The 288358-nt window shown below is 38.7% G+C and overlaps 4 protein-coding genes, 1 long non-coding RNA gene and 1 pseudogene across 5 annotated transcripts; 3 read left to right on the top strand and 3 right to left on the bottom strand.

Annotated features, from left to right (window-relative positions):
• Positions 1-55666: 55666 nt before the first annotated feature.
• On the bottom strand, positions 55667-59185 carry LOC127659190 (uncharacterized protein K02A2.6-like; annotated as a pseudogene).
• A 42453-nt stretch (positions 59186-101638) lies between these two features.
• On the top strand, positions 101639-185880 carry LOC127658744 (activin receptor type-2A-like). The gene is made up of 12 exons (XM_052148217.1): positions 101639-101971; positions 102286-102758; positions 127178-127388; positions 131453-131562; positions 142461-142615; positions 162885-163028; positions 171933-172076; positions 174995-175140; positions 175307-175421; positions 177124-177262; positions 181784-181914; positions 182222-185880. The coding sequence occupies exons 2-12, from the start codon at positions 102704-102706 to the stop codon at positions 182414-182416; spliced, it is 1545 nt and encodes a 514-aa protein (XP_052004177.1). The 5' UTR covers positions 101639-101971; positions 102286-102703; the 3' UTR covers positions 182417-185880.
• Positions 185881-192997: 7117 nt separating this feature from the next.
• On the top strand, positions 192998-224201 carry LOC127658875 (enhancer of polycomb homolog 2-like). The gene is made up of 14 exons (XM_052148415.1): positions 192998-193342; positions 198398-198557; positions 198825-198970; positions 199058-199264; positions 201917-202065; positions 202339-202465; positions 202593-202802; positions 202996-203079; positions 210770-210909; positions 211282-211589; positions 220779-220900; positions 221136-221274; positions 221573-221834; positions 222667-224201. Exons 1-14 carry the CDS (start codon positions 193190-193192, stop codon positions 222737-222739), a joined length of 2280 nt encoding a protein of 759 aa, XP_052004375.1. The 5' UTR covers positions 192998-193189; the 3' UTR covers positions 222740-224201.
• Positions 224202-224365: 164 nt separating this feature from the next.
• LOC127658877 (integral membrane protein 2B-like) lies at positions 224366-232013 on the bottom strand. The gene is made up of 6 exons (XM_052148417.1): positions 231793-232013; positions 229396-229527; positions 228760-228954; positions 225660-225770; positions 225385-225535; positions 224366-225144 (listed from the first exon to the last, which is right to left on the bottom strand). Exons 1-6 carry the CDS (start codon positions 231871-231873, stop codon positions 225056-225058), a joined length of 759 nt encoding a protein of 252 aa, XP_052004377.1. The 5' UTR covers positions 231874-232013; the 3' UTR covers positions 224366-225055.
• Positions 232014-232065: 52 nt separating this feature from the next.
• Positions 232066-237013, top strand: LOC127658876 (mediator of RNA polymerase II transcription subunit 4-like). The gene is made up of 7 exons (XM_052148416.1): positions 232066-232168; positions 232355-232421; positions 232997-233167; positions 235164-235221; positions 235429-235515; positions 235726-235857; positions 236044-237013. The coding sequence occupies exons 1-7, from the start codon at positions 232083-232085 to the stop codon at positions 236214-236216; spliced, it is 774 nt and encodes a 257-aa protein (XP_052004376.1). The 5' UTR covers positions 232066-232082; the 3' UTR covers positions 236217-237013.
• A 28652-nt stretch (positions 237014-265665) lies between these two features.
• LOC127658878 (uncharacterized) lies at positions 265666-268663 on the bottom strand. Its single transcript, XR_007972460.1, has 5 exons — positions 268552-268663; positions 267809-267876; positions 266944-267112; positions 266605-266764; positions 265666-265824 (listed from the first exon to the last, which is right to left on the bottom strand). It is a non-coding gene; the product is annotated as an uncharacterized LOC127658878 (long non-coding RNA).
• Positions 268664-288358: the final 19695 nt, after the last annotated feature.

Here is a 288358-nt window from a genome sequence, read left to right as displayed (position 1 = left end):
CTATTGGCCTATAATTTGCTGGATTACTAGCATCTTTCCCCGGTTTTCTTATTGGAACAATAACTGCCTCCTTCCATCCTACAGGAATCTTTCCTTCCTCCCAGACTTTATTAAATACATTTAAAACCTTATTCATTCCCTTATCACTTAAATGTCTTAACATAATATAACAAATTTCATCTTTACCAGGAGCTGAATTCTTACACTTATCCAATGCATTTCTTAATTCTCTCAGTGTGAGAGGAACATTATATTTATCCTCTAATTTTTCTTTCTTTTGAATAACCTCAACATATTGACTCCTTGTTTCTTCCCTAGCCCTCCTTTCTTCTTCTGAAAGATTACTGGAGCTATGTACCTTACTCAGTGTGTTCACCATCATTTCTGCTTTCTCTAGGCTTAATATAGACAACTGCTCTCCATCTGAAAGGATCGGATAATTCCACTCTCTTCTGTTACCTTCCATTTTCTTAATCATTCCCCATACATCATTTATATTAATAGTACTTCCAATTGAGCTACAATAATCCCTCCAGTATGTTCTTTTCCTTTGCCTTATACTCCTTCTCACTACTGCCTGTGCTTTCTTGTATTCAATCAAATGTTGGAAGTTATGAGGTCTTTTTAATTTTCTAAAAGCTCGGTTCCTTTCCCTAACTACCTTTTCACATTCGACACTCCACCATGGAACTGCTTTTTTTTACTAGTTTTCCTGAACTTTTTGGTATTGTAGCCATTGCAGCCATATAAATACTCTGTCGCAACTCAATTTCATTTCTTTCAACATCATTTGTTTCTTGGACTGAACTAATATATAATTCACTTATTTTCATAAATCTCTTCCAGTCTGCCTTTTTGAAAATCCACCTTCCATGACTATCTTCTGTGCTCAACCTTACATCAACGTTCACTTTACATATAATTGGGTAGTGGTCACTTCCAATAGTGCTTTCTCCATGCACTTCCCACTTACACTTTGAAGCCATTCTACTAGACAAAATTGTGAGGTCTAATACTGACTCTTTACCAGTTCTAATATCAATCCTAGTTCTTCTACCATCATTCAGACACACTAAGTTCCTATCATTCATCACCTCCTCAATCACCTGTCCATTGTTGTCTGTCTTTTCTCCTCCCCACAGTGTATTGTGGGCATTAAAATCTCCACACCACACAACATTATCTCTATCCTGGCCTTCTATTTCCTCTAGTTTATTTAACTCTAACTGTTTACAGGGGTTATAATAATTTATTATTACTATTTTCTTTTTATCTGTCCATACTTCCACTACCACGTATTCTTGCTCCTTCCCTATATCCAACACCCTATAGGGTATCCCCTTCCTTACAAAGGTAGCACACCCACCACCACTTCCTTGCTCTCTGTCTCGTCTGATGCCGATATAATTAGATAAAACAAAATCAAATCTAAGTTTTAACCATGTTTCCTGAATACACATTACATCAGGTTTTACACTTCTACTATCTATAAACTGTTTAAAATCTTGACCATTTGCCAACAGACTCCTTGCATTCCATTGGATAATGATCATAATAAATAATATCATCCTTTACCTCCTTCCTGACTGGAGTGTACAGCAAGACATTCCCTTATTTCTTCCCATTTTAAGTCTAGCACGCCCAAATGCTGAATGCCTTTGCTATGATTTGAATCCTTTCAGTTTTGGATTTAACCTCAGCTGTTGCATTAATTACCCCTGCAATAAAGATAACCAAGTTCCTCTTTTCACCCCACTCCTTTTTCTCCTTTTCCTTCTCTCTGACATGATCTTGTCGCTGTGTCCATGCATTCCCTGTTGCTATTTCCTGTCTAACATTTTCTTCATTAACCCTCTTTGTTTGCTCCATTCTTTTAACTGCTTCTCCATAAGTAACTCTATCCTTCCTTTTCACACTCTGAATCTCAGTCTCCCTTCTCATTACTTCACAACCCCAGTAAGCCGCACTGTGCTCCCCTCCACAATTACAGCATTTAGGTCTTACTCCCTCTCCACAGTCCCCATAGTCATGCTCCCCACCACATTTAGCACACCTTTTAGTCCCTTTGCACAACTTAGCTACATGCCCAAACTTCTGACACTTGTAACATCTTATTGGCTTATGAGTGAACTCTCTTACCCTATATCTCACATATCCAAAGTATAACTCTGTAGGCAACTCTTTTGTGCTAAACTGAACCAAGACTGACTCGGTTTGTTTTTTCTCTACCCCCTTAGTTAAACGCTTCACACTCTGAACAGAATCACATTTTTCTTTTACATTTTTAACCAGCTCCTTCATCTCAGTTACTAAAGGAATCCCATAAATCACTCCTTTACTTCCTTGTTCACCCACTTTCGCGACCCTTACCACCACTGTTTTCCCAACAACTTGTAGTTTTAAAGCTTTTCCAATCTGTTCTTCAGAGCTACACCCAATCAATAAATTGCCATCTTTTAAAATCCTAGCATATTTAACCTCGCCAACCTGATTCTTAATTATTTTCGTCAATTTTAATGGATCCAAACTCTTCACTCCTGATTCTTCAAACCTCACAACAACAGTCCATTTCTCCTCACTCTCTTTCATTCCTCTAATCCGCTTTGCTTTATTAATCCTCCTCATCTTCCAGTTCCCATCTTCTTGATCCAATTCATCCATACTACAACAACTATCTTCCTGATTGTCTGCCATGATAGAGAATACAATTATATCGTATACCGGACCTATACAGGCCGTCGGCCGATATTCTCGCAGAACACTCTCTCCACTTAGTCTATCCTCCACCCAGCGCGTCTCTCGCCGTGCGCTAAAATGGCAGCGGCGTGATCGAATTCTTCCTCCAAAACGGTTTTCCCTTTGGTTGTCTTCTCCCACCTCTTGTTCTTCCTCCCGCGCCCAAAACCGAGAGTGTGACTCAATGTCTCAGCGAGTTCCGGCCTGCCTGCGTCGACTGGTTTCCGTCTAACTCCCTCCGGTAACAACCCAGCCTCAAACTCGACAGGGGAATGAAGAAACAGCAGGGTTTAAATACACAGGAGACATGATGATGACAAAACGAGACACAGGTGAGAACAATCATGCAATGATGAGACAACAAGGGAATCGTGACAATATCATTCCAAACCACAATGCTTTCTTCTGTGGTACACACAATTTATTTTCCAATTTTCCTATTAAAATTACGGTTAGGTTTAGGTAAGATTTTAGACTTTATGGTAAAGATAAGGTTTGGGTTAGGGTTTAAACTTTATCGTTACAACAATTCGTTCACTCAGAAAATCATTTGATAAGATTTAAACATTTACATTTCATAACAAAATGTCCAAAGTTTTATTCAATTTTCTTAAAAATTACACAATTCAATTTGATGGAATTTTGTTTGAAATTGAATTGTGTAAATCATTAAAATAGGCTAAAATATTTTTGTATGTGTTGGTTCTTTCATTTTTCTCTATGGTAGTAGAAGTTTGTACATTTTTGTACAAGCCAACTCCTATGATTTTTACAACTTTGCCAATCTCATTAATTAACTGTCATAAGAATGGGTTGACTGTTAACTGTTGCATTCAGTTCAATTAATAAATTAGACCCAGTGGCTGTAAATAAGCAAATAGGCCCAAACTCTACTTGTTTTTCTCAAAGCATAATACTATATACAAATATTAAACTTTGCTTGGTACATTCTGCTTGTGAACAGCAGGTAATTAATATTTTACGTACATGTTTATGCTGGGGAGGGCCACACCTGACTAGTCTGGAACACCTGATACCAATTACCCCCTTTTCAAGAGTTCATTATCCAAACATTCCACAGGCTTTTTCCATTATGGCCTTTAATTGTTTAAATCAGGGGTGCTGCTGAGATTTAACTTCCTGCAGAGTTTAGGGCCAACTCTAATCAAATACACTTGAAGCAGCTAATCAAAGTCTTGATGTTCAATTGAAAATCACACGCAAGTGTGTTGGAACCAAATATATCCAGGACCATGAAATTATAGCGCTGGCAATGTTGTTTGCTGAATATGATTAATGAAAATTTTTTCTTCATTCATAAGAATGATTTAGAATACATTTTCATAAGATTGTAGTTTACCAATTCCAATAATTCCATGCTGCTAAACCAAATCAATTTACTGTTCCAATTTATCTACAAATAAATCTTAAACTCCTTCAAAATTAATCTTATTCTTACACGCTTGTATTTTAAATACTCAAGGTATATTTACTCTTTAAAGATTAGTTTTATTGCCTTTGACAAAACACTCATGCATAATCTTTTCATTCTTGACTTTAGTTACAGGAGTATTCAAATGAGTTTAGACCTGGTAAAACTATTCAATCAATGTCAAAGTATCTCAGATTTACTATGACAACATTTAAGGAAAATGTATGCTTACTGGGCAAACAGGCTTTGCTTAGTTTGCCTACAAATGATGACAAAATGCAGTGAAGTTTTGTTCTGCCAATGTGTTCATTTGGTGATATTTCTCCTGTCTGTGCACACTTTTGAAATTCTTGACCAAGGCGAACTCTGCTGGTCAAAGAGCATTGATGACTAGTTAATACTAATTGTGGGTGTGGTTTGGTCATAATATTTTTTTAAATATTTAAAATTGAAAACATTACAGCCTGTCTTTCAGAGATTGTGCAGAAGTATAGTTTTTTTATATGATTATCAGCACAAACTTTTGAGTTTGCTTTTTTTATGAACTCAGATCAAATAACTTGGAAGGGGCTCTGTGATAAGTTTAATAAAGAAACGATGCAGCACTAAAAGCAACGATCTACAGAGATAAACAAAAATCTACATTATTGGCATTACTTCTGTGGCTAGAACAGTATGTTAAACACCGTGACATCACCCTCAAAGAACTTAAAATGACTTTGCACAGAGCATAAACGGCAGCCTCGTTAGCCTAGGTTGCTTTAGTACGTCCAGGAGAAAAAACGTTAGCTTATTCCATAGTATAAACCAGGCTTTAGTAGGCCAGTTAAGCAAAAGTTAGAAACTCTAGGTAGAATTATCAACATATTCACAATTCACTTTAATTGTATGGGGGAATAAATATATTGAAAGTGAATGCTGACTTTGGCTAACACTCTGCCTAACATCAAGCATGTCAAACAGGTTTGAAACAAAATGATGGTCAGTAAATGGTGGGATAATTTTCTGTTTTAGGTGGGGTATCACAATCATTCACTTTCTCTGTTCCTCTGTGTTGGAATGAGCATTCAACCTCCACCCAATCTGCAGAAACTCAACATTTAAGAAACAGCTGAAAACACATCTCTTCCACAAGCACTTAACCAATCCACAAGCAAAATGGTACTTACAATAAAAGTTTTAAATAAATACCTCTCTTTGTCTGTCTCTTTCTTCTTCACTATCTTCTAATCTATACTACTTTAGCTACTCTTGGAACTTGGCAGTGTGGTACTGCAGATATTGTATGACAAATTGCTTGTTTTTTCCTCATTTGCAAGTCACTTTCAATAAAAATGTCTGCTAAATGACTAAATGTAAATGTATCCCTTTAATGAAAGATCATACTCTTTATTAGTGATTGGTTAGAGATCCCTTTTGCAGAACAGTTCAGGCGAAGAGCACAAACTACAAACTTTCAACATTACTGTTGCAAGCCTCATGCACAGCAGTCTCTTACTCAACTCAGTGGCTCCACCCAGCAGTAAATGCTCTCCATTTTCAACGAAGACAGAGCAGGAAATGATATAATTGTTGCATTTTTCCCATGCCCATTTGCCCTGTGCTTGACCCCCTCTCTCGGCTGCTGGGAATGGTCACTTAGTGATTAGTGCTGTGTGCGTCTGAGTTTTCATAGTGAGAGATCTGTGTAGGGGGTGTTCGGAGACTTCTACAGTTTGTCCATATGGCTGAGAGAGAACTTGTGGGAAAAACGGGTTTATGTGGCACTGTGGCTATAAATAGTGCATCAGGAAATCTGTTTAACAATCACTCAAGGGATGTATAATGAGTCTATAGTTAGCAATTCCAAAGCAGAGAACAAAAATGTAATTTTAATCAATCAGCCACATTGCATTGCAAATGTACAGTGAACTGTATATTTGATTATGTTGTTTTATATTTCTCATCATCGGTCTGTTCATCAGTCGAGTAATGGTGTGTATAATAAGGATGCTCCTGGGAAAAGCAACATCTAAACAGTGAAGTGTAGTGTGTCCTAAATCCAAGGGACATCATGCAGTTTAAGTGCTGTGAGCTCATACAAAACGACTTGCTCTATGTTTCCCAAGAGAAGCTGGTGGAAGATATTAGGTGTTTTAGACTGGGTGGAAGCTGTCCTTTTAGGACTAATCCAGATCCACTAAACAAACTTTGAACAGAACGGTGGGAAATGTCAGTCCGATCTCAGAACATCACTCAAGGGCCAAAACTTCTGTCATTATCTATTATGTTAAACTAGCCCTCTGCAGTTCCCACAAGCATTATTGACACTTAATAAGAATGTAGATAAATGACTCTGTCTGGATTCTTCCAGTACCACTCTGCACTAGTCATCATACAACAGAACGATGATTCTGGTTTTGACCATCAGCTGTCAGACTTCAATTTATTTTGCTTCTAAATTATTCTATGTGACATTTATGAAGGAAATTAAACCAATGGTGGTGATTTGTGATTCCATTCCAGCTTTTCCCTTCCAGAGGTGAATAAACAAGTTGTGGATTCTGGGCAGACAACATTGTAAATTATGGACAAACTGAGACACAGAGAATCAAATCCAGCCACACACTCCTCTTCCTCACAATGAACACGTCTTGGATTTTTATTTTTTTTTCCTCATATGGGTGGGTGGAATAATTGGCTGCCATTTCCTTTTATTGAGAGAGAGCAATATAAACTGTTTATGTATTTAAATGCATTGTCTTACTGAATTTTAGTTTGTTTATTTATTTATTTATTTATCTTATTTCGCCATTTAAGAGATATCTGAGATCGTATAAAAGCTAACTATCTAGATCATACTTATTTACATTTACATTTATGCATTTGGTAGACGCTTTTATCCAAAGCGACTTACAGTGCACTTATTACAGGGACAATCCCCCCCAGAGCAACCTGGAGTTAAGTGCCTTGCTCAAGGGCCCAACAGTGGCATCTTGGTGGTGCTGGGGCTTGAACCCCCGACCTTCTGGTCAGTAACCCTGAGCCTTAACCACTGAGCCACCACTTTATTTATAATCAAATAAAGACGGTGGAAGATTAAAAGAACTTTAAAACTAAAATGTGTGCTATAATGTTTGATAAGAGTCAGAATGTGTGTTCTATTGAATAAACAATATAAATCTAATACAAGTAGGTAAAATGTACAAGTGTGACTGTACAATGTGCAAGAATAACGGTGTCATGCAATAATTGTCCCCAATTGTCTTGTATGCATTACGATCACATCTAATCATTTCTCATCAGTAACACAGTTGTATACAATTTTTTACCTTTTGTGCAGGATGTCTGGAGACTGTTTACATCATGGAGCCTAGCAGCCTTTGTGTTTTAGATTGGGACTATTGTAGTAGCTGAAGAGGTTTAGTTAGTTTGATTTGGCAACGATCCCTCATTTGAGGGTTTTAAACTACTGTTTAGTTTTTGAAAAAACAAATGTATTGTTCAATGTGAACCTTATTTTTACCTCCTTTCTTTTTAAAAGTAGGATCATGTCAGCAGTTGGACTTGGAGTGGTTCTAAAAGTCTACTCTCATGAATTCCAGCCAGGCCCACATTGATATAGTAACAAAGCATATTGAATGTTGTTGGCGATTTGGTTATATCCTACAAACAATGTGGATTTGTGGTCATTTTGATTTGAGTTCGGCACGTTATAGTTATTTAAAGTTATTGTGCTCTTGATATCTTAAAATGACGTCATTATAAAGGGCATTAAAATAAATGTTGTTGGGCCTCTAGTGTTATTACCAGGAAATTGCAGCAAAACGTAGAATGTGGCACGCAAAACTCAGTTTGCAAAAACAAATTTGTTTATAGTATATATAACATTAAGACTAGGTTGTGTATATTGTATGTAAGAAATTAGGAGTACTTACTAATAATGAATGGATATTACAACTCTTTTTGTGTGCAAACCATCAGTGTGTTTTAATAATGAAGTGGCTTTTGGAATAAAGCTGATGGCTTGTAGCTTGGGAACTGTGAGAATTGGATTAGGTTATTAGCCTGTGAAACATGAAAATGAAAAAACTTACAATCCAAGGTCCATAGTGTGTATGTGTTTTCAGGAGTGCCAGTGAGGTGGAGGATACCATGGCATTGTACAGCAGTATTGTGGCATCAGTCTATGTTGAATAATTCCCTGTTTAGAAGATGTGTCCAAGCCTAGATTTAAAAAGCTGTGAAAGCTTAACCACCAAAAGAAATGCAGGAGAATTTCTCACTGATTTGTCTTCTGAAAAACATTTGTATCTCCCTAGCTATATTTGTTATTATATGATAAATGTGACTACTATTTAGATTTTGTTGTTCAAAATATTTTGTTCTGTAATATAATATGAATTCTATATTATATAGATTTATAGCATTGTAATGTTTATTTTTACTGTAATAGCACTACATTTTCTTAAATTGAAGAAAGAACCATGTCTCTCTTCAGAATTCTTTTTAACACATTTTTGTACTTGCAGTTGGAGGTTAATTTATGTAAGTCAAGTGTTGTGATTTGTTTTGTAAGCTGCAACATCAAAGGCATTTTAAATCAGCTTTTTATTTAATTATGCAACTGAAATAAGAACAATGCTTTTTACCTTTAAGAATGTTTAGATAAAAGGCTCTGTTAGTGCATGGTTTAAGTAAGGGACAGTATTTGCTATACAGTACGGTCATTTTGATTCCTGAAGATTTAATTGTCACTCTTTACCTCTAACATCTGCTTCCATTAAAATCCACTCAGAATGGTAATTCGGTGACCTGCTGAGCCCCAAAGCCATCTCTACTGAGGCACACCTGTGCTTTTCTAAGAGTATAATGGTGTCAGGGCAATTAGTCAGCAATTACAGATTGTTTAAATCTGAAGAATTACAAGATCACATTACAGGCACTGAACGACCCTTAAACAAGTTCACAAGTGTAAGTGACTCAAGCATTCTCAGATAGAATTTAAAACCTCATTATTGCTTTCATTTTTTTGCTAACAATTGCAGAATTATAGAATAATCAGCGCTGTGCCGTGATACTGTTTACAATTGATAGAACAATTGATAGGCTACCTAGTATCATACACCGGTGAAAGTAAAAAAATAAAATAAACAAAAATAAGCCAGTAAAGGTTTTTTTATATTGTGGTACATAGGTTAACCATTTAAAAAAAGGAACTAACCATCTAAAGATGACTCTCTTTATCTGGTAATACTAGATAGTAACCACACAAGAAGGTGACAAATATTTGTAAGTTTGAGTAGCGTTAGACTAGGTTGTGGGTAGCTGCCAGTTGGGAATTTAAAGCATGCTTAACTAAACATTTTATAAAGAAAATATTGTGCACCATTCCACCCTTGTGGATCATTACATCTGAAAAACAAAGACAATGATCTGCAAAGAACTGGAAAACATGACAAGGAGTTTACTTAATATTTCGCTTGACCAATTTGGACTCTCCAACACCCTGCAGCTGTTTACATGCTGTGAAAAGGCTGAGACTGGGACAAAATTTGAGGAGACAGAAAGTAGGTTGGATATACCCATCGATTTCATGACCACCTTCTTTTCTTATATCATGAAAAAAAGTTCAAACTACACAAAAACCAGCTTTTTTCAAACAGATAAAAGAATATATACATATGCTTAAATTGAAACAGAAATTATTGTTGTGTGTTTAAATTTTGATGACTAGGATTATTATCATAATGTTATTCATCCTGGGAGTTGGCAATACATCAACACATTCTGAAATTTGTTTTTGTTGGCTTTGAAAACCATGTGTTAAATACATGTCAAAACTTGTCCCTAAAATAGTGTAGTACTTAATGTCAACATGGCTCCCTCTAGTGTTCAAAAGGACAAAGTTAAGGGGTTAGTTCACCCCTAAATGTAAATGCTCTCATTATTTACTCACCCTCATGATATCCCAGGTGTGTATGACTTTCTTTAAATAGAAAAATATCTTAGCTCGGTAGGTCCTTAAAATGCAAGTAAATGGAGATTTCTCTTTTGATGGTTCTAAAATCACAGACAGTCAGCATAAATGTCATCCATACAAAGTTAAATTGATGTCGTCTAAAGCGATACAATCGCTTTAAGTAAGAAAAATATTTAAGTACTTGTTAACTATAATCCAACACTTCAGCAGTGGGTGGAGTCCAACAGTCTCTTGTGTGACGAGTTCACATTGCCATGGATACCAAGGTAATCTCACTTTCTCCACTCGGTTGAGACATCCAGGATAAGCACACAAACGCACCATTACGAGTAAAGAAATGGATAATAACAGATCTAAACCAAAATCAACCAAGCTACTGTACATTGTAGCTTGATATATATATACAGCTGATACTAACAGAAGGTATTATGTCCATGACTTAACATTAATTATTATTTTTTTGTCCAGATCTATTAAATTATTCAAAAATACCTTAAAAAACATGCAATTCACACAAAACTTTTGCTTGTATGCACATCTGTGGGGGCGATGAGTATGGCCGAGTGTTCGTCTGGGGAGAGAGGAAACGGCAAGGGTTTTCACTTGCTGCTAATTGTGATTTCTATGTTCACGGTGAGAGGCGGGTAGATAAAAGGCTGCCCAAAACCTCAGAGAGTGAGTGTGTGTTGGCCGCTGTCGGCTGTTTTGAAAGCTTTAATGTCATGCTTCAGGCGAACGTGTTTAATTTATCAAATAAAAATGACATACCTGAGTTTGAATCGCCGTTTCCCGCTTCCTCATGTGGAGTGGTGGTGGCGTAGTGGGCTAAAGCACATAACTGTTAATCAGAAGGTCGCTGATTCGATCCCCCCAGCCACCATTGTGTCCTTGACAAGACACTTAACTCCAGGTTGCTCCGGGGGAGTCCCTGTAATAAGTGCACTGTAAGTCGCTTTGGATAAAGCGTCTGCCAAATGCATAAAAGTAAATGTCTTTTCGTTGAACCATTACAACATATTCTATGACGAGCATATTTTCAATTTCTGAGTTAAAAATCATTTAGATTATTTTATTTATTTAAATTTTTTCCTGAGGCTTAAAGTTAAAAATGTCATGTGATATAACCCTCAATTTTTGACAAAGGCACATTTTTATATATATAACGTTTTATCTTGAAAAATTAGTTTGAAAACTTTTATGAAATTCAATCTTTTTAAATTAATGCGTTTTTTATTCTTCCATGTATGTGCCAGGAAAGTATTTTTATACTTTTTAATTGATGGTTACACTATATTAAATTTAAAGTAATTATTTATTAATTTTTTTCAAGAAAACGCTATAAAGCTTTTTCCAAAAAGAAAAAAGTATTATATTTTCAAGAACTTGACACAAGTAAAGCTACATTTTTTTAAATATTTTTTTAAATATTTTTTAACACCTCTGGCTACCTTGTTTGTTTTATTTATTTAATGAGTCAGAAAATCCAGACATAGAGATTAGAAAACAGGCCTGAGCCCTGAACTTAAAAACGTGATAAATGTTATATGTTAGGTTACTTGTCTAAATAATGTTTGTCTTCAAACCCTAACACAAACATTTACACTATGACTTTTATAACAAATGTTACTGAAACCCGAAAACATTCAACAATAACTACTGAAACCCGAAAACATTCAACAATAACTGTGACCGATAGGCCTAAAATGAGACCCTAATAGAAAATCATCTAAAAATGTCCTCACCCTCATTTCTTCAAATACGCATGATCTTCTTTCTTCAGTGGAACACAAAGGGAAAAGTTTCGCAGGTCGCCTTAACCACTTTTTCCATTCAACGAAATTAAGCAGTAGCCTTATGTCAATGCCTCAGTCTTCAAAAAAGCACCATAAAAGTACGGCCATGAAACGCGTGCCCTCTTAATTCAGTTATGCTATTCATAAAAGTCTTATACGGCCACAAGATAATGTCTGCGAGGGAAAAAAAAACGAACTTTATGTCATTCATTATTCACAGTCAGGCCAACATGAAACGTTGACAGAACGTTATCGGCTGAGCGACAGTGAACGATGATAGTGCAGTGCAGCATATTTGAGCCACAAGGTGGCAGCAAAAGCTTGTCAAAATCTTGTCTCTCTATTCCTTCACATAGGCCTACTGTGTGCTCTCCACATCAGTGCAACATATTGTACTTTTTGTGACAAAGAGGAGTTTTGTGAATGTGTCATTGTTAAATCTTTCTGAAAGGATTTGAGCGAACATCTCAAAGAGAAATTGGTATCTGACATATTTATTAACACTTGATATAATTTATTTCCTATAAAAACAAAAACTCAGTGATTCAATATAGTGTCCATTTGTTTATTACTTTCGGGGAGGATCCATTAATAAATTTAAATTGTATTGTTTGTTTTTCACTCATATGTTGTGTCTTTATTGGGCATTAACAACAACAAAAAATCTCCAAAATGTCAATGAATAGTGTTGATTTTTAACCTCTTATAATTGTTTCCCTTTGACCGTTGTATTTCATTTTATTTTATTTTGTTGCATTGTTCTTTTTTCTTTTTACAGAAGGCAACTTCAATAAGTATGCAGGCTGTTCATGCATTCAAGGAATATTCCGGGTTCAGTACAAGTTCAGCATTTTTGGCATAATATTGATAACCACAAAAATTCATTTTGACTTGCCTGTCCCTTTCTTTAAAGAAAGCAAAAAATTGGGTTAAACATACAGTGAGATATTACAATGGAAGTGAAACAGTGTCAATTTTTTTACATTTATATGGTCACCTTTTCAAAAGTGTAGCCACAAGAAGTAAACAATGTGTTAACCTGATTTTAGTGTGATAAAATGACTTATTGTCCTTTTCTGTGTCAAGTTATAGGCAATTTTACAACTCTGTTTCCATGACAATGTAATGTCCACAAACTCTAAAACCCTAAAATGACTTTAAAAATTACAATTTAAAAATGTTTACATGATTTGTAACAGAAGAATTAATGTAAGTGCTTTTATCAAATTATAAGCTTCACGTCTCTGCATTTAAACCCTCCAAAAAATTGGCCACATTCACTTCCATTATAAAAGACTATACAACCTTGATTTTTCCCTTTTTTTAAAGAAAAGGAGGGAAGTGACACAATACATTTTTGAGATAATCAGCATGCCTCAAATGCTGTCGATTTATCTTAACTTGTATTGAACCCATAAAATTCCTTTAATATAATAAAAAGATGAAAAAACTTTAAAACATTAATGTAACATACTCTCACTAAAGGCTTATAGGAGTTAATTTAGTATACAAAATACTGAAAATCAAGCAACAATTCCAAGAAAGAAAAAAAAAACATTTAAATGCCATATTTAAGTGTGCCATATTTAAGTGTTTCATTTCACAAAAACCAACTGTGATGAGGAGAAAGGCGTGGCTGGTCCATAACAATGGATGGGATCAGGCTAATCAGCCAGGAGAGGGATAAAGACGAGCCGGAGTCGACAGTTCGAGAGAGAGAGTGAGAGAGAGCTGCTGTGTTTCTGCGTCCACATGTTTGTTGATTTAAGTTCATTTATGTCATTAGAACTTATGCTGAATGTTCAGCTGGTTCCCACCTCCTCCTTGCCCACATTACCCTGTTACACCAACTAGTCAAGAAGGCCCAGCAACACATTCTCTACCTCAGATATCTGGAGAGGTTTGCTGCCCACCTAGATTTTGAGTGCCTTCTTGACGTGCAACATTAAACCACACTAAAAATGCCTGAATGTCACTGCCTATCAGACAAATTGGTATTTATTTTAAGAAAAGGTAGCAAAATCACACACATTCCACAAAACAAGCTTGTTAAATGTTCCTAAAGTATTTGGACACTGGTTGCCAAACGTTAGTGGAACATGGCCATAATGTAATGAACTCCACCTGTTGTTACTCTGCTAGAACACTTGTGTGAACTTACAGTAAGATAAACTTAATTCATACATTCAGTGAATGTCATTCAGCAAAAGTAATCTCTCAGCCAGTTGCTAAATGGCTGAGAAAAGTGAAATGTGTAGTTGATTGAAAGGCTTTTGGGAAGTTCACATCTCATGGGGTGAAACATGCTAAATCCAAAATTATTTTAAACAACATTTTGCTTTTATTATTTATTTATTCAAGTAGATTTTGTGAACCCATATTAATTGAGAGACTACATATTTTATTTTTAAACATTAATTTCTCACACCACAATACTGTTTAATATGAATTAGTGAAGACACAAATGTGATTAAAATGGTTAAAAACTAAAAAGTAACAGTGAGAATACATAACCTAAAATAGACTCTTTCCTGTACATTCATATACATTTTAACCTTAAATCTTGATGCTGATTTAAATTGAAAAAAGTTGACATATGTTGTCTCAATTACCCAAATGAATATTCATACATGTTTCTTTGACCAGATACTGTACAATCCTGTATTTGTCACAAAACATTTATTATAATATTGACTTTCTTGTTCAATTTCATGTAATGATAAATTATTGTATGAAGTAATTTGAGTACATCACTTTAAAAATGTTAAAAGATGTTTTTTTTGGTAAATCTACTCTTGAGCCATCTCTGTAACTAAAATCTAGTTTCAGCCTTTAGAAGAGAAACCGCAAAACTGATGTCAGATCCATGTAATGAGATAGTTTCCACCGCTTCCTTAATGAGATCTTCTTGGCAGCACTCATGTCTCCGTCTAATGCAACAAAATTCATAACGCGAGACCCCCTATTGATTCCTGGTGATGTAATACATGATGCAACCATGTGCAACCTTGACCAGATTATATAAAAGATGAGGCTGAGGGATATTAGATAGAAATCACTACGATAGAGAAAAATTTGTCTTTCAGAACTGTATGTTAAAGTGCAATTGTGCCTTTGTCTTTTAGTAAAGATTGATGGAAAAGATTAACTTGATGTTACTGAGAATCAGCAACATTGGATTTCTCGGTAACCTTGGGTCTAAGAATACTAAGTATAGCTTCCCTTCAAAAATACTAGAACAGTTTGTTGGCATTCTGCTTTTATTGAGAATAAGTTTTTGAAGAGGCTATTTGGTGTCTAATACAATAAAAGGCCTGATCAAAAGATGAAAGTGTTATTTAAGATCATTTTGTAGTTAAATTGTGGTTTTATCGAGCTGCCTGTTGCTATAAATAATGATGTTCTCTTTGTGTTTGAACTGTGTGTGGGGGTGATGGTGAACCTCTGAAGCTATGTGCCATTTTAAACCTTCCTTTTATGTTCCTTTTTTAACCTACAAAGTATAGCACATGAAGGCTGGGACCACAGGATCAAAGATATGGCCCCTGGACCAGTAGCTGTTTTTATAGAGTCCAGAGTACTATACACTCACAAATTACAGTTGTGTGTGTGTGTGTGTGTGTGTGTGTGTGTGTGTGTGTGTGTGTGTGTGTGTGTGTGTGTGTGTGTGTGTGTGTGTGTGTGTGTGTGGCATACCTGTCAACACTCCCGTTCTTCCCGGGAAACCACCGTAATTTGTATGGCCCAAACCACGTTATATGAATAATCACATTAATATATTATTCCAAGGTTGTCCAGTTGCCAGATCTTGTATGAAACGCATCCTACTCACACAATCGACACATCACACAAATTTCAACCCATTTGTGACCTCAACCTGGCAACCTACAACCCAGTTGTGCTGTTAATATCTACGCAGGTAGTAAACACGGGAAGTTGAATCAAGCATCACTGGTAGAGGGGAGGAGAAGACTTAGGTAGTGCTCCGGTGAAAAAAAACTAAATATACATGTAAATATAACAACAGCTGGACGGAAGAATTGAATTTCATATCTCGAAGAAATATCGTCAATGGCCACACCTTTTGCAAAGTGTGTCACTGATTTTAATATCGTTACTCAGCTCATTAAATCACAACGGCACAATTTGTATGTATTTAGCCTGCCACTGCCATCCATCCATCCGAGGTCTCTCGGATTTTGTTTTCCAAATGTTGACAGGTATGGTGTGTGGGCAGGTTCAACTTTTTTATGTTACAAACTGGTAATTACAAGGGTATTGTGGTTTATGAGGAAATTTCTAGTGTCCCTATATTTCAAATCGTTTAAAAAAACATACTAAATTATGTTTTAATGAAAATGTAAAAATATAGAAAGTTTATTGTGAGGGTTAAGTAACTTGTGTGTGTGTGTGTGTGTGTGTGTGTGTGTGTGTGTGTGTGTGTGTGTGTGTGTGTGTGTGTGTGTGTGCGCGCGACGTGCGTGTGCATGTGTGTGAAAAATCTGACCTAAGTTAAGAATAACGTAGGCCTACAGATTTTGCTGTTTCGGAATGAAATTGATACTTTAATTCATCAAAGTGGCATTAAGCTGATCACAAAGTATTGTCAGGACTGTAAAAAACAGCACATTACTATTTGTAAAAAGTAATTTTTTTATCAAATCTAGACAGGCCCATTTCCAGCAGCCATCACTCCAACACCTTATCCTTGAGTAATTATGCTCAATTGCTAATTTGGTACTAGAAAATCACTAGCCATTATATCAAACACAGTTGAAAGTTATTTGGTTCAGTAATTGAAGCTTAACATAGTCTTTGTGTTTGTGTTTGTTTTTGTTTTTGAGTTGCCACAGTATGCAATAGACTGGCTTGTCTTAAGGTCAATATTAGGTCAAAAATGGCAAAAACGAAACAACTTTCTCTAGAAACTCGTCAGTCGATCATTGTTTTGAGCAAAGACAGATTAAGATCTGAGAGGCCCATGGGCCGGTACACCGCGAAGACCCCCCATGATGTGACTACGTTCACCTTTATGCACTACAGTCATCCACACTGTTGCACAAATTCGGTCCCTTATATCAATTTAAACCATCAGCTCTGTGGTCAGCCAGGGTAAACTGCACCTTATCTTTGTATATGAAAGCGTTTTGTGAATCAAAGTCTGTTCTCTGTAGTCCTTCAAATAAACATGCTGCACCTGTGAGACACAGATTCCTCGAGTGCGCACTTGAGTGCCTGTGTTTGCGCTGCTGTAGTTCAGCATGCATTCGTACGAACAAATGGTATTTCACATCATTTCACATAATGCTGACATTTACGTGGTGGTGGTTGCGTAGTGGGCTAAAGCACATAACTGTTTATCAGGTCGTTGGTTCGATCCCCATGGCCACCACCATTGTGTCCTTGACAAGACACTTAACTCCAGGTTGCTCCGGGGGAGTCCCTGTAATAAGTGCACTGTAAGTCGCTTTGGATAAAGCGTCTGCCAAATGCATAAATGTAAATGTAAATTTAGGTGGATTTATAATAGATATCTCAAAATAAAAATAAAATATTTATTTAGAGCTCGGGGCCCTTCGGGTTTAGACTCTGGGCAATGGCCCAATCTGCCCGGTGGTTAATCTGTCCTTGGTTTTGAGGAATGAAGACTCTACAATGCTTGAAATTGCTAAAAAACCAGAAGATTTCATACAAAGGTGTACACTGCAGTCTTCAAAGACAAAGGACAACTGGCTCTAACAAGGACAGAATGATATGTGGAACTCCCAGGTACAACTAATCAAGAGGACAGTACAGTGTCTCTAGTTTGTGAAATAGATGCCTCACATGTCCTCAGCTGACAGCTTCATTGAATTCTACCCAATCAACACCAGTTTCATGTACAACAGTAAAGAGAAGACTCAGGGGTGCAGGCCTTATGGGAAGAATTGAAAGGAAAAAGACACTTTTGGAACAGAAAAACAAAAAGAAGAGGTTAGAGAGGGCAAAGAAACATATAAATTGGACAACAGATAACTGGAAACGAGTGTTATGGATCTTAACCCCATTGAGCTTTTGTTGGATCAGCTAGACTGTAAGGTGTGTGAGAAGTGCCAGAGAATGCTACAGGATGTGTGGGGTGAAATGTCACCTGAGTATCTGGACAAACTAACAGCAAGAATGCCAAGGATCTGCAAAGCTGTCATTGCTTCAAGTGGAGGATTTTCTGATGAGAACTCTTTGAAGTAGTTTAAGTCTTTTAATTTGTTTTTCAAATTGTAAGTCATTTTTTTACATTATTATTGACCTGACTATGCACTATGATCAGTTGAATGCCATTTTGGTGAATAAAAGTACCAATTTCTTTCCATAAGAGCAAAATCTGTACATTATAACAAACATTTGGCATTACATTAAAAATGTAACTAGTGACCCTGAAAAAATGCAGGCTCTAAAGTATATTACTTCTTTATAGTAAATACAGAAGATTTCTTTGTTTTATATTTTTTTTAAACCTTATATATTTTCTCTAATCCAGAAATTATTTCATTAATCTAGGTGTGACGTCCCTGAGTCGTGTGATTTAATTGGTTCTCCCCTTACTAATTGATAATTAGTATCGCTATAAAATGCTGTGTGTAATTTGCTCAAGGGCTCATTGGGATAGCTCCATGTCTTAGGAGTGGCTGGCCCAGTGAGACCTCTTCGATTTATCCTCATGCTTTTCTTACTGTGTAGCGTAAAGTTTTGATATAGTTATATTATTTGCTAATGCTATGTTTTCCCTTTGTTAACCCTAGACCCATGTTACCATCCACGGTTGTGGTGGTTTATGCTTACTGACAATAAAACAATTCTCTTTTGAGTTTACTAAGACCTGTTGTCAGACTCCCCTTTTTATGTTGCGGCTTGTAACGAGCCAGTCGTGACACTAGGTTTGAATGGAAAAAGGTGATATATCTTATTTACACCCCAGTGCAAATAGTGGCAGATATTATTTGTACCCCAACCCTGATGCAGTTACTGTCAGATATTATTTGCACCCATGCCTCAGTGTGTTTACTGTGTTTATTTAGAGTCCATAGACACACCATATTAACCTCTAACCTTAAGCCTAACCTTAACCTTCCCTTATAAAAAAAATAACCTTGGATTTACTAGAGTAACCATGGTTTCACACAGGAACGAGTGCGATCGACAGACCTTACCTCCATATCTACACTCCCCGACATTCACCATGACCAAATCGCTGCGATAAAATCAGAAAGAGTGGGACTAAAGGCGGATTCGAACCACAGTCGCTAAGACAACACCAAATTCACTCACCGTTTTTACACAACACCACTGCAGCAACATCTGTTGATCAGTTTGTCATATATTTCTGTGGTTCCACCAAACTATTGTGGTGCAAATAGCTGCCCTGTGTGGCAGATGCCATTTACACTGGGGTGCAAATAGACACTCAGAAAAAGAAATACAGATTTTGAATGTGATCTCACACTTTTGGACTTAAGTTATTAGACAAAAAAATAACAAGGACAGCTGTGCAACAGTGCATCAGAATGGTAGGTTTCATAATTTATGCTAAAATAAAAACTGAAAAATTGGTTTAGACATGTTTTTGTTTGTTTGTTTGAAAACAGCAAAACAAAACCTAACCACCATAAGCCTGCCTATGTAGTGAAGAAAACTAATACATATTTAGTGCAGTTTCTGCACACAGTAGATCATTCTAAAGAGTTTCAAAGGCTCTCCTTTAAAAATAGAGGAATTATTTTCCATTGATTGGGATTTTAAAGGGTGAAGGTGTCAATGTGCCCCAGGGCATGTGTTGGTGTTCTGGGATATTTATATATGGCAGAATGTGTGGTAAGTTGATGGGAGACATGTGTTCGGACTGCTACGTTCCCCTAAGCCACAACCAAAGAGAAAGGTGAAGATGGGATAAGAGACCTGTCTCACAGTAGCAGGGTTTGTTGTTTCAGCTGTGTAGGGGTCCAGCTATTAGTTGCTTAAAGCATGGGATGGACATTTTTCTTGTAACCACATGTCCTTTGTGACTCTTGGCTAGTGACGTAGGCCAAGAGTAGTGTTTCATTTTAACATTGCGGTAACACATCCCCCTTGTTTTACTTTACTCCACTGCTAGAACATTTTACTGCTCTGAATTTGAACTGGAAAATAACAACTCAGTTGTTTTCAATGTTGATTAAGAAAAATATCAGGGTGGAAACAACTCACACACGTCTAAACTGCAAAACTACACCCATACTATTAGCTAAGAATCTGGTGGTGCCTGATGAACTGTTTGAATTTCCAACCAGTTTAAGGCAGCTAGACAGATTTTTTCTATCATTTTAAAAGTTGGAAATAGGCTGTGTTTGTCTACATGGACATGTCAGTGGGCTGGTAAAAACATACTGGGTGTGTGTTACAGTAGTTTGGTTAGGATGTGCATGGCCGTGGATAATTAGAGTGACTATTGGCATTTGTGTGTGAGCAGGATGGAGGGAGTGTGTGTGTGTGTGTGTGTGTGTGTGTGTGTGTGTGTGTGTGTGTGTGTGAGAGAGAGAGAGAGAGAGATTATTTTATGCGTGCAATCAGCAAAGCTTCATTTTCCAGCAGTTTTTAATGTAGCTTGGGAGGCATCACTGGGTCACGATGAGTCTGTGTCAGTGAATGAGTCAAACCACAAGATTCGTGGACACACTGTAGATGTTATGCTTTTGTTTTTCACAAGCATGTGCTTTCGTTGCTTCTTCAGTTAGTGAAGCAGCTGCCCTCTCACGCATAACTAAGCTCCTAGATGAAATGCCACTGGTTAACTGCACACTGGCTTAGTGCTGCTGGTTACATTGAGAGGTTTGTGTGTTTCAGTCACGTGATATGAGACATATTTAATACAATCTGTGGCTACATGCAGCAGGATTTGAGACAGCAGTAGCAGCAGCAGAATCTTGTAGTCTGCCTTAGTGACTCAGTAAATACCAAATATTGGACTTCAATGTGAAATAGTAAAAAAAAGTAAAAAAGAGAAAGTAGCCTACATCAAATTGTCAAAATCATTTTACTTTATAAGATCCTTTAGTCACAGTAGGAGTGCTACTTAGTACTACTATGAATACTAGTCACACCAATGACGAACTAACTCTAGTATTTGTGTATTTACCGTGTATTCCGTGGAACTGTATGGAAATACACTGTTATGATTATTGCCATTGTAATTACAGTATATTTACATGTGTAACATGGACAGTGCAGAGGTGTCATTAGACCTGGGCACAAGGGGCTTTAGCTCTGAATGTTTTAGAAACACCAGAGTAAATAAAGTAAAGTTTGATTCTATTATTAATGGATCATTAATAGACAAGCAACAACACAACATTTTACAGAAATTAGTTGGCTATATTAATCTATGACAGCTTGAAACAGTAATCCTTCTCAAGATTAATTTCTCGCAAAATCAATAAGACCAATGAAAATAATAATACTGTTCTAAAGAGCCATGTGACATGTTCCAGGGATTTGACATTTATTAGATTTTTTTAGGTTATCTTTATTTTCTGCATATTTAAAAGTGCACTACAGTAATTTTGGGCTCTCTTGACATCTGTGGTTGAAACATAAATTTGCAATGAACATTTTAGACATATATGTCAATTTTGCTAAAGCATGAAAGTGAATAAATGAATAAATTACAAATCCTGAAATTTCTTGCCAAATTGAACACAACAGTGAATGTAAAATGATTGTTACTGTTGGCTTAGTGACTTTTTATTTATTGGCTGAATGCCATGTATAGCGACCCCTATGTGACAATAGAATATAATGCCATTTATGTATAGCGACCCCTATGTGACAATAGAATATAATGCCATTTATGAATGCCATTTATGTATAGCGACCCCTATGTGACAATAGAATATAATGCCATTTATGAATGCCATTTATGTATAGCGACCCCTATATGACAATAGAATATAATGCCATTTATGAATGCCATTTATGTATAGCGACCCCTATGTGACAATATAATATAAAATGTTATACATGTTTGGCAATTTTAAATCTGAAAGAGTTAATGGGTTAAAACTGAAAATACTGTTTTTCTATTGAAGTATAAGTTGTCTATGTTTATGACAAATTTCTGTTGCTTTTAATAATGTTATACATGCATCATCTTGCTTATTTCCTTCCCTTCAGCATGTGTTCTGAGGTAAAAACAAAAATAACTGATCAGCAGCTTCAAAAGTTTCCAGAAACAGCATTTATTGTGGGTGGAAAATGGCATGCTTCTTTGTGTCAACCTTGTTGCCTTTGTAATCTCTCTAATGCGACATGTAGGTTACCGCGGCTCACAAAGCTAAATAGAGTTGTAAATGAATCATCAACAGCCATTAACAGATTAACATGTAAATCTCACATCTGCATAAGTCTGATTGCGGATACAACTCCCTTTGCATTTTTGCATTATCTCTGTAATTCAGATGAGTATTGTCCCAGTTCAATTTTTAAGGTAACAAAACTGTGCAACAGCCTACAACACTTTTGCTCTGTTCATTCCATTGATGTTTTCTGCTTGATAATATCCATCAGAGATTGATAGTTTATCAAAAGATTGTTCCCAAAACTTTTATGTGATATTTAAACTACCTGTCATACATTATAAAGCTTTAGGATGAATTTATTAACCTTTGTAACCTACAAATGGGTATCCTAGTGCAAAATGGACTCCCTATGTAGTTTAATCATGAGTTAACCATGAAGAATTTATTATCCACTTTATGGACCTATGAAAATTGACCATAAATTGGACCCCTGTGAACTATTTATTAATGAGTTATGAATGTAGTTATGAATGTTAGTAAACTATATAAGTGTACTTTAATGTAAAGTGAACACCTATGAACCATTTATTAATGAGTTATGAATGTTAGTAAACTATACAAGTGTACTTTAATGTAAAGTGAACACCTATGAACCATTTATTAATGAGTTATGAATGTTAGTAAACTATATAGGTGTACTTTAATGTAAAGATAACAGGTATGAACCATTTATTAATGAGTTATAAATGTTAATAAACTATATAAGTGTACTTTAATGTAAAGTGAACACCTATGAACCATTTATTAATGAGTTATGAATGTTAGTAAACTGTATAAGTGTACTTTAATGTAAAGTGAACACCTATGAACCATTTATTAATGAGTTATGAATGTTAGTAAACTATATAAGTGTACTTTAATGTAAAGTGAACACCTATGAACCATTTATTAATGAGTTATGAATGTTAGTAAACTATATAAGTGTACTTTAATGTAAAGTGAACACCTATGAACCATTTATTAATGAGTTATGAATGTTAGTAAACTATACAAGTGCACTTTAATGTAAAGTGAACACCTGTGAACCATTTATTAATGAGTTATGAATGTTAGTAAACTATACAAGTGCACTTTAATGTAAAGTGAACACCTGTGAACCATTTATTAATGAGTTATGAATGTTAGTAAACTATACAAGTGTACTTTAATGTAAAGTGAACACCTGTGAACCATTTATTAATGAGTTATGAATGTTAGTAAACTATACAAGTGTACTTTAATGTAAAGTGAACACCTGTGAACCATTTATTAATGAGTTATGAATGTTAGTAAATTATATAAGTGTACTTTAATGTAAAGTGAACACCTGTGAACCATTTATTAATGAGTTATGAATGTTAGTAAACTATACAAGTGTACTTTAATGTAAAGTGAACACCTGTGAACCATTTATTAATGAGTTATGAATGTTAGTAAACTATACAAGTGTACTTTAATGTAAAGTGAACACCTGTGAACCATTTATTAATGAGTTATGAATGTTAGTAAACTATACAAGTGTACTTTAATGTAAAGTGAACACCTGTGAACCATTTATTAATGAGTTATGAATGTTAGTAAACTATATAAGTGTATTTTATTGAAAAGTGAACATCTGTGAGCCATTTATTAATGAGTTATAAATGTTAATAAACTATATAAGTGTACTTTAATGTAAAGTGAACACCTATGAACCATTTATTAATGAGTTATAAATATTAATAAACTATATAAGTGTACTTTAATGTAAGGTGAACACATATGAACCATTTATTAATGAGTTATGAATGTTAGTAAACTGTATAAGTGTACTTTAATGTAAAGTGAACACCTATGAACCATTTATTAATGAGTTATAAATATTAATAAACTATATAAGTGTACTTTAATGTAAGGTGAACACATATGAACCATTTATTAATGAGTTATGAATGTTAATAAACTATATAAGTGTACTTTAATGTAAAGTGAACATCTATGAACCATTTATTAATGAGTTATGAATGTTAATAAACTATATAAGTGTACTTTAATGTAAAGTGAACACCTATGAACCATTTATTAATGAGTTATAAATATTAATAAACTATATAAGTGTACTTTAATGTAAGGTGAACACATATGAACCATTTATTAATGAGTTATGAATGTTAATAAACTATATAAGTGTACTTTAATGTAAAGTGAACATCTATGAACCATTTATTAATGAGTTATGAATGTTAATAAACTATATAAGTGTACTTTAATGTAAAGTGAACACATAAGAAACATTTATTAATGAGTTATGAATGTTAGTAAACTATATAGTCAGTAAACCGACTGTGCAAGCAGCATATCATGGTTCTTGGATGTGATGTAACTAAAGCCTAAGAGCTAATTTAAAAAATGCCCTTAGAAATTTCCTAACGAACTTCCTGTTTGGAAGCATTTAAACGCTGAAGCCATGAGCTCTTCTCTTGAAGTACAATAAACACATTTATTTACTTGTGAAGAAAAAAGGTTCACATTTAAACGTGTAGCCAATGGGTTTAGAATTAACCAGACGGGATACAAAAATATGTTTTTGGGGTTTTATTCTGATGGCTGTTTTATCAAAAAAGAAGAAAAGAAAACAGCAGTCGATAAATCAAATTGATCTTGTTTTAAGGATTTTTTGATATTTTTACAGGAAAACAACACAAAAATTATTATCAAGAATACGATTTTAGCCCTAATATCAAAGGTCTTACTAGAAAAAAAGAAATTATGATATAATCTAAATTTTCTTGATAAAGAAATATCATCGTGCCTGGAAGTGTGCATGTAAAATGGCTAGAAAAAGTTGACAATTTACACAAGGTTTACATTTCTATTTCTTCTGCTCCAAACTTACTTTAAACTTACTTCTCTGTCTGCTCGTATGCTCGTATGCTCGTCTGCTCGTATGAATCATAAGAAAGTGTTTCAACGCTGCTTAAATGCTCTTTTGATTGCATCATTTATATGTATAAATGTTTTCCATATGAAAGGACTAAATATTAAATGAAACAAATTACAATAAAATCCAAAGTAATCTCTTCTGTAATCAAAATACTTTTGAATGTAACTTCTAAATACCAATGTTTTAAATTGTAGCTGTAGAGCAATACAGTTACTTATATTTTGTATTTTAAATACATATTCCAATTACATGTATTCCATTACTCCCCAACCCTAGCCACAACCATCTGTGGCCCCTGCCTGGAACTTGAACGGCTGAAGTGCCAGGTTCCAACGAGTGATCCGTGCATTGGCATTTTTCATGCGGTGGAGCCACTAAAGTGGGCATGATCCAAGCACCCCAGCAGGTAATAGCGGAGAGTTAAGTCAGCCCATTTGATGGCCAGGCTCTCTTTCTCGATCATGCTGTACTTAGTCTCCCTCAACGAGAGATTACGACTAATGAAGAGCATGGGCCGCACCACCTCCTTCAAAAGCACGGCCCTCAACCCGCTCTCTGATGCATTCATCTGCAAAAACAAGTGGAGAGAGAAGTTTGGAGAATGTAAAAGAGGCCCACCACAGAGTGCAGATTTTACTCTCGTGAAAGCCTGTTGGCATGCCTCCGTCCACTGGACTGAATCTGGCAACCCCTTATTTGTGAAATCCGTCAAGGTGATATCACAGAAACTATGCACGAACCTTCGGTAGTAGTCAGCCAGCCCCATAAATGATCTCACCCCCTTTTTGGTCTTGGGTTGTGGGCAGGCTGCTATCGCTGCCGCCATATCAACTTAAGAGCCCATGTAGGCTTCGGCCAGCTGGACAGCATTGTCCACCAACGTCGGGCGATGGCACTGGACCCACTCTGTGGTTCTTCGGGGCAGACGAATGGTCAACTGCTCCAGCATCATCAGCTCGATGATATCCTCCATGCTGTGGTCTTCCTCAGCTAGCACCCATTTTCAGCAGGCATCACAGGGCTGCTGGGAAAACGCAAATGTTTGGCCGGCTTCTCTCAGGGTGAGGGAGTGGAACCACAGCAGGTAGTTGCTGCGCCGTGAGCTGGACTTCCCCGGAAAGCAGCGGCAGCACGTGGAGGGCCCACTGTGTTCGTGGCCAGCTGGAGGCAGTGGCCGACTTCTCAAACAGACTCACAAATGCCTCTGGATCGTCCTGAGGCCACATATTTGAGAGCAGAAAGTGCAGCTTCATCGCTGCTTCTGGGACTGTGGCGGAGGACCCGCCTGGAGCTAACCAGCTCCATAAGGCCTGCCAGTCCTCGGCCTGTGCTTGGAGGAGTTCCTGGATACGCCGCTCCTATGCAAGGAGGGCTTGGTGGTGAGAATCCTGTATGCTAGCCAGGGCATGGATGGCTTTTCCCAAAGGTGAGCTGTCCATGGTGGCCAGTCTTCTTCCTACCTCCTGGGTCACCTGTGTAACGTTTGTCAATGATCAAGGGGAAGGAGGTGAGGGAGTCAGTGGTGCAGTCCATGTAAGTCAAGTTTTATTTACAGAATTTTAACTCAAATTGCTTTCCAGCAAGGGGGTTTTATTTGGCACACACAGCTTCAATGGTAATAGTCAACACAAACATATCTCAGTCAGTATAATCAGCTGTTCAGCGTGGAGCTTCAGGGTGTACTCTTGCTGCCTTTCTGCCAGCCATTTCAAGCCCGTCTCCGCAGTCACTGAAATGAGACACAGGTGTTTAGTATCAATAATCACCAGGTGATGGCTCTTACCAATTCCTCTCTCCCACTGACAGACACATGACCATGTCCCACTCCACAGATGGCATCTGACCAGCTTAAAATATGGGACAAGCCTTGTCCATTTCGAATCCCATATTTTCACCTTGAAAATGGGACGATCCCGTATTTTACATGACATGTGGAAACCCTAACTGTGTATTTAGCAGGTTAATCGCCAAGCATAATTCTAAGTGAATAGGCTAACTGTTAGCTTGTGAGCTAACCTGAGAAAGCATTAATTTGACCATTTATATCTGCTGTTTAAAAATATTATATGTGACATAATTTAAAAGTAATTCTTTGTCATATTTACATAGTATAGATAACAGGAATCATACATCAATTGCACAGGATTTTAAAAGTTCTTTCAGCCATCAAGGGGGGTGTTACTTGGTGTAGGCGTATTGTGTAGTGGATCTTTCTTGTCATCTTGCAGGATGCACACAGACACACTTGGCCCTCGCATGCCTATATGTTCAAAAACAATTCCCGCTTCAACCACTGGGGCTGTTCACAATGAAATCAGTCCGGTTTTCCTCCTCCACACTGGTCTTCCTGTTAACATCACAAGTGGTTGTTATCACTAATTGAAAGCACTGACACTGTCTGTCAAAAGTTTCCACAGACAGACTTAACCTGACCAAAGTATGTAGTGACAGATTTCAAAGATGGCTGGAGCTTAATGTCACATGTTAACCTTTAAACAGGGTCATGTAATTTGACCACAGAGGCCTTTCGATGTGTCCATTTATTCAATTAGTGGAAATGTCAATGTGCCAGTGACCATAAATATGTGAGTGGTATGGGTTTTGTTGAGAGAAACTGCATTACATTCTTCACTCATCGTTCATTTTCTGAAGTCATATACTATTTTATATACTATTGGAATTTAGGACCTATATAAATTCCCATGGACCTATATAAATTCACTTATGCATTTATATATTCAGCTTTTGTCTTCCAGCAGTCCATTTAAAGCAACAACATTGTTTATTCTATAAGTATAAATAGGTTTAAATTCTTCAAATTTCCCATAATGCTCTCATATTCTCCAGCAGAAAAGTAAATTGTGCTGGCTATCTATGTTTCATGCGATGTACCCCGCAAATGTCCCACTTTCATTTGCACACACTCGTGCTCATGAACACAGGATCTACAAAAAGGTTTAAAGTGAGTGTAGAATACCGCTTAATCCGATATAAAATTGGTTTGGTGATTTTCAACACAAAACCTAACCTGTTTCTCTGAGTTTGTTGAGTTTGCTTCAAGCATTATGCCTCAGCACAAACAACTGTTGAACGTTGGGTTTGTGTGGAGAGAATAATAAACACACAAGAGAGCTGTGTTGAACTAAAACATAACAGATTTTACTTCCACCGTGTATGCGTTCACAAACATATTCCCCAGTTCCAGAACATGCCCCCAATCACATGACATTCATTATAATACCCACATACTACATCCCTCTTTTCCAGGATAAAATCACTATTTTACATTAGAAGTGTCCTTGAAATGTTATGTCTATGTATAAATAAACTACATAACCTGAAACATTGTTATGTTATTGCAGCTTCAAACTATACACAGTCAGTTGTAAGTATTCATAACACTTGAACTTGTTTCATAAGGATTTGCTAACTACATAGTCCTTCAGATTAACTGGTGAATGAATTACTCTTCCACTCCTAGTCTAATAATGTGTAGTAGTCACAGGTGTTGCTACAAATTCTTGGCATTCTTCACTCACTAGGCTCTGATCCAGCTGGCTTCTTGCACTTTCTGGTGACTCAGGCTTTCGTGAAGGGTCTGTTGTTGTGTCTATAGCCGACGCCATTTGACGTCTGTTCCTTCTGTAGAGCTGCCTAATTTGAGCCATGAAATTGTATGAGTGTGGCTCCTCTCTCTTCTCCACAACTACTGCTGGCATCCACCCTTTCTTTGTCCCCATGCTACCTGCGGACAGGTTAGGTGAAGGCTTTGCTGTCACACAGGTCACATAAACTATTGTATTGCTACAATTTACAGTGAAGTTTTTAGTGTTACTCTGAGGACAGGATATAAATGTAAGTCGTCTTTTACCCTTGCTACAGTATATAGATCACCCTGGGCTTATTCTGATTTCCTTAGTGAATTTGCGAATGTTTTTATCTTGTAGTTACTGTAGATAGAGCTTTAATTGTTGGTGACTTCATTCACATATCTTCAACATTCACATAATGAAAATGACACAGTGGGATTAGCATGTATTGATATTCTCAACTCTCTTGGAGTCAGATTGTGGCAGGGCGGAGGGCGGGGCCAGGTCGTGATCCTACACACCCAGTCCCGTATTAGGCTAATCAAGCCTCCGAGAGGGATAAAGGTCGACTGCAGAGGATCGTGCGGGAGAGAGAGATCGTTTACGGACATGTCCGTCATGTGTGTGTTTTGTCTTTTGCTTCAGTTTTATATTAAAATATTATTTAGGTCGTCAAGCCGGTTCTCGCCCCCTCCTTTCCATTGATCCCTTTACACAGATAAAATGTAACAGGACCAAATCATCGCCATAATCATATGCTAGATTTAATTCTGTCATATGGAGTTAATGTTGATACAATAGAAATTCTGCTGCAGAGCAATGACATCTCAGATCTTTACCTCATCTCTTGTATGCTGCAATCAGCTAATGTTACTCAATCTACACCATGCTATCTTCCAGGTAGAACTATTCTTTCGACCACTAAAGATAGCTTCACTAATAATCTCCCAGATCTATCTAACAAACTCAGTAAACCCCAAAGCCTAGAAGACCTTGATGAAATAACAGAAAATATAAATACAGTCATCTCTAGCACTCTTGATAGCGTAGCGTGCACTAAAAACTGCCAGGTCAGCATATTTTAGCAAAACAATCCTAGGTGTTTATTTAGTACTTTGGCTAAATTGGTTTGGAATAAAGCCTTAACAGAACCAGATATTTCGTCACAGCACAAGAATAATGACTTATGAATTTCTTAACTGAAAAAATTGAAATAATCTGTGAAATTTTTTTATTAAATAAAAATAATGGAATTATGCAATAATCTGTCAAAGCACACCAGAAAACAGTATCTAATAATTTTCCTCACGTGCAACTTCAATCCTTCACTTTCATAGGTCATTAAGAGCTTATAAAAACTTATCGAAACATCAAAAGCCACAACATGTTTGTTAGATCCGACCAAGCTCTTAAAAGAGGTATTCCCTGTAATCTAAAAACCTCTTCTTAATATTATTAACTCCTCACTATCCTTAGGACATATCCCAAGAAACATTAAAATGGAAGTTATCAAACTGCTTATTAAGAAGCCACAACATGATCCAGGAGAACTGGCTAATTATAGACTGATTTGTTTATGTCGAAAATATTAGGAAAGGTAGTATCCTCCCAAATATGTTAATTTCTACAGAGAAATAGTATAAATGAAAAAAAAAACTGTCAGGATTTAGGCCTCAACACAGTATCAGAGTTACAAATGACTTGCTCTTATCATCTGATGCATTTCACTTCTAGTGCTTTTAGATCTTAGTGCTGCATTCAACATGATAGAGCACAACATTCGCTTGAATACGCTAGAGAATTATGTTGGCATTTGTGGAGTTGCATTAACATAGTTTAGGTATTATTTAGCAGACCGCTACCACTTTGTCTATGTAAATGATGAACTGTCAAACCAAACAAAAGTAAAGAATGGAGTGCCGCTGAGATCAGTTTAAGGGCCTCTGCTTTTCTCCTTGTATATGCCCCTGGAAGATATTATCAAGAATCGTGGAATAAGTTTCCACTGTTATGCCGATGATACTCAAATTTATATTTCTTCAAAAACTGATGAGTTAATTGAGAGTGTATCAATTAAATAAAAGATTGGATGGCCAGAAATTTCCTTCTACTCAATTCCGACAAAACAGAGGAAATAAATATTTAAATATTTAACATCTAAAAATAAGCTGCTATTATATGATTTGACTCTCGATGGATGTACTGTTACATCATCTTCAACAGCGAAGAACTTTGGTGTTATATTTGATACCAATCTGTCCTTTAAAAATCTAATTACCAATGTTTGTATAACAGCATTCTTCCACCTAAGAAATATTGCTAAATTATGACATGTGTTCTCTTTTGCTGATGCTGAAAAACGAATTCATGCATTCATGACCTCAAGACTACATTATTGTAATGCATTATTGGGAGGATGTCAAGCAAGATCAATAAATAAACTTCAGTTGGTTCAAAATGCAGCAGCCAGAGTGCCAACGAAAACCAAGAAATATTATCATATTTGCCCCATTTTGTTATTGTTACATTGGCTACCTGTTACATTTCTTAAAATTATGAATTTCTTAAAATTATAAAAAATTATTTTTAAATTCTGTTAACTATGCACAAAGCTTTGAATGGTCAAACTCTGCAGTACTTAAGTGACCTTCTACCATGCTAAATTCCATCACGTTCATTACGAATGCAAAATTCTTGCCTGTTAATAGTTCCTAGAATATCAAAATCTACAAAAGGATCCTTTTCATATTTGGCTCCTAAACTGTGGAATAGTCTCACTAACACTGTTCGAGATGCAGACTCAACTCACTCAGTTTAAGTCTAGACTAAAGAATCATCTATTTAGCCAGGCATAAAACTCATTTAAATTTCAACTCATAATTACGCTGCTTTAGTTAGGTCTGCTGGAACCAGAAATAGTGATCATGATCTAAACCTCTGCAATAAATTGAATGGCATCAATGCTAATATTATTTTGTTTGTTTCCCTGTCTCAACCTCAGGACTCCTATACTGAGGTCACCAGAACCGGCTGGATCCAGCTCCATCTAAGTCTCGCTGTGTTATGATGACAAATAGCAGCCGGTGCTAGCCAAACATCACTTCAGTCTATTACAATGGACTTCAGAGGATGAAATGATGCAAACTCCAACCATAAGACTAGGTAAGGCTAGGTTAAACTGTGATGCACCTAACTGATATCTGCCTGCATCACCTCGGTCTAATGATGGACCACACTCTTGAAATGGAATACATAGACTATCACTTAATTGCCAACAAAACCCTTCATCAGCCTCATCAACTAACAAGGAATATTGCATCTATGTGAACATCTTCAGTTAATCCAGGATGGACTTCAAAGACGTGAATCATTAATCTTACAGTTCAAACAAAACCTTTGTTTAAACACTGACCCTGAATACTTACTTAGTTTAATCATTTAAACCATGACTTGCACTATACATAAGTAATATTGGCATTATATTCATGATATAGAAGGGGAGAGGGGGCCAGAGGGGAGGTGGCCCCCACAGTGAGTCTGTTTTCTCCCAAGGTTATTTTTCTCCATTAACCAACATCTTATGGAGTTTTGTGTTCTTTGCCACAGTCGACTTCGGCTTGCTCACTGGGGTTATAAATACAATTATTATTTAATTACTTATTTTTAACACAATTCACAATTGTATTTTAACAAACTACACAATGTTGCATCTAAGACATTATAGATGCATGATCTTCTGTAAAGCTGCTTTGAAACATTGTGTATTGTGAAAGGCACTATACAAATAAAAATGACTTGACTTGACAGTGGCATTGTAATAACGGTGCTGCTTGCCTTGAAGATGCATAAGTCTGCTGTGGATTCCTTTGGACGTAGCTGGTTTCAGCACTGCACCAGTGCCAGGAAGTGTGCTCCTTAATAGGTGAGTAGCTAATTTCTGTTATAGGGGTGTTGTGGAGCAAAATTAGTGCTAGGTGAGGATCTACGCCAGTTGAAGCTGCCTTTTTTAATACTTGCTTTATTGATTGTACGGTCCTCTCAGTCAAACCATTTGATTATGGATAATCAGGAGTAGAAGTATTATGCCCCATTCTGCCACAAACATCCTCATTGCATGGCTGGCGAAGGGCACATGATCACTCACTGTTTCTTTTGGAATACAATTCCTTGCAAACACACATTTCATCTTTCGAATCACTGTGTGTGCTGTTTTGTCAGGCAAGTGCAACACTTCAGGGAACTGATAAATAGTCCACCAACACCAAGTAAGAGTGTCGATTGAGCTCAAAGATGTCAGCACCTATTTTGAGCCATGGTAGCTCTGGTATGTTATGTGACAACAGTGGTTCTATTTTATTCTTGGGCTGTAATCTTTGACAGGCCTCACATACTCCAATCAGCTGTTCAATGTCACTTGTCATGCCTGGCCAGTACATAAGCTGCCTCGACTGTGCTTTTGTTCTTTGCATCCCTTGGTGAGCCAGATGCAACCTCTCCAACATCAGTGGCATGACACTGCTAGGGATAATAATTCTGTCATTTGTCATCAGCACACCCTCTCTGATGCTGATTGTGTGCATCAGTGGCCAGTAGTGATGAAGCTTGCATTCAAGGTGACATCTTCTTACTGGCCAGACCTCGTTATGCATTCTGACTACAGCCTGTAGAATTCCATCACGCTCAGGACAGCGTGACTGCGATGAACATGTTCTTACAAAGTGTGTAAGTGATGTGTAGATCATATCGCTGCAGTTACGACAACATCCTCTGTAGCCTTGCAGGTGCTTTGCATAGAGGCTTGGTGAATATAGACTCTAGAGGCTTGTGGTCAGATTGCACTGTGACAGCCCTTCCATAGATGAACTGATGGAATTTTGATGTTGCGAAAACAACCATTAGCAATTCTTTTTCAATTTGGACATAATTGCGCTCAGTGTCTGATCATGCTCTGGAAGCATAGAACAGTGGACTTCCTTCCTGCAGCAGACCATTTTTTTAAGCATCAGCCTGTATGGTGAGATGCTTGGTGTGATCATAAAACTTGAGTACTTGTGCTTGGATGAGAGCAACTTTCAGCTTTTGAAGTGCTACATCCTGTTCATGGTGCCACTGCCACATCACATCTTTTCTGAGGAGCTGGCGTAATGGTGCAGCCAATGTAGTTTCATTAGGTATGTATTGTGCAACATACCTTATCATGCTTCTTCTGGCGTTGGGATGCTGTAATGTTGTCGACAAATCACTTTGTTGAGGTCACGAGAATCCAAACACACCCTCAGTGATCCATCCTTTTTCTCTATTATGACCAGGCTGCACACCCATTCAGTTGGCTCGCACACAGGTGCAATTACCTTCCTGTCCACTAGCTGCTGTAGCATGGTTTGCTGTCTGCTCATGACTGATAGTGAAATCCTTCTGCAGGCATGTACAACAGGAACTACCGTAGGGTCTATTTCAATATGGTGCTGTCCTCGAAATTCACCCAGACCATTGAAAGACAAAGGGTATTTCTCAACAAGATCCTCTTTGGTGGATGGGGCTGTTGTATTTAGTGTCTCCACCATCCTCACCAGCCGCAGCTCCTCACAGGCCCCTCAGCCGAGGATTGATATAGATGATTGGTTGGCAATGAAAAACTAAATATTGGCCTTCGATCTGGCAGTATCACATGACAACATAACAACCCCTTCAGGTTTGAGTCTTGCACAGTCTACGAGTTGGTTGAGAGCTCTGGGCCAGGAATGTTATGGAACACAGACAACTGGAGAACATAGGCTTCGGCACCGGTGTCAAGTTTTAACTTTACTGAAACATTCCTTATATTGACCAATGTAAACCAGCCTATATCTGTCTGCTGTTTGTTCTGCACATGTGACATATCCATTAAATAAAGCATACATTTATGTGTGCTTAGGTTTGCACATCACTTCAAAGCAAGGGCACAGCTATACATTAGCAAAATGGTTATACTTTTTGCACTTGTGGCACATAGCACCATATGCTGGACACTCACTTGGGGTGTGCACTTTGCTGCATTTTTTGCACAGGTTCTGCTTTGAAAATTGAATTTTTTGCGCAGTCACATGTTTTACACTCAGCTGTTCACCCTGTTTGGTATTCATTTTCTTTATGTGCTTAATGGCATGAACATCGGCATCATTTTGTATTCCCAAGGTTTGTATCTGGGTTTTTGCAACCTCAGCTGCTCTGCATATTTCCACAGCTCTGTCTAAATTTGAGTCAGCCTCTCTAAGTAGACATTCTTTTGTCCTTGTGTCTGTTATGCTGAAAACAAGTTTGTCCCTGATCTTATAATTTTCATCTGCCCCAAATTCACAATGTTTACACTTATGGCACATTTCTTGTCAATTCCCATTGATTCTTTCATTGTCTGTTACCAGAACTGGTGGCATTCAAAAACTACATTTTTGGGGGGCTGCAATACTCTCTAAATGCCTGGATTATTTAATTAATTTTAGGATGATCACGATCAGCATACGATCAGCATACTCAGTGTACGGTGTTATATACCTCCAAGGCTTTTTCTCCAAATGTGTGAAGCAGAATTTTGATCTTTACATTCACATCTTTGTCATTCAATCCCATTGCCAACATGTATAGTACAAACCGCTGCTCCCATCGGTGCCAGTTCTTACTGATATGGCAATTTTCCACTGCACGTTATGGTTCAACACGCCTCAACTCTACTCGCTTTACTTTTCGGAGCTTGCATTTCCACTGCAGTTTAGTACCACATCAACGTCGGTGGGATTATAGGCTGGTCCTCATAATTGCACCGCCTCTACTGCCGCAACATCATCTTAAACATGACACAAACTGAACAAAACAATAACACAACCGTTAGCTGTTAGCTACTAGCTCATTGTGCTGCATAAAGCAGTTGTTACATGTTGATTTTACACAAGTGTAACAGTTAAATTAGCATGGTTGTTTTAGAAGCAAGCTTCCAGTAGCTGCTCAACTAAATAAAGTGAAGCTTTCAAGCAGAGTATAGAGTTAACGTAACAGCCTCCATCCTGGACTCTAGCCGTGGCCATCTGCACCTCGTTTATTGACCATGGCATGGTTTTGCGCACAGCCATTTAATTTTTCACAATTTGAAAGGCACGTGAACAAGTTATACATATCACTGTTGCTAAATTTAAAACTTTAAAACTAGTGAGTTAATGTCCGGTGTCGGAAATCCAGTGACGCTAGTAGTGACGATTCTCTCTGACCAACCAGTGATCTGCAGGGTTTTGACGTCACATTTAGCATTGGCTCAGCACGCTTGGAACCTCAACCGAGGAGTATCAGGTACCAGGTACTATCCAGAGTGGAAAATCCCAAAAACCGAGCTGAGTTGAGTTGAGTTGAGTCCAGTTGTGCCATGCAGTGGAAAAGTCCCTATATTGCCCATTAGCAGGAGGGGTGACGGGGGTTTGAACTGCTCCATGTTTATCTTCCTTGTGCTCTCATTCATGTGGTGCACCCCTGTATTTTTTTCTTCTCTTCTCTGTGTTTATTTGCTATTGTACTCCAGCGATTTCAGCACTATCGCCCTGTTCGATTTTTAGCACTCACCACATCGAAGACCACTCACCACATTTTTTCTTTGACTGCTCTATGCTGCTTCACTCTCTTGCTGCAGTTATAACTCACATAGGACTTCTTCACTCCCTTCAGGAAAGACTGGGGAGTTTGCCTCTTCTGACACCAAGTTGTACTTTGGGTTTGTGTGGTGAGAACTTTCCATTCTGGAAATGTATATTTCCTGAAGGGGGGCAGGGGGCAAACAATAATCCTCTCAGCAGTCCAAACTGTCCTCTGTAGCCTTCAGATGTCTGATTTCGTAGCTACAAACCAGACAGTTATTGAAGTGCAGAGGACAGACTCAATGACTGCTGAGTAGAACTGTATCAACAGCGCCTGTGACAGATTGAACTTCCTCAGCTGGCGAAGGAAGTACAACCTCTCAATGTGTCTACAAAGAGTCAATGTGTGTCTCCACACTTCAGGTCTTGTGAGATGGTAGTGCCCAGGTACCTGAATGATTCCACTGCTGCCACAGTGCTGTTTAGAATGATAAAGGGGTCAGTATTAGGGTGTTTCTCCTAAAGTAAAAACCATGTTTTATCAATGTTGAATGATAAAAATGCCCTAGTAGGGATCCACATGTTTCACATAAACTGATGTAAGATGTAACAGTATCTGTGAGCTCTTCCAGGTCTGTAGCTGCAGCTTCATAAACACTCCAATCAGTGCAATCGAAGCAGGCTTGTAGTTCCTGCTCTGCTTCATTGGTCTATCTCTTAACAGTTCTTACTACTGGCTTTGTTTATTTTAATTTCTGCCTGTAGGTCAGAAGAAGATGATCCAGAAAGTGATCAGTGAGTCCCAAAGCTGGACGCGGGACAGAGCGATATGCATCCTTTATTGTTGTGTAGCAGTGATCCAGAATATTCCTGTCTCTGGTAGGGCATGTAATGTGCTGTTTGTATTTTGGCAGTTCACATGTGAGATTTGCTTTGTTAAAATCCCCAAGAATAATAATAACGGAGTCTGGGTATTGTTGTTCTGTGTCTGTGATTTGATAAGCCAGCTGTTATAGCGCTATGTTCCCACACTCGTTTGGAGTGATGTAAACACAAGCCAGAATAAATTAATAAAACTCCAGCGGTGAGTAGAATGGCTTACAGTTAATAAAGAGCAATTCAAAATTAGGAAAGCACATCCTGTTTAACGTCGTGACATCTGTACACCAACTTTCAATGATGTAAATGCATGTTCCATCACCTCTCGTTTTCCCCATTATCTCCGCGATGCGATCTCAGCTTTGTGCGTTCCAGGGCCAGCAGTATCAATCTCATCCATCCCAGAGCCAGCGTTGCCAACCTTGTCCATCCCAGAGCCAGAGTCAGCTATGTCATGCTCCTGCTCCATGCCAAGTCACAGCCACGCTTCAGCCTTCTCCATGCCGTGTCACAGCCAAGCCGTGTTGTATTAGTCTTCGTATCTTATTTATAGTTCTGTCTGTTCATTGGTTTTCTTGTTATTGTTTTATCCATTGTCTGTGCATTTAAGCCCTCATGTTTGGCATTTGTCTGTATTATTAATGTATCCTTGTTTGTTAGTCAAGTCATAGTTAAGTTAAGTCTAGTTCATGTTCATGTTTGTTTCATGTGTGGATTTACGGTTGTTTGGAAATCACTTTGGTTAATAAACTGCACTTTGGTTCTCACTACGTCATCGCCTTTGTCATTCTCAGCACCAGCACATCGTTACAGATGTAGTTAAAACTAATAAAACTATATATATATATATATATATATATATATATATATATATATATATATATATATATATATAATAGATAGATACTGTCTGTATATATTAAGATTTATGCTTGGAAGTACAAAAACAAAATGCCATTGGGGTAATAAAAAATAAAATGTATTTAAGATATTGGGAAGGTATAAAAAACAGGGCTAAAGACCCCCCGGGGTAAAAGTCACTTTTGATTTTACTATTTTCCAAAACACTAAATAGCAACAAAAAATAGTACTTTCCTTATTTTTCCTGATTCACGAGATCCTTGCGTGCAATGTCTATTGTTTGATGTTGAGAAAACCTATATTGTCATTATATTTACATGATATCAATATAACACCCTTGGAGGCCTTTTGTCCATTGTGTGTGGGGTAAAAGGCTCCCTTGCCACCTTTTAAAAAAATATATTATTATTTTAATCAAAATTGCCTACCGTTATTTTTTAATTTTCACACAATTTATGTTCCATCAACATTCAATAAAAAGAAATGTGAAAATATTTAAATATTTTTCAATCTTGATACACTTCATGACCAGAAAAAAGCTAATTTTCTTTGAGGTGTGCCTGTAGCCCCTTTGTACCCTGTGCTCTAAAATAAAGTTACTATTAAACATAGCCATGAGTTCTACTGTCAATGTGACTTCAAGAATTTTGGTGATCTCCGATCATGATCATTCAAGATTCTTTTCTACCACATTTCTGCCTTGAAGCTGACAGGTTCACCACTGTCCTTCCAGGTTTTAATAATTAATTGGACAGTTCTTATGAGTTAGGGTTAAAAGAATTGTTGCCAGCAGAAACATATTAATCACTGCAATAATGTTGCAATCATAGGCTCTTAAGTATCTGCTTATTTAATTCCAAACAGCAACTTTTGTTTTGGCCAGGCAGTGTAATATCCATGCTGTGCTTCCTGCAGCCCACATTCTCTATTCACAGAGAGATTATGCAATTTCCATCCAGCAGAAATAATGTCTCTATAAATCAGTGAGGGGACCACTATAGAAACACTATAGAGACATTACAGAGTGTCAAGAGAGTCAAGATGGAGCTGTGTACAGGCATGCATAAACCATTTGTGATGTTAATGCATTGCATTAAAGAATATCACATGTTTGAGATTGCTTACATATGTCGTAAAGAGATTGTGCTTTCCCGACTATTCTCTCAATGTTGATGTGAACGTAAAAAGCATATACAATATGACCTTTTATCTAAGACATGCTTATAATAAACGGAAATTGTCAACAGAACTTATCAAAACATTTTCATTTTTTGTGAAATTTGTTGTGTTCTGTGTCAGCATCCATTTCACCCTATAGCTCAAGACTGGTTGCCCACTGAAGCAAAGCAGGAATAAGCCTGATCAGTACCTGGATGGGAGACCTTCTGGGGAAAACTAAGGTTGCTGCTGGAAGAAGTTTTAGGGTGGCCTACAGGGGGGTGCTCACCCTGCTGTCTGTTTTGGTCCTAATACTCCAGGATAGTGACATGAATGCTATACTGTAAAAAGGCACTGTCCTGATGAAACATATGCAGAGGTCCTGACACTCTATGGTCTATGGTGTCCTGGCCAACTTCCCCCCATTGGCCCATTTCAATCATGGTGTCCTTATAATCCCCATCCATTAATTGGCTCTAAAACTCTACTCTCTCCTCTCCACCAATAGCTGGTGTGTGGTAAGTGTACTGGTGCTCTATGGTTGGTGGATGCTGCACACTGGTGGTGGTTGAGGAGAATCCCCTGTGTACAATGTGGTTTTGAGTGTAGTGTCAGTAAAGCACTATAGAAATGTAATGCTCATTCAATTTGTCACACATAGATATATAATTTGTGTGTTCAACAGATGCATCTACAGGTCCTTCTCAAAAAATTAGCATACTGTGATAAAGTTCATTATTTTCCATAATGTAATGATAAAAATTAAACTTTCATATATTTTAGATTCATTGCACACCAACTGAAATATTTCAGGTCTTTTATTGTTTTAATACTGATGATTTTGGCATACAGCTCATGAAAACCCAAAATTCCTATCTCAAAAAATTAGCATATCATGAAAAGGGTCTCTAAACGAGCTATTAACCTAATCATCTGAATCAACTAATTAACTCTAAACACCTGCAAAAGATTCCTGAGGCTTTTAAAAACTCCCAGCCTGTTTCATTACTCAAAACCGCAATCATGGGTAAGACTGCCGACCTGACTGCTGTCCAGAAGGCCATCATTGACACCCTCAAGCAAGAGGGTAAGACACAAAGAAATTTCTGAACAAATAGGCTGTTCCCAGAGTGCTGTATCAAGGCACCTCAGTGGGAAGTCTGTGGGAAGGAAAAAGTGTGGCAAAAACGCTGCACAACGAGAAGAGGTGACCGGACCCTGAGGAAGATTGTGGAGAAGGACCGATTCCAGACCTTGGGGACCTGCGGAAGCAGTGGACTGAGTCTGGAGTAGAAACATCCAGAGCCACTGTGCACAGGCACCAGAAACAGCGGCAGAAGCGCCTGACCTGGGCTACAGAGAAGCAGCACTGGACTGTTGCTCAGTGGTCCAAAGTACTTTTTTCGGATGAAAGCAAATTTTGCATGTCATTCGAAATCAAGGTGCCAGAGTCTGGAGGAAGACTGGGGAGAAGGAAATGCCAAAATGCCTGAAGTCCAGTGTCAAGTACCCACAGTCAGTGATGGTCTGGGGTGCCATGTCAGCTGCTGGTGTTGGTCCACTGTGTTTTATCAAGGGCAGGGTCAATGCAGCTAGCTATCAGGAGATTTTGGAGCACTTCATGCTTCCATCTGCTGAAAAGCTTTATGGAGATGAAGATTTCATTTTTCAGCACGACCTGGCACCTGCTCACAGTGCCAAAACCACTGGTAAATGGTTTACTGACCATGGTATTATTGTGCTCAATGGGCCTGCCAACTCTCCTGACCTGAACCCCATAGAGAATCTGTGGGATATTGTGAAGAGAAAGTTGAGAGACGCAAGGCCCAACACTCTGGATGAGCTTAAGGCCGCTATCGAAGCATCCTGGGCCTCCATAACACCTCAGCAGTGCCACAGGCTGATTGCCTCCATGCCACGCCACATTGAAGCAGTCATTTCTGCAGAAGGATTCCCGACCAAGTATTGAGTGCATAACTGAACATAATTATTTGAAGGTTGACTTTTTTTGTATTAAAAACACTTCTTTTATTGGTCGGATGAAATATGCTAATTTTTTGAGATAGGAATTTTGGGTTATCATGAGCTGTATGCCAAAATCATCAGTATTAAAACAATAAAAGACCTGAAATATTTCAGTTGGTGTGCAATGAATCTAAAATATATGAAAGTTTAATTTTTATCATTACATTATGGAAAATAATGAACTTTATCACAATATGCTAATTTTTTTAGAAGGACCTGTATAATAGGTTTGGACCTGTGTCATGTTTAAATTATTTCAACTTTCTTTGGGCTTGGACTAAATGTCCCCACAAGGATTGAAAACCCTAAAATTACCTGGGGACAACCCAACTATTCCCACACGGAAAATTACTTAATAAACATACAAAACAATGTCTTAATGAAATTGTAAAAATGCAAAAAGTTTTGTATGAGGGTTAGGTATAGGGTAGGGTCAGGGAATATAAAATATAATTAGCTCCATTTAAAAACAATAAAAGTTGTAGGATTATCCATGAACGAAGCCATCAAATGAACACAACACCACATTCCACAGACGAGAGAGATCCCCACTGAGCCTAAATTGCTGAAGGAGACCGTCTCTCCTATGCCTGCTTAATCTCAAATTAGGGTTTGTAATGACAGAGCTGACCAATAAAGAAGATCCTTCTTTATTCCACACCCTCAGCATGACCTTCTGAACTTCCACACAGAAGAAAGGTTTCCTTGTGAGATCCTCATGAAATCCTCATTATTCTGCAAACAGCAGCTAAAAGGGAATGAATGAACACTTCACACAAAGTCCCAGTACTTGTGATTTAACCCTATAAAATATACACCATACTTAGCCTTGCATAACTGACAAATGAATGATTATAGCCTGATGCACCTTTTAAAATATGTGTAGTTATTTTTATTCACTTCTAACTAACAAATCGATGATTATGATCTTTAATCTTGTATGGTTAATATTCAAGGCTTAACTTGATATTAAACCCCGACAATTAGGTTTCTCATAACATGTAATATATAATCCATGTTGTAAAACCAATTAACTAGTATGATTTGTAACTAGGGATTTTCATGTTTTGTTACTTTGTCACATTTAATATGTAAATGCTTGCTTGTTTATGTTGATGACAATGAATGTCTCTTGTACTGTTTTCAAGATATAAAAGTTCATGATTAAACATGCACTATTTTGAGCGGGAGTTGAAAGAATCCTCCACACAAAGAATTATAAATTAACTTTGAAAAGGATAGACCAGTTGACCATGTGACTCTGAAAAGCCATTTCTGATTGGCTCAGGACACTATTGGGGTGTGGCCAATTTCAGTTCAAAACGTTCCTACCTAGAAAGAACCCTCTTAAAACTTCTGCTCTTGGAACTCCCTCTTGAAACCATCGTCTCCTCTCTTCTTCGCCTCCTCAGTTCCTCATCCTCCGTGCCATGTAGAGCCCAGGGAATAGACAATCTTCAAATGATCCCAATCCCCCAACACTGTAGGGATTCAACAACTGGCAGCCGACTTGAATGTGTTTTACTGTAGATTTGAAAGGCCAAGTCTCACACCCCACACCCAATCTGACCTTAACTTCACACAAACATCAACACCTCCTGCAACCCCCCTCTTCCCCCCTCCAGCAACTCAATCTGCAGCTTAAGATCTGTGAAGAGGAGGTGTGCACAATAGCACCCTCAACTGACAAACATTATGAATCATAGCCTCAATCATTCACTTCAAATACAACACGATGAGAACAAGCACAATTATTGAAAGGTGAAAAGCATCAATGTTCGCTGTCCATGGACACATTTTTGTTTGCAAAGTCTACAGCTGTCAAAGACGCCGGTGGGATATCTCAAGATACTTACACAGATCAGCCACAACATTGAATCCACCTGCCTAATATTGTGTAGGTCTCCCTCCCGCATCTCAGAACAGCATTTTGGGATGATATTTTTCTCACCACAATTGTGTGGTTATCTGAGGTACTGTAGGCTTTTTCAGTTCGAACCAGCCTGTCCATTCTCTGTTGACCTATCTCATCAACAAGGCATTTCCATTCACAGAATTGCCCATTAGAAATATGCATGGCCAACCTGAAGAAGTGCGCAATTGGGTGGGTGGACATTCGGCATCTGGGGTTTCACTTGGGCTATGGGCAGGTGCATCCCCAGGTTAACAAAACTGCAGCGATTGTGGCCTGTCTGAGGCCCAAGACCAAAAAAGAGGTGAGACAGTTTCTGGGGCTACTACTACTGAAGGTTTGTACCTAGTTACTCTGACATCACCAGCCCGCTGACTGATCTTACTAGAAAGGGGGCTCCCGATCCGGTCCAGTGGACGGAGCTGTGCCAACAGACTTTCCTAAAGATATAATTTGCGCTTTGTGGAGGGCTGCTTTTACATGCTCCTAATTTCTCTCTCCCCTTTATTTCGCAGATGGATGCAGGCCTTGAACCTCTGTTCAGATCACACCCACTCCAGTGGCTCCACCGCATGAAGGATACCAATGTGTGGATCACCCATTGGTACCTGGCACTTCAGCCATACAAATTTGAGATGATTACAGACCAGGGGCGCAGATGGCTCCGGCTGACTTTCTCTCAAGAAATGGCTGGATGTTGCCCTGGCCTGAGGCGGGCGGTGGGGATATATGGTGATGAGGGCATGGTTGTGTGTCTGTCTACGGGAGAGAGAGAGAGCGGTAAGGCTCATCACCTGGGTTATCATTATCTCTAACACCTGTTTTTGATGTAGTGATTTTGGAGGGATAAATAAAAGGTGCACAAGGTGTAGAAGCGGCAGAGAGAGACCAGAGAGAGAGAGACTGTACCTGTGTGTGCTCAGTAGATGCCTTTACTCATTTGTGTGTGTGACTACTGGGCCACTGAGTGCCTTTTTGTTTAAGTTTTATGAATGGTGCTGAAGAGTAATAAAAATACTCACGTTGACAGTTCACTGCCTCTTGACTCCTTCATTGCCCAGTTTACGCAAAAAAGAAAAACGTCTCATCATTTACTCACACTCATGCCATCCCAGATGTGTTTGACTTTCTTTCTTCTGCAGAACACAAATTAAGAATTTTAGAAGAATATTTTAGCTCTGTAGGACAAAGAGTTTTATGGATTATTTGTATTCTGACTTTTGTTTGTTTGTTTAGCTTTAAAATGTTGCCACCCATTCACTTGCATTGTATGGACCTACAGAGCTGAGAAATTCTTCTAAAAAACCTTAATTTAAGTTCATTAGAAGAAAGAAAGTCATGCACATCTGGGGTTGCATTAGGGTGAGTAAATAATGAGAATTGTATTGCATTATTGGGTGAACTATCACTTTAAGGGCTCTTGTCAGATCTGGATGAGTTTGTCAATAAGAAGAGAGGATTGTAAACATTTTTAGTAATTATTACAGTGAAAATGTGAAAATGTCCCATAAGAAGTTTTCAGTGTTGTAAGCATTTAGGTCATTAGTTCTGTACAGCAATACCGTCACTCTCTAAATGCAGAGTACACAACCTACGTAGGGCACCAACCCTGATCATAGAACACTCACTGTGTCTGAAACCGCCCCTATCCACTATATAGTGCACTAATTCGAATTTCGTAGAAGTGTCTGAATTCTGAGTGAGCCACGCGTTCCCTACTTTTGTTCACTTATTCTTACCCACAATGCACTCTAATTTCAAGTGTACATGATGGTGGTTAATTTCCCACAATCCACCACAGGGAAGACATACAAGCTTTGAGTTTACTGCTTCCTTCTCTCCTGCAATGTATTATTTCATTTGAATGTAGTAAATTACTTTTTGACAAATCATTACTGGATTAAAATAATATATAGAGAGAGACAAAACAGATACATTTTAAAATGTACTCTTTATTTGATCAAATGTGTTTACTCATTATATTAACACACAGTATATATTAAAAATGACAAACAGAATGAAGATTTATTGTATTAATGTATTATTTAATAAGAATAACCAATAGGGCCCAAGTATTTAAAAATGTCTTATGTGAAGTTTCTGCACCAGCCCCAGAGCTCCAACACTCACGTCCGAATTCACTTATTTCGTTCACTTACTGCTGAGGTATAGTGCACTAACTGCCATTTACTATATTGGAAATAGTGAATGAGTGAACAATTGCGGACACAGCCACTCTCGTCGCGATGATTGCCTTGTGCACATCACATGTGCACGCACTCCGCGCACCTCGCCGTGCACGTGCAGAAATGCTGTCTGTTAAACAATGGTACTGATTAACTCAGATGTTTACGTGGATTTCTACAGTTAATCAGCCTGATGTAGCTGTGATATTTTCCAGTACCCCCGCGAGAGTAAATGCATAAATACTGCTTATGACATGCTGGACAAAGCACACTGATATATTGCTGCACTAATTTAAAAATGTACACTTAAAAACTGATGTCATAAGAGCCCAGTTACAGAATCACCCTGAAAATGACCATCTCATTACACAGAAAATCCAGCGATAGAATTAGAGCCTAAATTTACCTCAGCGTGCTGCCTTAAGTTGGAGCTGTGACTTTAATCTTGAAATATCAGCATGTCTTGGTGTTAAAATAAGATATTGCATGACAAAACTATTCTTTTTTTCACTGTGTGGAGTTTGATGCTGCAGCACTGATGACTTGAGTGACAGTCTGTGATACCGGCTCAGAGCGAGCAGCTGTGAACTTTCTCTCTCATAAAAGTCCCATTCAATAATCTCTCATTAATAAATTACACATTAATTCAAATTAAACCCAGTAATGTAATGACAGTAACGCCACACATTGCAAAGAAATAAAAGTAAAAAAATCATTCTAAATTTACTTGAGTGAGAGTAAAAAGTACCCACTACTCTAAAAGTAAAATTTTCCCCAAAATGTTACTCAAGTAACTGTAACGAATTACTACCCACCTCTGGCCCAGACAACAAACCTTTCACAATTGCTTACAGCACCTTTATTGTTTCTTATATTTATGGATGATATGCTTTCTTTCAAATCATATCACATATTCTAATATATATATATATATATATATATATATATATATATACATACATATATCCATCCATCCATCGTCAACCGCGTATCCTGTGTACAGGGTCGCAGGGGGCTGGAGCCTATCCCAGCTAACATTGGGCGAAAGGCGGGGGACACCCTGGACAGGTCGCCAGTCCATCGCAGGGCCACACATACACTCACACTCACACTCACCTCCACCTCCACACCTAGGGCAATTTTTTTTGGAGACACCAATTAACCTAGCCTGCATGTCTTTTGGATGGTGGGAGGAAGCCGGAGTACCCGGAGAGAACCCACGCAGACACGGGGAGAACATGCAAACTCCACACAGAAAGGCCAGGGCAACCAGGGTTTGAACCCACAACCTTCTTGCTGTGAGGCGACAGTGCTAACCGCTGCACCACCGTAAGAGGCTTATGACACACAAACACACACACTTTTCAGATCATTCCTATGCCCCTGTGTTTTAACCTCCTAAGACCCGAGCATGACTGTTGTGTGCATTTTCCATTTGTAACTAGAAGTACCTAATTAGCTCCTATGACGAGAAGAACCAGGTATGTGTGAGGTCAGTATTAGGAAAATTACTTCCTGTTTTTGGCCCGTTTAGAAGTGTTTGGTCGATGTTGCATTCATATATCAATCGAACCGCTCCAGAGTTAGTTTGGCGCACACCAAAGTTCGGATGGCAGCGTTCACACTTGTTCAAATGAACCGCACTAACAGAGCAATCGCACCAGAGTTTGTTTTAATCAAACCAAACCTGCCAAGTGTGAAGTGTAATTTAATATATGAATAAAAATTATTTGACTTGATTTGACTTTTATGTAACAATGTTTTTTTCTACTTTGGCAACAAAATCTCAATGTTGTCTCTTTGCACTCTCAAACAGCATTTCACCAATCAGAAAGTAGCATGAATAATTCTGATTCAAAGTAAAGGCCAGCATCTTCCAATCATTACCAACCATCTTAAAATAAAATTATACATTATCAATTCCGAATCTATGTACTGATTACCATTCTCTGCCAAACATGTTGAGTGGTCCAAACATTAACTGTAGCCTAAAACTGAACTTTTGGTCAGAAGCTGAATAGGAAATTTATAGGATGCTCCCATGCTCCCTATTTAGTCAATGTCTTAACCTCCAGTATGCTGTCTGTCTGCACTGGTCTCAGAACAGTTAGAAATGTACCTTATTTTCATCCTAACTCCATATGAAGCCTCTTTTTTTGAATAAAGCAAATTTTTAAGCTTTTTGATGATCCCATTGATTCTCAATGTTATAATGCACAGTAATATAGGATTTCTATGAAAAAATAGCACTGAAGTACACATTTGTGTACATTGTGTTAAACATAATTAGGTTTTTTTACCAGATGTAGATTTGTTGCCGTTTCTCCCAAAGACAACATGGCGCTGTGATTGGTGTTTTGTCATATGACTCTGTACGTCGAAAGTTTAACCCTTTCCTGACAGTCCAGAGTCTTCAGAACTGAGATCAGCCAGTTTAAATTAATTTAAATCATGCGTTGCGTATAGCTAATCTAAAATACAACGTCCACACATGTGTATGTGGAGTTCCACTAGATTACGTATAAACATCACTAAACAGCATTGTCCTATTATCTTGTATATTTTGCTCCTCAATCTAATGTATCTTTTTAATATATATTTTACTGTAAAACAAGAAACAAATACAAATTACAAAAATATTCTTTATTGTATTATTATTTTATTTATATTCATGTTGATGCAGCCTGACAAAAACAAGAGCCTGTGCATCTATTTTTGCTTGTGTGACCTATGGTTTTACAACATACAGTATGCATACAATATTGACAGCACACTAGCTAATCTATATCAGAAAAAGTGAATCTGTAGCCACAGGAATCTGACTCACTGTATTTAGTTCCACAAAAGTAATGGGTTGAAGTAACAGGATAACAAAAGCTCTAAGCAGGGATAGAAATCACATTGATAGGGGCACGAGTTGCCTTCATTATAGATAGAGACAGATGGAGACTACATTGCCATCAACTGCAGGAGGAGGACATGTTGTTCTGTCTGGTGGCAGAAAAGACTTCCAGTAATGTTTCTGGGAACACCAATGTGGAATAAGCCAGTGGCAAAAAGTGTTGATAAGTTACTCTAAAAAAGTAATTAATTACTAATTACATCTTCTACAGTGTAATTAGATTACTTTACAAATTAATCTGTCTGAAAAGTAATTGCATTACTTATTACTAATTACTTTTTAAAACCCATATCAACCTCAACCAGATGAACAATACAAGGATAGACATGAAACTGTTCTTTTAATTCTTTCAAATAAATCATATAAAATCGAATAAATTATTCTTGAAATGGCTAAAGAATTTATGGGGCAGCGTTAAATTAAAAAACATCCATTTTAAATTTACTATTTTACTGTTTTATATGTAATTGTTCTATAGTCATAAAAAATACATTTAATTACATTAATTAATTACTTATTTATGCAATAAACCCAACACTGGTCACCACCATTATTATTTAAAAAACCTGCTCAACATGAAATGTTTGACTACCAAACTATCAACAACATTAAACATAAAATGTTATCAGAATTTTAGAACAGATCTCATATTAAGGACGAAATGGCTTATGATTAATTAAGGAATCTCATTTCTGTCTGCCTTATTAGGTATGTTACATGAGGTCAAGGATCATTGTTTGTACAGTCAAATATCCAATATAAGGACAACTGAAATCGATTGGACAACAGGTATTCCAAGAGTTCTGATATTTAATATAACAGCACTGGGACTCTTTACTGTTTGTATTACTCCATTTATCTGTGTTTGTAGCATACCAGGCAATCTGTCAATCTATTTGTTGCTCGGCAACATGCAATGGTTGATCTGGCTTTGGTTTCTTTTGGAAAATATTTTGCTAACAGAGAAAAAATAGACAAAATAACTAGCCCTATTGTGTCTAAAATGAAAGTTAATTTATATTAACTTCTTGCTTATTGTGTTGTTTTAAAAGACAAGTGGCAAGAAGGCTGTTGTATTAGTATTATCAGTATGATACAAATATTCAGAACAACAGCACTCTTGCTTGTATGATGTAACTTATATATGCACAATAGGTAATACATTACACATAACCTCTTAAATATTGCATCATATGATGTGGTTGGGAGGATTATGTCTGACAAGAACAAAGGCTTGTCATCTGTACAGTATTCATGCCAACAAATTCAAACAAAATCAATTGAGATTCTATTGTATACACAAATGTAACACACACAAATATCAGACACTCTATCCATAAGCACTAGTGCAATCAGTCAAGAACTGATTCTGTGTTACCTGGAGCTCAAGTTGCTTGAGTGTTACTGTATGAGAGAGTAAAGAAAGGAGGGGAGAATCTGGAAAATAGCAACATACCTTAAAAGACTTCAGCGCTGATCTGAGACCAGGGTTTAGAATCTCTCATTGTGGTGAAGATTATGGTTTGTTAAGATTTAATTCCTTGGTAATTGCACAAAGCAGAGATTTCAGTGAACAATGATACTAAGCAGAGATTTCAGTGAACAATGACACTAGAGTAAGAGCATTGCTTTTAAAGGAATAGTTCACCCAAAAATGAAATTTTGCAGATAATTTACTCACCCTCAGGCCATCCAAGATGAGTCTGAGTTTCTTTCTTCATCAAAACAGAATTTAAGATTTTTAGGATTTCATTTCAGGCCTCCTCCTTTAAACAATGCAAGTGAATGTACTCCATTTTTTGACAGTCCAATATGCATATTTAGGGTGCATCAAAATAATCCACACAACTCCAGTCAACAAATAAAGTTCTTCTGAACCCAAACCATTGATTATTTTTAGAAACAAAACAAAACTTATATACTTCTTAACTACAAATGTTCACTTCCGTACAACTCTGTGACGAGCGCTCATGAGAGGGATGATGCAACCTTGTTGGTAAGGTCATGTGTCATGTGGAGGAGAAGTAAGGAAGCGCATTATTGTTTACAAGAGAAACTTGCACAGACCACAGACAAAGCTCCGTTCACAAACCAAAACTGTTCAAAACAATTTCAAAACAGTATAAAATAAAAAATCATCAGTTCATCAGTTCAGTCATAATAAAAAAAAAATGACTGCAGTAAATAATAATCCTTTATTTCGTAGCAATTCCGTTGCATTTTCTACTTGTGCTTTTTCTTTAGCAGAAATATATAGGCTGTATGACTGTTAGGAATTCAGGCCACACAAGTTGTAGTTAGTGAAACCAAGTGCGAGAGCGGTTACTGAGATTAACAGGATTTACACAGTGACACGCTTCCTGACTCCTCCTCCACGTGACGTGTGACAGGCGAGCCATTATGGTGACCAAGTCCAACTCCATATCGAGAAAAAAGAAGCTCTGTGCAGGGGAGAGCTTGCTCTTTTTGCAGTTGACCTGAAGCCCCAGTCGGTCGAGGTGCTGAAGCACAAGGTCCCTGTGCGCACACAATAGAACCCGTGAGTGAGCTATGATCAGCCAGTCTATGAGATAATTGAGGATGCTTTGAGGACGCAAGGAGACAGGGACAGACCAAAAGGGAGGACCTTGTACTGGTATACTCGTCCCTCGAAGGCAAACTGAAGAATGGGTATGTGTCGAGGAAGTATCGATATGTGAAAGTATGCGTCCTTCAGGTCGATGGCCGCGAACCAAACCTGATGACGTACTGACGCCAGGATGCACTTCTGCTTCAACATCTTGAACAGAAGCCTGTAAACTGGAATACAAAATCAGCCAACTAACAAAGGACAATGCATCTATGTGAACTTCTGCAGTTAATCCAGGATGAAATTCAAAGACATTAGTCATTAATCTTAAAATACATACTATATCTTTGTTTAAACACTGGCCCTTAACACTTTCTTAGTTTACACATTTTAAACCATGACTTGGCACTGCATATGGATAATTAATATTGGCATTATATTCATGCTGTTTAGTCATAGGGGAACTGGCCCCCACAGTGAGTCTGGTTTCTCCCTTGGTTATTTTTCTCCATTAACCAACATCTTATGGAGTTTTGTGTTTCTTGCTACAGTCGCATTCAGCTTGCTCACTGGGGTTCTAAATACAATGATTATATAATTATTTATTTTTATACACAATTTACAATCATATTTCATCAAGCTACACAATGATGACTCTAAGGCCTTGTTCAGACTGCCACTAAAAATAAAATTTTTGCATATCCGGATTGTATCCAGATGAGTTTTTGATAGTTTCGACAGCAAAAAACCACATGAAATCAGATTTTTCAGAATTTGATTCAAACCACATCAGGAGGTGGTTTCAAATGCGATTGAAATCAGATATTTTTCAGATGTGTCTCAGTCCGGACGCTCTGGCTGCTCAATTCGGATTTCAAGGGCGGCTGTGGCTCAGGTGGTAGAGTGGGTTGGCCACTAATCGCAGGGTTGGCGGTTCGAATCCTGGCCCACACAACTCCACATGCCAAAGTGTCCTTGGGTGAGGCACTGAACCCCAAGTTGCTCCCAATGGCAGGATAGCACCTTGCATGGCAGCTATGCCACCATTGGTGTATGAATGTGTGTGTGAATGGGTGAATGAGTCACAGTGTAAAGCGCTTTGAATACTGTTAAAAAGGTGCTATATAAGTGCAGACCATTTACCATATGTCTTGAAATATCTTCAAATGTCTTTTGCGTCACTCTTAATGCAGCCCACAACGATGACGTCAAAAATCGGTCACTGCAGCACAGAACATCACAATATTTACCAGTCTCCTCCGTCGCTGAGTTTTTCTTGTGCAACGGAGGAGTTCTGCACCGCGACTGGACAGGGCGCTTATTTGGAGAGTGAGATGATACACCTCCATTTTTCTCACATCTGTTTTGAAACAATCGTTGTGTGGTTATGCCTACGTCGTTACCAAAGCAACCCATGCAGATAGGTTGGTTATGTCTGAACGCGCAAATCTGATTTGCCTGAAAAGATCTGATTTGAGAAAAAATCTTATTTGACTGCAGTCTGACTTTATAGATATTACAGTTTCATTTTCTGTTAATGCATGATTTTCATTAAAGGTGCTTTGAAATTATGTTTGTTGTTAAAAGTGCTCTACAAATAAAAATGACTTGACATGGTGGCACTTAATATGAAAAGGAACATTCAAACGTGAACAATTTTGGCTCTAAGAATTTTAAATCTTCTTTTTTGCATATAAAATTGTGCCAGTAACCTGAATGGACAAGGAATTTAACAGCAGTAAATGTACAGGTATGAATTGTTTTTCTCAAAACTTGTGTCATCAAATCAACATGATCACATGGGAACTTGACATGTTGCAACCAAATGCTCCGGTGCACTGACGTCAACCCCATTCTGCAGTATTTACCTGTTCCTGTGGTGCTACTACTGTAATAGTGCATTGTGTAGGCATCCTCAGATATACGGTTTCTAGCCCCATGGAAACCAGGAAGTAGTCATGTTCACATCATCAATGATGAGCGTGATTTGGAGCAAAGTCTTTATAGCAAGTCAGTTTATTTATTATCTTCTGAATGTTCCTGGGTAGGCTGGGCAGCTATTTTTCTATGTAAAAAAAGTGGCATACAAGTACAGCTCCTATCTACTTGAATGGGGAAAGCATGAAATCTCCAAAACGTTTTTTCAACATGACAATCAAAAAACATATTTCAAATCAGCAGTAAAATCTGACAACAATGGTATCATAAATTGTGCTTCTTTACCTCAGACTACACTAACAAACGCAATTATCCCAGTTTGTATAGCTAATGTGCATGCACATTCTTGAGCTGATTGACAGGCAATGTCTATATATAAAAGGTGATTGGCTGTTTTACCTGTTAGACGGGACATCCTTTTCTACATCTGTTGACCGTCGTGCATTCCATTTTCTCCCAATAATTTAAATAAAAGTGACTCATCTTTGCCAAATAATCTCTGATTTGAAGGTTGCATTTTCCTTTGTATTATTTTCCTTCCACTGATGGTTAGGGTCAGGGTTGGTGTTAAGGATAAATGTTGAAGTTAATAAAACATGCATTCCTGTTGACTGTTTTACATAATTTAGTGTTACAACTAAAAACAACTAGAGTTTGGTGTCACTCTGTCAACATTTCACCTGGAAGCTGAAGCTCATGCATGCCCACGTGTTCAATAACAATTCCAGCTTCGGCCACTGGGGGAAGTGTTTAAAATTTCAGTAAGAACCGACTGATATCAGTGGAAGAACTTTTGACTTATTGTTGCAGAATTCACAGTAAGATCAGTCTGCTGAAGTTCACCTAATGTAGTCTTCACAGAGAGTGAATTGAACAATGTAAGTTAACTAGTTGCAAGTAGATTTAACTCTGCCTGGGTAGCTCAGTAGGTATTGATGCTGACTACCAACCCTGGAGTTGTGAGTTCAAATCCAGGGCGTGCTGAGTGACTCCAGCCAGGTCTCCTAAGCAAACTAAATTTGCCCAGTTGCTAGGGAGGGTAGAGTCACATGGTGTAACCTCCTTGTGGTCGCAATTAGGATTTTTTGCTCTCAATGGGGTGCGTGGTAAGTTGTGCATGGATCACGGAGGGTAGCATGAGCCTCCACTTGCTGTGATTCTCTGCAGTGTCATGCATGGCACGCCACGTGGTAACTTGCGCAGATTGACGGTATCAGATGCAGAGGCAACTGAGACTTGTCCTCCGCCACCCGGATTGAGGTGAGTAACCGTGCCACCATGTGGACCTACTAAGTAGTGGGAATTGGGCATTCCAAATTGGGGATATTTTTTTGATTATTTAATAATTGCATTATACACCAATAAATAAAGCAAATTAACTGAATATATCAATATTCACTGAAAAAGACCCCTAATGAAGGTAATTGAAGACATCACATTATTGTGGAAGATGAGACAATTATTGAATGAAGATTAGAAAATGTGGCTATATAGGTCAATGTGAGGTTGTTTTTTTTTTTCGTTATCATTGAACATAAGTCTAAAACTGGCCTACAGAATACAGCAATCCATTTAATTGAGATAGTCAGTCTCTCTGAGGTAGACTCTGAGGGCTGTTCACACAGTATAAGTATTTTTATTGCATCTGAAATAATTTTTTTAATTGTTGGACTATGTACAAAAGCAGCTAAACTCTCTATTAATTCTAAATTACAACTTTTTTCATGCCCACATAGATTAAAGAGTATAAGGCAGGGGCCACTAGCCAGGTGGTGATCTTCATAGAGGGCCAGTTCAACCGATAAAAATTCTTTTTTGAAAGCCTCCAAAACTTTTTTGTCCTCCTGCTCATATTTTTATTAACAACTCTCCTTTGGCTGACGTGTTTTGTGTCAGATAATACAGTATTTAGTACGGATAGAATGTGAATAGAGACGCAGGGCTATAGTCTATTTTTATCCTTCATATTAGTTTAAATATCTCTGATACCTGATACCTGATTGACCGATGGAGTGCGTACTCCAGGTAGGGAATGAGGTTTTGCCCCAAGTGAAGGAGTTCAAGTACCTCGGGGTCTTGTTCACGAGTGAGGGGACAATGGAGCGGGAGGTTGGCCGGAGAGTCGGGGCAGCAGGGGCGGTATTGCACTCGCTCTATCGCACCGTTGTCATGAAAAGAGAGCTGAGCCGAAAGGCAAAGCTCTCGATCTACCGGTCAATTTTTGTTCCTACCCTCACCTATGGTCATGAAGGTTGGGTCATGACCGAAAGAACTAGGTCGCGAGTACAAGCGGCCGAAATGGGCTTCCTCAGAAGGGTGGCGGGCTTCTCCCTTAGAGATAGGGTGAGGAGCTCAGTCATCCGTGAGGAGCTCGGAGTACAGCCGCTGCTCCTTTGCGTTGAAAGGAGTCAGTTGAGGTGGTTTGGGCATCTGGTAAGGATGCCCCCTGGCTGCCTCCCTAGGGAGGTGTTTCAGGCACGTCCAGCTGGGAGGAGGCCTCGGGGAAGACCCAGGACTAGGTGGAGAGATTACATCTCCACACTGGCCTGGGAACGCCTCGGGGTCGCCCAGTCAGAGCTGGTTAATGTGGCTCGGGATAGGGAAGTTTGGGGCCCCCTGCTGGAGCAGCTGCCCCCGCGACCCGACTTCGGATAAGCGGTTGAAGATGGATGGATGGATGGATGGATGGATCTCTGATACCCAGTATATTTGATGTTGTCTTAATACAGTCAAAATGTTCAGAAAAAAATAGCAATCATACATATTGTTACGTAATACATAGATTAAGTCTGATGAATCAGGTTGTTGTATTTGTCTATTAATATGATAGAAATCAGAGTCAAGACAACGATGGGCAATTCTTCTTTCTTTTTACTGTGCACTCACAGAATGTATATACATGTCTATTCTTATTAGACAACTCGCTGGCCAACCGAACTCTAACCCAGAGTGGCCAAGCAGTACTTATTCCTGAGTTTACTCTAAGTGCATTCTACTCAATACACTACAATTCCTCCCCCCTTAGATAAGAAATCTTAAACAAAAAAATATTTCTCTTTTAACAAAACTTTCTTTTCTTTTTTTTTTTTTTTACAAAAAAAAGGAACAAACTTATGCTACTGTATGATTATAGTTCACAAATCCAGACGGTTTGGTGGTTTTCGTACCCGGGTAGGATAACGTTTCTCTACACAGGTTGGAATTAGTGCTTGTGGCACTTCACTGGAAGATACAGTGCCATCTTGAAGTGTTGTTGCATCACTTCCACTGGAAACAATATCAGTAGTGGTGCATAGAACACTCGCGGGAACACTCTCCAGAGGAACATTTGCTCTTCTCAACTGATCAATGTGTCATCTCCAGACAGTATCTGGTGCAATCTCAACTGTATATGAGAGTGGTCCTGTTCTTTCTTTTACTTTTGCAGGTGTCCATTTATGATCTCCTCTGTAGTTCCTAGCAAGCACACTATCTCCTATTTCCAACTCTCTCGTTTTTCCTCCTCCTTGTGATTGCTTCATTTGTCTGTCGTGTACAGTTCTCCTTAAATTGGGTTTCAATAAATCCAACCTTGAACGTAAGGGTCTACCCAGGAACAACATGGCAGGTGTACGATTTGTTGTGATGTGAGTTGCATTTCGATATGCAAAGAAGAAATTGTGTAGCTTCTGGCTCAGTGTGATCTTTTCACATGTCATGGCCCGTAGTGCATTTTTCAAGCTTTGCACAAATCTCTCAGCTAAGCCATTTGTAGCTGGGTGGTAGGGTGCTGAGGTCACATGTTTGATTCCATTGTTCTTTAAGAAGATCTGGAACTCCTCAGATATAAACTGGGGACCATTGTCACTCACCAGCTGTTCTGGTACACCAGTCCTTGCAAAAAGTTCTCTCAGAACTGTCACAGTTTGAGCGGCGGTTGTGGAGGTCATACTGAACACTTCTGGCCACTTTGAACACGCATCGACCACAACCAGAAATGTGGTGCCCATGAAAGGACCCGCAAAGTCAACATGGATCCTTTGCCACGGTAACGCAGGCCACTCCCAAGGATGTAGTGGTGCAGTCTTTGGCATCTTTTGCACATGTTGACATCCTGAACAATGCATGGCAAGCTGCTCGATCTGCTGATCTATTCCAGGCCACCATACAAAACTTCTAGCAAGTGATTTCATCTTTACCACTCCTAGATGCCCAACATGAAGCTCCTCCAAAACTCGAGTTCTCAACTTAGGAGGTACAACAATTCTTAATCCCCACATGATGCAACCACCATCCAGAGTTAGTTCATCACGGCGCTGATAAAATTGTGTGAAACGAATCTTCTGCTCTTCATTCCAGCCAGACTGTATAGCTGAATATACCTGAGACAGTGCAGGATCTCTCCTGGTTTCTCTCTGAATCATTTCGTCTGTAACAGGAGAACTCTCAAGCTGAGCAATTGTAAAAACGTCCAAAGGTGTGCTTACGTTCTTTGTCTTTGAATCACACCCATTCAATGGTAGACGTGATAGCCCATCAGCATTAGCATGTCTGTGTGTTCTTTTGAATTCAATCTGATATCTATGTCCTCCAAGAAACAACGCCCACCTTTGCATCCGTGCTGCTGCTGTCAGTGGAACTCCTTTCTGAGGATTGAAGATGGAAACCAACGGCTGATGGTCCGTAACCAAGGTAAAGTTGTTTCCATACAGATACTGATTGAATCATTTTACACCCCATACCAGGCTCAAAGCTTCCCTATCAATCTGTGCATAGTTTTTCTCTGCAGCACTGAGGGAGCGTGATGCGAAAGCTATGGGGCGCTCCGTTCCATCACCCATTACATGAGACAGCACCGCCCCTATGCTGTATGGTGAGGCATAGCATGCCAAGTTTAGTGGCTTGTGTGGGTCATAGTGAGTCAGAACTGTATCTGACATCACTAGTTTCTTTGCTTCCTGAAAAGCTTCCCTGCATTGCTTTGTCCACGTCCATTTCTTTCCTGCTTGTAACAGGGCATGTAGAGGATGGAGAACAGTAGCCAGATTTGACAAAAACCTGTTGTAGTAATTGACAAATCCAAGGAAGGACCTCAATTGCGAGACATCTTCCGGTTCTGGAGCCTCTGCAACAGCTCTTAGCTTGTTGTGACTCTTGTGCAGACCATTCACATCAATTTTGTGTCCACAATACTTGATGGTGTCCTTGAAAAACTCACACTTGTCACGCCTTGCTCGCAGCCCATACTCTTCCAATCTCTTTAAAACCCATGCTAAGTTCTCCAAGTGAGTACTGTCACTGTCACCTGTGACAATGATGTCATCGAGGTAACATTGGGTACCAGGGCAACCCTGAAGTACCTGATCCATAGCCCTTTGCCACAAGGCTGGTGCTGAGGCGACGCTGAAAACAAGCCTGTTATAGTGATACAAGCCCTTGAGAGTATTGATAGTCAAGAACACTTTTGAGTCCTCCTCCATTTCCATCTGTAAATATGCTTCCGCCAAGTCTATTTTACTAAAGAGCTGTCCACCTGCAAGTGTAGCAAAAATATCCTCTATTCTTGGTAGTGGATATTGTTCTGCCTGCAATTCAGGGTTGACTGAGACTTTAAAATCCCTGCAAAGTCTAACAGTTCCATCTTTCTTGGCAACAGGAACCACTGGAGTTGCCCAGGGACTCCAGTCAACCTTTGAAAGTATTCCTTCAGCTTCCAATCGATCCAGCTCATTTTCCACTTTCTGGCGAATAGCATAGGGAACAGGCCGCGCCTTGTGAAACTTGGGTACTGCGTTCTCATTCAGGGTTATCTTCCCTTTTATATGCTTAATAGTTCCTATTCCTGACTGAAACACAGCTACAGCCCCATCCAGCACTTCTTTCAGTTTCGTTTGGGTGCACGTAGATGTAGGAACTGTGACTTGCAGACTTTTTATGGATTTCCAGTCCAGCTGCAACTTCCTCAACCAGTCACGTCCCCAAAGTGCTGGTCCCTCTGTTCGTACTATGTACAGATCTAATTCACTCTGTTGATCATTGTACTTTACAGTCACAGGCATCACCCCGAGAGGGATTATGGGCTCACCAGTATATAGTTTTCAGTATAACAGGCGATGGCTTTAATTTAGTTGTTTTGAAATGTTTTTCAAACTCGTGCTGTGACATCACTGATACAGCGGAGCCTGTATCCAATTCCATTCTGATTGTCTGTCCATTCACTTGAGGTGTAAGCCATATTGCTTGTTTTAAGTCACTTTTCAGCCTGTAGATTTCTAAGTTTGCCAACCCAGTGTCACTTTCTTCATCTGAGTTTTGAGCAACAATATGCACATTCCTACTTTTCTTTTTCTGAGCCTTGTACTGTCTCTCTTTTTCAATGTATGGTATATCAGACCGACATGCTCTTTGTATGTGTCCAACTTTGTTGCATTTTCTGCACATTTCAGTTTTGAATCTGCACTGATTTGCTTTGTGTCCACCCCTGTCACAACGGTAACACAGTTCAACTTTTTGCATTGTTCTTTTAGGTTTACTTGCAGTGTTAATCTTGTTTACTGACATTTTCACTCCTGATCTCAGCTCTACTGCATCTCTGGCAGCCGTTTCCATGGCGACAACAATTTCAACTGCACATTTGAATGTTAACTCTGCCTCGGAGAGCAATCTCTTCTGTATACTCTCTTTTGAAATACCACAGACTAGACGATCTCTCAGCGCGTCATTTAGTCCGTCACCAAACTGACAGTGTTCAGACAATTTCTTTAATTCAGACACATAAACTGCAATTGACTCTCCGTCAATCTGATTCCGTTTATGAAATCTGAATCGTTCTGCAATGAGCAGCGGTTTTGGTGCTAAATGCTCTTGCATTATCTTCACAATGTTGTTAAAACTAAGATCAGCAGACTTTGTGGGAGCAGTGAGGCTTCTCAGCAGAGCATAAGCTTTCCCTCCTATCGCACTCAACAACACCCGCTTTTCATCATTAATGTCATTAGCTTTGAAATACTGCTCGATTCTTTCACAGTACAAAGTCCAATCATCCGTAGCATTCTCAAATGCATCAATCTTTCCGATATATCCTGACATCTTTCTTGCTTCACTTACTATTTTGTGTTGAATCTAACTCTCAATCTCAGTGAGGCTGGATTTCTTTTCTCTTTTTATCACTTCTCCCAGAAAAAAAAAAAACGCCCATCCGAAAAAAAACTAGGAGACAGCGCTTCATATGATAACCAAAAATCCTCGTCGCCAACTGTTGTATTTGTCTATTAATATGATAGAAATCAGAGTCAAGACAACGATGGTCAATTCTTCTTTCTTTTTACTGTGCACTCACAGAATGTATATACATGTCTATTCTTATTAGACAACTCGCTGGCCAACCGAACTCTAACCCAGAGTGGCCAAGCAGTACTTATTCCTGAGTTTACTCTAAGTGCATTCTACTCAATACACTACACAGGTGTTCTATTTAATAATTTGTACAGCGCACACAGAGAGCTAGTGAGTAAGCGAGTGAGAGAACAATACCAGAACACTAATACCAGAATAATCACATATGGACACGTAAACACGTCAAAACTGATGCGCAGTACGAAATACTACATTTCACAACAAAATCGTATTTCTTATGCTGTGGTGCTATAGACTGAGCAGAGGTGGAGCATGCCAGTGAATAGCACTCAGTAAACAGTTTTAATTATCCAATTGGTACAGTTATGGCCTACAGTTTTTGATGAATGGACACTGAGCAACTCTTCTCGTCCTCATACCTAGCAAACTGCTCTGCATGTTTAGTATAGTAATAATGCCTGATATAGTATTTTATGAGAATGCAGACCCATTGGAAGAAGCAGTCCTGTTTAGAGAAGAGAAACATCAGAAGCTGCTTTTGATGTAATGGTTTTTTTAAAATATACTGTATAAGGACTTAACTTACATTGTAATCAGTTTACAGATGGGCTATTTGTAAATGAAATCATTTTAGTTCAGTTGGACGGGCAAAATAAGTGACTTGAAAAGCTGTACAGCACATCAAAAATAGAAACAGAGCGGCCGTCACCTGAATGTGTCACATCAACTGATGCTTCCAGTACACACAGCTCCGGAGATCATGATGAAAGCGATCTAATTTTCATCAGTGTGTAATAAGCCATGTGGAATATATTAGGCTCTTGTTCAATAATCCTTTAATAGAACTACGGGGAACATTAAAGACCAAAACAAAATGCAGAAAGTAAAAATGTATATGCAGGCCAGGTTTGAGGATAAACTATTAACACACACGCAAGCCATATGAAACTATCTCATGGGCCGAATTTGGCCCACGAGACCCCTTGTGTCTCACACCACTGAATGAAAATAGACGAAAATACAAAACAAAGCAACAGAGGTTGCTTTGGTTTTCCAAGGCATGGAAAAACAGACACTGTCTAATAGTCCACCATAGCACTAGGAACCAACTGGTGTCTCATCTTTGCCACTTTCTTCTCTGGCCTGGAAAAGAAGATCATCCGAAAGAGTGAGAAAGTGTGTGAATTTTCCCACTGTTCTTGGCCAAGCCAATAACTGTATGATCTGTGTGATTAGTGGCTGCTAAACGTCTCTTCCGGTCATTGTTGTAGAAGTGCATCCTGTGCCAGGGCCTAAAACCCCCTCACCTGGCACGCTGCCTAGACCACCTCGCCCAGGCTGCATAGTTGAAATCAATTGTGGAGCCAGCATGGACACGCAGGCCAGCGGGGTGCTCCTAACAACACCACACATTGTTAAAAGAGAGCAGATCTGTTCCATTAGCATGCACATGCTAGCACTGAAAATACATTCCATTCATGCCAAAGCATAGCCCTGGTCTGTGCACATACTGTACTGTACATACTTGCTATTGGAGAACAAGTGCTTGTACAAAACAATACATATCTCAAATCCTCATGTATATCAATCAAATATACATGAGAATTTTAGCGACTGACAGCCTTAGTCAACATTCAATTTCATTGTATAAAAAATATGCAATGAATGTGAATGGTGACTGAGGTAAACATATTGCATAACACCTCTTTTGGTGTTCAATGGAAGACAGAAGTCATATGGGTTAGGAACAATATTTTGGCTGAATAATCCCTTTGATTTGACTGAATCAACCTGACAACAGTTGGATTTCTCCACTGCAAAACTGGATAATGATCAAATGATTATGTCATGTTTTGAGGATTACAATCTCCAGGTGGTCCTGAAGATGTGTTGATGATGATGATGATGATGATACTTAGACTAATTCCTGAATTGTAATAGTCTTCATAAGTGCTTGCAGTCATCTGTTGTGTTCATCATCATGTGTATGACTGCATTAAAAAATTATTGTTGGCACAATGCTCTCGAGCTTCATGCTCTTAACAGATGGTCTGATGCTGAATGGAGGTTTTTGCAGCTGTTGATTGCAAGTTAAGGTGGTAGGCCTGGATTTCATCTCCACCAAAAGACGTTCGTTTTTTTTACTGCCTCCATGGATATTTTCTTTATAAGGGCATGATCATATAAAACACCCCTCCATCCTCTCCCGAGGGCTCGTAGCTGGCAAAAAAAGTGCTTACATCACCAAATCTCTACAACTCTGCATACCGTGCTACATATTCCTGCTTATTTATGGTTTACTCTTTGTTTAACTTTGGAGCTTCAGAGTCAGTTGATCTATAGATTTGTTACTGCCACGTTGTCCTTAGATGCCTTTGTTGCACCTAGTCTTTGCAATTTGTACTTAATCTGTTACACAGGGAAAGTGCAGCCGTGTAGGAGGGAAACAACATCAATCTTACAGCTGTGGAGGTGTCATGCTGCTTACCTTTCTCGACCCCTGCAGTCCCAAACAACCATAGGAGTGCTGAATTCAGAAGGTGCACATGCTTTGACCTGTTATTAGCTCTTGAGGTCTGCAGATAAAACATGATTATGGGAGCACCCTGGTCTTTTGTAAGAATGCCCTGAAAAAGTGCCCAAGCAAGGCCTTGCCAGGTTGTGGCTGAGGATATTGCTAGCATTGGATTCAATCACCATGGAGAAGTAGAATCAAGGAAACCAAAGGGCTCATGAATACATATATACATAATGCATAATACACTTTTGTGTTCCACAGCAAAAAGAATGTCATGTAGATTTGAAACAACATGAGGGTTAATAAATAAAGACACAGTGTTCTTATTGGGTAAACAATTCATTTAATTTATAAAAAAAAAAACCTGCAAAGTACCTTAAATACACCAATAAAAATCTGTATGTCATTCATTATTAGAACTGGTGGCTATATTAAAATCAAACCCCAGAAATATCTGCAGCACTCAGTGACCCTTCCGTTAACAGCCTCTTTTGTGTCCTCGAGACATTTGTAATGATCTTGACAATGTCACAGATCTACTTTTGAAGGTTGCACAGCCATTCACTTGATCAAAGAGATCTCAGTAGAGAGCAGGAAAGAGTAAAAGCTCCTCTTATGAGAACAAAGCACTGCAAATGGCCATTGTAACAGCACTCTCATGTTGCAAACTATCATCTAATTGGCTAATTAAAGTAATCTTTGAATAAATTGCATCCAGCCAACAATGAGCTTCACCAGAGGGAGGGTTAATCCACAGCCCACAGGAAAGGATCCCGCCTGTCTGTTAATGTTCAGAATAGCATGCCATTATACCACCATACTTCTTGCTGGAGTATATAGGCCTACTTTATTGCCAAAATGAAGGATAATCTCGAAACAATATCAGCCAAAGTTTTTAGCACTTATTTATACTCATTATTTGACTGTAAATCTTGAAGATATATTTACACAAAATTGGATCATAAATTCAGAATAACCATTTTTATTTCCAAGATGATAACTAGATGCCACCTACTGAATTAAACACAAAACATAATGAGGTCATGTGATAAACAATGTGAGGTCATGCTACAACAGTGTAGAATAAGGTGTGTTTGACTTCATGCAGCGCAGACCGTTCGGCGCTGGACTTGAAGCAGTGCATGTCAGTTAGAATAAACACCTTGGTAATGGCATCTAATATACTATTCTTATTTCTGTCTGACTTGAAATGGCTCCACTGCCGCGTCACCATGACGTATGCCATCAAAGTACCGTGAGAGCGATTTGAGAGTGCCAGCTGGCACAACCTCTGCAGTTGTTCCAGAGTAGCAGCACAAGATCTGAATGATGACACAGCTCATTCACGATTGTCCAGACTCACGACATGACAATGGTTACACGTGTTTCATGCACTGCGTTCACAATTGCAAACTTCACATACTACTCTTTGTGACAGGGTGGAGGGCGGGGCCAGGTCGTGATTATACACACCCGGTCCCTTATCAGGCTAATTAAGCCTCCGAGAGGGATAAAGGCCAATTGCATACGGTGGTGCAACGAGAGAGAGATCGCTTACGGACATGTCCACCATGTGTATGTGTTTGTCTTTTGTTTAAGTTTACCACTAAAACTATTATTTATATTGCCAAGCCGGTTCTCGCCTTCTCCTTTCCATTGAACCCTTTACACTGGTGCCGAAATCCAGGAAGGTGGAGGGATACGCCGTAATAGAGTTCTCGCCACTACCATCCACCCCAACGGAGCAGCCACCGACCGCGAGGGGAGAAGGGGCTCCTAACCGACCACCTGGAGCGGTCAGTGACACTGCAAGGGGCGGAGGAGTCCCCTACCGGCCGCTGAAATGCGGCGGGGTCTGAGACCGCTGACTGCGAGCGGGGAGGGGCTCGCTGCCGACCGCCTGGAGTGAGAGAACCGCTGCCAGGGGCGGGGGAGACCCCTTCTGTTCCCCGAGAACGTGGCGGGGCATTCCGGGTCGTGATTATACACACCCTGTCCCTTATCAGACTAATTAAGCCTCCGAGAATGATAAAGGCCGATTGCGGACTGTGGTGTGACGAGAGAAAAATCATTTACGGACATGTCTGTCATGTGTGTGTGTTTGTCTTTTGTTCAAGTTTATCATTAAAACTATTATTTATATTGCCAAGCCGGTTCTTGCCTACTCCTTTCCATTGCACTCCCTTTACACTATTACTACTTCTGCTATGTCAGTCTATGGCAGAAATAAGAGTAGTACATTAGTATGCCATTACCAAGGTGCAGAGTTGGGTAGTATCACACTACATTTACTCTGTTGCATTTACTTGTGTAACTTATTAGGGGAAAATTTACTTTTAGAGTAGGTTTGAAATTAGAAATATTGAAACTTTTTACTCTCACTCAAGTAAATTTCTAATAAAAATGTTTTACATTTAATTCTTTACAATGTGTGGCATTACTGTCGTTACATTATTGGGTTTAATTTTAATTAATGCATAATTTATTGAGAGATTATTGAATGGGACTTTTCCGACAGCTGTGCGCACTATCACAGACTTTATGCATTTATGCACAGACATTATGCTCGTCAAACAAAGTGAAACACTTTCTTCGCTCCGTACAGTGAAAAAATTATAGTTTTGTCATGCAATGCCTTCAATTAACACCAAGACAAGTGGATATTTCAATATTAAAATTGAAGCTCCAACTTATGGCAGCACTCTGAGGTAAGTTGTGGCTCTAATGCTAACACAAGCTTTTCTGTGTAATGTGAAGGTCATTTTCAAGGTGATTCTCTAACTGGGTTCCTATGACTTCAGTTTTTAAGTGTTTAATTTTTAAATCTGCAGCTATATATCAGTGCACTTTGTCCCGCGTCCCGCATGTCATGAGCAGTATTTAAACATTTACCCCACACAGCTGCTGCAGCTATTTCGGGCTGATTAACTGTTTAAAGCTGAAATATTCTTCTAAAAATCAGAATTTGTGTCACATCAGGGATGGCATGAGGGTGTGTAAATGATGAAAGAATTGTACATTTTTGGGTGAACTATGCCTTTAAAGTGATAGATCAGCCATAATTGAATATTCTGTCATCATTTCCCTATCCTCATGTTGTTCCAAACCCATGTGACCTGTATTCTGTGGACCACAGAAGATGTTAGACAGAATGTTCAAGACTGACAGTCTCGGTCAACATTTACTTTCAAAATATGGAGAAAAAATGAGTTACTACTTGAGTGCTCTTTTAATTGATACTTTCTTACTCTTACTCAAGTAATTATTTATGTTAGTACATTTACTTCTACTTGAGTAATCATTTTTGAGTAATTGTACTTTTACTTGAGGACAGTTTTGGCTACTCTACCCACCTCTGCCAAGGTGTTTATTTTGACAAAATTATTTTGAAAACTTTCCCAACTCTGTGTTTTTATAACAGTGCATAATGTGTATATCATGTTATATTATGTTTGTCCTAGTAATATTACGTTTATACATAGAAAAATTAAATATAAAAAATACCAGTTATTCTTTTTTTATTCATTTTTATTCATAATTTATGTAAAATTCAGACCTCCTTCTATCTGAAATCCACTTCATCTGTAATAAAGAAAGCAAACATTGCGTGATCTTCCTTGACTAATGTAGGTTCAACATACGTCAAGAAGCACAAAGTGTCCGACTTGACAACTTTCTTTTCATCTCCTCCCGACTGCAACTAGCAAGTCTCGCCTATTGTCAAATCGAGATGCAAACCTATACTGATTGAAACGTTTATCTTGAAATAATGTCTATTGTTTCACTTAATATAAATAATAAGAATAAAAGAACATTAAGCAGCATAATTCAGCAACAACATATTTTATTCCTATAGAGACCAACCAATCAACAAACAGAATTTCAAATCGATACAATACAGGCATCAAATTTGGCTAGCTTCCATTGTAACAATAAGTCAGATCAACAGTTCAGCAGAAATGCACAGCTGGTCATTGCTGGCACTGAAAGGTAGTTTTTGAAAACTATCTCTGTAATTCACTGTCAACCCCCATTTTCTGATTGTGTTTGTAATGTTCTGGTAAACAATGCTGCTTAATACTCCCCTTTCACTTTAAAATAAATGTATCTAGAAATATGGGCCAGCTGCCCTGAAATCACGCCTTTCCTTTTGACTCAAAACAAACTAGGCTAACTAACTACTAACTAAACTGTACAACACATACTGTAGAAAACTACATACAATATAATGAATTAAATATGAAAGTATATGATATAAAATGAAATATTTATAAATGTTAATAGTTACATTTTTATATATGATATAGATTTAAATAATTTGTTAAACCAGTCACAGTGGGTCAGAATGAGTGCAGAGAGGGGAGATGGGAGATGAGGTCTTAATACTCAGGAGAAAGGGATCGAATGACGCCAGAGGGAGGTGTTGTAGCGCGTTCTGTGACAGAGCCCCCCTCCTGCGAGCGACCCCGGAAGCGAGGTCCTGGATGCCAATGAGGTCTTCCTCAGGGTCTGGGAGCAGGTCAATCAGGATGGTTACGGTGGAAGTTGGTAAGCAATGCGGGATCCAGGATATCCTGGGCCCTGACCCAAGAGCGCTCCTCTGGTCCGTAGCCCTCCCAGTCGATAAGATATTGCAGAGACCCGCCGCGGCGTCTGGAGTGCAGGACCTTTCGCACCCGGTAAGCCTCTGTGCCGCCGACCTCAATAGGGGGAGCCTGCATGGGGATGCTCTCCGCCTGGACCTCCTCTCTCCTGGGGGTAGCCACGGGTCTGAAAAGAGACATATGAAAAGTGGGTGAGATTTTGTAATGAGCAGGAAGAGCCAATCGAAAAGAGACAGGAGAGATTTGGCACAGAATTTTAAATGGTCCAATGAACCGAGGGGATAGCTTCTTGCTTTGAAGCTTCAGATGCAAGTCTCTGGTGGAGAGCCACACCCACTGGCCGGGACGATACTGAGGGCCACCACGCCTTCTCCGATCCGCATGATGCTGATAGTGGCGGATGGCACTCTGCAAATGGACATGAGCAGCATCCCAGGTAGCTTCACTACGACGGAGCCAGGTGTCAACTGCTGGGAGGTCAGCTGGTTCTCCTGTCCACGGGAATAGGGGAGGCTGAAACCCTAAAACACATTGAAACGGGGTCAATCCTGTGGCTGGTTTAAGCAGGGAGTTCTGGGCATACTCTGCCCAGACCAGAAAGCGGCTCCAGTCCTGCAGATTTTGGTGGCAATAAGTCTGCAGGAAGCGAGTGAGGTCTTGATTAAGCCGTTCAACCTGCCCGTTGGCCTGAGGATGGTATCCAGAGGTGAGGCTGACGTTAATATTGAGCTTGGAGCAGAGTTCATTCCAAACACAAGAAGTAAACTGCGGACCTCGATCAGTGATGATGTTCTCGGGAAGACCAAAGAGGCGGAATACTTGATTGAGGAGCGCCTCTGCGGTCTGAAGAGCTGTGGGGAGGCCAGCCAAAGGGATGAAACAGCAGGACTTCGAGAAGCGATCGACTACTGAGAGGATAGTGGTAAACCCCTGAGACCACGGCAGATCCGTAACAAAATCTATGGTGATGTGGGACCAGGGACGTTGTGGTACTGGCAGAGGCTGTAAGAGGCCGGCAGGTTTCAGGTGAGATGACATGACAGTGTTACAAGTGGTACATTGATGAACAAACTTTACCACATCAGATCGAAGTGAAGACCACCAAAAGCAATTAGAGACCAACTGAGTGATGGCTGCAATACCCGGATGTCTAGCGCAAGGGGTGCAATGAACCCATTGGAGTACTCGGTTACGGAGTTCGAGGGGGACATACAGACGATCCGTGGGGCATTCAAGTGGAATTGGATGTCCTTGCTGAGACACAGTGATTTCAGAGATTATGTCCCACTGTACGGGTGCAACAATGAGAGTGGAGGGCAGGATGGATTCTGGTTTAGAAGGCTCACAGAGGCTGTCGAATTGACAAGATAGGGCATCTGCCTTTCCGTTCTTCGAGCCCGGCCGGTAGGTGATTTTAAAATCAAATCTGGAAAAGAAGAGGGACCAACGAGCCTGGCGAGCATTCAGACGTTTGGCAGATCTGATGTATTCCAGATTTTGGTGGTCAGTGAGAACTGTGAAGGGCTGAAGCGCACCCTCTAACCAGTGTCTCCATTCTTCAAAGGCTGCCTTCATAGCCAAGAGTTCCCGATCGCCCACATCATAGTTGCATTCAGCTGCATTGAGCTTACGTGAGTAGAAAGCACATGGATACATTTTAGCGGGACTCCCGTGGCGTTGAGATGGGATCGCACCCACACCAGTGTTAGAGGCATCCACCTCTACAATGAACTCCTTCTCGGGATCTGGATGACGGAGAATGGGGGCTGTGGTGAATTTTGCTTTCAACCTTTCAAATGCCGAACTGCACTCCAGGGACCAACGGAAACCTCTTCCTCCCCCCTGAAGAAGGGATGTGAGCGGAGCCACAATCATACGAATGAACCTGCGGTAAAAATTGGCAAAGCCCAGGAAGCGTTGCAACTCCTTCACTGATGTGGGTTGAGGCCAGTTAACAACCGCTTGAACTTTGCTGTCATCCATAAGCACTCCCTCCGCACTGATGACGTAACCCAGAAAGGCGATTCGTGTCTGATGAAATTCGCATTTCTGAATTTTGCCGTATAATTGGTTCTCAATTAGCCGCTGAAGGACGACACGTACATCCCTGATGTGTGCTTCGAGCGTTTCGGAGAAAATCAGGATGTCATCAATGTATACAATAACACTCCGATTGAGCAGGTCCCGGAAAATCTCATTGACAAAGGCTTGAAAAACGAAAGGACTGTTAGAAAGTCTGAACGGCATGACCCGATATTCATAATGGCCGGAAGTTGTGGAAAAGGCCGTCTTCCACTCGTCACCCCTCCGAATACGAATTAAATTATATGCATTCCGTAGGTCTAGTTTGGTGAAATATCGGGCAGTGCGGAGCATCTCCAGGGCAGCTGGAACAAGAGGCAGCGGATATCGGTATTTGACCGTAAATTCATTGAGACCCCGAAAGTCAATGCATGGCCGGAGACCCCCATCCCTCTTTTTGACAAAGAAGAAACCAGCAGATGCTGGAGACGTAGAGGTGGTGATGAATCCCTTAGCAAGCTGCTCCTCTATGTACGAATTCATGGCCTCAGTTTCAGGTTGAGATAGGGGATAAACTCTCCCGCGCGGTGGCACGGACCCTGGCAGGAGTTCGATGGCGCAGTCACCCGCCCGATGTGGTGGTAAATGAGAAGCCTCTCTCTCGCTGAATGCCAGGGCTAAATCATGGTAAGCTGTGGGTGACTCCTGGAGACATAAATCCTTGGGAGAGAGGGAGCCCGTTTCCGGATTCTGCACAGCGGACCTGCAGTTATTTTCAGAACCCTGGACAGCGGCCATGCAACTTCTCTGACAAAAGGGTGACGACTGAATAATCCCCTCTCTACCCAGGAAATGTGTGGGTTATGTTTCTCCAGCCAGGGAAATCCCAGGACCACAGGATGAAGAGGCGAGTTGATAGTAAAAAACTGAATTGATTCTGTGTGCTGCGAACCTCTCCAGTCCCCAGGGGGCGCTCATCTAACGCTGCCACCATCACACGGGGTCCACAAGGAAGAAGAGAGAGATGATGAGTATTGACAAAGGTTAAGTCAATGAAATTTCCAGCAGCACCCGAGTCGATTAAAGCCCTCAATTTAATAACTCTCCCACTGATATTTAATGAAATCTCTACGATGAGTGAATTAGGAGATTGTAAACAAAAACTCACCGCAGTGGAGTCTCGAGGTGCGGGTCTTACAGGACAGGAAGCCCTCAGATGACCGGTTTGTCCGCTGTACATACACAGATGGTTTCGTCGTCTTCTCTCACGTTCAGCGGTGATGTGAGTATAACCGATCTGCATAGGCTCAGGCTCCGAACTGGTATAGGACTCGGTATTCAAACTGGATCCGAATGGTGTGCGTCGAGCCCGGATCAGATTGTCAAGACGAATGGAGAGATCCATGATTTGATTGAGGGTCTTTCCCTCGTCACGACACGCCAACTCTCCATGAAGATCCGCATTTAATCCCTTGCGATACAGAAGCTTCAGTGGTTTCTCCCCCCAGTTAGTCTGAGCCACAAGCATTCGGAAGGAGAGAGTGTGATCTGCTGCGGTGGAACTTCCCTGAAGTAGAGCGAGCAGTAATTCTCCAGGCTCCTTTCCTCCCACGGGGTGTTCAAATACTTCTCTGAAGTGGGTAACAAAAACATCATAAGTAAAAGACGAAAGCTGACCGCCTGACCACATTGCCGTTGCCCATTCCAACGCCTTTTCAGTGGGAAGCGAGCATATAAAGGAGATACGGCTTTCATCGGTGACGCGCTCCCGGGACTGGTTGAAAAAGATTTCACATTGCATGAGAAAACCTTTACAAATGGTGGGTGATCCATTGTACTTTTCGGGAAGTGACAATCTGGGATGGTTGGAAGAGGTACACACGACTGGCTGGGAAGGCACAGGTGCAGCGGGAGCCTGAGCCTGATTAGCGGCCGCGATCTGTGGGGATAACGCCTGAACGGACCTCACGAGATCCTCAGTGAGAGAGGTTAGTTTGACCAACTGCTGACGATGTGTGGCCAGCTCAGATGCTTGAGAGGAAACCTCGTTGGCGAGGCCATGAAAGTCTGCTGGATCTTGTGATGGTGAAGTATTCTGTGATGTAGAGGCTGAGGCAGTTAGATCCATTTGCAGAGGTTTATTAACATAGGTAACAAAACAAGGAAAGCTGACATAAACTCAAGCTGGTAATCGAAGAGAACTCAGGCAGGCATAAGTAGAATACTCAGGCTGGAATTAGTAGAGGGGCGATCCAATATTCAAAGTAAAACACAGACCAGGGTCAGGACAGGCAGCGAAGGTACGAGAGTTCATTAAACAGTCCAGGTCAGAGATTGAAGGTCCAGAGATAATAGAGTTCCATGTGGCACAGACAGGTAGGCAAATCAATACTTCACAGAGAACAAAAGAGTAAGCAGTCCATATAAAGGGAGGATAGGGCGCAACAGGTGATAATGCTGAAGATAAGGAGGGAATTCAGCAGGGCTGGATGGTGATGAGTGCAGAGAGGGGAGATCGGAGATGAGGTCTTAATACTCAGGAGAAAGGGATCGAATGACACCAGAGGGAGGTGTTGTAGCGCGTTCTGTGACAGCTATATTTAATCACCCATTTAAAACAAAATAAAAATGGAATGATAATAATACTAATACTACTTCTAATATTAATAATAATAATACAAATAATAATAATAGTAATAATAATAATAATAGTAATAATAATAATAAAGGGATGGTTTACCCCCCCCAAAAAAAATTCTGTCACCATTGACTCAACTTTACTGTCTTTCCTCCACTGAACACCAAAGGAGATGTTAGGAAGAATGTTAGGGCACAGCTTGACAGCCCCAGTCCCCTTTCACCTTTATTCTATTGAAAAAACAGCAGTGTCAACATTCTTTAAACAATCCCCTCTTATGTTCCACTCAACTTTCCCTTAAATATATGCATACAAAACTGCAATCTTAGACCAGTTGCTCAAGTTTCCAGTTGATATGTAAATAATGTCTTGGTTACTGATGTAACCTCTGTTCCCTGATGGAGGGAATGAGACGTTGTGTCGATATAGTGACACTAGGGGTTCGATCTTGAGGTCTTCCTGCTCTAAAGGGAGCGCTTGCAGGTTCACCACCTGGTCCCGAAAAGGAGTGGTGGGAACTTTGGGCATGTAACTGGGCCGGGGTCTCAAGATCACGTGAGAGTGTACCGGCCCTAACTCCTGGCCTTCGCTGGTAACAGAGAGCGCCTCCAGGTCTCCCACCCTCTTGATGGAAGTGAGCGCCAGCAGGAGGGCCATCTTCAGAGACAAAGTGCTGAGCTCAGCCTACTCCAGGGGCTCAATGGGGGCTCTCTGTAAGGCAGGTAGGACCACAGAGAGATCCCAAGCGTGGTCTAGGAGGATTCAACCTGGACTACATGGGGGTGGAGTCCCAACTCCCCACAGAGCATTACCTGCCATGAAAGTACATGTAAAAGCCCTTGCACAACTTGGCTATGGGGATGGGCTCTATTGCTCCCTTCGCCAGAAGGTTGTCAATGACCATCTGGATTGCAGCATAGTGGAGAGGATGCTACTGAACCTGGGCGGGCGTCTGGTGATCTGGATCATGTAGCAGAGGCGAATCGTCCTGATGAGCCACAGCGAGGGGCTGGAGAGCGCTAACCAGGCCTCCAGACTCCACGCCAGCGGCACCTAGTGGATGACAGGACTTACCGTACCCGGGCAGGGTGGTTTGCGGCAATGGTGGAGATTTGTTAACGTCTTCGGCTAGAGATTTGTTTTAGGATTAGATGTCCCCACGCTTCCTTTAACAAAAAGATAGAGTTAAATTACATCTACCGAGCCAGATGTGAAAAAGAGAGAAGCGTACTTACAATTTGGTTGAGCAACCGCCAGACAGCACTTCAGTCTATTATGATGCACTTCAGACGATGAACTGAACCCCAACCATAAGACATGGAATACTTCATATGCTATTGTCTGAATTTTGGACTAAGGATAGATCTCACCAAAATTACCGGCCAGGTTGAACTACAATGCACCTCACTGAACTCTGCCTGCATCACCACGGTCAAATGATGGACTACACTCTTGAAATGGAATACATAGACTACAAATGAATTGCCAGCAAAACCCTTCATCAGCCAACTAATAAGGACAGTTGCATCTATGTGAACTTCTGCAATTAATCCAGGATGGACTTCAAAGACATTAGTCAGTTCATACTAAATCTTTGTTTAAACACTGGCCCTTAACACTTAAACTAAGTTTTCAAATTTTAAATCATGACTTGCATTGCATTTAATTGCTAATATTGGCATTATATTTATGATGTTAGCCAGAGGGGAACTGGCCCCCACAATGGGTCTGGTTTCTCCCAAAGTTATTTTTCTCCATTAACCAACATCTTATGGAGTTTTGTGTTCCTTGTCACGGTCGCTGTAAAAGAGTAGTACCAATGCTGACATATAGGTGGTGGTCTTTTCTGATAAAATGCTAACAATAAAACTTTGTGTTCAAGGTGAAAAATATTTTCCTGTTCATTTTTGGAATCAAAAGGGAGGTGTGCTTTTTATCCAGGTGTATATTAATACACTGGCTTACATGGGCTGAAACCCTGGGGCAACTCCCATCTGCAACTCTTCAGCGGGAGACACTAATATAAGCTGCATTTGAAAACTAGGAAATGTCTTCAGAGGATGTATATAGAGGAAAGCTTAAAATAAGGTGCTTTTCAAACTGTACTGAGACCAGTTTCCTTAAGAATTCCTTTTATTTAAAAAAAAAATGCTGCCGTTAGGCAGCGAGGCAGCAAGTCAGCTTCCTGATGTAAACAGTGCAAAGCAGCGAAAGCCATCCGTGTACTGCATATTCAAAGAACAACAGTCCGCACACCCCTCTCCCCCCTCCCTCGGTTGATGACTGGCAGGGGATGCCCCACACAATGTTGAGCACCATGGCCCAACGGTAACTTAATGTGCTCATGTTTTATCTGTACTATACCAAGAAAAGTTGTTAGGAATATTTTTTGTTTGTTGTACTCAAACAAAAAAAACAACAACCACAATATAAATAAATAAATAATAATAATTTAAAATAAAAACAATTATGCTTTTTGAAATGTTTTGTTTCAAAATAGTTATTGTGTGAGTGATGTTTATTTAAAATAAATGCCACTTGGTTTGATATTTTGACATCTAATGCAATAATGCTCATACATTAACTGTGGCAACGTCACCGCTTACATCACAAGGAAGTGGTGGCAAAAACAAACATAAAACTATTATCTGATTCTGTTGTTGAAAAATTATTTTGAGAGATCTCATAGATGACTCTGGTATCAAGATTCATTATCAGAGCTTTATTCATGATGGTTTTGTGTTGTATTTCATTAATCATCTAATCGTTCAAATCTGACACAACAGTTTGCCAGCTTTCTACCACAACTTGCTGTGCATGTGCTGAAATATTAGTAAACAATGGGATTGGTCTATACTTTCTGCAGCCACTCTATATGTTGTTTATATATAAATATTATGATGTGAAAATGTTTTTTTTTTACTTTCCATGATAACATGCATCTTTAGTAAGTAAATAAAATAAAAAAGTTTTGTAAGATCAGGTTTTTCCGATGGATCTGATGAGTTTCTTTACATCTCAAAATACCCTCCAGTCATCCTCATAAGCCATGAACATATATCACCACATTTACTGCAAACAGTTTGAGTAGTCAGGATCACAGTCCATGTGCTCAGGTTTCATTTGCATCTATGATTATGATCTCATCTGCAAATAATGTACAGATGCCATCGTGTCTCCTGGTCTGCAGCATTTGATCTCAGGCACAGTAAGAATCTGATATCAGGGGGCCTCATAAAAGAAGAAGCCTGTCATGCAGTAAGTGTTTACCCATGACATAAGGAGCTGTCAGTGTGTGTCGGTCCCCTCAGGATAAAGAACTGTGTAGATTTAAGGACTTTATCTCTACAGAAGGGATTATATATGCAATTTACAATATGACTATAAGCACAAAAGGATATGGGGCAGCACTCTCCATGGGTTCACCAAGGATTAACAAATAAAAAAATCTGCCCTTGAATTAAAATTAGTTTGACACCCCTGCTTTAGTTTGTGGCATACGATTTCAGATAACTGGTAGACCTCATGTGAACAGACTTAGAATTCACAGACATACTGTTATATTTGTCAATAGAGACAATGTTTCATTGTCTGAAAAGCTTACAGTAAAGTGTTTGTTCTGCTGCCAAGAATCAAACACAAATAATAATAATAAAAAATATAATATTTTTTTTTTAAAAATATAGATATATATGTGTGTGTGTGTGTGTGTGTGTGTGTTTTGTTTGTTTTTTGTGGGGGGCCTGGCAACAGATTTTGCATTGATGTCCTCTGGCAAATCACATTATTCATAACTGGTGACTCATTATTCAAAATTATCACCAAGCAGACAAGCAATTAAAATGCACCCCAAAGTTCTTTCAGGACAATTAAACTACATTATTTCATACTTAACAAAGATTTATAATGTTTTAACTTGAGTTTGATTTAAGATGGAATTAGTCAATCATTTTGTAGTTCAGTCATGACAACTCTCATAAAGATTTAGCATGTTATTGTGGGTATGACTTGTTGATAGGACTTATTGACCTTGGCGGAGCAAATCTGCTACACTGCTGATGCTGCTTCAGAGCAAGTACAAAACCTTGCTACTGCTAGAACAAACACAAGACATACTGCATCGACCATGCAGGACATGCTGCTGCACAATTAGCCATGCCAGTACATATAATCCTCCAACAAAGCAAGGAAGCTGCACAAAAACCACACAAACCCCCAATGTAAAACAGTTAAAGGAAGGGCAAGGAGGAGGCGAGAACCGGCTTGTCAATATAAATAATAATTTAATGAAAACTCAAAAACACATAAACAAACACACATGACAGACATGTCCGTAATTCTCTCTCTCTCAAACAATCGTCACCGGCCCGCCTTTATCCCTCGCGCGCCCTCATCAGGCCGATTGGGGACCGGGCGCGCGATATTCCGACCCGGCCCCGCCCCCCCCCTCCGCTCCACACCCAACAATTCAGATCTACTGCCAAGACTTGTGTACTGCTGCTGCTCCGAAGGGACATGTGCAGCAAGTGTTAGTCCCACCAGGATTTATTAAAAAAGTTTGCAAATAAAAGCAAAAAATACATTTAGCAAAATAAATTACTATACAATATGTGTCTTTTTTGAGAGCCTCAGTTGCCTCTGAGCTTTGAGAGGCGATTGGTTCCTTGGGTCAGGGCTCCACTTACAGCCATGCCACGGCACTTTTAACTGCCCAAAACCGACCTCCTCGCTCATCCGATCACTACCCTCGATGGCGTGTGATATACGGGTACACGGAGGCCCCCCAAGTGGACAAAGCATCTGTGCCCGCAAAAGGCGGCCACCTGGTGGGATTGCCCGGTACTCCCCTCCAAGGCCTGTAGGACGACGTCGTCCCTGGCGTCTAAGCCTACAGAAACTCACCAGGCCAAGGCTCTTAAAGAACTGCACTTGGGTAGTCCTGATCCCGATGTGCTGCAGGAACTGCGCTCAGCAACTGACCTCGCCCCAAGGGCCACAAAGGTCACAGCATGGTCACTCAGACAGGCCCACTTTCTCAATGCCCCCGTGTCCCAGCTCAGCCTATTCGGCGACACCGCTGAAGACATCGCCCAGCGGTTTTCATTGGTGAAGAAACAGACAGAGGCTATTCAACACATCACGCCTCCTCGTTGCTCAAGAGCACGCACCTCGTCTGTTCACCAAGGGCATCCCCCTGCGGCTGTGAAAGCTCAGGCAGCTCCGCCCCAATCCGGGCCCAGCTCTCGGCCCCAGCGTAAAGTTCCCCACAGGAAGCTGACGCCCCTGTCTCTCGAACCCCTTCAGGGACCCGAAAGGCTCCCAAGCATTCCTGAGACGATCGACTCAGGTAGCAAGATGGCCACTACGGAGCTGGCCTCTAGAACACTACATCCCCTGGTGGAGGGCTAGCAGCGAAACCTTTTGCCACACCCCGACCAGGCTGTGGTACACAAAAGCGCAGCTTCCTCACTCCTTGATTCATCTAACCGGTGTCCACACACGCCGTTCTCATGGCGGTCTGATGCCAAACACCTATAGTCACGGCACCAGGGACGCAGTCTATTCGCCTCCATGCCTTCGACTGCAGATAGGCGGGCAGGGTCTGACGAGTCTAGAGGACTCCATAGGACCTCCTCCTCAGTCATTTTCCCACCCCCAGCCGGGTATGCGGAGCAAGTGCTTTGAGTTCTCCCTCAGCACAACTGTTTCGGGATGCAACTTTTCTCCCCAACATAATATTACCTGCCAACCCCCACCGCAACGCTGCCATGGTCATGTTCTCGCAGTGAGTACATGAACCATCCAAAAACGCCACCTCAGTGTGATCTCTTTCCAGGCACTCGAGACAGCGTCTATGGCAGTCGGTTTTGGCAGAAGGGCATCTTGAAAAAGACGCGTCCTGAAAAGGATGTTCAACACCTTCTGTGTATTGCTCTTTTATGAGTGGAAAACTCAACTCTTTTAGAGAAATAAACTCTTTTAGGAAGGAAACACTCTTTTAGCCTATGAAAAGCACTGTCGAAGCGCCCAGGGGCGTGGACAGCACAGCGTGCAGAGAGAGAGAACACCAGCTAGAAACACGCCGTAGATCCAACAACAGTGCTTCTTTCCAGTCGAGGTGAGTGGAACAGTGGTGAACTCAGCTTTGCTGTTGCACAACCGCTCGGCTCCGAATAAATTATCTGACTGACAGACGCATGCCCGCTTCGCTTTATACCCGTATGTCCGGGGGGCGGGACATGCAAATTATGTCTGCCAATTTCACATTGGCCTTTTCTCATGTTCAGAGGTACACGAGGCTCCCAAGGAAGACTCCTTGTGTCACTTCATTCGACACAACGTCGAGTGAGTGACAGAAGGGGAACTGCCCACCCCTCCCTCTCGTCATCATCGCTCCACATCTGAGGGCCATACTTAAGCTAGGCTTGCAACAGGAGTGGGCTGGAGAACGAGAAGAGGTGCATAGTTATTAAGCCTCATTCCGACAGTGATTGTTGAAGTACACCTGATGTTAATAAGGCTTAATCACTGCTGTCTTTAAGGCTTAATCACTGCTGTCATCCTCAAAGATCCAGGAAGAGCGGGGTGGAGTCTTGACCGAGTTAGATGCGAGCCAGGACCCGCATTCTGTGTCTCCTGTGAGAGATAGATGCAATGCCGGGGATCAGAGCATGCAACGCGGCTGACGGGCAAGGAGGGCTTTTTTCCCCACTGCAAAGAAGCCACAGAGGTGGGATTGCAAGTGCCTTATTAAGTGTTGCCTCCCCACAGCGCAGGAAGAGTGCTACCGACAGACCCCATCGATATGCCTGGACATTCTTCCCTCTCCACTGCCTTACCTTACCCACACATGAACTTAGGCCAGATTTCCTTTCTTTTGGACACATTTCCCCATGGACACTATTTCTCCCATTTTATGAGCATTTTATGTTTAATATTATTTCCAATAAATGCCTCAACGAGGCTTGATGCCAAACCCACTATGTCTGTCTCTTGCTCAACCTGAAAATTCACATGTCCTTCTAACTGGTAAAACTGCATTATTTTCAAACAAAAAAAAATGTATTAATAATTGTTTATTTATTTATTGATCACTCTTTCCCATAATTTTTGTGCTTTTCGTTCTGTTTAATAGAGAGGTGAAAAACTAATAAAAATTATCTATGTTAGACCACTATGGCAAATTGAAACCCATCTGGCAATCCTTCAGACTTCACAAAATAATTTTTCAAGAAAGTGGCAATGGCTGACAGCAATGACTTCAATGAATCAACGCAGTGGAAGCATTTGCAATTTTTAAGCCCCTGTCTCTTGACATGTTGAACAATAGATATATTTTTCAACCTATGGCTGTAAAAGTGGCTGGAGTGCTTTGATATGTTCACTAAGATTTAGATCAGATCAGACTGACTGTTTTACCTAGGACAAAACTGCTTCAACAGGAAGGAGGGGGTACAAAAAGGGGAGGGAATAAGCAGGACTTGAGAAATGGCTCTTTTATCAGCACTAAAGTGCCGGTTGATCGATGGGCCTAGATTAAAGAGACTCTGATGTTGGCCACGCTTGAGAGAGACGTCAAGAGAGCCTGCCAGAACGAGTTTCTCAGAAGTGTGTTTGTGTGACTAAGCTTATAGCAGATTTGGTAACTGGGTTCAGTTGAGGACAGTAGCATGGGGATTCAGGCCAGAACATTCCACTGGAGAGAAGACACTGTCATGTTGGCCTGGGGGATAAGAAATTTGCCTTACTTGAGGATATGGCTGTCAAAAACTTTAGTGTAGCTCACCAGGTAAAGCACAGTGTACTGATCAGATGTATAGCTTGAATGCACTGTGAGTCGTTTCTGATCAAAGCATCTGCCAAATGCAGGAATGTAAAAGTCCCATCCCAAAGTGCAGATAACTGCACCATTTGGCTTTGGTTTCTGTTCATGTCACGGTGAATTAAAAGGATTTGTTACAGTTTGTTTGAAAATCGATCATTTATAGTCTTTGACGTGAATGTTGTGTTCCAGATAACTTGGAGCTTTCAATTCTCCCACCTCCTATTTGATAACAACAATTGGACAGATGTATATAGTCATTTGAAGTCATTTCCAATGTGGCAGCTGGGTTTGTCAAAAGTAAAAACAACCCTTTGTAGCATTTTCACAATGCATGAAGTTAAGTATGAGCATAGAAGTGGTTGTGTATTAACAAATGTCAACAGTATGTTTGTTAATGAGCTAGTAGATAGCCAGCTAGCTAGCAATTACATTAAATCCGGAATGCTGTGCAACAATGACGTATGATTGACTAGTGTGTTTTGAGGTCGGACGAAGGGAACAATAACTCAATCAACCTGAAACACAGCAAACTGACTTAAAAACCCTCAATTGCACTGTACCTATGTGGGTTTATAGATGCACTTTCAGGATTCATTTTCCCGCTCAAGAAGTATACTACAGAGCGATCTGAATGAGATGAGGAATCTCTGTGCATCTATAAAGAATCTGGCATCTTCCTGTAAGTACATATGACTGGAAATTTGAAAGAGAATGACAATTTCACATAGTCACTGAATTTCAAAACAGGAGTGTTAATGAACATCCATTTCCCTAAACACCCCTGAGCTGTAAATGTACATCAGTTACTGTAGGTTTAAACACCTTTGTAAGTTGAGGAAGTTTGTAATTAGATGTGCCTGCTAAGGCAAGTATCACTTTTACCTCCCTTCATACTTTGGTTTAGAAATCTGAACAAACTCCTAAACCCTAAGTAAATTCTGGCACTTAATGTGTTACATACAGTTTTGTGCTATGAAAGGGATAATGTAAAGTTAGCTGGTTGTTAACGTAAAATAAACCCAGAGAGGGTGATAGAAGACCCTGACACATGCAGAGTGGTCTTGTATCACCCAGAAGGTTTTTTGTTTTGTCTTGTTTTTTTTTTGTTTGTTTTTTTTTGCATTATCTACTGGCTAACTGTATTATCCCTTAACTGGTCATTTTTTATACTGCTTATTACAAGACTTTTAAACAAAAAAATAAATATATGGTCGCAAATATTGATTTGCTTTGAAATTATGTGACTATGAGAGAAGAAATAAATAGCTGAAATCCACCTCCAATTGCATTGGGTTCTGTTGGTGTTTATTTTCTAATTTATGAATGTCTGACTGCTAATGTATGCATCTTATTATGAGACTACTTGCAAAATAAATAAACAAATGCACATGAAACTTTGAGTTAAACACATTTTTTTGTTGTTAACCTATAGAGATTGCACAGTGATCTGAGAAATAGAAAAGATGACTCATATGAGCAGTCAGATATGTGGATGTGCAGTTGTTACTGAAAAACATCGTACCGCTAGATGGCGCCATTGACCAATCTGAATCGATGATTCCAGAGAGCCTTGTAATAAGGACATTTATGATATCTCAAATCATGCAGCTGGTTAGAGAGAAGAGTGCTTTTGTTTTTCTATGGAATCAGACTCCGTTTCACCTAGCATAATATGGCTTTAAAAAATCACATAGACTTACATAGCCCTATCAACCATCTAGAACAACATAGAAACTGCACGTCAATGCCCTAAAATCACTAAGAACACTTTAGCAAACACATAGCTGTGCCCTGGCAAAAGGCAACCAATCATAACCAATCTATGTTTTGAATAGACAAGCACCCTTACATTTTCTTCATAAAATGTACAAAATCTTTTTTTATTAAGGAATCCTAGACAAATACATAGTGATTTTGCAGAACAAAGTCTCAACATGAGTAAAATGGATAAACACAAATTTAAATGTCTCATAACTTGCTTGGGAATTGGGACATTTCTAAATTCTCGTTTTCAATCTGTCACAGTTTTAAATGAGATTTCATAATCTTTAAAAAGCTTCAAATACTTCCACACCTTTAATTTTTTCCTTTATCCCAGACAGATTTACACATAATAACTTTATATTTTCCGTTAGAAGGTTTTTGCCTGTCTTCGGTGATAAGGTAGTGCTGGTTGACCTCTCATGTGGGCATCAAATCCTCAACATAATCTGATTTCTAGGATCTGATGGAGGTCCAACAGCTAAACTTAGGCCTGTCCTTACTTTCATTGGGGGAGGGGTATTTTGCTCAGCATTTTACACAACCTCAAAAAAGGGCATTTGAGAGATTGTACAGTCCTTTAAGAGCTCACCCAAGATTGTTAGTTTCAACTATTATATTGTCATCATGTTAGTCACTTGGCCCATCAGTCTGTCGGGAGACATGGGACAATGCAGATGAGACTGTCCCCCAGTCGTGTCTGTTGGAGGCTGTTGACGGATTAGATTGATAGTTACTTAATTAATGTTTTAGATTTCTTATGTGTGTTGCAACCCACATTATGTTCTATGTACTTAAGGACTAAACAGCAGAAATGTGGCTAATGGCCATACTGTGCATAAGAGATGCATCTTTTTCTTGATCAGAGAAATTATGTAGCAGCAGGATCAGCACCTAAAAACAGGTTGATGGTAGTGTGTTGCTTATGACATTAAGAGCTCATGGGGCCCAATTTCAAATTTGTCAATTTCAAAAATATTTTTTTGAGTTCAGTATAACAATCAATTTTGAACATAACTCTGTTGAATCTATACTGTTTGTACCCTTGTGCAAGAAAAGATTTCAGCTTTTACTGTTCTGTCACATTGGATTATAAGAAATAATTTTTTATTTTTTATTTAATAATTAAGTTATATTTATTATTTTTCAGATTTCTACCAAAATCTAAAAGGATTTAAGGTGTTATGCATAAACCTTCCAAACAAACAGACTGTGCGCTCATTCAACCATGATTAATAAATGCTGTAAAAGTATTGTTCACTGTTCATTCATGTTATCTATTGCATAGACTAAAGTTAACATACAACCTTATTGTAAAGTGTAAACATTTTGTGTAATATTTCTCTGAGAATGTTCTTTCCCCTACTCAAAGAAGTGAAAGAGTGCAGATAAGGGGCAGAACGCTTCAATGTCTAAAGAGCTGAGCAGTGTTGGGTCTAGTGGATGTCAAGAGGCACAGGCAGGAGAGCTTTCTCAGGTCATGTAGTCACAACAGTGCCATCAACGCACTGTCCACACCACCAGGTAAAGACAAACACAAAAGTGCCCCACCAATTTATGCCGAGGTGTGGGGTGGCACCGCAGCAGGGAGCTGCTCACAACCTGTAAAGCAGAGATAGATCAAGCAAGATTTCCTTGAAAGTCATGCTGTCAAAAACACTGCGAGCAATTTCTGAAAGAAAGCTTTTTAAGTGCAAAGGAATACCTCACTTTAAAGAATGCAAAGTGGCTCAATTTACAGGCAGTGATGATAATCATACATGTTTGGGGAAAATATAATAGGTTGCTATGTATTATAATGGCATCTTAACACTTAAAAAAGGGCATTACTTGTTTGGTGATACATTTTAATGTTTGCATTGCCAAATACATTTGCAAATTGCATGTTAATTCAACTGATAGCACGTTGCACTTCCAATGCAGGACTGGGATATGAGTTCCCATGCTCAAATCTTAACATGAGGCAAGCCTGTCAAACAAGCACATCAAAATTATATGATTGCTTCATCAATTGCATTTTTCATGTCACATTTGCTTTTAATGACACTATCAGTTCAGTTTAGGTTTCAGGTTAAGGGTATGGAGGTAGGTTTTCTTGAATTTAACCAGACAAAAAGCAGAAAGAGCAGAAACCTGACTAAATTTAATCTGTTTGGGAGAATATTCAACAAGTTTTTAGGGTCACAGAGGACTTTTCACCTCAAAACTGCAGAGATGACTATGTTTGTCTAAAGCACTGTGGTAGAAATCATTTCTTCAAATCAGTCTAATCAAGTCATACAGTTTATTTTTATAAATATGGAAATTCTGACACCATCAACCCCCTAATTGTTTTTCCCTTTTCCCCCATGGAACACAAAAGGAGTAATTAGTAAGTACTAATTATTCATTTCAAAGCTGTTCTTTTCCATACAACAAAACTGTCAATTGCAGTTCAGTTGCAATTTTTGCTTTGTATACAACTATCTAATGTGTTAATGAATTGACGACTTTCTACTGGTCGATAACCAATCCCTATTGGACAAGAAGTTTAATGGACTTGGAATAATATTTTGACAAAACTCCTCTCGATAGCAGCAGTGCCAAGGTCACGTACATACAGTAGAGGGTCAATTTAGACTCAGCTCTTACAAAACAAATGCTTCTTTTCTTGACTGTTTGTCATTATGTCAAGTTAACAATAAACTGAAGAGGTCCAGTGGAACAACATGTCTAATGACAGGTGCATTTGTGCTGTTATGAATTTATCACTATGGCTCCATCAGACTCAGCCAGACAGGTGCCAGTCTTTGGCTGTTACCCCTTTTGGCACCAGCCACTAGCTTTTCATTTCAGCCATGGACAAGCCAAACCATCAGGTAGTGAAAACTGCAGTAAACATCTCTCTGAAGGGGGACTCTTGGTTATGATTGTCTTACACACAGCACCTAAAGGGCAATCCGAACATACTTTTTAATGGATTTTTATTGATACAGAAGTTGAGACAGGACAGGAAATGATGGGGGAGAAGAGGGTGGAATGGGATTGTTACATGGAATCTAATGCACATTTTCTCACTACATATCAACACAACTCAATGATCTGAAGTATGTGTGCTAATACCTGTTAAAGGAATCGTTAACCAAAAATAGAAAATTCTGTCCCTCATGTCATTTCAAACCTATATGAATTTCTTACTTCAGCAAAACAGAAAAGGACATAAATTAATGAATGTCCCATTGTCTTAATTCAGTAAAATTGCAGTACATAGAGACTCAATTAAGGCTTAATAAAAATAGTCAATGTGACTAGTAGTCTTCTAAAGGCATACAATCACTTTCTATGATAAAAAAAACCTGTAATTTCCCTTTATCCATTCTAGAATCAAATCATTAATAAAGTCCATAAACAGTGCTGAAATCCAATATGTTGATAACATCAACAAGTCTTGTGACCAAGCCTTATGACGTCATGGCGAAAGAACCAATAAGGTCCTTAAGCCTTGTTTTTGAGAGTTGTCTGTACAAGTGGGCAGCAAAAGACACAAGAGGCACGAGCTTAACCTCAACAGACTGTGCCCTGAAAATTTTACTGTATATAAATCCCTTTTAAAATATTGACTCCCCATAATGTTTATGTTTATTTTATTTAAAAAAGGGACAGTCCATATTAATTAACATGAGCACTTATGCCTATCATGTAAATGTTCCAGATTTAACCATACAGGTTCATTTTCATCTGTAGTCCCAAGTCATTGAATAATTCGCAGACTGAATGTAATGTGAGAGTATGTTTCGGTGAGAAGCCAAACTGTGAGGTGTGCAGGCTCTTATTTCACCATATGCTGCATATTTATTCCTACCTTTTCATGAGCTGAAAGTCATTTTGATCTCCTCCTGCGTCTGTGACCCAGAGGCATTGATTCCATTTATGGAACTGAAAGTACTGTAATTAAGAGCTCTCTCTCTCTCTCTCTCTCTCTCTCTCTCTCTCTCTCTCTCTCTCTCTCTCTCTCTATTTTTATGTGTTTACTGTGAGGCACCAGGTTCTCCATGTGCCTTTCAGATTCATTTAACATGCATACACACTCTAGAGCCTGACGCAGACCAGCAGGACAAGGACGAGGTCAGTGATTTTTTTAAAACAAGGTTGGCAGTCAGCGCATGTGCATATCAGAAGCCTGTAACTCAGCTTTCATTTGAGAGACTGAATATGTCTGGGAGCCAGTTGAAATGGAATAGTTCACCCATTTTTTTCACCACCTCCACAACAACACATCAATGCTTACTTTGCCTTATTCCTTCCATATCCCTGCCCAGTAGCAGTGATGTGGCAATGAGAGAGCAGGTCATTCAAGAGACTAGAGCCAGTCATAACAGTTGGTGTTTACTGTCAAGTATTAAAGGAGAAACGGCACTAAAACAGATTGTTTCTGACAGAGAGTATCATAGCTATCATTGTACATGTAAAATACTGTATAAGACATCAAGAGTGTTTATGATACTTTTATAGTGTTTTTGTGTCCTTCTTGAAGCTTGAAAACTCCATTCCCCATTCATTGTAATTTTATGTTCGACAGATATAGAAAGTCATAAGAGTTTGAAACAACTTGAGGAACTAACAACAGATCAACAAATCTGTTTCTTGCACCCACTACAACAGCATGCACACATTATTTTTAACACTGTAGTATGCAATAACAGCGCTCCGTTCATCCAGTAAATGTTGGTCAATTAGCTCTGCCATTGCCTTGAAGCCAAGAGTTTTGTGTATATTTAAGTATGTTTATGACATATAATTGGCCTATTAAAGATGGATATAAGCCACCACTGTTAAATGGTGCACAATGTCTGATGGTTTCATTTCAGTAACACTACTCTTGGAGGATGCAAAACTATTTCGCACCCGTGGCTAATATTTATCAACAAGACACGATGTCATGCTCTAAGGCGTTTGTTTTCGATAAATAATGTGTCCCATATAATAAATAATAATCATTTCAAAGTGAACAAATATACCATCTAGCTTTGACATTTGTATTCTGTGTCTTTTTAAGAGGTCAATCTGTTAGGTTTAAATCCTCTGTTGAGCATATGTCTTTTTCATTATACATATTTGCAGGTCAGAGTTCACCAAACTTGAACTTTGGTAGGTGCCGGAAGACAGAATTTCTATCTGTCACGTTTGCATGCGTATGACTGGAAGTGAATGGTGTGTGAAATATAGTGTGACAACACTGTAAATCTTTTTTATATTTGTATAATATATATATATTTTATATTATTATAATATATATATTTTTTTTTAAAGATTTCATAAACCTGCTTAATGTGCTTGCTCTAACATTCAAGTGAAAAGAGATTCAAAAGTGATGAAGTGAATATTTTCTCTCTTCAGAGTGTGTACATTTTTCTTTGGGTAAAATACCCATCTAAGACACATTCATTTTTAAAAACGTACTATATAATAAAGAGGTGGGGACAGAATATGCTTTGAGAGACTCATCCTCTGACACTGATGGAAAATTACCATCCTGTAGTGCACAGTGCATTTACCACTGTATCATATGCATGGTTGAGCCCACATCACCATGAATATTTCAAGCATACATCATACATAATAATTTTTTCCAGAATACATCAGGGATGTTTTTTTGTTGTTTTTTTTAGATCTTTGTAGCTATATACTCTTTAAATTGTGGTCAGTGGAAAAACTATAATTTAGCATTGATTACAGCTTTCAGAGATAAACGATAGGGCCTCATTAAGGCTTCCATAAAATAATCACATCAAGTATGAAGGGGAAATTGAAGATGACGCCTTGATTTGCTGTTATGGTGAATGAATAGGGGTATTCTTGCCACGTGTCAAGGCTCAGCATTAATGTGCTTTAAGAGAACAGGATGTAATGTGATTTGCCAGCGTTTAGGCTGTGCGCAGGAAGAGGTAATATAAGGCGTAAGAAAGTGGCTTAGTTTTTGAAAGCTCATTTCACAGGCTTTATGGGGGTTATGTTTGCATTAACGTCAACTCAAGCAACCACCCATTATGACAACTGATTTTGATCTCGGAGTCTGACCCAACTGGTCAGTGTTTACATGCACACAAAAATGTATGTTCTTATGTTCTTAAAATGTAAGCGTGCCGATCATTTTTTGCTTCAATTGTTTATGAACTTACATTGATAAAAGAAAACCATTTGAGATGTTTACTGAACATTATCTCAGCAAGTGCATTTGCATGCACGTTACACTGTTTATGCTTCATAATAGCCCTGCACACTTCATTAGAAATCAAAGAACAAATAGGTGTGAACAAAATCATTTAGAACAAAATCTGGCCAAAACAAAGATGTTTTTGAAATTGTTTCGGTGGTTTGTAACAACTTACCAGTGCAAACTTTTAAGAAAACTTTGTACCAGTTGCTACAAATCTTCTTGCTATTGGTCCATGTCATTGGTTAGTGTAACCTGTAACTTCACTTACTATGAGGCTGACAGTTAACTGCCTTTCAGTCAGTTAAGATCAGTCAAAATCTTGAACACACTGGCATGCAGCTATTTGAGCTGATAGGGTTGTAACCGGTCTTGCTGCGAGTGGGAATCAAACCGGCGTCAGCCAGCATGGGAGGCAGGTGTGCTAAAAAGGAGGCTAAAAGCTACAGACTGTAGGGTCAGTCGCAAGCAGGGATGGAAAGAGTACTGAAAAATCATACTCAAGTAGAAGTACTGTTACTTCCCAAAAAATCTAGTGTGAGTAGAGTAAACGTAGCTGTCCTAAAAACTACTCAAGTAAGAGTAAAATTGTAGCTCAATTAAAAGCACTCATGAGTAGTGAGTATTGAGTACTGAGTTGCAAAACCTTTATCCCATTATAATGAACACTGTATGCCAACTTTTAAAATACATAACTTATCTATGATAAACACTACATGAATCTGATTCCAAAAAATTAAAAGGGAGACATGATAACAGAAATTAAATGATTAAAAATTTATTTTCAAAACACTGATCATCATTTTAAATCATAATGTATGAAACAATTACATTAAAATCAGTTTATGTCTAGGGTCTAAATTTCCCTTAACACAGACAGAGTGTTACTGTTGTGCATAAAACATGTTCAAAACAATGCAAGGAATGCCAAAAAAGGCTAAATAAGCAGGATCACTTGGCACGTCATGTCCTGCACAACAGAGGCGGTAGAGCAGACACGGGAAAAGTTGTTTGTTACAGGGGCTACATCATGCTTAAAAAGGAATAATTCACCCAAAAATGAATTTACTCACCCTCATGCCATCCAAGATGTGTATGACTTTCTTTCTTCTGCAGAACACAAATTTAGGTTTTTAGAAGAATATCTCAGCTCTTTTGGTCCATACAATGAAAGTGAATCAGTGCTAAAATATTGAAGCTTCACAAATCACATAAATCAGCATAATTGTCCTCCCTGCTCATTCAATCTCCACTTTAACTTTCACTTTCTTCTTGTGTTTTTGGTGATTCACATTCTTCATGCATATCGCCACCTACTGGACAGAGAGAAGAATTTCTAGCAAAAATGTACTTAAATATTGATCTGTTTCTCACCCACACCTGTCAAGGATTAAACCACTGGAGTTGTATGTATTACTTTTATGCTGCTTTCATGTGCTTTTTGGGGCATCAACATTTTGGCACCCCTTCACTTACATTGAATGGACCTACAGAGCTGAAATATTCTTCTAAAAATGTTAATTTGTGTTCTGAAGAAAGAAAGTCATAGACAGGTGACATGAGGGTGAGTAAATGATTAGATACTTTTCATTTTTGTGTGAATTATTTTTTTAAGAAGCACATGGGGGCCACACTGTCCTCCTTTTGAGATACAATGTTCAACATTGATTTAGTGCTTGTATCTTTTAAGACAAGTAATATTTGTGTTCTCATTCTAATGCAATTTTCTGAAGTTTGTGGTGGAATGTTCAGCTGAAATATTGCTCCGCAGATGTGAATCTTTATAAAGGCTAAGCAAAATTATAAATTATTTTCTCATCTCTACTTTCCTGGTAATTTATTATACCAATGAACACACTCTCTACATCAGGGGTCAGTATTATTAAAAAACGAACAATATTTTCCAAAAATATTTTTGTTAAAAATGTCACTGTATTATTCTATTACATTAAAACGTAAAAAGTAGTGAGTGGTTTTCTCGTTTCCATGATAATGTTGTTTGATTAATAGCCTTTATATGACACAGCCTACTAGACAGTGCTCAATTCGGTTACATGTACACTTCAAGTCCAACATATTGATGCAAATACGCTTTTTGTCCCACTGTTTAAATTAACTTTAGACATAAACAACTGCGTTTACATTAAATCCTCATCAAGACGGGCATTGGCAGAATTATGAAGTGTATTTGACCATTTAGGTGCATAACCGCATCAGCGCTCAAACATTAGCCAGCTGTCAATCAAACAGCATGCAGCGACAGATGACATATTGATGTCAAATTAAATTACAGGCTACATTACAGACACACAGATTCTAGTATGCAGAAATATGAAATTTACCTCAATATGTTTCTTCAAATTAGAGGCAGGATTAATGCTGATATCTGGCTTGAGCAAGTTAAACTGACATGACACGATCAAGCAATTGACCTTTTTCACTGTGAAAAGCCATTCCAGGTGCGGCCGAGATGTTCAGCTGTAAACTGTGCTTGAGGTATCCATAACAGCAGCTGCCTTTCAAGTTTTTTACATGTGATTTGATTTGACGGGAGTCACAAGACTCTCCCTAGACAATCATGTTGATAGATCAAAATAAAATCAGGACAGGGAAGTAGCAAACACAGATTGTGGGAAAAAGTGCAGTAAAAGTACAGTTATAGCACATAAAATATACAAAAGTAAAACTATCAAAATTTTACACTACTTTAAAAAGTACAATTCTTGGGAAAAAGTAGTTAATTACAGTAATGTGAGTATTTGTAATTTGTACTTTACAACCCTGGTCGCTTGTGCTCTTCTAGAGGCCAGGGGAGTGAGGTTACCACATACCACGTACCAGCTGGACCCGTAAAACAACTACCTTTATCTGACGATTGTTTGAGTACAGATAAATGTTCATGCAAACATTTTTTTAATAAGTCTGGAATAGGAATCAAGTCTATGCAAATGCTCTTAAGTGCCTATTCACTATATTGTTTGAAATGCTGCTTCACTCATGTGCCATCTACAGCCAAAAGCCATTCACATATCTGCCCAAATATATGTCTTTTATCATTCTTTTGTCTGTATTCTACCCATTAACTCTCTTTTGTATACCCATCTTTGCACCCATCATGTGTCATCATAAATTACAGTCCCTCCAGGATTTTCTTGAAAATTCAACCAATCTATGAATTATTTGCAGTAGTTTGTAATTGTATAAAATGTCCGCAATTTTTCTGGATAAACCGTGAATCTGAGGTACTGTATTCCCATCAAGTGACGAAAAGTGTACCACATCAAACATGTATTGTTTGTGAAGCATTACTCGCATGTTATGGATTGGTCTTAATGGCATACCTGCACAGATCCAATGCTGCAAACACATGATGTCTGCATCATGACAATTCCAGGAATGCCAACGCAAATATCTTGTATCATGGACAACAAAATTAATCGCCACTCTTTGCGATTAAATGAATCGCGGTAGACATCCATTTATTAAAGTTGCTTTTCCACATCATTCAAAATAAAAGACACCATTCATGGAATTAAGCCCAAAATACAAAAAACATATTATATATGCACAATGTTTTAAATGATGTTTTAAATGAGAAAAAAAAATACACAATACTAGGAGAAAAGCTTCAGTGTGCTTTTTTGGAACACTAACATAACCCAATTCTATCAAATTAAAATAAAACAATGCTGGCAAAATGTCCTGTATTAAATTAAATAAATTACCGAACGAATAAAGCATTCAATTAAAAAACTAAATTACCAAACATATAAATCATTCAATTTAAAAAAATAATTACCAAACAAAAAATAATATTGTTAGGCCAAACCCAGATTTGTAGATGAAAAATGTCAGCCGAATGACATTCTCAGAATATTCTATACTTTTTTCAAAACTATAAAATTAGATGTTTTTGTCCAATGCTAAGTTCATTTTCAGAAAATTAGCTTTTGAACATTTAAAAACTTTAAAATATTTAAAGTCTAACCCTCTTTACCTTGGATCTGTCAATTGCATTATGACGCTAAAATAATTTTTATGACAATCAAATTCAGTTGGACGTTAAAAGTTGCTAGAAAAATATGAGGGACATAATGCTGTTGTGATGGCAATGCTTTAGATTAGATGATTGTTCAAAATAGCCTATTGAATATCAGGAATGTATCATATTTGTAAACCCCGATATTACACTGCATTAATTTTTCTTTAATAGCTGTGCACAAAGCTTATACACATCGATCATCCATCCTTATACTAAGACTCACTACTTGGTGCAGGTTGCCAGCTTGAACAGGGCCATGACGATTCGCTTTTGGGTCGGAACCAGTGGCAACTTGCGATAGGTGTAACATCAGGATATTGTCCTTACAATATTACAAAGACTTCGGGGGAAGAAATTAGGTACATCTGGGAGGTGTATGGAAACATTTCTGTATGAAAACAGTTTAAAGGCAGATTTATTTTGCGTACATCAGTGCTAGCGTTTAATCTTCACTCTGACGCCTCCTACACACTGCATGACTTTCAAAGATGTCGGAATGTGGTACCATTCACATTACACAACTGTCAGTCTTGTTATGGAAGTCATAGCATTATGAAATTACATGACGAATCAGTGACAGGGGTGAAGAAATTACAAAACATTTCACTATTGACGAATCCCTGATGACTCTGTCTGGACAAATTATGTTTCACAATGGAGTACACGCGAGAAGTGATCGGAGATACGAAAACAAATGCACGATCATATGTTATGCATTTTAGAATATGATGTGTATGTTTTTAATCATATATTTTATTGGTTAGGATATGAAAAAGTACCTCCTACTGAAAATCTACCTATTTGTTTACCTGACTGTCCAAGAAAATTGGCAGTTTCTCTCCAACACTTCTCTTTCTCCACCCAGTTGTGGTACAGTTCAGATTAAATATCAAATAGGCTCTGGTGCTCCTGCCAATGTTCCTCAAATCTTTCCTCCATTTCTTCAGTCCAATGAGACTTTCTTGATACCGCAGCCATGGTAGTTGATGTTCTATTGCAGGTACATCAGGAGCCCTCCCACTGAAACTTCTCGTGCCCCGTTTCTTGCTCTCCCATTGGCTGTAGGTCAACGCTGCAGTTGTATTCAGTCAAAAGACATTTCATATTGAGCGATTTGTAATCGCAGACAGGTCCTTATATTTAAAATTCTAGATATCTCGCTGACATCAGCGACGCGTCGGCGCATCTCTCAAATTGCATCTATGATTGGTCATACATTGCGATCGTCGCTCATGGGAGCGAGCTCCGATTTGCTAACGGTTTCAGGCTTTTGTAGGCGATCTCCACAAAACTGTCGGCGAGCGAAAATCGGGCTTAAAATCGTATAGTGTAAACTCGGCATGAGTGGCAAATGAGACAGAATTAATGGCGTTTCTATATTTACTTATTATTCCCTTAGTTGGATAGTAAAATGCCATGAACTGCAACTTACAGTTCAAATTGCAACATACAGTATGGTAAAGACTTATATGAAGTATATGTTCATATATGGTTTTCACTGATTTAAAAAAGGTCACATAAATGTACATATTTGTAACATATTTTTCCAAATATTTGGACATTTTTTAGAGCATTTTTGAATTAGAAAATGTACATAAATGCTCAAATATATCAACTGTAATTTTATATAGTTCGTATATGGTCATACATATTTCTGTATCAGACAATGAAATAACCCCAACAGGCCTAATTATTGAATCCTCATTTGTGTTTTCAGTTTACAGATTTATTGCATGTCTATTTTAACCTTAGAATAGTTTTCTTGCAATGTCTGAGGCATACAATTTTAATACAAAAATTATGAATGGTCTTCCAAAAGCCATATCAGAGGTTTCACCTAAATGTATAGAATAGTTTTTATAATTGTTTTGCTTACTAACTGTATATTCAGTTATTGTGCACTAAAATATTTACATGTATTTGCATTTGTTCTGTCAGTGACATAAATTACACAGGTATGCAATTATGATTTGTGAATTTTCACTTCAAAACAACACAAAAAAGTGTTACATATTGCATCGCAATATTTGAGAAAAGCTACAGCAAATACAGTCATTTAATTTGAATGAAAAAGATAAACATTACACATTTGTCAGAAAATGAGAGTGAGACAAAGAGACCCAAGAGCAAATGAGCTGTTCAAAGGCTTTATTAACCATAAATATTAACTTTCACTGTGCTGGCAAAGACTGAGTATCCCAGGGCCGGCTGCAATTGCTGGGAGGATGCGTGCGGTTTGAGGATGCGTGCGCGCCGTGGCCACACAATGGGTAAAGAGTGTGTTCATAGGCAAGTGTGTGCATTGTGGAAGTCAGGAGCAGATTTTAATCCTCTGTAGAACTGTAGTGAGGAGCAGAGAACAATGAGCAGCAGGCTGGAAGGCAATCAATCTCCTGACACGCGTTCAGAGACGAGGTGTCTATTGTAGACTCATGAGCGCAGAGAACAAGCTTACAGCAAACTGGAAGGCAACCACACTCCCGACACATGGGCAGAGACAGGCAACCAAACAGATAAATGAGACAGGACCAACTAGGCAGAGAGAGTGAGATAAATTACTTCACATCAAACAACAATCTAGCATACTGAGAACACGAAGGGCTTAAGAAGGGAGTTAATTAATGGAGAACCATGTGCGGCTTACGCACTAATTAGCGACATGATCAGTGTTCCCCTGGGAACAATCAATGTTCCCATAGAAACACTGTTCATGCATGCCAGCAGCGCCTGCGAGACGAGGGGGAGAAAATAACAAAAACAAACTGGCAAACTCACTGGAGTGGTGACAGTTCCCCCTGCCAGAAGTGAAACTAGTCTTTGAGGGTGCGGTTTAGGATGTCCTGAGCCAGGACCCAACATCTCTCCTCAGGTCCATAACCCTCCCAGTCAACCAGGTATGGGAACCCTCTGCCCCTCTGCCTGACATCGAATGTCCGTGTATGCCGGAGAGCCCTCAATAAGACACAGAGGAGTTTGGACAGGTGTGGTGGGGTGTAAATTAGAACGTAAAACAGGCTTAATTTTGGAGATGTCAAAAACAGGGTGAAAGCGCTTGAGGTGAGGAGGTAGTTTAAGACAAAACACCACTGGACTAATGACCTTGTTGATGGTAAATGGCCCAATAAACTTTGGGTCTGCTCATTCATGCTGGCAGCACCTGTAAGACATGAGGGAGTGAAAATAACAAAACACACAAAACAAACCGACAAACTCACCAGAGCCATGACAAAATTACACATTATCTACTGCACACATATTACTTTAAATAGAGATGTGCTTGAAGCCGAATATTTTATTCGGAAAGGCACAAATAATGACTTCAAAACGAATAACGGATTCATCCGAATAATACAAAAATATTTGTATGGCTGATTATCTAAAAGGCCCAATGATACTGATATTTCAAATAAACCTATACTATCTGTGCAGCCAATACTTCTAAAGTGTAAACCTTATGAATGAAAATACGCACGTTGTGATTTCAAATTGGATGGGCACGTACTTGACTCCGTTTCTGGTCTCCATTAATTGTGCGTGTCTGGAGCTGATCAAGTGTAACATTAAAATACGACATCATGTACACTTTCCACTTCTTGACATGTCTATGTTAATTTATCTCACAATGCACAAGTGATTCCCATGTATTTATTTATAGCCTAAACCTGAGTGTGATGTTAAATTCCTGACCTGAAGTGATGATTTCACATCAGAGCTCATCTATCCAAGTTAAAGTTTTAAAGTTGAACACATTTATGTCAGTTTTCTTTGATTGGGGTAAGGTAATAAATGGTTTAAGCAAAAACTAATCAGCATACATATATTTCTGCCTATTAGTACACTAATTGGGCAGCAACAGTAGCAGAGAAAACACAGAGGGAAATGTTAATTAACCACACAGAATAGCCACACGTTCGTCTGCCCAAGGACGGCGGGTCTGACATTGATGACAAGCACTGACAGATGCTGCCATCTCACACACTGCCTTTTAAATTTTTCAGGATAATCTCTGGCATGTTTAGAACTTTGATTAAAACTTAATGAACTCAGGAGATGAGATATGTTAGGCATCTGCATAATTTCAGCAGTCAACCCTGAGACAAAATATTATTCATGGTTCAGTGAGTGCAAGCCATCAATGAAACACTTTGCTGACAACATGTCAGGCGAAGTATGTGATAAGTATCCTCTCCAGCATTGTGTTGTGTGATTGATTGACTTAACAAAGTGACTCCTGTGGGTCACAAGGTCAATTGAATGGAGCCCAGCACATGAGGGAATGTTTTTTAAATGGGTTATTGTTCTGGCCTTCAATGAGAGTGCATGCCCAGATAAATTCCAATTTCTTAGCCCTCAATAAACTTTAAGTAAATATAGAGCGGAGGAGGGCAGGGCCGTGTGGTCCCCAATCAGCCTCCACTCTACAGTAGGTATTTGAAACCTGGACATAACTTAACAATTATCTTTTAGCTTTTTCAGGGTCATTACTGGAGATAAGCAATTAATACCCACTCATGGTCAAGTTGACAGTCCGTTGCAGGTGGGTCGTTTGCGAAATGGGTAGAATGAGCCACAATAAGCTAAAATGAGCCACCGCGTTATGCAGAACGGACCACAAAACGGCTCCGCGATATGCAGCAAAGGACAGCGAACCTTTTTTGCTATGTAAAATTCCAGGCCGATTTCTCTTCCCAGTCCAGCCCTGACTGTGACATATACCGGCACCTGGGTTGGGGAGTAACGGAATTTATGTAACAGGAATACGTATTTAAAATACAAAATATAAGTAACTGTATTCCACTGCAGTTACAATTTAAATCATTGGTAATTATAATTTTGTATTAGTATTTTGATTACTGAAGAGATTACATTGTATTTTATTGTCATTTGTTTAATTTAATATTTAGTCCTTTCAGATGGAAAACATTTATACATATGTAAAGGTATTAATGGAAAGGAGGAGGCGAGAACAGGCTTGACAATATAAATTATATTTTAATAAGGAACTTAAACAAAAAGACAAACACACAAAGGTGGCGTAAATCTCTGTCTCTCTGTGCCACTGCAGTCTCCAGTCAGCCTTTATCCCTCTCTGAGTCTTGATTAGCCTGATTAGGGGCCGGGTATGTAGCATCATGACCCAGACCCGCCCTCTGCCCTGTCATATTCCTCCCTCGTTCTCTCAGGCCGGGAAGTCCCTGGCATGACGTACACCCCTTTCCCTGGGGAGGGGTGTGCCTAATGCACCTAATGCCTACAATGCGGAGCAGCAGTGGGAGAGAGAGAAAGCGGAAAAAAAAACACATACTCGCCGGTTCTCCGATACGCTGTAGCTTGGTACTCGGCCACTCCTCCAACTTCCAATGGACGACAGCCGTGCCTCCCCAGATGGATCGGAGGCAGTCTTCTGACCTCTGGCAGACGGAACACCCCGCGGTGTTCTCGGAAACAGAAGGGGTCATCCCTTTTGTTAAAATACACATTGTGGGCCTGGGTAGCTCAGTGAGTAGTGATGCTGACTACCACCCCTGAGTTGCGAGCTTGAATCCAGGGTGTGTTGAGTGACAGCCAGGTCTTCTAAGCAACTAGATTGGCCCGGTTGCAAGGGAGGGTAAAGTCACATGGGGTAACATCCTTGTGGTCGATTAGTGGTTCTGGCTCTCAATGGGGCCCATGTTGTGCGTGGATTGTGGAGAGAAGCATGAGCCTCCACATGCGGAGTCTCCGTGGTGTCATGCACAACAAGCCACATGATAAGGTGCACAGATTGACTGCCTCAGAAGTGGAGGCAACTGAGACTTGTCCTCCGCCACCCAGATTAAGGTGAGTAACCACACCACCTCGAATACCTACTAAATAATGGGAATTGGGCATTCCAAAAAGAAAAAAAATTATGTTGGATCAAAATGTCTTTTTTTCTAGTATAACCTTTGATATTAGGGAAAAATATTCTTGATAATAATTGTTTTCCTGTAAAAATATCTAAAAATCCTTAAAACAAGATCAGTTTGATTGATCTTGTTTTAGAAACAACACTGCATAGGATATTTAGGTTTTTCAGAGAATGTATTTGTAACATGTGTATTTTGTCTTACTGTACTGGCAGTTTTTATAGTCAAAACAAGTGAAAAATCGGCCAGTGCTGAAGATGTAATACAAAGTATTTAGAATATTTTACTGACCTTGAGTAATCTAATGGACTATGTGACAAATTACATATTATATATTCTGTAATCTGTAGTGGAATACATTTCATAAGTAACCCTCCTAACCCTGACTGGCACGTGCTTAATTGTACTGGTATTTTTACACCTATTGTCATAGAGTGATTTTTAAGTCACTGCAAATGGTCTTGGTGAAAGAGGCTGGACAGTATAAAATGTTTAGATTTGGTATGATTTTTTTTTACTATTTTGTTATTTGATAAGATTTTTGTATCATTTGAATTGTAATTAGAATTTAGATATATTTCTGGTTTAATTATTCATGTTTCAATAAATTTGTTTAATTTTTTTAAATCAAAATCGACTGCTTGGAGGTAAGTGTGTGCCGATACAATCATTAATCAATAGTTTAATGGAGTATTATGACCAGCTCAAAGCTGTGACAAATTAAAGGAAGACACAGTGAATCATCAGGTTTGCATAAAGTGAAACATGTTTATTTGATCACATAAAGAAATAGATTAAATGATAAGCAACGTGTTTGTCAGTAGTGTCAGCAAACGCATGAGTGTAAGCGTAGTGTGTACAATGGTAATAAACGATAGAAATAATACACACAAAGATAGGCAACATAAACAAAACAAAACCAAACACAAAAGAACAAAGGAACCAAACAGACAACAGCCACAGGAAAAGTCTCTTCTCCTAACACTTACAAACAGTCAGCTTTAGAGAGGACAAAACAGGTGTAAAAGATTTTGGTTATGAGCCTCCCAGCCCTGCCAACTGGCTGGTCTTAATAGGAAAATGGAAGACCCGTCACAGGAGCGTACATTCAAATCCTGACGAGAATAACATTTTTTATAAACATATAAAAGGAGCATGTTCATATTTCTATTATTCTAGTTAATTGCATACAGTACATTTACACTACCAGCTTCTCATGAATGTGCTGCTTTTGTTTATATTGCTGGTGCTTGAGGGAATGACTATATAATAGGATGCAGACAGTACAATAACTGGAGAAGAAACTCCAAATTAAATTGCACTTGACCAAGCCCATTAGCGCTATGAAGTTTTGGTATTTTCATGCAAGCATGCGCTGTCTTCTTTGCCATGTCCACTGACTTTGCGCTTATGACTTATGGTAAAGTGTTGTGCATAGCACTCTTAAAATAGGGCCTTAAGTGTAAATAGCAACAAAAAGCATATTTTTTTGCACTAAGTGTAAATAATGTAAGATGCTATTTGTACCCCTAATTAAATACTAAAATACAGCATAGGAGCATCTTGGCAACATTTTTATTGTGTGTATTTAGAGTCCCACAGACACCTTATACCAACCCCTACCCCTAAACTTAACCCTTACCTTCCCTTACAAAAATGTACCATAGTATTACTACTGTAACTACAGTATCACCATGGTATTTTGTAGTAAAAATGATAGTAACCACAGAATTAAAACATGGTTTCTATATTAACGGCATATTATTGTAGTAACACTATGGTTAACTGCATTAAAACTACGGCTTCCACTCAAAAATATATTTTTACTTAAATGTGACCAAATCACTGCGAGAAAATCAAACTTTATAATTTATTGCTATACTGTAAGTGGAGAAAGGAAACAGGATGGGAAGAAGTCGGACAGCAAAAGGTGGAATCGAACCCAAAATTGCACGAAAAAGCACATCCACACCTTCGTTACACCCCACGCTATTATAGCAACACTAGGGGAGCAGTTTGTCTTCAATTTGTGTGCTTCCACCAGACTATTGGTGTGCAAAACACCACACTGTGTGGCAGGTTCTACAGTATTCAGCCTAGTGCAAAGCGTCACTCTGTAAGAAAAAGCATGCTATTAATTTTTGGTGAACATTTATGTGAAACAACTAATAGTTCAAAGATTTTATGACCATAGGTTACTTTTCTTGAACAAATTTTTATTATTTCTGATTGTTGTTGCATGCAAATTAACTGCAGTATGATATTAATGACTGCAGTAAGAATATAAGGAAATAGTCAAAGATGAAAAAAAAAAAAACAGCAGTGTATAAAAATGCCTTATAATAATTTTATTTGAACAGAGTATTCAACAAAAAGCAGACAGTGTTGAAAACTCAATAAAATATAGGCCTACCAATCTCTGTCTATGGAAGTGCATTGGTTCTAACTCCACATTTTTACAAGGGAAAGATGAGGTGTGGGAGGATGGTGGAAAAAAGTGTTCTTCAGCATTATCTCGGGTTTGAAATATCAGGAGTGGGAGACAAAGTGCAGTGTGCACTGTCATTGATCACATGTCTTTGACCTTCACAGTAGCTTAGTTTTTACATTTCCAGAGTCACCTCTGGTTGGTGGAAAATTGACATTTCATTGTGAAATGTGTTTTAAAGAGCTCTTTTCAAAAATTAGGTTACAAAGCTTTCAGCTGTATAACAGTAATCATTGAATGTAGGAACTGAAGAACCTCATCAGAGGTTCAGATTGCTGAAGCAATGAAAAAAAAAATGCTTATGGTTAAATAGGGCATCGGGATTATGTGTGAATATTTGTGGATCAGATTACATAGGCGGCACTAGGCCAGTTTGGGAGTTGCTATTATGTTACAATGAGAGCAGCGCACTCTGTGGAGAACTTGTGATGTAGATTTAAATCCTTTTTATTTAACAATAAGGAATTTCCAAATAAAATCAGAGGACATGCTTGTTTAGTATTTATTTTAAGTCCCTGATTAATTATTATTGCATACTTCAATGTTTGAATTAAAAAAATGCAGCTATTACATGAGATTTAAAAAATAAAATACAAAGTGGCTACACATCAACTCACTCCTTATAATGTCAACATCACGCTAGTTAAATATGTAAAGAATATTTAGACGAACAACTGTTTAGCCCAGAGGCCGCATGCGCATGTGAGTTTGAACTGCTTATATCTGGATAAATGTGCTTTGTAATGCAAGTTGAATTTCAAGTTTGAGTGCACTTTAACTCATGGATTATCTTGCAGGAATTCCTAAGTGTCAGTTGTTTTTGGCAATAAAGAAAGTCTTAACGTAATAAGGGGGAATTTCAATGGTAATAAAATAATGCTATTATATGCTATTTAAAGGCCAATTATTAATATTGTCATAAATACAAAGCACCAGCTAGCTCATGCTTTCACAGGTTGTCAAAAAATGGTGATTGATTTTTCATTAAGGCATTTAATGGCTTCCAGTAGGAGTAAAACAGTAAATACCTCATTGCCTCGTTGTCTTTCATAAATCTATTTCTCATATGATTTATGTTCATGAATTTAAAAATATGTAAATATGTCTACCAAAACTGCAACATAAAATGAGGATAGGCCAAATTGTAAGCCCAATTCTGCCTTTGAGTTCAATGATAGGCCTACATTACTATTGTGTACATTTGGATAAATGAAAGAGTGTTACAGTACATCACAGATAAGATACACTACTATTAACCTAGACTCGGAAAAAAATGTACATTCTCCATTCAGGATGCACGTCATTCGAGTGCCACATATAAACAATTCTCAGATAGTGCTGGATTTGTCGCAACAATTTGGTTGGTTTCAGTCATTTGCATCCACTTCTCTGATTGGTTAAAGTGCCTTGTCAATCAGCAGCGCCGTTGTACAGTGCTGGGCTCACGCAAGAGATGGGCGGGTAAATGTACTGGAGGACAGACAAGGGAAAAAAAAAACATTCCGCACGGGCGTCCATCTTGAATACAGTAAGCCAACGTTAACGACGGCAACGGAGAGGGAAATCGCGACAAATTGAGCTCAGACCGCCATACGAGGTCAACCGACTGCGGAAACCCGGGCAATACAGACCGAAGGATTACATCTAGTGTTGTTATCGATCAATGCCGTCTCGTTGTTGGTGTCATAATCTCTACAGGGCTGATGAAGTTATTTCGGAGACTGCGCGTGCTAAACTGTATCCAGCCGATATCTCTTAGTTTAAAAGGACTGCCTGTTTTAACTATTAACCATAGCTGTTCTTGAGACGCTTTCTGGGGTTCTTATTTGTTATTGAACCCCGACGAGATTGTGAGTATTGGACGTTTGGACATATTTAATTCCCCCGCTGTCAACTTGAGCTCGCGCTGAATCGTGCGCGTGACCCCGTTTATTTAACTTTGTTTATTATGTGTTATACAAAATATACAACAGTGCGTATTTAATAATCTAAGAGAGATGTGAAAACAGTATTTGGGGATATTAATGTAATGATTATCCCCATAAATGTACATGTACTTCATATATTGCCTTTTCAGGTTTGAGTGATTTTGATGCATTACTTTGATTGAAATATAAGTACCTTTGCACCACTAAATACATTTTATGGCGGGTTCTATGCATAGGCTCTCCAGTTGTTCTGATCTTTGGGGATGGGAGCTGGCTCACTTACTGAAAGAGCTTATTGAACGGACTCGTTTATTCTGAGCGCGTGCAGGGCAACATTTTATGGATACAGTATTCATATGGATTGCAGTAGAATCTCGCTATTGATATGGAGTTTAATATAATCTGCCTGGACAGTCCTAGATCACTGTATTGTTTATAGCTCGACGGCTTTGAATGAACTATCACCAGTGGACATTTGTCTATTTCTCAATCATTCAGCCTGAGGACTACAAACTGGCATTGGATTTGTGCATTGGCATGTCACTGAATCTGTGACATGGATTTGTTTTACTGACTATTGATCAATAGTGTATTGAAGGAAACTTGAATGCAAAAACGCTTGGATTTTGTGGTAAAGGACAGCAGATTGAAAACATGGGACCTGCAACAAAGCTGGCGTTTGGAGTGTTCCTCATCTCTTGCTCCTCAGGTGGGTTTTAATGTGTACTTGAAGATGTTTTAACCCCTATATATTGAGATGCATCGACGTGACATGAGTATGCACAGTGTTCATATGTATCATGACATATCTCTTTTTGTAATGTGCCACCGGGGAACGTTTCTCGTGTTACTTCGCATTGAGATCGAATTCACTGGTTTCTCGTAAAGTTGCGACACTACACCATCTGAATGTAATCTGGGCATGCACCAAACAGGAGCAACATTTACTGCCACTATTGTGTATCTTATTTTCACTGTAACTGATCTGACGAGTTGTCAACACGAAGCCCTGTTCGGTGGAGTTGTGGAAACGCTTGTGTTGCACGCTGAGCATGTTCATGTAATACAGGCAAAGATTATTGTGCTGGCTGCATGCATTCATGTTTTATAAATTGTATGCATGTAAACCCCCTCTACTGGTAGCTCCCTTTTTTCATTTTTTTTTTTTTTTTAAGATTTATCATGATACGCAAAACTATGTTTGTGTGTAACAAACAGTACATGACTGATATACAAATGAAAAAATCAATTGATGAGGCCGGTCAGGCCAAAGGTCATATTTACATGTGAGAACATACTGCTAGATAAGATATCACTCAATAGGAATGCTAAAGTTACATGTCCATATTTGATATACACCTTAATGATTACCTTAATTCAAAAAGATATCCAGTCTTCAAAGCAAACATACTCTGAAATTAATGTTTGGATTCTGCTTTATGGAAATATGCATAAGGGGCACAGACTGTGCCTGTACTCTGTGTTCCCTCTGTTGTGTTTCCACTACATCCCTCATCCAGGATTGCACTTGCCCACACAGCCCAGCTCTCTTAGAAACAGAGGCAATTCATCAATAAAAGGTTGTATTTGAGCACACCACATTGTTATTTTTATCAACGTAAAGGCAAAAGTAGTATTATAGAGCTTATGGAATGGGATATGAGAAACATAATCTTTTGGGTCACATTGCACATGCTGTCTCAGAGGAATCAGCTTTGTTTACTAATGGGATGAGCATATAAAGTAGACCTCTGCTTGAAGTGCACCTGATTATTGTTTGAATCTCCTTTACTCTTTAAAGACAATTACAGAGCATCAGTCCTCCTTGTGTATTAAGATTACAGTCACCGAATTATTTTACCACAGAAAGCACTGAGAGTTTTCGAAAGACTGTGACTTTAGATATTAATGAAGTTGTTTTGTCAGTAAGTGTCCCTCACTTTTTGTTTTTGTGTACTCCATATACGTTTTCACAGTAAATGGCTCAATTCTGTTACACAAGTTTTCCCTCGGCCAGAGTTTATGACTTCTAAGTGAAATAATGTCTAAGTGCTTTCCCATTTGAGGATAGGCCTAAATTATGCTTTAAATATTGTGTCTGGTAAAATAAATCACAATACGTAACATCTGACTAAGGTACATAGAGAAACAAGCAGTTTTCAAAGGAGCTTCTTACCACAGCTGTGTTTGCCATTAGTTTTCGTAAATAAATTGGATTTTCGTAGGTTTGTCAACTCAATAAAAAATAGCAGAAGTGTGTGATTATTACTAGTGCCCGATATTGGCCTTTCATATATCGGTATCAGCGTATATGTTTACCGATATGCGCAGATATGAACTTTTTTTCAGAACATATAATGCAGAAAACAATGCTTTATAATTGGTGTCATTACGTAGTTTGTCCAGCAGAGCACTCTCCGACTCCACTGTTTACATAGCGGACTCTTAGCTGATGGTGGCTCTGCAGACAGGGCAGAGTTAAGCGGTTCGAAGTTGAGAGGTGTCTTCGCGGTAAGTTGCTAACTAGTTTGTAAAATACATACTGAAAAGTTAATAAACAATGACCTCATAATTTCCCCTTTTCAATATAACTAATATAACGTTAACCCTTTCCCTGACAACCATGTCACTCATGTCTGTTTGCTGTTAGCCAGCTATAGTTTGTCAGTGCAGTAAGTAATGTAGCATATTGAAAGGAAAACATCAGAGCATCTTTTTGCAGCTCATCAGACAACAGTGCGGTGGTGGAATGTGTCTGTTATGTGTTGTTTCATGCTGTCCCCCCTTCAACTGAACAATTCCAGTCGCTGCATTTATATTTAGCTATTTATTTTATTTGAATTTATTATTTATTTAAGTGGTCAGCAACTTACTGATATGGAACATACAGTACTGATGTTTTTTAAGCTGTTTATTGTATTTTTATTCGTTATTTTCTCAGTTTTCATTTCTAGAATTTGTTGATAATGTATAATAATAATGTCAAATATTCTTTGATAAAAATATTTAAGAAAGCAGACTTCCGAGTACCTTTTGCATAGTCTTATCGGTGCAAAATTGGAGAACAATCCACATAGAAAAGGTCTTTTTTTTTCATTCCAGCTCAAAAATGAACTATATTGCATATCGGTAATAAGTGAATTTTCCCCATCTAAAATCTGTATTGTTCTCAAAAATCCTATATTGGTCTGGCTCTAATTATTACATTTAATTTGAGTTGTTTAGTAGGCCTTGTTTTTTATTGTTGTTCTCAAATTGTTTTGTGTCTGTTTTACATCATGTATTGCATTTTTCTTTGTTTCAATTTCTAGTTTAATCAATTTGAGCATGCATACATCAAATCAGATTCAACAAGCATTAGTGTAAAATGCTTACACTTTTGTCTAATATTGATGCATTACAAATCCACACTTGGGGTTTGGCATGGAACAAATAACTTTATCAGTTTAACTAATTTTACTGTTTACTGTAACCCTCACAGTACAGAGTGGTGTGATTTAAAATGTCTAATATTGAATAAAGCTGCAATGCTTTACATTTAGAATATGACAACTTTGAGGAAGAGGCATGAAATGCCTGAAATCTGGATGATGGATGAAGTTACATTTTCCTAACTGCAGTATTTTATTGACTCCTTTATCTGTTTTTGTTTTATTTATTACATATCAAGAGTAAACATGATAACGGTAATGTTAACAAATGAAACCTTATTGTAAACTGTTACCGATCAGTTTTGTGAATTCAAATGACATTAATGCAGTGTTTTAAGAGTAAACTGCATATTAGTGCAGAGTGGAAGTAATGGTGTTTGGTCTTCTACAGGTTTATGCATTGTAATCTTTAGGCACAGATGTTGAGAGAAAGAGGACATATTTATTTCCAATTTAATAATAGTAATAATAATTCCTTACATTTATATAACGCTTTTCTAGGCACTCAAAGCGCTGTACATAGCATAGGGGGAATCACCTCAACCAATTTAATAAACCATGTGCATTAGGATTATAGCTGATATTTTTGGCATGAGTCTAAAAGATTGCACAAATTGTCAAAGATTGTCACCTAAAATTATGCCTTGTTGCCTTCCTCTAACCCCTTTTTTTTTTTTTTTTAACATATGAGTGAATATACTAGTTATTGTTTATGAAGCTACAAAAGAAAAAGCGATTAGGTTGTCATCTTTATATATTGCTATTATTTCTTGAATGCTGTGCTAATTAGTCATTTTATATGGTAATTTCGATCAAGCAAACATAAACATTTTAGCTGCTGAATCCCATAGTTTATCAGATTTTTAGCTTGAATAGCTAACCCCAAGGGTCAGTACATTGTTTTTACTTAATGTTGCTGGTTTAACCTATGAGAGTGTCTGAACATCCAGAGATTCTTCCACACAAAGTTGATGCTCTGTTGGAGTTACTGCTCTGTTAACTACAGCTACTGCTCTAAGATTATCAACTACTAGGCTGTAGTTGCTACTCCTTATCATTAGGTTTATGTTTGGGGGGGGTGCATGCAAAACATGCATTCCTCTTCACTGTATTGCAGCCTGTACAGCTGAAAACAACTCTCTTCACAACTTGCTTTTAGCACCACTCTGTTGACATTACACCCGTGCCCATACACCCAACAACATTTATCACTTTGGCCACTGGTGTCAGTGAATGAATGTTACATTATTAAAGTGCTTTTCTGATACTACACTCAAACAGTGAACGGGACTCCTCATCCACCACCAGTGTGCAGCATCCATCTGGACGGCAGCCATAGTGCACCAGATCGCTCGCAACACACCAGCTGTTGGTGGAGAGGAGAGAGTAGAGTGATATAGCCAATTAATGGATGTAGAATATTAGGAGGCCGTGATTGATAATGGGCAATGGGAGGAATTTGGCCAGGACACCGGGTTTACACTCCAACTCTTTACAAGTGGTGCCCTGGGATTTATAATGGCCACGAGTCAGGATCTCAATTTAACGTCTCATCCGAAAGATGGCAGTGTTTTGAATTCCGTTAATCACATACCAATTGAAGATAAAGAAATGTAGACCTGCTGTTTCTGATTTCAATGTGAGATCAGTCTGTTGACATATCATTGTCAAATAACCATATGGAAAGTGAATTGTGTGCAAGCCGCACCTCATGCAATCTCATTTCATTAGGAAGAAAGCACATTAAAGCTTAAGTATGTAATTTCTGCCCCTCTTGCTTCACCAAACAGAATTGCAAAAATAAACATTATGCCTGTCATCCGCTATTGCTCAAACAAACTGATAATTTCTCCCAAAAATCACAGCATTGGTTGATTAAGTGTTGGGTTGGGCTGGATGGGGCACTCATAATGAGCAGAGGAATTTTTATAGTGGCACAGAGACATTAGCGTTTCCAGTTTTTGAGAAAATTCACTGGCTAACGGTTGTTTCAGCATGTAAAGCTGGTTTAGGAGAAATTAATTTAATACAGAAAAGTTTGCGCACTTCAGCTTTAAATAAAGTGTTGTAACTTTGGCCTTACTGTATTTGATCTAAGTCTCCCTAAGTTTAATTGGTTTGCTCAGCAAAGTATCTATACCCAGATGTAATCCATGTTCTTGCCTGCGCCATGTTTTTTTAATGGCAAAAGATTTGTATGTCAGTATGGCTACGTTCACACAGGCAGAAAAAAAATCAGATTTTTTGGATGCTGTCACTCAAATCCATTTAGGTTTTTGTAGTCTGAACAGGGCAAAAACTCATTACATCCTATTCATTTTATCAGACCTCATCCAAACCACATTCGTAGGTGGTTTGGAATCCGATTAAAATCTAATTTTTCTCAATGTGTCTCAGTCTGATTGGTCAGATTGGACTTCATGTGTATTTTTTTCCCATCATTTGCTGTGTGCAATAGTTGTTATACATCAGGTTTTGTGATGAGAAAACATACTGTGCTCTGAACGGCATAATTAATGCACAGGGCACTTTGAATTTAATACAGTAATGATGGCCACGCTGCAGGATCGATACAAACAGAATTTTCAATAAAATGATTTCAAAAGTGAGTTCAGCCTGTTTTATTACACATTTTAGCCCTACAAAACTCACAGTTGAAGGTAAACAGATAGGTAGAGATAATCACTTCTGAATAAAACACAACCATATGTAATTGATATGTTACAAGGCACGCAAAGCACGTAAAACCTCTTACAATAATATAAATGTTGTCTTAACTTACCCAATGAAATGCGCTAAGGTGCAGTAACCCATACGGGTTGCGAGAAACCTCAGTGCGATAAAGTATTGAATGTCATGCGAAAACGGGACACTTGAGCATTTCATCAGAAGACGCAGGTCCTCGTCTCACCGTCCAACCTTTTTATGCTTTAATATGGGATTTTTTTTGCTCTCCGCTAAAATCTCACTGCAATCAAGAAAGTTAATATTTGGATACTGCCCTCATGAAAAGCATGATCAATGGTACAACATCCATCGCTAAAATCTCATGCATGGTGAATATACACAAGTTTGCTTCGTTACTATGGCAACTAATGTGGACATGCTAGCATGCTAGCAAGACTAGTGTGAACAGAAAAAATCAGATCTGGCTACATATAACTTGCAGTTTGAACTGTCACTCCAAAAACAAATGGATTTGAAGAAAATTTGAATTTTTCCTGCAGTTTGAACAAAGCTTATGAATCCATGTACAGTTGTATAAGACAATACTTACCATGCTAAGAAAACTCAGAAGAGCTTCAAACAGAAGACTAGGTAGATAGGGCTTTAGAAAAGATGCTTGTTCACAACCCTAGTCCTTCTGTTCTGATTTTGTTTTGTTTATTGTATTGATTCATGAAATCTTGATACACCATCATTTGATTCTCATATTTTCATAAGTTTGAAACACTAATGTGTGATTGATAGCTTGACCTTGTGTTGCTTCGCAGTGTATTTTGATCCTCGCCGACTGGACTTCCGTGACATAGGCATGTTGCAGCCACTGTTGCCCAAGATGCAGATGCCTCTGTGAATAATTTACAACCATGGTTGACCACTGCTGACAGAAGGGCTATTTGAAATCAAATGTGCTGCCTTTGTCCTCTAACACTTTGCCTTGACCTGTGCTATAGATTTCACATTTGCTGGGGTTAAATAATGATAGAGTAAATATTGAGTTTTACCCCATATTTTAAATCTATTTATCTCTGTAACAGTAGACGCGTTGAAGACTTTTAAAGCGTGAAATATTTTTTTGGCCCCAATATTCTGTTATTTTGAAAGGATAATAGATTAAACCTGTAATGAACAAATGTGTTTTCAATAGAGCCCGACCGATATGGGATTTTTGAGACCGATACCAATTTTAGAGGGGGGAAATTCACCGATTACCGACAATTATTGATTCTGTGAATTATAATTTTTTTTTTAAAACATGTTTGCACGTTAGCTTCCTCTCAGCTGACAAGCAATGAAAGTAGCTATGTGGTTAGCTAGTAAGCTATGAACTACTCACTGAGAGTAAAAGATGGACCAGCATTGCGTCTCACCAACTAGGTAACAACGTAGCGTAAAATCAACACTCAACAGACACAATCCACCACCGCACCATTGTCTGATGAGCTGCAAAAAGATGCTCTCTTTCAATCTGCTACATTACTTACTTCGCTGAAAAACTATAGCTAGCTAACAGCAAACAGACATGAGTAACATGGTTATCAGGGACAGGGTTAACGTTATATTAGTTATATTGAAAAGGCAAAATGATGGGGTCATTGTTTATTAACTTTCCAGTATGTATTTCAAAAACTAGTTATCAGCTTACCGAGAAGACACCGCTCAACTCCGAACCGCTTAACTCTGCCCTGTCTGCTGAGCCACCGTCAGCTTAGAGTCCGCTCTGTAAACAGTGGAGTCGGCAAACTACGTAATTACACCAATTATAAAGCATTGTTTTCTGCATTATATGTTCTGAAAATAGTTTCCATATCAGCGCATATCGGTAAACATATATGCTGATTATAGTGGTCTGGCACTAGTTTTCAACCCTTAGAAACAGATTTGGAAGTTTCTCAGAAAACATCCTGTCTTTCATTACACATCTACAAAAATGTAATTGTTTAACAACAACATTCAGTGAGACAAAGACAGGTTACTTTATGACAGTTTGATACAGAGACAAAGTCTGTTCCTGTAAATCCAGGCTGCTGTGAGTGTGATCGCTCATGTCATGCATTAATAGATATCTGATTGTCAGGAACACACTGGAGCTTTTGGGATGTCCCGTGGTAGTTACTGGTTGTGATTGTGAAAAAAGGGGCAGAGTGAAGTCAAAGCAGATTAAAGCAGATTTGCAGGAAAAAGTGTGTTAAACTAGATTGACAGCTGACTTACTGTTATGCACAATGCACCAAAAATATTATGTTAGTCATTCATGTGATGCCCGTTAGCTTTCAGTCAGGATCTATGTACTTGATAAAAATATAATGAAAATGCAAATCATTCACTTGAATACATCTTTTCTAGGATGAATGACTTGCGCTACAATGCTAATAAGATGATAATGAAGAGTTTATTTAAAAATATATCAAATTTATTTTTATAATTTGTAATGAAGTAGGTTTTATTGTTCAGGTTAGTTCAGGTTGCCAAATAGTATGACTGCAAGAAATTTCATGAGATTCATGACTCAAAATTTTTTATATTTGCAAAAAACATTGAAAGGCAAATTATTTTATCATTATTTAGTGATTTCCAAAACTTTTTGTGAAAATTATTAAATAAGAGTGTGCATTCATCTTTAATACATAATACAGCAACTCACTCAGACTAGTTCAAAGTTTATTTATATATTTATTTTTAAGTTATTTCAATCAGGAAGAAACAGAGCAGCGGAGAACATATGTTCAGCTATGTTGTCAGTGGTATACAACTGTCTTCAGTGGTAACTACTAGTTAAAATCAAGTGCTTTAATTGCAACTTATAAAAAATAAGTTAAAATAAGATGCTTTTAAGCATCTTCCAGTAATGGGTAGAGGTCAACCGATATGGGTTTTTTCAGGCCGATGCCGATCTTTTGTAAAATGCTGCCGATTTATTTTGGCCGATATGTGCTTGTTTCTAACCTCTTATTTGAACCTTTTATTTGAAAGATAAAATGTAACACAAATAATTACTTAAGATAGACAAAAGTTCTCAACAAAAACGTTTATTGAACATTTGACCAATCTGCACTTGTACACTTAAATTAAAAATGTATAATGTAAAAACATATTGTATAAATGATGTATAACAAATATATTAAATAAACAAAGCAGGTGTTCCAAACTGCTCTGAGACACGAAGGTTGAGATCCAAATGCAGCTTTAATTAAGGGGCAATCCAGACACGTAATCCAATATAAAGGCAATAGGTCAAAACACAGGTAGGCCGTCCAAACAAACAAACAAACAAAACAAGCAGGGGTCAGAGGCAAAAGAGTAATCCATGGAACAGGCAAAAAATCCAGAAAACCAAGAGACATGAAACCAGGGAAAACGCTCTGAAATGCAGTGCAAAAGAAAATAAGAAGAAAATAAACTGTCAAATAAACTTTTCAATGAAAAAATAAAGTTTAGTGCACTTAGCAGCATTTATCAAACTTCTGAGAAAATAAATTAACAATTTTAACAATAGTAGTGTTGACACAGTAGCAACCAGCAAGATTTCTTTGTTTTAGGTTTGAATAAAAATGTATACAGTAAGTAACAAGTGAACACAATAAATCTTAATCACAATAAAACTGTCTTGAAGATACTAAGTGAATAAAAAGTTTTTAGTGCACTTGACTTAGCAGCACCATCTCCTTGTTTCTGAGGGAAGGAAGATTTGTAAACAACAATACAAAAAGGAATGTGCATAATATTATATTTAGTTTTAATCCAACTTCCAGACCCTGAGTCTTCTTCAGCCCACCCATTCTCCACTGAAAGTTCTTAGGCTAATACTCCCAGTTTAAGAGCTGCAGGTTGTAGTGCAGGAAACACAACTGCTCTGCATGTTTCCCCATGAGCCTGCTCCTCTTCTTTTCATAAGTAATCCCAATCTCACTGAATATTCTCTCCCTGGGAACAGAGGATGGCGGTGGAAAGAGGAATTTTCTTGCAAGTGGTGCAAGAAGGTATAGGCGGGATGCATTCTGTTTCCACCATTCTAGTGGCAGACCAGTCTGTCTGTCAATCTGTGGCTATCGGAGGTACTGATCCAGCTGCTCAGTGATGTGTTGCTCATCATTTTCTTCAGCAGGAGTTCCACCATGTGCCCCCAAAATGTTTGCGTACATCTGTTCAAGAAGACCAGAGGGACCAGTTTGTTCTTCCTCTTCCTCCACCCGTCTCCGTTTCGGATCTGATTCTTGGACTCTAGTGGTGGCTGTTTTGCACTGTTCAGACACGATGGCGTTCTCTTCTTTCACCCATTCTTTGGCCTTATTCAGTGTCTCCACTGCAAAGATCTGACCTTATAGCGAGGATTCAGAAGCGTCGCCAACACCAAACATCTGTTCTCCTCCATCTTTGAAAATCTCCTCTCCAAGCTTTGAAACATGGTTTCCCTGAGTGTTTTGATACCACTCGTAGTGGGACCATCTGCCTGAAGCACCATCTTCAGCACAGCAATGCTGGGAATGACGCAGGAGATGGACGCCTCTGCCTTACTCAATGGGGCCCAGTGTCTCGATCAAATTTGAGACGAGGGCCCACTGGTCTGCAGTTGGGGTTGTAAACTTTCCATGTTCTCCTGCATATATGTTCAGAGCACGCTTCTGCTCCAGCATCCTCTGCAACAGGTGTAACGTGGAGTTCCAATAGGTGGGAACAGCCTGAATTATGCTGTGTCGGAGGAGGTCAAGTTCTTCTTGAATGTCACTCAGACGCTGTTTTGCGAGCACAGAGTGGCTGAAGTGTGTAGCACATGTCTTTAACTTGGCGATAACATCCCCCTCTGCTCTCTGACTGCTGATGCCCTCATTTACCACAAGTTGTAGTGTGTGTGCACTGCAGCTGAGATCTGGTATTTCTGCCAATCTGAGGCCTTTAATCATATTAGCACCACTGTCTCGGAGCACAAACACAACTCCGTTGTGGGTGATGTCCCAATGTTTCAGCATGCTAAGGAGCACCTTGCTGATGTATTCTCCAGTGTGGGAGCCAGACATGGCCTTAACATTTAGTACCACTTGTTTTCTTTCCCAGTCACTATTAATGAAATGGCATGTTAGACTCATCAATGACTCTGTCTCCCCAGACCAACAGTCTGTCGTGAACGACAAATGAGGGCCAGCATTCTCAGAGGTGATCAGTGTTTTGATTTTCCTCTCCATACCTTTCATTATGTTTTCCAGCATGTCTGTGCGGTAGTATTTTTCAGACTTGAGGCTATACCGGGGTTCCAGTGTTGCAATCAAACGCCGAAAGCCAACATCCGAGACCACTGTAAATGGCTGGTTGTCTGTAGCAATCATTTCAAGTATTTGTGTATCAATCTTTTTTTAACCTCTGGTCAGAATTTTGCCATTTTCTTTGCGAATCGAATATTTGTGCTACTGTAGGCTGACTGAGATTGGCGGAAGCAGCAGCCGCTGCATCTTCTTTTTCTTTTACTGCCTCTTTGTAATCCTGGAGGTGGTTTGCCTTCAGGTGATTCCACATGTTTGTAGTATTTTTACTTTTGCCTTTCTCAGCCCCCATGCTTACCATCTTTCTGCATATATTGCATTTGGCCTGCCCTGGTGTTGGCTGGTTGAAGCGCTGCCATAAGGGGGTGGTTTTCTTTTCAGCCATCAGACTGTAATGACTAAAAAAGGGGAAAAATACAAGGTTATGTTAGTATTTTTTCTATAGTATCTTGACGTCTTCAAGTCATTTTATAGATAGGTATAGATATAAAATCTAAAAAATGTTTCATAATTCAGTTCATTGTAAGTAATACAAGGCTAAAAACGTTTCTACCCTCTTCCCAAAACTATCCTGAAACATGTATTTTTGGTTTGTTTGTTTTGTTTGTTGACGGACAAAGCGAAATGGACATAACCTAATTATCGCAAAAAAAAGGGAAAAAAAACTTTAGGCCATATGGTCAAAATTGAATGATTTAATAATATATTACATTTATGCATTTGGCAGACGCTTTTAAGGAGCACCACTTTGATTGCAATATGGTAATAACTATAACTTATAACAGTAACGTATTTCACTAAATTGCTGTTGAACGAAAAAAAAACAACCATCAGATGGGAAAATGGTATTTTACAATAACTTTAAATGCACCACGACGCACCGTCTGTTGTTCTTCAGTTCAGACAACGGCAGCTGCACTGCTTAACTTCCCCCTGTTGGACCCTGTAGTCTACAGTGATATACAGTCACACTTTACACTGTTTGACCAGCATTTTAACCGTGTTTAATCCAGCTACTAGCTAACGGTATACTAAAGTTAGCTGGTGACTAGCGTCACATGCAGCGAAGCGATGTTTATGTTATTCTAACATCCATTTTTAAAGCATCCAAGAGAAGCACAGGCATAACTAGGGATGGGTATCGTTAAGGTTTTAATGGTATTACTACTCTTGCCGATACTGCTTATCGATCCGGTACTTTAACGGTATTCTTAATGGTTCTTTTTGTTATATATATATATATATATATATATAACAAAGATAAACAATTACACAAAGATAAACATTATATAGGCACAGTGATTTAATTTCAGGAAGGTCTACTAACATTACTGTTCAGGTGTGGTCTAAAAAGAAATCTAACAAAGTAATCAATTGTAAAATAACACTGCATAGTTTATCATAGATAGATTAATGCTTATTAATGCAGAAATTATTCATTCAAGAGCTGTAAGTGATTTTCTTTTTGCCTTTTGTTGTTTGATTCGCAGTAATGGCTCAATCGTCAGCATGTTTATTAGACTGCTTCCCCTTTAAGACCGAGTGCAGATCTAATAGGCTCCTGATGCACCATATTTTCTCCCAAATATTACCATATCTATGTCCATTTAAGACATAAACTGTGTTTAAGTGAATCTCCAAGCCGATTATTTTGACATATTTTTGTGTATAGTTGATCGTTTAGACTCGCACATGAAACCCAAAATAGCCTATACTTTGCTTGTCTTGTTGCGGTCTGTTTCGGAGCACACGCTGCCTTGGGAACGGTATCTCTTGCACTATTTTTATTATTAAACGCGTCCCGCAATTTAGCAACGCTCCGCATGCGTTGCCTCTTTTCCCTGCATGTGTTTAGACATGAAGAGCCACATGAGTTAACATGGTTTCAAAGCACCTTTTAGACCATAATGTTTTTCCTTTCTAAATGTATCTTTATTAATCAGCATGTTACGAGCCTTTAATAATAAACAAATCGATTTCTGTTCTAATTTTGTGAAAATTAATTAGATGTCTGGAATGGATAAGGAAAGACTAAAATTACTAGTTGGAAGACTAGTCTCTCACTTTAATGAAAATATACAAATGTTTTTTAAATTTTCTCTCGGGACACCCCTGATCCCACAATCAGCATTATTCCGTAGTCACAAGGGCTTCTATTCCCCTACTTTGGTATCTGAATCTAAAGAAATATAAAAAAAGATTTCATTTTAATGTAACAAATACTGGACTGCTGTCACTATGCTTCAGAACAAACAGTTGATTTTTAACATTCATTTTCAAATGATAAATGGTAAAAGATGGTAAAATTGGTAAAAGATCCCACAGACACCACTGCTTTGGCCGTCTCTGGACCCCCTGTGCAGTTTTGTATTGACTATTTTGACTGTTTAGAATAAATTTTTTCTTTTCTTCCATCAACTTTGAAAAAAAGAAAGGGCAATGTGTAAATGTATATTGTGATAAATATCGATATCGAACAATATGAAAAAGATTATCGTGATAACATTTTTGGCCATATCGCTCAGCCATATCAATCAGTCAATGTTTTGGGTAGTTACAATAAATAATAATATTTATCCGCAAAAATATTTATCATCAAAATGCAAGCTAAAATATACATTTGATAACAAATTGAATTGGGGAGAGCGTGCTAAAATATGCAAGAATCCTTCAAATTTGCTCAACTCACATACTGTAGTATCCTGGTTCAAAGAATTCTAGGAAGGAACTTAAGATGACAGGAAGTGTGTTAATGGCAAAGTGCAAAGGTCTCAAACTGCCTGCGAGCGCTTTTGTCTAAGCTGCTCAATGGTATGCAACCTAGGATGCCAAAATATGTAGTATGGGGTTCTTTATATGACAGATTTTGATGGTTTGTAAATGAGACTCAATATGTATTCAGTATTTCATATTGATGGTCACAGTTTTATATTCAATGCTTAGTTCTACAAAGTTTTAGCAAGTTTGTATTCAAGTCAAGGCTGTTTCAGTTTGAGTTTTAGTTCTTAACATTTGCATACAGTGGGAACAGGGCTACATTCATAACACATCCATGTACATTGTTATTTTTTTTTTTACATCTCAAAACCATTGTTTGCTTATCAGAATCAAATGTGAATTTACATTTTTATTTTTGTGGGGTGTTCTCTCCAAATACAATAGAACATAGGCAGATTTTCCACATCTCATTTGCTAATTGTTTGAAATCCAGGTTCTAGAGAGTTTCAGTCTGGCGATTCATATTGGAATTCCAGGATCCCCCCCAGAATTTTCACCATAGTGATGACAGGAGTGAGGGTGGCATGACATATAGCGACTTATGGCACCCTGTCCTTTGCTTGTGGCCTGTTTATCCTTGCCATCAGGGATGCAAACAGCGCGCTTTTCGGCGCCTCCCGCTTTTTTCACGTCAGTTTGGGTGACTTGTGTGAATCGTGCAGATTCGAAGAGTTTTTTTGGGGGGAGGGGTCTGTCTGATTATAATTTCACCAACAGTAATTCTGGATTGCATCCACCAAACAAGTAAATAGGAAATAAGCAAATCAAAACCCTGCGCGCCAAAACATATCATGCGCGCAAGCGTGAGCCACTAGTGTTTCTTCTTGCTGCGTAACTGCCACTTCAACAAATTTCTCCCTGAGGGCCGCGAATTCCCGTCTTACTGGCAACTGGTGAGATCACTGGAGGTAAGCATATTTTTGATTTATAATGTTATATAATCTACTAGTCATGTAATTTATTAAACATTTCAACAATGCCTATTTCAATTGGGTAGGTAATATGTTGTGTGTGTGTGTGTCACCTACATATCATTACGTTTTAGCTAACGTTACATCAAGTTCACCTGTAAAAGACCTAACGTTAGTGCTTGTTATCAGATCAAATTATGGATGGCTGTAGCTACATAGAAAAAGTTGTTCACCTATAATCATGTTCGGTTGCACGTTATGCATTTTAATATTAAATTCCTGACTTGGCTAACGTTATATCGCCTATCTTGTACAGTAATATTAAACCCTGCGTTACCAATTTTCCAATGTTGTTGTTAATGCTAGATTAGGGCTAATGCTAGATAAATGCTGCATGCATGCCCATGGATTTACTATGGTTAATGTGTAAGGAATAATTGACGACAGGCCATTGAATTATTATAAAAAATAATGCACACCCGAGGTGGTAATGCGGTCACGTTTTTTTAGAGTTAGGAACGGAGGTTTGAGCCACTGATAGCAGACTAATGATGGGGACACACTTACGACTTGCTGAAACATTTAAAGACTGACTGTTTCCATCGACTGTAGCAGGTCTTAAACACCGACTCTGAACACCGACTGAACACGCGTTTGGGCAATTACATTCATAACTGGCCTTAGAGTAAGTGTGTGCCCGGCTTTTATGCAGTTATTAATGCAGTTATTAGAGAGAGAGAGAGATGTTGCAATAATGAGACAGAAAAGCATGTGCATCAATATTATTATCGTATTAATTCAATTCGTTTTAATTAATTCGTTCATTCTTGTTTTCTATTATTGACAGTAGATAACCTAATAAATGAAACGCACAAACCCTTTTAACAAGTAGGCCTATCAATAATTATTTATTTGTTATATTATCTGGAATAATTACGAAAACCCGTGCAGAAGGACTATTAATTTATTTATATATTCAGTTTAATTTTCTATTTATCATAGATAGGTCTATATGCTTTATTTATTAAAATTAAACTACATGTGTCCATTGATTGTGAAGTTAGACATAGAAAATTGCAGATCAAGGGCATGGGGCTGCATGTTTTTTCTTGTTATAAATTGTATCCTATTTTCCGTTATTACAGTTAACAACGCTCAGTGATATGGAACTGTAATGCGGTCAAACCTACTTGAAACTATAGTCGTGCGTTTCCCTGAAAATAATTGCACGCTTTAGAATGTTCTCAACCAATCAGAATCAAGCATTCAACAGCCCCGTAGTATAACTAGACATATTGCCCTTGACTTTGCTTACTGTTGGTTAGCTAGCAGCATTGCGTCAAGCATTACTTCTCATAACTTTTTTCTCCATATCCGTGTCCTTGATTTTCTCATAGTAACGTTTTGTTTACGCGATCCTACTAAAAAATAGTTTTGCTATTTTTAAGGAGGTCCCTTTTTAAATGTAAATTGACGCAAATAGACTGCTGACGATGATTTTTAAGTAGTGCAGGGCACTGATGGACCCAAACATTCTACATTTTATGGCAACCCCAGAATGAACGAGAAATATTGCAGCATATAAACAAGACATTGTGGAAAGGGGCAGAGTGAACTATTTGCACTCCGTTATGATACAGTTTTACAAAAATATTCAACTCTATTCATTGGCAGAATGAGGGAAATTGAGGAAAGTGAGGCACTTCTTGTGCAACAGATGGATCGAGGCTGTAAAAGCAGTTGGAATTGGTCTTGGCTGAAACTTGAAACTACAATCAAGGTCCATGCAGTCAAACACACATTCATACTGTCTGACTTTAAGAAAATTGAAAAAAAGCTGACATCAACATGGGGCCAACTGATAAAACTCTCTGCCGGAACATTAGGGCTGCAGGGAGAAGGGACAAGACCGACAGAGAGAAGAGGATGGAGGCAAAGCAGAAGAGGCAGGCGGAGTATGGCTGCAGTGCTACATGTGAAAGTGCCGAGAAGGCCAAGACCACTGCTCTGGCCAAAGAGAGGCAGACACATCTCAAACATGTTGAAAAGAAAATGAATGCAGCCAGACGGAAGGCCCTGGATACGTTGCAGGAGGTGGCCAGGAAGAAGAGGAAGGAGGTGTAAAGCAAGAAGAATAAGTGCTAGATAGTTAAATAAGAGTTTATTGTTCAGAATTAAAAAATGAAATTGAAATTCCAAATTTGTGTCGGTGTATTTGATTTTCAGTATTTCGTAATACTCTATGTGCCTATAGGGGTGGGCCGGGGATGGCAGGGGTTGGTGGCAATGTAAGTATCTGGATATTTTCCGCGGGGCGAGGGCTTCGATTACCTCTCTCTTTTTTGACCATACATGTGTTTGCATCCCTGTGCCATAAAACAGGATCTTAAGTAAATTGATAGCTATCTGATTGTAATCCAATTGTACCAGACTGCATAAGTGTTTGGGTTTACATGGACAATTGTATGTGTTTTGGACCAATAGAGTAGCAGTTGTTTAACTGTCCAATTACTTTACTACACATTTTTTTTTCTGCATAATTTGTCAAGTAACTTTGCTGTCTGATATATGTATAAGTTAAGCATGGGGGTGGGAATCTTTAGGTACCTCACAATATGATTTGATTTAGATTTAGGGAGTTATCTGATTCTAATGTTCTCCATGCATCTTAGTGTTTCATCAACAGGGTAGGGGTGCAAATATTTGATTTGGTGACAAATTCTATTTAAACATTCTATTTAAACAAACAAGCATAAAAGCTGCACTAAAAAATGCCTGCTCCGACCGCCGATATATAATATGCAGGTATAATAATGTATTATCAGATGCAGCTTTCTGTAGTTTGCATTTGGAGCCAATAAAATGCTGCATCAACTGACATTATACTTTGTTGTGGTTAATTAGTGTGCATTTTTTGTGTAAGAGCATAAAAATAATCAACTTTCGAGTGAGTGAAAACCTACATTGTATCCTGTGATTCTTATGTAAATTTATATTAACTTTGTTTGCACAGTATTAGCGCACCTTTTTATGCACCATTGTTTCGGCACTGCTAGATGCTGTGATAAATATTTATTTGATCAGGGTTCAACTCTAAGGATTTTTTCTACTGGACCGGTTGGGCCAATGCTTCAGAGTTTTACTGGCTCTGGCAAAATTTTCACATTTTCACCCAAATCAAAAATGACAAATATCTGTTTTTACCATCATGGCTTTAAACAAAATACATCCCAAGTTAAATATTTTTTACATATCTTTTGTTTTTAATACAATATCGCCCAGGGGCCTTGGTAGCTCAGCGAGAAAAGATGCTAACTTCCACCCCTGGAGTTGCGAGTTCGAATCCAGGGCATGCTGAGTGACTCCAGCCAGGTCTCCTAAGCAACCCAATTGGCCTGGTTGCTATCACAATCACAACTGGTCATGTGATCTTTGACTAGACTACAGACCCAGTGTGTCGACTAGTGACGTTCTAATTGACTAGTTGATTAGTTGGTGCAATCCCTAACGTGGATGTGACAGTAATTCCAGCAGATTTACTCCTAGTCCTGATAATGGTGACTTGTCTCTCTGGAACAAATGCTGTGGATTTTTCCCCACTAAAGGGCAATTGGCAAATTAATTCCCAACAAAATTGTCTATGATGTGCATGCATGCATTAATTTGTTTATAACTGGCTATTCCTGTGTTGTTGTCAATACCATAATAAAAAAATGCTGTGCAATGAAGTGCTTGTAGGACTGTATCTGTGTTGGTTGATTCTGAGCGAGAGTGGATTAGTGATGCTAGCTATGTTTCCATCAACGCTTTTGGTTTATTGCATAAATTCTGCTGTAGGAAACACCAAGATGCAAATAAATTCTCCAAAATGCTCATCAAAAACATATACGCTTGAGGTGGATACGTTTTTTTTTTTTATTCGAAATGAAGAAATGCACAAAAAATTTTTGATGGAAATAAATTTTCCGAAAAACATTTCTAGATGTGCATCAAAAAAGTCACATGACTTTGCCTCCACAAGCCAAACAAGACCAACTTTCTCTACTTTGATGGCATGGACAAAATACTAGGACAAAGGCCAATGGTCACCGCTCTGTCTTCAAACATAAACTCCGGTATGATCAACTTCTTTTAATACATATCGTTAGGCTATGCCATATTGTGCAGGTGCATGCATTTTACTTATGATATTTTCTTCCTGTTTTTCAAACAGGTGACAATTCTCTAGATTGCCCTGAAGACCCAGACACATTGCAGGAAGCAGACTCTGAAGGTAACCTATTCTAGCTAAAAGTTTGTCTTAGTTAAAACACAAAAAGCTTGAAGTTACTGTAGCTTATATTAAGTGTGCAAATGTGCACCCAGTCTGTGAACTAAGAACTAACACTAGACAGTAGACAAAAATTAAGCATTATATTACAACATATTGTTTCCAAATTTTAAAAATTGGTTTTGTCATTTATATAAAAAATAAGGAGAATAAAATGAAAATCTTATCTGGAAAATATTTCTCTAAATTAGCATCTTTATTTTTTTCTACTTTAATTTGTAATCTATTAATTTATAGTGAATTTGCAATAATTTAGCAAAGCAGCTTTATAGCAAATGGTGCATTTTACATTTTAGAAATGTTTTTTCAATGTTTTTTTTCAATGTATTTTAAAATACATTTTGCAAAATATTTTGTTTTGTATCTAATTTTACATGCCTAGCTAGCACCTCATTACCGACCCCAATTTAAAATCCCATGAGCTAGAGTATGATTCTACAAAGGAAAGGAACTACCTGTGATTTAATTTTTTTTTTTTTATGAACTCATTACTTATTTTAAATATATTGTTCTCTTTTTAACAGGTGATTGTAATACTTCAAGGGATTCATCAGCTAGTAATTGTGAGAGGTCAACTTCCCTTTCACCAAGTATAGTCTTACCTAGTTCACAAAACCTCTGGAGGTGTTCCTCAAAGAAATCCGGAAGTCGTAGGAGTAGGTTTAACTACAAGATCTATTTACAGCACTACAGATAGCAGGCAGCAAAAGCTGCTAGCCTGCTAGCCATGACCAGCATGATGGGGCAAGTCATGTCAGTGTGTACAGCACTGTGCTAATGCTATGGAACGACATGCCAAGGCTTCTGAAATGATGGCATAGAAACAGGATGGCACCCATAGTAGTGTGCCAAATCACTTATATCAGTTCATGCCACCTACACCTTTTCACCCGCCATCCACTACTTTTCATTATCTACTGCTTATGGTGAAAGGGTCCTCTTTAACAACCCTGCTACATCTACTGCAAGCACTGATGAATCGCAGTGTTCTTCCAAAATGTTCTTTCATTTGGAATGATTTGTAGAGATCTGGTCTGTTACGTTCAAGGTTTCTCATGTTAAATGAGTGTTACAGCTTATTCTTTGTTCAATTACAGCATTAAAGAAAACTTTCAAGGCCAAACAAGTTTAAAGTTCAGGGCACAAGAGTTTATTTTGCAGTTTTACATTAAAAAGAGTCACCTCATTTTTTTTTAGCACTTTAGTTAGTGTCCAGCTAATAGGGACAGATTTGTTTGTGTTTGTTAATAAAACTGTGCACTTGACTGCAAAGGTAAAAAACAAATAATAAATCTGTTCTGATGCTTGCGTCCACTTGTATTATTGCTTTCTTTGGTGTATTTTACTTACCATCACTAAAACAACAAAGATATATTTAAATTTGTTTTAATGCATTTACATTTTGTAACAGTTTATTTCCCTTATTTACTAACACTTATGTATATATTTAAGCATTTAGATCCTACAAAGGATAACGTATTCTGTACTTGTAAACTTAAAATACATGAAACAGGTTTTAACATAAACTATTATTTCATGCAGACAATAAAATAAGTAAAAACATTTTAAAACATAGAAATTTAACAAAGGTTTATTTTTTCTTTGTATATCATTAACGATCCAGAACTAAAACACTGCTGTGCTCCGTTTTAGATTAATTTAATCTCATATTTTATTTGTATCTCTCTAAGAAGCATTAGTTTGGCCTATGTTTGATATGTCGAACAAGAGCATCTCGCATTGCCAGGGCCTCAGGAGTGGGTTCAGCATTGCAGTGATGTTGAGGAGGCTGGGCAAGGTTTCCTGTGGCTTTTCGTCAGGACCACTATGTGGGCCATGCCTTTCTCTCTCATACAAATTATGTAAGGCGTAGCAGGCAACTACAACTGTTGGCATGAATTTGTGGTCAATATCATGATGTTTTTCCAGAACACGCCATCTTGCAAATGTGTTTTCAACCTAGCTGCCTCTCAGGTGGAGGTGGAGGTTGAAAGCTGCTTCCTCTGCTGACAGAGAGGGACCAGAGAACATTTTCATGAGCCAAGGTAGGAGGGGATAAGCAGGGTCTCCAGCTGTTAGTAGAGGAACCTGGACTCCTACATATATACTGTGTTGGGGATGTTTCTGGAGCTGTCTAAAAAGTAAATACAAGGCACAACGTAAGCCTTAAATTACAAAACGAAGGGCTAGCAGATTTTACTTACAGTGCCAGTGTAATCAAATTAAAAGTATTTACTTGTTTGCTGTTTTCAAAGAACAGCTCCATGCCATAAAATGAATGGTTGGGAAATGTATGGGTATTACATCTAGTCAGTGCCATAGATGTTTTGATATAGGCTACTTCAAGCATTATAAATAAACATAAGATAAACAAAACATATGTGTGTAAGATATAATGCATTCTCTAATTTCTGACTTTGATGTATTTTGTGAACTTAAATTGTTGCCTGTACAATTCAGATGAGACAAAAACTGCTATGTCTTGTGTGCTGCCAGGTGTTCCAACACACACATCTCTTATTAAACAGCAATCATCAACAAGTGCCTGTAAACTAATTGAGTGCCATTATTTTCTGTTCATGTAATCCCTGTAACCCTAAGCCAGAGGTAAAATGGATATCGGTTCTGTAAAGAACTCCATACACTTGTGGTACATTGTGTGCAGCGTAGTTCCGTCTCGCATGCTTAAGCCGGCAATTGTATGTAATTGTTCGTGAATATTCCCGAATGGCCTGACAAACAGAATACACACACCGGTGAATTGTGGTTTTGCTGACACCAAATGTATCCTCCACAACCCTGTATTCAGCGCAAGTGGCCAAGTTATACAGCGCAATGGCTATGCATGTTTTTTGCTGTGGGTCGGCATTATTGGACTCATCAGCAGACCGATCACATCGCAAACCATCTCAAAAGTTGGTCAGGTCATTCTGAAATGCTGGATCCAAAGCCTGTCATCAAAATGGCAACAATTACCTCCCAGAACTTTTTCACATGCTTTTGCTCCCAGAGATAAGGCATCTGCCGACGATCACTTGCAAACACGAAGTTCCGCAGAGCATTTTGTCTGTGTGCTCTAATCTGCAAGTAATTGATTTAATTAATCAAAAGAGCGACAGTTGCTCCCACTGTGGCTAAAGCAGTATCCATTTCTTTCTTAACCATTTTCCCGGAAGTGACGATATTCTCTTGAATGCATTGAATGGAAACGTGGCTGTATCCGCACATTGTTTATGTGATTTCAGATTTTTCGCATAAGTTAATTAGCAACTTGAATGGAAACATAACTGTTGTCTTGTAGGGTGAACATACTGTACCTCATATTTAAATGGATCATGAGGTGTTCACAAAGAGCAAATACGTATTTTTGGAGTGTACTGCCTAAGGTGCTGTTTGTAATATGCAAAGATAATGTACCTCTAATGTCTTGATTGCTCTGTTTCTGCTCTGTTTCTACACATTTCTTGTTTGTTCCTTCAATGTGTCCTCTGTTTGGTGCTGCCATCAGTGTCTTCACTACAACTGTTTAACCAGTTTTCCAATACTTGGCCCAAAGCATGAACTGTTCCATGTGGAATAATATGTAAATATCCCCTCAAATGTCACCCCATGTCTTGATCACCAATGTTCCTATCTGGGGATGTCAAAAGTACCAATTTGATACTAAAATACTAGAAAAGATGTAACAATCCCATTTATTCTTCAGTATTGCCCAGGGATGTCAATTTTCAGAAATGTTTTAAAATCTATCGCTGTGGAAAGTAACGATCAATTAATCGTTAAAATATATACCCCAAAACGCACTTGGAGGACTCCAAATAATATGTACGTGTAGCCTTCATTAAATGAATAAATGCAAGTTTTGGCATAAAATATTCTTAGTTCAGTGTATTTTAAAACATTTAGGCTATGTTTAGTTTAAATTTGTGAATTATTTAATTACTGTTAATTCTAACTCGCATACAAAATATATAGCTTGTATACATATCATGGTTTGGTTTTTACGACAATTAATTGATTATCAATTAATCATTAATATCCCAAGTATTGCCAAAACCGACTCCATTCGGCAACTGCACCCTGTTTGACTACATTTAAATGCTCATGTGCATAGTTGCGCGCATAATCCATGGAGCGCTCGCACTTCGCTGTAATGCGGCTGCAAATGTGATAGAATGCACTTCTTAATTAAAATGCCCATCTTGTTCACATGTGAATACAGTTGGTTGTTTTAACCCTTTATTGGAAACGATTACAAGCAACTGTTTTATTTGGATCAGAAAATATTTTGTAGAGTACAGTGGATATACACCACCTTTCTTTGCCAAAAGCTTGTTTTTAACATTAAACACAAGCCTTTTAAAATAGAATTGAATCTAGAAAAAGTGATAAATATTTATTGTCGTAATGAACAAGACCATTATAACATTTGCACACCGGACAGAAAGCGTTGCAGAGGAATGGGGTCGTCTGATAACATCGCCGGATTAAACGGCAGCAGGGTGTGTGGTGCAGGTTATACAGCACATGAGGTAGGACTTCTGGTAAATAGTAAGTGTAACGACAGCACCATTTCTGACCATTTTGGCGCCCTAGGCGAGATAGCTTTTGTTGACGGGGGACGCGGTGGTTTATTAGCGACTTGCGTGGCAATATCATTATTGCCACTCCTATTTGCCAGAGCGAGTTCCATTCAAAGATCTTTTGCAAAAAAGTTTTAGCGCATCAAAATAAAGCTGATGGAAATGCAAAATATCACACAAGTGTCGACATAATATTTTTCTGTTTAACTCTAGCACATAAACTCTATGTTGATACTTCAAATGTGGCAAAATACAGGTTTGGAAACACTTTTTGTCAAGAAAATTGGCATTAATGCAAAAAATTTGTGTCACATGACAGAATTTACCCCAATCGTTAGCCTATGTTAATCATGACGACGGTATACATCCTTGAAAGCCAATTTATTGCATTTGATTATGAATTGATCTTAACGGCATAGCACAGATCTGATGCTGCAAACATGACACTTCCAGGACTACCAACACATATATCTCGTATCGTGCACTTACAAATCAATGGCCACTGTTTGTGATTAATTTAATCACGGTAGCATCTGTTTATTTATTAAAGTTAAATATTAAAGTTTTCCACACCATTCAAAATAATAGACGGCAGTCATGGAATTAGCCCACAGTACAAAAAAAATATATAATTTCTGTACACAAACAAGTTTTATATTAAAAATAAATGCACAATACTAGGATAAAAGCTTCAGTGTGCATGCTTTTTTGGAAAACTAACAGTAAAGTTTAGCTTACTTTTGATAAAATGCTTGCAAAATTCCCTGTATTAAATAAAATAAATTAGCCTACCAAATGAATAAAGTCTTATAAAATTATTTCCAAACAAATTTAGTTTTTATTTTAAGGCCTGTGAAATTATTATTAAAATTTACAGTTCTCTGTCTTGAGCACGGTTAGCTAAGAGTGTGAGCTGGGAACATTTTGTAATTATAGCATATCAAACCATGCTCAAGTGGAAAGTTACTGGAACCGTTCGGGCCAATGGTGGAAAAGTGCTAAACCAAAAAATATTTGGTTTTGCAGGTTGGGTTTTTTGTGTGTAAAGTCTTCCTTTCCCACCACTGGCAGTCCATGTTCTCAATCTTAAATTTCCTCTACTGTGCTTATTTTTAGGTGCCATCCTCGGCCGCTCAGAGACACAAAAATGTGTTTTCTTCAACTATAACCCCAGTTTGGAGAACCGAGGAAACCACAGCGGTATTGAGTCTTGTGTGGGAGACAAGGACAAGAGACTTCATTGCTATTCAACTTGGCGAAATGTGTCAGGATTGATTGAAATAGTAAGGCAAGGCTGCTGGCTGGATGACGTTAACTGCTATGACAGGTAATCACTAGTGCTCATACTTATTTAACATAACCAATTAACCAATTGAGTGATTACATACATTTAAAAAAAATAGACTGTTTGTCGATTAAAGTAATTATTGATTAATGTCATAATTTTTTGTAGTTAAAGGAATAGTTCAACCAAAAAGAAAAATAATGTACTCACCCTCATGCCATCCCAGGTGTCTTTCTTCAGCCGAACACAAATTAAGACTTTTAGAAGAATATTTCAGCTCTGCAGGTCCACTAAATGCAAGTGAATGTGTGCCAGCTTTTTGAAGATCCAAAAAATACATATAGCATCATAAAATAATCCATACGATTCCAGTGGTTTAATTAATGTCTTCTAAAGCTAAATGCTAGGTGTGTATATGAAATACTGTACATCAATATTTAAAACGTTTTTACAAAAAAATGTTCGCTTCTGGCCTGCTTGAGGTTTGTGCGTTGACAAGGGTGGTGTTCAAACTGCCTCTCCTATGACGTAAGCATAGGAGCCTACTCTGCATGGATATTCATATGTAGATCCCTTATTCACTGCTGATTCTATGGACCGCGATACTGTTTCCACTCAAAAACAGTTTATGCAGCGGTCTGAGCAAGGAGCTCGAGGTCTGAAGCATCTCCTCCACTCTATCACTTGCATTCAAACAGATTCAAACTGCTCTCCTTCACCGTTCCAAAATGGCGCCGCAGTTGACGTATCCAAACCACCTGAATGAGGCATCTATTTATGATATACTGCACTGTTATTTCATTTTTCGTATTTTACGCATCAGTTCTCACGTGAAATTGTCAACGCACTCGAGCTTGACACTTATGAATTTTTAGTAAACTTTTTTTAAAATATTGATCTATTTCTTACACCTAACGTTTCGCTTCAGAAGACAATAAAGACGTATGAAACGGAAATTGTGACTGACTGTACTTCTTTATTATGACGTGTTTCTGAGTGATACGGCTTATTGAACAAGAAAAAAATGTAGGATGGGGACTTGATTTTATCCATCGGCTGTTGATTGGATTGTGAAAATATTGGCATTGCATACCAAATGAAGAGGCAGATGTGAATGCGAGTTTGCAGTGGACACATACACAAACCCCTTCCAACGTGCTGCTCGAGCCAGAAATTCAGCAGTGATCTCAACACATTGAACTGACAACATAAACACACGAGCACATAGCAGTCTTTGTTTACAAAAAGGCTGTTGCCATTGAAAATTGAGTGATTAACAGATAACAATATTTTAACATTTTGAATCACAATACACTAAATATAAAGGGAAAAAACACTCACTCCTGCTGTAATCCCAAGATACTTGTATTCAAAAATATGAATAAACCCCAGAGGCATCTGAAGCATTATATTCAGTTGTGATCACCTCAGCAATTCAGGCATGAAATGTCTCAAACACATCAAAAACTTCACTGTTATTCCTCAATCGAAATGTAAATTCAAGCCAGCTGGCCCATAACCAAGAAAGTTTGGGTTAAGGAACATAGGTTTTGGAGGAAAACATACTGCAAACATAAATACTTCAAACCATCAAAGTATTGCAATGTCAGGCAAATGTTAGGGTTGTATCACTTTGTCTAAATTGCTGTGTACAATATAGAGTGCATACAAGGAAGAATACTACAAACATTTATTTAACCAGATGATTTCTTCTTCAGATGGCATACAGTTTTAACAGTTTCTGAGATAAAACCTTGTGCAAACATGTGTTCTTGTTGAGGTTTGGTTGGAAACCCTGTAACAGGTGAGGGTAATAGGGGAGATATTAATAACACTCTTATCTTTGCATCTGCACCTATGCAACAGTTAGTGCTGTTGGCTGGTCAGGAAGTGTTCCCCTTAACAGAGGTGTTTTCATAGGCAGCAGCTCTTGTCCTGTTCTAGCATCTCCTGTTTGCCTCTCTTGCTGGAACTGGAACGATTCAGGCTTTTTTTTTATGTAGGCTACATTGAGCTACTATGTCATGTCTTTAGGTAGCTCAAGAAGTAGGGCGGTTGCTTAATGGCATGTACATCGCAAATGTAAACAACAGCAACGGACTCACCATTTGGCTTTTTTCTGAGTAAGTGCTTCAGGAATGTTATCCACTCATTTGTTCATTTGCACCTGTGTGTGCAATACAAGCCTGTGTTGAGGATTATTTGTGTGCTGCTAAGCTTTGTTTATCTTCTTTAAGCCAACATGAGAGCTCTGTTTTGATGTGGGCTGCCCGATTATAAAGTATCTTTTTGTCAAAGGCATTTTCTGCTTTTGTCCTTTATTCATTTGTTTGCTCTCTAACCCGAGCAAAATCCAAATTCACCTGTCATCTTTCTGCATATGTGTATCTTATGTGATGTGATCTTTGTTTTGTTGCCAAGATTATTTGAATATAGGATAAAAGACTTTTGTAAGTCTAGTGGGCTTTAAAAAAAAAGAAAATCAAAGCTAAATTAAAAAAACTTAACTAAAATATTTCATTTAAATATGACCAACATTTGAATTATATTTAGAATTTAAAGGCATTATTTCAGTGAGGGTGACAAGCACAGACTATTTTTTTTTATTTTTATTTTATTTTTTTTAAAGTACATGAGGGTGCAATGAATAAATATAAATCAAACAGCACTGTGTAATATTTTTTGTTGGCTGTTATCAAAACTCCATTCCATCAGACACTTTCTAACCATACTAGATGGAACACTACAGGATACTAGATGGAACACTACAGAATGAAACAGAATGTGGGGACCTCGAGACACTTTTTAAAATGTTTTATATTGTTTATGTTTCGAGACGCTGTTAAGAGATTAAGACGCAATGGCCAAAGACCTCCAACTAAGTGTATTTATGCATGCTAAAACGTCTTACTAGACATGTGGACAGTCCTCGTCTGTGCATGCACCTACTGCTGACTGTTCCAAAGAGTATTAAAAAGCAGTTGTAGTGTGCATGGGGTGAATGTGTCCGTATGCATTCATGGTCAGAAGAGCATACTTTAGAGTGCTTGACCGTGCGTGAAATGGAATGGCACAAGGAAAAACAAAGTCTACAAAGTATCATTTGAAAACGCATCTTTTTCTCTGTTTTGGCCTTCCGTCCACACTGAGATGGTGGTTTTGTCCGCAAATTCTGAGCTTTTTGAAAACGCACTCCAAAGTGGATACATTTGAAAACACCGTCTTCCCATTGTAGTGTGGATTGTGAAAACGGATATATCTGAAAATTATTATGTATTTGTTGTCATGTGACGCAGTCATGTAATCTATCCAACTAAAACAATCAAGATGGCGGCCCGTGTTATAGCTGCGCTGTTGTACTTGATACTCACTTTGATAGCGTTGTTAAAAAATAAATGTTACTTTGTACAATCATCACATTTCGTTCCTTCAAAGGCAAAGGGAAGTTTCAGTGTGGCCGAGCAACTTTTGGAAAACGCTTGAAAACGCTAGTGTGGACAGAGATCATTCTGAAACTCTGTTTTCAAATGTATCTGGATTAATGTAGACGTAGCCTAAAATTGAAATGCATCATTTTGGTATTCAAATGTGCTTTTCTATCTTAAATTTGACAAATTTTAAAAATCAAGTTTTAATTTGACAGCCTTGGTTTGATTTTTTTTAAATAGAAGTAGAATGTTCATAAACTTAATGTCACAGTACATTTTATGTACTCACACACTTGCTCGGTAGGGTTTCTTTTTTCACTTTGTTAAAAATGTAACTATTAAAAATTTGACATTAGACAGTACAGTATTGTATGAGAAAATATTGCAATACTTGAAATACCAAATTTTTCAGCTCCTCTAGATGGAAATATGGTGAATTCAGTATGTTTTTGGTTAAATTGTTCATTCGATGAAACATTGCAAATTAGTTGTCTGGTGCACTGAAAATGTCAATATTTGGTGGCTGAATAATTTAAAATAGCCTTTCCTTCCCTCACAGACTCATTTTTATTTTCATATAATAAAACTAAACTCTACTAAAGTTTATATAAATAAATAAAAGAAAAACAGGGAAACTTGGCTGTAAACTGACTGCCCTGTTTGTTTTTGGTCTTACAGTTCAGAGTGCGTGGAGAAGAAGGAGGACCCTGATGTATTCTTCTGCTGCTGTGAAGGCAATATGTGCAACGAGAAGTTCTTCTACAACCCTTACACACAGCTAGTTCAGAGTAAGACTCCCTTCAGCAATACAAACAGCAAAGTCTTTAAGGGTACTGGAAGTTCTTCAGTTATACCCATGTCTCATCATCTCTTTCTCTGATGTAATTGTGCTTGTTCTTGGATTTTGTCAATTTGAACCCACCCTTCTGTCTTTGTGTCTCATCATAACTTAGATTTCTCAACCTCAAAATCATCAGATTTTCTAAAAGCACCTCTCAGGCATTTTTCATGACTATGCTTGTTGAAAGCCATATCAAGCTCAATACTATTTTCCCCCTCTTACATCCACTTTTGTGTTTTTTATCTAATTGTGTGTGTGTGTGTGTGTGTGTGTGTGTGTGTGTGTGTGTGTGTGTGTGTGTGGGGCAACATTATAGCGCCACAGAAATTCACACTTCTGTGACTGTTTTTTGTTCAATATTGATAAAATACTTTTTGTAAGTCCTATTTCTATGTGAAGCCTGTTTGAGAAATCCATTTGTAGCTACATGAATGTTCTGTGCTAGATTTTGAGGAGTCATTTCTGGTCATAAATTTGTAACGAAAAGATTGAAACATGCAAATTAGAATGCAAATTTTGTAAATAATATATATACAGGCATACACATTATCTTTCACTATGCCTTACTTATAAATGTTTTGATGCTCATATTAAACAAACCAGTTGCCTTGCAAATACTGTTTTCTTTATCAGCTGAAAAGGAAACTGGAGATGTGCTTAACATGTTAAAGGATTTTTTCACCCAAAATGAAAATTCTTTCATCATTATGTATGACTTCTTTGGTAGTGAGGATCACCCTGGCACAATTTAAATCAACTGGGCCTCACACAAGACACAAAAGGATGTGGTGATTTTTGATTACGCTTAATTTAAGGTGTGTGTGATTATTAATATCAGACGTCCCCTCCCTCCATCCTTGGGGCACCAGCTAAGGTGTTTCACCTAAACAAAATGGTCCTTTTGGATAATTTATTTTACTATGAATTAGAAATATGTAGATTGGAGGGAGTTAACATTGTAGTTTGATTTATTTTTGTGTAGTTTCATTCCAATAAGTTCGGTACTTTTCTTTTTGTGCGTTAAACATTTGGCCAGATTGTGTGGATGTGTTTGGATAGTGTCCGTGTCCTGAGGCTGATTATTGTTAGTCGTGTTAGTCTGTTTGTGGAGCCTCATGACCAGCTGAATGATGGGACTCTTCTCAGCGTTCACATCATGGACTTTAAGGGCTTTAAAATGATAAGAGTTGGGGTCACTCAGTTTTAGATGTTTCCAAAATGTAATGGCTCTTTTCTCAATGTGGATTAAAAGAGGGTATTGGCCTAATTCTGCCCTGCATGCATTATTAGGTGTGTTTCTCTGTACCCTAAGAATGCTTTTACAAAACTCTGCATGCAGGGCTTCAATCAGATTTTTGTCCCATTTGTCAAATTCGTGATTTAGGAGAGGACCCCAAACTTTGCTGCCATATAGTGCAATAGGTTCTATGACTGATTGGAATATTTTGAGCCAGATTCTAATTGGTATTTCAAATTGGATATATTTTTTAATGGCATAGAAAGCCGTTCTTGCTTTCTCTTTCAGTTCATTCAAGGCCAAGTTGAGGTTTCCAATTGCACTGAATTTCAAACCAAGGTATGTGTAGTTTGTCAATTTTGTTCATACCAAGGGTGAAACTGTATTTCTTTCCCTGACATCTGGGTCGTTTCTGAAATGTTTGGACTTTAGTTTTAGTTGGGTTAATCATCAGGGCCCAGGTCTGACAGAACTGATGCAGGATGTCCAGGTTCTGCTATAGACCCTCTTCTGTTGGAGACAGCAGGACCAGATCATCTGCATACAGGAGGAGCTTTATAGTGGAGTCATGTATTGTGAGGCCAGGAGCTGCTGATTGTTCTGGTAGTTTTGCCAATTCATTAATGTATATATTGAAGAGGGTCGGTGATTGTGGGCAGCCCTGTCTCACACCCCGCCCTTGAGTGAAGAACTCGGTTTGTTTATTGCCAGTTTTGATTGAACATTTATTGTTTGAATACATAATTTTTATGATGTTGTATGTTTTGCCCCCTATACCAATTTCTGAAAGTTTAGACAGTAGACCTTGGTGCCAAATTGCATCAAAGGCCTTCTGGAAATCTACGGAGCATGCAAATATTTTGGTTTTGTTTTGGTTGATGTATTTATCAATCAGGGTATGTAGGGTGAAGATATGGTCTGATGTTATAACATTTGGTAAGAATCCAATTTGACTTTTGCTTAAGGCATTGTGTTCTGTAAGGAAGTGAACGAGTCTTGTGTTGATGATACTGCTGAACATCTTCCCCAGATTACTGCTCACACAGATGCCTCTGTAATTGTGTGGATCTAATTTGTCTCCACTCTTGAAAATGGGCGTTATGAGTCCTCTATTCCAGGTGTCAGGGAAATGACCAACACTCAGAACCAAGTTGAACAGTTTCAGTAAGGCCATTCTTAATTTGTGCTGTGTTCTTCAGCATTTCATTGAGGATGCCATCTGGTCCATTTGCTTTGAGTTTTAGGGCCTGGATTTTATCAATCAGTTAATTTTCTGTGATGGGGTAGTCTAATGGATTTTGATATTTACCAATTGTATGTTCCACATTGATCATTTTTTAATATATTTGGCTTTGTTCTGGGTTAATTTTTATTTCACATAAAATGTTCAAAGTGATTTGTCCAGGTGTCTCCATTTTGTATGGTTGTTTGTTCATGTTGTTTTTTTTATTCAGGGAATTCCAATTGTCACAGAATTTGTTAGAATGTATAGATTCTTCAAGAGTTTTTAGCAGATTTTGCATGCACTGTTCTCTCTTTGTTCTGAGTGTATTTTTATGCTGTTTAAGTTCCTCACAATATTGATGGCGCAAATCTGCATCGTTTGGTTGTCTGTGTTTTTCATTTGATAATTGTCTTCATTTTTTCCTCATTGTTTTACAGTCTAAATCAAACCATTTTTCATTCTCTTGTTTGGTTTTATGGTATTTCTTAGTCTTTCTTATTTGGTATCTCTCTCTCTCTCTCTCTCTCTCTCTCTCTCTCTCTCTCTCTCTCTGTGAAGTGGAGACTTAGCATTTTGGATGGTTTGTATTCTGTTAAATCTCCTACTTCTCAGGCCAGAGAATCAGAATGTTACTTATCATTATGTGATTGCTCCCGAACTCAAACATTCAGTATCTCAGAACGGAGAAGTGTTATAGAAGTGTATCCTGTTCAAACCCTCTGGACAGGGACTCAGGACAAAGGTGTGGTCATCCGGTGTATAGTTTTTACCTTCCTGATGAGGAGGAGATTTCAGTTTCTTGTTTCAGGGTTATGATTGGCTGCTGACATCGGAGGGGGCCCACACAGTGTGGCTCACCCTCTCTTCTCTGTGTGAGACATTTCCATATTTTAAAGTACATAGTTAGAACAGTGTCTTTAAAGTATCATCTATGCATTGCTCCTTTTCCAAACCTCTTCAAAAATACTCTTGGCATAGAGACAAACATGATATTGAAAGATTAAATATTATGCATGCATTAATTTATACCACCATAGTTCAGTTTGTGTGAACTATTGTGCTAATTGAACAAACATGGAGTGGATGTGTTGCAGTTGATGTCCATGTTAGGAGTAAAAGTTTGTGTGTAAAGATTTGTCTTTGTGTCTTCTTTGTTTCAGCTTTTTCCACATGGTTATTTAATGTTAGTTGTTTATGTAATTTAATGTTAGTTATTTAATGTAATGCTGCTTAGAGAGGTCTTGAAGAATTTGTATGGTCCTTAGCTCAACTCTTGTCTGTGGTCAAACCTTAGGATGGGGGTTTAAGATGTTGCTAAGAAACAATTCATGGCCCAACGAAAAGTATTTTTCAATGTATCGGAAGATCTTTCCTGCCTTTGAGCAGTGTCTGGCAGTTGTCCGAGCAGCTTATCTGATGGCTGTGCTTGGCATTTGTTTGTGTAGATCCTGCCACGATCCAATTAATATGGAGCCACTTTTCTTTGCCTTGACAGTTAGGGAGGGGCTCTGCCATAAACTGGCTCCTAGAATGTCATCTGGTCCGATTGTTCGCCACACTTTCATCTCAGCTCTGAAGGTCCATACAGTGCAAGTGAGTTGGTGATAAAATCTTGAAGCTCCGATGAAAACATTGGAAATTAGTTGTAAATAAATAAAAGCATAAAAGTAATCCATAAGACTGCACTGATTAAATCAATATCTATGTATGAAGTGAGATGATAGATGTTGGTGAGAAACAGATCAATATTTAACTCCTTTTTTTCTATAAACTCCCTCCCTGCTCAGTCAATCTCCACTTAAAGTTTCACATTCTTCTTATGTTTTTGGTGATTCACATTCTTCTTATGTTTTTGGTGATTCACATTCTTCATGCAGATTGCCCACTACTGGGCAGGGAGAAGAATTTATAGCAAAAAAGGATTTAAATATTGATCTGTTTCTCACCCACACCTGTAATATCAATTCTGAAGATATGGATGTAACCACTGGAGTCTTATGGATTACTTATGGCCTTTATGATATATTTGGAGCTCTGAGGTCTGGTCACCATTTACTTGCATTATAAAGACAAACAGAGCTGAGATATTCTTCTAAACATCTTTGTTAGTGTTTTGCAAAAAGAAAGAAAGTCATACACATCTGTGATGACATTAGGGTGAGCCAATGATGAGAGAAGTTCTTACTAAGGTTTTGAAGGGCATCATTGTCTTCATCTCTGTCTACACAGCTCAATGGCTGTGGAGGAATCTACATTTAAATGGAAGAATTTGTTATTTGGTCTATGCATCATATAATTTAGTGAAGAAATTAATTTAATTGTTGTCAGATCAAAAACAATCTTAGTTGGACAATTGTTGTTACAGTTGTCCTGCAGCTACAGTGTAGTTCAGTTAATGAAAGAGTAGCTAAACAGACATGCTGTAGAACAAAGCTAAAATAACAACTATATAGAACTTGGTGGAGTGCATCATATAGAAGGCATTAATACTGGCTAGAGCTTTCCTAGCACCAGTTTGGTTTGTGGTCTTTGGGCTTGTAACAGCATAATGTGCTCTCACAGCCCCAGGGATGGCCATGTCTTTTAAATTACCAGAGCTGATCTGGTCGCTTGAACTCCTCTGAGTAAACACTGACATCAACATCCTCTTAATGAAATGAGTGATGGAGGCCTATGATTAAATACAGATCTTGTTAGAATTGGCGGTCTTAATCTTGTGGCCCACTGCTCTCAGCTCCCTGCAGGGGTCATTTGTTTATTTCAGCAATGAGTTGTTATCTGCTAGGGTCGTCACAATACCTATATTTCAGTAGTCAATGCAAAAACCAGTGAAATTTCGTAATTCTCCTTACCAAAATCGATACCTCAGCAAAGAAAAATATGCTATTGAACACACTCCTTAATTTTAAAGTTAATTGTTAATATTAATATTACAAATAAAATTAAAACAAAAGCAAGTTTTCAGGGATGTACTCAAATGTTGTCTGGATTGAAACTTAACAAATTAAAAACAATAGACATTAGTCACAGTAGAGCCATATATATATTTATTTTTTATGATAATTAAAATGTGGTTGTGAGGGATAGACTAACAGTCTCTTCGAGGGCATGAACTGTATAAAGCGGTATAAAGGTCTTAGATCACACCTAATTTTCCTCAACTCGTGTTTTCTAGATTTTATTTTGTTTTGTTTTTTCTACAAAAGGTTTTAGAAACATGTATTTTTTTTTCAATGTTTCGTAAGCGGAAATGAGTTCAAAACACTTTAAACAACAGTATAGCCCATTAAAGAGACAGTTAGTCTATCACTCATTTTCATTGCCTCAAAAATTAAAGATGGTGCTACTAGTCCAAAGATACAAATTAGCAAAACACTTTTTTTCTGATATGTAAAAGAACTATCAAGGATTGAATAAACATTCAGAAACACAATTAAATCCTGGCTGTTTACATTCTGTGAACACAGATACAATGATGTTTCTAGTAGTAACTCACCAAGATGAGCATTCTGACACACATTTTGGCATATATTGCATACAAATGCAGCCACCTACTAGTCAGACAGCACTTTTACTTAAGTAATAGATATATTTCCAGCACTGACTTGCTCCATATGGAATTATCTTGATATGAAATGTAAAAGCCCATAGAGAACTACACAATGTGCATCAGAGGTTCTAAGAACTCCCTCTCTATGAGTTTGGAATGAAGTGCGTTTCATGACCTTGTGACCAGGGTACTTTCATGCCCTGTGGCTATGTGTGGCAATCCTGCCCTACTAAATGGGGGAGGGGTGGAGTTGGAGCAGATGAGGGTCGGTTTGTAAGGGTTGGATGTGTTTTTCTGCACGCATGGGCTAATCCAGAGTCCTTAACCCACTTCCAGCTTAAGTCCAGAGCTGGCACGAGAGGAGAGAGAAAGCATCACAAACAGGATCTCTCTGTAACCACAGCTAATATGGGTTTAGCAGATGTTCGACTGGGCTACACCCATGGCCACCTTGTACACGTGGTACCGCGGTAAGCCTGGGCAAAAGCGAACTGCTGTTCTATAGCAGGAGTGAGAGGGATAACTTGCTGCATCTCTGGCTAACAGCCATGGCCCAATCCAGTCTCTGGCACAAGACCTAGCAAACCAAGAGCCAGCATGTGCACTGACTAAGCATGCACACTATTCTCTCCAGCAAAAACACACATGTGATTACATTAAACAGCTCTTAATGTGAATTTTCATTTGCATAGAAACATGTACATAGGAAGAAAATGGGGATGTCATTATGGTCGACTCCAATGTAAACATGATATGCAATGAAGTCATTTCTGTATTTTCCGTAAAATAATTTGCATCTGAATATAAGTTACATCGGGTTACTTATTATAAGTTACTATACTTAATATAAGTTATTTGGGATTGTTTTAATCAGGAGTATCTGCTTTAAGCTATAGTGTTTTGTTTATGATTCATGAATATAAAAAACACTACAAATAAGCCACATCTGGTTATAACATATGTAACTCTATGCTGTATACAAATAAACAGTGGTGCACAGATCAATTGACACTGATCTAAATCAGCCAGTCTTCCTATTGTATCTATATTCCGGGCCGATCCTTTTCCAAGGGCATCATGCATGGAATTAGGGATGAGAAAAAGAAACCGCTAATGAAGTAGACTGACGCAGTTAACATACAGGACGAGTATAAAAACTTGGTATATAATAGTTATCACGTTAATTGTTATCAGGTATCTCATGCCATGTTTATGTTGAGAAAAATGAGCATATTCACGTGCTCAGTAAACTATACTCATTTATACACACCAGTTTAAATGATGGAATGTCCCTTACCTCAGCTAGCAAAGTCTTTCGCGGATGCCATATTTGCTTTTTACAGAAGCGTTACGGTAGTAATTCTAAAACCAAACAACATGCAAAATACAAATTTGAGTATACTTGATGTAACGTAAGTCGTGACAAACAGATGTCTGATGACAATCAGGTGTGTGGAGCGATAGAGCCAGTTTGAACGATCATACGCGCTTGTAGTTTAACTCCCTGCAACATGCACTCTCTCTGTGTGGCGTCAGTCTCTCATCAGTCACTCATCCACTAAAAACAGTAATAACAGTTTTAACTTTCAATAAAGACTTCACACAGTTGCTTAATAATTAGTGATTTTCTTTACAACAAAACGCCAAAGACGTGAAGCAAATCAAAGATACTAATGATTTCTCACTGGAGCAGTTCTGGATGGATATACAGTGGATCCGGAAAGTATTCACAGCGCTTCACTTTTTCCACATTTCGTTATGTTACAGCCTTATTCCAAAATTGATTATATTCATTATTTTCCTCAAAATTCTACAAACAATACCCCATAATGACAACGTGAAAGAAGTTTGTTTAAAATTTTAGCAAATTTATTAAAAATAAAAAACAAAAAAATCACATGTACATAAGTATTCACAGCCTTTGCCATGACACTCAAAATTGAGCTCAGGTGCATCCTGTTTCCACTGATCATCCTTATGATGTTTCTACAACTTGATTGGAGTCCACCTGTGGTAAATTCTGTTGATTGGACATGATTTGGAAGGCACACACCTGTCTATATAATGTCTCACAGTTAACAGTATATGTCAGAGCACAAACCAAGCCATGAAGTCCAAGGAATTGTCTGTAGACCTCCGAGACAGGATTGTATCGAGGCACAGACATGGGGAGGGTACAGAATAATTTCTGCAGCATCGAAGGTCCCAATGAGCACAGTGGCCTCCATCATCCGTAAGTGGAAGATGTTTGGAAGCACCAGGACTCTTCCTAGAGCTGGCCGCCCGGCCAAACTGAGCAACCGGGGGAGAAGGGCCTTAGTCAGGGAGGTGACCAAGAACCCGATGGTCACTCTGACAGAGCTCTAGCATTTCTCTGTGGAGAGAGGAGAACCTTCCAGAAGAACAACCATCTCTGCAGCACTCCACCAATCAGGCCTGTATGGTAGAGTGGCCAGACAGAAGCCACTCCTCAGTAAAAGGCAAATGACAGCCCACCTGGAGTTTGCCAAAAGGCACCCGAAGGACTCTCATACCATGCGAAACAAAATTCTCTGGTCTGATGAAACAAAGATGGATCTCTTTGGCTTGAATGGCAAGCGACCCTAAGCACACAGCCAAGATAACAAAGGAGTGGCTACGGGAAAACTCTGTGAATGTCCTTGAGTGGCCCAGCCAGAGCCCAGACTTGAACCCGATTGAACATCTCTGGAGAGATCTGAAAATGGCTGTGCTCCGACGCTCCCCATTCAACCTGATGGAGCTTGAGAGGTCCTGCAAAGAAGAATTGGAGAAACTGCCCAAAAATAGGTGTGCCAAGCTTGTAGCATCATACTCAAAAATACTTGAGGCTGTAATTTGTGCCAAAGGTGCTTCAACAAAGTATTGAGCAAATACTTATGTACATGTGATTTTTTTTCTTTTTGTTTTTTATTTTTAATAAATTTGCAAAGATTTCAAACAAACTTCGTTCACATTGTCATTATGGGGTATTGTTTGTAGAATTTTTAGGAAAATAATGAATTTAATCCATTTTGGAATAAGGCTTTAACAAAACAAAATATGGAAAAAGTGAAGCGCAGTGAATACTTTCCGGATGCACTGTATAGGTTTGTAATGGATATATCTCTTATTTTTGAGTGCATCTCTGTTGTGTGTGATGGTTTTTACTGGTTGCCAGTATGTGACAACAGAACTATTCATAACTGGTTTCAGTTCAGATAAATGATAGCATTTCACAAATGATCTGATTTAAATGTAATTTACAGTGTAGGGCATTAACATACAACTGCAGCAAATTACTGGGCACAGGGCACTTTGAAAATGAAAAAGAAAAATCAGTGATCGGATCGGTATCAGCCGATCACAGTGTTGAAATATCGGTGATTGGCATTGGCCTTAAATTTCCTCATTAGTGCACCTCTACAAATAAACAGCTTGTTTCAGTCTGTGAGTGAAAATATATGCTTGTATTCTATTCATTCAGTAACTTAAACGACTGTTGATCATGGATAATTCTGTTTGCAAACGACCGTTTGCTATGCACTAATTGTCCGGTTTACTGACAAAATGTTTTTGCTAGGGGTGTGATGAAACATAATTTTATGGGCATGCGAGGGGTTGCGTTTTACAGCGGTCTAGAGCGGTGGTTCTTAAACTTTTTTAAACTACAGCACCCCTTAATAGTGTTTTTCCCACAGTACCCCAACCACTGAAACATAAATTGATAAACAAACAAATATGCTGTTGTAAACACTCCTTTATTTATAATGTGTAATATTGATAGAAATATCAACAAATAAAATTAAACGATGTAGCCTTAGAGTGTTTTTTCTAAACATTGCTTCAAGTTTTTAAAGTAATTATTAGAGGGTTACTAATAAAATAATGTACCTAACAAAGCACTGTTTTCTAAAATAAACAAAGCACTGTTTTCTAAAATAAATAAAGCAAAATAAAATGATTTATGATGTTTTCTGTGTCATTGTTGGATATGCGTTTTTGTTAAGGCTTCCTTACCACTGATTAGTCGACTTGTTGTTCAGGCTACTTAGTTGATTTTGAAAATATGTAGTTTTGCAAATCCCTAGAATAAAACGGCCTTTTATTGTTGACCTTTTAAAAGGCCACAGTGTAAAACTTGTAATTAGCGAGTTCTGAAGGTGCAAGTAAGAAAAAAGTATGCAGTGAGATATTCTGAATGTACACTGCAGATTTCACTAATGCAACGGATAACACTTGTATGGCAGACTTCATGTCCCTCATCTGTTGTGTTATTCCTCTGAAGTAATCAAGAGCAAACTTGTTTGAGGTTCTGCTGAGTAATGCTAATGTATGCTGAAGTCATTCTAAAAAACACTGATGACATCACCCTTTTCACATTCAAATGGCTTATTAAAGAAGCAATCTTAATAGTGCTTTATAGCACTCTGTCAACAGTCGTTTTCAGTAATTTGGGGGATAACATTTTCTCTGAATTGGAGACTTTGGTCTGAGCTGCCCTACAGTGAAATACACTCAAAATGTATGTTTGCTAATCACAAGAACCATTTCCTGATGCCATGGTCAAAAGAGATCTCAGAATGGGTGACTTACAAAAAGCTGGAATGGGTAACAAAAGTATCTCTAAAATCACTGATCATTCCACATTAGGAGAAATCGTCTTTAAATGGAGACACTGTTGCTTTTCTTGCTAGGAATGAGAAATACAGGGACATCCAAGGGGTTCACATACTTTTCCTGCAATTGTATTTACAAAGAGCAAGCTTGAGTGTATAAAACCTTGTGTGAATTGGTATTGATCTTTTGTCTCTCTTGCTATTTCTCTTCCTCCAGCAACGTCTAACCCCATTACCCAGAAGCCCCCTCTGTTCAGCAATCTTCTTTACTCCATCGTGCCTATCATGGGCATTGCTGCTATTGTCCTCCTCTCCTTTTGGATGTATCGCCATCACAAGCTGGCATATCCTCCTGTTCTGGTTCCCACCCAGGTAACTTGATAGCTTTAATTTATTGCATGTGTTTGTCTACAAAAGCCTGCGACAGACATTTGTGTTTTCAGATATTTTCAAATCATGTTTTTTTGTCATTGAATCACTTACTGAGCAAAATGCTTTACAATCCATGTCCTCTGTTCGGTATAACTCACAATGTTTTCTGCAGGGCTCCCACCCTCATGGCAATTTTTCCCTGATTTTTTTGTATTTTCAAACCTGGAAAATTCATGGAAAGTAATAAGTTATTAAAAATCATAAAATCTGCTTATGCTTTGTTGTAAATATTTAATCAGCTCATCCAATTTAGCTCTTTTGTAAAATAATACTTGCATGCAAGCCATACATGTGATCGAATTGTTATTTTGAGTTGGTGCTTTTCAAGTAATGGTTTAATATATTTTTTATAATGATTAGCAAAGTGGTCTGAATTAGAATGATTTTTAAAAATCCTAATCCTGTAGTCACAAATAACTGGAAAGATATCATACCAGTTAATTGGTTTAAAAGTGTGGGAACCCTATTTGTGTGTATTAGAATATCTCAATGTCATAAGTTTCAGATAAATGTGTTATGGGGAGCTGTTATTTTCCCCTGTGCTGCCTCTTCTGTTGATGTGTGTGACAGTGATTTTAGTAATCTAATGTGCTCTAAGTCTTACACTCAAAGCACTGTCAGCTGGAATCAGACAAGAGAAGTCAGGATACTGTTGTAGTTCAATGCCCTACTCTCTCACCATAAACACAAGATAACAGAGCTGACACAAGCAATCTGTTATCCTTTACCACTGGTGTGTGACTGGTGGCTACTACTGAACAAGACAATAGATCGTTATTGATTGATTTTCAGAAAGCAGGTTTAAGGAAATATTTGGGAACTCAATGAACCAAAAAGCCACGAGAGGCCATGTCTTACAGTGATTTTACTGCAGGTAAGGGGTGTTGCTGAGCACAATGCAAAGCATAGTAATTTTAATAACAACTTTGAAAAGCATTTTTGGTTCATTTAAAATGTAGAGTCTGAGCTATTGGTTTTAAAATAGATGCATTTACATGTGATGCACGTGTGTGGTGACTGTGATTAAATGTGGACTGTAAGGTAGCACAAAGGGTTACCCATGTGTCTGTAATGAAGACTCAGGTGAGTTGGGATCCATAAGCGGTTTTTATTCAACAGAGGAATACTTAGATCGTACAGGCAGGGTCAGGCAACAGGCAGACAGGGATATAGTAGGCAGGCAGAGTCGAGGTGAGAGCAGGCAGAAGATCGGGGCAGGCAGCAAACAGCGGTAATAAAAATACAGGCAATAGTATCAACAGGGCAGGTGCCAAACAAACGTGGTCGGAAAACAAAGCAAGGTTGGTACACGGTAAATATAAGTATAAACAGGATAACGCTTGGTAATGTAGCCGGAGCAAACAAGACTTCGCAATGAAGGAGTAAACAGACATGATTTAAATAGGGAAGAGACAACAAGGAACAGCTGTAGTAGTAGTCCTTTATTGTCACATAGTAAACCAGTGAAATTGGCCATCGACCTGTCCATACAAACATACATATGACAAGGGGGTATACAGGACAGGAAGACAGGGAATTAGAAAGAAATACAGCATGACATGAGGAGAGGAGAGGAGAAAAAAGGCAGCCCCCAGACTATGCTCCTTAAGAAGTACAGTGTGGGAACAGGAAAAAAACACCTCAGCAACATTAGCACATAATCAGTACACTCTACAACATGAACAAGACTTGCAACAGGGGAGGGGATTGGGGGGTGGAGGTGGCCCAGCACAGGCAAGCAGCCATCCGGACCTGCAGCCATGTTCGGCGCTGGTCACAGACCCGCCTGTCAGACTGGGGGTACAAAGCGGCGAAGGCGAGGGATAGGGTATTGGGCGGATGATTGCATATCTGTATATATGTGTAAGAGTTCATGTGTGTGTAGGCCTGGAGAGTCGCTATGCCAGCATCTAATCTAGGTGCCTCAGTCCGCAGGGTTGTCATAGCGATACACAGCAAGTTGCCATGGAGACAACCTTGATCAGGTCCCAGACATAGACAACAATCACCAGGTGTCTGGGGAGTCGGGGAAGGAACGCGAGAGTGGCTCACTGCAGTGCTCTTCCGGGGGAGTTGTTGTTCCAACAGCGGCCTTGGCCAAGGCCAGTGCTGGCTGAGGCATAATCAGACCTAGGTATGCGGGCTTATGGGAAATGTAGTCTTTAAGGTCAATACTCCGGTGAATCCGATCTCTGGTGGCTGAAGGGGGAGGTGCCTTCACCGGTGTTCATGACAGTGTCAGGTGAGCTATTGGAATTCCCCGATTGTGTTTCAGGCAGCGTTATTTAGCCCAGACCTAACAGATGCACTGTCCTCACATTGCGCTGTTATCAGATATCATAATGAGACCATAGTTGTTCTAGATATGTAGGAAACTTTATTAGCTCTTAATACGGCAGTCTAAAGTCTATAAGGACTTTTGAAACACTATAAAGACAACATAAAACAGTGTTCACTACCATTTGCTAACATGATGTGTTCCTGAGCAAACCTGTACATTCAATGAGAAAAAAATGTCAAGCTGATTGATTTTGTCCATGAGGAATTGATTGGATTGTGAAAAGCTGACCACTGGTTGAAGGGGGCATATTGAAAAATATGATGGCTTGGTGTAGTTGTCAACCAATAGAGGGTTTTTAGTAGCCGATAATGATGTCTTGTGAATAGGGCTGGGTGTCGTTAAACATTTTCCGATATCGATATCTTGAAGCTTCAAATGTGCATACTCTACCCTTTGGGTATTTCCCTATCCAGGAAAATATATCATGAATGTGAATAAATTCATTTTGTTCCCTCCTTCACGATATATATGTATATATATACAATTACATCGGAAACCTCTGGGCTGAGGGATTAGTGAATATTATTGCTTTATTGATTTTTCATTGATTAAAAAAAAAAAACTTAAATCAAATACATTTATAAATTCAAATGGCACTCCAAACGAAAAAGCAAATAAATAAATAATAAAGTGATACAATTATATATATACACAGTATCTCACAAAAGTGAGTACACCCCTCACATTTTTGTAAATATTTGATTATATCTTTTCATGTGACAACACTGAAGAAATGACACTTTGCTACAATGTAAAGTAGTGAGTGTACAGCTTGTATAACAGTGTAAATTTTCTGTCCCCTCAAAATAACTCAACACACAGCCATTAATGTCTAAACCACTGGCAACAAAAGTGAGTACACCCTTAAGTGAAAATTTCCAAATTGGGCCCAATTTGTAATTTTCCCTCCCCGGTGTCATGTTCGTTAGTGTTACAAGGTCTCAGGTGTGAATGGGGAGCAGGTGTGTTAAATTTGGTGTCATTGCTCTCACACTCCCTCAAACTGGTCACTGGAAGTTCAACATGGCACCTCATGGCAAAGAACTCTCTGAGGAAAAAAAACTGTCTGAAAAAAAATATTTATTGACCATGGTTGACCAAAGAAGTTGTCTTTGTGAAATAGACGTATAAGTGCTGCCAGCATTGCTGCAGAGGTTGAAGGGGTGGGGGGGTCAACCTGTCAGTGCTCAGACCATACGCCGCACACTGCATCAAATTGGTCTGCATGGCTGTCGTCCCAGAAGGAAGCCTCTTCTAAAGATGATGCACAAGAAGAGCACTGAAGCAGAGCATGATCCCCTCCCTTCGGAGACTGGGCTGCAGGGCAATATTCCAGCATGATGACGACCCCAAACACACCTCCAAGACGACCACTGCCTTGCTAAAGAAGCTGAGGGTGAAGGTGATGGACTGGCCAAGCATGTCTCCAGACCTAAACCCCATTGAGCATCTGTGGGGCATCCTCAAACGGAAGGTGGAGGAGCACAAGGTCTCTAATATCCACCAGCTCCGTGATGTCGTCATGGAGGAGTGGAAGAGGACTCCAGTGGCAACCTGTGAAGTTCTGGTGAACTCCATGCCCAAGAGGGTTAAAGCAGTACTGGAAAATAATGGCAGAAACAAAGTGTGAGATCCTTAGATGCGCATGTTCCACGAGACTGAATGCCTCTGTATCAGCGTGTCATATATGCCCATATACAGCTTTTCTGTCATCTGTACTTAATAATATAATAGTGTTTCTTCAAACGTGTGTCTTTTTGTCTACGGGCAAATTATATGTAATATTAATTTGATAATAATAATTTAAAAGATTAATGGGAAAACAAGCCAAATATCGTCATGACATGGTCAAAGGCATCAGCTATTGGCGATCACTCTGACCATCATTGATCCCGAGATCATCGTCTGTTTGCTCAACCCAAATGTGCATTTCTCTCTATAAATTAACAAAATATTCAGACAGTCTCTTGGTGTTTTTTCCGGCACAGAATCTTTACCTCTTTTCTGTTGTGGCTCACTTCGTGCATGTGCTTGTAAAAAATATATTTTAAAGCCTCATTATTATGGTTTTGTATTTCTCTGTAATGTTGAACAGCGTTAGCAATATTACTTATAACATTCTTTCTCAGCCCTGTTTTTCCTTGATCCTAAACACAGCCAATCACCAGCACCTTTAGATTTGAGAACATCAAGCATGCTACATGCTTATCACTGACGTTGATGAGATTAACCCCTTAGGTATCGAAATTTGGTACCGAACGACAAGATATTTTTCGATACTCGATTGTTTAGAGGCAATTCAGTCGGTGCCAAAAATGTATCGAACTCAATACCCAGCCCCTACTTGTGAACATGGTGTCTGATGCCTGGTATAAAGCTGATTATAGCCTATATATTTTACAGTTTAACAAAAATGTCCTGTGCCAATGTTATCCAATATTATTATATTATTTTTGTGTATTTAAGCCCTTGTCTTTGAGCTGTTCCTTGTTTAGTCTTTGAGTCCTTGTCTCATGCGAGCCTATGTTTTAAGATATTGTCATGAGTTGTTATCCGATTTAGATTATCTTGGATTACCCTGGCTGTTTTTTGTTTGATATACTGAACTTGTTTTTGGATTAATCTTTATTAACTATATTTTTGAGCTTTTTTATCCTGTTTGATTTTTCTAAACCTTTTTCCCTTTTTGGACTCACAATAAAACTTGGATTATATCTGCCATCCTTCTGTTGCTCTGCTTGTGGGTCACACCACTCGCAGTGGTAAAGTCCCTCGGTTCTAGACCGGCAAACGGTGGACGTTTGTGACAAATATTATATAATATGTACACAAACTTTCTTGTCAGTATTTACTTAAAATTCACCAAAAATGTTTAAAATGGAAAATGTATTATGCATTATCCATTGACGAGGCTGAAACTGTTTGACAATTTATGGAATGACACATTCTGTTAATTGGCTAATCTAGCATCTCAAAATAGGCTAATATTGGCCAGTATATTTTAGGGCTCAACGATTAATCAAAATAAAATGTATATCGCAAAAAGTGGTAGTATGATTATCAAACTGCAAGAGCTGTGATTTAAACAGCTCTGTTCTCTGTTACACATATTAAAATCACAAGTGAGGCTAATGAGCTGAAGACATTATTTTTACAGCACTCTAGATTTATTAATTGCACATTTGTGTAGTTACAAATATGCTTGGCCATTAAATGTTACTATCCAAATCTATATTACCCCATAACACTGGGTTTTTGTGGGCAGAGTGGATGAGAGCCTTTCCCTGCTGTTAAAGGCCATTGGTTAATGCTCTATGAACCAACTTCTTTTCCCAAAAGTATCACAAGCTTAAGTTGATTGTAGAGACCATTGTTGCCAATGGTTTCTGTGATCTCTTAGGCTTATGATGGTTTGGGAAATGCAGCCCTGAACTAACAATAAACTATTGTATTTTTATTAACTAACATTAACAAAGATTAATAAAAACTGAAAAATATATATTTATATATTGTTCATTGTTAGTTCATGATACCTAATGCATTTACTAAAGTTAACAAATGTATCCTTATTCTAAAGTGCTACCCAAACTTCTTCCTTCTTGTTCCACCAAAATAAAAGCTTTCGTCACTCATCGGAAAAAAAAAAACGTTGCTTTGTCGCCGCAAATGTTCATTCTAGTTGAGAATGGCTCATTAGGAATCTCTTGTTTCGATTCAAAATGCTAATCATGGTCTGAAAAGGCCTTAAGCCTCAAATATCCACTTACTGAGAACTGTCCATGTTGAAAATACATTTTCCTTACAGTTTATTTAAAACACTCAAGAGATGTCATCTTTTGAAATAGCAGCAATACTCTTCTTCCTCACAAATCATAATTTGCTTTGCAGGAATGTTACAGTTTACATTTTCACACTGCAGATGTGATATTTTATGAAGAAGATTTATTTTGCAATGCCCTTAGCAGAGACTTAATTGTTAGGGAAATCCCTGATTAATCAGCATAGCTTCTCAGGCTCTTTTGAAATGTTTTGCCCCAAGCCGAGCTTCTTCATTATTTAACAGTTTCGTATGAGGTCCCAAGTCCTAACATGTACCTCCGGAGAGAAAGAGAGAGCACAATGTGCAGTGTACAGTATTAAGTGCTTGGCTTCACTGTGAGGATGTTTAATGTTTTAAGTCCTCAGAAAGGGGTGGCCACTTGGTTAGCTCCACGTTTTACAGCATCTAAGGACAATGGGTCAGCTTCTGTTTCATGTGCAGCCTGTTGCCATAGTTCCATTTCAGATGCTTTTAGTACCGTCCTTTTGACCTGGTTTTATCTTTGTGCAATCAGATTTTCAGCTCTACAAGCTAATTTTATGTACATGATATTGTACTTATTTACATAACAGTGGGATTCAAAAGTGTGATCTTGAAAAAGTCAATGCTTTTGGCTGTGAAAATGCGTATTTTGCTGTATTTTGCATTGTTCAAATTGATAGGAGAGCTAATGAAACTTTTCCACTGCATGTTACGGTTCGACTCGAATCTACTCTACTCGCTTTACTTTTCTGAGTTTACTTTTCCATTACTGTATAGTGCCGCCTCAACGTGGGTGGGATTATAGGCCGATCGTCATAGTTGTGCCTCTACTGCCGTGACATCATCTTAAAGGTGACACTAAACAATAACAAGACCACTAGCTGTTAGCTACTAGCTCATTGTGCTGCATAAAGCAGTTGTTGCATGGTGATTTTACACAAGTGTAACAGTTAAATTGGCCTGGTTGTTTTAGAAGCAAGCATTCCAGTAGCTGGTCAACTAAATAAAGTGAAGTTTTCAAGCAGAGTATAGAGTTTACATTTACGTTTATGCATTTGGCAGACGCTTTTATCCAAAGCAACTTACAGAGCACTTATTACAGGGACAATCCCCCTGGAGCAACCTGGAGTTAAGTGCCTTGCTCAAGGATGCAATGGTGGTGGCTGTGGGGCTCGAACCAGCATCCTTCTGATTACCAGTTATGTGCTTTAAACCACTACACCACCACCACTCCAGGGTTAACGTACCATCCTCCATCATGGACTCCAGCCGTGGCTGAGTCCAGGGCACTCTCCCTCCCATTGCTTGCCGATCTAGATAGCGTCCATTTGGTCGAACCACTTCCACTTTTCCTTGATGGTTCTGTACCGGTAGTCACTTTTAAGTTTTTTTTACTTTTCCCTACACTGTTGGTAGGTCCGGTGGTATCCGTGTCTCAGCTGTGCGGCCAACAGCTGAGACACTTCCTGAAAGACGTTTTCATTTGTCGCTAACGAGAGGAACGTTTGCACCTCATTTATTGACCATGGAATGGTTTTGCGCAGTCATTTCTTTTTACATTTTGAAAGGGTGAACAAATGATACCGCTATCGCTGTAGCTAACTTTAAAACTAGCTGTTCCATGTCGAAAATCCAGTGACACTGGTAGTGACGATTCTATCTGACCAATCAGTGATCTGCAGGGTTTTGACGTCACATTTAGTATCAGCTCGGCTTGCTTGGAACCTCGACCGAGATGGTACTAAAATAGTACAAGTACTATCCACATTGGAACACCCCCAAAAAGCGAGCAGAGTCGAGACGAGTTGTACAGCGCAGTGTTAAATCCCCATATTTTATTTTCAAAGTTCTTTAATTTTGTTAAGAGGAGGAGGGCAGGGCCGGGCCAGCACCCATTTGGTCTAATCAGCCGAGTAGAGGGAGAAGGCCGAGCCGAATGCGGCAGTTCGGGAGAGAGAGAGCCAGCCACCGAGTGTGTGTGTTTATGTTTGTGTTTTTTGTTTAAGTTTTCATTAAAATATTACTTTGACTGTTCAGCCGGGTCCCGCCTCCTCCTTGCCCATCCTTTATTCTGTTACGCATTTCAAATTAGATTATGAACATAACGATTTGAGTGAAAAGTTTAAAATTTTAAATGTACATGATTCTTTTTTATTTCTTAGTATTTGTTACCCCTTTTGCTTTAATGAAAGGATGTTTATTTGCATACATAAATTAGATTTGTATTCCAGATTTACTATGTGGTCTGTATGTAGACCTTTGAACCTTATTGTATACATGGGTATTTCCTTATGGCATATCATTTAAAGATAACTTCATATATGATTACTGCTTCATCACAGTGTATTTTGGAATGTTGAAAGTGACTGGAAATTGAGGAAATTCAGATCGATATAGGGTCACAACCTTCCCATGAGCACCAGAGAATGTCTGGAGCAGGCTGTAATTTGTTCTTACACGCACTGCTATCAGAGCTGTAGTGATTTAATTTATCCCCCTTTTTCTTAAAACACTTTCTGCTGTTTTTTCTTTTTCTGGAATGTTCCAAGTTCTCAGTTTTATTTTTATGAGGATTCGCAGTATCTTGTAGAAGCCTGGCAGTTGCTGAAACATGCAAATTTGGCCTTGGGTGCAAGCGGCAACCATTGAGTTGTGTCCTTGGGGAATGGGGCTGGGTATTTATACAGATTTCCTGATTCAATTCGATTCCAATTCACAAGCTCTCAATTCGATTCATTTTTCGATTTAATATTAATTCATGTGGGTTTATTTCAGTTATAATGAACCTTTTGCTTACATATAAAAGAAATTATCTCCCAACTAATGCTGTTAATTATACATGGGACATTTTAACTAGGTACATTAGGAAAATGTTAACATTTCACATTTTGGCTTTTGAAAAATTTACAAATAATGTATTAAATCAATAAATAAGATATTATATTTCATATATTATTTTTGTTACATATTTATTGTTCAATTGCAAAATGTGTACTATTTACAAGTATTTACATTGATTTGTTGAACACGTGCTAAAACCGGTACTGTCTCTTTAGCAACAAAAAACATTTCTGTAAACAGTGCCTTTAAATGAGCGCATGTTAACAAGAGAGGACACTAATAGCTTCATCTCATCTGTGCAATGCATGATTAGATTAAAACAATTAAATGTTGTTTTTGATCAACAAATGACATTTAAGATCAGAAAGGTATTAAAAGAGACCGTATTCAGTGACAAATGGGTTGCGTGGATCTCATCTTAGACACACATTACATGGAACAACTTTTACTCTCAACACACTGTGAAAGGATCTCGCTGCTGAACACATCACAACTAAACTACACAATTACTGGTGAGTGAAATGTAAACATTTACCAGCCAGCATAGCGCAAAATTTGGTTGCAAATGGGAGTGATTTCCCCTCATTGTAGTTGAGGGTTGCTCATTCAGTGAAAGATTTACAGATTTAAGAATCAATATTAAGATCATTCAAATGAAGATTGCTATTAATCGGAAAAACTTTTATTTTTACCCACCCCTATTGGGGAAGCAGATTAATTATTTGCAGTTACATTCACTTACATAAATTGAATATCACACACACTCAAAAAAAACAAAAAAACATTTTCCAGGTTGTTCAGTTTACTTAATTAAAATGAACTAAAGCAACACAATTCTAAAACATTTTGTCTTAACTTTATTTCATCACGATCTATACAATTGCATTTGTAAATCTGAAGTTTACTTAATCAATTTGAGTTAGGACTACATGAATACTTTTTGTAGCATTGATGAAACTGGGCAGGGGATTTCCATTTCCCAGCGTGCTTTGCAGGGGACTGGTTGGGGTGAACAAATGGTGAAACTAAGTGCTATTTTATGCATTTTTGTGTAAGATAAGAATATGATGAGATTTATTCATGTTTAATGTTGTGTTATACTAGCATTTAAAAGGATTCTTTGAGAGTTTTTGGAGTTACCACTGTGGTGAAGATTGGCACTTGTTCTTAGTTTGTGTGTGGACTCTCACTTTCAGTGAAGTTTGATTTGAGTGCTACTTAGTTCTATAGGCAGTTGCTATCAAACTGACATTGCAACAGTTTCACTGTCGTTACACTTGTTCACCTGGCATATACTAATGATTAATAAAATGTACTTAGTTGGACCAACTTTACAACTAATTAATTAATTAGATCTTATCTAGTTGTTCTGTCAAAATGAATTTAAGTGTACAACTTGAACTACAACAAAACAGTTAAAACCAATTATTTTTTGTTGGAAAATTTGTATTTAATTGCATGGAACAGTTTTCCTCAATTTAATTAAGTTCAGTGAACTACTTTTTGTGTGCACAAGCAAACATTTTCCAACATAAGGCAAGTAAGGCCCACACCTGCACCAGTATATTAAATTGTTTAAAACTTAAAGGGGAAAAGTGTTATTTCTGTGCATCTAGTGGCACTAAATGGAATTGCTAAAAATAATGACTTTAATGACAAATAATGACAATTTTCCCAAACATATCACATCATCTTTAAAAATTTGTAGTCTTTAAAAAAAACATTTCTACCTTTTGTCTTGACTTTAGTTTACTGGATTAACCTGTAGTTTACTTTGTTGGAGAGCAATTCGAAGTTCCTACTGGAATAGTTGTTGCACCTATTTTTCCATCTCATAAACATTAAACTAAAACTAACGCTTGGTTTCCTCTTTCCTTCCTCAACTAGCACGCCTTTCATATAATGGTAGAGGTAAGAGAAGCCTAATTCATTCAACTTTTATTTTATTTTTTTCCAAAATTCTGTTATAAAATTCTGTTATACCATATTTTAAAACCTTTTTTCATTGCTCTCAAAAGCACCCCTTTATTTTCGTGAAGCACAACTTTTAATCAAAATCCCTCTGATTTTATTTTGCGTTTATCCCTGCACATTGCCTCATCAATCTGTGATGTTCTGACTTTCAGTGCACGGATAAAAAATTAAATCCTCTCCGTTTCAGGGGATTCCCTGACTTGCATGGTAAAGAAAAGGTGATACTGCGGTTAAGATTGCACGTCTCCAAGCATGCAGAAAATGTGTGCAAAGATGAATGTTATGAATGTGTAAATGGGGAATATCTTAAGTGCTTTTATTGTACATAAAGTATGACATATTTGCAGTCATATTGAAAGATTCATGGCACACTGTGTCATGTTGTGTTAGTGTCACCCCTTGGATGCTTTCTGGTTCTGCAGACACAAAATACACCATAATATGTTTGACCTGTAATAATATGATTGCAGTTACATCAAAACACATTTGGTCATCATACACAAACATTAATCCTTTCCTTTCATAGCTGAAATAAATGCACACGCAACATTTTGCCATAAGCTTAGCACAATGTCTAAATGTGTAAAGGCAAGCTGACACTTCAACAGGTCTGTGCTTATATCTGCTCTAGTGAAATTGATTATGCACTTTATGTGTGTCCGTGTGGCACTGATTTACCAAACCATGTGGAAGGTTTGGTCAGAGAAGTAAAGCTCTTAAAACCGGAATGAAAAACATGATTTATTTATTTTTTGGGCATGAGATTATTCCCTAATGAGCTCTGAGCTGTTTTTACATTTGCATGAATATGCTTCTCAGCAGATGTTCTACTGTAAGTTTTATATATATATATATATATATATATATATATATATATATATATATATATATATATATATACACACACAGTGGGTACGGAAAGTATTCAGACCCCTTAAATTTTTCACTCTTTGTTATATTGCAGCCATTTGCTAAAATCATTTAAGTTCATTTTTGTTCCTCATTATTGTACACACAGCACCCCATATTGACAGAAAAACACAGAATTGTTGACATTTTTGCACATTTATTAAAAAAGAAAAACTGAAATATCACATGGTCCTAAGTATTCAGACCCTTTGTTCAGTATTTAGTAGAAGCACCCTTTTGATCTAATACAGCCATGAGTCTTTTTGGGAAAGATGCAACAAGTTTTTCACATCTGGATTTGGGTATCCTCTGCCATTCCTCCTTGCAGATCCTCTCCAGTTCTGTCAGGTTGGATGGTAAATGTTGGTGGACAGCCATTTTCAGGTCTCTCCAGAGATGCTCAATTGGGTTTAAGTCAGGGCTCTGGCTGGGCCATTCAAGAACAGTCACAACAGTTGTTGTGAAGCCACTCCTTCGTTATTTTAGCGGTGTGCTTAGGGTCATTGTCTTGTTGGAAGATGAACCTTTCGGCCCAGTCTGAGGTCCAGAGCACTCTGGAGAAGGTTTTCGTCCAGGATATCCCTGTACTTGGCCGCATTCATCTTTCCCTCGATTGCAACCAGTCGTCCTGTCCCTGCAGCTGAAAAACACCCCCACAGCATGATGCTGCCACCACCATGCTTCACTGTTGAGACTGTATTGGACAGGTGATGAGCAGTGCCTGGTTTTCTCCACACATACAGCTTAGAATTAAGGCCAAAAAGTTCTATCTTGGTCTCATCAGACCAGAGAATCTTATTTATCACCATCTTGGAGTCCTTCAGGTGTTTTTTAGCAAACTCCATGTGGGCTTTCATGTGTCTTGCACTGAGGAGAGGCTTCCGTCGGGCCACTCTGCCATAAAGCCCCGACTGGTGGATGGCTGCAGTGATGGTTGACTTACTACAACTTTCTCCCATCCCCCGACTGCATCTCTGGAGCTCAGCCACAGTGATCTTTGGGTTCTTCTTTACCTCTCTCACCAAGGCTCTTCTCCCCCGATAGCTCAGTTTGGCTGGACGGCCAGCTCTAGGAAGGGTTCTGGTCATCCCAAACGTCTTCCATTTAAGGATTATGGAGGCCACTGTGCTCTTATGAACCTTAAGGGCAGCAGAAATTTTTTTGTAACCTTGGCCAGATCTGTGCCTTGCCACAATTCTGTCTCTGAGCCCTTCAGGCAGTTCCTTTGACCTCATGATTCTCATTTACTCTGACATGCACTGTGAGCTGTAAGGTCTTATATAGACAGGTGTGTGGCTTTCCTAATCAAGTCCAATCAGTATAATCAAACACAGCTGGACTCAATTGAAGGTGTAGAACCATCTCAAGGATGATCAGAAGAAATGGAGTTAAATATATGAGTGTCACAGCAAAGGGTCTGAATACTTAGGACCATGTGATATTTCAGTTTTTCTTTTTTAATAAATGTGCAAAAATGTCAACAATTCTGTGTTTTTCTGTCAATATGGGGTGCTGTGTGTACAATAATGAGGAAAAAAAATGTACTTAAATGATTTTAGCAAATGGCTGCAATATAACAAAGAGTAAATTTAAGGGGGTCTGAATACTTTCCGTACCCACTTTATATATACAACAGCACATATAAAACATGCCTTGCTAGTTTTAAAAGGGGTTGTGTAATTTTTCATGCTCTTTTGAAATTAGTGTTTATGTTGACATACAGATTCTGTAATTTATAGAATTTAAAATTCACTTTCCGGATTACCCAGACCATTTATTGAAACTAAGCTGTAAAATGGATCAAAGATGGCCAAAAAAGAGTCTATTGCATTTAACCAGTTATGACTGTCTTTGGTCCAGGAATCCTTATCTAAATTGAACTTCTACGGGAAAAAGACATTACCCCTTTAAAACTTTTTTAAAATCGCTTAGTGTTCCTAGAGGTTGATTTGAAAAGTAATGTTGGCCAGCCCAAGACCAGATTTAAGAAATCAGCAGTTATTCAGTGTTTGTGGAGCCAGATATTGTAGATATTTAGTCTAGATTTAATACATAACATCCCATAGGTGCTTTTTTCCATCTGTGTTACAGTGCAGATGGAATACACTCAGGCACTAAGATGTTCTTTTAGTTGTGTTAGGATTTATGTAAATTGCTTCCAAATGTAAAAATATTATGTAAAAAAGTCTTCCAAATTAATAATGAGTAGTTACATAATGCACCACCACCCCAAGAGTCGTTTCAATGCCATGTTCAATGAGGTTTATACGACTAGGTAGAGGTGAACATATGTCGGAAATATCCTTTTGCAACCTGGCAACCTCATTGTCTTGGAACGGTGAGAGGTGGTCTCCACAGTGAACTGGGGTGGTTTGATGGCCGTTTTTTTATTCCAACTCCGGACCTAACTCCACCATCTCAAGGACAACCATCGCCAAAGCCACGGGTACCACCTCTCTCCACGGTTTTAGGAGATTCAGGTGGCAAATTTGCCGTGTTCTGCCTCTTTCTGTCCGTATTACCTCATAGTTGACTTCCCCAAGAGCTTGATGCTGGTAATAACATTAGGACCTTATCTCTCTGTGAAAATTCCCGTAGCTGAGAGCCCCTGTTATACAGCCGGGACTGCCGTTCCCGGGCCTGGAGAAAAAATTCTCCTGTGTTAATTGCCCCAATATGTGGAGTTTTGCTCTCAGGTCCAGGTCGAGAACGTATTGAATTTCTTTCTTATTCTTTGAGGGTCCCTCCTCCTAATTTTCCCTTAGAATATCTAGGATGCCTAGAGGCTAGGGAGATAATTTTAAAGAGTGTCTCCGCAACACAGCATGCTGAAATGTTGTGCAGGGTCACCACTTCAGGGTATCCCGTTGCATAATCCACCAAGATTACAACAAAGCTTTGCCCCTGCGCCGTCTGTTCTATTGGCCTGAAGAGGTGCATGGCAATTATTCAGAAAGGAACCTCGATCAACAGAAGAGGGCGCAATGCCGCTTTTGTAGTGGCTGGTGGATTCAGCAACTGATATTCATGACATGCAGCACACCACCTGCGTACAATTCAAAATGCCCGGTCAATAAAAACGAGCCATGAGACAGCTCCGTGTCTTATCGTGCCCTAAATGTCCCACCATTTGGTTGTAATGAGCCTCCTGGAAAATGATTTCCCAGTGGCTTTTCTAAATTAACAACTGGGTTGTATCTGCTTTTGTTTGAGTGTCTTGCATCACTCGATACAACCCATCTTTAATAATTGAAAGGTATGGATAAGAAAGCGAAACACTGGGCTGATACTTTTGACCATCATATACACTCACTTGGTCAAAGGCGTGTCTGAGAGACTTGTCTCTTGTTTGCTCCAGAGGGAAATAGACCCACCCATCGCCGGGAGGTAGAGACAGGAACAATATGGAATGGGAAAGGGGGGAGAGAGAGAAAAAGAACTGCCATCTCCTGGATGCGCCACCAAGTGGTTCTCTGCCTGCTTGATGGCCTTCTCCAGCGATGCTGGACAGTGGCACTGGATCCACTCCGCCATTCCCTTTGGCAGATGGTCAACGAACTGCTCCAGCACCACCAGGTTGACGACTCCATCGGTGTCACAGTCCTCAGCCAGCAACCACCTCCGACCGGCGTCACAGAGCTGTTGGGTAAAGTCAAATGGGTTGCCGGACTCCCCGATGTCAGCACCCAGAAACGCTCATGGTACTATTCGCTGTTACAGCTAACCCGTTGTAGGGTGGCTCATTTCAGGTCAGAGTACTCCAGCAGACTCACGAGAGGTAGCTGTTGTGCTGCAAGCTGAGCCTCCCCAGACAACAGCGACAACAGATGGAATGCCCACTGTGCTTGGGACCACCTGACTCCTCTGCGGCATGTTCGAACATTTCTATAAAGGCTTCGGGGTCGTCTTGTGGTCCCATTTTATTCAATGTGATTTGAGGCACAGCAGACATGGTCGGGTCTCTGCTTGAGTAACCCCCTGTTGCAGTAAGCTCCAGAACACCTGTCTGTCCTCCGTCTGCTCTTGCATCATGACCTGGAACCATTGTTCTTGTTCCGTCCACAACTACAGGAGGGCCTGATGTTGATCTGGTGGATGCCAGTGAGGATTTGTGTGATCTCGGCCAGTCTTAAACACTCACTCTCCACAGATTGGCACTCGATCAAACCCCTGTCTCCACAGTTATGTTGTAAAATTTATATGAAATATTAAACATTCTGCACTTATTTCTAAGTCACTTATTAAATAACCAAATTTGTGACAGGTCTGATTTACATGCTTTCATTTGTATGAACATATTGCATTCACCTTACCCCTAAAACGTGTCTTTGTTTAAAAAACAATTAATATACTATTTGCTTATTGCTAGGTTTAAATTACCTTTTTTAATTTGTATCATTTTAATGTGGACTCAGACATTTGAATCCCACTGTATATTTACTTTTGATGAACTTGGGTTAACTTGAACTTGACTGAACTTGGTTGAACTTTCTCTTAATTAATTTACCTTTAAATTATGACACTTCGTACGTGTAAGAAGACTCCTCACTGGTTTCTCCCATGCAAAACAAACGTTCAGTGGACTTTTTCCTCTAGTCTCTTTATTTTCAGACATTGAACAACACAAACAAATCCTGTAACCCATGCACTGACATACTATATCTGCAACAGATGTCTGTTAGACAGATATCCTTCTAAAATTACCTGCAAACAACTGTAGCCTATTCTTTATTTCAAACTGGAATGCTTTAAAAATGTTAGTCTGTGCCTGTGTGCATGACTTGTTCCCCAGGGGAAAATACTACCCTGAAGACCTATTGTCATCATGTTTACGACTTGTGTCTACTAAGTAAGTGACGTTTGAGCAAATGGAAAATTAAACATGACCTTGAACCATGTGTGTGTTTGTGTGTGAGGTCAGGGTGTGGGTTGTTTTCTTTACATTCCCCTGAGGAACTCAGTCCCTCTCATACCTTCTCGTACCTTTATCCTCTCTCATTACATGCTAGCTTTCAGGCTTTGTGTAACAGCCAAGCAATGGCATCTCCAAAGCACTCTTTTCTCACCTGCGTCCTGACCTTTTCCTGTTTTTTTTCTCTGCATGATGGATTTTCTATCCTTTAGTCTCGTCGTCTCCTTCCCACAGTCATGAGATGTGCTTTTCTCTGAAATGTGCTTTCATAAGGACTTGGGAGAAGATAGTGAACAACCCAGATCCATATGCTAAGGAGTCTCAGCTCAGAACAATTGGTGCCTTCCCAAATATTTGATTTTTGAAAATGTAGGCCACGTAGAAGAACGTAGCTGTTCTGCCTTGTTCTACATTTGCCTGAACTCCAAACCACAATCCAGCAGGTGCTCTGTGGACAGTCTTTCATCACCTTGTCTACTTATTGTGCGTTTGTTAAAAAAGGAGGCCAAATGGAGCTGTTTTTCCCTATACAAGCACTTAAGACTAACAAAGGGATGTAGGTTGCCTGGGCAATTTTGGCCGAATCTCATGAAATATGTTATGAAATGTATGAATATATATGAATTATATCTCATGAAGAACATGTTCGTGTCATATTTCACCACAGAATCAAAAGAAAGAAATAAGAATTTATATTTTACTTAAAGACCATGATGATATTGTGAATTTGTGACATTATTTTCATGACAGTTAAGACCCCCCCAACACACACACACAAACACACACACATTATCATTACTGTAATGCAAAATAATAATAATAATAATTTCTTCTATCAAAAAACCACACAAAAATAAACAAAAAAACATTATGTACATGTATTTAAATTTAAAAAAACTTATACATCATGGTAGTATTTGTAGTACTGCCTTTTTAATTTTTGTTTTATTTTAATAAATCATCATTGCATTGCAGTCAAAAATTACTGAATTGCAGTAATGAGAATTATCATTTTGAATAATATGAATTCCAAAAAAAAGTGATATAGTTAATGAGCACATCTGAGAAAATATGCTTAGTTATCATGAAAATCATGTCACAATTCAAAAATATTATATTAGCAAAAACAAATAGGCTTAATTTTCTTTATCATAATACATTTTCTTATTTATATTTTTTCTTTATTGATTTTGCCAAAATCAAATCTTCGCCAGTACAGTGACAGGGGTTGGAAGCATGCCTACAGGTGCTGAATCTCTTTCACCGATTCACTTGAATAACAGGGATTTGTTTATTTGATAAGCAGGAAACAGTCTATTTTGTTTTGCTGACAATGGCTAATTTGTCAGAAAAGGTCATGTTGGGTGTAGATGGGGTTTGAGCACACACTCCTACATTTAGTTGAACTGCTTTCTGCTTACGCAAAGCATGTTCAGAAAGGTTACTGTGTTTGTCATTTGGACAGAAAACAATATACAGTACTCTATCATGGTATACATCTTTAAAGGTTTCATCCAGCCATTGTGGAGTTAGGTCTCTGCACTGTAAAGACCCAGCTCTCAAATGCCAGGGCACTTTACAGTCCTCACAAACTGGGTCAGCTGCTTATCAATTTATGTCCATTTACAGAAGCTGTGGATTATTTTAAACAAACTCTGAACTGCAACTCCCATAAGCCCCTTCTGTCCAAGCTTTATGCAGCTCAGCCACAGGGTATGGTCTACCTTTATCCCACTTAACACAACACTTTTGTCATTCATATGCCCATATGACAACGCAATTAAAAGCCAGTTGTATTTACATGTGTTTGTCTTGTGCTGTACCTGTTACAATAGTATTGTCAATATTAGAGTGAGGTTCCTGTTCCAGCCTCAATGTTTGCATGGTTATAATCCAGCATTTTACTATCCTGTTGCAAAGCACAGCATTTCTACCCTTGAGCAGTTCTTCTGCTGAGTTTTTGATTGTATGCTATGATCTGGTCACTTCTCCCCTCCTATAACAGTGGCTGCATTCCTTTAGGGAAGTGTTCATCCTTATGCCTATAATGTAAAAAACAGTAAAGTTGGTGGTCACAATAGATTTCTTTAGACCAACTTTATTATATGTGGTTGAGAATAAATTGAAAAAGTAACATCTACCTGTACTCCAGTTTCGTACAAAATTATAAGCAATTCAGCTTCTCTTCTGAACTGAAGTGTGTGTTCTTTTAAAGGAATAGTTCATCTAAAAATGAAAAATCTGTAATAATTTACTTACCCTCATGTTGTTCCAAACCCACTTGCTGTTATTTTTTCTATGGAACACAAAAGTAGACATTTTCGAAGAATATTTACATAGCTCTTGCCATAACTCAACAGTTCACCGTGACAATGTCAACATTCAAAATGGACAAACTCTCTAAAACTCCCACACACACCATAAAAGTGTAATATATATATATTAGGGCTGGGCAATATGGCAAAAAATATTATCCCAATATTATTATTGCGTTTCCACTGACGTGGAAGAAATCCGCACAAATCCACTCCCAACGCTAGGGAACTGCTTGCCCAGCACTGCTGTCAATTTTACAATCCACCTCGCGAGCTTGACGCTCGGAATTGAAAGCGCTCGCTCACAATCGTTCAGCACGCGCCATTGGAAACATACGACAAGAAAGGTAAACTGCTAGTGTTTTTAGCAACATACATGTCTAGATGTAGAACACAGGCTAAATATAGAAAATTTCTCAAAAGCTTATCGTCGATATCGTGGAGTTTTTTTGTTAAGGCAAGAGGTCAACCTGTGGCATTTAGATTCTTCATTTGTCAACCAACTTTATAACCATACATTGGTCAAAGTTCAAAGTTTGTGTGAAAGGCAAAAATTCTGTGCATGTGCTTATGTACCCATTCTCCTGTGTTTGCATGGATATGAATTGAAGTGAGCACAAAATAAAATGGGGATCAAAAGTTTCACCAGTGATCAACAGAAGTTGATCTTGTTTCTGATGCTCAGATGTTCTTATTGCTGTAATTTAGTCTGTAGTTTAGAATATATGTAAAGTATGTATTGTCATTTGATATGTACTGTATATTTTAGTAATAAATGCAAGCAGTTTCCACTTTCAAGCTGGTATGCTATGTATATAGAGAATCATTCGTTTTTCAATAATGGTCACTTTGAAAGGTCCTTCAGATTTATCTGTTATACACACATCCTATTGGAATGCCTTTATTGTGTTTGATTAAATCACTCTAATGACCTTGCATAGGGTGTTCCAAATCAGTTTGTACCACAGCCAGCATGTTATTTAGATAGTCGCTATGGAGCCTCGGTTGAAAATGATGGTCACCACTGTGAAGTCTATAGCAGATTTTTCAACAACATGTCTGCTCTAATCCCTAAAAGGCTTTGTTTATACCCTTTATTATTTATTGCCTTTCAGGACCCTGGACCCATGCCACCATCTCCCACCTTGGTCCAGAAGCCACTGCAGTTGTTGGAAATCAAAGCTAGGGGGCGGTTTGGCTGTGTGTGGAAGGCTAAGCTGCTCAATGACTATGTGGCAGTGAAGATCTTCCCCATTCAGGTACCACATGGACCCAAGGCCAGAGAATCTGCTCAAGCTAAAGCTGCTGAGTTAATTTAACCAGCTTAATCAATTACACTGCCAGTGGAGCTGAGCCATATATCAGCCTGTGAACCCATAGAACCCATTAGGTGGATTCACATTTACATGGACCACAGCAGTTATTGCACGTGCAGTGTTCACAAAAAAATGTGTTTAAAAAAATTAACAGCAAAGATGTTATTGTGGTATGAAGCTAATGACTTCAAAACGTAAAGCTCAAATAGTGTGCGTCTTCCTAACAAAAGTCAGTATCCCTTATTGACCAGAGTGAGTTTGGTGGGAGTTCAGTAGTTTAATGAAATTATTCACCTCATTCACCAATCACTTTATAGATTTGTATACTTACAACTGTTTCACACTGCATGCCATGGCAGTGCGTGTGAAAAACTGCAGCATAAAGGCCATATTTCAGTTGTCCACATTACTGATTGTTCCACGCTAACAGTATGTTTGATGCAAATTTCGTCATCAGCACAGTCTGTGCAGACTGACTATGTGCAACCCAGATTTTCTTGACACATGGACACGGTCCTCAACTGTGCGCATCCTCATCACATGCACCTGCTATTTACTGTGCTGAAAGACTATCACAAAGAAGTTGTACTGGGCATGCATCTAACGTGTTCGTATTCGCTTGCGGTCAGGAAGATATACTTTGAATGGCAACGTGGTCAACAAGGCATGATCTGATCCAGAATGCACAAAAACAAAGTAAGTGCAAAGTAAAGCCCAGGCCTTAATTAAAACAGCAGGCTCATTGGCTCAATGGCAGATTTTTGGGTTCTCTGAACGACTGTTTTGATAAATGTCCTCAGTAACTTTGCTTTTTTTAGTCAATGTGAATTTGTTTGTTCACTAAATGCAAAAGTTCTTGTTGAGAGAACTACTCATTTCTTGATCAGCCAATTATCATTTCACAACTTTCATTTTTTCACAATCACACAACAATTGACTAACATTGGCAACGGAAAACAACAAAAACTGCATAAATAACATCAGCAAACAACAAAAAATTTGCCTTTGACACTAAACACATAATTTATTTATGCTGCAATGCATGCTGGGAACTCGCAGATAAGCAACATTGTTCGATATGAAACTGTTCGTTCAGACAACTCTGTTAGACTAGTTGGGACAACATTTGGCGAAAATTGTTGATCTAACATGTGTTTTTATATAGATGCAATAGTAAATAACATTTTGAGTTTCTGTGACTCAAAAACCCTCATAAGCAGGACATAATCATTTTATAATCTAATTTACTTGAGGAGGACTGCATTTACATTCAAATTATAATTAATTTATTATGTACAGAACCTAAACCTCAAATTTCAGGATATAAACTGCTTAAATTAATAGTTCACCCAAAAATGAAAATTCTCTCATCATTTACTCACTCTTATGCCATCCCATATATGTGTGATTTCTTTCTTCAGCAGAACACAAATGAAGAATTTTTCAACTCATTTGGTCCATTCAATGCAAGTGAATAGGTGCCAAAATTTTGATGCTGCAAAAATGACACGTCAACATAAAAGTAATCCATATGAATCCAGTGGTTAAATCAATGTCTCCAGAAGGGATTTCATAGGTGTGGGTGAGAAACAGATCAATATTTAAGTCCATTTTTACTATAAATTATCCTCCCTGCTCATGCTGTCCAAGTCTTTTCGGAATGATCATATTTACAAGTTGAGCGCACATGAACGCCACCACAAAGTCATAATTACGAGAGGGAAACTCAGGATTTCCTTTGAGCTCAGACTTTCTGATTTGGGGGCATGTCAATTTAAGAGTCGTGGCGGAATCAAATTGTTATTGGTAATAATTCTGTTTTGCTTGTGGATTTTGACCGTGCAGTTTAAGGTATTCAGTCTGTATGCATTTATACTGTTAATAAAGAATAACAATAAAGCTTGCCTTAAAATAAGACACATTTTAGCTTGTTTATGCAGGTTTGTGCAATAAAACTACATGTTCCATCATTATATGTAGCCGCACAAGAATGATAAACTAGATCGATAAAGCATTAATTACACACCTAATGTGCGGCTTTCACTTCATTTTGTTGCATTCGTGCTGAAAATGCTTCTTAGCTTCAGTATGAGAAAAATACATAAATAAGAAATTGCAATATGGGTCCATTCTTTCCAATTAAACTCACTTGAACACACATGACATCGTATGTACGATCTCCGACCTCGGAAGCACAAACTTCCCTGGAGGACTTGAATGTAACGTCAATCAGGCTTCACTTTCACATTCTTCTTCTTGTGTTTTTGGTGAATCATATTCTTCTTGCATACTATTGGACAGGAAGAAGAATTTTAAACAACTATTTACATAAAAGTGCATTCAGAAATTTGGAGCAATTTAAAGAAAATTACACATGAACCAATTTAATGAATTGTTTTTTTGTGAAGTTTGATCCGAATGGTGTACACTCAAATGAGATGAAGACTGTACTCATAATAGCTTTTTATAAAAAAGTGTTTTATTCTACATGGTGCGGGTCACCTCCTTCAATGTGTTTCACCATGTTGAAATCACATGACCTGCGTTGTTTCATTCAAACTCAAAGAAGAGAATCCTCACGCTCATTGACTGCCATATCTATGTAGATATGCTTGTCTATGCTTATGTAGCACACAGTTTTGTTGTTTGGTGATGCGAAGAGCGAAAAGAATACAGTGGAACCTACTTATTTATTGTGCTTTAGCAGCAGAGATAACTGAAGAACCAGTAGCTGTACTGCCAAAGAAGCATAAAAGGTCTGAAGCAAGAAGACAGAAAGACAAGCAAAGGCAAAAAACTAGAGTAAACATTGGTAATGGTAAGGCACCTACGTCTTCATTAGTTTTGTGCAAAGTAGCTTGGCACAGTGATTGTTGTGGATTTTGTGTAGTGTGTAGGAATGTGTCAACAATTAGGTTAATTTTACGCTAAGCAGTTCTCTAATAAAGGTAATAACTGTCTTTATTAGATAACATGAAATGTAGACAGTCTCTAAAGATTATTGATATGAGGGACAATAATGATGTATCCTTAACAGTAGAAGGATGTTCACTTTATTTCTGACGTTTGTTTTTAGGCACAGCAATTATATTATAGTAGTAATAAATAACTGTGAAATAGCTCAAGGACGGGACGGAAACAAACGTCAACTTAAGGGGTAAGTTTTTAATTCTTAAGTTTTTTTTTATAACACATCAGAGACAGTCTTCCTTGGTTCTCTCCCTCATGCTCCGTCGCTCCTGCCCTTTTATGCCGCTCTCCTCACGTTACTGAAATTAGACACAGGTGTTAGTTATCATTTAGCTCAGGTGTGAGTGCCCTTACCGCTTTTCTCTCCCGGACGGGCGCTTGACCACGCCCCCGCTGCCACATACCCCCACCGCCCGACTCAGGCCGGGGCGTCATCCGGCCTGCCTACCACTCCCCCCCATTCCTGGAGAGGAAGTCAGCGGCAGCCATCTGCACCCCGGTCTGTGGACCACCTTGAACTTAAAAGGCTGGAGGGCCAGATACCAACGGGTGATCCGGGCGTTAGTGTCTTTCATGCGGTGGAGCCACTGCAGTGGGGCATGATCCGAGCAGAGGGTGAAGGCCCGCCCCAGCAGATAGTATCGGAGGGTGAGAACCGCCCACTTGATGGCCAGACACTCCTTCTCCACGGTGCTGTACTTAGTCTCCCTCAAGGAGAGCTTCCGGCTAATGTACAGCACCGGGCTCCTCTCCCTCCACCACCTGCGAGAGTACGGCCCCCAGCCCTCTGTCTGAAGCGTCCGTCTGCAAAACAAAAGGGAGAGAGAAGTCAGGTGCATGCAAAAGCGGCCCCCACAAAGTGCAGCTTTAATGTCTGTAAACGCCTGTTGGCACTGCTCCGACCACTGGACCGGATCCGAGCTCCCTTTTTAGTAAGGTCAGTCAGCGGGCTGGTGACATCCGAATAATTAGGAACAAACCGTCTATAATAGCCAGCCAGCCCCAGGAACTGCCTCACCCCCTTTTTGGTCTTGGGTCTAGGGCAAGTCGCAATCGCCGCGGTCTTGTCAATTTGGGGTCGCACCTGGCCATGACCCAAGTGGAACCCCAGATACCGTACCTCCACACGCCCAACCGCGCACTTTTTCGGGTTTGCCGTGAGCCCCGCCCGTCTCAGCGATCTCAGGACGGCCTTCAGATGTTGCAAGTGCCGCTGCCAATCATTGCTATAAATGATGATATCATCTAGATACGCAGCGGCGTAAGCAGTATGCGGTCTGAGGATCCTATCCATGAGGCGCTGAAACGTGGCTGGTGCCCCGAACAAACCGAAAGGAAGCGTCACGAATTGGTGTAATCCGAACGGCGTGGTGAAGGCCGTTTTTTCACGGGATATTGGTGTCAAGGGGATCTGCCAATAACCCTTCGTTAGATCCAAGGTCGAATAAAACCGAGCAGAACCTAACCGATCGAGCAGTTCATCAACACGGGGCATTGGGTACGCATCAAATTTAGACACCGCATTGACTTTTCTATAATCCACACAGAAACGGACAGACCCGGCGCTCTTGGGAACAAGGACGACCGGACTGGACCAATCGCTGTGAGATTCTTCTATTACTCCCATGTCCAGCATCGCGTCCAATTCTTCCCGAACTATTTTTTTTTATGTTCGGGCAAGCGATAAGGGCGGCAACGTACCACTACGCCCGGTTCGGTCTCGATGTGGTGTTGTATGAGGTCTGTACGGCCCGGTAGAGGAGAGAACACGTCCGCAAACTCCTTTTGCAGTTCGGAAACCTCTGCGAGTTGGCGTGGTGAGAGGTGGTCTCCACACAGAACCGGGGTGTTAGGATCGCAGGCTTTGTTTACCTCCGGTCCGAGCTCCGCCTTCTCCGGAACTACCGTTGCCAACGTCACAGAGGCCGCCTCTTCCCTCCACAATTTCAGGAGGTTGAGGTGATATATTTGACGCGCGCCCCTCTATCGGTACGTTTGACTTCATAATCGAGGTCCCCTACTCGTCGTGTGACCTCAAACGGTCCTTGCCACTTGGCGAGTAATTTTGAGCTTGATGTTGGGAGTAATACAAGCACTTTATCTCCCGGTGCAAATTCCCGTAGCTGAGCACCCCTGTCATACAGCCGGCGTTGGCGTTCTTGAGCCTGGAGCAAATTCTCCTGTGTTAATTGCCCCAGCGTGTGGAGTTTTGCTCGAAGATCAAGAACGTATTGAATTTCATTTTTGGCACTAGAAGGTCCCTCCTCCCAAGTTTCACGGATGACGTCGAGGACCCCGCGTGGGCGTCGTCCGTACAGTAGCTCAAATGGGGAAAACCCTGTGGAGGCTTGCGGAACCTCTCGTACTGCGAACAACAGGGGGTCCAGCCACTTATCCCAATTCCTAGCGTCTTCGTGCACGAATTTACGAATCATATTTTTGAGTGTTCTATTAAATCGTTCCACCAGTCCATCCGTCTGAGGGTGGTACACGCTAGTGCGAATCGATTTAATGCCCAATAATTCGTAAAGTTTGCGAAGTGTTCGTGACATAAAAGTAGTGCCTTGGTCGGTGAGGATTTCCTTCGGAACCCCCACCCGGGAGATTATCTTGAAGAGTGCCCCTGCAACACTGCGTGCTGAGATGTTGCTCAGAGGCACTGCTTCCGGATACCGCGTTGCGTAATCCACCAGGACTAACACAAAGCGATGTCCGCGTGACGTCCGTTCTAATGGCCCGACGAGGTCCATTCCAATTCTCTCGAAGGGAACCTCGATCAATGGAAGGGGGCGCAAAGGCGCTTTTGGGGTGGCTGGTGGGTTCACCAGCTGACATTCGCGGCACGCCGCACACCACCTGCGGACGTCGCCGCCAATGCCCGGCCAATAGAAACGGGCTATTAGACGGAAAAGTGTTTTCCGTTCCCCCAGGTGACCGGCCATAGGATTATAGTGAGCCGCCTGGAAAACCATTTCCCGGCGGCTCCGTGGAATCAACAATTGTGTCACCTCCTCCTTTGTTTGAGCGTCCTGCGTCACTCTATACAACCGATCTTTAATAACTGAAAAATACGGATATGAAACGGCGACACCCGGCCGGAGTTGCTGACCATCGATTACTCTCACTTGGTCAAAGGCGTGCTTAAGGGTTTCATCCCGCGACTGCTCCAAGGGAAAATCCCCCTCAAGGAACTCCCTGAGAGGAGGGGTGTCCCCTCGCCCCTTCCCTCGTCACCTGGAGCAGCCGAGGACGGCCCCGGCTCCGCCTCCCCGCCAAAGCATCGCACATCACACATCTCTTTACTTTCATGCAGGACCCATCCGCACAGACTCCCTCTAATACATTTCTAAAATTTGGCCAATCAGTACCCAAGATTAGCGGATGGGTGAGGCGGGAACTAACCGCTGCCTCCACACTATGCTTTTCTCCCGGAATTTAATTGCCAGAGTCACCATGGGATACTTGTGAATATCCCCATGCACACACCTCACCCTCACCCGTTTAGCTGTGCCCAAAGCCCCGGGTTGAACCAAGCGTTGGTGGATGGTGGTCTGATTACAGCCGGTATCCATCAAAGCTTGGTATGTACCCCCCTGGATCCTTACCGGGATCCGGTACGCTCCAGCCCGACCGGGGGCAGCCTGCGGGACATCGGAGACCCGCACCACCGTCCCCACCTCCATCAGCGGACACTGATCCCGGAAGTGGTCCGGGTCCCCGCACCTCCAGCAGACCGGCCCAGGCGCCACGGCCGCACCCGTGCTGGCGGGCGCCACCACCTGAGGAGGAGAGCGACTGAAAGACGGGGAAGGGTTGGGCGGGTTCTCCCACGACCGGGAAGCTGGTCGACTGTATCCTCCACGCCTGCGGGGGGCAGGAACGGGTCCTGGGGAGAGAGCAGAGCGAGAGGGAACAGGGGGGAACAGGGGAAGACACAGGGGAAGGGGAGAGAGAGAGAGAGGGGGAGGGCTCATCTGCCCTCGGGATCGCCGCCAGGTGGTCCTCCGCAAGCTGCACAGCTGCCTCCAGCGACGCCGGGCGGTGGCACTGGACCCATTCCGCCGTTCTCCTGGGCAGTCTTTGCGTAAATTGCTCCAGTACCACCTGATCGATAACTCCCTCGACGTCGCGGTCCCCCGCGAGCAGCCACCGCCGACAAGCGTCCCGGAGCCGTTGAACAAACGCAAACGGGCGGTCGGATTTTTCCAGCTTCATGCTCCGGAAGAGCTGGCGATTCTCTTCCGGGCTCCGACCAACCCGCTGCAGAATGGCCCTCTTCAGGTCAGAATAAGCCAGGAGGCTCGTCGCTGGCAGTTGTTGTGCCGCGAGCTGTGCTTCCCGGACAGGAGAGGAATTAGCCGGGCTGCCCATTGTTCAGGCGGCCAGCCCCAGATTTCAGCCGTCCTCTCAAAGAGGTCGAGGAAGGCCTCAGGATCATCTGCCACCCCCATCTTCTGTAACATGGGCGGGGGCAGCGTAGCGTGGGTGTCCGGGGTCGCGGCTGGGGCTGACGCAGCCTCCTGGCTGAGGAGGCTCCGGATAGCGAGTCGGTCCTCTGCCTGAGCCCACATGACCTCGAAGAACCGCCGATCTTGATCCTGCCGGAGCTCAAGCAGGGTTTGTTGGTGGCCCTGATGGAGATTAGCGAGGGACTGGAGGATTTCCGCCAGCTGGGAGGACTCTATGGGGCGACTTGGTTCCATTACGTAACCAAAAAAAATAGTCCCGGGTTTCTGCACCACTGTGAAATAGCTCAAGGACGGGACGGAAACAAACGTCAACTTAAGGGGTAAGTTTTTAATTCTTACGTTTTTTTTTATAACACATCAGAGACAGTCTTCCTTGGTTCTCTCCCTCATGCTCCGTCGCTCCTGCCCTTTTATGCCGCTCTCCTCACGTTACTGAAATTAGACACAGGTGTTAGTTATCATTTAGCTCAGGTGTGAGCGCCCTTACCGCTTTTCTCTCCCGGACGGGCGCTTGACCACGCCCCCGCTGCCACAATAACTTTAGAAATTACCTCAAACTCCGACATTTTCCAGATGCAAATGACATGCTAGAGCTGGTACAGGCAACAGAGATGATCATGCTGATTCATGACGAAAGATGGCAGTACACCGTCGAACACCACTGTCGCATCGGTACTTAAAGCACACGAAGAAGAGCAATACTAACTCTAGCTAGAGAACTACTGAATGCCCCTTTATACACTGATCTGTTTCTCACCCACAGCTATCATATCACTTCAGATGATAAGGAGTCATATGGATTACTTGTATGTGATTTTTGGAGTGTCCAAATTTTGGCCACCCATTCATTTGCATTGTATGGGCATGCATTGCTGAAATATTCTTCTAAAAATCTTAATTTGTGTTCAGCAGACGAAAGAAAGTCATATACATCTGGGATGGCATGATGGTGAGTAAATAATGAGAGAATCTTCATTTTTGGGTGAACTATTCCTTTAAATTATCTGCATTCAGTCAAATTTATTGCATTTAAATTGTGGGTGAATAGTTTAATCCATTATTTTGGCTACTCCATAAAAGCCTCTATTGGAAACAATAATGTTAATAAATAGATTTATAGTGCATTAAAGTGTTTTCTGCAGAGTTAAGAATGCATTCAGCAAAAACAGGTTCTGCACCAAACTGCCCTTTGTGAAAGCTGTTAGTATGGATGGCAGAAAAATGATGTGCTACGTTTGCATCCGGTGTGGAAAAGACCTCGCTTACAGAAACTGAGTTGACAGTGAATGTCTTATCAATTGTTTCTAATAGTCAGCAAGCAGCCTTACATTACAGAGAATCAATATTCTAGAGGATTTCCCATCCTGCCAGTGTTCTGTAATAACGGTGTACGTTATGTCTTTCTCAGGACAAGCTGTCTTGGCAGAACGAGTATGACATTTACAATCTCCCCGGCATGAGGCATGAGAATCTTCTGCATTTTATCAGTGCCGAGAAGAGGGGAATCAACCTGGACATTGAACTGTGGCTCATCACGGCTTACCATGAGAAGGTTTGTAGCTTTATATTGGTTGTACATTTTTGGCTAGCTTCAGCGACACACTTAGAAAGGGGTGGTCTTTTGGTAATTGTTGTTTGTGGTTGTCGTAACGTTGATTTATTTTTTTTCCTGTGGCCTTGGCTTTAACATGCACTAATGCATATGAGCATGTAACAGGATCCAGGGTCACATTTTATGAAACTCATCCAGTTTCATGGCCAGCAAAGTGCATGAGTTTATGGATTTATAAGATGTTCAGTTGAGAAACGTGATGTCAAAGTTTTCAAATTAATCTCTCTGCCATCAAGATAGCAGTGTTACACATTGTACTCTTTTGCAATAGTTTTTTATTGCTCTTGCTCATTTAAACAATCAATCCCACCATCTGAAGACTGTGAAATAAACATAACAAGGAACACTGATAAAGGATAAGTAGAAATAATACATCACATAAAAAATAAAAGCTATTTATGCAAGCTTCTGACAAACTTCTGTCCATAGATTTGCAGTGTTGTCTATAAAACACTTAGTTGTGATGGTCTGCATGAGATTTGTTCTCCAGACACAGAAAGAATCAAATAGCAATATAGATATAGATCAATATAACTACTGGTAATATATAATATAGTGCTTGCCTGTTTCCATCTTCCTCTCTCTCGTCAACAGTTCACTCTAACTTTTAACTGTCTTGTCTAATGATAAAAATGCAAATATCAATAAAACTAATATCATGTTCCTTCTGCAAGTATGTGGATATCTCGTTTAAAAAGATATCTCGTTTGAACAAATCCAGCGTCCTTTGGAGTGATCGTATATCTTCGTCTAAAGCATGTATTCTATGAGTCTCTTTTCAACAGTTCCCTGTAACGCTTCATTTCCTTGTGTTATGATAAAAAGGCAAACATAATGCTTCTTTCCTATACTGTCTGCAAAAATGAGGATATCTTGTTTAAACAGATGTAATTCACAAAAATCCAGCATTTTCTTCCTGTTGAGCACTCATATAATATCTTTCTCTGAAGCATCTATCAATCTGAATCAAAATTCTGTTCCTCTGATTTACAAATTTTGCATGACAGTCAGTCTGTGAGAAGTAGGCGATCTGAGCTGTGTAAACTGTTTGCTGCTCATTGGATCTGCACTAGCGCTTGAGAGCAACAGCTCTTCATGTGTGCTATAAGCAAATGTCATTGTGGCAGACAGGTATCTTGCTCACCGTAAAGGAGGAAGCAGGAACCGGGTTTACAATCAAAAGACTTTTAATTCAACACAACATAAAACTGCTTTGCAGCATAACAAAACCATGACGCACACACAACTCTGTGTGCTCTCTCGTTCTGATGACTTTTCAGTCCAACAGATGGAATGCACATGTTTAGCGGCTGTGGGCACCTTCCACTCTCTCCCGAACTGGCGTCTCCGGCTCCCTCTCCCGGCTGATTGCGGTAACTCAGCGCCAGGCGTCCATCCTAACGGGGAACCAACTGGCCTGACTTACTCCCCCCTCCCTTCCTGGTGGAGGTGTTATCCTTTTGGCCATTCTTCCGCTGGCTGGCCTTCCCCACCTCCTGGGGACATGAGTAGGATGAGGGGAGGGAGAGGGAAAGAGAGAGAGGGAGAGAGAGAGAGAGAGAGAGAGAGAGAGAGAAAATAAAAAGAGAAGTGAAAAAGAAAGAAAAAACTCCAGTTTCCTACCACACCTCCATTCGGTCCTCAGCCAGCTGCACAGCAGTCCTCAGCGATGCGAGGCGATTACACTGGAACCCTCAGCCGTTACTTCCTGTAGCGTACTGATGAACCGCTCCAGTACCACCGGATTGATCATGCCCTCGGCGTCACAGTCTTCTTTTAGCGGCGAGGTGTCTCTGAAGGCGCGTCTTCCTCCAATCCCGGGTTTTGGCACTACTGTGGCAGACAGGTCACTTGCTCACAGGTCTCATCCTCAAGGAGGGAGCAGGAACCAGGATTACAACCAAAATAATTTAAATTCAACACAACATAAAACTGCTCTTCATCATAACAAAACCATAACGCACACACAGCACCATGTGTTCTCTCATTCTGATGACTTTTCAGTCCAACAGACGGAATGCACACGTTTAGTGGCTATGTGCACCTCCCTCTCTCTCCCAAACTGGCTTCTCCGGTTCCTCTTTATCCCTCTCCCGGCTGATTGCGGTAACACAGCGTCAGGCGTCCATCCTAACAGCTCGGCCCCACCCTCCTCATCACAGTCATATTCATTGTGCTCAGTATATACACTTGGTTTGATTTGGTCTTTTGTGACAAAATGTAACTGCTAATGCACACATGCCATCTGTGGTTGCTGTTATTTCCTTCTTCCTAATATATTAACTATTTATTTATGTGCAAATTAATTACTAAAATTGGATGACTAACAGAAATCAGAAGAAAATGCTGTCTACCATTTCAAGCACAATCTTATTTTTTAAAGATTAAAGTTAAAGGATTATGTGAAATTTTGAGTAAACATGTAAAAAATAAGAGTTTATAATTTTTTTTGCTATTTTATGTGTGCAATTTACTATATAAAATTGTGTGATATATCGGCCACCCTGCTCTCTGGAAATCAGCATCGGCCATTAAAAAACACATGCCGGTCAACCACTAATATAGATTGTTGATTACATAAGAAATATTTTTGTTTGTCGTTTGCAAGTAGAGTTCTATTGCACAAAATTAAAAAAAATTATGTAAAGAGATCATTAGAAATATATTTTGACTGAAATTAGCAAAAAAATTGTGTGGCACACAAATTGAGTTTTGCAGATACTTCATTTGCAGTCATGCTGGATGTTATTGCTGAGTTGATAAGTTCTCTCATATTGTTATCAGTTAAACAGTTTTAGTAGTTTTATGTGAACTGCAAAGCCATGATTGATCAAAACTTTTCTGCTGTCTGTGCCCAGGGCTCACTGACAGACTATCTAAAGGCAAATGTAGTGACGTGGAATGATCTGTGTCACATTGCTCAGACCATGGCTCGAGGCCTGGCTTTCCTGCATGCCGACATCCCAGGACACAGAGATGGCCACAAAACAGCAATCGCACACAGGTAAGAGATGCAGCACCCTCCAAGAACCATCCCACTACTTGGATATATTGAACCTGGCGACCACTATTTTTAATTATGTGCCACCTATATTCCCTTAAATTGGCTTATGTGACCATTTTAATTAGCTGCTTTTACATATTTGTTCCTTTGTATTGTGTTTGAATAGGGATATTAAGAGCAAGAATGTGCTACTGAAGGCAAACCTGTCAGCCTGTATAGCGGACTTTGGTCTGGCTCTGAAATTTGAGGCAGGAAAGTCAGCTGGGGACACACATGGGCAGGTAAGTGCTGATGGAAAGCAGAGTCCTGCACGGGTTCGGGGTACCCGCAAATTTTGGTCAAACGGGTGAAAAATATCCAACTGTGTCGGATACGGATGCGGGTCGGGTCGGACACGGGGAAACGCGGGTCTAAACACGGGTTCAAAACAGTCACGTGCAAATGTAAAAATAAATGCATATTTTTAGGAACACATCTACAAAACTATGCCTGCCCTGTATTTCAAGTTGATAAAATATTTGTTTTTAGTTTATTTGAGCCCGCGCCCTCCCATGAGTCTCTAGGCCTAACGTTACATTCACTTTTAAAAAATCACACAACCACTCGAACTGCTGCATGAGTCGTTTAGATGGATAGTGAGGAGTTGAAAAAAAAATAGCTAGAGGAGATTATAAAGTTGTCGACAATACTTCATCGAAACTCAAGTCAAGTGTGTGGGAGAAATTTGGAGTCATCTCTGATGAAGAAAGCAACATTGTGAAAGGCTTTGCTGCATGCAAAACCTGCCTTAAAGTTTTCGTGTTCGATAGCCGAAAATATGGAACTTCGTCGCTGAGGAAGCACGCAGATACCTGCAGTAACAAACCGAACACCAGTTCTATCGAACAGTATCTTTCAAAGGGGACAGAACTGAAGGTGCCTCGTAGAGATGATAAGGACACCATAACCAGGCTGTCTGTGAACTTTTCTTTCATTTAAAATTATCACATAGCCTACACTGTTTGTTATTGTCTAATTTAAAACTGTTAAGTAGGCCTATGTGTGGTGTGAAATTGTCTGATGTGCTAGATGAAATTGCATTGTTTTGTGGTAACGTTAGCCATGTTCTGTATAGGCTATCGGCTTTTTGACAGCTTTGGCTGTTGTCCTTGTCTTAAGGCAATCTGCCAAAGGCAATAAAAATGTGAAAAAAGTGTGTCTATAATGTGATTGGCTAAACTGATTTTATTTCGGGTGCGGGTCGGGTCTTGGTTCAATTTTAAGTGGATCGTGTCGGGTTGCGGATTTTAATTACTGCTGCTGTCGGAAAACGGGTCGGATGCGGTTTTAAGCACTGCGGGTATGGGCGGGTGCAGATTTACAAAATCGGACCCGTGCAGCTCTCTGATGGAAAGCCAGTTGAGACATTCCAGAATTCATGGTGATCATCAGCTCCTGCTTAAAGTGCAAAAGTAAGCATACAGTTTGTCAAATAAAACTACCTATTGTATGTTACAAAAGGTACAAAAACAATCAAGTCCACGCATAGGACATTTGCACATGCACACTTTTGGCTATCATTACCTACAGCATTCTACAGTTATGGCCATTGAAGACTTATGATCATCTGTCACTATAGTTGTTCAAACTATATTGATATTCTTATCACAGCTGGCTTGACTGCAGTAGAAAGATTGCTAATATGATTGATAATATTGATTTTCTTATGTTTATTAATTATAGGATTGATTTGATCCTTAAGTGCCAGTACTTTTAAATCCCTTTTACCTGCATGATATTCTAATTCATTATGTTTGAGCATTTGAAGCCATAGAGTGTATTTAGATAATTCAAATATCTTCACTTACTTCAATGAAAAAGGCCTATATATCACTGATGTAGTACTCATCAAAAGGCACCACTTGCATGTAAATATGTGACCATTGTTTAGAGAAGATTACTATTATGCTAATCAGAGTGTGATGATCATTTTGTGTTCTCCAGGTGGGAACAAGGCGTTACATGGCCCCAGAGGTGTTGGAGGGGGCCATCAACTTCCAGCGGGACTCTTTCCTCAGGATAGACATGTATGCAGTGGGGCTGGTGCTGTGGGAGCTAGCATCTCGCTGCACTGCATCTGATGGTACGAATGCATGAGCTGCCGTTCTTCTGAAACATTTGACATCACACATTGCACTACATTGCAGATTAATCTGAGTTCTCCTTGCTGCGAGAATAAGTACACACATCCAGATTGGATTAGCAATTAACACCAGACTCATTCACTGAACCACAGTGACCACTTTATTAGGTACACCTGTACACCTACTTATTCATGCGATTATCTAATCAGCCAATCGTGTGGCAGCATTGCAATGCATAAAATCATGCAGATACTGGTCAAATCACATCAAACATCAGCACTTTGTTGATGAGAGAGGTCAATGGAGGATGGCCAGACTGGTTCGAGCTGACAGAAAGGCTATGGTGACTCAGATAACCCCTCTGTACAATTGTAGTGAGCAGAATAGTATCTCAGAATGCACAACATGTGGATCCTTGAGGCGAATGGGCTACAACAGCAGAAGACCATGTCGAGTTCCACTTCTGTCTGCCAAGAACAGAAAGCATAGGCTGCATTGGACCTACCATTTGTGCACCTCAGCAGAAATTGAGATTCATCAGACCAGGTTTTTCCAATCGTCTACTGTCCAGTTTTGGTGAGCCTGTGCCCACCGCAGCTGACAATAGTCAACCAGTCTAGCCATTCTCTGTTGACCTCTCTCATCAACGAGGCATTTCTTTCCACAGAAATGTAAGTGCAGCTTAGTTCTAGCGGGAAGACTAGGAAACCCCTAGCCAATCACATGTAAGCCATTGCTTTATAAGTCTGCTCACAATCTATCACATTGCTGTTTCAGTGCGCTAACACGGCAACATCATTCTATAGGGCTGTCTGATGTTGAGTCTATTTTGCTCTCCGACTAGCCATATCCAGCTACGGACATGGACTTATTAACAACTCCTTACCATTCCTGGCGCAACACATGTCTGCAAATTTCCGGATTCTCAGTGGGATTGCGCCTTCTTGTAATCATAATAGACATGTTCTGACCTCTCCAGGCCAAAGGAGAACCAGTGCACAGAACATCTCTGGAAGCCTGCCTTCCATTTCCAATGATACCATCACTTCATCTCAACTTTTCCCCATATCAAACCCATGGGGATTAAACAACCAGCAAACCCGGATCTTCATCCATATCTCATTCACTTTGGAGATCTCCCTCAATCGAGCTACTGCATCCTCAATTAGTATGCACGACCTGGCACGGAAGGAGGGCGCTCCTCGCAAAGTCCGTCAAAATCATGGGCTCAGGCAGCAGTGTTTTCCATCAGAAATAAGCTAAGTTCTTATTATATCCATCAAATGCATTTCTATCTAGTCATGGTCTAGGCATTCTGTTGCCATGCTGTCTGTTCATCATTAGCTGCCATGCTGTCTGTTCATCATAACACATCCGCATCAATATCAAATGCCAGTATTTCATGTCAACAGCGCATTCGCTCTCATAGTAATGGCAGGCAATCACGCGTTCACAGCGTGATCACATGAGGGTAACTCGGTCAAGGTTCACTCGCATGTCATTCACTGTGTTGCATGCCCGAGTGTTCCCCATCGGGGAATTAAGATCATTATTCAGTCATATCATCATGTACAGTCATTGCTTATTGTACGGGGTCCCATCTCTTCATTCAGTAAGATATCCCTGTTTTGTTGGTCGCCTTCGCTCTATTCACGTAGTGGATGCTTTACAATACAATTTGTCATCCCTATGCCCTACTAACTAGGAAAGAAAGCGCTCATGATGTGGGCACTCCGAGGGAGCATGGTATCACAGTTTAATATAGCCTTCACTAAAGTCTTGTGAAAGGGTCCTTGGTGAAAGAAATAACTTGTTTCGTTCGGTACAACATTTCGAGTTTCCTAACCGAGCACCTCCAACGGCGCACTAATGCCGATCCGTAAAGCACAGCGTTTTCTTACTCTATACAAAATTCCACATTCTCGTAAGCACCAATGTTGTGGCACACCTCTGACACACCTAGCGGTAGGCTCCGCTACGCATCCCCTTATTCATCAGATTATTCAATTACCAGCATAATGCATATCGACATATGATCAGGTCATACATGGAGTAATTCCCATTTCACGACATATTTATGTTTTATTACTCATTCAGACATCGTTAAAATGCAGAAATTTGTTTGGTATGTCTTCATAAATCATCCACTCATCTTAGTTCCAACCTCGTTTCAATCTATGGGGATCTTCAAGCACTCAGGCTTTATCAGTGTTCCAAATTTCAAAGCTCGTGAGCCTAACAGTCATGTTAGCCCAACTACTGTACATTACTTTTAAGTATCAAAGCATTTCGATATGATGCTGTTCACCTTTAATATGCATGGTCAGGGACGTTACATTTTAGTAGCAGGTAAGTAGGCCTGGCAAACATTGGATAAAACCTGTGCCTATATTTTTCAATATAGCTTCTACGCTCCATCCGCTCTCTTTGAAATGTATCCCATCATCACGGCCAGCATTATATGGGGTTCCCTTTGGACACGCAAATACTTTGTAGTTTTGCGACAACTCTGCAGTCATCACTATAATCAATAAATTTCGGTTCTCCTCGAACCATCATGTCCCTTATGAGATGTCTGACATAGCAGATTATTTCCTGCAACCTCATTATCTCAGCCAGACACATTCCTGGGTTTTTCAATGTAATCTCTGTCTCCCTCCCTCATTTTGCTTCCAGGAGTTCCACTGACCATGCAAAAAAAAAGATCCTTGCCAACCCTCTCAGACCTCCTGCCGGATTAAGCCCCTCTTTACTGCCCCATTTAAATTTCGCTCCAACTCCCACGCAAAAAGGACTTGCCCGGTCCACACTTCCTACTACTCCACCTGGGCCCACTATTCCACCTCCTGCCAATCACGCAGTACTCCCTATTTTCCGTTCTGATCTCCCATTGTGCGTGTTCATTCCCTTTTGCTTCCACACTAGATATCTCAAATTTCCTCCCCAATTTATCATTCCATCCCAAGCCCCCATTTACCGCCACTGGTTAAAACTTTATGGTCTCTCCATAAAGAGAGTATTCCTTTTGCATCAGAGCAGCTTCTACTAGTGCTCTTCAAGGTATACTGGAATCCACTGTCAAGATGCTTGGCCGCTGGTCTTCTTAATCCAACCTGAAATATAGTCGACCTAACCCAAATAATCAAACAAGCTCAACTCTCCATCAGCCATAAGTTTTCATGCCTATATGGTGGTGGTTGGTGGCTCTCTCCCAGCACATCCTTCCCTATACAATGACATCCTCCACCACCAGTTGAATCCCATCCTGTATGGGTGTAGGCTCCTCGCCCCTGCCTCCTATCTCCGGCAGGATATGACGTTCCGAGTACTCCAACTTTGGACCGCCAGACTGGGCTTACGCCAAAGAGAGACATTACATTTCTGTTTTATATTCATCAAATAAATGTCATCTTTTTTTCACACAGTCTGCAGGTCTTCCTGATAGAACTGTCATTCACTAGATGTTTTTATTTTTGGCACCATTCTGAGTAAACTCTGGGGACTAGTGTGCATGAAAATACCAGGAGATCAGAAGTTATGGAAATACTCAAACCAACACGTCTGGCACCAACAATCATGCCACTGTCGAAATCACTGAGATCAAATTTTTTCCCTATTCTGATGGTTGATATGAACATTACCTGAAGTTCCTGACATGTATCTGTATGATTTTATAAATTGCACTGATGCCACACAAATGGCTGATTAGGTAATCGCATGAATAAGTAGGTGTGCAGGTGCAACTAATAAAGTGGTCACTGAGTGTATACATAACATTTATAAAATATAGTATATATTACATAGTTTGAATCTAATGTTTGGTGCTTTTTAATAACTACAAAGTATCGCTAAGGAATCAGAACCAGAGTCCCATTCCTAGACTGGATTGAGGTCAAATGTAATATACTGCATTTATTTTGAGTGGGAATACGACTGGCAGCACTCCCCATCCCACACACGCTCACACAATTTCAATATGTTTTATTGCCACTCGGGTTCCTGAATCAGCATGCAACTGTTATTCAATATTGTTGCCTGGTCTAATGGAACAGTATTGATCAGATGTGGAGAGTGAAGCAGACCTCAGGGGATTGTTGTGGCAGGAGTTATCATGTGTGGCCACCCCATTGAGCACAGTGCATGATGGGATAGAAAAGAAAGCCCTAAGAGATTTAGTGCTGATGAATGAATGAATTTTACAATTATGTAGTGCTTTTCTTTAGTTTGTTCAGTTAAGTTCATTTCAGTTAAGTGGTGGAAACACTTGGAACTGATTTGTGAGTGAATCATACTTTTTTGTTGGTTCTATTCTGAGAATCAGTTCACAAATCATTCTGAATCTTTCCTTAATAAATCATTATTAATGATTTGAACAACCCTATCCTGTAATCGCAAACAACTGGAAAGGTAATGGAGAAGTCTTGGAAGTTCATTGGTCAAAATGAGTGGGAACACTGACAATCAAACTCAAGACTTAATGGTAAGACTTGATGTGAGCAGATGTTTGTTTGTTTCTGAAGGTCCAGTTGATGAATACATGCTCCCATTTGAGGAGGAGGTGGGGCAGCATCCCACACTGGAGGACATGCAGGAGGTGGTGGTCCATAAAAAGCTTCGCCCCACTCTTAGGGAGTGCTGGCAGAAACATCTGGTATGTAACATCCAACGTTTAACCTCACTGCCACTCATTGGGCTTATTATTGAATATAATGTTTTATAACATGTATGTTCATTCCAGCTTGGCAGTATGACAGTACATAATGTGCAACAGTAGAAATCTATCATCCGGTAGAGATTTTGCTGTAGTGTTTATACTCTGGTAGATATATTGGGCAGGACATGTTTAAGTTATTAAGGTTAGGGTTATAAGGGTTAGTTGTTTATGGTTGCCAAGCAACATTGCAAAGATGTATGATTTTGGTTATACTGTGGAAACCTAATGTGTTTTTATCTCTCAGGGTCTGGCAGTGCTGTGTGAGACTATAGAGGAGTGTTGGGACCACGAGGCAGAGGCACGTCTCTCCGCAGGCTGTGTCGAGGAACGTGTGGTCCAAATGCGGCGTCAGACAAGCATCTCCGCCCCAGAGGATATAGTCACTGTTGTAACCATGGTGACCAACGTAGACTTTAGCCCTAAGGAGTACAGTCTATGACTAGAGGATATCGGCGTGTGAATTGCAGGCCGACTGTACAGAAAAGATGCATCTAGGATGGTGAACTGCAGTTTCAGACATGTCCTGTACTCACGGCTGGAACAATGCCGACTATGAATTCTGCAACGAATCTGAGTACAATAAAGGTTTACCTGGAGCCAGCTGTTAATGTATGTGTGTATATAAAACTACCGCAATGGGGTGCCCTGGTAAGAATGGATGTATTGTAATCCACTACAAGGAATACAATCCACTACACTGAATAAAAAACAAACCTCTTCTTTGGCGTTTCTCTGTTTGGAGAAGGATCTTTCCCTGTTGAAGGAGAAAATCAGACTCCTCCGAATGGAGCTCATGTCATTTTAGTATAAAAAAGGGCAACATACAAAAGACACATTTAATGTGTTTGTATGAATGACTATTGTAATGCCAATAAGCTTCTTGAATGTGTAGTGTGACGCTGCTGTACAGATATCAACAGAAAGGGTGACGATAAAATCCAAATCAACACTTGTTTTTCAGATAACCACCAACCTCTCGACAAGGTATACCTCAGTTTCTCATCCTAATAATATGTTTGTTTTGTAACACAATATTATATAAAAAAGAGGCTTTTCAATGACCTCGTTTGGCGTGGAAGCTTTTTAAATATGGGGAACCATTTTTATATGACAGATTATGCCAAGAAACGATGGCCATTCATAAACCAGTGTTCTGCCTTCTTTCTTTTAGTTGATGTTCTTTGTGTTGCCCTGCTGTTTCAAATGTGATATTTTGTTTTTCAGCATTGTGACCGTGTGTTTGTTGAATCGACTTTTTGACCTTTATTGAGACTTGTTGAGAAGAAGAAAAATCCCTGAAAATATGAATTTTGTGAAAATAATACAGAAGCACTTACCAATATAGGTTTGCGGTGTCCTCACAACATTGACGTATTTGCATGCCTTGTTTTCTTTTCTCCATTTCTTTACTTTTTTTTTTTTTTTACTTTTTTTTGCATTAGTCATGTGGAAGTTGTGCATGAAATCTCATTAGCTGTTATGGAAAAGCCCTTGTATTCATTATTCATTGAGCTAAAATATTTCCTGGCTTCAGGGTGTCACTTTTTTTTTGTTTAATTTCCATTTAATTTGTCAAATCCTGGTCTTCTGCGATCACTGTCCGCTTTTGAAATGCTGCGAGTAGAAGATACCCTCAAGCACTCCACTAGAACCAGCCACATCATGAAGCCAAACCTCACGAGTGACATTGCAAAACTGGTTTCAGATCAGCAGCCAGACATCTGTCCACACACATCAACAAAAACTGTATCTCAAGATGTCTCAGGAGGCGTTTCCCTTTGCTTTGAGCCATTCTGGTGACCCTTGTTTTATTATGTATGCAAGGGTCCTTGATACACCTTAGTGTGGTCATAATATGTGCACTAACATCACTAGCAGGGACTGTTTCACAGCTCAAAGACCACTTTCAGTATGGTAAAATACAAGCACCTAGCAAATTGCTGAAAAGACCCTAAACATACATTGTGAACTAAAGTCAACATCAGGATTATGGCACTACTATGCATATGTTATGATGCCTAGTTGTCTGAGAGATTTAAGCTATTAATAAGCTGTTATGGGGACCGGACATTTAGGTCCCTTTCAATGAAAGCTCTTTCTCTACTGTAGCACTCTAATCAGCCTGTTCTGTTTATATTTAATCTGATTGTTTCCGCTGTCCAGAGGCTTTGAGGATGATACAGTAAAATAAGGTTATGTGCTATCTTTCAATGGTAGAATGAGAGCATTCACCTCATCTCCACGCACACTTTGTGACAGTGGTCCTGTTCCAAATGGCGCACTTGATGTGATCCATTGAACTTAAGATTGCCACCACATTTGCTTGACCATAAAAAAGACCATATGATGTCACATTTGTCATTTTATGCTTCAGAAGTATGCTCATCAGCACCCCTTTGGGGCTGCTATGTGCCCTCAATGTGCCGTTTCGCAGAACCCATGCTGATTCCACTTGATCCCACAGCAGACTACTACACGACAGTTTAAGGCTTGGGTATACTTAGTTTTTCTGTGTGCCATGATGTCTTTTGCACAGTTGAGTGTTCTAGCCTTTCAAAGGTTTCTCTTTTGACCACAAGCGGTTTGACTAGTCTTTTGTGAAACTTACTGCTTTCAAATATGCATACTTCCCCCACTCTATAGTATCCCAAAATCAGTATGACGATTGAGTATTATATCCAAATCCTCAGTATTCAAGAAATACCCTGATGACCTACTACATTGGGCAAGATTCTGAAGTACGCGTCAAACTCATAATGTATCTGGAGTTGAGGGGACGTCAGATTCAATATTCTGAATTAAAAAAAAAAAAGTTCTCATCAATTGTAAGTGCTATATATAGTGTGTGTATATAGTATATACTGTATATACCAAGAACGTTTTTTCTAGATGTTAAATTGTACTTGTTTATGAAAACCAGAATATGTTATTTTCACAGTCGTTGTTACTACGTTTTATATTCAGTCATGGGACAATGCCCATGCTCCGGATAAAGTATGCCTGGGAATGTATTCATACTACTCACCTGCATACCTCAAGGACGAGATGTACATACTTCATCAAATGCAGTACGTTCTCTGACAGTGCGTGAATACGGCGCAGCTACCCTTTGGTACAGTCAGTTCCAGGTGCATGCGCAGACAACGTGCACAGATGTGCACTGTCTACTTGTCTAGAAAAACTTGGCTGAATGCAATCTGTTTGCATGTACTGTACCTATAACTACATTTCTGTTAAGCACACTGTGCACAAGACTTAATGGCACATAGAAAAATGAAGTATACTTTGCCCTTTAGACGGCATTGTTTCAAAGCGTGGACACAGAAAATGGCCACAAGGGCTTTGGGTGGAATTTGGGACACTGTCTTTGACTCTGCAGATGCAGAATTGAACTCTTCAAGAAAAACACATAGATACTTTGGTTCAGTCAAATGGCTACGAGACCGAGCCAAAGGTCTCGTTCTGGTTTATTTGCAGACAGGGTTAGGACAAGTGACAGTTCACATTTGCTCTTTAACATCCCGGTTCGAGAGCCTCTCTTCATAGTCCTATTCAGGGAGGTTCGTGTGTCAGTTTTTGCAATTCACCTTTGACTCTAAACACTAATGAAGTTTCACTAAACGTGAGGAATTGCTGCGGGCTTGTATATGGTTTTCACCAGGTGCTGTCCTGTTCCCCCGACTGTTCTCAAAGTCTGTTTTTCTCACTAACATGAATCTGGTCTAAAGGAAGTTGAATAAGGACACACCCCTCAGAAGAAAAGCCAAACTTATAAGCCCCACATACACTAGAAGACTCGATTGAAAATGCACAGTATGTACATATGAATGTTGTATTAGATTGTGAAAAGAGGTTTTTTTTTATTATTATCGTCTCAAAGTAAAAAAAAAAAAAAAAAAAAAACTTTACTGATATAATTATTTTTATTATTATTAAACAAATATTTTAATGTTTATTTTGTACATCTGTATTTTAGTTGTATTAATTTATGTCATGGCCCAACACATTTTTTTCTGGATTTATAAAAAGCCTTTTTTTCCCCTGGATTTATGAGAAGCTTTCTCTATTTATAAAACTGGTCTGATAAAAGACTACACAAGAAATCAGTCCTTTACCTCAAGACTTTCACAGTGTAGCACGACAGACAACATTGTGCAACTTTGCAAGTATTGCTCCTGGGATGCGACCAGCAGCTTCTCTCTTTCATCTTTGATCTCATACACAATCTTGGGTCTTCAGTGAACTAGTATACCATTGAGTGAATGTCTCCACTTTACCAAAACTCTCCATTTTTGGTGCAAGCAGCTGTATTACCATTGTGCTGGACATGCCATTTTTGTCCATTTTCTCGAGTATTTAATGCATTCAGGGCCTGAACAGACATAATTGTTACATAAATGTACAGATAAAATGTTATGCTACTACTCCCCTCAAATAAAGTATAGTGACTGCTCTCGAATCTGTGCTGTGTGTTTCAACTATTTACCCTAATAGACATTATTAACACATTATTTATTGAACTATTGACATTTTGATTTTCCCAAATCTGTAATATCTAGCCTTACATGTGCTTGATGAATAACTGTCCTGTATAAACACGCCACTAGATGTCAGCATTTGACCTCGTTCTGGATACTTTCAGATTATAAAACTTTCTTGATACTCTATAATGCTGACTTTTTATGGCCCAGTTATTGAAAGCTTTGTAGTGTGTTTATTATACTTACCACATTACAGCAATCTGGAAGCATGGTGTGGAAATACTATACTATTTGTCTGGAATATTGGAGAAAAATGTATCTTCATAAATTACATGCAGGCATGCATTCAGCTTGCATACAGGCACTGTTATGAAGTGTCAACAATCTTTCATTTAAACACTTAAAACAACCAAAAAGCTGTAAACTGTATCTTTAAGTTATTAAATTCATGGACATCTTATTTCATTTTTCACATTTGGATGGTTTTGGTGTTATATTAACTACACTGCTGACATTGCGGTGGGTTTACATCCAGTATGGACATTCAATACATTGATGCAATGAATAAACTAAACATTTTGCAGTCACTTATATTAATTAGTTATTTATACTATTAGTGTTGACATCACAGATCTAAGAAATTCTGGGTTTAAAAATTACTTGAATTTTTTTTATTATTATTATTATTGAAAAATCATGAAGTATGTTCAAGACAAGAGAGAATATAGACTTTGTGTGTGTGCTGTAGTTGTATCTTTATATATATTTAGAAAACCTTATTGTCCATTACATTTACATGAAATGGAAATTTGCCTTCGGCATTCTGGCAACACAACACAGGACAACAATAAAAAACACCTAAAATACATTTAAAAAAAATTCCAATAGCAACAGTGCTCATGGGCTGAAGTTTTTTTTAGTATATAATTGTTCGGTGTAGCCACCGCAGAGGGCACAAATGATTTTTTTGTACCCATTCTTCCAGGCTAATGGGGCCTTGAGTCTCCTGCCAGATGGTAACAGCTGAAATGATGAATGAAGTGGGTTAGTAGGGTCATTGTAGACCTGGGTTGCCTTCTTAGTAAGGGACCTGTAGAGGTTCTGGAGTTGCAGTTGTTCGTCTCCAATGATCTTACTGGCCTGGATGGACTTCAAAGACATTGGTCATTAATCTAACAGTTCAAACAAAATCGATGTTTAAACACTGACCCTTAGCACTTACTTAGTTTAATAATTTTAAACCATGACTTTAACTATACATAAGTAATATTTACATTATATTCATGATGTTAGCCAGAGGGGAACTGGCTCCCACAGTGATTCTAGTTTCTCTCAAGGTTATTTTTCTCCATTAACCAACTTCTTACTGAGTTTTGTGTTCCTTGCCACAGTCGCCTAGGCTTGCTCACTGGGGTTATTAATACAATTATTATTTAATTACTTATTTTTAAACACAATTCACAATCGTATTGTATCAAACTACACAATGATGATTCATCGACATTATAGACATTACAGATTTATCGTCTGTTAATGCCTGATCTTCTGTAAAGCTGCTTTGAAACGATGTGTGTTGTGAAAGGCGCTATACACATAAAAATGACTTGACTTGACTTGACCACCTGGGTCAGCTTATTCCTGAGTCTAACTGAGAGGATATATATATATATATATATATATATATATATATATATATATATATATATATATATATATATATATACAGTATATATATATACTTTCATCTAATTAGTGGAGTGGATATGATTTAATAGTTGTATATAGGTCAAAATAGTTGGAGACCTTTTATCTTCTCTAGTTTGTTTACTTTTACAAGCATTTTAACCTCCAGTCATAAAGATTTCAGCTACACTTAACTTTTATGTAGCCCATGAGTCAATATTTGAACGTTGATTGAATTTGAACATTGATTGGTCGGAAACAATAAAGGAGATAAAACTCATGATGCATGCATCCACTTGGACAAAGTGAGATGTGTGCCCGATTTTGAAAGCATTGTATGAAATCTAGGTAAAACAAAAGTCACTAAATATTTCCGGATATTGTTTAGGAAGTCCACACTAAGTGTTCCATACACGGCCTGATGAGATCAGAGACTGTAACTCACACACACACGTGCACTTTTTTTTGGGGGGGATTTCAGTGCACATTTACATTTACATTTATGCATTTGGCAGACGCTTTTATCCAAAGCGACTTACAGTGCACTTATTACAGGGACAATCCCCCCGGAGCAACCTGGAGTTAAGTGCCTTGCTCAAGGGCCCAACAGTGGCATCTTGGTGGTGCTGGGGCTTGAACCCCCAACCTTCTGGTCAGTAACCCTGAGCCTCAACCACTGAGCCACCACTGCCCCCAATCATTGCCCCCAACACATTGAATTTTAAAGGTGAAGTGTATAATTTCTGCATCGCTAGAGTCAAAAGAGAGTTGCATAAATAATTACTGTTTTTAAACACAGTTGACGAACAAACCATCCCATACCAAACTCCGTATATAATGAATGTGACATATGTTTTTAATATTGAATTGCCAAAAAGACATGGCAGTGTGAATTACCTTATATGCTTCTCTTTACATTCTGACTTTGGGTTATTTAACATTCTTTGGAGCTTCATCCAAAATCTCCAAAGCTGATGTTTGTTTCAGACATGCTAGCTATTTAAAGGGATAGTTCACCCAAAAATGAAAATCCTCTCATGATTTACTCACCCTCATGCCATCTCATATGTGTATGACTTTTCTAGAAGTTTTCTAGAAGAATATATCTGCTCTGTAGGTCCATACAATGATTGTTGTAGCTCCAAAAATCACATAAAGGAAACATAAAAGTAAACTAAACTCGGCAAAAAAATAAATAAAAAAAAAATCCCTTTTTCAGGACACTGTATTTTAAAGATAATTTTGTTAAAATCCAAATAACTTTACAGATCTTTATTGTAAAAGGGTTTAAACAAAGTTTGCCATGCTTGTTCAATGAACCATAAACAATTAATGCACCTGTGGACTGGTCATTAAGGCACTGACCTTAATTGCCTACCATCTGTAAGCTGTTACAGTTATAAAAACTTAGGACACTAAAAAGACCTTTCTACTGACTCTGAAAAACACCAAAAGAACGATGCCCAGGGTACCCGTTCATCTGCGTGAACGTGCCTTAGGCATGCTGCATGGAGGCATGAAGACTGCAGATGTGTCCAGAGCAATAAATTGCAATGTCCGTACTGTGAGACACCTAAGACAGCACTACAGGGAGACACGAAGGACAGCTGATTGTCCTCACAGAGCAGACCACATGCAACAACACCTGCACAGGATCAGTACATCCAAATATCACACCTGCGGGACAGGTACAGACAGGATGGCAGGATTATCATCTAAGGAATGAGCATTACACAAGGCCTGTACTCTGGAGCGGGATCGATTTGGAGGTGGAGGATCTGTCATGGTCTGTGGTGGTGTGTCATCATCGGACTGAGCTTGTTGTCAATGCAGGCAATCTCAACGGTGTGCGTTACAGGGAAGACATCCTCCTCCCTCGTGTGGTACCCTTCCTGCAGGCTCATCCTGACATGAACCTCCAGCATAACAATGCCACCAGCCATACTGCTAATTCTGTGCATGAATTCCTGCAAGACAGGAATGTCAGTGTTATGCCATGGCCAGCGAAGAGCCCGGATCTCGATCCCACTGAGCACGTCTGGGACCTGTTGGATCGGAGGGTGAGGGAACTTGCAAGTGCCTTGGTGGAAGAGTGGGGTAACATCTCATTGCAAGAACTGGCAAATGTGGTGCAGTCCATGAGGAGGAGATGCACTGCAGTACGTGATGCAGCTGGTGACTTATGTGGCTCTAAGCAACCATCCGACGGTCTCCGGATTGTATTAGTAGCAAAACAGTTAAATGAAATCTGTAAGCTATGAGGAGCTTTGTAATATACTTTATAGGTCTGTAGACCTAACCCAACCCTGTCTTTTTGACAGAAGAGCATATTTCCATGACATTTTGTTATTTCTGTGAAGCCTTTAGTTTCAGGTCCCACTGAAAAGTATGAAAACTTGATGGCATCAGTTTAGTCATATGCAAGGATGACCAATGAGAGGTCCTCAGCTTTATTAAAGTGATAGTTCACCCAGAAATAAATATCATCATTTACACACCCTCATCCCATCCCAGATGTGACTTCCTTTCTTCAGCAGAACACAAAGATTTTTAGAAGAATATTTCAGCTCTGTAGGTCCTTACAATGCAAGTGAATGGTGAACAGAATTTGAATCTCCAAAAATCACACAAAGGCCACATTTTGAAAGTGAAAGTGGAAATTCATTGTAAAAAAAGGACTTAAATATTAACCTGTTTCTCACCCAAACCTATTGTATTGCTTCTGAAGATATGGATATAACCACTGAAGTCTTTTGGATTACTGAAATGTGGTCTTTATGTGATTTTTGGATATTCAAAGTTCTGGCCACCATTCACTTGCATTGTATGGACCAACAGAGCAGATATATTCTAAATATCGTTGTTTGTGTTCAGAAAAAGAAGAAAGTCATGCACATCTGGGATAACAGGAGGGTGAGTAAATCATGAGAGAATTTTCATTTCTGTGTGAACTATATAAGGTTGTAGGCATTAAAATATTCATAATATAGTACAGGTGAAAAAATTAGAATATCGTGCAAAAGTTCATTAATTTCAGTAATTCAACTTAAAAGGTGAAACTAATATATTATATATATATTAGTATTTCAATTAGTATTAGTATTTCATATAAGATATTTCAAGCCTTTATTTGATATAATTTTTGATGATTATGGCTTACAGCTTATGAAAACCCCAAATTCAGAATCTCAGAAAATTAGAATATTGTGAAAAGGTTCAGTATTGTAGGCTCAAAGTGTCACACTCTAATCAGCTAATTAATCCAAAACACCTGCAAAGGGTTCCTGAGCTTTTAAATGGTCTCTCAGTCTGGTTCAATTGAATTCACAATTATGGGGAAGACTGCTGACCTGACAGTTGTGCAGAAAACCATCATTGACACCCTCCACAAGGAGGGAAAGCCTCAAAAGGTAATTGCAAAAGAAGTTGAATGTTCTCAAAGTGCTGTATCAAAGCACATTAATAGAAAGTTAAGTGGAAGGGAAAAGTGTGGAAGAAAAAGGTGCACAAGCAGCAGGGATGACCGTAGCCTGGAGAGGATTGTCAGGAAAAGGCCATTCAAATGTGTGGGGGAGCTTCACAAGGAGTGGACTGAGGCTGGAGTTACTGCATCAAGAGCCACCACACACAGACGGGTCCTGGACATGGGCTTCAAATGTCAAACGTCTTACCTGGGCTAAAGAAAAAAAGAACCGGTTTGTTGCTCAGTGGTCCAAAGTCCTCTTTTCTGATGAGAGCAAATTTTGCATCTCATTTGGAAACCAAGGTCCCAGAGTCTGGAGGAAGAATGGAGAGGCACACAATCCAAGATGCTTGGAGTCCAGTGTGAAGTTTCCACAGTCTGTGTTGGTTTGGGGAGCCATGTCATCGGCTGGTGTTGGTCCACTGTGCTTTATTAAGTCCAGAGTCAACGCAGCCGTCTACCGGGACATTTTAGAGCACTTCATGCTTCCTTCAGCAGACAAGCTTTATGGAGATGCTGACTTCATTTTCCAGCAGGACTTGGCACCTGCCCACACTGCCAAAAGTACCAAAACCTGGTTCAATGACCATGGTATTACTGTGCTTGATTGGCCAGCAAACTCGCCTGACCTGAACCCCATAGAGAATCTATGGGGCATTGCCAAGAGAAAGATGAGACATGAGACCAAACAATGCAGAAGAGCTGAAGGCCGCTACTGAAGCATCTTGGTCTTCCATAACTACCTCAGCAGTGCCACAGGCTGATAGCATCCATGCCACGCCGCATTGAGGCAGTAATTAATGCAAAAGGGGCCCAAACCAAGTACTGAGTACATATGCATGATTATACTTTTCAGAGGGCCGACATTTCTGTATTTAAAATCCTTTTTTTTTTTATTGATTTCATGTAATATTCTAATTTTCTGAGATTCTGAATTTGGGGTTTTCATAAGCTGTAAGCCATAATCATCAAAATTATATCAAATAAAGGCTTGATATATCTTACTTTGCTTGTAATGAGTCTATATAATATATTAGTTTTCACCTTTTAAGTTGAATTACTGAAATTAATGAACTTTTGCACGATATTCTAATTTTTCGAGTTTCACCTGTATACTGACTTTATTTTAATGGCCAAAGCATGCAGATTAATATATTTTACTAACTTTTGGGCCATCTTTGCCTTTAAGGCAAATGTCTAAGAAGTTATTACTGGACATATTGAATAGACGGACCAGTATGCATATGAGCTGGACGGACAGCATCAATTCAGGTCTACCCTGATGCACGCATGTGTTCTCTCTCGTGCACGTATGTTGTATGAGGTGCGCGCGCGCAGCGGCACATGCGCGTTCCCGCTCACGCTCTTTGGCAGTGTCGCGCGGGCTGTCGGGATCATGTCCGCCATGTTTTTACACCATCCGAGAAAAACCCATGAAAACCATCATATCTCGCTCAGAGATGCCTTTAACCGCCGGATTTCGATTGGAGGGACGTGAGTGAGCGCGGCCGTGGAGAGAACCATCGGCTTGTCTGTATTTGTACCGAATGATCCGTGTTTAGTGTGTTTGTGATCGCTGAAAACAATGAGTAAACTCTCGTTCCGCGCGCGAGCGCTAGACGCCGCCAAACCTCTGCCGATTTACCGCAATAAAGACTTGCCGGACCTAACCGACTGCGTCTCCATCAACCGAGCGGTCCCGCAAATGCCAACCGGGATGGAAAAGGAGGAGGAATCGGTATGTGGATTATTTAAATTGCAGATTTTTTTCACGGGGTTCAGGTGCCTATCAGGGTGATGATATTCACGTTGCGTTTACGCACTTTTCGCTACGTTAGCCCAATCTTTGCAAATAGGGGTCCGTTATCTGCGTAGAAAGGGTCTAGGTTACGTTGAAACTGTAAGAACATTGCGTAATGGTGGGACGTTTTTACACTAGTGGCGTGGGGTGAGGAATTTACGTGAGATGTGTGCTTGTGGTGAGTGCGCATTGACGTCTGTGTTTTAACGCAGATGCGTTCGAGATTAACGTATGATACGTTTGAAATGCGTGCTCTGAACGGCATGCTTGTGGAAAGCCCGAATCTGCGTTTGATTCAGTGTGTTTAATTTCTACAACAGCAGACCAAATTCCGTATAATCTTAAACCTGCTGCATTTACAAAAATTACCATGGTACTAACATAGCTTTTAGACACGTGTTAATACCATGGTAATCTGTGTCACCTACTTTGGGGTAACACGTAAAAACCATGGTACTTATGCCATGTACCATGGCTTATTTTCTCCTCAAGGCACAGTTTAAAGCAAACCATGTTTTTAAATATATTGCATTTAGGAATACTTTTTGAAGAGAAGTCATATTGTTATTTAGTATTGTTAAATGTCCTAGTTATAATGTTCACTTACCTTCACCTGTCATGGCTTTCTGTCTTCAGCTTTCCATTTCCATTAAAAACAGAACTGTCATGCCAAGGTTTACTACCCGGTACATGAAAACCAGCTATTTGACTTTTTGGATGAAGTGTTAGGATTTACTCATCACTTATGTTAATACTGCCTATGATCAGCAAAATAAATAATTTCAGAGTGATATACGGAATCTAAGCTCAGCACTTCAACATGGTAACTAACAAAAAATATATGCTAAATAACTAGGGGTTTGTTTGAAATCTTTGCAAATGTATTAAAAATAAAAAATGAAAACAAATCACATGTACATAAGTATTCACAGCCTTTGTGCAATACTTTGTTGAAGCACTTTGGCACCAATTACAGCCTCAAGTCTTTTTGAGTATGATGCTACAAGCTTGTCCCACCTATTTTTGGGCAGTTTCTCCCATTCTGCTTTGCAGGACCTCTCAAGCTCCATAAGGTTGGATGGGGAGCGTCGGTGCACAGCCATTTTCAGATCTCTCCAGAGATGTTCAATCGGGTTCAAGTCTGGGCTCTGGCTGGGCCACTCAAGGACATTCACAGAGTTTTCCCGTAGCCACTCCTTTGTTATCTTGGCTGTGTGCTCAGGGTCGTTGTCCTGTTGGAAGATGAACCTTCACCCCAGTCTGAGGTCCAGAGTGCTCTGGAGCAGGTTTTCATCAAGGATGTCTTTGTACGTTGCTGCATTCATCTTTCCCTCGATCCTGACTAGTCTCCCAGTTCCCGCCGCTGAAAATCATCCCCACAGCATGATGCTGCCACCACCATGCTTCACTGTAGGGATGGTATTGGCCAGGTGATGAGCGGTGCCTGGTTTCCTCCAGGTATTACTCTTGCCATCCAGGCCAAAGAGTTTGATCTTTGTTTCATCAGACCAGATAATTTTGTTTCTCATGGTCCGAGAGTCCTTCAGGTGCCTTTTGGCAAACTCCAGGCAGGCTGTCATGTGCCTTTTACTGAGGAGTTGTTTCCGTCTGGCCACTCTACCATAAAGGCCTGATTGGTGGAGTGCTGAAGAGATGGTTGTTCTTCTGGAAGGTTCTCCTCTTTCCACAGAGAAACGCTAGAGCTCTGTCAGAGTGACCATCAGGTTCTTGGTCACCTCCCTGACTAAGGCCCTTCTCCCACGATCGCTCAGTTTGGCCAGGCGGCCAGCTCTAGAAAGAGTCCTGGTGGTTCCAAACTTCCATTTACGGATGAGGCCACTGTGCTCATTGGGACATTCAATGCTGCAGAAATCTTTCTATACCCTTCCCCAGATCTGTGCCTCGATACAATCCTGTCTCGGAGGTCTACAGACAATTCCTTGGACTTCATGGCTTGGATTGTGCCCTGACATGCACTGTTAACTGTGGGACCTTATATAGACAGGTGTGTGCCTTTCCAAATCATGTCCAATCAACTGAATTTACCACAGGTGGACTCCAATCAAGTTGTAGAAACATCTAAAGGATGATCAGTGGAAACATGATGCACCTGAGCTAAATTTGAGTGTCATGGCAAAGGCTGTGAATACTTATTTACATTGTTGTTTTTTTTTATAAATTTGCAAATATTTCAAACAAACTTCTTTCATGTTGTCGTTATGGGGTATTGTTTGTAGAATTTTGAGGAAAATAATGAATTTAATCAATTTTGTAATAAGGCTGTAACATAACAATATGTGGAAAAAGTGAAGCCCTGTGAATAATTTCTGGATCCACTGTATGCTGCTTAAACACTATCACTGATTACATATATTTTAAATTGAAATTGTATTTTTCCAAAACTCTGTTTCTCATTACATCTAAGTAATTTTTTACAAAAATACATATTTAATGGATGTTTATCCTTATCTAGTTAAAAAAACAATGTACTGATTAAATCAAATTAGATTTGACATTAGGATTATTATTCCCCATAACATAATTATACACAGTGTTTAGCATTATATATAGTAGATTAATATGGCACTGTCATTCAACCTCTTCAAACAGACATTCGGATCCCTCGTGCTGAAAAGGCACATCTCTCTCCGGACCCTGGTGTTACATTCACTTTTTTGTTTCAGTTTTCATAGTTTAAGCTGAACTTGATCGCCAAGCTTCTTGTGTGCAATGAAGGGATATCCATTTGTATGTCCATGTTGCATAGGACGTTGTGCGTATTGCATAGAATAGATGGTAAAATAAAGTAGAAATACGTCCTATCTCCACGATTCGCATCGTCTCATTTCTTTTACCGCGATGTCTCGTGCCACAATAAACCATTACACCCTTATAAATAAGTAAGATGCTATTGCACAAAACTATCAAAGAAAGAAATAAGAAAGGCACAAATACAGAGCTGCACAATACCACTTATGCGTGTCCTGAATTCAGAATGGTGTGCTTCAATGTAACCAGAGATCTTTGGAGTCTCAGGGACTGCAAGATAATGGAGATACAAATCTAGACCTAGTTTATGACATAAAGCAGTTAATTTTTTTTTTTACACTTAACAAATTCAAACAGAATCAGCTAAAGACTTTATTCTCTCCAAAGCACCTCTCAAATACAAGAACATTACTTATAGCAGAGGATTCAAAGTCTGACAGTGGTCGTCTTCAAATGTTGTTGATGCTGTTGAAACTGCTTTAATGGCTGAATTAGCAGCGTTGCATGAATGGACTAAACTTAAAGCATTAAAAAGGTGAAAGTTGTTGCAGAAGGTTTTATATGCTCACTATTAATCACTTTAAAGCACAGTAAGCTAGTCACGTGAAAAACTTTCTCGAAGTTGCCTTAAGTTGCCCTTTGAGAATTGCGTCTCCTATTTAAACCACTAAAACATTAAATTAATAGCCCCCCCCCCATTCATCATTTACATCTCACAGAGGCTTTAGCACTTACATCATGCAAGAGGCAGTTTGAACTCCACCCTTGTCTACAAGCTGGCCAGAAGCAAACATTTTTAGTTACAAAAGTTTTAAATATTGATCTATTTCTTACACACCTCAGTGTTTCCCACAGGATTTTGTGAGACTATGGGGGTGGACCTCCGACCCTCTAGGGGGGTCCGGGGGAGCTCCCCCTTAAGAAAATCTTGTACATTTTAAAGTTAAATACTTCCATCTGGTGCACTTTGAGCGCAAAATTTAGAGTTTAGTGTTATGCTCTTGTAAACAGTTTTGTGCTCTTAAAGCTGCAGTAGGCAACTTTTGAAATAAATTGAATTGTGAGAAACAGCGCCCCCAATTCTTCCCCATATACATGATTCTCTTTACCCCCAACCAGGGTTACTTTACAGCTGTTCACAAACAGAACCAAGGCCTGCCTTTTACTGAGTCTGTGGTGCTAACTAATTTCTCACAGGGCCTCATTTAACTTAGACACCATATTTATATAGAAAATGTTTTTTCAATGAATAAATACTACCTACTGTAGCTTTAACAATTTCTTGCTCTAACCATTCTTAAAAGCAAAACTAACAAACTAGTGATGTCAGTTTCAGCTTTTAATGTTACCTCAGACTGCTAACGATAGCTAGCTAGTGAAGCCGTAAGCAGTGTAACATTATGCCAATTAACCTAGTAATGCTAACTTTAATTTATGTTAATCATCATGATTGTAACTTTTTCTTTTGCTTTTTTTGTAACCCAGCCAACCTATACAGCTATTATATTTCATTATATTAATTATGTAATAGTAATTTATTTCTGCCTTAAATTCTTCACTTTCACATATTATTTTAAGGCTTTCTGATTAACACACAAGCCCTTATTTCTCATGAAGACTTTGAGATTCTGTTTCTTGGATGTTATCATCTCCACAGAAATAGAGCGGGGCATCTCCTCTGTCGCACTGCCTGTTCTTAACACTGCGTGAATAAACCCACAATGACCACGGACCAAATTAGACTGTGGCGGGCTGCCATAGTCTAGTCAATTAATGGGAAGCACTGCACCTAGCATTTCACTTAAGAAGACATTAATTGATCCACTGGAGTATTCTGAATTTTACAGAATGTAGTGCCAATAATTATTTGGATGCTTGCAAGGATTGTAAGCCCTTGCAAATAGTTTCATCACGTTGCTGTTCTCAGCTGCATTAGAGTTTGTCATTTCTAAATTTTTGTTTCTATCTGTGTGTGTGTGTGTAACTTTTTTTATTGCTGAATCCAGCTACAGTACATTACTTCCAGCTTAACTAGCGGGTCACTTACTGTACACTGCAGTGTGGAAACATTTTTGTGCTAGACATGTCACTAGGTAATAAAACTTGCACTGTTCTTGAAGACATGTTACGTTCATGCCACACATTTGAGGTAACCAACATTTGGCAGTTGCACATGTGTAATTTGCATATGGTCAAAGAGCTCTCTCTAATGCTTTGTTTCAGGAGCATCATCTTCAGAGGGCCATTTCTGCACAGCAGGTCTTCAGGGAAAAGAAGGAGAGCATGGTGATCCCTGTGCCAGAGGCAGAGAGTAACATCACCTATTACGATCACCTATACAAAGGAGAGTTCCGCATTCCTAAACAGCTCATCCACATTCAGCGTGAGTGGCTCTCCATGATCTACATGCCTCACGGCAATTCCACAGGATACTTCAATATATTTAAATTAGATTCGTATTGATTTTTATTTTTTTAAATCAAGTGTTGTTTGGATTGATATTTAGAAGGCTATTTCTCATTAATTTACATTTGGTTTAGACAGTGCAAAATCCACTGAGCTTGTCGAGTTCTCCACTATCTGATTACTTAAATGTACAATAATGTTAATGTGAATTTCACACTGACCTGTACCTGTTACTCTGCACTAGCTCTGGGTCTGGATTATGAATTGCCCGACTATGATATGGACTCGGAGGATGAGACTTTACTAAATAGACTCAACCGCAAGATGGAGCTCAAACCAATGCAGTTTGAGACCATGATGGATCGGTTGGAGAAAGCCAGCACAAACCAGGTAAGAACAGGCTTATTATATGGAATATATCTGTCTGTATTGTTTCACTTGCATTCCTCTGACACTCTTTCAATTATTGTTTTGTAGCTGGTCACTTTTCAGGAGGCTAAGCTGCTACTAAATGATGATGACTATCTGTTGAAGTCAGTGTATGATTACTGGGTGAGGAAGAGGAAGAACTGCAGGGGCCCATCGCTCATCCCGCAGATCAAGCAGGAGAAAAGGGATAGCTCCACCAACAGTGATGCTTACGTGGCCTTTAGGCGGCGCACAGAGAAAATGCAGACCAGAAAGGTAAGCCTGTGCATTCTGCGTTTTGCCACATGTCTCAGTTTGCACTGCCATTCAAATAGGACACTTTCTTGCATTCTGTCTGTAAAGTTTTATTTATGTTAAGATGGATGTTTTATTGGCAATTGTTATTTAAAGGAATAGTTCACCCAAAAAGGAAAATTTTCTCATCATTTACTCACCCTCATGCCATCACAAATGTGTATGACTGACATTCTTCTGCAAAACATAAACAGAGATTTTTAGAATAATGTCTCTCCTTTGTTGGTCCATATAGGGGTGGGCGACTAAAATCTTATATCACAATATGAGTAATTTTGTATCGCGACTATACAGTATATCATGTATTGATGTTCTTGAACATTATATGTTGTTGACCAATATTATTATAAACTTTGCTCCAAGAAACTCAATCTTTTAGAGAATAATACATAAGAATATATAGGAGTACAAGTATAAAAATAAACACTTCTTGTTTATCCAAAATTGAGTAAACACTTCTTGCTAAAAAAAAATTTAACTGAATTAATGAGTGCATGTTTTGCTTTTCATAATGTTCTTTTGCTAGCTTCATTTTAGGGTAAAACAAATTGCTTGTATTACGAGTGATTATCATTGTGCGACACTGTCTGCATTGATATCTTTCTGCTCTTGTGTTGGATTTTGTGAACGTACACCTCAGATGTTGCACCCGTTTTAATTACAAGCTCCTCTTTATTTTCTTGACTTGTATGGGAATCGTCCAGTTCTGTGAAGAGGTTTTTCTAGGGTAAAAAATGATTGATCCCACTCTGCACTCTCCTGTAAATATTGAGAATTCTACTGGACTTATGTGCACTTGCATGCTCCAGAGGTAGTGCAAGCGATCCTTACATGAAGTAAGGTGTAGTAATACGAGTCAGGTGATAAGCATATTAAGCACATATGAAACGCAGAATGCGAGATGAATGTAATTGAATTTGCTTGGGTGGTTGCTAATTTTTTTTAAACCATGTCCATGTTTCTTCATTTCTCAGTCTCACGTGGAGCCTGAGGTGATGATAAGGCCATGCTGCGCTTTACATATTGCAATATATGCAATATAACAAATTCTCTATTTATTGCCACTGTATATCGTTGCCACGATATATATCGTCATATCGACCTGCCCTAGGACCATACAATGCAAGTGGGTGGTGATCAGCACTTTAACCTGTTAATATGCAATTCACCACACGTTTAATATATAATTTACCATCTATATATGTAATGAATGTTAACAAATTATACATCTTTTCAAAGGTCTAAGGGTTCAACATTGATATCCGATCTCTGTTTCACGATGGCAATGCTCCAGAAACAGCAATTTAGTTAATTGTGCCAATGGAGTACAAATGAAAACATGCAATATCAAAACAGGACTTCATACCTTTGTTATGAAAATGCGATCGCCAGATGAATCCAGTTCGCCACACTTTGTTCAATTGTCCATGGCAAGCGTTCATTGAAAAACATCCAATAGCACTTTTTGTCCATAAAAGTGATAAATCTGAGAAATGTTGATAATATTCTCCTTTCTTTACACGAGATCTTGCCTGAAAGAATTGCCTTTCGTCATCGTTCTTCAAAAAACTATGCAATCTGAGCAGCATAAATGTTGTAAAACTGTATATTATCTTAGATATTAGAGTCCAATAAACAAAATGAGCCTGTCTCCAAAGTATTTTTAAAAATGTAGTTTTTTTTCATAACCAAGCAGTGCTGTCAGATTTTGTGTCGTCTTGAAAGGCGTAGCCTTTATTTTACTCTTTATGCTTCTAGCGATTTTACAGAGAAAAAAGCTTGCAGGAACCTTATTTTTTGTTAGATCATCTTCAAATTTGAAATTTGTGGCTTTGAGAACATTGTAATTCTGGGTTGTCTTGGCACTTTTATTATTGTTTTTTTAGATTATAAAAACATGTTCGGCACATAATATTTCCATTACTATAAACTTCAGCTTCTATAACTTTAAAATAATAACAACATATATTAATTCTGAAACTTGGGAAATAAATCCCAAAGTGTCTTCTTTCAAAAGATACTACAACTGTGTCCATACTCCAAAAGGTCCAGTAAATACAACCATTTTAAGTTCAGGTATGTCATTTTCATGGTTTCTGCTCAAAAAGGGGGTGCGTATCAACAGGTTTAAGCTCCAAAAAGCACAAACAGTTGTAGTAAAAGTAATCCATACAGCTCAAGTGGTTAAATGAATGTCTTCTAAAGTGATACAATCATTTTGGGTGAGAAGCAGATCAATATTTCAGTCCTTCTCACTATAATTGTTTACTTCTGGATGCTCTCAAATGTGTGTTCATGAGGGGATCCAGTTCATGCAGATTCTTGTGTAATGTAAGGAACCGTTTAATCATAACAAAAGAGATGTACACAAGATTGCCTAAAATATATGAACATTTATTATACAGGCTGTCAGTAGATTTTGGAACTGACATGCATGTAGCTAATGCTTCTGCTAATCAGCCATGTGGGAACCCAAAATCTAATTAAAATGACCTTGTTTAATATGCACTGCAGCATCCTGTGAAAAGGTCACATTTTCTCCCCTCAATTGAAGTGTGTGTTGGAAATAGAATTCACACTAATCCACAGGCACTATCTGTTCTCTTTCTGTAGAATCGGAAGAATGACGAGGCATCTTATGAGAAAATGCTGAAGCTAAGGAGAGAGTTCAGCCGGACCATGAGCATCCTGGAGATGATAAAGAAAAGAGAGAAGAGTAAACGAGAGCTGCTGCATCTGACGCTGGAGGTTGTTGAGAAAAGGTGTGCACAGTGCACACACATTCCCCCTTTCCCATGCTTGCACAACACACACATACTGTACGTCACCAGTCGTAACTTTCACCAGCCAGACTAAATGTTTGTGTTCTCAGGAGAGTAAAGCTGCTTTGAGACGACATCTCATGTTAAATGTACTATATCAGTCTGTGTGAAAACAGCTTGATAATTTATTTCAAGTGACTTATCTCTCTCATCTCAATTGAAATAACTTGGTTTTTACCTTTTCTTTTCCCCCTTATGTTATGTGTATTTTAGGTATCAAATTGGAGACCTCTCTGGAGAGATTCTTAATGAAGTCACTGTTCCTCTGGAGAAAACCATTTACCCTGCACCGATATCCCTACAAAACGGGAGCTGGCACAAGACAGAGGGCAAAATCAAGGTAAAGGCAAACAGCAGAAGGGGGGAAAAGGGCATACGAAAGCACATTGCCACACAGAGATCTGTGTGGGAGACATAGACCAAATCCTTGATATTATAAAAACATTTCTTCTGTCTGTTTTCTTCAGTCCCACAAATCTGGACCCAAATACCTGCACCCCTTCACAGTCAAGGCTGAGCCGCACTTTGACTTTGTGCGGTCTCAAAAGAAATACAACAGGAGGCCCAAACTTGATGTATTGCGCCAGCCTGGTCGACCAGAGCGGCAGCAGATCATCAACAAGGCAGACATCAAACAATATGACTTCCACAGCTCTGGAGAGGAAGATTACCCGCTGGTCAGTAAGCAGCTTAATCGGGAGCAATGTTTGGCTTCACATACTCATTGGATGTGTTGAGGCATAATAGCTGTGTGCATAATAATTTTCATGTTTTAAGTAAAACCTTGTATGTATAATTTTTGTCAGTTAAAGATGATTTTTGAAAATGTATAAAATATATATTTTTTTCTTTTCTTTTTCTCTACCCAAGTCTCCAGCATCAGAGCCGGATGAAGAAAATGATCCAGATGGAATCTTTGCCTTTAGACGGAAGGCTGGCTGCAGTTACCATGCTGTGAGTTTCCTATTGAATGTTTGTACATCATAAAAGCATCTGTAACTGTGCCAGTCAAAATATCGTACATTCTTTTCAGCCCTTTGACGATATACAGTATAGCCTATTTCTTGATATTTGTTTATTTGCACTTAATGAATGCAGGATTAATCAATATTAATATTGACACCATAGTAACAAACTGTAATTTCTAAAAGGATAGTTGACCCAAAAATTTAAATTATCTCATGATTTACTTGCATTTAAGCCATCCCAGATGTGTATGACTTTCCATCCTCAGCATAACCGAAGTGATGATTGTTATATGCAGATTTCAGCTCCGTTTGTTCATACAATGCATGTAATCCACATGCTCCAGACGATCAATTTATGTCTTCTGAAGCAAACTGAAAGGTTTGTGTAAGAACAGGGTTTCCGCGGGGCATTAAAAGTCATTAAATGGATTTTGCGAAAATTAAGGCCTTAAATAGCATTAAAAAGCATTAAATGTTATTGCTACAGGCATTAAAAAATGTTGATCGTTTTGAAAAAAAAATATTCCCAATTTATTTTGAATATAGCCTTCACAATTAATAACTTTGATTTGCTGTCGCAAAATATATACAGTGGTGTGATAAACACACAGATCCAGTTTGGTAATTGGCTCGGGCCGGTGTAAAATTGACGTAGCGGCGGGCTGGGACCTGGAGAAGTTAGAACAGAGAACGTAAATTAAGTGAAGTTGCAAAGAAACGGGACAGTGCAAATTCCAGCAAAAGTGGCTAGAAGACTTACTGTGCGTTGACACCAGAGGCGGCGAGAGCGTAAAATAGACCGGAAGTCATTCATTTTCACGGTGGCGAGAAGCGGCGCGGCGAGTCTTGGGCGGTGTGGGCGTCAGATGAAAGTTCAAGTGCAGTCAACATTATGGTAATGACCTGTGACGCGGTTCGGCGGCAACCTATTGGAATATAGAAGTGCTCCGCTCTAGCGAAGTCTAGAGAACACAACAGTGTAAACTTTGGTTCCCACCAAATATTAGTTCCGAAGATAAAATGGAGGAGAAATTAATTATTGCCATGGCGGATTTCCCAGTAATATATGATCTGTCCCTGTTTGCTTACAGGGATATAAAACAACCAAGACCACAGTTATTATTACAAATGTATTTTATTTTGATAACAAACAACTATAATTTTAATTACTTTCTGCCATCGATCGATTTCTTATTTTCACATTTTAAAGAGTTCATGAGGATATACACTACTTGTGATAGGTCGGCAAAAAGTAAATGGTCGACATGTCTGGATGTTTAAATTGCGGCCCCTTTAAATATAGTTCACAAAACAAAGCATTCTGAACAAACGTTGCCGCCTATTTCAACTACGTCAGAGCGTCCACGAGCGTCTTTGAGCGTTGAAGGCAGGGCAGCCAGAGCGAATTTTGACGCTCTTGCCGTTTCTGGTGTGAATGCACGGTAAGAATTTAGGACATGGTTGCTTACATGGTTGGTTTTCAACATGGAGCCGTTAAATCTCATATGCATTCCGATTGCCACAAATCGGCTGTAAAAGGCAGATAGCAATTAACTATCAAGTAACTTCACGTTCTAAAGTTTAGAGTAACAGAAGTGCTCTGAGTTCGGTTCCGTTAACGTACATGCGCTAAACGCTTTATTTACACTAAACTGGCGCATCCTACGTGAAGCGGTTTTTATTATTATCTGCAGTAGCAGCATCTCAGTCTCTGCAAGGCACAGGTATCATAATAATAACATGGAATACAAGATGGGGTATAATTCAAACATCTTTATTAAATGATTGTTGAGCAAACAGCATTAACAGAAACACCTGTAGAGTCCAGAAACATGCGCTCTTCATTCTCCTGTGATTTGTTTACCTCACAAGAGAGCGTGAAACAAGTGAAAGTGGAACTAATATTTCCAACATCCAACAAAATGAAAAGGAAGGAACATGCATATAATAAATCTATATAAAATATTTAGTTACTATAATATAATGCATTGCTAAATTTAGTATAATAAAATAAGAAATACAAATAATTACATTAAATAGTGACAAAATATCCAAAATTTTCACTTTAAATTGAATTACACCAATGGGTTATCAGTTCAACTTCAGTTTGACATTAAGCCTCATTCTTTAGGACTATCTTATATACAGTAAAGAATAGTTTGCATAAGCCTACTAGATTTTAAGCCCTAGAATAAAGAAAACAATTTATATTTTAAAATGATATGTTTTGTAGACTGAATTATTTAATCAACCAACATTTATTTTTGACAGCAAAAACTAGGCAACAACTATGGTTTTACCAACATGGAAATGTAGTTAACAGTGACATTGAGCAGAAAGCTTGCATATAACCAGTTTTGACAGCTGCTGATAAAAAGTTAAATGATCAGCATCGATTGATGAGATGAAACAAAAACTGGAGATTGGTATCGGATGTTAAATTCCTGATTGGAGCATCCCTAATATTCAAGTTGACGGTGTTTAAAAAAACTAATGTTGATGATTAGTGGGTTGAGATCCTGTCACAAAATGGACAAAAACAGGTACACGGAGGATGGTAACATTTGGATATGAAGAAGTGAAAACTTTGTTTCACTGTTTATATATTTATTTGTTTGTGGTTGAACTGAAAAAAGGTCTTTTTAAATGGTTCTTTTTAAGAGGGCTCAAGTACGAAAAACCCAGTAGACTTTTTGCAGTTGAACGTGTGGAAAACATTACCATCATAATTGCAGTTCAAATCGCAATTTCAATATTTTTCAAAATAATCGCAATATTACTTTTTGTCCAAATCGTGCAGCCCTAGTGTGTGTGTGTGTGTGTGTGTGTGTGTGTGTGTGTGTGTGTGTGTGTGTGTGTGTGTGTGTGTGTGTGTGTGTGTGTGTGTGTGTGTATACACTCACCTAAAGGATTATTAGGAACACCATACTAATACTGTGTTTGACCCCCTTTCACCTTCAGAACTGCCTTAATTCTATGTGGCATTGATTCAACAAGGTGCTGAAAGCATTCTTTAGAAATGTTGGCCCATATTGATAGGATAGCATCTTGCAGTTGGTGGAGATTTATGGGATGCACATCCAGGACACGAAGCTCCCGTTCCACCACATCCCAAAGATGCTCTATTGGGTTGAGATCTGGTGACTGTGGGGGCCATTTTAGTACAGTGAACTCATTGTCATGTTCAAGAAACCAATTTGAAATGATTCAAGCTTTGTGACATGGTGCATTATCCTGCTGGAAGTAGCCATCAGAGGATGGGTACATGGTGGCCATAAAGGGATGGACATGGTCAGAAACAATGCTCAGGTAGGCCGTGGCATTTAAACGATGCCCAATTGGCACTAAGGGGCCTAAAGTGTGCCAAGAAAACATCCCCCACACCATTACACCACCACCACCAGCCTGCACAGTGGTTATTTCAGGCAAAGTGGCTCTTCTATCAGCTTGAATCAGTCGGCCCATTCTCCTCTGACCTCTAGCATCAACAAGGCATTTTCGCCCACAGGAGTGCCGCATACTGGATGTTTTTCCCTTTTCACACCATTCTTTGTAAACCCTAGAAATGGTTGTGCGTGAAAATCCCAGTAACTGAGCAGATTGTGAGATACTCAGACCGGCCCGTCTGGCACCAACAACCATGCCACGCTCAAAATTGCTTAAATCACCTTTCTTTCCCATTCTGACATTCAGTTTGGAGTTCAGGAGATTGTCTTGACCAGGACCACACCCCTAAATGCATTGAAGCAACTGCCATGTGATTGGTTGATTAGATAATTGCATTAATGAGAAATTGAACAGGTGTTCCTAGTAATCCTTTAGGTGAGTGTGTATATGTATTTATGTGTGTGTGTGTATATATATATATATATATATATATATATATATATATATATATATATATATATATATATATATATACACGTGGTTAGTCATGGGACATGTATGGCATTAAAAATTTAAAAAATGGCATTAAAAAAAGGCATTAAAAAGCATTAAATTAAATTAGATTTGATGATACCTGCAGAAACAATAATTAAAATGTTTTTTACTTTAAATCTTTGCATCCGCTAAGCACTGGTTTGCTGTTTGATATGGCTCCCATTTACTTGCATTGTATGGACAAACAGAGCTGAAATGGGCTAATAAAAGTCTTCATTTCGGTTCTGCTGAAGAAAGAAAGTAAGTCATACACATCTGGAATGGCTTAAAGGCAAGTAAATCATGAGGAAATATTTTTTTGGGGAGAACTAACCCTTTAACTACATATTGTTTTGCTAAAACAACATGCCACACAAGGACTTCTTTAAACAGTTGGGGGTGATGATTCTAGCAAATATTTTAACCAGACTTGGACCAATCCATTGAGACGGGCAGTTTGAAAGATATGAAGCAAACTTTCCAACTATACATTACTCGCAAGCAGGGTTAGGCAGATTACTTTAAGTATTCTGAGCTGAGTACTGAATACTCTCTCTTAATTGTTTTCAGTAAATTATTCCAAATACATCAAATAAAAATGTATGCATTCAGAATACAATAATACTTTTAGAATACATATTTACAGTTGAAGTCAAAAGTTTACATACACTTAGGTTGAAGTCATTAAAAAAAAAATTAACCACTCCACAGGTTTAATATTAGCAAACTATAGTTTTGGCAAGTCTATTAGTACATCTACTTTAATTTTTCCAACAATTGTTTACAGACAGATTGTTTCACTTTTAATTGACTATAACACAATTCCAGTGAGTCAGAAGTTTACATGCACTAAGTTAACTCTGCCTTAAAGCAGCTTGGAAAATTCCAGAAAATGATGTAAAGCCTTTAGACAATTGGCAATTAGCTTCTGATAGGAAGTGTACTGATGTAGTTTTAGGCCTACCTTTAAACTTAGTGCCTCTTTGCTTGACATCATGGGAAAATCAAAAAAACGTGGACCTCCACAAGTCTGGTTCATCCTTGGGAGCCATATCTAAATGCCTGAAAGTACCACGTTCATCTGTACTAAGTATAATATAATCTCCTAGAGACAGGTAGACCAGTGTCTATGTCCACAGTAAAATGAGCCCTGTATCGACAGAACCTGAAGGGTTGCAAGAAAGAAGCCACATCTACAAAACTGCCATAAAAAAGCCAGACTACATTTTGCAAGTGCACATGGTACAAAGATCTTAGTTTTGTGGGAAATGTCCTCTTGTCTAATGAAACAAAAATTTTACCTTTGGCCATAATGTCCTTCGTAGTTTTGGAGGAAAAAGGGTGAGGCTTGCAAGCCAAAGAACAAAATCTCAACCGTGAAGCATGGGGGTGGCAGCGTCATGTTGTGGGGTTGCTTTGCTGCAGGAGGGACTGGTGCACTTCACAAAATAAATGACATCATGAGGAAGGAAAATTATGTGGATATATTAAAGCAACATCTCAAGACATCAGCCAGGAAGCTAAAGCTGAGCTATTCTTCTCACCACAGTTGTACATAGCGGTTATCTGAGTTATCGTAGGGCTTTGTCAGTTCAAACCATTCTGGCTATTTTCTGTTGACTCCTCATCAACAAGGCATTTCTGTCCACAGAACTGCTGCTCACAGGATGTTTTTTTTTTTTTTTTTGCCACACTTCGGAGTAAATTCTAGAGACTGATGTATGTAAAAATCCTATGAGATCAGCAGTTACAGAAATACTCGAACCAGCCCATCTGGCACCAACAATCATGCCACGCTCCAAATCACTGATCACATTTTCCCCATTCTGATGGTTGATGTGAACATTAACAGAAGCTGCTGAAACATAATTGGCTTATTAGATAATTGCATGGATGATTGTTGGTGCCAGAGGGGCTGGTTTTAGTATTTCTGTAACTGCTGATCTCCTGGGATTTTCAAACACAACAGTCTTTAGAATTTACTTAGAATGTTGCCAAAAACATCCAGTTAGTGGCAGTTCTGCAGATAGAAATACCTTGTTGATGAGAGAATTGCCAGACTGGTTTGAACTGACAAAGTCTACAGTAACTCAGATAACCACTCAGTACATGCTATTACAGTACTCAGAATGCTATTAATAAATAAGGAAATAAGTATTGAACTCGTCAACATTTTGTTTCAGTAAATATATTTTTAATGAAGCTATTCTCATGAAATTTTCACCAGCCATCAGTATTAACTCAAGAAATCTGCAAATGTAAAGAATTCACAAAATTAAAGTCCATAAAGTGGAATGACACAGGAAAAAATTATTGAAGATGTCAAGAAAAAGTAGTTCTCGAAGACAAGGTAAGGCAAGGAACCAGCTGAAATCCATAAGTAGTTAGAAAGAAATTATACCTCTTATCTTTGCAAATTAATATCAGCTGGAGACAGCAGGTACCATCGTCATAGAGAAAACAATAGGCAATGTGCTCCACCGCCATGGCCTCTATGCACGCTCACTCCGCAAGACTCCATTACTAAAGAAAAGGCATGTCAAAGCTTGTTTAAAGTTTGCTTCAACTCATTTGGACAAGCCTATGAAATACCGGGAGAGTGTAGTCTGGTCAGACGAGAGCAATCATACTACACACCATGTTTGGAGAAGAAATGGCACTGCACATCACCCTAGAAACACTATACCAACAGTGAAGTTTAGAGGTGGAAGCATCATGGTGTGGGGCTGTTTTTCATGGTATGGTACTGGCAGACTTCATATAATTGAAGGAACGATGAATGAAGCCCTTTACCGAGAGATTCTTGAGAAGAATCTGCTGCCATCCACCAGGATGATGAAGATGAATTGTGGGTGGACTTTCCAGCAGGACAGCGCTCCAAAGCAAACTCTCAATTGTTTCAGAGAATCAAGGTGTTAGAATGGCCCAGTCAATCACCTGATTTGAATCCAAATGAACATTTGTGGAAAGAGCTAAAGATCAAGGTTCACAAGAGGGACCACCGGAATCTTCAAGATTTAAGACAATATGTTTATTAGAATAGGCCAAAATCACACCTGAATACTGCAGCGATTAATTTCTTCATACAGGAAGCATCTTGAAGCTCTCATTACAAACAAAGGCTTCTCCACTTAGTATTAAATACATTTCAGTAAGCATGTTCAATACTTTTTTCTGTGTCATTCCTCTTTATTACACATAACTTAATTTATGTACTTTAATGTTTGGATTTCTTGAGATAATACCTGGTGAAAAATTTCATGTGAATAGCCTCATTGGAAATATATTTACTGAAAAAAAAATGTTGACTCGTTCAATACTTATTTCCCCCACAGTATATGGTGAAAGATGACCTGTAGATGTTCTTGTCAGGTTTCATGAAATTGACCTGTCTGTGTGCCTCTCATATGGCTTAAAAAATTCATAGCTAGTGTGTGCCCACCTGGCATAGAAAGAATATGCCATCATATTGTTGGCTTCCAATATTTGCTTTCAGTTATATTATCAAATCCAAAAATCCCATTTTACACTCCTGATGTCTAGTTTATATTTAACAGTGGCCAAATAGAACATTTGTAGTTCTGAACAAGATGTGTGTGTGTATATCATGAACGTTTCATGGATTATTGTGCATTTTGACATTTAATTTTCAATTCATTATTATTGTTTTACTTAAATGTTATGGAGCAGTTGTGGCTGTGCAGTTCAATGGTCATTTGCTTTCCCAGTGTTAATTGTGTGTTGTGTATCCTCAGCCACTGGAGAAGCAGAGCTGCACTCCTCACTGGCATCAGATGGGTCAGGAGAAGCTGTGGCAACGGAACTGTCTCACCGCCCTCTCTGTGCCCAGACGCTGTATAGCAGTGGCTCGTGGGAGGGTGGGAAGAGGTGGCAGGTACATCATGTTTTTCTTCTTATCTCTTCAGTGCATCCATTTAACCTTTTGTTAAAGAAGTAGCTCTAGTGAGGACAAATGTACTAGTTTATCACCATCCTGTTTGTAACTTAAAGTAGAAAAGTTTTTATGGTTTTTATACCAGGGTTATTATTTTGAATATTTAGTTTTTCTTTGTATTTTAGTTTTTAGTTTGTCCTTTTTTAATGGCTTAATTTTCATTCGTTTTCACTCTATGACAGCTTAACTCTTTTATTTTAAGTTAAGTTTAGTTGTTCAGTACAATTAGTTTTTATTTAAATTTTAGTATTTTAGGGCTACCAAAGTTCATAGTTTCACCCTCTCTGAAAATTCTATGTTGTATTCCATCAGGGTTCTTTTAGATCGCACCTCCTCAGATCTGGACCGGGCCCTGAGACACCTGGATCCTGACATTTTTTATCCCTCCTCTGGCTCTAGTGTGCCTATCCGCCTCGTCCATACAAACACAAACTCTCAAGTCTTCTCCAAATCAAACCCTCAGTGCTCACTAACTCAGCTCCTGAGTGACATTCAGGCCTGCAGGTGGAAATTTTTCCGCCCTCGGCCACAACAGACAAATGTGAGGGAGGAGGATGACAAGAAAGGGACTCCGCAGCTGGAAAAAGGTGGAGGGGCTTCTCTCTCTAAAAGTGTGTTAGGTGAGTCATCTGTGTTGCAGTCTTAAACAGGATTCATGTTATAAGGAAGGTTTATATATCTGTGTCGAACCTACACCGTAGGCTCCACATAGTTACTAATGTGGTAGTTTACCTGTGTTGGTGTGTCTGCATAGTTCTGTCAGTACACAAGTCAAAATGCTAGTGAATTGAGAGAAAATGCCTTCAATTTTGAACTAATTATACATTTCTTAAATAAACAAAAGTAGTGTTATTTGTAGATTTGTTATTCGATTTCATCAAAGGATGTTACCAGGTTGAGATTTAGTTAAATTTCAATTATTATACATGTTGTCTGCAATGCAGAAGGAAAATTAAGCAGGCATATAATACATTGTGTTGCTTAAATAATACAAAATATATACTGGCAAACAAACATCATCAAATTAATAACTACCTTATTTTCCGAAAAATAGTCACTTTTTGTTTTCATTATCTGAAAGGTTCTTCGACTTAGTCCTATGCTACTTATATACATAATTTATATGTAAGCGATGCCGGCTGATCAAGCACGCGTATACAAATGAAAACATCAGTCATAGAGACGGTAGAAGTGTTTTAAAGTTGCAGATTCAGTTTATTTTGCCATTACAAAGTACTTTATGCAACCAGTTTAAATATTTTGTCCATCATAACATAGAATTATTGTTCTAACAAATTCTACACCGCTATCAAACAACTCCTCACATGCCCATAAAATGACGTTTCATCACACTCATAAAAACATTCAGTCAGTGAACCAGATAATTAATACATTGCAAAGAGGGTTGCAAATATTAGAAATATCCACAGTCGCTAACATTAATGAATGAATAGAATACAACAGACATATTGTTTGCCGACCAGGGTTAGTCGATGAGAAGAGTCTTGGTTGACCAATATTTTTGGTCGGTTGGTCGCAGAAAAAACTCCACATAAAAATGACAAGCACCGGTATTGGCGCTGGTCGGACGCTAAGTGGTACTATGGGGTGATTTTCGTTAAGCAGGGTTAGGGTTAAGCCTACACAATAAAGCAAGACTCCTTATTTTCAAACTTTGAACTTTATTTTAACTAAAAGTTCAAATGAAAGCTGGTTTTACAATAGTTGTCAACATCTCTCTGGCAAGGACCTACTTCATCTGTGCATTCTCTACCGGTCGGTATTTTGTTATCTGGGAAAATACATCATGTGTGTGAAATTTTTGTTCCCTCGTTCACACATACATGTATGTACACACACACACACACACAGTGCATCCAGAAATTATTCACAGGGCTTCACTTTTTCCACATTTTGTTACGTTACAGCCTTATTCCAAAATTCATTAAATTCATTATTTTCCTCAAAATTCTACAAACAACACCCCATAATGACAACATGAAAGAACTTTGTTTGAAATCTTTGCAAATGTATTAAAAATGAAAAAAATCACATGTACATAAGTATTCACAGCCTTTGCCATGACACTCCAAAATTGAGCTCAGGTGCATCCTGTTTCCTCTGATCATCCTTGATGTTTCTACAACTTGATTGGAGTCCACCTGTGGTAAATTCAGTTGATTGGACATGATTTGGAAAGGCATGATTTGTGTGCCTTTCCAAATCATCAAATCAGTGCATATCAGAGCACAAACCAAGCCATGAAGTCCAAGGAATTGTCTGTAGACCTCCGAGACAGGATTGTATCGAGGCACAGATCTGGGGAAGGGTACAGAAAACTTTCTGCAGCATTGAAGGTCCCAATGAGCACAGTGGCCTCCAGCATCTGTAAGTGGAAGATGTTTGGAAGCACCAGGACTCTTCCTAGAGCTGGCTGCCCAGCCAAACTGAGCAGTCGGGGGAGAATGGCCTTAGTCAGGGAGGTGACCAAGAACCCGATGGTTACTCTGACAGAGCTCTAGCTTTTCTCTGTGGAGAGAGGAGAACCTTCCAGAAGAACAACCATCTTTGTAGCACTCCACCAATCAGGCCTGTATGGTAGAGTGGCCAGACAGAAGCCACTCCTCAGTAAAAGGCACATGACAGCCCAGCTGGAGTTTGCCAAAAGGCACCTGAAGGACTCTCATACCATGCGAAACAAAATTCTCTGGTCTGATGAAACAAAGATTGATCTCTTTGGCCTGAATGGCAAGCATCATGTCTGGAGGAAACCAGGCACTGCTCATCACCTGGCCAATACCATCCCTACAGTGAAGCATGGTGGTGGCAGCATCATGCTGTGGGAATGTTTTTCAGCGGCAGGAACTGGGAGACTAGTCAGGATCAAGGGAAAGATGAATGCAGCAATGTACAGAGACATCCTTGATGAAAACCTACTCCAGAGCTCTCTGGACCTCAGACTGGGGCGAAGGTTCATCTTCCAACAGGACAAACGACCCTAAGCACACAGCCAAGATAACAAAGGAGTGACTACGGGACAACCCTGTGAATGTCCTTGAGTGGCCCAGCCAGAGCCCAGACTTGAACCCGATTGAACATCTCTGGAGAGATCTGAAAATGGCTGTGCACCGACGCTCCCCATCCAACCTGATGGAGCTTGAGAGGTCCTGCAAAGAAGAATGGGAGAAACTGCCCAAAAATACTTGACTTGAGGCTGTAATTGGTGCCAAAGGTGGTTCAACAAGGTATTGAGCAAATGTCGTGAATACTTGTGTACATGTGATTTTTTTTTTTTTATTTTTTTTTTTATAATTTTTAATAAATTTGCAAAGATTTCAAACAAACTTCTTTCACGATGTCATTAAGGGGTATTGTTTGTAGAATTGAGGAAAATAATGAATTTAATCCATTTTGGAATAAAGCTTTAACAACAAAATGTGGAAAAAGTGAAGTGCTGTGAATACTTTCCGGATGCTGTATATGTGTGTGTATATATGTATGTGTGTGTGTATATATATATATATATATATATATATATATATATATATATATATATATATATATATATATATATATATATATATATATATATATAAATATTAATTGCAATATCCAATTACATCGGCAACCCCTGGGCTGAGGGATTGGTGAATATGCTTACTTTTGTGATTTTGCATTGAAAATGTATTTATTTAAAAACGAAAAACTTAAATCAAATAAATTTAATTCAAGTGCACTCCAAAAGAAACAAAAAAGCAATTTAAAATAATTAAGTGATAAAAGAATAATAAATATACACCTTTCCATTTACAGTCAGGCAAGAATCCTTGACATCATGGCAGAAAATTACTTGCACAAATGAAGACATAAAAACAATTATAAATGTAAAAATAATAATTATAATGATGATAATCACTGAAATATAAATCATGGTTCAAGGTGAATGTGTTTTTGTATTATTTTATACATTTTGTATTTTATATAGTTTGTATATTTACAGGCTGCAGAGTTGCCTTTACAATAAACTGCTCTGTGGAAATAAAGCGAACTCAAAACAACTCCTGAGCTGCGACGTCTGAGGTCAACACGATACTGTTCTTGCAAAAAAATCAAATAAATCGGAAGACAAACAAAGAATGAGAAACTTTTAGATGCACGTGTTCCACGAGACTGCACGCCTCCATATCAGCGTGTCATACATGCACATAGACAGCTTTTCTGTAATAATATAATAAAGTTTGTTTCTTCAAGCGCGTGTCTGTGTGTCTACAGGCAAATTATTTGTAATGTTAATTTGATAATAATAGCCTAATAATATTTTAATACATGGAGAAAACAAGCCAAATATCATCTTGACATCGTCAAAGGTATCCGCTATTGGTGATCACTCTGACCATTGTCGATCCCCGAGATCATTGTCTGTAGGCACAACCCTGTAATGTAGAACAGTGTTTGCAATTTTACTTAAAACATTCTTTCTCAGCCCTGGAACTCAAACCATTTTCTGATGCCCCCAAAATGTGTTCAAGTAATTAATTACAAAATGTATTCCTACTAGTCGAGTAGGAACATTTTTGTTTGGGTGCAGCCCTGTTTTACCCTCGGACTAAAAGCTGTTTATTTGTATGCTGCATAGGGTTACAGATAATATAAACCGATGTGGTTTACTTGTCGCATTTCTTTTATGAAACGTTAAAAGAATTTGAGAAACTGTTACACAGGATTACTTAAGAAAATTCTCCAGTTTAAAACAAGCCCAAAAACATAGTGATACGATGTGTAGATTCTGAGTTATCGTAATATTCACAGAGTGCGTTTGACATCTGAATCTGTCAAGGAGTTCTAAAACCTGTGAAGAGAAGTCAGGCGGCTGCTCATGGGTCCAAGTTCCTGCCGCATGCAACTTCCGTCAGGGTGACTTATACAGAGATGCGACTTCTGTTTTTTTTTTTCCTCAAACGCTATTTTATTTATAGTCAGGTACGATTTTATTTCTGGAAAGTACAGTACTTAGTTGACCAACACAAAATAGGTGTCGCTTCAAAGCTTGGAAGGTGGATTTAAAAAAAATCTCTATAAAAAAAAAAAAAAAGCACATGCAATAAAATAGCCTCTTAACAGGTACTACTTCATTTATTGACAAATTAGAAATGTTTAGTATTCATAAGATAGGAAATGTGGTTAACTGCACTCCATACTGTCAAACATATGGTCAAAACATCATACAGATCAGAAAGGTCTCTTAGAATAAAATAAATAGTCACTTGCATACCAAAAATATGTTGGGGGAAAAAAAGCTTTCTAAATTGTAAACATAATTTTGTTTTTTTTTGCTTGTAACTTCATGAATCATAAACTGAATATATAAACAGAAGATGCTCCAGATTAAAACGAGACCAAATACAAATGTAATATGATGCATAAATCTTAAAGGGTCATGGCATACATATTTTTACATATTCTTTATTATATAATTTTATTATCATCCCTGAGGTCCACTTATAATGTCAGTAAAGTTTTTTTTTTGTTGCACCAAAACAGTGATAATTTAATAATATATGATTATTTTTCACCCTATCTCTGTCTAAAATCTCGTTTTAAAGCTATCTGGCCCTTTAAGATTAGTGTAAATCCCCACTGTTCTGATTGGCAAACTTTGTGCAGTCTCTCAAATACAGCCATATTTGAAACTCAATCTGAAAAAATGTTTAAATGTTCCCTAAAGCACAGCAACTATCTTAACAGTCATGATATTTGAAATATTCGTGAATGAAACTGTTTAATCATGGTTTTGGTAGTGTTTAACTGCCACATCTTTCAATAACAGTTACTTGCAAAGCTTGAATCATGTTGTGACTGGTTCACAAGCAATCCATGCTGATATGAGCCATAAACACATACTATGCATGCTGAAATGTTTAATACGGTCCATGGCTTCAACCGACAACAGGCCAAAGCAAATACACTGGTCTTCACATCTTAAGTGTTTGTTTATTGCCAACAGCAGAACGAGACACGTTTTTAAAAGTTGCACTTGTACCGCTCTTAAAATGCACCGGTCATCGCTGGAAATGCATCGAAGTGATTAAAGACATACACTCACCTAAAGGATTATTAGGAACACCTGTTCAATTTCTCATTATTGCAATTATCTAATCAACTAATGACATGGCAGTTGCTTCAATGCATTTAGGGGTGTGGTCCTGGTCAAGACAATCTCCTGAACTCCAAGCTGAATGTCAGAATGGGAAAGAAAGGTGATTTAAGCAATTTTGAGCGTGGCATGGTTGTTGGTGCCAGACGGGCCAGTCTGAGTATTTCACAATCAGCTCAGTTACTGGGATTTTCACGCACAACCATTTCTAGGGTTTACAAAGAATGGTGTGAAAAGGGAAAAACATATGCGGCAGTCCTGTGGGCGAAAATGCCTTGTTGATGCTAGAGGTCAGAGGAGAATGGGCCGACTGATTCAAGCTGATAGAAGAGCAACTTTGCCTGAAATAACCACTTGTTACAACCGAGGTATGCAGCAAAGCATTTGTGAAGCCACAACACGCACAACCTTGAGGCGGATGGGCTACAACAGCAGAAGACCCCACCGGGTACCACTCATCTCCACTACAAATAGGAAAAAGAGGCTACAATTTGCAAGAGCTCACCAAAATTGGACAGTTGAAGACTGGAAAAATGTTGCCTGGTCTGATGAGTCTCGATTTCTGTTGAGACATTCAGATGGTAGAGTCAGAATTTGGTGTAAACAGAATGAGAACATGGATCCATCATGCCTTGTTACCACTGTGCAGGCTGGTGGTGGTGGTGTAATGGTGTGGGGGATGTTTTCTTGGCACACTTTAGGCCCCTTAGTGCCAATTGGGCATCGTTTAAATGCCACGGCCGACCTGAGCATTGTTTCTGACCATGTCCATCCCTTTATGGCCACCATGTACTCATCCTCTGATGGCTACTTCCAGCAGGATAATGCACCATGTCACAAAGCTCAAATCATTTCAAATTGGTTTCTTGAACATGACAATGAGTTCACTGTACTAAAATGGCCCCCACAGTCACCAGATCTCAACCCAATAGAGCATCTTTGGGATGTGGTGGAACGGGAGCTTCGTGCCCTGGATGTGCATCCCATAAATCTCCATCAACTGCAAGATGCTATCCTATCAATATGGGCCAACATTTCTAAAGAATGCTTTCAGCACCTTGTTGAATCAATGCCACGTAGAATTAAGGCAGTTCTGAAGGCGAAAGTGGGTCAAACACAGTATTAGTATGGTGTTCCTAATAATCCTTTAGGTGAGTGTATAGTGCATATGTGCAAAAGACTAACAACTAAAAATAGCACAGATGGGTGCAAAAACGGTCAGGGACACCTTCAAAACAACACAACAGCAAGACGAAACAGGATGAGGATATCCTGTTTAGATTCCTAACTTGATATTGTGTCTTTTAAAAGTGCCACTAGATTAATGATAACGGTCAAGAGCCATTCATGTAGTGCAGGTTTATGTAGAAAAACATTTAAATCCAGATAGGTACATGAATGTCTCCTGTGTAAGTCCCCTTTGGATGAATCTCCCATGACAGGCCCTCTCTCCTCTTCACCTGTGTCAATGTGACTGTCTGAGCACCAGTGGGCAGGGCCAAGGGTGCAATGATGAAAAATAGGCATTGATGTCTTGCTGGAGGCTGTCATATGCAGACGTTTTTGGTCCTTGTGATGTCAAGTTCCACAAATTCCGAATTAACTGTTTCAGCAGCCTGGTTTCAGGTCTGAAACTAGTTTTTTATAGTTCAATGACCTCCTATATGTCAAAAGATCAAGGAAAATTTGGATTCCTCATGTCATGACTATTGGTCGACCGATATGGTTTTTTTTTAATGGCCAATGCCGATATTCATGGGTGGCAGTCTCTGGTTACAAAGCAGATCAATCATAGCTGCTATTGTCTGTGTTGACGCATGGTTAACATTTTTGAGAAGTGCTCATCAGGCTACTCTGCAACCACCATAGCCTACAGTCATGTTCAAAAGTATTGGCAGTGACATAATTGTTTTGTTTCGCAAGGTTTTCTGCTTCAGTTGTTGTGGTGTTGATTCACATTGTTTCTAGTTTATTGTGCGGAGTGATCAGATGCATTTTAAATAATTGCAAAAAGCTTCATTGGCCAAAAAAATTTACTTTATCGCAAAAACCCAAATTTCACTGTTTTGGACCTGGAACAAAATGACCAGCTAACATAATTTCACTAATCATCATAGCAGCACATGGGAAAGTGTGAACGAGTACTTGTCAGGTGAAATCACTATCATTCTGATTGGATTTTAAGAGCAGACTGATTGCTATAAAAGGAGGGAAGAAGTGCTTCCAATCGTTGTGTTCTTGTTAGCAATGGTTACCTCTAAAGAAAGACATGCAGCCATAATCGATTTGCATCAAAATGGCCTCACATGCACATACCGGATCATCAAGAACTTGGGAGAGAGGTTCAACTGCAGTGGAGAAGGCTTCAGGACGTCCCAGAGCATCCAGCAAACACCAGGACCATCTCCTCATGAGGAGTCAGATATGGAATCGTGTTACCGCCAGTGCAAAGCTTGCTCAATGTTGGCAGCAGGTTGGTGTGAGTGCATCTGCACTCACAGTGAGGCGAAGTCTTTTGGACAGTGGCCTGGTGTCAAGAGGGGCAGCAAAGAAGCCACTTCTCTCCAAGAAAAACATCAAGGACAGACTGAAATTCTGCAGGAAGTACAAGGATTGGACAGCAGAAGGTGCAAAGTTATTTTCTCTGATGAAGCCCCCTTCTGACTGTTTGGGACATCTGAAAAATCCAGAGAAGATAAGGTGAAAGCTACCATGAGTCCTGTGTCATGCCAACAGTGAAGCATCCTAAGACTATCCATGTGTTGGGTTGCTTTTCATCCAAGGGAGTGGGCTCTCTCACAATTCTGCCCAAAAACACTGCCATGAATAATGGTATCAAAACGTCCTGCAAGAGCAACTACTCCCAACATTCCAGGAGCATTTTGGTGATGATCCGTACATTTTCCAGCATGATGGAGCACCATGTCACAAGGCAAGTGTAATAATGAAGTGGCTTGGAGATCATTACATTTAAATTTTGGATCCGTGGCCAGGCAACTCCCTGGATCTTAATCCCATATAGAACCTGTGGTCAATCCTCAAAAGGCGAGTGGACAAGCAGAAGCCCACAAATTGTGATCAACTCCGAGCACTAATAAGGCAAGAATGAATCGCCATCATTAAGGCTTTGGGACAGAAACTAATATCCAGCATGCCAGAGTGAAGTGCAGAGGTTATGAAGAACAAGGGTCAACACTGTAAATATTGACTTTACATATATTGAATATTTTTGCCAATAAAAGCCTTTAAAATGTATGAAATGCGTATCATTGTTTTCCAGTATACCATAGAAATATGTGAAATAAATGATCTACAAATACTAAAGCAGCAAACTTTGCAAAACATAAAATGTTTGTCACTGGCCACAGCTGTACACTGTAGGTTTGAACCAGAAGTATAAACCGGTCTTAATGAGCTTTGAACCATCACCTTTGTGCCCAACAGGAGGATTGTTCCTTTAGTTAGTTACTATACTTTTTGGATAATATTTTGGTATAGGCATCAGCTAAATGATTAATCCCTGTGATTTTCCTTGATTGTCTGGCTTTCAACAAAACTTGCTGTTGAGAATAATTTGAAGAGATGCTATATAACACCCCCCACACATTTTGTTCTCTTGGTTCTGGTTTGAAGTGTGTCTGCTTTGCACATGCAGGTGGGATCACAAAGGAGCAGTTTAACTCCCATCAGCAACAGCTGGTTCAGATGCACAAACAGTTGCAGCAACAAGTACTCCAGCAGAACTCAACAGCACCAGAACCTCTCACACACCCGCCTGTTAGTACACCACTCGGCCTATATCTCTGTCTTATTATATTGTAATTATAAATTTACACTCATTAAAAGCTTTCCCTCGTTTTTTTTTTTAAGTATTAATTTTTAAACCTGTTTAACATCTTGGACATTCACTGCATAATAATCCAGTCATATAAGTAGCTCAAGTAGAGCTTGAACTGGTCAACCTATGGGGGCCCCACAATTTGACTGATGTATGAAAATGTTTCTTCCACAGAACACAGTCTTGTCTGACTGCATGTCTAAGACTCTTGACTCGGCAAGTGCACACTTTGCTGCCTCTGCTGTAGTTAACTCTCCCAACAATGAAAACGGGCCCCAGATTTCTTGTGTCAATGGCATCCTTCCCAATTCAGGCAAGTGTGACTTCTCCAAGTAAACAGCTTATAGTTTGGTCCAAATATAACTTATGTTTGTGGGTTCAAGGGAGCATACATAGTCAAAAATGTATAGCTTGAATGCATTATCACTTTAAATAAAGGTGTCTGCCAAATAAATTGCATATGGAAATACAAGTCCTCTGTTTGGGGAATCATAAGACTGCTTGGCAAAACTGTTATTGAGACTTGGATGACAAATCGGTCTTCTATCGAGGGGTTAATTGAAACAAAGGAATATGATTGATTATTTGACTTAAAAATTTGTCTCCTGCAGGAAGCTTTAAACCAGCCAAATTAAACCGTTCTGCACAGAGTGGAGTTGGTGGTGATTCAAGCTCTTTAATATGGACATCAAGCAGATCCAACCCGCAGTCTCTGCCTCATGGCAATGGGCACATGAGCGCAGTGTCTCTGGCCCACACGCACCACAATGCACGCCCATGCGCCCCCTCAGCCTTAAAGCTGGCCAGTGTTGCTAGCAGTCTGGACAGGGTACCCAAAGTCACCCCCACCAGTGCCATCGACAGCATTGCCAGGTCTGAGCCCTGACATCCCAGCATACATTCACATCGAAGAGGACTAAAGAATTTGACCTATAAGCAATTTTTCAGAATAAGAAATATCTGAAATATTTCACTGCCGTGACACTTTGATTATTATTTTAATGGAGGCTTCCATTTTTTTTTAAGCAAATAAATAAATACTTAAAAGGATGGTCTTAAAGGGATAGTTCACCCCAAAATGAATATTGTCACAATTTTCTCACCCTCATGTCATTCCAAACTTTCTTCAGTGGAGCACAAAATTAGAAGAAATGAAAGTGGATTGGGACCAGGGATTGTCAAGCTCTAAAACGTACAAAAAAAGAATAATAAATGTAGTCCATATGACTTGTATAATAATATTCCATGTCTTCTGAAGCTATATGATGGCTTTATGTGAGGAACTTACTGAAATTTAAGTCAGTACTCACTGAAAAACCTGCCTTGAAAATCTTGACAGCTTTACAACCATGGTAACATTTCACTTTGATTGCATGGAAACAATCAGCTTGGACATTGTCAAAGATGATGATGATACTTATGATGGTGAGGCTGCAAAGCATATGCCAAGTGAAGCTCCATATCAAGGCTTGTATTGTTTTCAGAGTATCACGTGAAAGATGGCAAACAAAGCCTGGCATTCATAGATATGAAAACTGGTTTGGAACTACCTTAGGGTGTCAGATGACAGAATTTGTTTGGTCTTTTTGTAAACTATTTCTTAAATAATTTGTATGTATTTATTCTAAGGCATGTGCGCTTGCTCATGAAATGTGTGACTACTAAGTGTTATAATAATACTGTCTCTATTGCTTTTCATTTGCAGGGAGAACCACGAACCAGAGAGGCTGGCTCTCAATGGCTTATCAGAGACCACAGTGGCCATGGAGGTCACATAACCCAAACATAAACTCACAGACTTGAGTGCTGAGCTATGCGCTTCAACACTGACATCTACCCAAAAGCAGCATATCAAAATATTAAGATAAACTTGTCAATATAATAAGTGTACATTTTGTAAATTGGGAATTATCACTACCTTGTAAAATAGTATATTTGTATTGTTAGTCTGTCATTTCTGTTATTTGAAATTAGATTTTTTTTTATCATCATGCTTTTGCACTTTGAAATGCAAGCAAGACAAGTGCATCAGTTCATGTTGGATCATGAGCATGAATATAGGTCCTGCGTCACTTGTTTTAACTATTTATTTTGCAATGTTTACATTTTTGTATCTCGTACAAATAAATCAAATTTTGTGACCGCAAAATGCAGACATAGCTAGTATACCATGCTTTTGTGCTTTTCTTCTTTATAGAAAGGAGAAAGCTCAGTTTGATTTCACATATGAAGAAAATTGTAATTGCAGATGTGATTATCTTCCCCTCTTGAGATGTCTGCTTTTTTTCTTTAATGGTTTATTTTCTTTCCTTCCTCCTCGTTTCACCAAGAAAAGAATGTTATTCTGGAGACCAGCGGCCTCCATCTGAATGTACGTGTTCAAAGCAGAAGACGTTCAATCTGACAACCCTCAATCTGGTGTAACACTAGACATTCAAACTAGTTTATCAATCATTAATTTCCTGCTGTGAAACGAGGCTTAGTCAGGTTTTGAACTGGAAGTATTCTCAAAGTCTACAGGTCACAAATACTGTCAACCATCTTGCTTATGAATGCTGAAATTGATACATCTCAGTCCAGTGTCTTCAAATAAATTTCCCCATTTTAATGAGTAAATGTATTGCCACAGCTGCCAATGTGTGGTGGGCTTGATTGACTCATTCATTTGCGGTTGCCCATTATCTCAAAATGTAACAACTAATTTTTAGTTTAGACATCTCAGCCATACATGATGTCCTTAAGGCAAGTAAGGGAGATAAATGTGAGGTATTGACTGATAAATACATTGAATGAACTACTCAATAGATCTGTAAAAGCCATTTTATACAGGATGTGATGTTATTTCCCATCCATTATAGAGGGAACCTTTAACTCATTCTGTGATGTCAACATTTAATGTGAAGCTACCTCAATCTTTTTTTTTTTTTCATCATGCTGTCGGAGGGTCTCTGGTTACAATGCGGCCAGTCACCGCTGTTTGGGTCGGTTACATTTTTAGAGAAATGCACATCACGCTACTGATGTTACTATGTGAGTGTGTCCATCCTCAAAATCAATGTCAAACCTACTATTAATTTCTTTAGGGGTAAAGGCATCTGAAAAGTGAGCTCAGCTGTTTCTTCAGAATCGGACCACAATTGTTCAATTTATCAGGTAGAATACACAAATTGAAATAATGCAAAGTTTCTGCACCAGTATTCACCTATGGAAGAAACCTAAACAAACTTTAATGAGTCATTTCAGTTCTTTTGTACTGAAAGATGTTGATGCTCTGATTTACCAAGCTGCATTGTCCAAATAACCCATTTAATTAAATGCAATGCACAATAAATACAATTGTATATATAACAGATGTCTGAGAAGCTGTATATAATAGGACTCCACTCAAGGACATGAAAAAAAAAAATGTGTAAATGGGAGTTTATTACATATCTTCAGACAAAACACAGAAGCCTAAAGATTAAGATTTTATTTGTCTTTTCATTGACAGGTTATATACAAATAAGCAAATATAGAGGCTATATGGTATAAAAATAGTCAAATTTTAAATCTGTGATTTTAGCTTTTCTAGTTTTGTATTTGTACAAAAACAAAGCGCTGTGTACTGACTATTTATGCTCAATTCAAGGTAGTGCTGCAACATCCAAATTACACACATTTGCTATTATCTTTCAACAGTGTCAATAATAAATACAGTAGATGTTGCAGATATTAAATGCAACATATGTTGTAACAGAAAATGTTTTAGACTGTTTAGAGATGTGAAAATGGTCAGTTACATATTTCATTACCCATTCTGACTTAACATACAATTTATATCATTACGTCTTTGGTGTGCAATATTACGATGACTAATATTTAAACTAGTTTTTCAAAGCAAACACAAATATATCACATCTTTTTCTTTGTGCAGAAAAGAAAACGTGAAAAATTTAATTTTCCCATTTAAGATTTGAAAAAGAATGGAAAGCAAACAGCTATAAAGGAAAAGCATTTTACTGCAATGAAGAGTTTAAATGCTGCAATTGTATCAAAGACACCTGTGTGTATTTCTCCTCCCTCTCTTTTTGTATGCTCGCTGACATGCTTTATCCTCAGGGCTCGCAGATCAAGGTCTCCACGACAAACTTGTTTTCAAAATGCCGGATCTTAAGGCAGTTGAGAGCCTCACGCTTCTGCATACCTACAGTGGAGCAGAATATGGTTTCAGAAGTTTGAACGTATGCAGCTATGATGTTTAACCTCTTCCATTACAACCCGATTGTGTCTGTGGGGTTTTTGGTACGTTAATATATGTTAACACATTTCAAATCCACTTGGTAATCTTGAGAATAGAAAATTACGTGTTTATGGAGTGACATAAACACAGCTTACTGTGAACATAGTCCGATCAATGTGTTTGTGTGTGTAATTGTACATTTACCAACTATGGTGTCTCTGCGCTGGAGTCTGTACATGTTTTTGCCTTTGCACAGGTTATTGATGAAATAGCCCAGCTGAGTGCTGCTTTCCAGCTTCTCTGTAACCATCATCTCTTCATGCATCAGGTACGACTGAGGAAGATACGTTCCTGCCTGCAAATCACACACACAAAGGCAAAAGATAAACCTCCTTAAAAGTCCTTTCACAAATCAGAACCACTTAATCACATGTAAAACACAATCGTTTCGTTCTCCTCGCACTATTGTAGCTGCATACCATGACGTTAACCAGAAACTCTGAAAGGTCCTTGGGTGGCATGACGATAGAGGTGTTCAGAGCAATGATGTAGCACTTGTTCAGATTCAGGTCGAGATAAGCAGTCAGCCTCTGATAGCACAGAATGAAACACAAAGTTATTTGCCAGGAAATAGACAGCTACTAACACTATATTATATACGTATAGATTACATTATGCTAAGACTATATTACTATAAGACTATAATGATATTTTCAGAAACGAGGATGTAAGCAAATATCTTTCAAGGGAAGGTCCAAATTTTAAGAATCAGTCATTGAAAAACCCATTTTGAATACTATCAGATGTCACGGACCCCTTAACACATTTGAACTCCAGCTTCAAGTGTTTTCCTGTTACAAGCACTTTTGTGTAATCAGCATAACATATTAATCAAGTTTACTTGAAATTACTTATCCAAAAATGGTTTGTAACATGGAAAATTGGATTTTCAAAGAGTTGATGCTTATTTTGTCTGAAAAGATTAGCAATCTAATTCTGTTGTGACACAGTACGTTTACATGCACTTTAAAAAGTTCAATTTCAGTCACACAAATACAATAATTTGTCTTTTTAAATGCAGTGGTGAATTTTCAGGTCCAGCAAAGCCTTCTCTGCTGGCCTAACATGCCTAATAAATAAATATTTTCATCAACAGACATCCAGTTATTGAACTGATTGAAGAGTCAGTTTGAAAGAGCACAAAGATGAAACTTTGTCTGGACAAATGTCAGGGAAGCGTGCATGTGCATTTAAAGAAGATCTTCAAAAAGAGTCACAGACAGAGCCTAGTAAAGTGAGGTGTGAGATTTGTGGAGCTCGCTTTTCCATCGCCCATGGAGGCCGCACATACATCGTGCTGCATGTTCATACAAGAAAGCATGTGGATGCTTCTAAAAGTAGAAGTCCAAGTGTCAGAGATTGTTTTGTGAAGCAAAGTTCAGAATCTGACAAGGTGCATGCAAGTGAAGGACTTTTTGCTTATTATTCTGTTGTGCACAGCCATAGCTTTGCACATTCATTCACCTGAGAAATGTCTTGCAGGCCAGGCTGGAGGAATCATTCATACCCTCTGATATTAAAAAGCAGTTGGATGCCCTGGTTGAAGTTGGTGACATGCGAGCAGATAATTTATTTTGTGCACTGAGAATCTTTTATTCAGCATCGGTGGATTACCTCCAAAATTGCAGCCGCTCATTGGAGAACACAGAAAAACTTGAGTGGGCCTTAATGAGAGACATCCCAGAGTGGAAAGACATTCAGAGCAGCCTCGAACACTTCTGCACCATGATCCCCTCTCTCAGTTTGATTGACGAAACCATGCTCTTTGATGAGTGGGCTTAAGCAAAAAAACATTGTCACTCGTCGCACTGAGTGGAGCATGAACAAGACGATGACAGATGTTTTTCATGAGCTGGAGTACAAGACCATCAACTTCAGAGTCTTGGCCAAGGTTGTGGAGATTGTTTTATGCCTGCCTGGGACATCTGCATCTATGGAGCGTGTGTTCTCATTAATAAACGCAGCATGGTCATCGGATAAATCTGAACTCAGTGTAACAGTCATGAAGGCAATGCTTTTCGTAAGTCTTAATTTTGGACTGCTCTGCATTTTACGATGAACCTTTGCGCACACTGAGAAAAACTGCTGCCAGTGAAAAGTACAAGGTGACAAGGTGGATGCACCCTCTACTTCGCATTGATCTGCGCCTAGGTAAGGATACGTCAAATTCATTTTTGCTGGGAGGGTGCTGTCCCGTTTTCCACAAGTAAGAATCTGGTCACCCTAGCTTAAAGTGATGTACAGTACATAATTTGAAATCAAAGAGTGTGAGATCTATAGTTGATCTATACATGACACTTTTAAAATTATATATAAATGCTTTAGTCCGACTGAAATCGTACCAGTGCGTTGTTTGCGAAATTGGACTAAGAGATCTTGATAACGTGATTAATTGGACTATCATTAGCATCGTCGTTGTGCACAAGACACACAAGGTGCACAAGATGATGCGAGACTAGGGTTGACAACCCTCCAGTATTTAAGCAAACAGAATTGCGATTTGTATTAAATCAATTCAGGATGCAGCTTGTCACATATTTTAGCTCTCAAACGGCTGAGAATGTTTTGGTATTTGTTTTTTATATGCCTCTTCCTAGTTTGAAGAAAAAAGTCGAGAATTACTCGATTACTTCAAATCTCATGTAAATCTCATCTCATGCACTGGTTTCTTGCTTTGTCTGATTTTTAAAATTAGCTTATTGTTATGAGCTTATTGGTGTGCACGTAAATGGGATGAATGACAACTTGTGCCTGTCTTCTGTCACATTTTCAGTCGAAAACAGAAGTATTAAAACAGCAGCTTGTTGTCAATAATATGACATTTGAGTATATGACAATTGTTTCCCACCCTTGTGATTCCTGTGAAAGTACATAAAGTCACAATAAAACACCAGTAAACACACTTATTCATGACATGGCATTATGTTCCATTACATTTGTCAGAGCTCGTTCTGAAAGAGATGAACTCTCTTAATGCAAAACAATACAGGTTTATTTAAATTCTTAATGTCTTAGTACATTAAGTAACTTAAACCTTTTCCATGTTTTAGAATGTCTCTTCAATCAAGTCATTGAATTGCAAATTAAAATGTATTGTATTTAAGTGGTAGAAAACTGGCAACCCACGTGTTTTTATCTTTGCATATTTTTTGTCCTTCCTTCAAATATTCTATTACGCATTGAGTCATGTATACTTGGACAGACATATAATGACTAGCATGTAAACGTACTGATTGCTTGATTGAATTGTAGGCACGATATGAAGATCAGACATCGGATGGGAAATGGTCATGTAAAACTGAATTAAAAAAAACTGTTTGTGTAAGAAAACTTGAGTAAAATTTATAAGTGGACTTTTGGGAAACATTTAACTAGCATGTGAATGGCCCCTTTAAATTAGCAAGCTAATCCAGTCAAATAACTTTAAGGGGCAGAGAAAACAAGCAGATAGCCACGAATGTATGTATATTTTAACCCAACAGACATCTGATTTGTGTGTGTCTGCTTGTATTTCCACACCATGTTGAAGTCATGCACGATGTTTGCCGGATCGCTGTCTCCGAACTCAGGGACTGGGACTGTGATGAGTTCTACGTCATCATCCTCCAAAATGCGCACATTCTCCTCAATCAACTTCTGTGCTGTCCCCACCTCCTTATCCATCTCATAGTCTTCCTCAACGTACTTCATCCCACAAACAAAAACCCGCCCCTCCTGTAGGGTTAAAAATAGACATTGCATGAACACAAGCATGTTTATGAACTGTTGGTCCTTTTCCCTCTTCTCAATGGTCCATCAAAATCTATGCATTTCAAAGTGAAATCAATGATGTGCTTATTGCGTAGGCTAAAGACTCACAAATGGAGAAGCATGTGTCATGTTTCTGGAGAAAAAAAAAGGGACTAAAATAACACAGTATGATTTCCAGGAACAGAACTATAACTTGACTCATGGCATGATTTTTTTTCTTGAAAGCTTTCAAACATTTGGTGGAAAGATGCTTTTTCCTGTTTTACATGAGCCACACTGGCAGTATGACTATTGAAATTGATTAAAATAAAGATCAAAACAGTAATGCATGATTAGATGTTTGAGCATGTTAGACGTTATCAAGTTTTGCTTTTGACACTGCCATGGCACACAATAATTACTCACCTCTAGCACATAGTACCTATACAGGTAAGCTCCTCCCACTACAACACCAGAAAGTACAAGAGCCAATCCCAGACAAAAGCACCAGCACCACACCTTTGATTGCTGATGCACAAAAGCTGCAGCCTCAGGATCCTAGAGGAACAATGACAGAAATTATGATTTCTTCCCACAAAGATGTGAAATTAAATTGATAGTTTTGTGGCTTTTTTAGTCCATGTAGTCCATTTAAGGTAATCTATGTGCTAGTGTAATAAAATATTGACAAAATTTGCTTTCAGCAGATGTGGGTGTTTCTTGAACTTAACTTTTAGCACTGTGGATTATAGAAAGTATTGTTAAAAATGTTTTCACTCTCTCACTAGTTTATTTAATTGTCCACTAACCATGTCCTATAGTGTATGTATGTGCATCAGAGGAGGTTAATTTCCCACCACATCTCAAATTCTGTGTTGTGTTTAGAATTCTGTGGTGGAAATAACCATTTTGGAAATTGAATTTTTAACTTTTATAAAACAAAATGGCTAGGCTAATTTCATTGCTAAAATTGTATGTATCTCAAATACACACAATTCCATAATCTTAACACTTTTTGAATACATTTGGCACAATTACAGCTTTACTGGAAATTACACCCAATAAAAGTATTCTGCAGGCAGTATATGTACCTTGATTTTTCTTCAAACAACACTTGAGACGTATTTAATCTCAAGCATACTCTTCAGTGAAACTGTAATTCACTTTGGCTAGTTAACAAGTACACTAGCCTAACTTTTGAAAATATTTATTTATGGGTAAAATTGTCTGGTGTGGTGGCAATGACGCCACAACTGTGGGACACTTTTTAAATACTTTTCATACAATAAATATTTAAATGGTTTATCTTTATTTTACTTTTTGTTTAGATTATGGGACATGAAAGTGCTCAAAGTTGAAGAAGCAACAATATAAGCATTTAAAATGTAAAGACTGCAGTCTCTAAAAGACTGTGTTTTATATTGAGGTCAATTTTGAAAAGAAAATCAGATTCTAGCTGAAGTAAAATGTTAAACAGGAACTGAATTTACCGGAAGAATTCATCTTTATAATATGTTTAAAACAGGAAGACTGGCTACAACACATCTGTCTTGAGAAGAATGAACAGAGAGAAACAATGTTTTGTTTGTTTGTGAGCCACAAAAGAGAATAAGTCACCCGCAAATAAACAAAGCTTGAAATACAAGAACTTTACATAACCAGAAGATAAAATATGAATATTATTTGATGGAGACAGATACAGATTTCCCATATTTAATCCAATCTCAGATATTAAGGACTGCCTGTACTGTGAAAAGGCAACAAGTCGGAACAGAACCTGACCTTCAGAAACCCAGCTGCACCACATTATATATTAACACAGAGACACTGGGTTCAGACAAATTCTATTTATACAGACAGAAATAGCTGAAGAACAAGTGCGACAAATGTGAGAAGAAAAAAAAAAAAAAAAAAGAGCACAAAAAAAGCAAGTGTCTCTTGCTTTTTATATTTGCCTTTTACGACACATGACAAGCTCTCACTGATATACAAAATCAGCCAAAACATTAAAAAGGCACCATTCTGAGTAAATTCTAGAGACTCTTGTGTGTGAAAATCCCAGGAGATCAGCAGTTACAGAAATACTCAAACCAAGCCATCTGGCACCAACAATCATCCATGTGATTATCTAATCAGCCAATCGTGTTACAACAGTGCAGTGCATAAAATCACACAGATCCGGACCAGGAGCTTAAGTTAATGTTCACATCAACCATCAGAATGGGGAATTTCGACTGTGACATGATTGTTGATGCCAGAAGTGCTGGTTTAAATATTTCTGTAACTGCTGATCTCGTAGGATTTTCTCACACACAACAGTCTCTAGAAATACTCAGAATGGGGCCAAAAACAAAAATCATCCTGCCAGTGGCAAAGTTATGTGGGTTTGAAACATGAAAACACACAGTACACCCCTATACTTGTGAGGATCTCCCACTCTGCTGATACCAACACTACCACTTCCTCTTACAGAACTTACACCCCTCGCCGCAAACTATGTATACCATGGTAGCTACATTTTGTGAGTTTATATATACAGATAAGTAAAAGTAAATTGTCCGTCTTTGACAAGCTTTGGGCTGTCAGCCATTTTACAACAATGTTTTGGGACACTGAACCGATCAAAGTCTTTCCTGATACACAAACTTCAGCTGAAAAAGTCGCACGTTTCATTTCTGCATGTCAGACTCTCTACTTAACTCAAAACATTGAAAGAACATGCTTTAAAACTGTCATGTTCGATTAAAGGACTTCATTAAGATGCGAAAATGCAATTCCATGGAAGTGTTGTATACTTCTCGGTTTATCAGATAACAGCATTACCTGGGCATCGGGAATGAGTGTCTCACTGTCCTTCTTTGGATCCTTTTTGGCGAGAGCCGTGTTAAAAGATACTTTGACCATGATGAAAACTCTTAATCTCGGGCAAGAAGACAGAAGAGGCTCGAGACAGCGCAAACGAAGTGGTTTCGCTTCCTGAGCACTGATCAGCAACACTGTTTTACAGTGTAAACCACTGTTTATGGTTAGTTGATGTGCTGCGGTCTTTCAGCCAGCAGGTGTCGCTGTGCTCTGATTCATGTGCATATGTTTCATACCTCACGCATGCGCACATGAGGGGAACAGTCACGGCGGTGGCAGAGAAACCCACGAAAGAAAAGCTGTTTTCTGCTCTGGATGATATTGACGTTTTATCCAGGTTTGTTTACAAATATTGTGCATGTATAGATGGATATAACCGAGAAGCTATTCATGTGTGATGTTTTGAGCTGGGGATAAACTGCTTGTTCATCAGTGAGATTTCTGAGAATACTTAAATCACTTTACACTACAGCAGTGACTGATTATATCGAGCTTTTCTTTGGCTCTCTTGTTTCTATTGCAGAGAGCTTATGGAGATTCTGGCACTGTCCAGGACACAGAAGCTGCTCCACCCTGGAGAGGATACACAGGTGAGAGAACCAGTGTTTATGCAGACTGAGGCATAAACATCACACAGAAATACAAGTTATCATCAGCCAGGAGTCTATGACCGAGTCTGTCTGACAGAATATATTCAATTAGTGACTGAGGTGATGCTAAAAATGCACTGAAAAAGACTCTACGGTCTTCATGCCAAGACATATAGTCTTTGTTTACATTTCCTTTGGTAAATTTAGATGATCAATTCTGAGAGTTTTGAGGTTGAAGTATCAAGATACATTGCCAGTAATTTTATGTCAATGCTAGAAACATCCAAACAAAAGAATACATTGAGTGCCTCATCTAGTTAACTTCTTCCACTATTACATTTTCATAGTTAGTCTTTAACTCATCATCACAAATGTACTACCAGCTTCAATATTGATCAAATACCAGTAAGCCTTTTAAACTGAGCGAGATTTAAATAATTACGTTCTTGGACTTAATCAGTTGATTACATTCCAAAACACTTCATTTTAGTCATTGGAAAATTAGTCATTAAAGGTTGCACAATTAGAAGGTAATGAACTGCCCTGCAGTGACTGTATGCTTATTTTGTGAGCAGATTTTGGAGCTGTTAGTGCAGAGAGATAAAGAGTTTCAGGAGCTGTTGCAGACAGCAGTGGAGCAGGGAAGAGTGCACGAAGAGATGCAGACACTGGAGAAGGAAGTTGAGAAGAGAGACAGTGATATCCAGCAGCTCCAGAAACAACTCAAAGAGTCGGAGCATATACTGGTGAGTCACCATGACTGTGAATCACATTACTGTAATTAAGTAGTTTTTCCGAGGAATGGTACTTTTTAAATTAGTTAAAAATTTTTATAATTTTGAGTACATTTTAAGCACTTTAACTGTACTTTTAATGCGCTATCACACCATCTATGTTCGCTACTTCCCATTCTTGATTTTATTTTTATCCATCAACTTGATTGGCTAGGGAGAGTCTCGTGACTCCCGTCTAATCAAATCACACATAAAAAATTGAACGGCAATTGAAGATCAGGCGCCAACTGTTATGGATATGAGGGATACCTCAAACACATTTCAAAACCTGAACATCACAGCAGTACCTGAAAGGGCTTTTCGCTGTGAAAAAGTCCAACTGCTTGATCGTGTCATGTGAGTTTAACTTGCTTAAGCCAGATATCAGCATTAATCCTGCCTCTAATTTGAAGAAACATATCAAGGTAAATTTCATATTTCTGCGTGCTGTTTGATTGACAGGTGGCTAATATTTGTGCGCTAAAATTTCAACATTTTGGCATCCATTCACTTATATGGACCTACAGAGCTGAAATATTTAACAAACTTAATTTGTGTTCTGCTGAAGAAAGAAAGTCATACACATCCAAGATGGCATAAGGGTGACTAAATAATAAGAGAATTTAAAATTTTGTGTAAATTATTCCTTTAAAGCCCAATGTGGCCCCTGTACCAAACAACTCCTCTACTGCCTCTATTTTGCGGGACGACCGCCACGTGACCCTGCTTTTTTAGTGTTGTTTTTTGCATTCCTTGCATTGTTTTGAACATGTTTTATGTGCAACAAGAACTCTCTCAGTCTGCATTAAGGGACATTTAGACCCTGCACATAAACTGATTTTTAATGTATTTGTTTTATACATTATGATAAAAATCTGATTAATATAGTGCTTGCAGTATCATAGATAAGTGATGTATTTTAAAAGTTGGCAGTCACAAACACCTATAAAATACATATATACATTTTATTCTTTCTTGCAAACAGCCATGAAAGGGAATGTCAATTATGGTACGTGTGCTACATTTATAAATTGCAGCATAGAGTTTTTATTATAAAGGAGCATAGATTTCACAACTCAGCACTCAATACTCACTACTCATGAGTACTTTTAAATGAGCTTCTCTTTTCATCTTACTTGAGTAGTTTTTAGGACAGGTACTTTTACTCTACTCCAGCAAAAACATTTTAAGAAGTAACAGTACTTTTACTTGAGTGTTATTTTTCACTACTCTTTCCACCCCTGCCAATAATAAACTAGTACATTCAATAACAATGAAATGCCTGCTATCATACAGATTTTTTTCAGCACTCAGCTAACCAAAATATGTCATCACTTTTTGATGGAATTTTTATGCAGCTTTAAACATTGCTACACAATAGAGCTGTTCAGTTTGTAGTTGTAACAGGGTTAAAATTGGGAAGGAGGATGCGGGAACAGGCTGAACAGTCAAAGTAATATTTTAATGAGAAATTAAAACATAAACACACACATCTCTCCCAAACTGCCGCATCCGGCTTTATACCTTTCCTCGGCTGATTTGCCCGATTGGGGGCCGGGCGTGTTTAGTCACTGCTGGCCCCGCCCTCATAATAGTCATAAATTGAAAAACCTCATAGGAAAATCCCAAGGGAACCCATGGTGAATTAGAATTCCAGGTTCGCCTACTAATTGACATCATGTCTGAACAGCTCTATAGAGTTAGGATTCAACTCTTCATTGATTATAACTGTTTTGCAAACAATTGCAGAAATAAAGTTTTATCATCAGCTATAACTCCTGCATGCTGTGCTGTTAAGAAACTTATCTGATTTGATCAAGTTTAAAGGAAATTGATCCTTTGCCATCACAAAAATGCCAGAGAAGAACACTGCAAATGTATTTTTATTGCTTTGAACAATGTTTAATACTATATTTGTGATCAAATCATTACTTTGAACTAAAAATAAACATTGTCATTCCATCTTCAGGCCACTGCTGTCTACCAAGCCAAAGAGAAACTGAAGTCTATTGAAAAGGCCAGAAAAGGTATTAAAATCCTGTTTGAGTAATCTATAGATGTGATACAGTCATTAGACAGATGTGTGCCATTGGATAATTTTTACAGTCATCGGTGAAATATTGTTACATATTGACTTGCCACAGTATCACAAAGACAGTTAAAAATGTATTATGTTGCCATCTTGTTTTAACTCTTTCTTCTTTTTGCACATTCAATGTTTTTCTCTTCATTAGGGAGTATTTCTTCAGAGGAGATTATCAAGTATGCTCACAGGATTAGTGCTAGTAATGCAGTTTGTGCTCCTCTTAACTGGGTCCCAGGTAACCATAGTGCTATTTATATCATCCTGCAGTTCTCTATTCATCATGGTTTGGTCTCTAACTGACTGTTTTGTGTAGCATTTCCCAAACAATTTAACATTTCTCAGTTCAGCATGTTATGTTGGTTGCATTTTTAAATGCTTATGAGTGTGTGTGTGTGGTGTGTGTGTGTGTGTGTGTGTGTGTGTGTGTGTGTGTGTGTGTGTGTAGGTGACCCGCGCAGGCCATACCCCACTGATCTGGAAATGCGCAGTGGAATGCTGGGTCACATGAGCAACATGTCCACCAATGGAGTGAACGGACACCTGCCCGGAGATGCATTGGCTGCAGGAAGATTACCAGGCAGGTTCACTCTTTTGTTTAGTGTGTATGCACATGTCTTTTGAGCAAGTTTTGCCTCCTTGTTCACACTGATTTGTTAGTGTAACTTTTTGTGCTGGTGAGTTGTTCTTGAAGAACAACTTTGTACACTTGAGGTTTTTTGTTTTGGAAATGACTGGTTATCCTTTGTGTTTCTCTCCCTTTTAGATGTGCTAACCCCACAGTATCCATGGCAGTCCACCGATGTTTCCATGGGGATTCTGCCTCCTCACCATGGCAACGATTTTGGCCTTGAGCCACCTGGTCATAACAAGGAAAATGAAGATGATGTTGAGGCCATGTCAACAGATTCTTCCAGCAGCAGCAGTGACTCAGACTGAGTGTGTGTGGTGTGTGCGTGTGCGCGCATCCAAGATGTGCGGGCAGTTACCAGAGTAATAGTCTGGAAAAAGTCAGATGTCTTCATCATTTTATCTCCAGAAGATGGCATCGTCTACACCAAACTGCACCTGTCGTTCATTCTCTGCAAGTTTTATTGGGTTGGATATGAAATATCAATATGATTATAACTGTTATAACCATTTTCAAGAAGCCTACAGTCATCATTGGTTTGTGTTATTCTAAAGTCCCACTGGCTTCATAAATGTCACTGATGTTTCCTTATCGTGTGGAGTGTGAAAGGCTGATTTGCATATATTTGCAATCTAGTGGAACGTATGTTGAAATGAGCCAAATTTGTGGTTTACATGGCTGGAATATAAATAGTAATGTAAATACCTTTTCACTTACAGACTATGTAAATAAAACTTTTTTTTATGATGGTTAGCTTTTTTTTTAATTTAAATTCCTGTTTTGAGCTAACCGATGGTAGTGTGCTCTTTTAAATAGTTTTTCTCTCAGGAATAAAAGTGAAAGGAAGTAGGAATGTGTTTGTTGAAGTGACCCTTTGAGTTCAGTTTCCATTAGAGTGACCTCTGACATCTACAGTGACTGTTTGTGCTCAGTTCAAGGGCTTTGCTCATGGGAGTCAGTATGAAACAGAATAGACTGTAACCTTAGATTTATTCATATTGGGCTTTTAAAAAAATATTTATAGAACACAATGTAGAGAGGCTTTATTAAAGGTGCACTCTAATTTTTTCCACATTACAAAAGTTTTTGAAACACATGTATAAAATTATGACTGATCACATGAGATGAGGGCTCTAGTCATACCAGTAACCTTATAAAAGCGGTTTTATTTTACATGGGGCAGGGGCACTCTCATGTTGGCTGGCATTTTAGAATCAAATGTCAAGCTGAATACTACTTGATTAATCTCACTATCCGCCTTGTTATTGGACACTGTCATTCTTGGATTAAAATAATCATGCCTGATTGTGAATTTCTACAATGTAACGGAAAACTATTTATTTTGATTTATGCTCTATCCACACCACTAGGTGTCACTAAGTCCATGATGACAAAAAGTGCACCTTTAAGTACTTGAATATGCCTGAACTCAAGCATATTGCTGTTTTATATCCTTACCTTTAGCACTGCAGAAATCACAATCAAAAGGGATCACTAAACTTCTGAATCAGTTCTGGGCTCTTCCTCATTATATTGTACATAGGGTAGCGTGTTCCCAGCCAGTGCCAGATTGCCATTTCATGCATTTCCTACTTTTATCCACACATTAGATTTTACATATTAAATTTACCTCAATTTGGAATACAGTTATTTTATTAAGTTCTTACACATTATCCCCCTGCTTTGAGCTTATTGGTTCCAAATGTTTAGATTTTTAAGCATTATTAGGCAAGATTTCATGCTGGATTCACGGGTGGATGACCTGGTGATGCTCAAGATTGGATACCAGATGGCACATTGAGCACTACTTGGACACCATAGTACAACCAGTCGAACACCTACTCTTGTGTTACCATAAGGCACCATAACTCACATTGGATGATGTCAATGCCTGTAATATATATACATTTTCATAAATATATCATCTGAGTCATGTTTCAGTTTTATTATAAGTCAAACTCAGTCAAAATAATTTGTTGCATCATGTTGATTATCACAAAATAATAAAAATAATTCTTAGAGGTTAGAGTATATATATCTTGGAATTATATTCTTATTATACAAAGAACTCCAGACAATATGAGTTGTGGAAAATCTGATGTGATCTAGGAGCTTAATACAGCTTTATACCATTCGTGCCATTGAAATGATGGTATGTCCCTCACAGCTGTCATTATTAAAAATCAAAGATGATGCTAGTGTGATTAAGGTCTATGTAAGCAGTGGCAGGGTGTGGAGTAGGGATGCATACGGTTACCATTTTTAACATTCGGTAGGGTGACCAGATTTCTACTGCTGGAAAATGGGACAACCCCCTCCCAGCAAAAATGAAATTGACTTATACCTAGGCGCAGATGAATGCATCTGTAACTGTTGTCACATTGTACTCTGTAGCAATTTTTCTCTGTGTGCGCATGTCTTTCAAGAGTGCATCATAAAGTGCAGAGCAGTCCAGTCCAAAATTAAGACATACGAAAAGCATTGCCTTCATGACTGTTACACTGAGTTCAGATTTATCCGATGACCATGCTGCGTTTATTAATGAGAACACACGCTCCATAGATGCAGATGTCCCAGGCAGGCATAAAACAATCTCCACAACCTTGGCCAAGACTCTGAAGTTGATGGTCTTGTACTCCAGCTCATGAAAAACATCTGTCATCGTCTTGTTCATGCTCCACTCAGTGCGACGAGTGACAATGTTTTTTTGCTTAAGCCCACTCATCAAAGAGCATGGTTTCGTCAATCAAACTGAGAGAGGGGATCATGGAGCAGAAGTGTTCGAGGCTGCTCTGAATGTCTTTCCACTCTGGGATGTCTCTCATTAAGGCCCACTCAAGTTTTTCTGTGTTCTCCAATGAGCGGCTGCAATTTTGGAGGTAATCCACCGATGCTGAATAAAAGATTCTCAGTGCACAAAATAAATTATCTGCTCGCATGTCACCAACTTCAACCAGGGCATCCAACTGCTTTTTAATATCAGAAGGTATGAATGATTTCTGCAGCTTGGCCAGCAAGACCTTCCTCAGGTCATGAATGTGCAAAGCCACTTCTGTGGCTAATATGTGGTCTTGCTCTACTATCTCCAGTGTACAGTTAAAAGTGGCTGTTTGCTTGAGCGCAAAGCCAATCCAAAGTTTAGTGCAAGGATCGCTGAAAATGTCTTTAGAAACTTGTGGCATGAAAGTATGTACGCAAACCATTGAAAATGTGTAGTATTCTTTCAAGAGCTGTAGAGAGGAAACGTTGTGTTGCCATGCTGCAGTAATTTCTGTTAGACCAGCTGCACAAAAGTGAGTACTTTGCATATGACAGCTTCTGATTTGGAGCGAGCATAAGAAAATTTGGGATAATACAATTTCTTGATCAATTTCGCAATGCAGTCGGCCGACCGAAAACTATGACCTTGCACAACAGAATAAGTAAAAATTCCTTCACTTGCATACACTTTGCTTCACAAAACAATTGTGTGTGGCACACTTACTTTTAGCAGCATCCATGTGCTTTTTTTGAATGGACATGCTACGCGATGTCGTGCGGCCTCCATGGGTGATGGAAAAGCGAGCTCAACAAATCTCACACCTCAATTTACTAGGCTCTGTCTGTGACTCTGACATGCACGTTTCCTTGACATTTTTCCAGCCACAATTTCATCTGTGTGCTCTTTCAAATTGACTCTTCAATCTGTTCACTAAATGGACATCTATTGATAGGGGATTATGATTGGATAGTTTAATCCAATCTTGTACTTCAAATAACACAGTGTGATTTTATTGGTTGTACAAGCCGTATCCTTGGATACCTTTGATTAGAAAACTCACGTGACTGATAAAGCCGATTTTAGAATATGGAACACAATTGTTCAGTCGGGACACTAGAAAAACTGCTTAAATACGACACTGTCCTGAGAAAAACGGGACGTCTGGCCACCCTAACATTCGGTTAACTGTGAGGTTTCATGAAAGGTTAATTTTATTTTTTTCATCAGGATGCAGGAATAAAGAATTTCAACAAAATGTTCAAGGTGGATGCACGCTAGTTTCTCTGGCACATAAGACATTGCTCCAAAAAGGGGTGGTTGCTCCAAACTGCTATTAAAAATATAGGGACTTTCTCTAACATTCACCGTGAGTGGAAGTGACATCCCCTTTTGGAACTGGTGCAACCCCCTTTTGGTGTAACCACGGCCCTTTTAAGTTAACCATTTGAGAAGATTCCTTTGAATTTGGAAGTCCCCGGTCTGCAGCTATAGCCTACCTACTTGCACATCCGTGAGGCAATGAAGTATTATCATGTGTGTGGAGTCACACAGCTGCAGTTAAATAGCCTCTTCAGGGTGCTTTGAATTTTTAATGCATTAAAATCAAATGATTTTGAACTTGTCTAATTAATGTACAAAATATGGATGCCAGATCAAAAGGGGGGAAATCACTTACCGTTAATTACTGTCTCTTCTTACTTACTATGTGAAATACAACTGGGAATCATGTTTAAAGGTGAAACAAACAGTCACAAATTACTCTTCTTCAGAACTCAGCACAAAGAATGAAACACAATGCAGGTGTTTCAAGATGCGTTTAAAAAAAGTATTTGTATCTTTACTTGGTGTCGAAAAATTCACGATCCTGCAAGAGGCAGGAGTGAGATTCAGCGCAATAGTCAAAGAAGGTATGTTATAGATCAGTATGGCTGATCTATAACAGAAATAACAGTGCAAATGCACACAAAAGCATGTTTGAACAGCCTCTAACTCACCCTATCATTGAAAAATGTACCCAAACCCAGCCGGAAAACCTGACGGTTAGTCAGAACTCGTCGAGCTTGCCAGGTTGCAGACCTTTATTGCACGTGTAGAATAGCCGAATAGTGATTTTGATATTTGAGTAGTGCAGTGTCAAACGGTTAAATGAATGTTGAATATCCGTGCACATCCCTAATTTGGAGGTCTAAATTGTAAATATCATCATTTTTGCATCGGGAATACTGTAGGATAAACTTATAGTTATTTGTCACTGACATAATTCCTTCTCAAATTTCATTATCAATGAAACATTGAATGATTGAATGAATGATTAATCGATTATCAAAATAATAGTTAAATGCAACCCTATAGCTAGATAATTACTATGGTTTCCATTTTGTCAGGCACATTCACTCACATGCGTGTGGTATTTCTAGTCCTTATATTGCACAAGCAAACACAGCGGTTTAAAAATTCATGTTTGAGGTTTGACTGTATGTAATTTATGGTGTTAAACAAAAAGTCCAAGTATCGTAGAGTAATGTTTACCAAAGGCCTTATTTTACACATAAATTGAAAAAACATTATAAAACCAGGAAATTCCCAAAGTAACCCATGACGAATATAGCCTTCTGGGTTCGCCTACAAATTGACTTCCCCGTCTGAACACTGCTGTAAGTTGAAATATTCAATATAAATGTACACAGATGAGGTTAGTAAGCAAGCATGTGTTATGCTAAAGTATTTTAACATTTGTGGATTGTTTACGCCCTTTGTAAGTGCCTTACTTGACATGTGATTTAAAAGAGAGCAGAAATTAGAGAAATTAGTCATGAGCACTGAGATCAATGATCATGCATCAAAATTACTTTCTGTGGAATCAACTTTATGCCACAAATGCTTTTGCTAGAGCTTAAATTGTATTGAATCCGGAATATTCTTTAAAATATAGATTAAGATATAGACAAAATCAGCTGTGGAAACATACTAAAAATGAAATACATTCTTTTTTTGGTCAACTCCTTTTTCATTAAAGTCAGGAGATTGTCAACTGTAAAAGCCCACTGAGATTTAGAAGTCTACAGTATTTTTCACTATATTGACATTTTGTGTCGAATATTAACATGCATGGTGACTTTCATTTGAAACACTGTTAGTGTAAGTTTACCAGTAGGAGAGATAATGTGTCAGTGTCAGCCATATTTAGAGTTGTCCCTGCTGGAAATTAAGTTTGAATTAGGTTCATTATTTCCTTTCTGTACATAATTTACCTACACTAAGTCAAAAGGAACAAAACCTTCCCTCTGCAGCTCTGTATTGTTTTCCAGGCTTCTGTGCCATTTCTTTTCTCTGTCCTTTCATTTATTCTGTCAGCTCCTTTTTCTGTTTCTGTGCATTCTGTGAGATGAAATGGTGAAGGACAAAAGCAGAGCTGGATGGAAGGATGATTAAGCCTCTTAGGTGAATTATAACAGGCACTGCATCTTCAGCTAGTCTGTATTGCATCAGATCACAGCTTAGACTTGAGTGATAACATATACAAACGGATATACAGAGAACCACAATGACGTAAAATCTTGTATAAACCTTGTTCACTTTTCTTTTTTTAACATTATCAAATGCATGTTTTATAAAAACGAATATTTATTTGTATGTATAAACACTACTTATATATTACTTTGATATTACACTACTTTAACATGATTATTCTCAATGTTAAGTTCTATAATGTGCATTAACATTTAACGAATTAACATTAGTTAATGCATTATGAAGTAACAATCAAAAATTGCATATTTATACATTTACATGAATTAAGATTAATACAAATTATTGTTCATTGTTAGTTTGTGATACCTAACACATTAAGTTGTTAATGTTTAGAACTTTATTATAAATGTTGGTATTCAAACCAGTCGTGTAACAGACCAGATTCAGTGCTGCCTGTTTTCAAATCACACTCACATACAGCATTTACTAGCTTTAAAATAAAAACACTTGCTTTAACAACACACACTTTCACTCCTTTTATGTCTTTCTTTCATTCTGTCACCCTCTTTCTGTTCTTTGTCCATTACTTTGTTTACTCTTAAGCCTTAAAATGCTCTAATCTGGGTCAACATTCCAGGTAAATCATAATTTGCATAGCCATTAATTTAAGAATCTGTACAGTAACCAGTCTGAAATCTTAATAATAACATCTAAGTACAATTCTCAAGACAATGAGACACATGTCGGTGACACTTGGTCACAGAGTCACAGAAACCTTCTCACATCTCCAATGAAATGCTGAATGATTAATCACTTGGCATTATGACCTCATAATTTGAGGTTTAAATCTGAAAAAGCAAATTTAAGACCAAACTGATGTGAGCAAACGGTTTGTTCAGCTCTAGTGTTCAAGATATCTGTTCAAGATTTAGTGTAAAAAGCTGATTTATTTGTATTTAAATTCAAATAAATAAACATATTTTAAAAACTAAAAATCTAATGCTAGCTTTTAGCATTGCATAGACTTCTCACATCTCATTCTCTCTCTCACACACACACACACGTTTTAAGAAAGCACATAATAGCTCGGTAAATCACAACCTAGTAGTGAGTGTCTCTATGGCAATCTCTGACTCATTCAACAACATCAGTGCCTTCAGCCCACTTGCACATTCCCCTAATTCAACATGAGTTTGGGGGGTATACGTTGGGTGGGTGGTGATTTCTAATGTTGTTAATGTTCAGTAGTTGCATTATAAGATGACAAAACACTACATAAAGGTGTGCCTTCATCATTTGTTCTTGCAATTGTCTGATCTACTTTTAGGGTGTCTCTGATCACATGTGGATGAGCTGGAGTCATGTTTTGGCTCTCTAGGATAAATTTGCTATTAGCAGTAACTCACTGCCTAAGAGATGTGACGGTGCTCCAGTCATTCTCACCTGCTCACCGTATATGTTTCTGTCTTCCCTGTGACTACAGTTTCTATATTAACCGTTGTTAGTTCCATCGTTACATTACTCATTTATCAAATAATTACAGCAATTCTAATAATTACAATGCATTTACTGTTGCAACAATAAAAGTCGTTGTAGCAGCATAAAATTAGCAGTGTATTTTGTGTGTGTGTGTGTGTGTGTGGACACAGGATTGTATTGCTCATTTAAATAATCTTTTAAATGAATTGTTCTAGAAAGTTCTATAAAGCTTAATTACTTACTTTATGAACACAGTTTCTGACAACTCTTTGCAGAGCATCTTTAAAAGTACATCTTATCTCTTTGACACTAAACTGGGGTGTGATTCTGGGAACGAGTCAACACATTCGTACACCCCAATATGTTATGTCATAGGACAGCCCAATAAATTACATCAGGATGAATCTTCTGAATTTTGCATCTATATTGAAAATCTAAATACTGGAGCTTCAACAGTTCAGGCCCTACCAGCTGACATTCCTGACATGATCTGTTGATGAATACATTAACACCCTGACTGACAGAAAACACCATTTGAGGCTGAAGAAGAAAAACTTAAGATGCAGAAGAACACATCACCCTCTGCCAAAAACATGTCTCAGAGCAATTGGTGGCCGGTCAAGTATGGACTGAGCACAAGATTTGGTGGCTGCAAGTTGAATCTGTTGAACCCCGCTGCCCAAATCACTTCATACTGTGTATCAAATTCTGGTCAAACTCACCAAACATGATGATAAGGAGGCTTACCTGCACACTTGTGTGATGGTGGCTAACCGGGTGGGATGGGAACCAGCCGACTGGGCCCGCATCATTGCACTCTTTCTTACGGGGGAATTGCAGCGGGCCTATTATTCCCTACTGACAGACTCTGTGGATGAATACGGAGCCCTCAAGAGTGAGATCATGGAAGAGTTGAACTGTCCCCAGTGAGTTCTGTGCAATGTTTTCTGCAAGCCACTGTCCTGGCTTGCTCACCTCTGGCTCCTCTCCGGTCAAGCTAACCAAGTCCAAGTAACCGAGTGAGTGATAGTGGACAAGTTATTGCGAGTGCTACCTCTTTCGCATAGGAAGGCTGTAGGTATGCTAAATCCAGGAACCCTGAGCAAGCTCTTGGAGGTAGTGGAGTTGGCAGAGGTGATGCATGCATGATATGCCAGGGCCAAAGGATGAGCCCATGCCCATTGACCCAAACCTTCCAGATGCGCGAACATGTTTTTTTGGTTGATGCTAGGGAGAGACTGGCCAGGATTTGATCATCTGTAGTTTGCAACAGGAGGGTGAATCTAGACAGGAACCACATAATGTGTTCTCTGATCTGTTCCAACAGGTTAGAGTCAGGGGCTTCTTTGTTTGAGAACACCTGGAGGATTACCGCCTCAAATACTGAAGGTCTCAGGTTCAAGTGGTCGAAGGAGAGCCCAAACAAACTGGCCCTTACCCCTTAACTAGGCGAGGTGAGGAGAAAAATCTGCTGGTGGTTTCACAGAGGTAAAGTGATTCTGCCAATGTTGCGAAGCATGTCAATTCACAGGTCCCCATCGATTGCTACCCTGCTCCTTGGTTCCACTGCCCATTATAGAGGTGCCCTTTGAGTGCATAGGAATGAACCTGGTGGGTATGCTGCCAAAGTCCCTCTGAGGTCACAAATATATCCTTGTGTTGGTAGACTACATCACCCACTACCCTGAGGCAGTTCTGCTATGCCATGGCCCAAAACATTGACAATTAATTATTTCTACTGTGCAGCTAGTTAGGCATACCAAAGGAAATTCTTATGGACCAGGGCACTCAATTAGTCTCCCAACTGATGACGGATCTGTGTAAGCTGCTGCAAGTAAGACAGCTTCACACTTCATTATACCATCCTCATATGGATGGATTGGTGGAACAACATTAAAAAGAATGCTGAAACGGGTGGTAGCTGAAGATGGACATGACATGATTAATGATGATTAATGTCTTTTAGTCAGAGTTTTCTGTCAGTTACTCCTCACACAAACCACAAACGCTTATGTCTGCAACGCAGCTGGTCCCCAGGTTTTGTGTTCATGCACATTATTTATAGATGCACCTTTATTGGACCACAGTCCATATTTCTCTAATAAACATAGACATGTGTGACAGGGCGGAGGGCGGGCCGGGTCATGATTATACACACCTGGTCCCTTATCAGGCTAATTAAGCCTCCAAGAGAGATAAAGGCCAATTGCGGACAGTGGTGCGATGAGAGAGAGATTGTTTACAGACATGTCCGTCATGTGTGTGTGTTTGTCTTTTGTTTAAGTTAATCATAAAAATATTGTTTATATCGCCAGGCCGGTTCTCGCCTCCACCTTTCCATTGAACTCCTTTAAAACATGTTCTTCATATTTCATATTTCATTAGTGTTTTTCTGTGGCTTTGTTCTTTTATTGGACTCTCTCATCTGTCTGTCTAAGTAATTCCAGCTAGGCTTGTTGTTTTAGGTCAGATTTCTGGATTGTGCGTTTTGGTTTACAAGAATTTTACATATTGTGTGTTCTCCCTCCAAAACAATTATTGTCCAGTTTTGTCACGTCCGTAACGCATGCTCATTTCTGGATCTAAACTGTAATGTTTCGATATACTGGCAATTACTTCTTTATATATGAAGTGAAAATGTCACATCCATAACGGTGGAATTGCCCAGCACTCATTGTGTTTATTAAATTATTTAAAAAAAATGCAGAACTGTTCAAATGAGCTCACAATATACCTATACAAATACCAGTAATCGCTTGGAAAATATTGACATTACACATTTATAATCATAAATAAGTGACAAGAGTGACCAACTATGCAGTGTGGTTGGCAGTTCGATTCCCGGCCAACATGACTCTACATGCCGAAGTGTCCTTGGGCAAGACACTGAACCCCAAGTTGCTCCCAATGGCAGGCTAGCGCCTTGCATGGCATCTCTGCCGCCATTGGTGTATTGGTGTGGAGTGTGAATGTGTGTGAATGGGTGATTGGGACTTTAAACTGATGAATGTGTGAATAAAGCACTTTGGTAACCTCTAAGGTTAAAAAAGGCACTATATATGTGCAGACCATTTACCATTTTTACCAAAACTTTTTATTTGGATGAGGGCATTGTTTATCTTTGTGGGGGTATTGCACTAACATTGCTCACTATAGCTAAACATTGGTTACCAATACCCCTGCCCTCATCCCCCCAATGTGTCATTGGTTACTCTTTTCAAGGTTATTGCACAACCGAATGCTTGCCCCCTTCATACTCCTCAAAAACATTGTTATTATTTTTAAAGGAAGTGCACAAATTATGCTCCCCACCCTCATACTCCTCAAAAGCATTGTTATCCTTTTCAAGGGTATTGCACAACTGAATGCTTGCCCACTTTGGGGTTCATATTCATCAAGCATTGGTTACTCTGTTCAAAGGTATTGCACAACCAAATGCTTGCCCACTTCAGGGCTCATATACATCAAGCATTGGTTACTCTTTTCAAAGGTATTGTACAACCGAATGCTCGCTCAATTTGGGGCTCAAATACATCAAGTATTGTTATCCTTTTCAAGGGTATTGCACTAACAATGCTCCCCCACCCTCATCTCCTTAAAAGCATTGTTATCCTTTTCTAGGGTATTGCACAAATGATGCTCCCCATCTTCATACACCTCAAAATCATCGTTATCCTTTTCAAGGGTATTGCACAAACAATGCCCCCTCCCCCACCCTCATACTCCTTGTAATGTTTGGACATCATTAAGACACTCAATCTGCTCATCTGGTCATAAAATCTCCCCCTTTCCCCTTCTTCATACTAAATCACTAGCTCAGCTCCTAAAAGATAATGGATAAAAGATAATTTTGTCACATTAGTTGCTTTTGCAGATGTTAAACAGAAACATCTCTAAGTCTCTCCTGTAACATCAAAGGCATTCCTCAAGTCACCCCCCCCCCCCCCCACTGCAGACCCCATCTGTTTGGTATTGAAACAATCCTCTATTTATGCCTTAATTCATGGTGTATAGTATTTATACTATTTTTACCATACTTTGGTGTAAAACTGTACAAATTCCTAGACCACCATAAAACATGAAAATAGGCTGTGAAGGGAAACAAAGGAAGATTTCTCCCACTAAAATTTGGCACCTATGATTGGTCATTTTAAAAAAGATGGGTGTGAACTGGTTTGGGCTTAAGAGACCTCTGCTCAAGAATATCTGCACTCATTCCCTTGTGTGACGTACACTTTCCTGACATTCCGGTAACTTGCTTTCAAGTTAACTTCGTTCAAACTTCTCACGGACAACCGATCTCCAGAAGAATCCGATGAACGCTACAGCTCACAAACTCACTGAGAATCTCCATATTCTACACGCATCCAGACTCTTGTTCAGCACCAAAGCCAATGCAAGTAACCATTTTATAAAACTTTAGATGCATCATTAAGCTTTGACCCCTTTCTATTAAGGTGATTTTGATTCTCTGATGGTTCTCAAAGGTTGTAGTTAACTGATTGTAAATCTTGCCATTATTTATTCTTCTCTCTCTATTTTTCTTTACTTTTAGGTATTCTGTATTTAATATTATTTGCTTAAGTTTAGTTGTATTTACCCATAGTTTCATTTGTTAAACCCATTATATCCATGCTTGATTGTCTCTGTGTTTGCGGCTCACACATCAAATTCACTTAAACGTTGATCTTGCTACATGCTTTTGTTCTGTTAGTACTATATAGAACAAGAAAGTTATTCTTCTTGGCCAGAAGAATAATCTTTCTTAAGAGTTGATAGAAGATTGTACTGTGGGTTCAGTGGACGAACAGATTAGTCAAGTTAAAATGAATTAATTTCCCTTTTGAGCAAATTTGCTACATCCTCAAGTGCCAGTCGGGGCCCAAGAGCATCATAAATATTGTTATACTGTTCAAGAATATTGCACAAATATTGGTGCGTCAGGGCTCAGAGGCACCACAGAGCAGTGTTTACCATTCTGAAAAGTACTGCACAAACAATGCTTTCTCCCTCTCTCTCTCTCTCTCTCTCTCTCTCTCTCTCTCTCTCTCTCTCTCTCTCTCTCTCTCACAAGGCTCAACATTTCATAAAGCAGTCTACACTTCTCAGAGTATGGCACATTCAGTGCTCATTTTGTAGAGGTATAGTTGCAATGTCATGTAACCCTGGTTATGTTCATAATTAATATATATATATTATTCTTCTTTCAGATTTGTTCCTGCTTTTGAAGATCATGTCCATGCTCAGAGTTGTACTAGTTCTCCTCTTCTTTTCGGGTATATTATTGAAATTAGATTTGAATTTCCTTTTGGGGTTAAGCTCCTCTTCCCTGCTGTCATCGCTTTCCGGCAGGATCTGACATTCTAGTGATTAAATCTATGTGCTGAACCGTGGGGTGGGGCTTGCACTAAGGGAAATTATTCTATCACTACTTAGTGATAAATTCTCATTGATATGAGTCTTTCTGAGAGAACTGCATTATTCCACCTCAGAAATATTGAGTTATGACACATGCTAATTGTTTCTGTTGCCGAAAAACTAATGAATGCATTTATGACCTAAAGACTAGATTATTGTAATGCGTTACTAGGTAGATATCCTGCAGGTTTAATAAATAAACTTCAGTTGGCTCAAAATGCAGCAGCTAGAGTGCTAACTAGAACCAAGAAATAGGATCATATCAGACCCATTTTATCATTGCTTTATTGGCTATGTGTTAAGTTTTGTATTAAAATTAAAAAATCCAAAGTACTTAAGTGACATCATGCTCACTACGATCTCAAAACCCAGTCCTGTTAACAATCACAGAATATCAAAATCAACAAAAGGAGGGAGATCATTTTCAAATTTGGCTCCTACACTATGGGATAGTCTTCCTAGCAGTGTTCGGAACTCAGACACAATCTGTCAGTTTAAGTCTAGACCAATGACTTATCTATTCAGCCAGGCATACTTCTAATTTATACCTCAATTAATAGCTATGCTGCTTTAGTTAGGTCTGCCGGAACCGAAAACACTTCTCTTATTCTTTAACACTGCTTTAAAATGAATGGCATCTATGCTCATTTTATTCTATTTCTTTCCCTGTCTATTACAATGCCAAGGTTACAAAAGGCTGGCAGATCCATCTCCGGTCCAAACCAGCATTACCAAGACTACTAAAACATGAACCAATAAAAATACAAGACTGATGACAAGTTAAGAAGACAATAAACCAAAGAGAAAAAAACACATGAACATGAGGGAAACAGGATATCACATGACAAAGAAGTGAACTAATTTCAAAATAAAAGACCTGAAAATACAAACATGAATCTAAACATGAAGCAATAACACACAAATATATTACAACGGTTGAATTAGCGCAGCGCACATTAACGAGAAAGAAGCTTTTTTCTCATCCGTGCAATTAATGATTAAAAATAATGTTTCTTTTTGATCACCAACTGACTGTAAATAAGAAAGGATATTAAAAGAGACATTAACTGAAAATGGGGTGCCTGGGTCTTGTCTTTGGATACAAATTACACAGAACGAAGCAAAAGGAAGTTTTGACTTGTGTAATGGGTATGACTTGCTTGTACAAATATACAGCTCATTGTACACATTCTCAAATTCAAATCTACAAGCTCTCGAGTTTTGCAACACTTTTACCTTCTACCAGAAGTCCAATAAGTGTGTAACTGGTCTGTAGGCTTGCTTTAAAATGAAGAATGTTGAGAATGAACAGTATGTGAAACAGTTTAACAAAAATCAATTGGCGTCATTAAATGCAATACACAACTCAAGCTCTGGCAAATTCACTTTTAATTTAAACATGCCAGTGGCTAATCAAATTTATATTTTAGTCACATTTTTTTAGTAAAAAATTTACTCAGATCAGATGAGTAAGACTGGTATTATTCAGCTGGGGGAATAGGGTTTAGAAAAATGGATTCGCTCCTGTTAGATTTGAACAGAGGTGCGTGTGTGTCTATGTTAGAGCCTGCTGAGAGTATCTATGCTTTGTTCCCCCTGACCATACTGATTAGTGTTTTTTTTTTTTTTTTATAAAACAAAGCAAGAGCTGTTCCATAACAGTATTGAAGACTATGGAAAATGACCACTACTTTTTTTTTGCACACAGACACTCTTTTGCTCTTTCTCTCTGTCTGACATGCACAAAAACATGCTGCAAATTAACATGATCACACAGGAAGTCTCCAGAAGTTCCAGTTCCTTAGGATTGAACACATTATGCTGACATACTGACAGGTGCCATCTCCCACCAGACATTTTTGCATCAACTCAAGTGTGTTTATCTGCCCTTGTGGCATGACCGGAAGCGTGATGTGTCAGCAGTGTGCGAGACCTGGGCTCAGATCCCGCATTAAAACCAGGAAGAAATTGCATTCGCATAAACAGTGACAAGTGTGATTTAGAGGTTGCATTTTTCCCTCTACCATTACATTTTTACAGTGTTGTAGTACTCAAGAGATATAAATAAAAATACACAGTGAAAGCTTCAACTTATACTGTCAGTCAAAATATTTTTTCAGATAAGCGATTTTGACATGTGTCCTATATTTCAGTCTGCTGCATAGAATCAGAACTAGTGATGCCCAAATAACAAATAAATAATTCTATTGAATCGGTTCTTCTAAGTGAATTTACCAAACGGGTTAGCAAAAAGGTCTCAATCCATTTGCTATTCAGTCTGATTCGTTTTGACTGCTATCTTACATAATAATTTGCAGCAGTATCTCACTCAGTAAAACAGCATCGGGATATTTGAGAAAATGGAGAACAAAGCAATTGTTGGATGAAGTGGATAATTACTTTTAATCGTTTGAAACAAAAGACTACTTTTTTTAGAGGCAACTCTGAGAAATTCCATTGGTTCTGTGTCATGATAATAAGGGGTCGTTCACACCAAACGCATTGTTGTGTCCATCCATGCTGTTTTTCAGTTGCTTTTCTATGTAAATGTGCTAAACGGATGATCATTGCACAACATATAGCTGGGTTTTCAGCATCTCATGCAGGAGCGGCACGAGTTTTAAGCTCTTTTGTCAATCTAAAAAGAACATCAACTGTTAAAAATGTGTCTCGAGTCACCTGTGTTCTGTTCTACTCTATACGTTGCACTGGTCTAAATTTCCTTTAATGCAGACAGAGCGTTAATGTTGTGCATAAAACATGTTCAAACAATGCAACTCAAGTAATGCAAAAAAATGCTAAATAAGCAGGATCACTTGTCACGTCATGTCCTGCACAATAAGGGAGGTAGAGCAGGCATGGGAAAAGTTGTTTGATACAGGGGCTACATCACACTTAAAAAAGAATAATTCACCCAAAAATTAAAATTCTCTCACAATTTTCTCACCCTCATGCCATCCTGGATGTGCTCTCCAGAAGCACTGCCAACTTCTATGGGCTCAGTTTCATCTTAGATGGAAAGTAGAACAGTGGAACTGTGTTTTTTGGTCCGATGAATCCACATTTCAAATAGTTTTGGAGAATCACAGCTGTCGTGTTCTCCACGCCAAAGAGGAAAAGGGACCATCCACGCTGTTATCATCAGTGTCAGGTCCAAAAGCCAGTGTCTGTATATGCCAGGGTAATGTTTAGGGACATCACTGCATTTTCTTGCAGGACAACTTCAAACCACATACTGCCCGGATTACAAGTGCATGGCTGTGTAGGCAGAGAGTGTGGGTGCTAGATTGGCCTGCCTGCAGTGCTGACCTGTCTCCAACTGAGAATGTGTGGTGCATAATGAAGTGCATTAGATGGCAATGAAGACCCATACAATTGTGCAGCTGAAGACCTGTCTAAAGTCTAAACTTAACAAACGTGTGTCTTCAGTACCCAAATGCTTAATAAGTGCTATTAGTAGAACTATATGTGAATTCGTAATTTAAGCAGTAATTTAGCAATAATTTAATTTATTCCATACCATAGACATCAATTAAATGTTTTTTTTATTTGCCTTACCTTAACGAACATTATTGCAATATAAAATACAATTTCATGCTTAAAAGAAACCATTATCACCATTATCAATATCACCATTGAAATCTGCTACTCCGAAGAACCACACGGTTGCTTACTTTGTGACGTCACGGTAATTTAATAATGTAATGGACATTAATAATCACGATTACAATATCAAAGGCAATAATCAACAATTATGATTTTTGCTAAAATCATGCAGCCCTGTGAGAAATTGACTTTTTCATGCTCTTTTTACTCAGGATGTAGTTGCTGAGATATGCAGCTTTACAAACTGTCAGGGGTGGGAGCTCGTCATAAACTGTAGCGCCACCAACTGGTGGAAGAAAGTGTGTCAATTTAATAGTGTTGTTATGGCAGTGAATTAAATTACATGAAGTTGTAGTCAAACTGGAATGGTGGGATATATCTATTACACATTGTATGTTTAGGGTTTCTGTTTACATTAATGTTGAATTGTTGCTGTGTCCATCTTGCTTTGTTTTCCGAAAGCCACAGAGTGGAAATGGACCCATGGTGCTTGGGCCCGTTATTGCTGCTTGCAGCTATATTTATACTTGTTGTTTCCACAACCTCATATTCATTAAGACAATAGTTTATCTGCACTTCTAGAAAAAAGTAGAAAGGTGATTAAGATTTGAAGAAATAACAAAGAAATGTTGAATTGATAAATCAGTTTGAGTTTCTTTCTTCAGCAGAACACAAACAAAGCTTTTTAGAAGAATATGTCAGCTCTGTAGGTCCATACAATGCAAGTGGATGGTGATCAGCGCTTTAAAGCTCATAAAAGCACACAAATCTGGTAAATGTAATTAATTTGACTCCAGTGGTTCAATTCATGTTTTCTAAAGTGATACGATTACTTTGGGTGAGAAACAGATCAATATTAAGTCCTATACTCTATAATTGTTTACTTTCGGTCACTCTCCAGTTCTGATCCATGCGGGGAATCAGTACATGCTGCATCTCATGTGACATAAGCATGCTGGCATGTTTAAATGAAAGCAAAACCAATGAAGTTGTGAACAGCGTTCTGTTTTAAAGAAACCAAGTTGCACATCCGGTTGTATTATGTCAGTTCTCGCATGAACATGCCAATGCGCTTATGTCAAGTGAGAGGCAGCATGAACTGATTACCCTCATGGGAATGCATTGAAGAGCATCTAGAAGTAAACAATTATAGTGTTAAGTACTTAATTTTGATCTGTTTCTCACAGTATGGACCTACAGTGCAATGATATTCTTCTAAAAATCTTTTTTTGTGCTCAGCTTAAGAAAGAAATTCATTCACATCTGGGATGGCATGAGGGTGAGTAAAAGATGAGAATTTTCATTTTTGGTTGAACTATTCATTTTAGCTTGCATGTGACCATACGCCCAACAGCTCTTAACGCTTTGTCCACTGAGAATTTTGGTTAGCCCAGATTGTTTTTATCTAAAGATAAGTTAACCTACTGTTTTTCGATTTCACTTTGAGGTCAGTCTGTTCAAATGTCACTTTTATCCACCTAGGTTTACAGAGCTGTCAAAACATGTGTCTTATGTGTCATGTTATGTCACCACATTGTTTCCTAATTTTTTGTTGGTTTAGGGGTTTTGTAGTTCTTTTTAATTGTCTTTGTTCATTGGTGTCAGGTGTCCCTTGTTTTATCATGAGTTTTGTATTTAGTCCCTAAGTTCCCCAATATTAACTGTCAGTTGTTCTACTTCGTAGGGTGTAGTGTTTGTTTTCCAGCTTTTCAATATGTGATTTAATGTGTTTTTGCTTTGTGCTTCATTATAATTACTGCATTTGGATTCTTATATTCCGTATTGCTTCTCAAACATTACAGAACAACTGAACCACTATGGATCCAGCAGTAAGACTCCACTACCTGTGGCAAGGAACTCGCCCTATAGAGGAGTATGTGGCCAACTTTGCAGGCTTTCCTATTTGGTGGATAGGGATGAGCTAGCTTTAATGGAGATCTTTAAACATGGTCTGGATGAACCCACCTGGTCCAACATACAAGATTGTAGAGAGGGATGGTCAGTGGCTCAGATAATGAACATTGCCATGTATTTGGAGGGATTGGACTTTACTGTGGGTACCTGAGTCCTTGCTTGAGTCTATGCATGAGACTGTGAAATAGAGGGAGAAAAGCTGTAGTTTCCTGTAGCCACCAAAGGCAGCTGCTGCTCTCTCTTCTCCTGAAGCGCTCTCAACTCCCTCTGCAGCTCACCTAGAGGCGGCAGAGGTTCCAGTCACAGATGTGGTCCCAGTGGTCTCAGCCTTGGTGCATGCAACCGCTGTGGTTCCTGCCTCAGTAGTCCCGGTGTTCTCAACTTCTGGTCCCAGCTTTTGTGGTCTCAACCTCTGTGGTTCCTGCTCCTATGGTCTCGGTGGTCTCAACCTCATTGGTCCCAGCTGTGGTGGTCCCGGTGGTCTCAACCTATGTGATCCCCGCTATGGTTGTCCTGGTGGTCTCAACCTCTGTGGACCCCGCCTCAGTGGTCCAGCTGACCACGCCTTCTACATCACTCTTATCACACTGAGCGTCCATGCCTGATCCCCTGTGGTTTCCTGCAGCCTCTCCAGATCCCCCGTGGTCTCCAGATCTGTAATGATTATCCTAATGTCCACCAGAGGTCACCACATTGTTTCCTTGTTTTTAGTTGGCTTATGGGTTTTATAGTTCTTTTTCATTACCTTTGTTCATTGGTCCTTGTGTTCATTAGTGTCAGGTGTCCCTTGTTTTATCATTAGTTCTCTGTGTATTTAGTCCCTATGCTCCCCAGTATTCATTGTCAATTGTTGTCCTTCGTAGGGTTTTCATCTTGCTTCTCAAGCATTACAACTGTATTATAGTCTCTCATTCAGTAGGTTACAGTTTTCAAGAGCAAGGACATGTCTTCACACTGACACACACTAATGAATCCTGTAGGAAATGGTGTGCTGTGACGGTAATTTCACATGGATACTAAAACGAATCCGGAGTGCTTTTATCTAGTTATAATCAAGATTAATTCTGCCCTTGAAGATATTTGACATGAATACTGACTCAATTTATCTCTAGTCTGCCTCTTATACAAGGACTTGGAATGATTATGTGAAAGGAGATTTTTTTTCTTTTATGAACTTTTAGTACATACAATAAGCGGAGGTAAATCTTTTTATGCAGATACTTTTATGGAGTCTGGAATAGTGATGAGTGATGATTCAAAGTTGGTATTTATCATAAGTTTGCATATCATTAAAAATGTTTTTGTCTCAACAGAATATTAAAGCAATAGTTCACCCCAAAATAAAAATTCTGTCATTATTTACTCAATTTCAAAAGTATAACTTTCTTCTGTGAAACACAAAATGTATGGACTGACAGAATCAATCACCCTTCTTTTTCATTGTATGGTAAAAGAGCACTGTCAACATTGTTCAGAATTTATCCTCTTGTGTTCCATAGAGGAATGAAAGTCATAGGGATTTAGAATGATATTAGAGTCATTTTTGCATGAACTCTCACTTTAACAGAGAGCAGAAGCACATTCAGCTGCAAACAAACTGATCTGACAAAGAAAATTCCACACTATATGAAGTTCCTCATGCTGTTTGTGTGTGTGAAATGTCTTGGTCAATCAGTTGTTGATCATCAAACATAGATCTCCACAAAAGACTTCTGCCTGCGGTCGTCTTATCTTAATGCTGGCAGAACGTTATTGCTCAGTCAAGCCATTTCAAATATATTGTTCAGCAATGATGGTGCTGAGGTCAGTGTTAGATTTTGGGTGCATGTTCCAGCATGATGACATGTTGCTAGAGTACACACACACGCATAAACACACATGCTTATTTGCTCAACCGGGAATATTCTAGCGTCTGAAAATATTAAGATCTACATTGTATCTTGTAGATGCCCATGTATAGGGGAGGCTGGGGCTAGTTGTCACACAGGGAAGTTATTATAGTCTATTTCAAGGACTTAAACAATAACAAAGGAATTAGAGCGCTACTGTGCATGTTTTGCCATGAAACATTTCTGGTAGCTGCCTTTTTATAACCCAGAGCTGTCAAAATAAAAAGACTAATGGATACTTTTGGAGTATATCTAAAACAAAACAAAAATATTTGAGCAAAAACAGAAAATAAACAATGAGGTGTCATTACTGGATATAAAATAATACTCTTGAGTCAATGCATTTTTATATAGAACATCAACCTTTTACCTTAAGTGATTTATCCAGACATGTTGTTGATACTGAGCACGTCTACACAAGAGAGATGTGTGTCATAGTTTAGATGCTCACAAATATTTCCTCAGCAGTGAGGTCAGGAATATTTGATCACTCTTATTAATCAATGAAGCTGTTAATGTTGTATGCAAATTGCAGATAAGGTATGGTTTTCTTTTAATTATGAAAAAGCTGGATCTACTCACTACTCACAAAAGATGACAGACATGGAGGACAGGAGTAGGAGAAATAATGTACCAGAGAATGCAGACAGCTCAGATACAGCCGGTTTCCTTAGGGCTAACCTCTCCAGGTGGATTCCATCCTTGAAGGGTCGAGATATCGAGATTGATCGGGCCCATCGTGTGTATGGTGGAAGAGACAAAAATCCTGAATGGCCACGCGCACTGATTTTTCAGGTTCTGAGATGGCATGACAGGATTAAGGGTGCGTGACAGACATACCCCATCTAACACATCCCCAACTTTTATTTTTTCCTGATTTCAGTTTGATTACAACTGCGAGGCGTAAGAGCTTTAGCCCAGTCATGAAGAAGATGACAGCTATGGGCCTGCATCCTTTTCTAATCTACCCAGCGATGGTTAAACTGCAGCACAACGCTGAGTCATTGATGTTCAATTCTCCTCAAAGCGGAGGATTTCATAGCTCGTTGTCCCTGAAGAGCTCCGTTTAAAGTACTAACAAGGGCTTGGCTGTCAAACACGGATCCCTGTTATCTTATCATATTATTCTGGCAGTGTTATATCTCAATCTCAATTTGGTATACTATTTCTGTTTTCCCCTACTCACATATGACTAATTATCCACTCTTATGGCACCCTGATTTAACATAGTATTGTTGGATGTGAATGGTTTGAATTCTGCTAATAAGCATACCTGTGTTCTTGAATATTTACACTGTAAATGGACCTTTATTGTATTAATACAGGAGATGCACCTGAAACATTGTGAAGTTGCCCGTTTTCAAAACAAATACTTTAAATTGGTGGCCTCATCCTGTGCCCCTAATAAGACTAAGGGGGTACTAATGGACAGGAAGATCCATTCAACAATCATACACATAGGAAATGATAACAAGGGATATTTGTCTTCATTTGTGGCTTGCTGGACAATGCCAGACCAGCGCTATTGGTTTATTGTCCGAACAAACCAGTTAAAACATTTCTTACAAACATCTCTAGCATGTTACTAGAGCAAAATGACTGCCCCTTAGTGGTGGGCAACGATTTCAATGCAGTTTTAAACCCCACACTTCGGCCAATTAGGATTACACTTTCTAATCAAATAGAAAATAGGCATAAAACTTCTAGGATATATTATATATTTCATAGTCCTTCTCTAATCTCAGCAGATACCCTTTCCATTTGACCAATTTTAGTGTCTGACCACTCTGCAGTATTGTGCAACATTTGATATTTCTATTAATTAACTAACTCTAAATTTGTCAGTGCAATGAGGCAGCATATACAGATTTTTCTAGATACTAACTCAATGGGTTGTGTGGACCCACACATTCTGTGGGAGACAACTAAATGCATCATCTGGGGTTTTCTTTTTCCTCCAGCCTCGCTAAAATGAAAACGTGTCGTTTTTCAGAGTTAGAAAATAAGATACAATCCCTGGAAACCTTACAAAAGCAGAACTTCTCAGATGACCATTTACAACAACGCATTTAAAACATTCTACTCTAATTTATATACAGCTGAAGCCTATCCACATGAATCCCTGTGTAAGGAGTATTCTGAACCTACACTGTATCTCACCAATGGACAAGGATTCTTTAGATTCTTCTCTGGGGTTAGATGAATTGCAAAATGCTTTAAATAGTCTCCAGAAGGGTAAATCGCCTCTGAAACGTGCCATAGAGACCAGAAAACAACTTTGATTGCTTTACTTTTGAAAAAAGGAAAAGATCCATTAGAATGCTATAGTTATATGCTGATTTCCCTAATCTCATGTGATTTAAAGATATATGACAAAGCACTTGCAACTAAGCAACTATTTTTATGGCCAGGCAGGCTATACGTAAATTGGAACAAGCCAGCTTTAATGCCGATCAACAATATTGATGTAAAATCCCCTATACCTCCATTCATCCCAGTTAAAAATTCTGTGTTTTATCTGGGTATTAACATTAAAAAAAGAAATTAGATTTCCAGTGATAACTTTAACACTATTCTAATTAGGATTAAGAATGTTCTTCAAAGATGGAACAATCTCAAGGAAGAATTTCCACCATCAAAATGAGTGTGCTACCTCATCTGAACTGTCTGTTCTTTATGTTGCCGCTTTCTCCTCCCTTACATTATTTCAAGGATCTTAAAGTCTATGATCTCCAGATTTACATGGAATGGTCAAAGCCATAGGATAAAATTATCCACACTTCAGCAATCCAAACTCACAGGGGGGCTAGCAGTTCCAAATTTTGAGCTATACTATTGGTCACACACATGTGACGGTCTCTATGATAGCTCAGGACTTTGCTCGCTTCAGACTTTAAGAACTAGATTTTCTCTGCCTGCTTCTTTATATATATATTTTATTTTATTTTCATCTTCAGCCTTAAAGGCATATGGAGTACCTTGGGCACACCCTCTCACTTCTCATCCCTTGTTGGATTGGATCTCGCCATTAGGGGTGCGTGCGTCTGTCTCCTCAATCTATAGTAAATTAATTGAAAGTACCTCAAAGCCTCTCCACATCTTATCCACAAGGAATCATGAATTGGACACGTTTAATATAAAAGTGGATTGGGACACAGCGTGGTCTAATCTGATTATACACACCCGGTCCCTTATCAGGCTAATTAAGCCTCAGAGAGGGATAAAGGCCAATGGCAGACGGTGGTGCGACGAGAGAGAGTGAGAGAGAGAGATCGTTTACGGACATGTCCGTCATATGTGTGTGTTTGTATCTTTTTAAGTTTATCATTAAAACTATTATTTATATTGCCAAGCCGGTTCTCGCCTCCTCCTTTCCATTGAACTGATTACAATATGTAACTCCCTAATAAAAGATCCAAAATGAAACCACAACCTACATATGACTCACATTTGTAACGCTACCTCTCAGTGTACCTTTCTTCATATGTTTTGGGAATTTCCTGTTGTCTCACATATTTGGGTATATGTAAATTCTGTTCTGCCATTCTTTCTTGATTTTTTTTACATCCCTAATCTTTTATGTCTTATAAATGATGTCTCTGATTTGTATTATGTTGTTATGTTATTTGCTGGGTTATAATGTTATTTACATCCGTGAAAGTGTCAATTATACAAAATTGGTTACTCCCGGTACTAGTTTTCTGAGAATTGTGAATCTGGAATGCACTACAGCATGACTCAGTAAAGCAACTGTGGAGGCCTGGAATACTCTTTCTTTTGAGATACATTTTAAAGTTTTTTTCCTCTTATGTTGTTTTGTATGTGCCTGACACATGGTTATTTCATTTATATAGCTATATATATATATATATATATATATATATATATATATATATATATATATATTAGGGATGCACCGAAATTTCGGCTGAAAAAAGCCCTTTCGGTTTTTGGCCGAAAGAGAAAAAAGGCAGACAATATGAGCCGAAAATACCTCCTCGCCCCGCCCCTCAGTGCTCTGATTTCACTCTGGATCGATCTAGCCCTTATCACAGCGCTACCCAACAAAGGCCGATCATGTCAGCGGTGTGGAAATTCTTGAAAGTTTCTGATAAGGACATCAAATTTGCGATCTGCAGTGTTTGTTCAGCAGAAATTTTAAGAGGAGGTATGGTGCCGAAGAACTTTTCCACGACAGGTTTGATACACCACCTAAAAACACAACATCCAATTCAATATACAGAGTACAGCACGAGATTCTACAGGAAAGTGCCCCGATCCACAGCAGTGCCACAACAAGCGCAGCTACACCACAACTTGAGACGTATCTAGCTGAACTACCCATTGCCAGAAGCGACAATCCCCTTGACTACTGGCGCATAAACAAAGACCGCTTTCCTTTGCTTGCGCGGATTGCACACAGGTATTTATCTGCCCCAAGCACCAGCACAGAGAGTGAGAGACTGTTCAGTGCAGCATCTCATGTTCTTGATGAGCTTTCTGATGGGAGAGACTGTCAGAAAGTTTAGCAACTTTTGTTCTTGAAGAGACACCTGTCACTTGTATTTAAATAGAAAGCGGCCCAATATGATGTGAATAGCAATTACATAAACATTTGTGTAGCCCTGCAACACTTGTTCTTCACTTGAGGCTACATCTGTTTAAAGTTTGAGGTTGGATTTAGTTCTGTTACTGCTGTCATGCACTGTTGTTTTGCACAATAATTTTCACTTTAAGTAGACATACGTTTACATAAACAGAAAAGAGGCCCTCTGCCATTCTGTGTTTTGCCTGTTGTTTTAATTAAAATTACTGTTGCATATTTAAACTTTTTGAAAGATGCTAGCTAAGTTTATTACTTGAATGTTGTATTGCATATAATAGTTTTCTAAAACTTTACATTATTTGGATAATTGTTAATAAAATCTGTAAAATTTGATTGTTACTGAATGAAGAATAATATTTAATATTGTTTTAATATATTTTGTCCAATTTTGGTGTGTTACTTTCAATAAAAGTGTGATTATTTTATTGGTTTGTAGTTTTTCAATTCAGATTCATTAAATTCATGAAATTTATGAAAAAATATCATATTTATAAAATTATACACATAAAATATATATATATATATATATTAGTTTCGGTTTTCGGCCAAGTGCATCCTGGAGTTTCGGTTTCAGCCCAGAATTTTAATTTCGGTGCATCCCTTATACTGTATATATATAATCATACATACAGTATCTCACAAAAGTGAGTACACCCCTCACATTTTTGTAAATATTTGATTATATCTTTTCATGTGACAACACTGAAGAAATGACACTTTGCTACAATGTAAAGTAGTGAGTGTTCAGCTTGTATAACAGTGTAAATTTGCTGTCCCCTAAAAATAACTCAACACACAGCCATTAATGTCTAAAACCCATATATATATATACACATTTTATTTCCTCCCCCATGTTTTTGGTTCATAGTTTCATAGTTTAAAAAGTTAATTTAGAGGGGTGGCTGTGGCTCAGGTACTAGAGCGGCCCACACGACTCCACATCCCGAAGTGTCCTTGGGCAAGACACTGAACCCCATGTTGCTCTCAATGGTAGGCTAGCGCCTTGCATGGCAGCTCTGCTGTTGTGTGTGTGTGTGTGTGTGTGAGAGAGAGAGAATGGGTAAATGAGTCACAGTGAAAAGTGATTTGAAAACCGATAAGGTTAAAAAAGAAATATATAAGTGCAGACCATTTACCATATAATATATAATATATTCCCAATATAGTCTGGATGGTAAATGTGCGTTTAATCAACTATATATTTTTTCTTAGGTAATAACAGTGAAAATGTTCATTAGCTTTTTTTTCTGCAGTAAAGCATGACAAATAGCCCCGGTCTCCCCTATGTGTCAGTATACAATAGAGACTACAAGTTACTTAAACAAAGCTTTGCAGAGCACTAGGAGTGCCAGCCATTATTTTCTTTCATACACATCTTGATATTGCGTCTTTTATAAATGATCACAGATATTATTTATCATTAAATTTACAGAAATATCTCAGTGATGTGTGTCTTTCATACAATAAGGCCAGTGATGAGATTACACAATGCAATTTGGGAAAAAGGAGGACTCTCTCCTACTTGTCTTCCTTAGTCATGATGGATAATTAAATCTGTTCTGTCCTTCCGATTTTTTTTTTTTTCTCAATTTATCAAGCAGTAGTAAATTCCCAGCTTGTTTTCCAAAATCATGAATGAAGACAGTGCTCTTATCTGCATAGAGTGAGGCAGTAGATGAGTCGCCTTTTATTGCACAGCTAAACACAGATGAGAAATGGTGGCGACTTGGGTTTGATAATGGGAACATGATGAAGTCCATTTCACATGGCCAAAAGACAAGCAGGCAGCAGGACGGGGAGGAGATAAAAACACTCAAGAAAATGTGAAAGACACTGAATCGTTTAACACAGTCTTAAAGCACTGATGTATATTTTCCTGGATTATTTAAAAGAAATCATGATCATTGTGAAATTAGTTGTCAAAAAAGAATATATAACCATTACAGGTTCACATTTCTGTATTACACTTAGAAACACAGTGCACTGTGTGTGTGTGTAAAGGTCAGGGTTGACATTGGTTGCTATAGAACAGCAGGTTTGAACTTCTGTAATATGGAAATTGTTTCCCACTACCCACACATCTATACAACCACGTCCCTTACTGCTGTCTTGTCTTGTCTTTGCTTGTGGGGGTCAGGTTTTGCCTATTTTGGGGACCAAATGTCCTCACAAAGACAGCAAAACCTGAAATCACCTATATTTGCGGGGACCTGCCAATGAGGAAAACTGACTAATAATGTCTTAATGAAAATATACAAATACAAAAAGGTTCACGTTAGGGTACGGGTTAGAATTAGAGTTAGGTTAGGGTTAAGATCAGCGTGAGGAGATAGAAAATATTATTAAATCGATATTTCCATCCATCCATCCATCGTCAACCGCTTATCCTGTGTACAGGGTCACGGGGTAAATCGATATTTAAACAACTGAAATGGAAAGTCCCAAACATGACCGAAAAACAATTGTGTGTGTGTGTGTGTGTACAAGCTTCACTATATTTGTGAGTACCAAATTAAAAAAAAAAATATCCTGTCCTTATAAAACTTGTGGGTTTTCAAACTTGTTGAAAACCCACAAGTGAGGACATTTTAGGTGGTCCTCACTAGTGAAAAAAAGAGTCATAAATCGGCCAGATCTTGTTTAGCTTTAAATGTACTGATGTGCACAGGTTTCTGTGAGGCTTGGATTTAGGTGTAGGATTAAGGGATTGAAAATAACATTAGCTTGCTATGAAATCATTGGACATCTATGAGATGTCCTCACTTGTATTGTGAAACAAACGTGTGTGTGTGTGTGTGTGTGTCGTGCGTGCGTGCGCGCGCGCGTGTGGTTGGTTTACAAGGGCATTTTTTTGTTACATACTTGTAATTACAAGGGTATTATGCTATAAATGTGGTTTATAAGGACATTTCTAGTGTCCCAATAATTCAAATCACATAAAAACTTACTAAATGACGTTTTTTTAAAAAAAAATTTTTATTTAAAAATGCAGAAAGTTTTTTGTGAGGGTTAGAGTTAGGGTATAGGATCTTTAGTTCGTACAGTATAAAAATCATTATGGTTATAGAGAGTCCTCATAAGGATAGCCGCACCAACGTGTGTTTGTGTGTTTGAGAAAGAGAGCTTTTGTGTATTTTCAAACTCTCTTCAGTGCAATGCAACCTGATATGTGTTAAAAACCTGGAGGTATTTGACTGTGCCTATAAAACTGTATGGGCAGTCCACACACATACTGACATTGCCTCACAGGTCACTGGATCCTGTTTAGCATTGAACTGGCCTGATGCAAGATCCTGAACATCAGCTTTTAATTGCAGTGCAGTGCAACTCTTCTCTCTCTATTGAAATGATAGTCCCTCATTAAGTGAACCAGTCATAAATCTATATATTACAGCTGTTTTAAGAACACTTTAATGATATTGTATTTGGTAAACTTTAGAGATCAATAGAAAATATCTGTTAGCAAATGAACATATAGTATGATGAAAGGTAACACTTTACAATAAGGTTCTGTTTGTTAACATGAATTTACTACATTAGTTAACGGGAACTATAATAAACTCACACTTCTTTTTGTCAATTAGGTTTTTATTCAAACATCGTATAGCCATGAAATAATTACAGGTTCCAGGATTAGTTTTCTAATTTGAACAAATTAAATCAACCATAAATAGGTAGGAGATGAAAGGGTCCCAAATGTTGTGGAATTGTCCAATGTTGCCTTTCAAAAGGTTTGTTACAGGTGTAGAGCATACATCAGTTCCTCAAGCCTTAATTTAGCAGCAGGAGGGTCAACTTTTTCCAGAACAGTAATAACAGTTTCTTGGCTGTTATCAGACAATATGTGAGAAATTTCTGTTGAGCACTGTTCAACGAATATATATATATAGTTAGAATGTCCTAATATAATGAGCACTGGGTCTTGTTCCAAGTTTACATTTAAGGACATCTGAAAGGACTTAAAAAACCTCACACCAGAACCCCTGTATTTTATGGCAGAAAATAAAACTATGGGCTAAATCAGCATCCTCTGATTTGCACTTATCATAAAGAGGCCAGACATTGGGGAAAATCCTACACTGTAAAAAAAAAAATGTAAAGTTTAAGTACAATACTGGCTGCAGGGTTGCCAGCCAGTTACTGTAATTTTTACAGTGACCTTACTGTAATTTAATTAGTTATTTACTGTAAATATAGAATACAGAAAAATACTGTATTTGTTTAAAAATAATACAGTAATTTACCAGATACATTTAGCAGTTTAATGCTGTAATTTCTACAGTATATTACTTGATTGTGAGAATTATTTTTGGAGGAAATACATAAAATACTGTGTGTCCAGTATATTTTGCTGAATGTCTTTTACTGGCAGCTGAATTTTTAATTTAAACTACTCATTAATTGCATAATGTTTGCCATCTATTTTGTATAATAACTTAATTCAGTTATTATTTCACAAAACATTAAAAAATAATTTGCAATGTGTTGAAATGTATCTTGGAAAAACTGGTCAAACTTTAAAATATGACTTTCACATTCACATACAGGACACTATGTGAGAATATGGTCCTAAAAACAATGCAAAGTAAATTTTGTATATTCAAATTTAGTTTTTTTTATTCACTTCACAGCTTATATTTGCACAACCATATTTGCCAACATGGCAATTGAAACAATACAGAAATATAAACATAAGTTGATCAACATGGTCATCATAAAACAGTTTCAAATCCAGTTTCATGTCCTGATCCATCAGAGGGTCCAAGGAGTGGCTAGAAATATTGAAAAGAACAAAGAGGACAATATATTACTTGCATTATAAAAAATAAATACATTTAAAAAAGGGAGGATAGATACGGTTAGAGACGGATGGAGGGAGGATGGATACAGTTAGAGACGGATGGAGGGAGGATGGATACAGTTAGAGACGGATGGAGGGAGGATGGATACAGTTATAGACGGATGGAGGGAGGATGGATACAGTTAGAGACGGATGGAGGGAGGATGGATACAGTTAGAGACGGATGGAGGGAGGATGGATACAGTTAGAGACGGATGGAGGGAGGATGGATACAGTTAGAGACGGATGGAGGGAAGATGGATACAGTTAGAGACGGATGGAGGGAGGATGGATACAGTTAGAGACGGATGGAGGGAGGATAGATACAATTCGTTTTTTGTGCTTTTTTATTGTCTCTTCAATATGCCTTGAGTAATGATAGTTTGTGGGACAGTGAGTGTGCGGGACAGTGTGTCCTCGTGTGTGTGTACAGGACAGTGTGTCCTTGTGTGTGTGTGCGGGACAGTGTGTCCTTATGTGTGTGTGTGTGTGTGTGTGTGTGTGTGTGTGTGTGTGTGTGTGCGGGACAGCATGTCTCTGTGTGTGTTTGTGGGATAGTGCGTTCATGCAGTGTTTGCATAACGAGGATATATTTGTTTTTTCCTTTTTTTTTGTTTTCAGTATGTTGTGTAGTTCTGTAGCTGGTCGCTGTTAAATGTATTTTAATAAAAGTATAGGATAGAGATCTTGGTGTGTGTCTGCTTTTTCTTACAATTTCAGAAATTCCACTGGTAGTCCATCAGTTTGCAGAGTTTAGTGGAGACATTTGGATCCACTGCAACCTGTTTCTTCTGTACAAGTCACCCAGTGGTTTTAGAAGTCACTTTTCCTTTTGACTTCTTTGTCCCTCAGGGTTAATGCCTTCAAAGTGCCTGAAAGTGTCATGAAAAACACAACATTTTAATGCAGGTTTTGAGGCATATAATCAAGTTTTTGGATTGGAAGTTTTCCTACCACCATATAATATTAGTTGACCCAACAGATATAAAACATAAAACATATCTACATATATAAATGGCAGGTTTTGAGGTTGTTAGAATTCACCCTTTACCTTTGAATAAACTCCAATGTACACACAACCTCGTCGTGGTACTCAAGGTTGAATAGGTAGTACTCTGCAAATAGTATAGCAAGGCCAGACAGGAAGGTGGGCTGAGTGCCCTCACACACAACCTCGCCTTCAATGCTCAGCATCCAGTGCCCAGTAGTCAAGATGTCTCCTGAAACAATCAATACCACACATGACACCAGTTATATTTAACCATGCCATTTCATTTTTAGCTTCAATCTTTTGACATTTAAACTTTTTAATATTTATGACTGAGTGAACCGGTTCTTTTAAACCAAGGTTAACAAGAGGCATTGGGAACAATTAATGAGCAAGTTTCACAGAATATACTTGTTGTTGTTATTATTAGTATTTATAATCCAAGTAAGGATATAGAGAGAGAAAAACAAATATAAATACAATTTATTTTACATTATTTTTAAAATGTACATTATTAGTTTAATTGTTATTATTTTATAAAAAAAAAAAATGTATTGTGTGTACATGTGTTTGCCTGTAATTTAATATTAAAAATGTCAATCCTTTTTACTGTGCCTATAAAGCTACTTGAATTTGAATCAGTATACACAGAAAACATCAATCAAATGTAATCCAACAAGAGACCTTTACAAAAATACTAACTTCATGAAACTTAAATGGAGGAACACATTATTAGAAACATTCATAACACAAAACCTTACAACAAGACCTTAAATATGTTAAATAAACTCTCTTTAAAAAATGGAACATTATCAGACTAACATTGGGATCCACAGTACACGATTAAAGTAGGCTGCATTACATTGTACATGGGTTTCTTATGTTCTAGTCACTCAAGAGTGTGTACACTATATCAGTGTATACTTACCAAGCACAATGATTCACGGGGTCCCAGTTATGTTGTGTTTCTTGAAGATCTGCTGCTGAGGCGCACCTCTGTCAATTCAAGGAGGAAAAAACACATCACATTTTTGCAACGTTCTCTCAAAAACTTGTGGATATCAGTGACAGGGAACAACAAAAAATGTGCAGATCTTTTTATGTCTTTTAAACAGTTAACTGCTCTACATGTATCCCATTGCTTACATTTAAAAAAACACCCCGAAATACGTGCTAATTTGACACTGGACCATGTTCACACACCGGAGCTACAAAGAACGGACGTAAAAACACAGCCAGCCTTGGTAGAAAAAAAGATTTTCCCACAACAAAAATGTTTAACTGAATTATCGCAATAAATCACTGCTCTACAGCCAATAAATGCAACAACCACCTAAAAATAACTAATTACGGCAGGCTCGTGCTTGCGTGAGATTAATATGATAAGAACATTGTTCATTGTTTTTGCCAACAGCGTCTTTCTAAGTCGGTAAGTGTATGATACCTATAATAAATAAATACAACATGTGATACAATGGTCCAATAAACTGCCGCGTGCCCCAGAATGCATTGCTGTTGACAGCAATCTACTGTATTATTGAAAAACAGCCAGCTTACTGAAAAATAATGATGTAATTTTTACAGCAATTCATTAGTGTATGTAATACATTTTTTTAAGAAATGGAATCTATGTAAGACCTTAAATTGAATGAGGCATAATGTAGTACTGACCGATTGTTTATCAATATCCTCCAAACCACACTGCCAAATTTCCTCATCCATTTCCCATCTCTCACTCCCATTCCTCTCTGATCGATTTTGTAGAGGGGGAAGTAGCTGCTTGTAACCTTCGAAATTAAAAATAACAGATTTTTGTTTCCTCTAAATTGGATGAGACAGTCATCAATTATTGAGGGCAGGACGTCATCTAGGGAAACATTAAGTGTACACAAATAATTATTTATTTGTAAAAATGTGGTATACAACCTTTTACAAGGTTGTATTTCTGTTGTAGTTGCGTAAAGGAAGCTAACGCCCCATCAAGATAAAGGTCCTTGACTGTGCATATACACAATTCCTTCCATTGACTAAATGTCGTATCCAACCTTGAAGGGGGAAATGCTGGGTTATTTGCAATCGGGATTAAAAGTGATTTTATCTTAAGGTATTCGATTATCTGTCTCCAAACACGTAACTGACTCTTTATGACAATACTACTAACTGCAGTTTGGTCTAATATCACTGGGGAGAGTAGCACTGCTCCAAGATCACAAGGATGGCAGTAATCCCACTCTATCTGAAGCCAGTCTGGGGTAATAGCCGACTGTTCCAACCATAGTTCAAAAACTTGTAAATGAGTGGCCCAGAGGTAAATGCAAAAATCTGTAAGGGCCAAACCCCCCTCATGTTTGGGTTTACAATTATGTATTTTTTTTTATTCTGTGACCCTTATAGTTCCATTGAAAAGGAAGAATACTGGAGTCCAGGTGTTTACAGAAGGACCTGGGTAGTAGTATTGGAATATTATGAAATAAAAATAATATTTGAGGTAGAAATATAATTATCACATTTATTCTGATAATTAAGGAGATCTGGACAGTTTTCCAATAGTGTATACGGGTTTGAAAACTTGGATAATAAGGGGTTGAAATTTAAATTAGCTTTGAAGAGTAGATAATATTTATAAGTAACCCACAATTCCCAAATATGTAATTTTTTCCAAGGAGATTTTAAATGGGGAAGAGTGTAATACAGACAAATCCTTCAGATGAATGGGCATGAGTTCACTTTTTTCAAAATGAACTTTAAAGCTAGAACATTTTCCAAAGTTCCTAATAGTTTTGAGTATAACAGAAAGGCTCACCTGAAGATGGGTAATAGAGTATAAATCAAAATATTGTCCACCTACAGTGATGTTTTATATAGAGTTTGAAATATTAAAGCCATGTATGCATGGGTTAGATCGAATCTACTATTAAAGCGAATAAAAGGGGTGAGGGGACAGCCCTGCCTGGTTCCACTTTGAAGATAGAAGGGGTCTGATAATGTTTAATTGTTAAAACATGTGCTGATGGACTACTGTGTAAAATATTAATCCAATTTATAAACTAATTCCCCATATCAATTTATCAAGGTTAGTTAACAAATAACGGCATTCCAATCGGTCGAACGCCTTTTCGGCATCCAATGAGATTACAATCAAATTATCTTTGATTGCCTTAGTGATAAATTATATTAAATAAGCGTCTAGTATTATGCATAGTACTTCTTCCTGGAACAATTCCATTCTGATCTGTTAATCAGTTTGTTAATTAATTTGAGTCTACTAGCAAGTGTCTTGGATAATACTTTTTGATCAACATTAAGAAGGGAGATACAGTAGGTCTGTATAAACTCCATACTTCTATGAGCAAAAGTTCACTATAAATCTGAAATTCTTTTGGGAGGGATCTTCATACCAGCTAATCACGAATCAATATAACAGACAATTATATAAAAACAATATAACAGACAATTTATTTTCTATATGTGGGTATATTATAGAAAAAAATAAACCAAAAGTGCAATGCACATCAGAAATACAACTTAAAGTAACATATTCCGAAGAGTTGCATACAGTGAAAATGATGAAGCTTATCTGAATTAGTCTGTAGATGAATGATGAAACCTTGTAGTTGATGTTCATGCAATCAGTTCTTTTAAAACCAGTAACGGTCCAAACCAAATCCCCTTATCCACATGTCAACTCCAGGAACCTACAGAAATTAGTCCCATTCTCATGAGTAATATCCATTTTAGATGACAAGGCGATGTGATATAATGCAGGCAAAGTTGTCCTTTCAATTTCTAAAATATAACATGCAATTGCAAATGCACCATTAGATACCACAATACAGGTAGGAAAAGGAAAGCCTTTTTGACTAAGCATGAAACAGTATGTTTCCCAATTAAAGCATAGGTCAATGTGGCTTTTTTCAAAGAGAATCCATGCTTTCCCCTTACCAAACAACTCTCTCTTCTTCTACTACTTCTTCTTAATCTTGTTAATGGCCGCTCATTCCTTAGGAATATTACCGCCACCTACTGTATAGTTTACATGGGGGATGCATCTGTATTTTTTTAAATATATATATATATATATATATATATATATATATATATATATATATATATATATATATATATATATATATATATATATATATGCTCCACCCACCCCAGAGGATCAGAGCCCAGGCTTCAGCTGGCATTGCATGTTCAGCTCCTCCAGCTTCCTTACTGGGCTCCTCAACCTCCAGGATGGGTAGAAGCACCGTGACCTCCATGCATTATATTCTCTAGTCCTGTGTTCTTTAAAAAGATTAAAACAGCCCTATATATCTGAGAATCTCTCAAACACTTACTCAAGCGGTCCATGACATTTACTGCTCTATCCTTTATATTATTAAAAAGACTGCTACATTGATCATCATATTTGTTACATTTAAAAAAAAAAAACATGCTCTACTGTTTCTAAAACATCACATTCATCACACATACCATTTTCATGCTTCCCCATTATTGCAAGTGTTGAATTTAATCCTGTGTGTCCCAGTCTTAATCTAGAGATCACTATTTCTTCCTTTCCATACCTTTCATCAAATTGTTCTTTCCCTACTATATTATAATATTATAATACTATATTATAATACTATCTCCTTCTGCTGCTATTTTCACACCTTTGTTGTTATAAATGTACTAGTTTATTTTTAATCACTGATATTACCTCACTTCTCCCCAGTTAATACCCACCAAGATTTTCTTTAATGCTTTTTTTGCTAACTTATCAGCTATTTAATTCCCTGCTATCCCAATGTGTGCCGTTATCCAACAAAAGTACACTGTTATACCCTCTGCTTTCAATCTGTTCAATATGTATAGATTTCCATCAGTAGATCTTCTCTGTCAGTTCTTGTAGACTTTATACATTTAAGAGCTGATGACGAATCCAAACAAATTACAGTCATAGTTGGCTTAGTCTGTTCAATCCATTGTAGCCCTATTTAACTCTGTGGAATATACAGACAATTTATAAGTTATTCTTAGACTTATTTTTGTTTTAAAACTAAAAATAGATACTCCTATACCAACTTATTAATTAAACTTTTTGATCTGTAAACATCTGCATAAAATAATAACATCCCTCATAAAAACATTGATTTCATTACTACTACTATACTCTTCTTCTGCTTTTTCCTGGGCCTCTACTAATCTTATTTCAACAATAGGTTCAGGAAAGTTCCATACTGGCACACAATGTAATGGCATATTAGGGCAGATGAATTCATTCTCCAGACCATAATCTTTAACCCACTGTTTATACTTCCATCCAAAGCTATTTCCGCCATTATTTTTTATTCCCAGCAATCTTTTAAAACTGTGCATGTGTGATGATAGTTGTCACTTCCTTGCAAGTTAACCCAATACATCATAGTTAGTTTTTCCCAAGTCTAGTGGCATCTCTCACATTTCAAACCTGATGGCATATAAAGGGGTTGATCTTATTGCTCCACAACAGATTCTAAGTGCTCTAGGCTGTAAATTATCCAATTTCTTCAATTCTGATTTAGATCCAGTCCCATACAATGCACACCCATAGTCTATACTAGAACATATTAAGGATTGATATACATGTAACAGTGAACTCTTCCTGGCTCCCCATTCATACTTGACTATTGAAGAAATGCAATATATTATACCTTTACATATGTTTTACATTTTCTTAATATGTCTCATCCATGTTAATTTATCATAAAAGATTAATCCAAGATACTTGAATTCTGTCTCTCTTTCTAGTGGTTGATCATTTAATTTCAGAACCATTTATTCAATTTTCTTTTTCTTTGTAAAAATCATAAATTGAGTCTTTGGTACTAAATATTTTAATTCCCAATCTATTGACCATTCTTCAACTTCACATATGTTTTCTTGTATTCCTTTAACTAAATTTCTTAAATTCCTACCTCTTTTCCATACTGCCCCATCATCAGCATATAATGCCTTTCCAATGTTTGGTTTAACTTTTTCAAGTATATTATTAATCATTAAATTAAATTGGACTGATGACACTTCCTTGTGGAGTCCCATTCATAATATCACACAGTGCTGACATTTCTTCCCCTATTCTTACCTGGAATGTACATTCAAATAGGAAATCTAATATCCAGTTATCAGGGGTGTAAAATAACGAATTACAAATACTCACGCTACTGTGATTAACTACTTTTCCGAAAGAATTGTACTTTTTAAGTAGTTTAAAACATTTATAATTTTACTTTTACTTGAGTATATCTTAGGTGCTGTAACTGTACTTTTACTGCGCTATTTTCCCACCATCTGCGTTCGCTACTTCCCTGTCCTGATTTTATTTTGATCTATTAATATGCTAGGGAGAGTCTCATGACTCCCGTCAAATCAAATCACATGTAAAAAAAACTTGAATGGCAGCTGCAGATTAGGCGCCATCTGTTATGGTTGCTTCAAGCACAGTTTACAGCTGAACATTTCGGCCGCACCTGGAAGGACTTTTCACAGTGAAAAAGGCCAATTGCTTGATCGTGTCATGTGAACTTAACTTGCTCAAGCCAGATATCAGCATTAATCCTGCCTCTAATTTGAAGAAACATATTGAGGTAAATTTCATACGTCTGCTTACTAGAATCTGTTTGTCTGTAATGTAGTCTGTAATTTAACTATCTATCACTGAGATTATTGGGCTGCTGTGAGAGATTAATGCAATGTTTTTAATAGTGCTGGGCAATAAAATGATCTAGATATTTATCGGAAAAAGAGAGATGTCCTCGATCAAACTTTTGAGTAGTTTTCTATATTTAGCCTATGTTCAACAGGGGTGTTCATTACAATAATTGCGATAGCAAGAGTACCACTGGTTGGTTGATCTAGATGAAATATAAAAGATTGACTTTTTATTTTCTGACGTCTGTCACTGCGTGTTGTTTGATTGACAGGCAGCTAATGTTTGAGCACTAATGCGAATACATGCCTAAATGGTCAAATACACTTTATAATTCCGCCAATGCCCGTCTTGATGTGGATTTAATGTAAACACAGTTGTTTATGTCTAAAGTGAGTGTAAACAGTGGGACAAAAATCATATTTGCATCAAACTCTTGGACTTGACGTGTACATGTATCTGAATTGAGCACTGTCTAGTAGGCTGTGTCATACAAAGGATATTAATCAAACAACATTAACAAGGAAACAAGAAAACCACTCACTACTTTTGGCTGAATAACTTGAGTAGCTTTAAAATTATTAATGTAAAAACATTAAAAACTTAAAACAGTGACATTTTTAATAATAATATTTTTTGAAAATATATATATATTTTTTTAACAATACTGACCCCTGATGTAGAGAGTGTTAATTGGTATAATAAATTACCAGGAAAGTAGAAATTATAAAATAATTTATAATTATGATTAGCCTTTATAAAGATAGAAAGGTATCAACATTTGCAGAGCAATACTTCAGCAGAACATTCCAGTCTCAAACTTTAGAAAATTGTCCATCATGCATGAGAATGAGAACACAACTATTACTTGGCTTAAAAGATACAAGAACTAAATCAATGTTGAACATTGTATCTCAAAAGGCAGAAAATGTGGCCCCCATGTGCTACTTAAAGAAATAATTCACATGAAAAATGAAAAAAAAATAAAATAAAATAAAAAAAATCTTATATACTCACCCTCCTGCCATCTGTCTATGACTTTCTTTCTTCAGAACACAAATTAAGATTTTCAGAACAATATTTCAGCTCTGTAGGTCCATTCAATGTAAGTGTGCTAAAATGTTTACACTCCAAAAAGCACATAAAAGCAGCAGGAAAGTAATACTTACAACTCCAGTGGTTTAATCCATGACTTCAGAAATGATATGACAGGTGAGGGTGAGAAACAGATCAATATTTAAGTAAATTTTTGCTAGAAATTCTTCTTTCTGCCCAGTAGGTGGCGATATGCATGAAGAATGCGAATCACCAAAAACACAAGAAGAAAATGAAAGTTAAAGTGGAGATTGACTGAGCAGGGAGGAGAATTAGTAAATAAGGAATTAAATATTGATCTGTTTCTCACCACATCCATCATATCACTTCTGAAGACATGGATTAAACCACCAGGATTAGACTACTTTTATGCTGATTTATGTGATTTGTGAAGCTTCAATATTTTAGCACTGATTCACATTCATTGTATGGACCAAAAGAGCTGAGATATTCTTCTAAAAACCTAAATTTGTGTTCTGCAGAAGAAAGAAAGTCATACACATCTAGGATGGCATGAGGGTGAGTATTAATTCATTTTGGGTGAATTATTCCTTTTTAAACATGATGTAGCCCCTGTACTAAACAAATTTACCCATGCCTGCTCAACCAACACCATTGTGCAGGACATGACGTGCCAAGTGATCCTGCTTATTTAGCATTTTTTAGCATTCATTGATTTGATCATGTTTTATGCACAACAGTAACGCTCTGTCTGTGTTAAGGGAAATTTGGACCCTACACATGTAATTGTTTCATACATTATGATTTAAAATTATGATCAGTGTTTTGAAAATAACTTTTTAATTTTTCATTTCTGTTATCATGTCTACCTTTTAATTTTTTGGGTTCAGATTCATGTAGTGTTTATCATAGATAAGTTATGTATTTTAAAAGTTGGTATACAGTGTTCATTATAGTGGGACAGAGGTTTTGCAACTCAATACTCAATACTCACTACTCTTGAGTACTTTTAAATGAGCTACACTTTTACTCTTATTGAGTAGTTTTTAGGACAGCTACTTTTACTCTACTCACACAAAATTTTTTCTTCTACAGTACTTCTACTTGAGTATGATTTTTCAGTACTCTTTCCACCCCTGCCGGTTATACATTCTCCCCTCTATTCAAAGTTTATTTAGTTTAATTAAAAGTTCTTCCCTCCATAAAGTGGTGTATGGTTTTTCAATATCAAAGAAAACTGCAACAAGATATTCTCTCATTATAAGTACTTGTTTTGTGTATAATTTTCAATTAATATCAGAGCATCCATTGTAGATCTATTTTTCCTAAAACCACTCTGATCTGGTGATAATATTTTATTTTTTCTCCAAAAAGTAATTCAACCTTCTTACTATCATTTTCTCCATTACTTTGCACAATGTAGATGTGAGTGCAATTTGTCTATAGCTGTTAGATTTTGTTGCATCTTTCCCAGGTTTAACTGTATCACTATGGCACTTTTCCAATCTTTGGGTAAAGTACTTTAATTCCATACATGATTATATAAATCCAATAATGCTTTAATAGCTATCTCTAGGATGTTTTTTAACATATTGTAACTGACCATATCTCTCCCGTGTTGTATTCCTTGAAATCTTAATGGCTATTTTTAACTCAAAAGAATTAAAAGCTATTTACTCTTTGTTTTTCATACGGACATTCTTATATATTTAGCTTATTTCTTGTCTTTTTTTAAAACTTATAATCGAAATTTTCAATAGCTAAGACTTATGCTTTTTATTTATTTGTAATGACCATTTTCCCTTTTTCTTCTATTACAGGGATCTGCTTATAGTTATTAATACCATTCATTTTCCTAATCATTCTACATACCACATGCATTTCCGTCTCTCTCCCAATTGTATTGCAGAACTCTTGCTACGCTTTTCTTTTCGCATTTTTAGTTACCCTTCTTACAATTGTCCCTTTCTTCTGATACTCTATGATTGTATCTTGAGTTATTAATTTTTCTAGAATTCAAAATGCCTTATTCTTTTTCTCTAATTGCCACTCTGACCACCATGGTACACTTTTCTTTTTATTTACATTATCTCTTATTAAAGAATAGACTGTTTTGCTACAAAGATAATTCCTTCAACTATTTTATTATATTTTTCCTCAACACTTCCTTAATTTCATATTATTTAAATTTTCTTCACACAACATATAATGTTCCTTCTATTTTGCCTGTTTAGATCTCCACATTACACATTGATTAATATTTTGCTTCTGTAGTGCTTTTTGAATTTCACATATTACTGGCCAATGATCACTTCCCATATTATCTTCATGCACTGTCCAAATACATTTATCAGCTAATGCTGCTGACATTATTGTGAGATCTAAACATGATGTGTGTAATGAAGCCTCAGGCAAGTTGGGATCCATCTGCGGTATTTATTGAAAAACAGCACACAAGTCGTACAGGCAGGGTCAATGGCAGGCAAACAGAGAATGTAGAAGGCAGGCAGAAGAGTAACAAGAACAGGCAGAGATCAGGGCAGGCAGCAAACAATCGTAGAACTGGGCAGGCAAGAGATAAACAAGGCAGGCAGCAAACTAGCAGGGTCTCAACAACAGGCAGGAACGGTACACAGAATGACTAGAATGTAAACCGGAGATAAACTTGCTTGGTAGAGTCGCCGGCGCAAACAAGACTTCGCAAAGAGAGAATGAACTGAACAGTTTATATAGAGCATGGGAAACAGGGAACAGCTGAGCAGTAATCAGACCTAGGTATGCGGGCTTATGGGAAATGTAGTCTTAGCGGTCAATCCTCCGGTGAATCAGATCTCCGATGACTGGAGGGGGAGGCGCTCTCAGTGTTCGTAACAATGTGCTACCTCTTGTTATATCCATTCTTGTTGGCTTTCAATAAATTAAAACAAATCAGTGAATGTTCTTCTATAAATTCTTCTATTATTGTTTTTTTTTAAGTATAACATTAGGCGGAATATTTCCAATTTGCGCAAGTATAAATCTCAAACTGGGGGTGTTGCGTATCTTATCCGGCAACCCTGAGCATGTTAAACGCTTGTAGAGACGCTTTAGGTCCCAATGCAAGTTAACTGAAATATCCAATAAAAAAAAGCGCTTTTACAATAAATGAGCCATGGGCCACATTAAACCATGTGGAGGGCGTGATCCGGACCGTGGGGCATATGTTGTCCATGTCTGCTTTAGCTGTTTGCAAGATTATCATTAAATCTGCCTTGGCAGTCCTAAATAGTCCATCACTTGGGCGGCCGCCAAAATATCTTCAATGGGAGAACCATGGCATTGTTCTTTCCCTGCTGTCCGCGACCCAGTCCATATAGACCAGTTGAGAAACACTGCTTTATCTCACACAACACACACACTCATGTCAGACCTCCTCGCCTCGATTCTCTCTGACATTTTCTCTGCTGCATTTGTGTGTGTGTGTGTTTGTGTGTGTGTGTGTGTGAGACGCAAGTTGACAATTCAGGCAGACAAGGAGGAAAGATGATGTGCGCATGTAAGATTCTCTGTCCGGTTGCATTTTTTTTCTCAATACAGTAGATAAGCAAATGTACATGGTATGATAACTGTACATTTTCAAACCGTGTTATACCGTGAAACCGCTGCAACCCTATTGTATACAAATAATGTCTGGTGTTTTTTTCCATTTCTGTGTTGTATTATACATGCAGATGAATTGAAATGACATGATTTGAATCTAGGAAAAACACAAACTTTTTAATCCTGGAATTCTTCAACATCATAAATTAACGGACCAAGCATCAACAATCCTACTGAAGGCCTGTCTTTGGACAATAAAATGGTCAAGACATTCTAAACACCATAATTCAAAGCAAAAAGTGTAATTGCTCAGAAAGGCCCCTCAGCATGACCTTCTGAACTTCCACACAGTGTTAAAGCAGACTTTCCTTTGAAAGGTTTCCAAAAGACCATCAGATTTGCACGACTCAAATACTAACACATTTCATCTTAATCCAGGAACATTCTACACAAAGTCATGAGAATGATTACATCTAAAAGATGCTTATCCTTCTTTCACCTTCTGTGAATGTAGCTTTGGCCAGGAGGAGTTGATGTCGTCAGACGCTGTCCAACGATCATTGGGTGTTTCGACCCTGAACCAAAACACCCTCCTGTTGGTGGGTCGGCAGTGGTGGCCAAATCACTGCCCATCTCCTCCTCCTGGCTTCCAGCTTGTCTCTTGAAAGAGGCTCTTTCTGCTGCCTCCCTCATCCTGCGAACTGCTCTCTTCCTCTCCTTTCATATCATTCCAATGGCTGTGAACATTCTCCATACTGACTGGGCAGGAAATCCTCTACAGCCAACCTCGACTGGGAACAGCCACGCCTGCCATCCTTTCTCCCGACATTCTTGCAAAATATCCTGGTATTTGGCACTCTATCTGTCAAAGGCTTGGTCACACTCTTCTTCCCATGGGACTGTAATTTCGATCAGGATGATCTTCTTCTCCTCAGACCACAGGACTACATCTGGCCTTAGGTTTGTCTGGAAGACCTGGGGGAACTGCAGCCATCCTCCCAGGTCTACATTCATATCCCATGATTGGGCCTTTTTGTAGTAGGTTGCTTGTTGTTTTTACTGTGGTTAATGCCTTTTCTCCCTTTCTCACAAATTTGATCAATGGTGTTGGTTTCCTGTGTGTTTGGCATTTCTTCATCTCTCCTACTTCAGAGTGTTAGCAAGTGTCATGAGCACCTTATCATGGCGCCATCTGTATCTTCCCTGGGTGAGTGCTTTTTTACACCCTGACAAGATGTGCACCAAGGTGCCCCTCTCCCCACAAAGCTTGCACAGTGGGTCCTCTCTCATACCCCATGGGAGCATGTCATACACCGATCCCAGCAGGCAGGATATGAGGAAAGGCTCCAGTTTCCATAGATCTGCCCATGTTATTTTCCTCTTGGGAAGATCCCATTTGGTCCAGGCTCGCTGGGATGCTAGCTCCACTGCCCTTGATCTTCGTCCTTCCTCCTCCATGTACCGTACTTCCTCTTGGATCATGGCTCTTCTCTCCTTGGTATCTGTCTTCCCCCACTGTTGGAAATGGCAAGTTCCGAGGCCCTGTCTCCCTGTGCATGGCATTCCAATAATGTCACGTAGTTTCAGTATACTTTCTGCTTGTGTGACAGAGGTGTCGGCTACCCACTTGCATCCTGATCTTGTAGTAACGCCTGCATGTCTGAATTGTTCATCCTGGGAGTCTCTGTATGTCATTACCAAGCTACAATTTGCCATCTTGAATTCCTCCACCACTGATGACAGAGGAAGCTGGAGCTGTCCTGATCTTATGTATAGGCCTACTGAAGTAAAACTTGGAGGGATTCCCAGCCACCTTCGGAGGAACTTGTTATTCTTCCTCTCCACTCCTTCCACACTTGTCATAGGAATTTCATACACTGTCAACAGCCACATCAGTCTCGGCAGCAGTCCGTGTTGGTAGAGCCGTGCTTTGAATTTCCCCGGAAGTCCTGATTTTTCGATCCTCCTCAGCCATTCCTCTGACTGCTTTTCAGTGTTGGTGAGGTTGTTCCTGTCAGTAAGTGAGTCATCAAACCACTTTCCGAGGCATTTGATTTGATTCTCCTCTATTGATGGAATATCCTCTCCCTGCACTTGCAGCTTAAACCTATTTATCAGTTTGCCTTTTTTGATCACTATACTCCTGGATTTTCCAAACGGCACCACATGGAGGTTGGTGATGGGACTTTGCCAGTCAACTACAAACATTGTAATTGATTTATTGTAATTAATTTTCATTTGAAATATTTTGTTACATTACATGTGTAGAATTAACCAAATGCTGTAGAGTAAATGACAAGAGCGAGCCTGCATATTTCCAGAAGAGAATAGCAGAAAAAAGGAGCTTGTTTTAGATTCTTCGTATCACAGGAGCATGAATAGTCTGAATAAATGTAAACTTTTTTTAATCATTAAACCTCTATGGAGCATTTGAACTTTTTTGGAATAAAGGCTTAGATACCTTCTAATTACCTTCATCAGTGATGTGAATATGTGATCAACGTTACGAGGATAATGAACCCCGCTGTAAAATCATCACTTCAGGTCAGGAATTCAACATCGTGTTTAGGTTGGATATGAATGTATGCATGGAAATCCTAATGTGTGAATCATGTGAAACAGTAGCATAGACATTTCAAGAAGTAAACAATTTACATTATATTTTCATTCATAATGCTTAAACTTTAGTAATATTGGCTCTTCAGACTTCATTCTTTCATTTTGTTGTAATTTTGGATATGTTTATTTAAAATGTTGCTTTATCCTTATGCTTTTGGATAATCAGTCGAACAAATATTATTTATATTATTCAGATGAATTATTTTTAATTTTGAAGTCATTAATTGTGCCTTTCTGTATACGGTATTCAGGTTTGGAAACATCCCTAATACTAATACTACGGTTTTGAGATGGCTGGCTATCTGTAATTTTGGTATGTCTCCGAAGAGAACAGAGGGGACAAAAAGGAAGCTGAAAGTTAATCTGTTAGCATGCTCTTGACCCCAGCCAAAATGAATGGATGAATGAACAGTGCTCTACTCAGAGAGTTAACTTAATATTCAGTTGAAGATCATCAGTAATTTTTCAGGCATATTAAAAAATGTATTTATTCTGACATTGACAGTCATTAACCATTCAGCCTGAATGAAAATGATTGGCCTTTACCTCCTTAACCTTTGTTCCCTAGTCTTGGCCTTGGAAATTGCTCACTGGGATTGATTGGCCCTCATAAGTGAAAGTACATTTATCTCAGCATTGCTGAGATAAAATAGCAAGCTCACACACATGCTCTGGTTTGTGAGTGAGCATTTGCTGGTTTCAGGTTAATGTACTGTCCCTTCTCAGTCTTCTTTCCATGGTGTGCATGCTTTAGAATAATGAAGAACACAAGAAAATAACCTTTGTTAGATAATTTAGAAGCCAGATGTTGAAGCTTACAAAATGGAGATCCAGACCAAATCATAATAGGAGATTTACATGTGTCAGAAAGAATAGTGTACTACGCAAAAACCCATAAAAGGTTATACATAACTTGTACAAGCTTTTCCGTTCTCTTCTTTTCAATTTGACAGTTGTTTCTGGTTACCGCTTTGTAGGTACCAAGCCAACAATGAAAGAGAAATAGCAAAAACATTAATCAATGTGCCTAACAGGAAAGTCCTATCATTTGCTACTCTGATTGCTTGAGTGGGTTCACATGCTCTGATCAGTGAATTTCTAGAGTATTGGTGTGAGGATGCCCACTGTGAATCTGTGGATGAAGTTATAAAATGAATGTGAAATGTGAGCTCTACTGACTAACGCTCACCTTAATCACGTCTAATTCTGACTATGCATTCAAAGACAATGAGAATGAAGGGAAAGAAAATATAATCATGATACAGAGTGACCCATCAGGAGATTTTCTCCATACATTCTACAGTGGATTTCACTCATGAAAACACAATTAATCGTACAAAGCACAGTTACTAAAGTACAAAGAACTGGTTCATTCTAAAGTCTGCCTAAATGGGTCTTTTTCTGGAAAGTATTGGATCTCATTCATTAGCCGTGGGTATGCATGTATTAATGGTGGTGTGTGTAACCATTTTCATGCAAAAATCATGATTCATCAATAGGTTAGCACTTACATTTTCTTTAAATTTGGAATACAATTTTTAACCAACTCTAACCACACATATGCCAAAACATAGAATCTTGCTGGCATTTAATGTGAAAAAAACCACACAGTTTTTTGTTTAACTACTCAGTGACAATAAGACATATTTCAAAGTAACAAAATGTAGTCCAGGCTTATATAAAAAGGTACTTATTGTGCTTCAACTAATTTTGAGAATGGTGCTCCTGACCTGTGATTTCAGGCAAGAGCACATCTTAGAAAAGCATAGAGATTTGCTGTCTCTGTGTGGAAAGCCCTCATATGGAGATAGTTTGGGCATGTATAGTGCTAATTTCTAACTACAGGCACACAGGGGTGTTTACACTTGGTCACTTAATGCATTTTTATTGATCAGATTGCTATCAGATTAAATAAGCACATTCTATTTGAAATAACACTTGGCCATAATTGGCTTGGCTATTAAAATAACACTTGGCCATAATTGAGTGAGAGTCCAACAAAAGAGAATAAAGGTAGGTCAGAAGAATCAAGGAATCACCTGGCGCATCCACTTTAGACCTTTAATTTTCCGTCACACCTTGACCATGGAGCTCTTCAGCAGTTGCAAATCCTAAGAAGTCATGTCACCCCACTTTTACTGAAGAAGTTCAAGGAATGGCTATGCTATCCAGGCCTCACTCTCTGGTGATGAGCACTGTCAAATTAGTCCCTTTGTTGTTTCTTCCTCTCTCCAATCACGTTCCTTATCCACGTCACATTACAAAGCATCAAACATTATTTTTCCTTACGTTAGCCTGGCACTCCTAAACTTCACCTTAAACCAGTCTCAAATCTCTCTTTTGTTTCTGCCACAATGTGTCTTTGCCAAACAGATGTAAATCAAATCTTCAATTCCTGAGCTACATGCAACTAAAACTAAGTTCAGTTCCATGATTATGAAATGCATGAAGCAACCAAATGTAAATACCCTGAAACACTATCTCAAGCAATCCAGATTTATCAACATAAGAACGAGGTTAAGAACATGTTCTTGCACATTCGTTTTGGATCTGATGGAAATACATGTCCTTGTATGTGCACATACAGTAGCTTGAGACCCACTGTCTGTATGTGGTTCTTTGGGAAATCCTTTAACTGTATAGATGGAGGGACATGGGTTTGTGATTAATGTAAAGTGATGATCCAGGCAAACATTCCATTTCTGAGGCATGGGCCAGAAAATAATTCAAACTGATTGTAATGTGGGATTATTTCAATTTAAGGTTAAATTACTGGTCAGAGTCTGTCTCTGTGTTGTTTATTCTGATCGATGTCAAAGTCAAGTCAATGCACTTAAATGTGGTATTCAACCTTATCCAATTTCAGGAGCCAAATATTTGTTTTGTAGGTGTTGCATAGGCCTAATAGTAATCATTTCTTAAGGAATGTAATATATAGATTCAAGTTCCTCTCTTGTCTGAATGTGTGGTGTTCATCCTCCAACATACACTCAAAATTCCCAAGAAACATTCACATGATTAATATGCACTGCAAGTCACTCTTGGATAAAAATGTCTGCAAACTGAATAAATGTAATTCAACAAAGTGTGAGATCTAAAGTTATTTATGCCTGGTCGGTTAGCACATAAAGTAGGGGCATGTCACAGTAATGTGATTTGCAATGATGCTGAAGTTGTTAATGTTGTTACAACATTAAGCCTCAAGACTAAAACTTGTTAAAGAACTATTTTAGGGAAAAAGTGAAACTTTGAGCTGTAACACTGTCGAGACCTGCAGGCTGAGTACTATTGCACTACCAGTGGCGTTATGATCGCTTATTGTTTAAGGCTCTGATCAAGTTAATGTTGATTTTAGCTACAGGCTCACAGTAAAACTGTACTGGAGAGTTACTGAGAGAACCACCTTGTCCTTGAACAGTACACATAGTCCTTTGTTGTCCTGGGGGGACTGTCCATGCAATTAATGTACTGAGAGCTGCTTTGGATAAAATTACAAATAATAATAATAATGCTAAAGCATTTAGCCTCTTTGTGAGTTCAGCATTGCTGTCAAATGTACAGGTCAGTAAATACATTACATCAAAGCACACTAACAATATATGCCTCCAAAATTGTTACCCAATTGTTATTGCATTAGTCAAAATTACAGATACCCTTTCTGAAATAGGTTTCGACTGCCATGACTCAACAACGTCTTTTTCGTGCTAGCATGCATGCTGTTGTTGTTGTTTGCAAGCTGCATCGTAATCAGCAAACCATTTACACAGCTAAATAGCAATCACTCAAGTGATTTCAATAAAACTCACAGAGGGTTCCAGTTGCAGCTGAATAATGATGGCCATTCACTATGCATTACAATTTACATGTATTGATTTAGCAGATGCTATTATCCAAAGTGACTTACATACGAGGAATAAAAATAAGCAAGACAGTATCACTAAAAGTTTCTCCGGCAACTCCCTCCACTAGTGTGCCTATTGAGTCTGATTGAATACATGGGCTTCAGGGTTGAGTCGGAAAAGTCTGGGCATTTGGCAAGGACACAAAATAGATGGGAATATACCGGGACGGGTAAATTCGCTCCGGTCAACCGAATGAAGGGCACTGCTAGATCCATTTTGGTGGGTCAGTTGTTCTGTTACAAGAAGGGAGGTTACAAGAGCAGGATCTAAATGCAGCTTAAAAAGTATTTAACAACATAAACTAAGTACAGAATAACGTAAACACAGAAACAAAGTAAACATCCACAATGGGAAAACACATGAACAAAGTAAACGTATACGATGGGAACTGAATTACACAGGAGGTCAAAACACATACAGTGAGGAAAATAAGTATTTGAACACCCTGCTATTTTGCAAGTTCTCCCACTTAGAAATCATGGAGGGGTCTGAAATTGTCATCGTGAGGTGCATGTCCACTGTGAGAGACATAATCTAAAAAAAATCCAGAAATCACAATGTATGATTTTTTAACTATTTATTTGTATGATACAGCTGCAAATAAGTATTTGAACACCTGAGAAAATCAATGTTAATATTTGGTACAGTAGCCTTTGTTTGCAATTACAGAGGTCAAACGTTTCCTGTAGTTTTTCACCAGGTTTGCACACACTGCAGGAGGGATTTTGGCCCACTCCTCCACACAGATCTTCTCTAGATCAGTCAGGTTTCTGGGCTGTCGCTGAGAAACACGGAGTTTGAGCTCCCTCCAAAGATTCTCTATTGGGTTTAGGTCTGGAGACTGGCTAGGCCACGCCAGAACCTTGATATGCTTCTTACAGAGCCACTCCTTGGTTATCCTGGCTGTGTGCTTCGGGTCATTGTCATGTTGGAAGCCCCAGCCTCGACCCATCTTCAATGCTCTAACTGAGGGAAGGAGGTTGTTCCCCAAAATCTCAGCAATACATGGCCCCGGTCATCCTCTCCTTAATACAGTGCAGTCAGCCCTGTACCATGTGCAGAAAAACACCCCCAAAGCATGATGCTACCACCCCCATGCTTCACAATAGGGATGGTGTTCTTGGGATGGTACTCATCATTCTTCTTCCTCCAAACACGGTTAGTGGAATTATGACCAAAAAGTTCTATTTTGGTCTCATCTGACCACATGACTTTCTCCCATGACTCCTCTGGATCATCCAAATGGTCATTGGCAAACTTAAGACGGGCCTTGACATGTGCTGGTTTAAGCAGGGGAACCTTCCGTGCCATGCATGATTTCAAACCATGACGCCTTAGTGTATTACCAACAGTAACCTTGGAAACGGTGGTCCCAGCTCTTTTCAGGTCATTGACCAGCTCCTCCCGTGTAGTTCTGGGCTGATTTCTCACCTTTCTTAGGATCATTGAGACCCCACGAGGTGAGATCTTGCATGGAGCCCCAGTCCGAGGGAGATTGACAGTCATGTTTAGCTTCTTCCATTTTCTAACGATTGCTCCAACAGTGGACCTTTTTTCACCAAGCTGCTTGGCAATTTCTCCGTAGCCCTTTCCAGCCTTGTGGAGGTGTACAATTTTGTCTCTAGTGTCTTTGGACAGCTCTTGGTCTTGGCCATGTTAGTAGTTGGATTCTTACTGATTGTATGGGGTGGACAGGTGTCTTTATGCAGCTAACGACCTCAAACAGGTGCATCTAATTTAGGATAATAAATGGAGTGGAGGTGGACATTTTAAAGGCAGACTAAAAGGTCTTTGAGGGTCAGAATTCTAGCTGATAGACAGGTGTTCAAATACTTATTTGCAGCTGTATCATACAAATAAATAGTTAAAAAATCATACATTGTGATTGCTGGATTTTTTTTTTTAGATTATGTCTCTCACAGTGGACATGCACCTACGATGACAATTTCAGACCCCTCCATGATTTCTAAGTGGGAGAACTTGCAAAATAGCAGGGTGTTCAAATACTTATTTTCCTCACTGTATAACAACTGACCAGGTATGAGCAAAAAGTTAATACAAATTAAATACAAAAAGACTACAAGCAAGCCACGTGATAAGATGCATGGGTTGACGATTTCAGACGTGGAGGCAGCTGGGATTTGTCCTCTGCCACCTGGATTGAGGCGAATCACTACGTGACCACGAGGACTTAAAAGCACATTGGGAATTGGGCATGCTAAATTGGGAGGAAAAGGGGGAAAAAATAAATCTTGCATAGCCACCTCCCCAAATCCAAACATTTACCATCTCCAATGGCCCCGTTTGCCATCACGCAAGTATCCATCAAGGACAACAGGAGGAAAATTACTAGTAGCCTACAAATTAAGAATTAAAGACCATTATCAACTGAAAGATAATAATAATAAAAAAATAAGCTTAACAAACTCCCTTGTGTTCCAAAAAATAATGCTGCCAAATGTGTGTTCTTATCGAATTTGTGTTTGTATTGCATTTTGGTAATACAGTTAACGCTGCCTAAAGAAAATAATATATAGACCTCAATTTTAGAGTCAAGGTGAACGTGTCTTGTATTAATTTATGATTTAATCACTTTCATCTTTGTTTCTTTAATACAAACATATGTATTACTGAACCTGCAGAATTGCATTTACAATGCATGTTAACCGCAAACTGGTCTGTGAAAATAAAGCAAACAAAAATCGCAGCATGATCGAAGATTATTTGCAGCATTCTCATAGGTGACATTATTCTTGCAAACAGTTTTCAGATGAATGAAACTGAGAAAAAAAAGAGTTATAGCTCTTTACATGCGTGTGTTCCACGAGACAGGCTTGCGCTGCACATCTCTCAACAAACAGCGAATCAGACACAAGCATTGACAGCTTTTCATTTTGTCTGTTCTTAAAAACAGACTACTCTTATGCTGCCTTATGTGCATTTTGGAGCTTCAAAAATTCTTCTAAAAATCTTCATTTGTGTTCTGTAGAAGGAAAAAAAGAAATACACATCTGGAATGGCATGAGGGTGAGTAAATGTTGACAGAATTTTCATTTTTGGGTGAACTATCCCATTAAGTCAGTTTCCAAATTTTATATATATTCAAGGGTTCCTCCAGAGAAAGTCACAAGGCCTTTCTCGACATATTTGCTTGCATAACGTGTCGACAGCTTTGATGGGAGAGCTGAGGGGCTAATTTCTAAAGTTGGCATTTCACTGCCAGACATTTATCAATGATGTGTCTATTAAGTGCAACCTTTTAGGCTAGATTTTTTCATTTTAGTCAATTTCAATGAAGGGGAAATGTAAACAGTATTTTAAAGGAGGAGAATAATAAGCCATTTTGTACATATTTTTTTAAATGTTCTGACCCTCAACATTTACACGGTATAATCAAAGATAAAAGCTATAATTGAATAAAAATCATGTCATAAAATAAACTGTTGTATCACCAGTAGAAACCGCCATCTCATTTTCTTACATACATGGCCTACCTGTTCCCAAGACAACAGTATGCAGAATGAAGTCATATTGATAAGCTTAGATATATTCATGGATTTGCCTCTGACACAGCACTCAAATAGATTGAATTTGTGTTCAGCCCAGTGGCATCAGGGCATGAATCCACCCTGATGAGAAATGGTATGAC

The sequence above is a fragment of the Xyrauchen texanus genome, chromosome 18 (genome assembly GCF_025860055.1).
Source record: "Xyrauchen texanus isolate HMW12.3.18 chromosome 18, RBS_HiC_50CHRs, whole genome shotgun sequence".
In the NCBI taxonomy this organism is placed as follows: domain Eukaryota; kingdom Metazoa; phylum Chordata; class Actinopteri; order Cypriniformes; family Catostomidae; genus Xyrauchen; species Xyrauchen texanus.
This window is presented reverse-complemented; position numbering and strand designations above follow the sequence as displayed.

What these genes read in the sequence shown, in the direction of transcription:
- LOC127658875 (XM_052148415.1), top strand. Translation starts at nt 193,190, where the DNA reads ATGAGTAAACTCTCGTTCCGCGCGCGAGCGCTAGACGCCGCCAAACCT. An exon ending in TGGAAAAGGAGGAGGAATCG is followed by an intron (nt 193,343 to 198,397) that starts GTATGTGGATTA and finishes GCTTTGTTTCAG; the next exon opens with GAGCATCATCTTCAGAGGGC. An exon ending in AACCTCTCACACACCCGCCT is followed by an intron (nt 220,901 to 221,135) that starts GTTAGTACACCA and finishes TTTCTTCCACAG; the next exon opens with AACACAGTCTTGTCTGACTG.
- LOC127658744 (XM_052148217.1), top strand. Translation starts at nt 102,704, where the DNA reads ATGGGACCTGCAACAAAGCTGGCGTTTGGAGTGTTCCTCATCTCTTGC. An exon ending in CTGTTCTGGTTCCCACCCAG is followed by an intron (nt 142,616 to 162,884) that starts GTAACTTGATAG and finishes ATTGCCTTTCAG; the next exon opens with GACCCTGGACCCATGCCACC. An exon ending in TCGCTGCACTGCATCTGATG is followed by an intron (nt 177,263 to 181,783) that starts GTACGAATGCAT and finishes TTGTTTCTGAAG; the next exon opens with GTCCAGTTGATGAATACATG.
- LOC127658876 (XM_052148416.1), top strand. Translation starts at nt 232,083, where the DNA reads ATGAGGGGAACAGTCACGGCGGTGGCAGAGAAACCCACGAAAGAAAAG. An exon ending in GATATTGACGTTTTATCCAG is followed by an intron (nt 232,169 to 232,354) that starts GTTTGTTTACAA and finishes TTTCTATTGCAG; the next exon opens with AGAGCTTATGGAGATTCTGG. An exon ending in ACCCTGGAGAGGATACACAG is followed by an intron (nt 232,422 to 232,996) that starts GTGAGAGAACCA and finishes TTTTGTGAGCAG; the next exon opens with ATTTTGGAGCTGTTAGTGCA.
- LOC127658877 (XM_052148417.1), bottom strand. Translation starts at nt 231,873, where the DNA reads ATGGTCAAAGTATCTTTTAACACGGCTCTCGCCAAAAAGGATCCAAAG. An exon ending in ATAGGTACTATGTGCTAGAG is followed by an intron (nt 228,955 to 229,395) that starts GTGAGTAATTAT and finishes TTAACCCTACAG; the next exon opens with GAGGGGCGGGTTTTTGTTTG. An exon ending in AGTTTCTGGTTAACGTCATG is followed by an intron (nt 225,536 to 225,659) that starts GTATGCAGCTAC and finishes TGTGATTTGCAG; the next exon opens with GCAGGAACGTATCTTCCTCA.